The sequence below is a fragment of the Gopherus evgoodei genome, chromosome 1 (assembly GCF_007399415.2).
Source record: "Gopherus evgoodei ecotype Sinaloan lineage chromosome 1, rGopEvg1_v1.p, whole genome shotgun sequence".
In the NCBI taxonomy this organism is placed as follows: Eukaryota; Metazoa; Chordata; order Testudines; family Testudinidae; genus Gopherus; species Gopherus evgoodei.
Genome location: NC_044322.1, coordinates 30128075 through 30416432, shown reverse-complemented (window position 1 = coordinate 30416432; position 288358 = coordinate 30128075). Strand labels below are relative to the sequence as shown.

At 42.4% G+C, this 288358-nt stretch overlaps 1 protein-coding gene and 1 pseudogene across 3 annotated transcripts; one reads left to right on the top strand and one right to left on the bottom strand.

Moving 5' to 3' along the window:
• Nucleotides 1-29537: 29537 nt before the first annotated feature.
• LOC115650780 lies at nucleotides 29538-30894 on the bottom strand (annotated as a pseudogene).
• A 28791-nt stretch (nucleotides 30895-59685) lies between these two features.
• On the top strand, nucleotides 59686-234514 carry PDGFD (platelet derived growth factor D). 3 transcript variants are annotated; one of them, XM_030560532.1, is made up of 7 exons: nucleotides 59686-60322; nucleotides 159620-159806; nucleotides 162766-162946; nucleotides 193091-193150; nucleotides 202118-202319; nucleotides 217796-218010; nucleotides 231369-234514. In XM_030560532.1, the coding sequence occupies exons 1-7, from the start codon at nucleotides 60199-60201 to the stop codon at nucleotides 231501-231503; spliced, it is 1104 nt and encodes a 367-aa protein (XP_030416392.1). In that variant the 5' UTR covers nucleotides 59686-60198; the 3' UTR covers nucleotides 231504-234514. The 3 variants fall into 3 exon arrangements, with proteins under 3 accessions (XP_030416392.1, XP_030416383.1, XP_030416401.1); XM_030560523.1 differs by having other exon boundaries at nucleotides 159602-159806; XM_030560541.1 differs by lacking the exon at nucleotides 193091-193150 and having other exon boundaries at nucleotides 159602-159806.
• Nucleotides 234515-288358: the final 53844 nt, after the last annotated feature.

Here is a 288358-nt window from a genome sequence, read left to right as displayed (position 1 = left end):
AGGAATCTTTCTGTGACATTTGGGAAAACATTGAAAAATGAGCTAATCTCCCTCTGCATTAGCTGACATACAATTCTGTGGACTCTGCAGGCCCATACATAACATCAGTATTTCATTTATTTCCTTATTTTGCCATTCTGATTGGGTCACGCACACTGTAGAGAAAGATCCTGCCTGGGAAGGAAGATGGTGGCTGCTGGAATTTACTGTTGCTGTTAAGAGTCAGGTCAGGTGAGTAATTCATAACAAATTATTTTTTCCATTGATTTAGTCTCCTTCCTATTCATGAATTGTGCATAAACAGATCAGTTTTCTCAATGTTGCGGTCATTAATCAAAATTCTTTGCCAAATCATTTTCACAATAATCTGTTAACAGTTCGTTGCGAATTTTCAACATTAGAGTTGTTCATATATTATGTATTAGTTCCCTGATTGTCCGAGCATAACTTGTAGAATTGTTGCAAACATTCATCATTGGGAATTAGAAATTCTCTTTCCCTCGGGTTTAGTTTATGGAAAATTAAGGGGCTGGCTTGTGCATCTCTGCTGGGGCTCAAGGCACCCCCTTATGATGCTGCATGGGCTCATACTGTGGGTAACTGCTCAGGGCTGGGATTGAATAGCTTCCACAGGGCTGCTGTGTCCCCCTTGTTCTCCCTCTGGCATACGTGAGCAGGAGAGAGAAGAGAATGGAAGGACTGGATGATCAAGGACTTGAAAGAATTAACATAGAGAGAGAGTGAAAAGATTGGGATTGTTTACATCAGAGATGCTATGAACAGGGGACATGGTAAAGATATATTAATAATGAATGGGAAAGAGAAGGTAGATTGGGGTCTCTGTTGCCCCTTTCTCATAGCTAGACCTGGGCAATTTATTTATTTTTTAAACAGTTTGTTTGCTCAGAAATGTAGTCTCAGTTGACTCGGAACTATTTGTGTTTCCTGTTGAGTTTGCCAAATCAGTTTGATCAAACTCAAAGTTTGAGACATTTTGGTAATGTGAACATTTTTGTTTTGACCCAGCTTGAAACATTTTTGTTTGATTTTAGGCATTTTGACAAAAAACAAGAAGGACTAAATCCACAAGGGAGGAGAACCTACCTTATAATCTTCAATCCAGTAGCTGAGGTACTTTCCCAGGATATGGAAGACCCAGGTTCAGTTTTCTGCTCTGCTTAACAAGGCAAAGGGATTTGAACTTTACTGTTCCACGAACATGTCCTAGCCATTGAGTTATGAGGCTTTGTCCACTTCTCCTCTTGAAACTGTTCCACTTTGTATAAATATTTAATTAGTCATTGGAGCAGGGACTTGAATTTGGGTATCCCATATCCTGCATACATTCCTTAATGTGCAGGCTATGAATTATTTTTGCTTTCTTTTCCTGGCCCAATGGCTATTCACTGTTGCCATGAATGACAACGGATCGCCATTGGCAATTCTAGTGTTCCTATGAGAATATTTCCATCACTCCTCCGCCCAGCAAGTTAAAAACCAGGAGACAGATTAGGTGTGTATACACAGAAGTAGAAACCCACAGCAGTGTGTCTCAAAGCCTGGATCTTCTGACATGGGCTCCCAAGGCTCGTGTTATGATGCTAAAAACACCTGTGTAAACACTCTATCTCAGACACAGTCTAAAGCTCAGGGAGATGGACTTCAGAGCCTAAGCTCCAGTATGAGCTCAAATGAATACACAGCTGTTTTTAGCACCATAGTGTGAGCCCGAGTCTGTATACTTGGGCTCTTAGACTAGCTGCGGTAGGTTTCTGCTTGCTGTGTAGATGTACCCTGAGAGTTGCTGTCTCCTTCTTGGTCTGCTTCTGGGGCAGTACAATAATACTCTCTCGCTCATGGTTCACAGAAAAATCCCAATTAAGCTCTTAAAATTAATCAGTTTTGCGAAAATTTCTTCTAGTAAACTTGTTTCTGCACATGTCCTAGCAAGCAAACACTACATGTGTGTACAAAGTAATTCACTAACAAATTCAAATTAATATTCATGGTTGATATTTTGCAGCATTCACCCAGCTCTGCTAAGTAACATTTGCTGCTAAACTGCTCAAGTGGACCTTTGCCAGTTGCCCAAAACAACCCAAGACTGAGCATATGCCAATACATTTTTGTATTTGTTTTAAGGGGAAGAACACATTCTTTACAAGCATAACTGCATAAAAGCATTCTTTTGTTTGTGGATATCTACATGAAGCTTGACAAGCAGGGAAATTAGGCATAACATTTCTCTTACACTCAGTTCCCATTATTGGTATCTTTCAGCAAATATCTGATTTAGAATCATCCAATGCTATGCTATAGATTATATATTTTTAAAAGATTTAAAGATTGGATCTTTAAGGCATTCTGGGTCTGAGGAAAACCCTTTAGGCTTTGATCCTCATCAGTGCTGTTATACTGAGACTGATTCTCTGGCTTCTTATTCTCATTGCTCTGTGCCTACATCTTGCATCAGCACTGTATTTGACACACACTATTATATTTAAAAGTTATTGGACAAACTTAACTTCACTTTGAGGTTCACTTGAATTCCGGTTAGCAGTAATGTTTGCATGCTTATCCAGATTTATCCAGCTCCCATTGACTTCAGTGGGGCAGGATTTCACCTTGGTGTGTTTTTGTTTTGTTTTTTCAAGTAACTTGGCTGTGTTGATTCATACAAGTGCAGTATTGGCTTGTATAAACAGGATAACCTTGTATAAAACTAACACAGGAATTATTCTGGACTGTTAGGCTTTAGCTGCAATGCTGTGTTCACTTTTAGGCCTTGCCATTCACAAAAAAAGAGACCAAGTGTAGAGAGTTTAGCAAACAGAGAATGATACAAGGGTTGGGGGGCGGGGGGAAAGAGGCCTATTGAAAAAGGATAAGTGAACTGGGCATATTAAGTCTCAAGTGAAGACAAATGTTGCAATTTCATAATAGCTTATTATGCAACCCCCTAAACAGATGACATAAAGAAGAGAGATATCACTTATTTTTAGGGAGGATAAATCTGAAGCTGAGGATAAAATACATTAAATATTAAGAACCTCTGTAACTCTAAGAACAGCTTTCACTGGAAAAAAGATGCCAGGAGAGGCTCTTTCACTTGCACCACTGGAGATATTCCAGGCCCAACACTAGACTCTCATCTCTTAGAATTGGTTTAGTTACTTCTAAACCATCCCTATCAGGTGGAAGGAGTAGCTGACTCTCCAGAGGCATCTCTAAGCCCGTATGGTTCTATGTACTCTATGGTCCATAATTGATAGAACAGTTTTGATGAGGATATTGAACTATCTACTGATTATTAAGCATAACATTAGAGGCAGCACAAATGAAATACATCTTGATTCAACTGTTGGGATTGTTGCAGGCAATGATGGAACTACATTTGACTTCTGTCATGATGCAGAAAATAGGTCACACTTTCTATTGAGTCTGTTTACAAATAGTTTTCAAAGGATTATCAAATACTTACTTAATATCATAATTATGATAGAGATGGATGTGAGTATTATTGTCCTATGCATAGTTATAAGAAAACCAGGAGAAAATGTTATAAATTTTTAACCATTAACTATTGTTTTACATAGTCTAACCTCCAGTTGATCACAGCCAATTACCTTTGTGTTGAGCCCAATAATGCATGTTTGACTAAGGCATGTCTTCTAGAAAAGTATCCAGTCTTGACGTGAATATTTCAAGAGGAGAATTCACCACTTCTCCTGATTGTTATTCCAATTGTTAATTGCCTGCACTTTAGTATCTGGAATTTTCTCCTTGTGAAGGTACTTATACACTGATGGTTATAAACCATGGTTGCAAGTAGAGTATTGACGTGTTGGAGGATGATATAACAATTGAGAGATATTTTAATAAATGATTATTTATCATGTATTAACTGTTTTATGTTACTTTATAAATGGAACCTTAATATCAGTCTAACTATTAAATGTTACTCAGTAACAAGTAAGGGAATATGTGCTAATGGGGAACAAATACCTAGCACACCGATTATGAAAAGGATCTAGAGACTACTGTGGAAACATCTTTGAAACCATTAGCTTCATCTCTGTACCTGTGGACTCTGCTGGATGGGGGAGGCACTCTTTGGAAGGTCAGGCAATGTTACCCTAACTCCAGGGATTCTACCAGGGAAAGGCCAGCTTTAAAACCCAGTCAGGTTCCAGAGGAGCACCTTGATGGGTCCTGTGGTTCCTATCTACTTCCTGGCAGGCCTAGCCCACATTCTGGTCTGCGCCAGCCCAGATTCAGATCACCTACTTGTGCTACTGTGCCCCCATTTGTAGCGCAGAAGAATCCAGGACACAATGAGTGAAACTGGCCTCTCAATTGTTTTTCCTGGACAGGAAGGTATAGTGAAGGAGCAGTGAGACATGATTCAAAGCTGTATAAAAAGGGTAGAATCCTTATAATCCTTTCACTGTTCATATGATTTGTTTTGTGGTGTTTGTAAGATCATTGGGCAAGATTTTTATTATGTTCCTCAGAGGTGAGGAGGCGGGGGACGGGATAGGGAATTGCTTTGACACATGGTCTCTGTCTTCAGCTCATCTGCCGTACTGCTAGTAAACTCCATTCAGTGTGTGATCTCAAGTCAATCTATCCTAAAGAAAAAGAGAGATTTTCTTTCCAATGGGTGTAAGAGCAATATTGCGTAGGTCTTGTATAGTGCTTTTCATGAGTAGATCTCAAAACACTTTACAAAGGAGGTCAGTGCCATTATTCCCAGCTTATGAGGCAGGGAAACAGAAGTGAGTTACCTCAGGTCACCCAGCTAGCTTAGCTAGTACTAGAACTCAGCTCTCCTAGGTCTGAGTGCTAGCCACTAAGCCATGCTGCCTCCTTATAGTGAGGTGTAGACTAATGATATCATGCTTGTTAGAGATAGCTTGTTGGCCACCCACTCCCCTGAGAGTGCTGGGCAGGGGAGAGGGTGGCACTTTACTTTTTGCTGACAGCTAACTGGACATCTGAATGTGATTGATTTCATTCAAGGGAAACTAAGGTCTTGTTTGGGTGTCAATATACTTCACTGCTCCACAGACAATTCTACTTTTCTTTGCCTTAACATGTCACATTAAATGTATGTAGAAGAGGTGTTTCTGACTGTTTTCATGTTCTAGTCCAGTTAAAAGCAATGTGTGGTTTCTGCACCTCTGAAGCTTACCCAAAGTCCAGATGCTACTAAATCAGGGCTGCTTTGGTGATTGGCCCAATCCTGCTCCCAGGGGTTTTCCACTGATTTCAATAGGACCAGGAGCAGGTTCCTGTTGTAATGCAGAAGTCAATTATATTGTTCAGTATGTTGGACCTATAGTTTTCCTAAGACTTGCACTCTGTGTGGAAAATATATACAAAAGGATTCTGAAAAGATTACTTGAACTATGCTGGACCATCCCATTCCAAGTATGAGCCTCAAAGATTTCAGGTCTTCTGCCTTCAAATACCACCATGCTCATATCTTCCTCAATGACGAATATTATCTGACTCAGTTAACACCCCTTGCAACATGATGATGATGTTGTTGTTGGACTACAGTTGGTGGTATGTCTGAGTTCCAGCATTCCACACTTCGGGGGTTTTATTTTTGTCTTTTTCCAGCTGCTCCTGCAGTGGAGATAGAGCAGGCATTCTTTGGATTTTAAGGGTCAGCATGAACTGGAGATTTCTGGAAAAAGTAAAAATGAAGGGTAGACGTAGGTAGGTGTGTGTGTACACATACGTGAAGGAGGAAAGGAGATAAAGAGCATTTGTTCAGCAACAGATAGCAAGCAGACAAAGATGTGCTTGTTTAACAGAGAATTTCTAACAGTAACAACTGTTTAACCTTCACATCTCCTAGTCTGAATATAACAAACCTTTAGATTTGTAATCTGTCATCTTATGACACCCATCTACCTAAGTGGTAGCTGAGTGCAGGCTGAAATGTTCATGTGCAAAAATGGCATCTTTAGATTTGGCCTGAGATGCATAGGTACAAATGAGATTAGACTTTTGGCCCTGCCATTCCATCATTTAAGAATACTATTGATGATGTGTGGGTTGATCTGACTCTAAAGTGCTAACAGGCATGAAAATTAGTAAAAAAAAAATTATTGCAGTCCCTAAAATATATGTGCAGATGAAGCCCCACACACAGAGGGTAGAGCTGTTGATTATGAGATGCCATCCAGAACAATGGGGTTGCACAGGTATAACTGAGAACCGAAGATGAAGACTCTGGATTTAAACAGGGATGAGAGCAGAGCTTAGCCTGCAAAATCTTTATTACTGGTCTCGTTGTTTACTTGTATTCCCCCTCTGTCTATATCCATTTGTTGTTCCTTGTCTTAAACTTGGATTATAAGCTCCTTGGGGCAGAGGATACCTTTCTACTCTGTGTTTGTACAGAACCTAGTATAATGAGATCCTGGTCCATGAGTAGGCTACACACTCTCTCTCTCTCTCTCATTTTATATATTTATAATATAAATTGTAATATTAATAATGAAACTCCCATTTGTTTGTTTTAATTCATGCAAGGCTTGATCCAAAGCCCATTAAGAGAATGAGAGTCTTTCCATAACCTCCAATGTGCTCTGGATCAGACCCAAAGTGTTTGTAAAAGGTAACAGATTGATCACCCATGAGACTGAAATTCTTATATAGGGAGAACAACTACAGAATGGGCAAAAATAGTATGAGCTGCCTCGCAGTGGAGATTTTCCCTGCTGCCACTGTTTTGGTTTGTTTTGCACTTCAGTCCAAAGGTGTTTTTGTATTTCAGTGATTCTGCAGTCTAATACTTCATAGAAGTTGTCATAAACAGATAGCTAAGGGTTAATGTTCTTTTACCTGTAAAGGGGTAACAACAGTAACCTGAAACACCTGACCAGAGGACCAATCAGGAAACAAGACTTTTTCAAATCTGGGTGGAGGGAAGTTTTGGGTGTGAGTTCTTTGTCTTTGTCTTGGGTCTGACCCTCTCGGCTCTGAGAGTGATTTTTCTATCTCCAGGCTTTCTAATCTTCTAATTACAAGTTGTAAGTACAAGGATAGTAAGACAATAGGTTTATATTGTTTTTTTCTTTTGTATTTACATGTGTGTAGTTGATGGAATGTTTTGAATTGTATTCTTTTTGGATAAGGCTGTTTGTTCATTTTTTCCCTTTAAGCAATTGACCCTGTATATTGTCATCTTATTACAGAGACCATTTTATGTCCTTTTTTCATTCTTTTTATATAAAGCTTTCTTTTTAAGACCTGTTGGAGTTTTTCTTTAGTGGGGACTCCAGGGAATTGAGTCTGCAGCTCACCAGAGAATTGGTGGGAGGAAGAAGTCAGGGGGAAAATCTCTTTGTGTTAGATTTACTAAGCCTGATTTTGCATACCCTCTGGGTGAGGGGGGAAGAGAGATTAGCTCTCTCGGTACTTGTGTTTCCAGGACTGGAAACAGGGAGGGTAGAATCCCTTTGTTTAGATTCACGGAGCTTGCTTCTGTATATCTCTCCAGGAACCCAGGGAGGGACACCTGGAGGGGAGGAGGGGGAAGGGAAATGGTTTATTCCTCTTTGTTGTGAGACTCAAGGAATCTGAGTCTTGGGGTCCCCCAGGGAAGGTTTTGGGGAGACCACAATGAGCTAGACACTGTATAATTCTTAGCTGGTGGCAGCAATACCAGGTCCAAGCTGGTAACTAAGCTTGGAGGTTTTCATGCTAACACCCATATTTTGGACGCTCAGGTCCAGATCTGGGAAGAAATGTTATGACAGAAGTACATCGATACTCTGGGATAAAAGGAACACCATAATATGGAATATAATTTAAATGAGCGGTTTTTGTGATCTGTGTAACTGTTTGGAAGTGGAGTGAGATCAGACACGTCAGCTATTGAGTAGTAACTACCAACTTTGGCTGGTTTTGAATTTCTGACCTAAAGATACATGGCCTGTACTCGGGGGCAAAAGTCGCTTAAGTTTTACCGGAACAGAGGACTGGCTCCAGGCCCCCAGAAGGGGCGGGGCCTCAGGAAGAAGGTGTGGGGCTGGAGGTCAGCCTCCCCCAGCCAGCCCTTCAGCACTGCCTGGCCTGCATTGCCTGGGGCTCCAGTGGCAATTTAAAGGTTCTGGGGCAGCTGCTCCTTTTGCCCCCACCCCGGCAGTGCTTTAACCTTGGCTGTGTACGGGCTTGTACTGGCAGCCACTTCTTACTGGTACACCATACCAGCCCACTTTTACTTCTGCCTGTACTAGTAATCTCCAGAGAGTCCCAATACCTGCACTGAAGGAAAGAGATTATTTAGCATTTTGAATGCAGGAGTAAAAGTTGTATGAGGAAATATTGGGAGATCCTTTTGATCATTTGGTTGCGGAGGAAGAGCAATTCCTGTATTGCATCACAAAAGGAGCCAGCAGCACAGCAAACAAAAACAGTGTGTGGTGATGCTAGTGGCATTGAATACACATTTCTAATTCCCCTACAAATATTTCACTGAGTGAGAATGATGACTCAGTGTTTTAGAGCAGGATAGAGACAAGGATGCCATCTCACCAAAGGCACATAATCAATTTGCCATTAAATCAGTTCTGCGCTGAATGATACTATAATAATTTATGAGGAACAAACTAAGTACGATGAGGCTGAAGCATAAAATATGTTGCATAGACTGTATGAGCCTATAATTAAATTCAGCTGTGGCATCAAGGTCAGACAATGAGGTATTAATAAAGCACCCAGGACAAATAGATCACTGAATTTGACTTTGTACATCTTTCTAAAATATAGATTCAGACCATCATGTTTGGCCAATCGAGTTCACAATACTACATCAGTGTGTCTCCTTCCTTTTCAGAGGCTTTTAATTTAGAATGCAAACAAACTGTTAAATTAACACTAGACTGCTTTGCATGAACATATTTATCTTTAGTAAATGCAGTCCAGTGTTACCATTCCTAGGAGATCTGAGATGACAGAAACGCAAAGTTGCATCTTTTTTTGTATATCTGCTATTCTGAGTACATATTCTATCCGTAAGAAGAAATTACATAATTAGTCAGCTATAGTCTAGCTCTGTTTGTGGGGGAGGGGAAATGGATTAGCAGTAAAGGAAGTTAGGCAATAACACCTTTTTGGACAAGATCCTGGCACCCAATAAGGCTGCTTTGCACAGCTATGCCTAACTATGGGAATGCTTCTGAAGTAGGGGAACCCCTATCTAGCAGAAAGCAAGACACTCTATAGAAAACCCTACCATTCTGTTCCATTGTAGTTGATGTGGATGAGTGAAAAGGGGACAAGGTGAGAGCGCTGCTCTCATGAAGCAATGCCCAGCTGCCAGATTGGCCTCCATAGAGTCACTGCAACTGGCTCAGTTTTCAGGAGCCTGGAGGCTTCTTCAAGTTGGCCCTCAAGATAGAGCTAGTGCTCACCTACACTGGGCATCAAACAGCTAGTCCTGAAGATTCAGGCAGTTGTTGTGTGGAATACAGTGCTTGATGTGCCCCTAGAACAATAGGTCTCTCTACCTAGATGAGTTTGCAGCATGAACAAGGCACAGGTCCTACTGCGATAGCAGCGCAAACCTCTTCTTCCTTACCAATCTATTGGTCATATGGTCAGCCCCTTCAATGTAGGTATTTTTATTTTTTATTATTATTAGAAACTGACACTCTGCCTGACAATGAACTTGAATCAGGCAAAATCTGTCCTGAAGAGCTTGCAGTCCAAAAGCCAGAAACATACCAGATTTATTTACTTGAATCTTATTTTTTATTATATAGAAAGCACCCCCAGTGTACCTGGCCCTGTATAGTCAGACAAAACAACAGTCCATACCCCAATGCCACTTGTCATCTAATTCTGACAGGTAAAATTCAAACAATGGCCACCTATCTTCCTCACCAACATCAGGTCTTGTTTTCAGATGGCATGTGCAAATCAGCCTTGTAGTTCCCCTCATCACCTCCAACCTGCTTGCTGCAGGATTTCAGTTTGGTCTTTGCCACCTCCCCTTGCAATTCACACAGGCATCTCACACTTGAAATAAGATGCAGGTACACAGACAGAGGGGGCATTCACAGGGTGTTTAGGTGTTATTTTGCCCACGGGGAGGGATACACTAGTGCATTTGTAACAAAAACTACTGCAGATTGTGAATCTCAACTCCTTACTTTAGACAAAAGTGTCAGTTAGTGGCAAAACTGCCACACCATCTGCTTTCCCCCGACACCCACATCTGTTCCTCTTTACTGCTAGCTCTTTGGGTGATGGAAGTAAAAAGGGGTTCCATGAGTTCAGGGACATTGAAAAAAGAGGAAAGATGATTTTATAAACTGGGAAATTCAAAGGAGACTAAAAGAATTAAGATGCCTAATTCTCACTGAATTTCAGTGGGTGTTGGGTGCCTAACTCCCTTGGGATCCTTTGAAAATCTCACCCACATTCAGTATAACCAGAGTTGTAGAGCATGGAGCTTTGTGCCTTTTTCCTTGCTTCCTATGTTACCTTTCTCCTAGTCGTTACTTTTCATAGTGAAAAGTATCCTACCTGAATTGTCTCCCACTGCAGAGAATTACCCTCTCACCCCTATGAGGGTCAGGATTGAGTCCTGTTGACAGATTACTGTGAAGAAATTTATGCCACTACTTCCCATGGTATGCCTACACAATGAAAATGAAATTCATCCCTGTTCAGTGGATCAGTACAAGGCCTATACACAACTTTAGACCATCTTTGAGTGTCAAACCAAAAATTTTTTTACAAGCCTGTGTGGGTACATGTACATATTTTAAGAAGGATTAGATAAGGTTTCCATAGTTTAAATATCTAACACAGGTGATGTCCTGCTGTCTGTAGAGGCGTATGAGCTAGAATACCAGCCGCAGAGCATACTGTTAAGAAGCAGGGCACAGACGCCAAACTGGTAGTGAGTTCTATAGTGAGATTTCACCAATCAAATAACAAAAGTAAGCTCCTTGGGTACTATCCAGTAATAACATGGAGTCCCAGACAGTCCCTATGGGTATTCCTGTCTATCTTGCCACCTATGCAAGCTTGACTTTTTGCTAGATGGTCTCTTTACAGCAAAGATCACAAAATATTCAGGTTACTCCCAATCCCAAAGGGCCAGCTGCTTAATCTGGGTCAATTTGAACCTTAGATCTCGGTCCAAAGACAATGCTTGTAGCCAATTACATAATAAACTAACTAAGGATTTATTAACTAAGAGAAATAAATGAGTTAGCTACAAGGTTAAAACAGGTAAACACACACACACCAATGAGTTGCAGTCTTAAGTTTCAGATGGTGATAGAGTTGCTGAAATATGTCAGCTCTATAAATCCTTTTGGGTTAACCTGGGTTAATTTTGGGGATCTCTTGCATACGTTTAGGAATCTTTGCCCATTAGAGTCCAAACTGCCTAAAAAGACTCTAGTTCAGGGATTTTTATCTCCATCTTCCTCCTCAGTACAAGCTGATGGGACAAGTACTTTTGCACATCCTCCTCTTCATGAATGTGCAGGTAGCAATCAATGAAGTCCTTGTTGTTTGATTACAATGGGCCATTTGGATTCAATAGTCCTTCCTGATGGGTCAGAGATAACATCATGGGTATAAAACAATATTTCAGATGTGTTGATGTTTCTTTCCTGACAGGATGTATAGTTACAGAACAAAACATGCAAATGGTAGAAGTACAATTGATGCATGTAGTAAATTACAAACTTTTCATAAACGCTAAACACATTGTTACAAGTCTAATATTTATTTTAGCAATACAAACACATAGTTGAGTCAGACTGGTTTCCAGCTGTGCATTTGATAGTGTTCATGTGAGGCATAGAGGCTTTGGCATGAGCGGGCACCTGGTCTACCAGCATCACAGGGGCATTTCTGCATAAACCAGGGAAAAAAAGGCAAATGTATCTACTTCTAGTTATTTAAAGGAAATAGAGACCTGCTTTTATGGCTCTTCTTTGGCTCCCCCCACCTTTCCCTCCAAAAGCGAGGGCAGTAGAATAAAGATTTGAGTGAATTCTGAGGTGTTGCTGCCCTGCAAACTCTTCAGGTTATGCTCACTGCAGACTGGAAATGGGCTCTGAATATGTTGGAATATGTTCTTCAAATTCAGGAGAGACAGGGCAGGGTTTCCTGGAAACAACAAACAGATTTTCAACTCCAAAAATGTGTTTTTCTGGCTGGGAATAAGCAAAAGAAGGCTCCATGACTGGAGCACTAGCTCAGTGCACCTAAGGAAATATACTGGGTCCTATTTGCTTCAAGTGCTTTACTTTTTTGCTCTATAGCCACACAAGTGTCGCAATAAGAAAATAAGAGAAACATTACTCAGACTTCAAGAGAGGACAGACAAAAACTCCCTCAATAACATCAAATGGAAAAAATGATTTGCTGCAGAGGATATTAAATGCTGTTGAGGTAGACTCTGGGCCAGAACATTAACCATTTCTATTTTGACATTTTTATGTTGTTAAAAACAAAAATTAAAACAAATGTCTCTTAAAATCTGATTAAACTTCTTGGGGAAATCGCTTTTGAATATCTGGGGGAAGGGGCAATATTGTTTAGGGTTAGACTATACCTTTGGCCTTTGGGATACAGCCATGGGTAGGTCACTGTGAAGCTGCATTACCACATTGAGAGCTTGGGGCTGGACTGATTTCTAGGGCTGGGGGGAGGGCAGGAAGGAGGCAGAAGGGAAGTTAGGCTGCAGCTTTTAGTGTAGCCAATTCGCTCTATGAGCCACTAGAGATGGTACTTGAGGAGCATTACCCTGTCTCATCCCCATTCAATTTGTGGTCCTGGGTGCCCCAAAATGCAGGGAGAGAACTTTCTTGAGCACAGAGGCCATAATTGTCTGGCCTTCATGCCCTGCAAAGGGGCACTTAACAACTTCAGTTGTGGAACATTTGCTGAGAGAGCTAGCTGGTCACATGGTGCTGGCTCACCTTTCTCTCCAACTGTTAAATTGCATTAAAGGCAGCTAAAATACAGCAAACACTTCCCTAATATTAATTTTCCATGTAAGCAATTAGCATGGTTTCCATGGGCATGGTGTGCAAATGTGATGGGCAGGAGACTCATTCAGTTGCAAAGAGGTGGGTCATGAGGTTGTCTCTATTAAAGTGTGGCCTGCTCTATGAAAATACCAGTGATGGTAGCTGTAAATGTGTGTGTGTGTGTTGCACCCCACCCCGAAAACATAAAACAAAAAGAACACTAAGGTTGCTAAGTCAAGCACTCCAAAGTTAGAAATAAGATTCTGTGCAACCTTCATTTGACACCCTCGGCTGTATGCATTATGACAGTCTTTAATTACATAATCACCTACTTTTTTTTCCCCACACAATGCCTGTCTCGTCCAGTGCACACTTAGTGAGCAGGTATTCAAGAGTTTGCTGTAGCGTCATTGTTCAATGCATGGTCCTGCTGTGATGCTTCCTAGGGGTTCCCAGTGTAGTGAGGCACCTCACTATCACCTGCTGTTTGTGTGAGGAAACCTCATCTCTGCCTGCAAGGGATCAGTCCCCCAACTCCACTGGCCAAGGCAACATAAGCAATCAACTCTATCTCTTCACAGGCCCTTCTGTCTCTCAACAGGATAGCGACAAGCATCCTTCAGCCCCTGAGCCTACCCAGCATCTCCCTGGAAAGTCCAGCCCCTGCTCCACTGGACACACAGTGTTTACAGATCCACTGCTTCCAAAGACACAATGCAGCCCAGCTTACCAGTTACACCTCAGACCACTGCTCTGCTTAGCACACAGTACTCGGCACATTTATAGTGAAACCAAGAATAGGTTTATTTAGCAAAACCTAGAGAGTCAAAGTAATAGCAAGTTGAAGTATAGGAAACAATTGGTTACAGATGAAATTATAATATGCATTCTGAATCCTACACTTAATTAACACAATACTGTCATGTCTAATAAAATATTGCTCACCAGTGCTTTACAGCCAGGCTGGCTGTGACCCTAATCTCATGAGACGACCCATACTGTCAGTTTGCCTCACCAGTGAAAGATTCAGGGAGTCTCTTAGTTACCCTCACATATATCAGAACAATCCTTTGTCTGTATTCATAAACAGGAAGCTCTCTGCTGATTGTTCCTTCCCATGGCTTTCCTCTCTTGTTGATTTAACTTCTTGATTAGCATCTGGCTCAGTATGCAATAGATCCCCCCTTTGTGAAGTGGAATACACAATACACATATGACCAGACAGGGAGATAAGGGTCTGTTATCTCCTGTCTCAAATGAGCCTGTCTGAAGCATGTCCCTTTCTGGTCACCTGCCTCACCTTTAAGACCTTAGGCAGATTTTCATGGGGAGAGGAGAATTCACATTCCTGACACAAGGATAACACCTCTGCAAAATTTCAATCACTACTTCAGAGCCTGACAGAGCTTCTCAATGAAACGGTTGTATGAATTTATATATGAGAAATATTAGAGGGAAACACTTCAGCGTTACACTTGTGCATTTGACTTCCTTCTTTGGCTTTTTAAAAACAACATGCATAATCAACATTCTTTAGGTGTTGACCAACTTTTTTGCTTCAATTTTCCCATAAAAATGACAAGGTTCAGTTATTAAAGTAAAGAGAGTATCACTTAAATAAAACCAAACCTGCCATGATTATCTTAGTAAACTCAAGACAGGTTCTAAAATGTTCATAAATGCTATATACTGTAGCTAGTTCTACATTAATACTGAGAGTTCTTTTTTACTCTCTTTAAATCTAACGTTCTTTCTGTTGCTTATACTTATTCTGATCACTTATTTAATTAAGATTCAAGTTCCTTTTCTTTTGGTAACTTCTCTGCCCTAGCTTGTTCAAAAGCAACACTACTGACTCTTTAAAAAGAATCACAGTTGATTTCTGGGCACTTCCGTTGCTGTTGTTGATCCTGGAGCTCATCTATAGGACTCATTACTAAGGCAAAGCTTGTAGGTCACTACAGTACACAGTTAAGCACTGTAAAATCATGGCAAAGTGCTAGAGATGAGTGGAATACTTCCAGTTTGTCGTTTGGAGGGGAATTTGAGATCTGTCAGAACTTCAGCTTATTCAGCAGTCACTGATTCCAGTGAGAACAAGCCAGCAATTCTCTTTAATACTTGGATGGCCAAGTAAATCCTGTTGCCCTGTTGCCTCACTTGCTAATTTTCCCATTGCTTTATTTTGAAGATTACAAGCTGTTTGGACCTACGTAATTCTAAATTCTGTGACCCTAGTTTCCTTTCATGAGATTTTAGATGTCTGGTTCTATTGAACTGGCTAATGTTGTGCATGCCGCAGACCAAAATCAACAGGCAGTTGCTTGGCTCTAACAAGTACCTGGCTCCTTCAAGAATTTATGGAAATTAAGGATCATTTTACACCTTTGACATCTCTGGTTAGTTTCCAGCACTCCTCTTCAGGGGACCCATTACATACATCCTGCCTGCTCTTTATCACACTGTTAAACGTCAGATTCTATCACCATTACTTGTATTAAATCGACTTATGCAAATAGCCCCATAGAGTTGGATGTGACTCAAATAGACAGAATCTGGCCCAAAAAGGCAAACTACCACCTCATTTATAACTTCTTATTCCTCTCCCTAAGTTTTGTTACACTCCTGTGCCAGGCTCTTCAAACAAATAAGCTGAGTGAAATTTTCCAGTAAAGCTTTGGGCAGGGCCATATAACAGACAGCACTTGCGAAAGTCTGCGTGCCTTATTCTCTTAGGTATCTGTCTTCAGCATCTGACATGGTGCTTCACAATGTGCTTTGCACAATAGTATAATCCAGTAAATTAAGGGCAGGTCTTCACTAGAAACTTTTGCCACTATAGCAAAATTCATTAAGGGTGTCATTTTGTGTGACCTTTCTATACTAGCAAAACCCCTAGTGTAAACACAGTTATTACTCGCATAAAAATGTATTTTCCAACATAGTTTATTTCACTCATTGAACCAGTATAAGATACACCAGCAGAAGTACTTTTTGGCCAATACAAACTGTCTACACTAGGAAAGTTTGCCAGTGTAGCTTTACCAGCAACCTTTTTCCTAGTATAGACCTGGCCAATGGGCTAATGAATTCTGAAATGTATGAACAGGGGCTAAGCTTGAGACCATGCAAGCTGTTGTATTTGAATTAGAGAGAGATCCCTTAGGGGTCATAAAGTAAGAGCTGGTAGTTTCCTTTGCATCTGAAGAATCTAGTCTGAAAATGAGTTAGAACTAGCTTCTGCTGGCATGATATTCTTCTGTACATAGTCTAGATGAAATGTCATGAGATACTGAGAAGATGAATATCTGCCAGAGTTGGCATTTATATTGTTCTCCGAAAGTTTTTGGTCTTTTCTTTGGTATTTAACCAAAACCCTTATTGAAAAGTCTTACATATTTATATAGGGGTAATACCAATAGAACAGGAGTGGCAAAACTGCAGCTCACAAGCAGCATGTGGCTCTTCTACAGTTAGTGTGGCTCGCAGAGCCCCCTCATTCCCCACCTACCAGACTGGGGTGGAAAGCTTGGATCTTCATCCCTGTGGTAAAGACGTGAGGCTAGGTCTTCTGCCCAGCGGGAACGGCAGTCTAGGCCTTCAGCCCTGCAGGAGATTCCTACCAGGGCTCAGGGCTTCAGCCCTGTGGGGCACACCTGCTGGGGCTAGGGCTTCAGCAGGAGTGGGGCTGAAGCCCTGAGCCCTGGCAGGTGCCTCCTGTGGGGCTGAAGCCACAAGACCCCCCTCCCTACAGGGTAGAAGCCCCTTGCCCAGCACCCTGCCACAGGGCTGAAGTCCCAAGCCCCAGCAAGTGTGCCCAGCTCTCGAGCTTCTGAAGATTATAGTATGCAGCTCGGAAGGTCAGTAAGTTTGGCCACATCTGCAATATAATATATATGTTAATAATGTTCTATAGAAATGAATACACAATGCTAACTTTTTTAGGTTTTGTGAACTTTGAGTTCTAAAAAAGGGTTTTGATTCTCTATTAAATTCTGTAGAATGGTCAAAATAAACCTATGAAACAGTTATTTTGTGTTTCAATTCTATATGATTTGTATAAGGAAGTTAAGCATTGGTTATGAAAGTGTAAGTGGGTGATATTATATTGGTATATCTAGAAGACTAGCTATTGATATGTATCTGAGAACCTCTTAAACATTCATTTACTCTTGCAACGTTCTTGTGAGTTTAAAAAGTATTATCTCCATTGTACAGATGCAGAATGGAGACACTAAATGGCTTGCTCATAGTCACACAGGAAATGTGTGGCAAAATCAAAAATTGGACACAGATTTCCTGAGCCTCAATCCAGTGTTTTACCCAAAAGATTTCCATTCCCACCAATGACTGCTTTTAGTCACCTTCGACTAGTGTGCAGGAATGTACCATTTGATTAGAAATACTCTACTTTTCAGTACTTCAAGTTCATCTGTTTTGCATTGCAGTTTATCATAATACTTTATGATTATTCAGTAATTTGTGAATATCACAGTGTGGTAGCATCGGGACTAATGCAGATTATCGGGCAGTGAAAAGATATGTGACTAACTTCCAGTAATGCTGTAAACACAAGCTGGTTAAATTCTTTTCAAGTGCTAAAATGGTGGTCACAAACACGGGTGATACATCTTAAGAGCCTTTGCCTGTATTATCAGCTGAAAAGAGGAAAGAAAATGCAAGAATTAGCAAGAGACCTGGTGGGTCTGAAAGGCTGATAATCATGACAGTTTTCACCTGATCAATAGTGCCAATACAGGAAAACCCAGCAGTCTGCTCTGGAAAAGCTTCCAGTGACAGTTTAAAATATTAGATCTCTTTAGTTTTGAAAAGAAAAATTTCATCGATGAAACTAGTACCCTGCAATGAAAAGCTAAGATGCACTTCCCCATTCATATATTGACTTTTGGGTGAAATATGCCTTGCATACAAAAGATTGCTGAGGTGAAGCTGATCACTTAGTTCAGTTGCAAAGCACTTACTTGGCGAATAGGAGCTTTGAACAATAATGTAATCCAGCAAATAAAGCATTAATGAATTCTGAAATGTATAAACATAAGTTAAGCTGGACTTTGTGAGAGCTATTGTGTTATAATTAATTATAGATGTCCCCTGACTATAAAGTGAGAGCTGTTTACATGTTTGCACTCGAAAATTCTAGTCTAAAAACTGCAGGACCCAGATACTGTGGTAATGGGGGTCATTTTAAGATAGGAGAAGTTGATATTAGAGTTGGAATATGCAGTTTACATAATAAATTGTTTGAGCATCCACTACTGGTGAGATGGAGTGAATGATCTTATTTCTCTGATCAGTGAGCAGCAGATTCACATGGCTATAATGTAGTTGTGGTGTTGCATAGAATGCACTTCCATCTTAAATGGTCCTTTGCAAGTCTTATTCCTTTGTCATGAGTCAGTGCGGAAGGATCTAGACATCTTAAATTCCTCAAAATGGCATTTTCCAACCTCACTCATGGCTGACCTCATGTTCCACTTTCTTTTACCTCAACTCTGTAAACATTCTGTAGAAGCATACCTTTTTCTGCATGCTGGAAATGATCCCATCACTTCAGTCATCTTGTCCTCAACTGGCGCAAGGCTGAAACTTGTTGGGATTGTTTCAGTATCTCCTCATCTGTCACTAAATCAAGCCAATGAATGTTAAGAGTATGCCATAACTTTTGACTTTGAAAACTGTTTCATTTTCTCTCAACTGCTTTTAATAGCCTTTTTTCTGCTCCATATAGCACAGTTATCATCACCACCACATTGAACACTCATATCTTAACTGTCACACAGACATCTTGCTGCCCAGAGGCTTTTGAAGACACTGAAATGCCATTGATGCAAGACCAATCTGACTTGTGACTTCTTCAGTTATAGAACTTCCTGCTGTCAACTTACTACTCAAACAGATAAAACTATTCACCCATCTTTTATGTCATTACTAGCTATGTGCAAAGTTAGTAGGTCATTCATTTCCATTTGATAGGAGGCATGCATAACTTTACTTTTATCACCATTGATCTTAAATCCCATAGATTGTGCAATTTTTCACAGCTTTTCATTAGCTATAATTGGTCAGTAGTCTCTTCAAGTAAGGTAGTATCATCCGCATACTTGAGATCCTCTAAAGATGAGACTTTAAATTTCACACTTTCTACTTTGGGCTCCATCCATTTTGTCATCAGGTAATCTATGAAAACATTAAATAATGTAGAGAGAGAATTTTTAGCATACTCCTGATTCTACAGAAAACCAGTCTGTAAATTCAACCATTGACCCTGTCATAAACAGATAGCTAAGGGTTAATGTCTCTTTCACCTGAAGCACCTGACCAGAGGACCAATCAGGAAACCAGATTTTTTCAACTTTGGGTGGAGGGAATTTTGTGTCTGAGGGTTTTGTTTTCTGTCTGCCTGCCTGCTTTCTCTGAGCTTTGGAGAAGTAGTTTCTGCTTTCTACTCTTCTGTGTCTAAGTGTAAGGACAAAGAGATCAGATAGTAAGTTATATGGTTTCTTTTCTTTGGTATTTGCATGAATATAAGTGCTGGAGTGCTTTGATTTGTATTCTTTTTGAATAAGGCTGTTTATTTAATATTCTTTTAAGCAATTGACCCTGTATTTTGTCACCTTAATACAGAGAGACCATTTGTATGTATTTTCTTTCTTTTTATATAAAGCTTTCTTTTTGAGACCTGTTGGAGTTTTCTTTTCTGGGAAATTTCAGGGAAATTGAGTCTGTACTCACCAGGGAATTGGTGGGAGGAAGAAATCAGGGGGAGATCTGTGTGTGTTGGATTTGCTAGCCTGATTTTGCATTCCCTCTGGGTGAAGAGGAAAGTGCTTTTGTTTCCAGGACTGGAAACGGAGGGGGGAAGGGGAAAAGGATTATTTCTCTTTGTTGTGAGACTCAATGGATTTGGGTCTTGGGGTCCCCAGGGAGGGTTTTTCAGGGGGACCAGAGTGCCCCAAAACACTCTAATTTTTTGGGTAGTGGCAGCAAGTACCAGGTCCAAGCTGGTAACTAAGCTTGGAGGTTTTCATGCTAACCCCCATATTTTGGACACTAAGGTCCAAATCTGGAACTAAAGTTATGACAGACCCTCATATAACTAAATGTACCATGGTAAAGTTCCTCCACTAGGCACATTAAATCCTCTGTCACTCCATACTGACATAGCAATAACTACAGTGCTGATCAACATAGTGTATCAAAAGCAGTTGCAAAGTCTATAAACATGATGCCAGCTTCCTTTTATCACTCTAGTCATTTTTCTGTAACATTCTGAAAAGCATATATGGCATGGACTGTAGCAAAGCATATATAGCATGGATTGTAAACCACACAGGCTGTTTCTCATTTTATGGTTGAGACAGTATTTCGTTGGTTCAGTGGTATGATTGTAAACACCTTCCCTGGCACCGACAGCAGCATTATTCCCCTATAATTTGAGCAATCTGATCACTTTCCCTTTTTAAGAAATAGGATGATGCAGTACCTTTTCTAATCTTCTGGAATGCGTCGGCACTGCCAAACTTTTAAGTGGACTCTGTGAAGCCAGGAAACTAAAATCTGGACTACTGGAATGTAGTCAAGGCCAGGTGCTTTATCATCTCATAACTGCTTGACTGCAAGTATTGCTTCCTTTAATGTCACTGGCTTGTTTTCTGCTGGGTTTATTTTTGGATTAAGTTATAGTTTACCTCTCAGTGGGGATCTATTAATTAATTTGCAAAACTGCTTATGCCAGCAGTTAAGCTGTGCATCAATATCCTGGCAGTGTTTTCTATTCTTGTCCTTATATGGTGGAAGCTGTGATAATGGACACCCAATTAGGACATTCAAAGTCTCAAATACACATTTCTGGTCATGTCTTTTAGAAGCTTCCTCAGTGTGCTGTGCCATACTCTTCCACCATTGATTATGGTAATTCTGACAGGCAGTCTTACCTGCTTGTTGAAAACATTTCTTTTCCTCTGCTGCTCATTTACTTGTGTTGGGTAGCATCTTACTCCACAAATGCTCCTAAAGTAGTACTATTTGTGAATAAGGGTATTGGAATCTGGACCTGTGATTCCATTAATTCTGCCAGAAATCAACTCTTCTCTCCTTCCCTACCACACATCCTGATTTATCTTCTTCCCCATAATCTCCCCTCCATTTTCTGCAACCCCAAACCATTTCCCCCTGCCAGCAAGCATTTGCCTGTATAATTCATTTTCTTTTAAAAAATAGCTTGAGTGCCTTCTGAATTTTCTGCTGTACTCAGATTACATTTCTCCAAAATATATATTTTTTGTAAAGTTGACAGATGCAGATTGTAGCAACATGCTTCTTTCACCCCCTACAAGATTTCTGCTGAGATGGGATTTGAACTCACAGCTCTGAGGTGTTGCACAGGTTTAATGACTGAAATGTTTCTCCCACCCACCCCAACTTCTGAGGGATGGCTATCAGCCCCTCGACCTCCCTCTCTGCACACGCTCAATGTAATCAGTTTAACTTGTGGGTGTTAAGGACATGCCTAAAATGAGAGTTAAACTCTTTTACTGATAACATTGTGATTTTTTGCTCCCCCAGAGGGCTAGTGGGTGGCTGGCAGTCTGTGGGCGCAACCCTTGAGCAACTGAGACCCAGGTGCGATGACCCCAGTCATGGCTTGATACCTATCTGTGAGCAAAATTATGTTGGTAGAATTAACAAAATTACAAAAAACTGTTTTTTTTAGGGGGGCTGTATCTCTGGAACCCCTGGTCAAACGACCCCAAATTTGGATCACTCATCCTAGCCAGTGCCCCCATGAGGCACACAACATTTCAAGCACTCTGAGTAACTGCAGATTTTGGAGACATAAAAGAGTCGAATTTCTTGCTATAGAAATCTGTAAATATCTAGATGTATCTCTACAATGAATATAATGGATTTCAGGGATGCATAGCTTGACTTCACACTGCATGTACTCTAGCCCATAATCGTTCTCTAGTGTGAACTAGTACGTCTGGTATCAGGGGGTAACCGTGTTAGTCTGTATCCACAAAACCAACAAGGAGTCCAGTGGCACCTTAAAGACTAACACATTTATTTGGGCATAAGCTTTTTGGGCATAAGTTTTTTACCCATGAAAGCTTATGCCCAGATAAATCTGTTAGTCTTTAAGGTGCCACCGGACTCCTTGTTGTTTTTGATTCTTCCAGACATATTAACATCCATTTTGTACTTTATTCCAATTGAACATTGGCAAAATAACAGTAGCAAACATATATTTGGCCACATCTGTGAAGTTCTGCTAGTGTCCAAATTACTATGGCACAGTATCCATTGAATGGGATAAACTAAGGGAAAAAACATAACAGGAGTTTTACATATCCATATTCCCTTTCTTATTGCAGAAAAGATGTCATGTTCTCACAGGGAAGTTGCTCCAGAGCAGCAAGCTGATTAAAGAGATCAATGAAAGGAAGTAACAAGGCATTTCCCAGATCTGACAATCTGCTGCTTTACCCTATAGACTACAGATCTAGGGTGAACTTTCAAGAATCTATTAATTTTTCTTACACCGGATTCAATGCAAGAGGATTTAATATGAAATCAGAGAATGACATGCATATTTCCCACTGCATAAGAAAGATAGGAAGTATGGCAAGAGACCACCCTGGCTTAACCTAAAAAAAAAAAGAGGCCTAAAAAAAGTGGAAACTATGTCAAATTACTAAGGATGAATATAAAAAATAACACATGTATGTAAGGTCAAAATTAGAAACAATAACAGAGACGTGGAAATGGCAGAAGTGCTAAATGACTTTTTTGTTTCAGTTTTCACCAAAAAGATTAGTAGCAATTGGACATCTAGCATAGTGAACACCAGTGAAAATGAGGTAGACTCAGTGCCTAAAATAGGGAAATAAGTTAAAAATTGCTTAGACACATTAGATGTCTTCAAGTCATCAGGGCCTTATGAAATACATCCTAGAGTACTCAAGGAGCTGGCTGAGGACATAGCTGGGCCACTAGAAGGTGGGAGAGATTCCAGAAGACTGGAAAAGGGCAAATATAGTGCCTATCTATAAAAAGTGAAGTAAGAACAACCCGGGAAATTACAGATCAGTCAGCTTAACTTCTGTACCCCAAAAGATAATGGAGCAAATAATTATCAATCAGTTTGCAACCACCTAGAAGATAAATAACAGTCAGCATGGATTTGTCAAGAACAAATCATGTCAAACCAACCTAATACCCTTTCTTTGACAGGGTAACAAGCCTTGTGGATGGGGGAAATCAGAAGATGTGGTATATTGTGACTTTAGTAAGGTTTTGATACTGTCTCACATGACCTTCACATAAACAAACTAGGGAAATACAACCTAGATGGAGCTATTATAAGATGGGTGAATAACTGGTTGGAAAACTGTTCCCAGAGAGTAGTTATCAGTGGTTCACAGTCATGCTGGAAGAGCATAACGAGTGGGGTCCTGCAGTGATTAGTTCTGGGTCTGGTTTTGTTCAATATCTTCATCAATGATTTAGATAATGGAAATAGAGAGTACACTTATGAAGTTTACAGGATGATACCAAGCTGGGAGGGACTGTAAGTGCATTGGAGGATAGGATTAAAATAAATGATCTGGACAAACTGGAGAAATGGTCTGAGGAAAATAGGATGAAATTCAATACGACAAATGCAAAGTACTCCACTTAGGAAGGAACAATCAGTTGTACACATACAAAATGGGAAATGACTGCCTAGGAAAGAGCACTGCGGAAAAGGATCTGGGGGTCATAATGGGCCACAAGCTAAATTTGAGTCAAACATGTGAACAAACTAAAGAAAATCCTGAGAAGAACAAAAAAAATGATTAAAGGTCTAGAAAATATGACCTATGAGGGAAGACTGAAAAAGAAAAAGGGCGGGGGTGTTTAGTCAGAGGAAGAGAAACCTGAGAGGGTACATGATAATGGTTTTCAAGTACATAAAAGGTTGTTACAAGGAAGAGGGAGAAAAATATTCTCTTTAACCTCTGAGGACAGGACAAGAACCAATGGGCTTAAATTGCGGCAAGGGCAGTTTAAGTTGGATATTAGGAAAAACTTCCTAACTGTTAGGGTAGTTAAGCACTGGAAGAAATTGCCTAGGGAGGTTGTGGAATCTCCATCACTGGAGATTTTTAAGAGCAGATTAGACAAACACCAGTCAGGGATGGTGTAGATAATACTTAGTCCTGCAATTAGTGCAGGGACTGGACGAGGTGACTTCTTGAGGTCCCTTCCAGTCCTATAATTCTAAGATTCTATATTACATCTTTGGCCTTAAAGTGTTTGTCATTTTCTGTTTCTCTGACTTCTTTCCTAATTCCTTAATTTAGGTTATCAAAATCCAGATTCCTTAGACTCTCTTAGAAGGCAACTTTCTAGGTAGATACTACTTTGTTTATTTTGTATTTATAATACAGTAGGACCCAGAGGCCCAACCAAGATGAGGATCCCATTAGCCTAGGTGCTAGCACAAACACAGATGGTTAGATCAGTACTTTATGATCTGCTCTGGACAAGGAGAAGCCCAGAAAATAGATTGTGACCCTGTAGAACACAGTTGGCCTCCCTGTCTCCCTTCTTCTCTGGTGAGGATATAACTATGGAAGTATGCATTCCATTTTGGCTGGGACAATCTCATTTTTAAGTTCTGTCTTGGACAGCTTGACTTTTTTGGCAAAACTAAGCATGTGTCCCATTTGCTCTTGCCCAAACGTTCCTCTGTGCCAATGCGACACATACAGTTTTGCCAAAAAGTTTTCCATGACATCAGCTCAGACCAGCCCCATGTGGCAGGGATCAGGCAAACGGGTGATGCCAGGCAACCTAGGCTAGTGGTTACACCAGACAGCTCGGGTGAGCAGCAACTCCAGGTGCCATGTGGCTGGCCTGAGCTTGCCTGGCATCACTACTTACTAGTGTCCCATTTTCAGTTTGGGGAAATATGGTCAACATAGATATAATTATGTTGGGCCTATACCTGGTGCAGGTCAGCATGCTAGCACAGCTGTGCTGGCTGGCACATTGGGGATATGCAGCCATGGCTTCATCCAGTCCCAGCCCCATCTCCACTCGTTCTTGCTATCCTTTCCTCTCACTGTCCCACTCCCCTTCTCTGCAGGGAAGGAGTGGGTCTGCCAGTGTTTTTGTACAGTTTCTAGCAATACAAATAAATAATAATGTGCCATCCCTGTGGATTCTGAGCACTAACCAGGGGTATATAAGCATACAAACAGTCAAAAAGACAGCATACTTCATCCACTCTACCTTGGAGATCTTTGTTTGAAGTCTTTCATTCTCCATTCTACTTTTTCCTACTCTGCTACCACAAGGTTCTGATTTATGAAGGGAAGAGCAAGACAGCACAACAGTAATTCATTGCATTAATAGGTGTCATACAAATATCATTTTATTCTCCTCAAGCTATTAATCTGTGCCATGGAGTTACTTTGCCTGGAAGTTTTTTCTCTTGGCTCTCTTATAAATAAGGCTGTTCCACAAGTTCATTGGATCTTATGCAATGGCTTTAGAATTCTATACACAAATGGTGATTTCCCATGGGCTCTCAGCGATGCCGTCCCAGTGTTAATAACTTTCAGTACAAGGAATAAAACTGACTGTTAATAATGCTTCTTTGTAAAATCATGTTAAATCAGAATTCTCCTCTCCACTCCTATCAGACCTATAGGTACATCTGCATATGTAGTAGCCTTTTTTGTCTGTGTCTCTGTGTCTCCGTTATTCACTGATTCACAAGTAGTTTGCAGAGGAATTCAGGGTATAATGAAGGAGGGGGAAAAGGGAAGGATATTGATGTTGGAATCCTACCATTCAGCATTGAACTATTTACAGAGCAGCAGTGGGGAGAATATAAAGTATGAGAGACTGAGACAAGAAAGGGGAGTGCCTTTGATGTCACTGTCCCATCTATCTGTGATGTTTTTAATTGGTGCCAGCTATTTCCATTTCATTACACCAATGACACTCTTAGTAGCACTTTTCTAGGGTGTCTAGCCATGTGATTTATTAATGCTTCCCACAGCATGGAAAAATGACTCCAAATACCATGCTTGTTTTGTCTTATTCTTTAAGTATTCCACATCAAATGATGGTATTTCTATTTCAGCATTATTAAAGTGCTGAGAGGATTGTTATTGGTTTGGGGGAAGGCATGTTATTTTTTATTTGACCATTTTGCTTGTCATCCATCTTTCTGGAGCTGTGTCATGGATCCATAAGCAAGCAATTCTTCCTGTCAGCATGCCTTATAGATCCAGTGCTCGCAAAGATATCCAGAACTGAACTCTCCAATATTCACTTAGAATGTTGTCAGTTTTGAGCTTAGGTTTTTGAAGCAAGCTATCACTTTATTAGCTCCTTCTGATGAGCAGTTCATTGAGTGGGTCATTCAAAATAAAAACTAGTTTTTGGGTGCTGATTTGCAGAAAAATAGCAAAACCAGTTAAAGCACAGAAGTTAGCTCTTTTTTGTTATACAAACAACTAGGATTGTGGGGGGAAGGGAGTGAAGGCAGGAAGTGGAAAGACCCCCTTTAACAGGTTCTTACACATCCATATTGTCTATCCATCTGTCTCAAGGTTTTGTATAGCACCCATTATTGTCATGTCTAAGCACCATATGAAATTCTCTGTGTATTTTCAAAGAGAACTTGGGCCAAACACAGTATATCCCTTTAATAACATTTGTAAGCAACACTTGCTGTTGTGTTTCAATGCACATGTACATAAAATGAGGATTCCATCATCCTTCCTACTGTGAAGGGCAATGGGAAATTAAATGTCTGCATGGTGAACCTCTGTGCCTCCATGGTGGTTCTTAGTCTCTGAATCGTTCCCTACACACTACTAATCTAGCAGCCAGGCAACATGGGGTCCAGGTCTGTAGAAGGTTCTGCAGCCACAGGCTATCACCAATCTTAAATATAGACATGTACGACAGTCATAGGCTGAGCTCTTATCAGTTCAGGAAGCATGATGTGCTTTCCTCTTCCCTTCCTATATGGAATGCCAATGCCTTTCCACCCTCTCGTGTGTTATCCTCCAGTCTGCTGGAGAGGTCTCTGCTGCAGTCTAGTGCAGTCATGTGCAGAATATCCCCTCAACATATAGACCCTCAGGGAAATAACTGGGACCTTTGAGATGAGGGCATCCATAATGAAAACAGAAGCAAATGTTCAGCAACAGATCCCATGTGTGTCCTGCCATATTATAGACCACAGTCTTCCGTGCATGAATTAACTTCAGTGACTTTGTCCCTTAGCAGAACTCATTCATCACTGAGATATGAGCAAGTTCCAAATGCCAGCATCCATGCATGATGCATGATTTCTCAACACAGCTGAATTTCTCTCCAGCCTGTCTCAGCTTTAAAAAACAAAACCTTAAAATAAAGCAAGAACAAAATCCATCTCTGAGGGTGAGTGCAGGGCTCAGCACACCCCTTAAGCCTCAGACTGGGACTACGTGGAAGAGTTGCAGGCAAAATATCCACCTACTGGTGCCTTTGCAGGCCTTGCATGCTGCAGAAGAAGGGAATGAACGGAACAAGTAATCATCAAGTGATCCATCCCCTGTCGCTCATTCCTAGCTTCTGGCAAACAGAGACTAGGGACACCATTCCTTTCCATCCTGGCTAATTGCTATTGATGGACCTATCCCCCATGAATTTATTTAGTTCTCTTTTGAACCCTGTTATGGTCTTGGCCTTCAAAAGATCCTCTGGCAAGGAGTTCCACAGGTTGACTGTGTATTGTGTGAAGAAATACTTCCTTTTTTTTGTTTTAAACCTGCTGCCTATTAATTTCATTTGGTGACCTTTAGTTCTTGTGTTATAAGAAGTAGTAAACAACAGTTACTTATCTACTTTCTCTACACCAATCATGATTTTATAGACCTCAATCATATCTCCCCTTAGCCATCACCTTTCCAAGCTGCAAAGTCTCAGTCTTATTAATCTCTCTTCATACGGAAGGGATTCCATACCCCTAATCATTTTTGTTGCCCTTTTCTGAACCTTTTCCAATTCCAATATACCTTTTTTGAGATGGGACAATCACATCTGCACACAGATACCAGGCAATTGGTTAGAATATCAATTATTTAAAATAAACTTGCATGCAAAAAGGCACCTACCTGATTTACAGATTCACAATAAACAATCTAAGAGGTCATTCACCACTTACTATGGTGTAGCATCCAATACAGAGTTCACCCTTTGCCCACCACTGTGGGCCAAACTGTGGACCCTTTATCCAATTTGGTGAGGAGTTAGTCACCCATTAATATCAATGGGACTACCCATACATCAATGCGAGTAAGGGGTTCACAAGTTGCCCCAAAAGTGCAAGTCTTAATACTAAAACAGAAATATCTCAGAACATCTTACCTCAGAATTTTTGCTTCTGTGTACACTGAGGAAAAAACACCAGTGTCAGAAATATATTGTGCAATACTTACAGACTGTAATTAGTTGAGTTTGCCCACCTTTGCTTCCAAGGCTAGCACCAATATTGTATGTGTGTGTAAGATTGGATGATGGGATACAATTAGTTTTGAAAAATGAAATGTGAAGGATTGTAGTCCAACACAACATAACTATTAACTTAAACCCTGACTGAAAAGAGGGACATTCTGCTGCAAAACCACCCCTCCACCCATAAACATACTTCCCTTTAACTTTTTAATACATCATACAAAAAATCTTGTTGAACTCTTACCAGCTGAATTTCAAACTATCAGTCACAGAGCAAACTTTGTCAAACATTTCCCAGCTCCGCTGATCTAAAAACACGTTAGATCTATGTCATCTAAAATTGTAGCTTTAACTATAGTAGTAGAATTTCATTCTGCCTGTTAATTAGTCCATAAACTCTTATATCCCATAGTACATTTCTCCTGATAAAACGTTCATCCTGGGGGATTTTGACATTCATGTTAATACATCTGATGGATTGTGCATAACTGCTACTTTGATCTTTTAAATTTTACTTAAAAAGTACCATTTGGGAATGAACTGACTAATTTTTAATCATGAGACAGGGATATTAGACATGTTTCTAACACAAACAATTATATTGCCACTTGAATATTTTATACAGGTCATTATTAATGAGTAATAATGAGTGACACTTAAAAATAATTAGGACACAAGAGGAAATTAGTTTAGCATAGAAACTCAGCTGATGGCATATTTTCATTGTCGTTGTTTGTACCTTGACTGCAATAGGAATACTGCTTTCACTTTTTTTTCTGGTGCCATCTCTTTTATTACATGATTAAATCCAAATAAAAATAAAACCCAAAAGAGGGAGAAGAGACTCTGATTGGGGAGGGCAGCAGTGCATAACCCCATGGCAGGTGCCCTGCAGGGCTCACTCCACGGCAGGATTGGGGTGCCCTGCTCCATGACAGGTGATGCCACAGCAGTTTGTTCACAGTGATCCATGTCTTCTGGGCTCCTCCACTAGCTGGAATTCACCTGGTCTGCATTAGACAGCTCTGTGCGGGTGGGGACCTCGAGGCTAGTGGAGTCGCTTCTGGCTCTTAACAGCTTGTGGTTTGGTCAGGGTACTGTAAATGCCCAGGGACTGCGTGACCATGTTGGTGATGTCCCCGCTGTTGTATGGCAGTAGGACAGTGTTGGAGTGTGTGGCCAGCTTCGAGAAGGCACTCACATACTGCTCAGCCACAGCCAGAGATGCGGATGCGTTGCTGTTCTGTTGCATCAAAGCATCAGCCAGGAGCCAAATAGCTTCTGCTTTGGCCTTTGCCTTGACCAGCATGGCATTAGCCTCCCCAGCAGCTTCTTGATCTGTTCAGCCTTCTTGGCGGCCAGGATTTGGACCTGCTTCCAGCTCTCTGCCACGTTGATTTCAAATTCCCTGGTTCCCTTTGACTCTACACTGTCGTTCATTTCCATCTCTCTGCCTCCACCTGCATCTGCATTGACTTCTTCCCCTGGGGAGGCAGATGGATGTCCTAGATCTCATACCGCAGGCCTCAGATACCCAAATAGCCCTGAGACCTGGTTGATGGCATCCACAATGCTGGTGTTGAGGCACTCCCGTCCCGCTCCTAGAAGACTTTGTCCAGGGAGATTTTCCCCAACTCAGACCTCATGGTGTGGTCTGGGCCACCTGGGTCCCTGCATACTCATAGGATCATCAACTGGCTGGTATTTAACCAGCCTGGCCATTTTTTTATGGATTTGCCAGTTGCCAGAAAAATAATTTAATCTGCTGGGATTTTTTTACATGGGTCTAAAGATTTGCATTATTATCACAATACACTGGGATATCTAATGTTAAAAGTTTCTGTGTCCATCTAAAGGTGCTGCAGTGTTCCCACTTCCACAGTTTAAGTAAGAAAATGATGTTATCAATTTTAACTATATGTGTTCTCTCTCTAGATAGTATAGGTGACAGCTGAAGGGAGGGAGGATTGTGGAGTTGCCTTGTGGTTGGGGTTGTGATGGGCTTGCTTTGTGGGGTGATGGTTGCTTTTTTTTGCTTTTCAAAGAAGGTAGCCCTACATGCTCAGAGTCCTCTATCCCATTACCGACCTTTATAGGGGTCCATAATCTGGAGGCACAGGACACCATCCATCTGCAGGGTGACATTATCCAGCGTGATGGCTAACTGCTCCGGAAAATGACAATATCCCGTAATTTAGGCTCTGCATGTGCTGAATCTGAGCCAGCAGTGGGATGAGGAAATTCAACCAGGCTCCAAGATGCAGTGAAATCTGCTCATTTGCTCCACCACCTAGACCTCCTGCTGGGGCATGAAGAGCATGACTGTGTTCATGGGCAGGCTGGAGGGGCATCTCTGTGGGGCAGGGGCCAACCATGCCCAAGGCCCTAGACACCGGGAGCTCTGCAGCAGGATGTCATTCAGGTATTTTTAAGTTTACATAAGAACCCACTCACTGGGTTTTTATCACAATTAAACAAAGTCTGTCTAAAATAATAGTAAATACCAGCTCTTCCTATTCAATTTTGCATCACTCCTAAGTTGAAAATATGTAAAAAGGTACAAAAAAATTAAATGAGTAATTGATAAGCTTTTCTTATCTGATAATAATAATAAAGTACAACACAAACTCCTCTCTACAATATTTCACGTGTTACATTTTCTCTCCAACATGTCTAGAGATGTTGGTGCCTTGATTACTTCCCTGGGTACATTATTCAATTGCCAGATTGATCTCATAGTTAGGAATATTTTGCTAATGCCTGATTTTACTTTTTCCATTTTCTAAGTTCATGTTTTTAGTCTGCATCTTACAGCTTTTGTTCCACCCCGCATGTTCCACCTCTCAAATATTTGTTTTATCCATCTGCCATATGCAACTCAGTCTAGCCAGGACATGATTCAGTAAAGGGTGGTAGTACATTTAGAGAATGTCTGCATTTTCTTCCTGCTGTCCTGTGGTGGTGGGGGTTTTTTTGTTTGTTTGTTTGTGCTGCACCCTTAGCTTTATTTTAACTCAATTTTGTAATTAATTCCATTTAACCAAAGATATTTTAATATACAAGTGATCAGAGCTCAGTCTTGCTCTATTGCAAGTCAATGTAAGCTTTGCCATTGATTTGGAGTGAAGCAGAGACAGGGTTTTATGTAAAATATGTCAATTTATAATTGTTCATGCAGAAATAACATCTGAATGTAAAAGTTTTGTTTTGTTTTCTGTTTTGATTTCGTTTGGTTGTTTTTTGGTTTGATTTTGTATGTTTTGCAAGACAATGTGTACAAATTGTTTAAAAATATTCTTTAAAGTATTGACCTTTTCTCCATCAGTCACCAATGACTCTTTCCACTCTATGACACTAGTTTTCCACCAGTGTAATTCTATGGAAATCAGTTGGTGTTCTAAAAATAAATACATGAATAAAAGAGAGTGAATCAGGCCCAATGTGCATGGGGGGAAGGAGGGGAGAGAAAAGAACGAAAAACCCAAGTGTTTTTCCTAACCAGTTATGTCACTGATTTAACAGTAGAACATTTTTTTTTTTAGTTCTGGAGATGGTTATTTTAAGGAAGTAGCTCCCCTGTGATACATTGCTTACAGAATGAATAGCTTGCTGGTCCAAAATCTGTGCTCCAGTGAGGTGTCTTAGTGCTGTGCTGCCTGCTTAAAAGAATATCAAAGCTGGCATAACTGGCCATTGAAGGAACACTCCAGTGGCTTAGACACAGCGAAGGGGCTTGTGTGCCAGCTCATTCATTGCTGCTGGGGTACAGCAGTCCACCATCAGGGGAGTGCAAAGGTAATCTTTACCTCTTCAACCTCTTCCCCCTGTGAATGGAAATGTGCACTCCTCAGAACAGGTGAGGAGCTAACCCTGAACAGGATGAATATTATAAAATTGATTATTAAAGCTTAACAATATATAATGGCTTTACAAATAGATTTAGGCAGTAGAGGAGAATGCTTTATTAAAGCTCAGATTAGGATAATGCTCAACAAATATATGTGATCTCAATAGATAAAAGGGGCAAAACTGATAAAATTGGAACAGTTAAATGGGCAGTAACATGCCACGGTAACAGTTCAAAACAAAAATATCATAGAATACATGACTGAACTTTTTAATTTTATTTGTCTACATATGTATGTTCACTCTTGGTAAGTAATTCTCTTTCTGACATAATGGATTCCAGCTGAGTATAGAAATTACATAGATACAAAATATTTATGCGCTAGTAGTGTCCTACTATCTGATCATGGGCTTCGAATAACAATTTTTTTCCTGGGTTACTATCATTGGAAAGTCCCTGTGACTTAGAGCGATGTGCTTAAAATTCTGTTCACTCTTCCTTTTTTCTCCTTGATTGTTAACTTCACACAGCAGCAGTGGAAGCTCAGAAAATGTGTTACAAAACAGTCTCCACATTTTTTTACCTTTCTTTTTTTTTTTTTTTTACTCTTTTGCACTTTACTTGATAACTATCACTTCCTAATGAATTCTCATCTGCGTGCATACAAATACGATTATATAAAATGTTAAAAGTAATTACCAAAAATTACATTTATTACATTCTCTGGATCCTTCAATAAATTTACAGTATAGGGGGAATTGGTAACTTAGGGTTTGTCTATACTACAGCGGCTAGTCAATTTAAGCTACGCAATTTGAGTTACGTTAGTAGCATAATTCAAGTTGATGTAGCTTACCATCTGATTTATGTAGTGTAGTTATAGCCGTGTTTGTCCCAGGATAGTAGAGAGACAAGGTGGGTGAGGTAATATCTTTTATTGGACCAACTTCTCTTGGTGAGAGAGACAAGCTTTCGAGCTACAAAGAGCTCTTCTTCAGGTCTGGGAAAGGTACTCTGAGCATCAAAGCTAAATACAAGGTGGAATAGACTATTTAGCATAAATAATTAGCACAAATTCTAAGGGACGATTCATGATAGAGTGCTCTCCCATTGAGTGAGCATGTCTTCACTAGACCATTTAATATAGACCATCCAACATCTACTTAGAGGGAGGGATAGCTCAGTGGTTTGAGCATTGGCCTGCTAAATTCAGGGTTGTGAATTCAATCATTGAGGGAGGCACTTAGGGATCTGCAGTAAAATCAGTACTTGGTCCTGCTAGTGAAGGCAGGGGGCTAGACTCAATGACCTTTCAGGGTCCCTTTTGGTTCTATGAGATAGGTATAATGAAATGTGCTCATGTTTCCAGCCCTGTTCTTTATAGATGTCCATAAAATAAAAGCAGCACCAAAGATATCACAGTTGGCATTATTTGGCATCTTTACTGGTGATCTGAATAGAGAGCATAGGGAATACATTGCTAGAAGTCATGATAGGGTTGGTTGAGGTACATTGCAAGTGAGGACTGGAGTTAATTAACATATCAATGTGGGGAAGCATACTCTGCTCCTACCTGTGATGTACCTGTCCTGTAGATTAACAGAGTTTCTGTGGCTGTGACTCTGACATATAATGTTTCTTTTATACATTCTCTGTTTGTGGTCTCACAAAGTTGTGTTATCTCCTCGTCCGACTCCTGGCACTGGCCAAGATAGCCATACATCAGTCCAGAAGGAGAAGGCTTGACAGGGAGGTTATCTGAGATTGTGGGGTTTTACTTTTGGTTCCTACTTGCCTCAAGTCTCTAGGCAGAGTTCCTCTGAGTGCTGTCCACTAACTCCTTGGGCTCCTTTTTGGAGCAGTGGATGTGTCCAGGATTCTCTACTCAGTGGCCCAGTGTAGTACCCTCACATGGAACTTTTGACCCCTGATTCCTTTCTTGTTTTTATTATCTGTCTTCCCAGGGAACCTGTTGTTTCTGAGCTCTGTGGCCCCACCCTCAACTGAGGACACTGGCCTTTTGTCCTAGGTGAGCTTAGACTCACCTTCTCAGAATGCAAATAAACTGACACTGTTCACGAGCACCACCTTTAATTAAACTTTTCACAGCATCAATCAGTACATAATAAAATGACTCACTGAGCTTTCTGAAGATGCTATAGAGCTCCATTAGCCCCTCAGTTGTTTCAAAGTACAGTTTTAGTGTACCTTTCTTATTTCTAAAGACATCCATGGATGTACTCCAGCCAACCCCATGGACCTTGCTCATCCTCTTCTGTACTCATAAATAATCTGTAGTTTGAATAGGAGACCTCTCTGAGGCACCGAGAAGCCAAGGGCCAGATTTTTAAAGGTACTTAGGTGTCTAAAGATGCAGAAAGACACCTAGTGAGATTTTCAAAAGCACCTGCATCTTTAGGCACCTAAATACCTTTAAAAATCTGGCTCTTCGTGATTTATCCAAGTCACACAGGACTTCTGTGGCTGAGTAGAGATTTTGCCTCACTGACTTTCCAAGACTGATTCTGCTCTAATTTAAACCAATGTAAATCTGGAATTAATTGAATTAAGTGATGTAAATGAGAGGAGATGAAGGCTCTCTGGGCTATGTTCCTGATCCGAGCCCTTTAGGCTGCATAAGTGGTGTACAGGGGCCCTACCAGAGTACAATTCCATTAACACAGGCCTTTCAGCAGATGCTGCAGAGAATCTAGCCCTCTGTCTTTCTACCCTTGCCTATACCCTATACCGCCTCATTTCTCTTTCTCCATTTTTACTCTCATGGCTGCACTCTTCTGCAATTTGTTTTGTGTATATTTCGCTATGTAAAAGAAGTGCACCTTTTATGTAGCTGGGCATGGGACTCTATCGTTAGGCATGAAACTGCTTGAAATTGACTGTAGAAGGAAGCAACATGGTGTGCAGGCCACAAGATTACATTTGCTTATGATTGTAAGGCAGGTGTACAATATTTGTTAAATGAAACCATTGGGCTAAAATTTGCTGTCAGTGCCATATGCAAACAATGAGAGGAAGGATGGTTTTGTGCCTAAAACTCAGGCAATCTGGGTTCAATTCCTGGCTCTGTTCTTAGCCTAGTCACTTAATCTCCATATGCCTTGCTTCCCAATCTGTAAAATGGAGAACACACTTCCCTTTGTCTATCTCAGATATTTGTATTGTTAACTCTTTGCCGGGGGGAGGTGGGGGTGGTAGAAGGACTACTCCTTTGTATGTATATGTACAATAGTGCCCTGATGTCATGAATAATGAATAACAAGCAGATCCAGATTCATTTTTTGTGGGCTCCAGTGCCCAGACCGTGGCTCTGCCCCCTGCTCTGCCCACAATTCCCCTGAGGCCCCACCCTTGTTTGACCTCTTCCCCCCAAGGCCCCGCCTGCACTCTGGCCTGAGGCCTCACCCCTGCTTGGTCTCCCCCCCCACCTCCCGAGAGATGACCTGCCCTCCTCCCTGAAGGCCTGCCCTACTAAGCCTCTTCCCCTCAAGGCCCAGACCACCGCTTGCATAGGAGGAGGAGACAGAGAAGAATGAGCAGGGGGCAATGGGGTGGAGAGGAGTGAACAGTGGGGAAAGCCTCAGGGGAAAGAGGTTGAACAGGGGCTGGGCCTCGGAATGGAGCATGGGGGAGCAGGGCTGTGGTCCGGATGCCAGATCCCCTTCTGAGTGTGAGCATGGCACCATTGTAAACCTGGTACTGATAACAAGACTGCACTGATGATGGCAGCAGTGCCGTGAGGTTGTGACTTTACAATAAGCTCTCTATAAAAACTGAAGTAAACTCTGTGCTCATCATATGATATTTTGTAAGAACTGCTAAAGAAAGAATAAAAAGAGGAAAAGAAATGCATTTAAGACATGAAGATCTGGAAAATCTAGTAGTTTTTCATAGTCACTGAATTCAATCTTCTGAAAAGTATTCTATTTTACTCATTAAAACTTCTATTAAGATTAATAACTTGGTACCTTAACTATACTGTCTAAATCTCCGTATTCTTGCAATCAGCATAGTTCAACCTCCTGAAGCTTACTCAAGGTACCTTTTTCTCTCCCCAATCAACTGCAAACAATATGTCTTGTAGAGAATCCGCTCCTTTGTGATTTAGGTTCGGATCATTGATCCCTGTGGTTATCGGCTACATTAAAGCTATTTCCTGACTCCAACATGACATTCTAGCCCCAGTTCCATCAACATCAGCTCAGATTCATGGAGTCTGTTGATCCAGGTTTCTTCGTAACCATTTTAAATCTAGTGAACAATGCAATGTCCAAAATACGTAATAATGATGCACAAATTGTCTTGTGCAATCTCTAGAAACAAATAGTGACAGCAATACACTGTGAAGTCCAAGTGAAATATCACTGCTTTGGAGCTTTTCATTTATGACTCTGCCTAACTATCATACTATGCAACAAAAATAATTAAGAATCCAGCAAACATAAATTAAATCATGTCATTACTACAGATTTTGACAAACATGAGGGTACATACCTTCCTCCCACAATAAATAGTGCTATATCTCTCAAAGAGAGGAGGGGATTAGGTCTACCCTCATTATCTTCCCTTAAGAGATTGCTAAGGGCTGAGAAGCAATGTCAAAACTTCTAAGGGCAGGTATTCACTACCACTGCCAGTCAATCTAAGCTACGCAATTTGAGTTATGTTAGTAGCATAAGTCAAGTTAACATAGCTTAGAACTACTTACTGTGGGATCCACACTATGCTATGTCAATGGGAGACGCTCTCCCATCTACTCCTCTTGCTCTTCTCGCTCCGTCTGAGTACCGGAGTCAACAGGAGAGCACTCTGCAGTCAATTTAGTGGGTCTTCACTGGACCCACTAAATTGACCCCAGTGCATTGATCGCTGCAGTGTCAATCCCCCAGTAAGTGTAGATGAGCCCTCAGTCACATTTATCCCTCTCTAGCTCCTTAAGATCCTCATTCAGCAAGGCACGTAAGTACCTTCCTAACTTTAAGCACAAGAGTTGGCTTATTGATTTCAGCAGGACTGCTCCTGTGCTTAAAGTTCAAGGTTTAACTACCTTGCTTCACCATGATTCAGGCATGCTGTATCTGAGTGCCACAGAACAGCTGTAAGATCCACACCTGGTTTAGTGGCACTACAGACTTCCTGCCACCTTTTGGTGGCTGCTGTGCATGCAACATAGGGGTAAAAGGGACTATGTCCAGGAGCAACTTTAATGTCCTTGATGTGATTAGACGTGGAGCAACCAGTCCACTGGTACAAGGGATTGGGCACTGGTTTGTCCCAGTTCTCCATTGCTGCGGTCTGGTACCTGACAACTCCTCACCTGTCCAGGAGATTTTAAAAATTGTGTTTCTTATTAAATTAATAATGATCATGCACTGCATATAATTCATAGTGCCATTAGCATTAATATATATTTGATACCAAGAGGTTGATATAATTATTTTTGTAATTTGTAAGAACATTGTTATAACGCTTTCAGTGGCCTGAGACGGACTCTACTACCCTTTCCACTCCTGTTTGTGATGTATTGAAGACTGTACTGAAATTGTGATCTAGAACTAGATAAGTTCATGGAGGATAGGTCCATCAATGGCTTTTAGTCAGGATGGGCAGGAATGATGTCCCTAACTTCTTTTTGACAGAAGCTGGGAATGGGTGACAGGGAATGGATCACTTGATGATTGCCTGTTCTGTTCATTCCTCCTGGGGTACCTGGCATTGGCCACTGTCGGAAGACAAGATGCTGGGCTAGATGGATCTTTGGTCTGACTCAGTATGGGCATTCTTCTGTTCTTATCTATCACTTTACATTCTCTGGGGTTTTCCTGATTATGCTTGCAGGCTAGGGGCTCTGTAGGGAAGTATGCAATCAGGGCCTGGCAGAGTCAGTTTGTAGACAGACAGCCTAGAGTAAGTTGGGATGAGTTGTGCCTCTCTGTGTTTAGTACTTAGTATTAGTACCTGCTTTGTCTCTCTCTGTTTTGGGGTTCTTGTGTGTTATTGTTCTGAATGCTACGAAAGAAAGTGTAACACTGCAACCTCTCAGGAAAAGTATTTATATTTTTGTCTAACTTCTCTGTGTGTATGCCGTGAACATAGCATTGTTCAAGAGTGACCAAAGTGGAACTTGGTTATTCCTACCCTTCTTCTCCCTCCGGCACATCTTCCTGCTCCTATCCAGCTGGAGACTTCAGCTCCATATTCTGTAAGGAAAACAATTACCAGATAAATGTGCATGAGATTGAAAACATGTAATGAGCAGCAAGATGAGCATGGGATAAATCCAACTCATGTTTAAAGGAACGGGAATCCACATGGTCAAATCTGTGTTAGGATCTCAACTGTTGAGATTTCAGTAGAGGAGCTAAAGAACTGAAATACCAGGAAATACACAAGACACCATAAAATTTAATGTATGGTACTACTACATGAAAAGAAATACAGAAAGTACAAAAAGAAAGGCTTGGAGAAAAGGGACTGGGATTTGGACTCTCTTGGGTTTTATCCTGGCACTACTATTGACACACTGAGCTCAGCAAGTCACATCATATCTCCAAGCCACCATTTATCAGTTTGTAAAGTAAGTATAACAATACTTACCTTCCTCATAGGAATATTGAGAAGTTTGTAATTAATATTTGTGAAATGGTTTGAGGTCCTAGGAGAGACGATTTAAATAAAAATGATACAAAGATACATAGAGTAAGTGGCCTTGGTACTTACCTACATGTCTAACTTTACATAGATTACGCATATGCTTAAAGTTAGGCTTGTGCTTGTGCTTAAGTACTGTCCTGTATAAGTACCGCCAGTGGCACCCGCAGCCATACACGTCTTATGAACAGTGCATACCATTGGCAGTGACTAGAAGGAGAAGCGCTGACTGCACCACTGCCTGCTCAGATTTGGCACAGGGGGCATGGGGACAAACTGGGCAATAGGGCAGCCACCCACTGCTTCTCACCACTACTGTTGGGCTAGCTCCTGCACCAGGGCTCCCCCATGGGGGCATGCCTGGCCTTGCCCCACTTCCAGCAGTCCATGTACCTTCTGAGGGATGGAGATTGACACTACCTGGACGGGCTGGACGGGAAAGGCAGAGGCTGAGCATGGCATGGATTCAGTGGGCGAAGTGCTGGGGCCAGCAGCTGCAGCAGGGATGGCTCCACAGGGACTGATGATGAGTACCACAGCAAACATTTCAGACAGTGCCCCTTAATACCACTGTTATTCTTACTGAGTTCTGTACTGTCCATTTCAAAAAGCGTAATCATTCTAAATCATCACTTAATCATTTTGGGAGGAAAATACCTTACTCACTTGTCTTCTGGAGCACCAACTAGTCATAGATTTCTCACTTTGCCCTTGTTCCTCATTTTATCTGCTTTGTGTAGCAATGATGCCATTCTACCCTTAAACAGAGAAGAGATGTCAAGCCAGCAGAAGTATTTTCTAGGTCATTTGTTCAGCCTGCTACATTCTGAATCTTTCTTCAGAAAGTCAGCATTTTGTTGTTGGGTTGATATGGCAGATAATGATTCTTGAACTGAGTCAAGGCTTCTGTGAATCAAATCAATACTTTAGTAATCATGGATTAACATCTGGAAGGAAAGAGCTCCAACTAGTAGTGAATGTGATGATGGCAAACTCTGATGAAGTTCTGTCTTTCAGAACTGGATAAGGGACTTGGGGGAAAAAAATAACACTTATGTTGAAGTAGGTCATACTGCACTCATAATAATTGTAGACTTCAAAAGACTAGAAACTCTCTTTGGCTACCACCCAGAATTGAATCCCTGTGTAGGTCCTAGGATGACTAAATATGCACCATGCCCAAGACTTTCAAAGATGACTCATGAATTTGGTTGTCTCAATGCTTGGGTGCCCTACTTGATATTTTAAAGGGGCCTGATTCTTAGATTTGCTGAGCACCCAAATTCTGAAAATCTGGCCCCTTTAAAATGCTGTAAGTTAGGCATCCAAAAATCAAGACATAAAATCAATAGTCACTTCTGAAAGATTGCCAAACTCCATGATTAATGCTCCTCTGCCTGTACAGATGGGAAAATTTGAAGTTAAATCTTGTAGACTTTCCAATGCACAATGTCCCTTTCTCTATGTTTCTTCCCTTGAAAGGACAATATAGCTTATCCTTTAGAAGAAATTGTGTATGATGGTTGGAATGAAGTCCCATTTTTAGTATTTCTTAATTACTTTTGTTTTAAAGATGAAAACATGTCTGCAAATCTAACCCCCCCGGCCCAGCATAAGCAAGTTCATTATTTGCCCAATTCAGAAATGAACCAAATGTGAATCCTGTAACCATCAAGACAGGATAAGGGCATGTCTGTACTATACCAACAAAATGCTCTTACTGTGGATGCAGCTTATTTCCCCCCATGCTTAGCAAAACAAGCTATTCTGGTAAAGATGCAGTTTTTCAGGGTATAACTGGTTCTGTACTAGGGACAGCTATGTCGGTCCATGATCGCACCTCTTCGCACCCTGGACCGACATAGCTATGCTGTCAGATGTCTGTAGCATGGACATGACCTAAGTCATTTACCCAAGGTTACACAGCAAGTCAGTATCAGAATTAGGATTGGAACATACTCCTGGTCTCCTGACTTCTAGTCTGATTTTCAGACCACCAGACCCCAGTGCCTCCAGTGTAGCTCATATTATTTTGCTCCACATTTCCCAATCTATTAAAAGGTGGCAAAGATATTTATAGTTTCATACGAACACATTCTAGAAATTACCAGATGGGTGAATATCTTGGCTTCTCTAAGGCCCTTGATTTTGGGGGATAATTCTTCTTTCAGAAATGGTGTTTGGGGGATACTCGCCTACAGAGGGAAACTGCAAAGTTGAGATTGTTTTCCTTTTGGCTGCTTTGTTCCCTTTCTGGATGAGGTGGTCTGAAAGTATGTCTCTGTTCAAAAAATGGAACACGTTTTTCTTAAAAATCAAGAAAACACACTATCCTCTGATTTATGTGCACTGAGACAGCAGTGGGCTTCAGGAGCTGAAGCACTACATCCTTTGGAGCCTGCCTGAACCCTCATCTAGCAAGAGGAACTGCAACTCTGAATCAGACCAATGATCTACCTAATCCAGTATCCTACCTCTGACAGTGCTCAGTACCAACAGCTTGAAAGAAAGGTGCAAGAATATTGTGAACTATGGAATAACCTGCCCAAAGTAGTCCCTTCCTTACCCCATCATTCTGAGGTGAACCTATGTTCCAAAGCCTGACAGTCTATATTTCTTCCAAAACTCCTGTTTTTGTATTGAATCCCACAAAGTTCTTGGCCACCATATCTCATGGGAATTAGTTCCACAGGCTAGTTCATTTCCCTCTTTATTCTTTTAACTGCACTTCTATGGCTGATTATGTCTGTGGCCTTGGTTGCTCTGGTATCACCAGAAGTCCTGAGATTTTAGAGTCAGTACTGAGGACCTGAAAAATACTCCAACATATGAGACTAGGTAGCTATACCCTGGGGACAGAATAGATCATACATAGCAGCATTATGTTCACCTGTTGTGCATAATAATGCTGTTACCATGAGAGTAGAAGTCAAGTAATTTGTAATGTCACCTGAAGACTGGGATAGAATTTCAGCCTATAGTAGAGTTTTGCTATTTTCTCTGTCTTTCTTCTTTTGCTGACTTATCTGCTTTTGCTCTAATGCTGATGATCTGCCCTTTCTCTTTTCCCCTCCAGCTGTACTGCCTTTCTATTTATCCCTTGTCCTTTGGAACTCAATCTACCTAGTAGTGCTTAGATATCAGGTTTGTAGGTGCCTTTCAAATACTAGAGATTGTCAGGGTTTCAATCACACTTAGTAGTGAACAGGTCATCTTTTCCCTTGCACTTTGTTTTTAAAATGCTAAATCAAGGATTTATAAACCTGGTTTAATTAAGACTTGTTGTGAGTGGTTGTAGGACAAAGTGGCTAAATGGTGCACTGGTTAATTCGGATGGACTTCAGAGATTTGGCCCTCCATGACTCAAGCAGAAGATTAAAATCCACACTGGACCATTTGGCTTTAGGGCTAATAAATATCTGTTAAGGTGAATAAATAACACCAAACTGTCTCCTAAGCTTGCAGAGTAAGATAATGCTGTACAGTGCTATATAGGTGCTAAATATTCTGATACTACAGAAAGGATGGTTCAGTGGTTAGGGAAGTCACCTGTGATGTGGGAGACCTGCTTTGCCACCATTTTCCTTGGGGCAAGGTGTTTAGTCACCTTGTGCCTCAGGTCCCCCATCTGTAGAATAGAGATACTAGCACTTTCCTATTGCAGAGACATTGTGGAGATACACACATTAAAATATTGTGAGGTGCTCAGGTACTATGGTAATGGGATCTGTATTAGTACCTTAGAGAGATACATACTGTATTATATTATTACTAGAAATATTTGGTTTCTGATTATTTACTTCAATATTGATGACAGGGAGAAAGCACTGCTCATATTTGCAATGCACTTACCCATACATAGAACCCAATAATCTTTGCATAATGATTAAAAAGCAATATAATGGTAATCTTCAAATACAGCCAAATGGTGTTGTCTGTAGTACATTCGGTTAATAATCCTTATAGTGGATGGAGCCTCTATACATAAATTCTTCAGTACTTAAAATCCTAAAAACACTTCTGGACCCATACATCAAAATAATACTATTACAGAAATAATAATTGTGAACATCATGAAAGGTCAAAGAATAAAAGCATTAAGGTCATGCACTTAAGCAAATCATAGCATCATGGAATTGAAGGTCTGAAAGGAACCTTGAGAGGTCATCTAGTTCAGTCCCCTGCACTCATGGAAGGACTGAGTATTATCTAGACCATCCCTGACAGAAGTTTGTCTAACCTGCTCTTAAAAATCTCCAGTGATGAAGATTCCACAACCTCCCTAGGCAATTTGTTCCAGTGCTTAACTACCCTGACAGTTAGGAAGTTTATCCTAGTGCCCATCCCGAACTGCCCTTGCAGCAATTTAAACCCATCCTAAACTGCCCATTGCTTCCTGTCGTATCCTCAGAGGTTAAGGAAAATAATTTTTCTCCCTCATCCTTGTAACAACCTTTTATGTATTTGAAAACTGTTATCATGTCCCCTCTCAGTCTTCTCTTCTCCACAGGGCCGGCACGTGCTTGGAGGGGGGCACAATTTCAGGGGGATTCCTGCCAACTTTTTTTGCTTCAGCAGTTGCGCTCTTGGAGTTGTTCGTTTTTTGTTGGTTTTTTTTTTTTGGCTTGGGGCAGCAAAAAACCTAGAGCTGGCCCTGCTTCTCCAGACTAAACAAACCTCATTTTTTCATTCTTTCCTCATAGGTCATGATTTCTAGACCTTTATTTGTTTATACTCATCCTTTTGTAATTTGACCTAGTTTCCACTTTTTGTAGAACTCTTTTTTGAGTTTCAGATAATTGAAGATCTCCTGGTTAAGTCAGGATGGTCTCTGGCCATAGTTCTGGTCTTTCCTACGCAGTGGGATAGTTTGCTCTCGTGCCCATAATAATGTCTCTCTAAAAAATTGCCAATTGTTTTTCCTCTTAGACTTGCTTCTCATTGGCTCTTACCTATCAACTCCCTGAGTTTGCTAAAGTCTGCGTTCTTGAATTCCATTATCATTATTGTGCTGTTTTCCCTCCTACCACTCCTTAGAATCATGAACTTTACCATTTCATGATCACTTTCACCTAAGCTGCCTTACACTTTCAAATTCTCAATCAGTTCCTCCCTATGTGTCAAAATCAAATCTAGAACAGCCTCTCTCCTAGTAGTTTACTCCACCTTTTGAAATTAAAAAGAAGCCTCCAATATATTCCAAGAACGTGTTGGATAATCTGTGCCTTGCTATGTTATTTTCTCAGTAGATGTCTGGGTAATTGAAATCCCCCATTGCCACCAAGTCCTGTGCTTTGGATGATTTTGTTAGTTGTTTAAAAAAAAAGCCTCCTCCACCTCTTTTTCCTGGTTAGATGGTCTGTAGTAGACCCCTTACCATGACATCATTCATGTTTTTAACACCTTTTATCCTTACCCAGAAACTTTCAACAAGTCTGCCTCCTATTTCCATCTCAACCTTAGTCCAAGTGCATACATTTTTACTATATAAAAGGCAACACCTCCCTTTCCCCCTGCCTGTCTTTCCTGAGCAAGCGGAATCCTTCTATACTAATATTCCAGTCATGTGTATTATCCACTCATGCCAACTTCATAGTTGTGTTTTATTAACTAGCATTTCAAGTTCTTCTTGCTTATTCCCCATGCTTCTTGCATTAGTATACAGACATTTAAGATACTGATTTGATTTATCCCCTATGTTCTCTCGTCTCTCTGTTATCCCTGCTATAATGGCCCATGCTCCCCCTCAGATTCTGACCCTTCTCCCAAGTCTCCACGTTTTTGACTTGCCTGTGGGCTTTTTTCACCTGCCCCCATCGAACCCCATGAACCCCTCCTCACCACAATTGCCAACTTTCACATGGTAAATAAGCACCCTGACTTTCACAATAAGCCAAAAATCAAGCTAATTCCATTTCAAAACAGGCCAAAACAAGCCAATCCCTATGAACCCCAACGCTCTATGTGACTAGATTCCTCCCGGTGTGCAGTCTGGGACTGCAGTGGGCCCGCTGTGCACCCTGACTCTCTTTTCCCCCTTTTGTTCCTGCTTGCCTGTTGACCCTGCTTGCCAGGAGCTAATAAAAAAAAAAAAGAAGACGCTACAAGCCAAACACTAGCCAACAAGCAGCTCACAAGTCAGCTAAGCCAAAATCAAGCCCAATTTCTGCTTTTTTTCCCACGGGTTTGACATGTCTGCTCCTCACTATGTTAGTCGGTCTGTATCCAAATATGCTCTTCCCCTACCTTAATTGGTGGACCCCATCTCTGTTTAGCAGTCCTTCTTCTTGGAACAGCATCCCATGGTCAAGAAAGTAGAAGCCCTCCTGGCAACACCATCCTTGCTGCCAAGCATTCACCTCCAGGATGAATCTGTCTCTGCCTGGGCCCCTACCTTTGATCGGAAGGATCGAAGAGAACACCACTTCCACTCCAAACTCCTTCACCCTTCACTCCCAGAGCCCAGTAGTCATTTCTGATCTGCTCAGTGTCATAACTTGCAGTATCATTAGTGCCACATGATGAGTAGCATGGGGTAGTAGTCAGGGGCTGGATGATCCTTGATGGAGCATCTTGGATACAGGCCCCTGGCAGGCCTGGGATACCATGTCAGGGCAACAGATGAGTGTCTCCATACCCCTCAGAAGAGAGTCACTAACCACCACTACCCTATGTTTCCTCCTGGGAGTAGTGGCTGTGATCCTCCCAGTCTTGGGAGAGCATGGCTTATCTGCTGCCACCTTTCGGGGTGATTCCGCATCACTCATTACCAGGGCAGCATAATGGTTCTTCATCACTGTGGTGGGTGCGTTGCAAGTAGTGGTGGACCACTGCCTGCTGCCAAAAGTAATCAACATCCAGTGTCCTCCCTGTGCCATATCCTCCTCCCCTGTGGCATGACGGCAGTCCTTTACACCTGGATAGCTTCCTCAGCATTGGACGTTTCCATATGAATACTATCAATGAATTCCTTGTGGACACAGGTGTTCAGCCTAGACACCTCTTCATGTAGCTCTCTCACATGCTTTCTGAGAGATACCACCAGTGGACTCCTTTCACTCTGGACAGTCCCGCCCCCCACCCCACCTGGCTTTCTAAATGTGGGTAATGTGCTAATCCACACCAGGATCTGGGTAGAGGCATCCATGGTCATGTTCTCTGTCTGGATACAGGTGCCAGTGTAGGAGACAGGAGCAGTGTTGGCACTGGTGATGCAGCTTTACTAATGATAGTGATCCAGGGAACAAAGGCTCAGTCCCCAAACACTCAATCCCAACTGACCCTGACCCTTTAAATAACCTGAAAGAGAGAGAAAAACACGAACAGCCAAAAACCAAACAGCCAAACAAATTCACTCACCCCAAAATTAGTATTCGCACCTTGTTCATTCAGCAGGGTCATCTTCTCCTCCTCTCAAATTTTCCTGTTTGCAGTCCCCTGTTTGCTAGCTAAAGTCTCCACTGATTCAGCACTGCATTTAAACATGTGCCTAACTCTAAGCCTGTGGTTAAGTCTCATTGACTTCAAGTTAAGTATGTGCCCGACTTTAAGCAATGGCTAAGTGTTGTGCTGCATAGGGATAGATGTCCGAATCAGCCTAATGGCCTGATAAAGCTTATTGAAGTCAATGGAAGCATTGACAGGAAAAACACAGGAAATTAAATATATCTGACTTTGTCTTGGTAAGTGATTGTAATAGAATTCTATACTTCTTTTTCAGTAGATCATTGTTGATGTTGTAGACCAGGGTAGCAAAGAACAATTATTTTTCCAATTCACATGGATTCTTTCTAGAAGTAATCATCTTGCAAGAGGTGACAGATGAAGAGAGAGTTGGACCTTGTACATACAATCAAGTAAAGCAGCAACTCAGGGATTTTCTGTTGCCTAGGGGCAGCTTTTGTCCTGTAAACTAAAAAGGAGTGAGATACATTAAGAGCCTTATAATGAGATAAAAATGTAACTGTCTAGTATAAAGCCAACTACAATGCAACTACATTAAACCCCCATTATAAACCATCTTTGTTACAGCACATTTTACAGCAATCAGAAAGCTTCTTTTTTTTGGATGGAAACATAATGAGAGTGCAATGTTTCAATTGCAAATCAAATTCTTTTCTTTTATGAATCAAACAGAAGAAAATATATAAAGTAAAATGCAAAGAACATTGAAGACACTAGAATAAAGTCTTAGATGGCAGAAAGTTCACTGAAGTACTAACTGGGAGTAAAATATATGAAACCTTTAAATTTCAGCTTAAGTAGATGAATGCAATGTGACAGCTATCTCAACTGAAAAGAGTGAAAGAAAACATTGGAAAGGCTGAATATTGATATCTGAATATTTGAAAGGCTTGTCCTAGCAGTTTACAGCACAAACTTGAGGGATGAAGGGGCAACATTCAAAGGCTAAGAATGCCATCTCTCAGCACTAGAAGAGCAAAGGAATAAGGAGAATTCAAAGGATGACAGTAGTTGGATGAAAGCCAGTCATATAAAGATATCAGCACAGAATACTAGAAGAGACTGGCAGACATCCCAAATCAATTAAAGGAGATTACTGCAGCAAAGGCAATATACTTATCTTCTGAAACCTAAAATGTAGATAACACCGCTTAAGAGCAGCAAAATGGAAATGAAGGGAAATGTTAACTAAGGAAATGAAAAAAATAAGAACATTTGAATTTGGAGTTGATCAAAAAGGCAAGTGCAATGCAGCCTGATAAATTGTGTTTGACACTGTTATGCGAAATATACAGGTTCTCAAATTGCCATTTATAGATTTTGTGTCTAAGAAAGTAACTCAGAGGGCATGGTACTTATTGAAAACATCTGGATCTGCAACTCAAATAGACTGCCACTTGAGGATTATGAACCTATTCGTGAAAACCTACAAAATGGTGTAATTCCCCAAGAGAATAACCGACTTGAGCTGTGATATATTCTTACCAAACCATGCATATCTAACATCTGGATTTGCATTTTTTAATGACTAGTGCATACTGGAGACTAACCAAAAACCGCAGAAAGACCTGTGTGTCCATGAATCCATTCTGCTCATTACTAATCCCAGTGACACTTCTGTCACTATTTAAATAAATAAAAGTGTTTTGGAGTAAAATCAGCAAGTTGCTGCTTCACATTCTTGGAATGGGAAATGATCACATGGGGTATCTTAAAACTAAGGCTGAAGTAGCCTATAAATGCAGTAGTCCAACATACATTAATAATGAATTATACATATATGGGAAATAATGAGTGGCCAGTGGTCATGCTGGGACTATCCAGGTCAGCAGAAGGGCAGTAGAGCAAAGGGACTCCTGTTAAAATAATCTACAGTTTATCTGATTGTGAATAATTAACTTAAAGGAATGAATCCCACACATTTAAGCCATAATTTCTTCCACTGAAAATATAAATTCAATCTGATCCCAGTTTATTTCTTCCCTTTCCTATCTTTTAAACTGGTATTGATCCATGAGAGGAACTTCCCTCTTATCCCATGACTGATCATTCCTAATGCACTAGACCCTAGTGCCCTACCTAGACAAGTCAGACCTACTTGTGCTACTTGCGCAGTGCAAAAGGAACTTAAAATGGCCACAGTTTGCCTCTGCTAAATTCCTCCTGTGTAAAAGGGAATTGCCACTGATATAAAGCAGAAGGAGATGGCTCTCCTGCATCCTACACCAGCTTTGGTGCCTGACTCTGCTGCTTCCTCCACTGAAGCTGCATTGCCCAACGTGTCGCCAGGAGGGCTTTGGCTTCCTCGACCACGGGATGCTATTTGAGGAAGGACTGCTAGGAACAGATGGCGTTCACCTTTCGAAGCGGGGAAAGGCCTTATTTGCGCACAGACTGGCTAACCTAGTAAGGAGGGCTTTAAACTAGGTTCGACGGGGACAGGTGAGCAAAGCCCACAGGTAAGTGGGGAACAAGACCTGGAAGATGGGTTGGAAACAGGAGGGAGCACGGGCTATAATAGCAGAGAGGAAGGAGGGTCAGGGCAAAGCTGGGAGGTGAGATCAAACCAGTATCTTAGATGCCTTTATACAAATGCAAGAAGTATGGGTAATAAGCAGGAAGAACTGGAAGTGCTAATAAATAAATACAACTATGACATTATTGGCATTACTGAAACTTGGTGGGATAATACACATGACTGGAATGTTGGTGTGGATGGGTATAGTTTGCTCAGGAAGGATAGAAAGGGGAAAAAGGGAGGAGGTGTTGCCTTATATATTAAAAATGTACACACTTGGACTGAGGTGGAGATGGACATAGGAGACGGAAGGGTGGAGAGTCTCTGGGTTAGGCTAAAAGGGGTAAAAAACACAGGTGATGTCATGCTGGGAGTCTACTACAGGCCACCTAATCAGGCGGAAGAGGTGGATGAGGCTTTTTTCAAACAACTAACAAAATCATCCAAAGCCCAAGATTTGGTGGTGATGGGGGACTTCAACTATCCAGATATATGTTGGGAAAATAACACCGCGGGGCACAGACTATCCAATAAGTTCCTGGACTGCATTGCAGACAACTTTTTATTTCAGAAAGTTGAAAAAGCTACTAGGGGGGAAGCTGTTCTAGACTTGATTTTAACCAATAGGGAGGAACTTGTTGAGAATTTAAAAGTAGAAGGAAGCTTGAGTGAAAGTGATCATGAAATCATAGAATTTGCAATTCTAAGGAAGGGTATAAAGGAGTACAGCAGAATAGAGACAATGGATTTCAGGAAGGCGGATTTTGGTAAGCTCAGAGAGCTGATAGGCAAGGTCCCATGGGAATTAAGACTGAGGGGAAAAACAACTGAGGAAAGTTGGCAGTTTTTCAAAGGGACGCTATTAAGGGCCCAAAAGCAAGTTATTCCGATGGTTAGGAAAGATAGAAAATGTGGCAAAAGACCACCTTGGCTTACCCTTGAGATCTTGCGTGACCTACAAAATAAAAAGGCGTCATATAAAAAATGGAAACTAGGTCAGATCACGAAGGATGAATATAGGCAAATAACACAGGAATGCAGAGGCAAGATTAGAAAAGCAAAAGCACAAAATGAACTCAAACTAGCTATGGGAATAAAGGGAAACAAGAAGACTTTTTATCAATACATTAGAAGCAAGAGGAAGACTAAGGACAGGGTAGGCCCACTGCTCAATGAGGAGGGGGTAACAGTAACGGGAGACTTGGAAATGGCAGAGATGCTTAATGACTTCTTTGTTTCGGTCTTCACTGAGAAGTCTGAAGGAATGTCTAGTATAGTGAATGCTTACGGGAAGAGGGTAGGTTTAGAAGAGAAAATAAGGAAAGAGCAAGTAAAAAATCACTTAGAAAAGTTAGATGCCTGCAAGTCACCAGGGCCTGATGAAATGCATCCTAGAATACTCAAGGAGTTAATAGAGGAGGTATCTGAGCCTCTAGCTATTATCTTTGGGAAATCATGGGAGACGGGGGAGATTCCAGAAGACTGGAAGGGGGCAAATATAGTGCCCATCTATAAAAAGGGAAATAAAAACAACCCAGGAAACTACAGACCAGTTAGTTTAACTTCTGTGCCAGGGAAGATAATGGAGCAGGTAATCAAAGAAATCATCTGCAAACACTTGGAAGGTGGTAAGGTGATAGGGAATAGCCAGCATGGATTTGTAAAGAACAAATCGTGTCAAACTAATCTGATAGCGTTCTTTGATAGGATAACGAGCCTTGTGGATAAGGGAGAAGCGGTGGATGTGATATACCTAGACTTTAGTAAGGCATTTGATACAGTTTCGCATGATATTCTTATAGATAAGCTAGGAAAGTACAATTTAGATGGGGCTACTATAAGGTGGGTGCATAACTGGCTGGATAACCGTACTCAGAGAGTAGTTGTTAATGGCTCCCAATCCTGCTGGAAAGGTATAACAAGTGGGGTTCCGCAGGGGTCTGTTTTGGGACCGGTTCTGTTCAATATCTTCATCAACGATTTAGATGTTGGCATAGAAAGTACGCTTATTAAGTTTGCGGACGATACCAAACTGGGAGGGATTGCAACTGCTCTGGAGGACAGGGTCAAAATTCAAAACGATCTGGACAAATTGGAGAAATGGTCTGAGGTAAACAGGATGAAGTTCAATAAAGATAAATGCAAAGTGCTCCACTTAGGAAGGAACAATCAGTTTCACACATACAGAATGGGAAGAGACTGTCTAGGAAGGAGTATGGCAGAAAGAGATCTAGGGGTCATAGTGGACCACAAGCTTAATATGAGTGAACAGTGTGATACTGTTGCAAAAAAAGCAAACATGATTCTGAGATGCATTAACAGGTGTGTTGTAAACAAGACACGAGAAGTCATTCTTCCGCTTTACTCTGCACTGGTTAGGCCTCAACTGGAGTATTGTGTCCAGTTCTGGGCACCGCATTTCAAGAAAGATGTGGAGAAATTGGAGAGGGTCCAGAGAAGAGCAACAAGAATGATTAAAGGTCTTGAGAACATGACCTATGAAGGAAGGCTGAAGGAATTGGGTTTGTTTAGTTTGGAAAAGAGAAGACTGAGAGGGGACCTGATAGCAGTTTTCAGGTATCTAAAAGGGTGTCATCAGGAGGAGGGAGAAAACTTGTTCACCTTGGCCTCCAATGGTAGAACAAGAAGCAATGGACTTAAACTGCAGCAAGGGAGATTTAGGTTGGACATTAGGAAAAAGTTCCTAACTGTCAGGGTAGTTAAACACTGGAATAGATTGCCTAGGGAAGTTGTGGAATCTCCATCGCTGGAGATATTTAAGTATAGGTTAGATAAATGTCTATCAGGGATGGTCTAGACAGTATTTGGTCCTGCCATGAGGGCAGGGGACTGGACTCGATGACCTCTTGAGGTCCCTTCCAGTCCTAGAGTCTATGAGTCTGTGTCTATGAGTAAGGAGTGGGGAAGGGGCAGGTCTAGGTGTGTCATGGGGGATGAGGGAGATGTGTAGGGTGGCTGAGCAAGGCTCTGCTATAAAAGCATAGAATAGTAGGGTCTGGAAGGGACCTCAAGAGGTGATCTGATCCATCCCCCTCTACTAAGGCAGATTAAATACACCTAGATCATCCCAGATAGGTGTTTGTCCAACCTGTACTTAGAAACTTCCAGTGACATAAACTTTCCTCAGTAACCTGCTATGGTTGATCTATGATGGGATCTTGGCCAGCATGGTAAGTTTAAGGATGCCCCCTGCAATTTTAACACATGCTGAGACTCAGTAAGCCATGATCACTCCCTGTCAGTCCTCCCCCTCTCTGCTGTGCCCAGGCTCTGAGAATTGAGTCCTTAATCTTTGTTTCTCAATTTTTCCATCTGTAAAAGGAGGATAATAATACTGGTTTATTTCTTCTTACAGGAATACCCAGCCCATGGCTCTCCTGCTTAGTATGAAGCTTGCAATTGCAATTTACTGGCCTTCTCATTTGTCAACTTGGGAAAGGCTATGGGAAAGACATCACAACAAATATTTAGGCCCATTGCCAGCCCTGCAGAGCTATAAATGAGCATGCTCACTGGGCCAGCTGTGAGGGAGGGATTTTGAGTGGAGAAGAAAGGGGGTCATATGGCAGCAACATCAAGCAAGATGCCACATTTTCCATGTACAGTTTGTTTTAAAAAATTACATACTGCAGGTAATCTATTGCACAAATAGTACAAAGCACTAGGTGTGTATAAATCCAGTTCCTCTCCCCTCAGTGGTTCATGACCTTAGACAGCAAGGTTATTGTGGTACATGTGATATGGAATTGTGCAGGGAAATCTAAGACCGAGAGAAATTAATCAACTTTGACAGGACCTATGGTCTAATGGATTAGAATTGGATTGGGTTTTAGTTCAGTTACTGATACTGATGTGCTTTGTGACCATGGGCCTTTATCCTGCATGTCCCTATCTGTAAAATGGGACATTAGCAAACACTTACCAAGCACATAGGCATGAGGCTGTGAGGATTAATCCATTTTTGTAAAATGCTTTGAAAATGTAATGTACATACTATGCACTAAAGGAGAAGAGAACTAAGGCTTGGGTGAGAAATATACAGGACTACAGAAGACTGTGTATGAGCTCTAATCCCTCCCAGAGAACTTGGACTGGTTGAGAGTTGTTATAGGCCTGGCTGGTAGAATCACCTATTGTTAAGACTGTTTTGACATTTCCTGTTATATTACCCTGTTTGTAGTTTTTTATAACTTTGCCAAACCACTTGGGCTGGAATTTTCTATGCTGGGTGTCTGGCTCAGGTGGTTGTTTTTTAATTTATTTATAATTTCAGCCAAAACATCTGCAAGAATGAGGTTAGGGAAAATACATTTTTTTGGTCATATGCAAAAATCCTTGAGACCTTTTTTTTGTACAGCTCTAGAACTCTTCTGTCTTGGAACAGGGACTTGAAATTTGGCAGTGGGGTAACCTTTGTGTCAGGGATGTGTCCTTTGCCATCCCTTTGAAAATCTCCTCAAATCTGGCCAAGTTATGAGCCTTTGAAAAATCACAGTTAGCACCAGCTCAGTGAAACTTCTTTGACTTTAAATGTTATATCTCCAAAGTGTCCATCATCTCTGAGCATCCATGAGCCTCTCTCAGCTCCTAGAATAGACCAGACTGTGCATGTGCCATTCCAACAGAACGACTATATTAAAAGAACATTATTAAGGTTGCAAACTCAAGCACTGAGAATTTTGGAAGTGCCATAATTAAAGTTTCCTATGCAACTTTAATTTATCCTCTTGTCTTTATGCATTATGAGACCATCTTTAATTACATGATTACATGCTAGTTTTTCCACATGACCCCTGCTTCATTCAGTGCAAAGCCTATATTAGTTGTGGGAAGGGGTGGGCTTAGGGACACCTAAGACTAAAGGCCTGGCACCTCAGTCAAGGGGAGGGACCACAAGGCCCAGAAACCAACTATTTGGGACAACAAATGTGAAAACAGGGATGGAAGTGAAGGTCAAAGGGTCAGAATTGGTACCAGATGGGAGCACCAAGTGTTATAACCTTATTCCCAAATCTGGACCTTAGCGTCCAAAATATGGGGGTTAGCATGAAAACCTCCAAGCTTAGTTACCAGCTTGGACCTGGTACTTGCTGCCACCACCCAAAAATTTAGAGTGTTTTGGGGCACTCTGGTCCCCCTGAAGAACCTTCCCTGGGGACCCCAAGACCCAAATCCCTTGAGTCTCACAACAAAGGGAAATAATCCTTTTTTCCCTTCCCCCCTCCAGGTACTCCTGGAGAGATACCCAGACACAAGCTCTGTGAAACTACACAGAGTGGCTTCCCCTCTCTGTTCCCAGTCCTGGAACAAAAAGTACTTTCCTCTTCACCCAGAGGGAATGCAAAATCAGGCTAGCCAATTCAACACACACACAGATCTCCCCCCTGATTTCTTCCTCCCACCAATTCCCTGGTGAGTACAGACTCAATTTCCCTGAAGTAAAGAAAAACTCCAACAGGTCTTAAAAGAAAGCTTTATATAAAAAAGAAAGAAAAAATACAAATGGTCTCTCTGTATTAAGATGATACAACACAGGGCAATTGCTTAAAAGAATATTGAATAAACAGCCTTATTCAAAAAGAATACAAATCAAAGCACTCCAGCACTTATATTCATGCAAATACCAAAGAAAAGAAACCATATAACTTACTATCTGATCTCTTTGTCCTTACACTTAGAAACAGAAGATTAGAAAACAGAGCTACTTCTCCAAAGCTCAGAGACAGCAGGCAGAGAGAAAACAAAAGACCTCTTACACAAACTTCCCTCCACCCAAAGTTGAAAAAATACGGTTTCCTGATTGGTTTAAAAATCCGGTTTCCTGATTGGTCCTCTGGTCAGGTGCTTCAGGTGAAAGAGACATTAACCCTTAACTATCTGTTTATGACACCAAGCAGAGAACATGAGACCTCTGTGAATGAGTCCAAGGTGCCTGTGAATGCTGCCCAGAGGAACTCTGCTTGGAGATGTGAGGCAACAAGGGACAGGAAATAGGTCCCACAATCACAGAGTATCTCCCCATCTTGGCCAGCGCCAGGAGGTGGTTGATGAGGAGGTCTTCACACTTGGTGGAGCCACCAATGGGGTGTGCAAAAATGAACAACTGAGGAGAAAAGGGCCTCCAGAACCTCAATAAGAGGTTTTGGAGGAACTGAAAAGGGCTGCAGCCTGGTACACTATAGGTAAGTGTGCATCAGGATTTCCCTTTTACCGCAGAATGGGCAAGGGTCAGGAAACTCTGTGAACACATCCATGCTCAAGGCTCCGTGGAGCAGCTGCCAACTGATATCCTTGGCAGGCTGTGGGACCTGGTTGGGGTATAGGCTGGCCCACTTGGGTTCGCCACCCTCAAGAGGTGGCAAGAGGTCCCACCACTAAGTATTGAGGCAGGACATGAGGGAGAGGAAGTGGATGGTATGGAGAACAAATGTGATGAGGTGCGGTTCAGAGATGGACTGGCTGGACTTGGAACAGGACAGTTGACTTAGGTGGTGCATTGGAGGTAGCTAGGGGGCTCACGGTACAGGGACATGATGGCAGGGACCCACTTGAGAGAAGGAAGAGAAGCAGGGACAAGGCTGCCCTCACATCCTGGAGCACACAATGGTCAATGCATGGTGTGGGTAACCATCTACAAAACCTCATGAGGAAATGAATAACTCTGTCTTGAGAGCAGGGTTTGAATAGTGTGCAGTAAATAGGGCCAGGAACAACATATTGAAAAATGAGGATAAAACAAAATATGCAATAGCTGCTCATTCAGTGGGGATTGTCCATCCTCTGCACTGAATGAGGCAGGGGTCCTGTGAAAATATAGTATGTGATCATGTAACTAAAAACTGTATCAAAATGCATATACACAAGGGGGCTGAAGTAAGATTGTGCCAGCAACCTTAATGCTAACATCTCCTAACTTTTGAATGCTGGACTTTGCAACCTTAATGTGTTTTTAACATAGTTTAGAGTGTGTGTGTGTGTGTGTGTGTGTGTGTGTGTAATAAAAGATGAGATAAGAAGAGATGAGAAATTTTTCTCAGAAGCATTTGCAGCAGATATGATGATTTTTAAAAAATGATAGAGAAGGTGTGTGTAGAAAAGGTGTGTGCATTAGCAATGGAGCTTTAAGATTCTGGAGGGGCCGATTTTGAGGCATACCAGGTTTGAAATATTTAATTTCTTCATGGAGCCAGAGGCTCAACTCTAGAAAGGGTTGGCTCAGTCCTTCATCATGAAGGTAAATACATTAAATTCCGAATAAAGAATCTTGTGACCTTCTCTTTGTGGTCATTAAAATGTCTGCAGTGATTTTTATAAGCAAACATGGGGCTTGATTTGTGTAAAATTACTCTCTTTCTCACTCTTGTGCAATATGCTGTTTGGCTCTTACCCTTCAGTCCAGAGGCCAAAGCTGTTCAGCATTTAATTTAGAAGGTGCTTCAGTATGAAGGAGCTAGATAAATGAAAAATATTTTTACTGTACACTCTACTTAAAGAGAACATACTCACTCAATCAATATGGCTGCCTTGTTGGGTTGTCCCCGGCAAAACTGATTTAGCTAGATAGTGAAAGATTATTAGCACACTATTAGCATAAATTCTGCTTAAAGGGGAAGTATTTAACTAGTGCCAGTTTGTTAACTGATGTATAACAATGTGGTGGTGTGTTTGGAATGGTGAACTCCACTCTGCAGTATGGTCTAGTGCACGGGTGGGCAAACTTTTTGGCCTGAGGGCCAGATCGGGTTTAGTAAATTGTATGGAGGGTCAGTTAGGGGAGGAGGTCATGGCCTGGCCCCCACCTCCTATCTGCCCCCCCAGCCTCCTGCCCCATCCAACCCCCCCATTCTCTGACAGCCCCCCTGGAACCCCTGCCCCATCCACACACCCCCGCTCCCTGTCCACTGACCGCCACCATACCCCCGCCGCCCCATCCAACCACTCCTCTCATTCCTGACGGCCCCTCCCTGGGACCCCTGCCCCTGACTGCCCCCTGCCACCCCAGCCAACCCTCCCCCTCCTTTCTGACGGCTCCCCCGGGACCCCTGCTCCCATTCAACCATCTGTCCCCCCGACTGCCCCGGCCCCTATCCACATCCCCACCACCTGACCACCGCCCCAAACTCCCCTGCCCTCTATCCAACTCCCCCTGTTCCCTGTCCCCTTACCGTGCTGCCTGGAGCACCAGAGGGTGGCGGCGGCCGCATGGCGCCCAGCTCTGCAGCTGCACTGCCCCAGAAGCTCACAGTCCTGCTGCCCAGAGCATTGCGCTGGTGGCAGAGCAAGTGAGCTGAGGCTGCGGGGGAGAGGAGACAGCAAGAGAGGGGCCGGGGACTAGCCTCCCGGGCCAGGAGCTTGGGGGCCGGGCAGGACAGTCCTGTGGGCTGGATGTGGCCTGCGGGCCGTAATTTGCCCACCTCTGGTCTAGTGGACAGGAAACAGCAGTGGGAGACGGGAGACCTGGCTCTATTCCCAAATATGCTACTGATCTGCTGTGTGACTTTGGGCATGTCACTTCATCTCTCTGTGTCTCTGTTTGCCTTCACATCCTCTGTCTGACTTATCTATTTGTAAGCACTTTTGGTGGTGGCTATATCTTACTGTGTGTTTGTACAAGACAGCCTTCAGGCATTACAGTAATACAAGTAATTGCAGCACAAAGTAGCATCGTCAACTCTGGGGCATCTGAAAGCTACAAATGAGATAATTTTAAAGCTAAAACCCTAGACAGCCTTTTCAAGTGCTCTGTTTTAAAGCTGATCTCAAAAAACCCACACACCTGGCTGATTTTAAGTATTTATTTTAAGTATTCTTGAAAAGAATTGACTTGTTACACCCTTGTCTTGGTTTGTGCATGACTTAAAAGGCAAGTCAATTCTGAACATTCTATTGTATGTATTGTACCGTGACTGACTGTATAAGATAATCTCGTTTTATAATATGTGTTAATTGACAAATGTTTGATGATGACGATGATGTAAACAAAGAGCTGTTTCAAGGTATAAGCACCTGGGGGTGGAGTTTAAGAAGTTTTCAGCTTTATCTCTGTATTTTTATTGCTTGAGTTCTTGACTTACCATCTTGTAAACTCTATGGCCTGAAGCCTATGAGAGAATAGAGGTAACTGAGTGAGCTTTCTAATGTCATTTGCTAGAGACCAAGGGGAGTTGACTGAGTGAGGCACTACCTCATTTAAATATCAACTGCTGGTAGTTTGTGGACATTGGGAGAAAATTTGATTAAGTTTTGTATTTAGGTCACTTAATTTTGAGCATACCCGGTTGGGAATACACCTGGGCAAAGCCTGGGCAATGATTGGGTATGGGATCACCTGATTAAAAGTGATGTTTGCCAAGGTGGGGTAAAAGGTCCTGAACAGAGCTAAGGGGCTTGGTGCTGGTAAAAGTGCTTTGGGTAGAAGGGACTCTGAGGGGTTTATAAGACTATTGATTGTCTTCTATCAGCGTGAGCTGAGTAAAAAGCTCTAAGTGCTTTATGTGGCTAGACCACACCAGAGATTAGTTGTCTAGCCAGTGGCAATCAAAGGTCAAAGACCAGCAGTAGTTCTAGTCACCTGAGCAGCAGGTAGAGCATTGCAGAAGTTGGGTCCAGCCATAACACCCAAAGCAAAGAGGAAGGTAGATTCACCCACAGGATATAGCTTCCAGCAGGTGAGCAGCAGAGGACTTCACAGCAACTGTCTATGTCAGCCTAGCAACTCAGGTGAGACCTCATTGTCAAAATCATTGTAGGAGGATAGGTGGAACAGCCCCAGAACTTCCATTCTGGAAACAGGAACCCGGATTTTCCTGGAACCACAAGCTGCGAGTGAGAAAGTTGGGAACCCACAAACTGAGAGTGGGAGGATGGGAGGCAAAAGTGCATCAGCCATTCAGAGTCCAAATATTTGGGACTGTGACTTATGCACCCTGAGGTAAACGGTGGTGAAAGGTGTTAAATTGTAAATATTTGTCCCAGTTCAAACTGGTCTTTCCCTTTTCTCCACTCCCTTCCCCTAAGTTCATTTGTTTAGACCTCTGTGCTTGCACTAGGTGCAGATTGGCCATGCCAAGTGATTACAGGTTGCTAGATTACTAGGTAGGGGTCTTGATACAAAACACGTGGAGGAGAATCCCTTACAATAAGGACCCTGCCCTTGTCATGGCAGGTGCAGTGGCAGAGGGGCTACAATCTACCTTCCCAACCCTGCTCCACCTCAGGCAGGCTGCCATGGGCACTCAGAGGGTGGCTGCCTAGCGCTGACCCCTCACCCCGGCACAGTGTGAGGGGCGCTCTGGGGCCACCAGGAGACGCTGGGGGGCTTCGTACCCTGCCCCATGCCCAGGAGAGCGGGCGGGGGCAGCGTGGCCGCCAGACGACGGCCCAGCGAGCCGCAGGCACCAGCTGGCTGGAGCCGCCACCCTGATCCCCTCAGGCGCCCCCTGGCCAGCGCCGCCTTCCTTCCCCGGCCACAGCTGGCCCCACCTCTCCACCCCCCGGCCTGGCCCGCCACGCTGCCTTTCCCCGGTCACTGCCACGCCCGCCCCCTTCCCTGCCCCCAAGGCCAGAGGCGCCTCCTTCCTCCCCCCCGGAGGAGCCGCCGCCGTGTTCTTCCTCCCGAATGACACGGCAGGAGCCCGCTCCCTCCAGACATGCTGTGCGCTGCCCGCGCCTGCAGCGCTGCACTGGGGGCTGCCGCCGAGCCTGTGGGCACCAGCCACCGCTGAGCAGCAACTTCAGCCGGAACAGGCAGCCCCAGCGCTGGGGTCAGTGTGTGTCTCCGGGCTTGGCTCAGCCCAGCCTGCCTGCTCGGAGCCCAGCTGCGGCAGCGGCACCTTGTGATCTCCTGCCGAGTTAGGGGCACTTCGCCAGCCGCTGCCGCTGCCGGCGGGGTGTGGGCTCGCCCTGTCCTTCCCCCTGCCGTATCACCTGCCGCGCTCGGAAGCAGCGATCCCCAGCAGAAAGTTCAGCAATGAAGGAAGTTTGGGGGCAGCTCGGAGAGTAGCTCAGGGGCTTTTGACTCAGCATCCAAACCACCTCCCCACCGCATAGGGGGAAAGAGGCGAGGGGGGCTTTCTTGGAGGAGGGAGCCGGGTTTCTTTGGGCAGATACGGTCCCCCTCACAGCGGATCCCAATGCAACTGTCCGTCCGCCTCCTTCTCTACGTTGTAGTCTGTGCAAACTTTTGCAGCCGTCAGGGCACCACTGCCCAGAGCGGATCTATAAAAGCCTTGCGATCCTCTAACCTCAGGCGAGATGGTAAGTGGCTCTCTTATTTCTTATCACGAGTATTTACAGGACTAATGCAAACCCAGTGGCGAAACTTACACCCCTCCTGCCCCATTCGCTTTCAGGCGGGCACCTATTGGGAATCCTCGTCTCTGTACGCTGTACCTAGTGCATTGCACTAGATAGCTTCCTAGGGGTTAATGTACGTTACTGAGCCTAACCCTATGCATAGCTTGGCTAGGTAGAGAGAACTAGCACCTCTCCAGATGGAGGTGCTGGACTAAGAGATGAGAGTTGTCCCATCTGCTCTTCCCCTTCTCCCCCATGCTGTTTGGGTGGGGTGCTCCCACTGCAGCATTATTTTGTAACCACCTGCAATTCCTCGTGTCCCGGGACGCCCAGGCACAACCGAGGGAAAGAAAAGAACCGCTGCAAACTTCTCAGTGTAACTTCAGGAGGCTTTCCAAGGGCTCACTGGCTCACGGAACCTGCACTGTTAGTTTTGTATGTTGCACTCTCTGACTTGTCTCTAGATTGTAAACTCTCAGGGGCAGGGCAAACTCTTCTTTACTGCTTACAGCACCCAACGTATATTGGGTGCTGCTGAAGACAGACAATAATCATAGTCTGAGCTTTTGCTTCTTTTTGTGCCAATGGCAGTAGCTGATTCAGTGACAATAAGACACCTAAAGCTGACTGGCGCTTCTTCAAAACCCGTGCCTTGGGGAGGTCTGATTTTTATAAACACTTTGATGAGAAGACTTGAATAGTTTGATGTTAAGATTTTCTTGTTGGATGGTTTGTTTATTTTTGAACCATGAGGCTGCACTAGTGGCTCCTGTTTAAGAGAGAATCCTGTGAGGTTCCCACACTCAAGTTGTGTATGTCTGTGACTTTTTCCTTTAAGAGTGGGACAAGGAAGATAAGGGAGTGAGATTGCAACAAGCAGTGAATGAAACCCAAACCGTGAATACAACTAGTGCTATTGCTCCTGCTTCAGGGGTTTCCAGCTGCAGACAGCTGTGGCACACCTCTCCACAGCTGCTATTTGCTGCTGGAATCCCTTAAGGCAGTAGCATCCTAAAAGGTTTTGGGAACAGGTGGGGCTGTATCAAGTGTCCCATTGTGGGACATTTCTTATGTAGTCTCCCCCTCCCACTTCTGCCGCCTGTTGTAATGGATTCCTTCAAATTAGCCGCTTTTTTAATGTGTCTCCAGCCGCAGGCACTCATTACACATTCTTTTTCTAGAGGCCACTTGTGCAAACGGAATGGTGGCAGCAGCTTTTTCCAGAAGTCTGTTCTTTACAACTCTTGGAAGATGTGTCCCGCCCTATATGTCCGCAGTATCATAGTGAGACACTTGTCTAATTTCCTGTACCACCTTCTGGATCCTAAAGTGATCTAGTTGATCTATCAGGAAAAGCAGCAGCCAACTTCTGAATGTGCTCATGTGACTCAAATCATCTAGTGATGAATGTTCATAGTGCGCCACTGAAGGGAATTTAGTGAACTCCTGTTTGTTCATAATAAAATATAATAATGGCAAAATCTCCTGGTTTGGGAAAGTTAGTTAGTTTCTTGACTGGGATGCCACAGTCTTTTGGATTGTTGCCGCTAATGTAGTTTTGAGTATGAAGTCCTGCTTTTAAACATTCCATTCCAGCTTCTTGCTGATAAAAATCCAAGCATGCAGACAGACAGTTCTTTATTAAAAAACAAAAAGTGAACAGAAGTTAAGATGACAACCTCTTTCAGTTGGCTGAATTCTTTATAGGCCAATCTTTAATATTCATTTTCTAATTTGTCCAATATCATACTTTTTTATGTTAGTTTTTATTTTTTGTTGTGTCTTGAAGTGAAGTGAAGTTTAGTTAATTTTGGGAAATATTTAGTTTAGGCCTCTTCTGTAGAGCTAGGAAAATGGGTCCTGGAGGAGGAAAAAACATATAGCTGAAACTATTTCTATCCCTGAAATCTAATGCACTCATTCACATGTCCTTTTATTAAAAATGATGTGTTTATAATAAAGACACACTCCCAATGATTTCACTGTTGAACATTTTATTAAGCTTCATATTCTTTTTGTCTGCTCATTTCTCATCTTAAAAAGTATAGAATGGCCAACTAGCACTGAACCGTGCTAAGAAGGCAGCTCACTTATCCAACTCACATCCGAGACAGCATCTTCAGGGGAACTCCCTGAAATAATTTGCCTAAAACGTCTTAAAATAATTCTCTTTTCACATGGAGAATAGGTGGAGTTCAGTGACTGATGGTATAAAGCTAGTTTTCTCCTATGCTTATGATCAGCTTGAGAATAGATCATTTTTACCCAAGTGGAAAAAACCTGTATAGGTTGGCACTGCCACTGTTTCTCATCTTGGGAATTTCCAAGGGGAAAAAAACAATATGTGTAAAATGATTAGGAAATTGCTTTCCTGTCAATTTGGATAACTTGACTTGAAGATTAAGCTTGGTACCTTTAAGGCTGGCTCCACTGAAGTCAATGAGTCTATTCATTGACTTCAGTGACAGTGGACTCTTTTTTGAAAGCACTGAATGTATATAAAATTGCATGTTTACCATTGTACCCTACTGGCCAGCCCTGAACAGGTGCAGGGGTGGGGGCGAGAGAGAAAGGGGGGCACAAGGAATCTCTCTCAACCTTGTGCACACACACAAAAGCCAGACACAATTTGCAGACTGCTCCTCATTGGTACTCCTGCAGGTGTTAGCTACATAAGTAGTGGTAAGAAGGGAATGGCCAGTAGCGTTGTCCATAGAGGGGAAGTTCACGCTGTGTCTTTTACAGAGTGTAACTGCAATGTGCAGTGCTGTATTCTGGGAAGCTCCAGGATGTGCTGTTCTTCCACAAGGCACAATGCATGCTGGTGCTGCTGCTGCTGGTGGGGCAGCTGTGTGCCTCCCTAAAGTAGGCAAGTGACTAATAGGTCAGATTGTACTCAAATGTTTATCAACAGAATCATTGCTTGAGCTTGTTGACTAAGGCCTGTTTATGAAGCCAAAGGACGTGAGTTGCATTCCAAATGGAGGCAATTAGCTGACAAGCATGGTGGCTGTCTGTAGGTTGCTGTAGGTCACTACAAATACATTCGTGTGCTGTTTTATTTTTAACTTATTTTGGTCTGAAGTGGTGCTATTACTGATGGGTGCACAGCTGCATTGAAGATGGGCAGTATTTATTTATTTTTCTCTGCAAATAATTTCATCTGTAATAACTATGAAGCACATGATTACATTGGTGTTAAAAATGTTGCAATGCTGGTTTTCAAAATACACCACGTAGACAAAACCTAAGGCAATATATAATGCCCAGGGTAGACCATTGTGATTTTGATGTTGTTGACTGAGATATCTACACAGGAATCCAGGTCTTTTGATGTGTGAAAAAATCCAGATTGTAGGTTGCCAGACCACTGTCAACCTGTGCTTTTATTTAAAAACAAACAAACAAACAAACCCAAAACACATCCTTTGGATTACAGTTGTCAGTGACCTCAAGCAGAATGAACTAGTGATATGGAAAGTGCATAGTTATAATATGGAGACTGAGTGTATCTTTTGACCAAAGCAAACCTCTTTGGTACAGTGCAAGATTCTGTGCATCTGAAGAAGTGAGCTGTAGCTCACGAAAGCTCATACTGAAATAGATTTGTTAGTCTCTAAGATGCCACAAGCACTCTTGTTCTTTTTGCGGATACAGACTAGCATGGTTGCTACTCTGAAACAAAAGATTCCAGAGTGTCTTCTTTTAGCCTAAAAGAAGTTGGCATATGTGTAAATTGGGTTTAGCTAATTCTGAGATGGATTTGGACAAAAACCAATAGATGAAGGGCAGCGCTTAACATTTTTGGAAGTTGAATGACTATCAATCCAAACCAGACAGTGCTTCCTGCTAAGGATGTTAAGAATGTAAATGACCTATTTTAAGTCTACATCCTTGTGACTCTTTGTCCTCTTGAAAGGACAAGTGTTGATGACTCAGCTGCCCAGTTTAGCAAAAATCATGTTTATTTATTTAATTTAAAAAATACAATAGTTTGGGGTTGCCTACAGTAATTATTATGCACTTGGTGATATTTATTTAACATGTTAGTAGATTCTTCATAGAGAATCCATTGAAGATAGAGATTTACATATGGTGGGTTTTCAGGACTGGGCCCTTACAATTTCCCCATCTGTAGTGTACAGATATTACCACCCGCCTAGCACAGGTGTAGTATGCTTTTTGTAAAGGGATTTAAAGATGAAATGTGCTAAATAATAATACTTAACACCTATTTATTACTTTGTAATGTATATGTCTAGCAACTGTAGGTTGCTTGCTCCGAGATTGTTTCTATTTCTTTGGACTTAGGGTGACCAACCATTCTGAAGGAGAGGGAACGGGGGAGGGAGAGAGAAGAACAGAAGACAGTCCCAAAATGCAGAGCTGAAGTCCTGGTCCCAAGTTGAATGACTCCAGAACAGCATTTGTCCTGGCTTCCCTGCAGCGCTGCTCTGTGCCTGCCCGAGGTTCAGGGATGGTGCCAACCTCTTCTGGGCGGGGTAGGCTGAGGTGGGCCTTAACTCCCCCTCACCATGAGGGCCTGCCTCTCCTCCTCTTCCCTTGAGGCCCCGCCCCCTAGCCAGCCATTACTTGTAATAATAATAAAACATTGGACTCAAGTATAACTTGTCTGTCAGTTGCTGGTGTCTCTACCTACATAATTAACTGTTTGGACTAAAGAACAAGGGAAATTACACGGAAATCATAACTCTGACTCAGCAGCAATCAATATGATGGAGTTCTTCAAAGGAGCCTGCAAATGTGTTTTCTCAAATAGATTTATAGCACATAGTGGGAAGACATTTCCCACTGGAGACTTTCCAGGTGATGTCTGAATTACAGTACTTCTAACTGTTGAAACATATTGAATGGTATTATTGGTAATAACCTTAAAAACTGACTTTGAAAACCTGTTCATTGTTTTTTTAAGTTCATAGAAATTGAACTTCATTGTTTTTAAATTCTAAAATGATGGCGTTTTTGGCCCAAATCCTGCCCTGGGAGAGTGTTTTGTAAGTGACTTGTGAAGAGACGTAAATGGGAAAATCATAGGGGATTATTATGGCCCTCATCCTGAAAAGGCATTCATGTACTTACGTTTCAGCATGTAAGAACCCAGTGAGCCAGCTCTGCTATGGATCTATGACAATGAATCTATGAAAACATACACTAGCAGAGGATCTGGTCCACTGAAACTAATTGCATGTTTGAAATTGAGCCTGTGTATAAATGTTTGCAGGATCAGTGCCTGCATTTTTATATTCTATAGCATGTAAATGAGGCAGGAGGGAAGTGGGAAGAGTTAGAATAAGTGTTATTGTGATTTACAAAAAACAGTATTGAAGTTAGAACAAAACTTCAGTTCTGTGTTTTCAGAGAGCAACAAAAAGTTTTAATAACATTTTTGAAAGCTCCAGTTGAAAAGTCAATTATATGACAAATATTTATTTTGAACTACTCAAAGCAGTTGTCATCCTGTTTGCATGATTATATGCTCTTGTTGGCACTGGAACTTAAGGTATTTGAGTTGAAAGTAACATTTCTTTTTAAAACAGTTGCTTGACAACTTTCCAGGTTGCAAGTTGCTAAAATGGAGACTGCACTTTGATGTTTAAAACATTATTTTGTGAAAAAACTATAATATTTCTTTAAATAAGAAGTAATTTACAGTAAAAGAGAGTCCAAGACAAGTCAACTTGCAGTGAAATAATACACAGATTCAGGACATTGTATTGCCGGCCCATTTTTACCAGGCCAAACATAAACCTTACCTAAAAGGAACAAATCTGCCAAAATACATATTACTTATATAGTAAAAAGTCTCTTCAGGGATTGGATTTTAATTTCACTAATACTATACGAAAGGTGCAGTAGAGTATTCATCATGCTGTTGAATTTTCATATTTATGGTGGAATTAGCTATACAAAAATGCATTATACATAACTGTAGCAAACCAGAGTACAAGAAAATTCCCATTCATAACAAATGAAATTGCTAATACTTAGATGTAAATTCTTCTGTGGATGCACCCCTATCTCCGTATTTTTCTGTAGAGTACATTGTGCTGTGGTTGAGACTCTCAGCAAAGGTCCCGCATGAGGCCTATACACCATTTAAATCTTAAGTAGGACTTCAGAGGTGCTCTAGCTCTGTGCTGTACCTCTGTAAAGCCAGGAATCTCGCACCTTATGTGGTGGTTTTTTTGTTTTTTTTTAAAGTAACGTTTTGGCATAGAGACAAGTTAAAGTTGATCGGTTAAACTGCATCACACAAAGATCCCACTACTTAAAATCTAGCAATCAGAGTGTAAATAAGAGCTTTATTTCCCCCATGTTGTGACAGAATTTTCCAAGGAAAGGACATTGCTCAGATACTCTTGCCTTTTCCTGATGAAGCTCTTTGGGCTGAAATGTTGGAATGGCTTTTTGTTATGAATCAATCTCCTGTTTATAAAGCGAGAGAAATGTCCTGTTTACAGTGACAGAGTGAATATGCTTTCTTTGGGAGCATGGTTTGGCTCTAGTATTTTGGTAGAGAATAAATCCTGCCTGATTTCAAGCTTCCTATGGCATTTGAATGCTCAATATTTGGTTTCATTCCTTATTTTTGATCTTTGTCCCACATTGCAAGCAGGGACGCCCAGAGGGGGGGCAAGTGGGGCAATTTGCCCCAGGCCCTGCAGGGGCCCCGTGAGCACTGGCCTGGCAGCGGTCCGAGTCTTTGGCTGGCATTTCAGTGGTGGGGGCCCTTCAGTGCTGGCGAAGACTCGGAGTGACTGAAGGGCCCCCGCTGCCGAAATGCTGCCGAAGACCCGAACCGCCGCCGGGTGAGTACAAGCGCTGCAGCTTCCCTGCTTTGCTCCAGGGCCCCTGAATCCTCTGGGCGGCCCTGATTGCAAGGGCCAACATCAAACAGTTTTATTAGTGTCAGTGCATTAAGCTGGGCAGAGAGTGCTGCATGCTGAGGATAGCGCAGGAGGACACGCTTTGCGTTCTGAATAGACTTCTGCTAATGCATTTCAACCCTGCTGTCCCTAGTCATTATGAGGTTGAACTGTACAAAACTATTGATTAAATGCTAACTCCATAAAAGCTTAAAAACCAACAGCCTTGACCTTGCAGGATCTGTCTCAAAGTAACATACAATAAAAGAAAAGGTTGATGAGTTCTGTGGAGTGGGTTGGGAAGGTTTGACTCTAGGTGAATGTTAGAATATTCAAATTACAGTTACATTTAATTAGTGATTGCACAGTTTAGCACTGGTAGCCATGAACAAAGAATGCAAATATTTGCAAAAATGGAGAACATTGAGGGTTCAAAGTGCCCCGTTGGTCTTCTGCCTCCAACGACAATCTGAGTGTGTGCCATCCACAGGATATCTTACAGGACCCTAGGGAGGCTAGAGCACAGTACGTTTCCAGACCAGACCTTAAGGAAACCTTTGTTTTTGATATGTCCACATCTGTTTGCTTTTTATTTTAAAGAGACATGGAGTGGATTATGAGTGATTCTTTTGTTCCTGAATCAATGGCAGGAAGTTTCTCTCAGTGTTCTTGAATTTCCAGTAGTTGCATTTGTTTTTTTCTAATCTGATGTGGCCTACCATAAAATTGAGACTAAGGTGTGGAGCCATTCAGGTCCCCACTGTGAACCCTGATTAGTTATGTAGTCAGGATGTAAATACATATTCATAATTATGAATAGCGGGAATAGTGTGATATTTGTGCCCTTAAGTTTACAACAAAAAATTCACTTGAAAATTACCTGCTCTGGCACACCTGTTATGGAACTGTTGTAGGCAAACAACAAATAAGTTATGTTAGCACAGCTGATTGGGCAGATGATGATACCTTTTGATTTGTAGTCGCTCTCTGTGGAAGCAGATATCTTTCACACAGCTGCTTAATCGTGACGTCTCAGTTGGGGTGATCATTGTTAGGAATGATTTCACTGTCTTCTAACCATGTCAGAAAAAAGGGTTTAAAAGCTTATCACAGAAACCCAGGGAGAACTTGCTGCATTCAGCACCTATGAATGAGCACAAAGTTTCTGCAGTTGTCTCATTTCTTGCACTGGTCCAGAATCTCTGTCTATGTCACAGTGTTAATAAATTGAGTGGAATCCATATGCCCTGCAAGCAGCCAAGTAGTTCCTATCTAGCAGCAGTACCTCATCTCTTGCTCAGGGATGCTCTGTAACTCTATCTCCCACCTTCTAGAACCTTGTGAATGATGTTTTGCCAGCTGTACAGTGGGGTGAGTCAGGTCCCTGCAGCAATCTGACAGACAGCTGTGCAGAAACTATAAATGTCTGCACAGTGCTTCAGCTGCATTCCCAGCTGATAACTGTAACTGTAAGACTGGAGAAAAACCAAGGCCATTAGGGCAGAGAACTGCTCCAAAGGCAGTCTGAGGGATGAAGAGGACAAAGAGTATCCTTCCCCCTCCCCAAGTCATCCTCCCTAATAGAAATAAGTGATGTGTAGAGTGGCAGTCCACTATCCCCCAAGGTTACAAAAACCCCTCTGGTCTCAGCTCAGAGGAGCACAAGGGTTGCTGGTGGAGGTGGGATGGAGCTGTATTGGGAGGGGTAAAGTATGAAAAAGGGCCATATCTCAGCATATATCCTGATACAGTTTTGCACAGTAAATGAATCCCTTGGTTTCTAGATGTCTGTCTGAAAGTTGATTTCTTTTTGGTGGTGGGTAGAATTAAAATGGCAAAAGAAACCAGCGAAAGCTGCCATCCTGGTGCCTGTTCCTTTGTATGTGTCTAGAGTCTGGTTGTATCTCATAGTGTAAAGAAATTCAAGATGGCAGCAAGGAACACATCACGTTGCCTTAGGTAGACTGGATTAGATTTATAGGCTTTTAAATAAATACTTAAAGAGAGTTTGTAAGAACTTCAATTGCTTTTCCTTTCACCTACCTATCAGGATCTCAGTCAATATTTTCCGCAAAAGCTTTAGTGTAACAAATGGAGCTCCTGACATTATGTTTTTGAAATGTCAACAATTCTCATAGGAGAAATATAGAACTCTGAATGCAGGTCTTGTCAAGCAAATTACCTTTCAGATTACTTAAGAAGCTGATGATCAGAATATTGGCTGTGTAAAAAGTGTTGCCTTGTTTCTCATGAACTGAGAGAGAGAGAAATGTGTCATACGTGTTTACTGTGCTTTTGCAGTGGAGTAGTTTAAAAATCAAGAATAAATTATTGTTTGGAAAACAAAACTTTCTAGCGTTTTATTTTCAAAAAGTTGCCACTGGCTGGTTGGCCAAACCAGAACAATAGCACCAAGCAACTATCCAGTTTTCCTCTAATGGCAGTGGCTGTGCTTCCACAGCCCAACAGCATCTGCTTCTGTTTTTCTTACACTTCACTGGGGTGGGAGTTAACCCATTTCCTTTCTTTGTGCCTGATCATTATCATTTTTTAACTAGGCTGCATATGTTTATGACCTAAAACAAAGTCTGGGCTCAGTATTGCTATTTTCAAGGACAAACTATCATGAACGCTGCAATGTTATCCCCTTTCCTTATTACTCTGATGGTTTTTATGTCACTTTAAAAATCCTGTTGGTCTCAATTGAAATGGAAAGTCAGGTACCTGCCTCTGAATATCAAAATCTAGGCAACTCTGTAGTTGATTGTGGCCGAAGAGCGTTATTATCTGGTGTTCGTTAGCCCATATGAAGTGAATATCATCAGGTTTGGACAAGGATTGATTTGGGATGATGAAAGAACCACTGAGAAGTGATCCATTCGAATCTATAAAGAGGCATTAGCCAGGTTTTTATACGAGAGCTTCTGCTATCCATGCTGTTTCTGATATGCACTCCTGTGACTCCATCCATATCCATAGTGGGTACTGTTAACAGTTGCTGAATGTTAACTTTAACTATACTATGGTGTAGGGGATACCAAAGTTCGTTCTTATATTTAAACACCATTTTTTGTAACTGCCAGTAATTATTGACTTATGAAGACCACTCTGGCCCTAAAGAAGTAATAAATACTTTGAGAATCAAAGTCTTCTATTTCCAGCATTCTCAGACTAGTGCCTTTCCAATCACTGCATTCACTTTATTGAAGACAAAGGGATTTCTTTTGATAACTTCCAGCCAATTATTTTTCTTACAGGCAAAATTCTGATTGTAACCACAAAAATCTGGAAGACATTTTAGCCACAGAAGCATTTTAATTAAAATGTCTGTAAAGATTAGATATTGCCAGAATTATTAAAGGGATGATATCAGCATGAAATCTAGTTTATTTCAAAAACTAAGTTAAAAAGTAGTTTCAGTAACCAATGAAACAGACTATACACAAAATGCTGTTGGATGCATGAAGTAAAGAAACTAACAGAATTAGATAAATTTATCTTTAATTTGTTTCAGGTATGGTCATTTTAGTTGTTTCTTGTAACAATTTAGAGATAATGGGTAACTTTAATTTGTTAATGGCTCTTTACAGGGTAACTGTCTGACTGTTTAGTCCTAGAATGTAGGTTTTGATTTATAAATTAGTTTTATAAAACATATCATGAACAAAAATTGTGATAATTTTGTTAAAAAGAGAAATTCATAAATTCACAGATTCCAAGGCCAGAAGGGACCACTGTGATCATCTAGCCAGACCTTGTGTATAACACAGACCATAAAACTTCCCCAGAATAATACTTATATCTGTTAGAAAAACATCCAATGCTGATTTAAAAATTGTCAGTGGTCAAGAATCCACCACAACCCTTGGTAAATTGTTCCAATGGTTAATTATCCTCACTGTGAAAACTTTATGCCTTATTTCAAGTCTGAATTTGTTTGGTTTCAACTCCAGCCATTGGATTGTTAGACTTTTCTCTGCTAGATGGAGGAACCCATTATTAAATATTTGTTCCCCATGGAGATACTTACAGACTGTAATCAAGCCACCCATTAAGTTTCTGTTTGTTAAGCTAAATAGACTGAGCTCTTTGAGTACTTAGCTCTGTAAGACGTGTTTTCTAATCCTTTAATCATTCTTTTGGTTCTTCTCAGAACCCTCTCCAGTTTATCAGCATCCTTTTTTAATTGTGGTCACCGGAACTTCCACTACCTGAACAATTGGCTCCTTGAAGTGATGCTCATTTCTCAAGGTGCAGCAAGGCCCTATGGCTGTTCCACTTCTTGGGCTTCTGCCCCAATGTGGAATAGTCTACACTCATATCCACACAACAAATAGACTTCATCGGGGATACACTGGAGTCCATTACCACCCAAGTATACTTTCCCATGGACAGATTTGCCATCATTTCTACAGTAAAAATGAACCCTCAAACCACACAAAAGGCTTGCCTGCCACTTTTGAGCCATATGACAGCCTGTACATTTGTAACACACCCTTTGCAAGACTACGCTCCTGGTGTCTTCAAGCCTGGCTGAGAACTGTTTACACATTCCCCCTCCCACCACAACAAACATAGTCCATCCAAGTGGGTGTCCACACTTCAGAGGGTCTTTAGCTCCCTCTATTGGTGGAAAGATCCTGAAAAGATGTGTGTAGGAGTTCCAGTCTCAGAGCCTCCCTCCACAGAGATATTAACCACAGATGCCTCCCCAGCCAGCTTAGGGTGCTCACTTTATGGCTTCACAGATCAGGGCAAATAGATCCCGCAGGAGGGAACTTTTAACATCAACATATTAAAGCTCAGAGCGTTCCATCACACTTGCCATCATTTTCTACTCCATAGCAGGGGCCACCCAATCAGAATAGTGCTGAACAACAGAAAGCAATATATTATCTCAGTTGACAAGGCTGAGTAAGATCCTGGTCCTTATGTGAAGAATCCATAAGACTTTAGAACTGATGCATACATATCTCACTGCATACTGATCTGAGCTGTTTATCTACCAGAACTGCAAAATACAGTAGTGGACTCCGTCAGTCCACATTTCTGCCTCAACCACAGGTGGGAACCGAATGAGATACTCTGAAGGGGTATGCCTTACTTGGAGTTAATCAGAGCTAAATCTCTGTGACACCATCCAACATGTAGTGCAGATGATTCTGTTCGATAGGAAATGCCATTTTTATCCTTTGACTTCTCTTATTGCTATATGCTTATTCCCTGACGCCATTACTGCTCAAAGTCCTGAAGAAGCTAAAACAGTTATGATACCCATGTCTCTGCAGCTGCCTCTCCACCTTTCCTTGACAGCAGATTTCTACCCCAGCCTCTCATCACATCACCTCAAGGTCTGGCTAATAGATGGCTTGCTGGCATCGAACAGGACTACTCTCCAGAGGTACACACAGTACTGCCGAACTAGGAAAGCCTAGTTACAGAAGTGGAAAGATTTTTCAGGTTTGATACAGCCAATGATCTGTACCTCGGCTCAAATCTTTCCTATCACATATTCTGAATTACCTGATTTTAAAATCCACAAGATTGTTTCTCAGCTCAGAGTTCAGGTCTCAATCTTAGTTCACTGATTTGCTATTACAATCATTACTGAAGGTTTTCCAGTCTTCGCTTACCTGACCACCATGAGGATTATAAAAGAGACAGTTCAAGCTTTCTTACTCCTGATAAAGAACCTACTTCACCATGGGACCCCAGCTTAGTCCTTGATGCACTGAGGAACACCTCCCCACCTCCACTGAACCTATGTTACTTCTTTCAATTGTCCCTCAAAATCTTATTACTTATAGCCATCACCTCAGCCAGGAGGGGAGGGGAGGTGGGATTCCTTATGGCTGACCCTCCATACATGGTGTGCTGTTGTGACAAGATGACATTACATCCCCCTTCTCAGTTGCTACCTTAAGTTTCTTCAGAGTTCCATTAATCAGGAGATTCATCTCCTATTGTTTTACTCCAAGCCTCACTCTTAGAAAAGAAGCGAGCTTGCATACACTCGATGTAAGAAGAGCTCTTGTCTTTTACCTTGACAGAACTAAGCACTTTAGGACTTCTTAGACCTTTCATCTTTAATGCTGAACAAATGAAAGGGAACTTGATCTCCATCCAGAGATTGTCTAAATAAGTTTGGGGTGCATCTTAATCTGTTACAAAACCATGTGTTCCCCTCCCAGAGTGATTGTTCATTCTGCTAGGGCTAAGTCTACCTCCATGACCCTACTGAAAACATACCCATCTCAAAAAGCATCAAAGGGTCCTGTGGCACCTTATAGACTAACAGACGTTTTGGAGCATGAGCTTTCGTGGGTGAATACCCACTTCGTCAGATGCATGTAGTGGAAATTTCCTGGGGCAGGTATATATATGCAGGCAAGCTAGAGATAATGAAGTAGTTCAATCAGGGAGGATGAGGCCCTGTTCTAGCAGTTGAGGTGTGAAAACCAAGGGAGGAGAAACTGGTTCTGTAATTGGCAAGCCATTCACAGTCTTTGTTTAATCCTGAGCTGCTGATGTCAAATTTGCAGATGAACTGAAGCTCAGCAGTTTCTCTTTGAAGTCTGGTCCTGAAGTTTTTTTGCTGCAGGATGGCCACCTTAAGGTCTGCTATAGTGTGGCCAGGGAGGTTGAAGTGTTCTCCTACAGGTTTTCGTATATTGCCATTCCTAATATCTGATTTGTGTCTGTTTATCCTTTTCTGTAGTGACTGTCCAGTTTGGCCGATGTACATATTAGAGGGGCATTGCTGGCATATGATGGCGTATATTACATTGGTGGACATGTAGGTGAATGAACCGGTGATGATGTGGCTGATCTGGTTAGGTCCTGTGATGGTGTCGCTGGTGTAGATATGTGGGCAGAGTTGGCATCAAGGTTTATTGCATGGATTGGTTCCTGAGCTAGAGTTACTATGGTGCGGTGTGCAGTTACTGGTGAGAATATGTTTCAGGTTGGCAGGTTGCCTGTGGGCAAGGACTGGCCTGCCACCCAAGGCCTGTGAAAGTGTGGGATCATTGTCCAGGATGGGTTGTAGGTCCCTGATGATGCGTTGGAGAGGTTGTAGCTGGGGACTGTAAGTGATGGCCAGTGGAGTCCTGTTGGTTTCTTTCTTGGGTTTGTCTTGCAGTAGGAGGCTTCTGGGTACACGTCTGGCTCTGTCGATCTGTTTCCTTATTTCCTCATGCGGGTATTGTAGTTTTGAGAATGCTTGGTGGAGATTTTGTAGGTGTTGGTCTCTGTCTGAGGGGTTAGAGCAGATGCGGTTGTACCTCAGTGCTTGGCTGTAGACAATGGATCGTGTGATGTGCCCGGGATGGAAGCTGGAGGCATGAAGGCAGGCATAGCGGTCCGTAGGTTTTCGGTATAGGATGGTGTTAATGTAACCATCACTTATTTGCACCGTGGTGTCTAAGAAGTGGACCTCCTGTGTAGATTGGTCCAGGCTGAGGTTGATGGTGGGGTGGAAGCTGTTGAAATCATGGTGGAATTTTTCCAGAGACTCCTTCCCATGGGTCCAGATGATGAAGATGTCATCAATGTAGCGTAGGTAGAGAAGGGGCGTGAGTGGACGAGAGCTGAGGAAGCGTTGTTCCAGGTCGGCCATAAAAATATTGGCATATTGTGGGGCCATGCGGGTGCCCATAGCGGTGCCACTGATCTGGAGATATATACTGTCGTCAAATTTGAAATAGTTGTGTGTGAGGATAAAGGCACAGAGCTCAGAAGCCAGTTGTGCTGTAGCATCATCAGGGATACTGTTCCTGACAGCTTGTATTCCATCTGTGTGTGGGATGTTTGTGTAGAGAGCCTCTACATCCATGGTGGCTAGGATGGTGTTTTCTGGAAGGTCACCAATGCATTGTAGTTTCCTCAGGAAATCAGTGGTGTCACGGAGATAGCTGGGAGTGCTGGTGGCATAAGGTCTGAGTAGAGAGTCCACATATCCAGACAGTCCTTCAGTGAGAGTGCCAATGCCCGAGATGATGGGGTGTCCAGGATTTCCGGGTTTGTGGATCTTGGGTAGTAGATAGTATAACCCTGGTCGGGGCTCTAAGGGTATGTTAATTTGTTCCGGTGTTAGTGTAGGGAGTGTCTTGAGTAGATGTTGCAGTTTCTTAGTGTATTCCTCAGTGGAATCTGAAGGAAGTGGCCTGTAGAATTTGGTGTTGGAGAGTTGTCTGGCAGCCTCCTTTTGGTAGTCAGACCTGTTCATGATGACAACAGCACCTCCTTTATCAGCCTCTTTGATGATAATGTCTGGGTGGTTTCTGAGGCTGTGGATGGCATTGCGTTCTGCATGACTTAGGTTATGAGGCAAGTGATGTTGTTTTTCCACAATTTCTGCCTGTGCACATCGGCGGAAGCATTCAATGTAAAGGTCCAGACTATAATTTTGACCCTCAGGAGGAGTCCATGTGGAGTTCTTCTTCTTGTGGTGTTGGTGGGAGGGTGCCTGTGTATCAGTGCGCTGTTCAGTGTTGTCCTGAAAGTATTCTTTGAATCGGAGATGGCGGAAGTAGGCTTCCAGATCGCCGCAGAACTGTATCATGTTGGTGGGGGTGGTAGGGCAGAAAGAGAGTCCCCGAGATAGGACAGACTTTTCTTCTGAGCTGAGTGTGTAGTTGGATAGATTGACAATATTGCTGGGTGGGTTGGGGGTACCACGGTTGTGGCCCCAGGAGATACCCATCTCAGACATTTGCAAGGCCACTACCTGGTCTTTGGTGCACACCTTTTCCCAGCACTACATTCTTGTACCTGCTTCCAGAGCTGAGGCTGCTTTTGGTGATGCCGTTTAACAGTCTGTACTGAATCCTCCTCCTTGTCATCCTCCTTCATCCTGAGGTACTTCTTGGAAGTCTCCTGAAGTAGAACATCCATAGGGACAATAACCTGAAGAAGTTACTTACCTTGTAAGATAACTGGAGTTCTTCGAGATGTTTTGAATCAGTAGTGCTCCACTACACAGCACTTGCCCTTCTTCCCCTCTGTTCCGGAGTCGTTCTCTCTGGACTTTGTGGTGGAGAAGGAACAGGAATGGTGGCAGGTCTGCCCTCCCCTGTATACTCTCACATTGGAGCACAAGAATGTGTCGGAATCCAGCATGGACCCATGGACACTGCTGATGAAAATGTACAATCAAGCGTGCATGGGTGTGTGTAGATCCTGAAGCAGAGCACCCATAGGAACAAAGCATGTTGAAGAACTCCAGTTATTGTACAAGATAAGTAACCTCTCCTTTTTGCAAAAACATATCAGTTTTGATTAAACTTTCACTAGGAAGATTTCTCAGGTGCAGGATGTAATTTCTGGTCAAAACAAGAGAATAACCAATAGCTTGGTACTTGCGATGTGGGAGATCCAGGTTCAAGTCCCAGGGCTGAATCAGGCAGATCAGGGACTTGAATATGATTCTCCCCCATGGCAGAGGGTGCCCTAACCACCAAGCGGTTAATTAACTGTTATGGGGTGGGTCTCTGTGATGGTTCTTGGGGTATCCAAGTCTATGAGTCACTCTGTTACCCACTGCTTGCATAGTGAGTGAGTCTTGCTTGTGGTAATTGGGTATTTAGCTCCCTAACATCACCAGCCTGTTAGCGACTCAAGCACTCTTCTCTGGGCTATGCCAGCCCTGACTTTGCCTTGCAGGTTAACTGTAGGTCACCCCAGTCCCCGAGTCCCTTTGAAACGTTCCCCTGTGATATCCAGCCCTTGACAGTACCACGCACAGAAATCTCCATTCCTCTGCCCACAAAGGAGCAGTGTACCCCAGTTTACCAGTTTTACCTTAAATCACTGCTCTGTTTAACATACTGCACTTGCAATGAAACAAAATCGGTTTATTTGAGAAAGAACAGAGATTCCACTAGAAACAAGAGAGAGTAATGGAAAGCTGCTGGTTACAATCAAAACAAAATAATAAAACATGAACGAGGCCCTACACTTATTAACAGTTACCTTTCTGAGCTAATAAAAGTTCAGTCTAGTCTTCCACAGAACTGGCTGACTTCACAGGAACTAGGATCCAGCCTTTCATGAAAACTATTCCCGTTCAACAAAATGTATCCTCAGTGAATGGATCTAAAGTGCCTTTCCCCACTCTGTGTTTACTGAATCAGGCTCTGTCTGCACTACATCTTATGTCGGTATAACTTATGTCGTGCAAGGGTGTGAATAAACTGTCTCCCTCGAGTAACACAAGTTGCACCAACAGAGGTGGGGACAGTGCTATTGACGTTATATTCTTATGGTCTTAAGGTTAAAAGGAGTCACCAGAGAGTGATATTAGTCAGTGGCAGCCTGTTCACACAGGAGGGAATTACTGCTCCTCTCTCTTACCCCTGCCCCTTCAGCCAGGGAGATAATGTGAGGCTCAATTGTTTACAAATGCCCCATCCCAACAGTCAATCAAAACCATCAAAGATAATTGCAAACAAAGGACCAGGATGTTAAAAAAAAAAAAAAAGAAAGAAAAAAGGGAACATTGTGACAGAAGACTTAACACTGAGGGCATGTCTACATATACAGTTGTGCTGCAGGAGATCAGACTAGATGATCTCCCTCCTGACCTTAAAGTCTATGAACTTGCCCCTTCATATTACATGTTGCTCTGTAGGCTACTGGGTGCTGGTGCTGGAATGTTGATCTTACGGATCGCTTTGTCAGTCCAACTTGGCTTGTTGGAAAACACCTGTTGGTGGTGTTTCCAGCAGAGCTAGGATTTCTAACCGTTCATCTGGGGTTAGTCTTTTCCATATATCAGTGTTTTCTAGTCAGGTTTCCCTGTGCCTGTCGGGCACTAACTGAGAGTATGTCTACACAGCAAAAAGAGACCTGTGGAAGTGAGTGTCAGAGCCCCAGTCAACTGACTGGCTCATGCTGCTGGACTAAAATAGCAGTGTAGGCATTCAGGCTCAGGCTGGACTCCAGGCTCTGAAACCCAGTGAGGAGGAAGTGTCTCGGAGCCCAGGCTCAAGTCCAAGCCCGAACACCTACACTACTATTTTTCGCCCCATGGCGAGAGTCCCACAAGCCCATGTCAGTGACCCAGGCTGTGACGCTTGTGACAGCAAGATTTTTTTTGCTGTGTAGATGCATCCACAGAGGAACTAGTCCACCCCTTCACAGCACAAGAAGAACTTCATAGCTGTGATAAGCTTTTAGGCTATTCATGTGTACTATCTGTGGGCAACTTCACTGTGGGGCTCCTGCACATTATGGGTAACTTCATTAATCCTTTCCACAAACCCCGAAGGTTCTTCCCATGATTTCTGCATTTTGTGCTTTTTCACTGGATTTAACAAATTAATACTAAATCCCCCTAAATACTAAATACTGATCTTTCACAGGGATTTTTCTGTACCATTCTGGCTGCAAAAAAATTACAGTCTAAGGCAGAGGGCGTAGCAAATTTCATAATGGGTGTAGATGCAGGAGGGCTCTGGGTAGCTTCTCACTGCTCCGCCAAGTGCCTGATCCAGGGCTGTCATGGTATAATCCCCACTCTGAACCTTAGCGTCCAAAAGATGGGGTACCAGCATGAATTCCTCTAAGCTTAATTACCAGCTTAGAACCTGTAGCACTGCCACCAACCAGGAATTACAGTGCCTGGTACACTCTGGTCCCCCCAAAACCTTGCCTGGGGACCCCCAAGACCCAGACCCTCTGGATCTTAACACAAGGAAAGTAAACCCTTTCCCCTACCGTTGCCTCTCCCAGGCTTCCCCTCCCTGGGTTACCCTGGAAGATCACTGTGATTCAAACTCCTTGAATCTTTAAACAGAGAGGAAAATCCACCTTCCCCCCTCCTTCTCTCTCCCCCTCCCAGACTCTCCCTGAGAGAGAAAATAATCCTAACACAGGGAGAAATTTAACCTTTGTCTCCCCCTTCCCTCCTTTCTCCCCGCCAAGTCCCTCGTGGATCCAGACCCAGTCCCCTGGGGTCTCACCAGAATAAAAAAACAATCAGGTTCTTAAACAAGAAAAGCTTTTAATTAAAGAAAGAAAAAAAACATTAAAAGTTATCTTTGTAAATTTAAGATGGAATATTTTAGAGGGTCTTTCAGCTATAGACACTGGGAATACCCTCCCAGCCTAAGTATACAAGTACAAATTAAAATCCTTCCAGCCAAATACACATTTGAACTCCTCCCAGCCAAATACACATTTGCAAATAAAGAAAACATACGCCTAACTCGCCTTATCACCTAGTACTTACTATTTTGTACTATTTTGAATCTATAAGAACCTGTATAAGGGAGATTGGAGAGAAACCTGGTTGCACGTCTGGTCACTCTCAGAACCCAGAGAGAACAACAATCAAAAACTAACAGCACACACAAAAACTTCCCTCCCTCAAGATTTGAAAGTATCCTGTCCCCCGATTGGTCCTCTGGTCAGGTGACAGCCAGGCTCACTTAACTTGTTAACCCTTTATAGGCAAAAGAGACATGAAGTAATCCTGTTCTATTAACTCTTAACTATCTGTTTATGACAGGGCCCACTGAAGAAAATAGCAAGTCTCCAATTGACTTTTATGGACTCTGGATCAGCCCTTAAGAACTGGGGCCACAACTTAACATTGTTAAACATTTTCTGATTAACATCGTATTTGATTCCACAGGCCTTCCTATTCATTAAGGATTGGCCCTTTTGCATGTTTATAAAAGAACATGATTTACAGATCTGTCTTATTTCTTACTAAATGTAGTGGGAGGGGCAGCCCCCCTGAGATAATGCTGGCTCTCCGACTGCAGCAATGGAGGATAAGCAGTTAGTCATCCAGTACATTGTTTTTAATTTTTATAGTGCACAAAGACAGACCCTGTATATACACACCCTATGTTTCTGCACATTCTTTGCAAGAACTGGAATGCTGCAGTGTGTAACTTTGCATGATGGTTTATAATCTGTGTAACAGAATTTACTGTATTTGTGACCTATTTAAGGAGAGTGCAACTGCTTTTCACCCTGTGCTGATGAATAGTATATGAAATGCTAATTTACTTTGCAGCTTTGTGCTGCAAAAGTTCAGGTATTCAAATCCTTTAATTAGCACCTAGTTTGCACACTGGACTGAATAACTGCTCTAGTCTGACAACTTTTAGATATCTTTGCTGAGAGCCAGCTAATTAAAATGAAACTGCTAGTTAAAGTGGTGTCCATGTTTTCAATATTAACCTGTGTTTTCAGGGAGTTTGTGCCCTGGGGTTTGTGAATCACATTTGACTGATCTGTAATGGAAGAGATGAGGGATCAAATGGTTTGGCATTTAATTGGTCAACCTGCTTAAATGTATAAGGTTTCCTGATCCCCTCCACTGTGTTGAGTGGAGGGGAACAAAATAGAAAAGCACCCAGACAAGTGGAAGGCAGTGCCTTCATGGTGTGCTCCTTCCTAATCTCGGTGATGGGACACCCCTCCATGAAAAAAAAAAACACATGGTCAGGGATGTGTGACTCCTGAAGCAATGAGAGACAGCCGCTCTGTGACAGTGTTGCCCATAAATCTATTGAGATCATCCAGTTAGTGCTGCATTACTTAGGTTGCACCTCCCATTACAGAAATACCCCATGAGGTTGGTTTAGGTCAACTGTGGGTGATCAGCATTAGCAGTCATGCTGTCATACATAGGGTGGTCAGATGAGGGGTGGAGTGTGGGAGGAGGTTGGTAACCATTGTGGAGGCACAGGGCCTCTCTGGAAATATTCACGGGCCTCCAGGACTCTCCTGAGCCCGAGGGCTCAGGACAAGGACCTCACACACTTCCCATTACAGAGGGGAAATTCTGTCACCCCAACAGTTCTTTGAAGAAATAAGTCCAAGAGAGAGGACTTGGGGAGAGTCCTGGCCCATATGATGTTTTTTCTTGCACAGGGGATAGTGTGCCCATTGACTGGCAATAAAATATAATATGATGATGTTTGGTTCTGGTTTTACATGCATTTGCACACTTTTTCAAAAAAAGTTCAATGCTTAAGGACAAAAATGTAACCCATCCACCAATGTTTGCGTTTCGTTGTTTTGGCTATCGCTGAGAGAGAAAAGTGCAACTAATCATATTTTTGCCTCTTTTTCTGTTTTGAAAGGTATTATTAAAATCCTTATTTGTAAGGTACTATGGGCAAAATCCTGTTCCCACTGAAGTCAGTGGGAATTTTGCTATTTACTTTAATGTTACTAGGTTTTACACTTAAATAAGGACATAATATTATTATTTATTCATTGTAGTTCCAGTATTCCTTCCTAATAAATTGATAACCCAAACTGACATTCAACTCTATTTGAGTAAATGGGGCCTCATTCAAAATTCTGCCATCAGAACTACACAGTTTTGCATTGTGGTCTTGTAACCCAGTATATAAACTCTCTTCAAAAGTCAAACTATTCTAATAGAGAGAACTTCAAAGGGGGTTATGAATTTTTCACTGCAATTCTGGCTCTGCCTGGGCATGTACCTTTTATGACTATAAATAAGGTTATTCTCAGTGCCATTGTCAAACAGTATTAGTGCATGGGAGTGTTTTCTCTTCAGTCCTTTGTTATTTTGAAGAATTGCTATCATGTTCTTGGTAAAATTAATCGATAGGGGTGGGACCGTTCATTTACACTTACATCCAGATAAAAGCACCATTTTGAGAGCTGAGATCTAATGCATGTTGTTGGGGGTCTGTATATTAGAGAACAATCTGTGCCCAGAGCTTTATAAAATCCCTGTATTTTTATTCTAGATGCCAGATCTTCAGTTGATGTAAATTGAAGTAGCTCCACTGAAGTCAATGAAAGGACCTCAATTTATATCAGCTGAAGATTGCAAATGGAATTTTAGAGCCCTGTGGGGATGCAATATTTATATGCACAGCCAATCCACGATCTGCAAACATGGTCCGTGGATATCCACAGATTTGCAGGGCTTTGTGGATTTTATTTACTTGATCTTTTGAAGTTTTCTGTAGGCCTTTTTTTTTTTTTTAATGGTTTAAAAAAAAAATCCATAAAGCTTTTTACACACTTTGGTAGGGCTCAGTCTTGCTTGCGTTGATATCAATGGGAGTTTGCTATTGTCATTATTACAGCACCGTCAGCCCCAATGGTTCCAAAATCAGGAACCCCCAGCCCGAAAAGAATCATGATATTATTACAGTAATAAATTGTTTGTTTTGACAGTAATAAATTGTTTGTTTTGGTTTTTGTATTGTTGAATTCCTGTCTGGCTTTTGAGCCATTAGGGTTCACGTTTTGAAGCTTTCCTCCACAACAAGAGGTCCAAAACTTTTTTTAAAAAATGAATGTTGAGATTCCCATAGAATCATATGACTCCAGGAGCTGGGAGTTCAAGAAGAATATCTAATATTTAACTCATGATTAAAATGGGAGAGGGGAATTTGCAACACAGTTAATGGGAGCAGAATTAGGTCCATTTTTTTGTCTACACACACACACACACACACACACACACACACACACACACACACACACACACACACACACACAGTAGTTAGAATATCATATGTAGTGCAATACACTGTACCGTAGGGGCAATTTTATATTATATATATATATTAATCTGACATTTAGATGGATCACCACTGCCAGCTGCTGCAGACCTTGCAGAGGCATTAGCCCAGGGGTCGGCAACCTCAGGCACTCAGCTCGCCAGGGTAAGCACCTGGCGGGCCGGACCAGTTTGTTTACCTGCCACATCGGCAGGTTCGGCCGACCGCGGCTTCCACTGGCCATTGTTCGCTGTCCCAGGCCAATGGGGGTGGCGGGAAGACACAGCCAGCACATCCCTCAGCCCACACCACTTCCCGCAGCCCCCATTGGCTTGGGACGGCAAACTGCAGCCAATGGGAGCCGCGGTCAGCCGAACCTGCCGATGCGGGCAGTTAAACAAACTGGCCCGGCCTGCCATGGTATTATTGTAGGTCTTTTTTTTTTTTAAATGGTTTAAAAAAAAAATCCATAAAGCTTTTTACACACTTTGGTAGGGCTCAGTCTTGCTTGCGTTGATATCAATGGGAGTTTGCTATTGTCATTATTGCAGCACTGTCAGCCCCAATGGTTCCAAAATCAGGAACCCCCAGCCCGAAAAGAGGTTCCTGGCGAGCCGCGTGGCAGAGGTTGCCAACCCCTGCATTAGCCTCTGATTCTGTGCAAGAAGATTTTGACAAGAACTATAGTCCTTGTATGATATTGCTTGTAAGGAGACAGCACTTGATGGTAGATAGAAGGTATGTATTAAAAATAGAGCCAGAAGTCGCTGTGGAGGTTGCTATACAGTAGAGAATGAATCTTGCCCCAAAAATGGGAAAACAGTTTGGCTGATTTTTGAGAATTGTTCCCTATCATCATCACAATTAAATGCTTTATCAGGATGTTACTATAAATCGTGTGGTTACTCCACTTTTAAACCCTTTGCAGTCATTTTAATGTCTGATTCTTTACTGTGTTTGTCTTGTCCAGCTTAATCCTTACACGGTTCCTCTCCTCCTGCCCTCTGATTAGTCCCATTGAACTCTTACACCATCACCAGGGTCCAATTCTGCCAGAATCTACACACAGGTGGTCCACTGCTCCTGCACAGAGAGCATTGTAAGTTCTGCAACAGCTGCAGAGAAGTCGTCAGTGGGCAGAATCTGACCCTAATTCCTTGTTTTCAGATCCTTATGACCTTTGAAACTGTCTCCCTGGGGCTGCAATTGCTCTCAGGCCACAGGATCGAAAATATACTAAAAAATAATATATAGTGGCATCACCCCTCAGCAGTGAGTGTGTGGAAAGCAAGTGAAGCTCTATGGTAGCTTGTCAGAGACCATGCTGGGTAGGGCAAGAGCTGCCCAGGGCAGACATGGATATCATAAGGTTGAAAAGAAGGAAATACAGCACCAGGTACCCTTCTGCATGTGACTGTCAGGGCCTTTCAGCACATATTTCAGAGCCTAAAGCAATAAGATTGTTTACCTTAGTCGGTCACCTTTCCATCCTACTCTTGCAGTACATCACTCTCCTTTGGGAGGAACTCTGGATAAAAACATTACTTAGGCCTGAAACCTGCAAGAAACTTTTGTGTAGGCAGGTGGGCGTCTGCATTTGCCCAGAGCCCCACAGACTTCAGTGGGGCTCTGTGAGAGGGCAGGGAGCATCTATGCAGAGCTCCTTCCTACTAAATCTGGGCCTTATTGAGGGCTGTTTTCTACAGGCCCAGCATTAACGTTCATCTCTGAATTAGACTATGAGCATCGTAACAGCGGAATCCACAACTTCCTCCTGGATTTTTTTGAATAATCACTAATAACCTTCAGGCCAAATATTACATGATTACTGTAAAAAGGTTCATTTTGTGGTTGTTGCCACACACACTATTATTGGATAGCATTGCAGAAATTAATTCAGCAAAGGCACTGAAAATGGGTCTGCCATGCTTGCCTGTGTGTTTGTAAAGCACCAAGAGACACTGCTCCTCAGTGGGGCCTTTTGGACACTCCCATAATCAGATAATAAATCGTTATAATAATGCCAGTGGTCACTATATTCTGAACTTTACAAAGGGGGTAGGTAGTATTAGAACATTATAGGTGGCATTTTCCAAAGCACTCAGCATTGGCTTAACTCTGTTCCCATTGAAGTCAGTGGTAAAACTCCCATTGACTTCAACGGGAGCTGAAGGTTTTTGGAAATCCCACCGTATTATTTTTCATTTTTCAAGGAGTTACAAGTACTTTAGAGCAGTGGGACTTAGAACCACCAAAAAAAAGGGGTAGTGGTGGTGGAAAGAGTGATAGGGAAAAAGGTAAGCCCATCATGAAAAGAAGAACAACTAATAATAAAAAACATTAAAGAAAGCAAAGGCCTAGAGCAGTGGTCCTCAACCCTTTTTGTCTGGTGAGTGCTGGATGATGAGCCACCGAGGACTGTGGCCAGTGGACGAACATTCGCCAAAATGCCGCCGAGAAGCGGCACCGTCAATAGACATTGCCGCCAAAATGCCGCTGACAAGCAGCGTCATCCATTTCAGCAGCATTTCGGCGGTGACGCCTCTGGATGAACCTGCTTCTCAGCAGCATTTCGGCAGATGCTCATCCACTGGACAGTAAGCGTGCGCACATAGATGCCCTGGCGGGAACCATGGCACCCATGGGCACCACGTTGGGCACCACTGGCCTAGATAGTGTCTGTGCTGTAATAATCTGCTGGCAAAACTGGAGATCAAAGACGTGTGTATTTAAGCTTTGCCAACAATAGCAGTAAGCATGCAAGTCCCATTTGAAAGTAGAACACACACATAAACAAGCCCACATTACGTATGTCATAGATTATAGCAAACACAAGGGAGGAATTGAGGAATAAATCAAATTACGGATGCCAGGCAGAAATATAAATCTTGGTATGAAAAACAGGAGTCTATGAGGTCTATTTTGCATTGCTCAATAACTCTGTTGGATATAAAAAGCTACATGTGGAAAGCTGTTGTTGGTTTTGGACATCTAGATGTGTTGCTTCTGGTTGACATGTGCTGGAGGGCAAGAAAAACTAGCATAGCTCTCTGAGCACAGTTCATAAAGAGACATCTTATTCCGAGAAGAGTAACTCACTACTGTGCTTTACTTCTTTATCCCTTTCCTCAAAACTGTTTGAATTAAATAGGAACTAGCAAAGCCTTTCCCCGCAAACATTCCAAACAAACAGTATTGTAAATAGTCTGATTTAAAAAGCAGTTTTCATCTGAAAGCTGTGGTTTAAAAAATAAAAAAATCCCAAATCCAGGCAATTCAAAGTTAAGGTTACACTTAAAAAACAAACATAGGGAAGTATGGGAGCTTAACTCTGTTTTGGAGGGTGAGGAGCCATCTCTTTATTTGTGTAAAGAAACTGTACTTTAGAAACATGAAATAAATATCTGTGAACATAAAGCTACAGAAAAAGCCAGGAAAAAGAGCAAGATAAATAACTAAGAGAAAGAGAGGAACTTTCATACAAGAAGAGATTGAAAAAGCCTAACAGATGGGAATGTAAAGAATAAGAGGGATATGTAAATTGATGCATAGTATAAAAAACTAAATTTAATTGTTCTTTTCACCCTCTTCCAGAATACAAGATAGAACCTGATTTAATAAAAAGCAACACTGTCATAGGTCTCACCCCCACTCTGAACTTTAGGGTACAGATGTGGGGACCTCCATGGACACTTCTAAGCTTAATTACCAGCTTAGATCTGGTCTCGCTGCCACCATCCAGAATTTCTGAGTACCTGGATCACTCCCTTTCCCCCCAAAACCTTCCCCTCCCTAGGTAGCCTTGAAAGACTCCTCCACCAATTCCCTGGTGAGTCCAGATCCAATTCCCTTAGATCTCAAAAAACAGGGAAAAAATTAATCAGGTTCTTAAAAGAAGGCTTTTAATTAAAGAAAAGAAAGGTAAAAGAAAGGAGGAAAAAACCCTCTGGGGAACGGCATATAAACTAATCTCACAGACAATAGATGAAAACACAGGATGTTCCCCTGGGCAAAAATCTTAATATACACAAGAATACCCAATTTTATAATTCCCTTAATGGCACCAAGACAAGTCACAAAAGACTTGTCCTGCAAGGTGCTGAGCATTCTGGCCCAGTTTCAGTAAGGTGCGTAAGCATGATTTTTAAGCATGTGAGTGAGCCCACATGTGAGTCAACTTAGCATTTGGCAGGATTAAGCCTTTTCTCTCTAGGTTCTGTGGCCCCTTGTCTGTTACCTAAACTACCATAACCCTCTCTTCAAGAGCTTGATTGCCTCTTATCTCTTCCTGCTCCAGTCCATTCCACACAATAGCCAAAATGATCTTCCTGGCTCCTCCTGCAGACCCTTTTTGTCCCTCTTCTCTCTACCCATGTACTTCAACCTCTCCTTCCTTTCTTTTAAGGCTTTGTGCTTTACCACACCAGCCTGCATCTTCTCTCCTCACTTCCTACACTCTTCTCCTCATGCACTCTGCTGCCAACTGCCACCCTCTTTGCTGAAACATTAATTCCCTCCCACGAAAGGCACCATACCTTTTTTAAGGCCACTCAATCTCTCTGGAAGAGATGTGCCCTCTTGTGCTTTCCTTTGAACTCCCTCTGAAAATTCATTTCTCCTGGCTGGCCTTGCTCTGGTAACAGCTCACTCCTGTCCTTGGACCTCACCTCAGAACCCTTTTTATTTCGCTTACATTACAATTTAAGCACTGCATTTATAGATGAACAAGCAAAGCCTTGCTAATAACAAGATGGGGGCCAAACGCAGCTGCTTAGTCACTTTCCTTTATATCCCATGCCTTCCTCATTCCCCCACTCCTTATCTATGATTTCTCTCTTCATGTTGCAAACTCTTTGGAACAGGGAACTTGCCCATTTGTATGTAATTTTAGCAACATAGGCACCAATGGTGCAATGCCAGTAAGAGCAATTTATTAAGAGTGTTTGAAAGCTAATAGCACCGAGGACAGAAGTATCTGGATTTGGGTTGATAAAGTTACTGAAATGCTTCCGTAAAACCCTAAACATCTTTTTTTCTTTTTAAAGGTGTTCTGACTCAATGTAAACTCTTTGAATAATATTACAATAGATGTTTCAAGCATATTATAGACAAGGCACTAAAGAACCAAATTATAGCTCACTCAGTGTACGTCTCATATCTTTAAAAATGCTAAGCCACTGTCAATGTATGTGTAGATGTTGGCATATAACAACAGACGTCTGTGTGTGTGTGTAAGGCTGGGTGAGCAAATGGCTTGAAAGTTGGTCTCATGGGTAAATACAGAACCACATCTGCTTTTTCCGTGTAATACTTTGTAGAAAGTAGAAGTAAAATTGAAATCCCAGTGGGTCTTAATCCTGTGTATCCCACCAGGCTAGTTAGTTGCCAGAGACCATGAGGGTTTTAGAGATTTTGAAATTCTTTCCAGTCCTGAAATGTCAATCTTGAAAATTTTCACAAACCAATAATCCTAAACAATTTTGAAGCAGGTCAATCCAAAAATTTTGTTTTGATTTAGAGCTAAAATTCTGAAACAAAAAGTCATTTCAAATAAAAAAATCACCCAAAACTTTTTGTTTAGAAAATGTTGAAACAGAACTTTTTGACAATTTCAAAACCTTTTCCAAAAAACTTTCCAATCAGGATTCTGTTGAAATTGACCCTTTCTTACAAACAGATTTTGTTTTGACTAATCAGTCTTCCCTGATTTAAAAAAAAAAGTGTTTCATCAGAAAGTTCTGTGCATGTGCATAAACCCTCTTGACTTCAATGAACGTTAGCCTCATTTTATACTGTCCTAAAAGTGGCACTTTGTAAGTTAACATCGGCAGACCCTAGCTGTCAGGGTTAAGCTCTGAAGCTTAATGCATGAATCTCTATTACATGAGATAAAAAGCCACATGTCTTCTAGCTCATGCTGTAGCAGACTTACCAATCTCTGGCTGGGCTAGGTGTTGCTAGAGGGGGACATAGTGCCATACCATAAAGGCATGGGTTATGTAAGCACTGGCATGATTTTAATCATTATAATAGCAATATTACATAATCCTCTTGATCAATTTTGCTATGTTTTTCCCTGTGAAAGCAGGATTAAGCCACAATCATTTCAACACAATATGTGAATTTTTCCTGAGTACATATGTACACACTGTGAGCTAGAATCTGACCTCAAATGTTTATATGAATCAGTTGCCTGTAGGCGAAAATCTTTTCAGTGAATTACAGCTCCCAAGATGTATTGTCAAGTAGTCATGCTCAGCAGATCACAGTATATGCTGCTACTTGTCACTGCCTAGAGATAAAGAGAAGAAGTAGAGACGCTACAGGTGAGTGCTACGTGTTCACGCAGGATTGAAATGTGACCCACATTTACATTTGTTCCGTATAACCTAATATATTTGGTATTTAAATGTTTGGTATTTTTATTGAGAAATGTCTCGTAAGGCAAGAATGCATAGAGGCTAATAACATTCATAGGCTGTGTAATAATAAAACATGAATAGTCTTGTATATTGGGAGAGTCTTTCAAACATCTTCATCTTAAACTTAAACCTGTCTACCCTTCATGTGTCCAGATAGCTGTCAGTGAAGTCCCAGTGCCTCATTAACCAGAGCATTACTCCAGTTTTATGCCAGTGTAATTCCATTGAAATCATTGCAATTATGTTGGCATAAAACTGGATTCACATAGTAGTGAATCAGGCCCATATTGCTAAGTTTAACATTCCAAGAAATGTCATGGGAACAGAATTACAATGTCCTAAGAACAGGATTGCTCACTTTAAGGAAGTCGTTTTGTGAGAGAGAAGCTCTTAGGGCTGGTCTACGCTATAGAAGTATGTCAATGTATGGCAGTTTACATTGACTTAACTCTGTAAGTGTTTAAACTAAAATATTGCTCCCACCTATGCAACTCGTCCACTTCACTGACTTAATGAGAGGTGAGAGGTGTAGTGCTTAGCTCAGTGTAGTTAGTGTGACACAGTGTCAGTGCAGACTCGGCATCGCTTACATGGACTGTTGCTGCCTTTCTGAAACTGTACCCCAGTGCCCCACACTGACAGTTGAATCAGTACAAGCGCTTCTGGTGAGCATGCACACCGTTAACACATGCAAAAACCATTTAATATCTGTGGTAGCTGTACGTAGACGTAACTTAATTCAACTTAATCTTGTAGTGTGAACTTGTCCTTACTCAGATTTTAAGGCCAGGAGGAACTGTTATGGTCATCTAGTCTTCCCTGTTGTATTTCACAAACCATCAAATTTCACCAAGTGTTATCTTCATCAAGCTCATAATTTCTGCTTGAGCTAAAGTATTTTTTTAATTCAATTTTGATGTAAAGATGTCAAGTGAAGGAGAATCCGCCACATCTGCTGGTAAATTGTTCCAATGGTTAATTACCCTCCTTGTTAAATATTTACATCTTATTTCCAGTCTGAATTTGCATAGCTTCATCTTTGAGCCTTGGGAGCTTGTGATGCTCAAATATTTATATTTGCAATAATAGCAGAAGAAACAGATGAGGAATACTGGCTAAGAACATTTCTTTAACTGAATTTGCACTATTGTGAAAGATTCCCTCGACCCTCCTTTAAGTGAAATTAGGTGCAGCTGAACTTTTAAATGTAGGTCAACCTAAGTAGATTTTCTCTGTTATGTGACTAACCATAATTCAGAATTCTCAAAACAATCTTACATTTAATTAAGACATAATATAGCATATTAGGGGCATATCCTGAAATATCTCCAAACTCAAAGCAAACTATGATGTAGTGGTGTAGGATTTGATTTCTTGCTCCCTGCAAAGTTGCCCCAGCACAGGCTTTCCCTTATATAGAAATTTTCTCCCAGCATGCCTTCCTGGGGCTGGACTTTTAAATTTGGCTGGGCCAAGCAGCTGTGATGCAGAGATGGTTATTTTGCAATTGGCAAAGACTGGCTGCATCTCTCTCTTTCCCACCTGATAAGTAGCTGTTATCAGCTGTTCCCGATTTCTCCCCTCCCCCTTTTTTATAGCTGAAAAGATTTTCAAACGAAACTCAGGGGTAGTGATCTCTTGCGATTTACAACTTTCCACTCCCCAACATCATATATCTATGATAGAGCAGCCACGGATCTACAATATCTATTGCACCACAAGCTCTAGGAGAAAGTGGGACCAAGACATGGCTGAGCAGATTATTTGCATTTAGGTCCCTGTTTCTTTCTCGCACTTCAAGCTCTGCCTTACAGGATCTGTTTGTGGAGTGGCTGCACAGTTCCTCCTTTCCTCCTCTTCCTCACCCAACCTGGCCATCCTGAGGATCTGGCGTGGAGCCACTTGATAATGGTTTATAAGGACCTTTAAAAGTCATTGACTCCTGCTTTATAGGGAGTGGGAAGTGGGTTAAAAGGAAATAGTAATTTTTTGGGGGGAAAAAGTCAATTGGAAGTCATCGTTTTTAATGAGACATTTAAAGAACAAGCTACAGAGCCAGAAATAGCTTAAGGCTCCAGAAGAATCCTACAATGCTGTGTTTAAAACGGTGCCATTTCTTAAAATGAATGCCTCTGGTATAGCTTGCAGGGGTGGCAGTTTTTGTCCCCGGAGAACATTTCTGACATTGCTTAACATGCAGGTGACATGAGAAAACTTTGGCAGAGGTCTCTGTGTGTATTATGATATGTATGTGTTCTGCAGTTCTGGAAAATGTTAGCATGTGTTGTCAGTTAGTGGTTACAGGAGAAATGCTGCTTTTACAGCATGCCAAAAAGGATGAAAAATAGAAAATGATATCATCTTGTTTACAGGGAGCTGTAATGAAATTCAGACATTTGCAGAGATTGCTGAGGCACAGGATCAGACGGCTGAAGGAGCTATCTTCCAGCTGTTCAGTCACCCATTATGAAAATTGTATGTCCCAATGAAAGGGTGAAGCTCTAGTAATACCATGCCTCTGATCCAGATCTTCACAACTATGTTTAACGGTCCTGTGACCATTATTATTCCATAGGATTGGATTTTGTTTGTTTAATCACTGTATCATATAGCGCTCGATAATGTCTAAATCTTTCTAGATGTTCATTTAACTAAACAACTTCTGTATTTTTGTCTTGATAATGGACTCTTTCTTGATCTAACAAAATTACTACTTTAACAAAAGAAAATGATCTGACCATGCAACTGGAAGGAAAGAAGAATGTCCAGTTATCATGCCTTCCTGCTAGTTTCATTCACTTTGAGGGAACTTTCTCCCTTCTTGCATAGGTACACAGGGCCCTCTCATGGCGGGTCTGGTGCTGAGCTGCAGCACAAAAGGGAGGGCAGCAGATTTTGGTGGGGAGCCCCTCTACATGATGGATCCCATCCCAAGAGATATGTCCTGTCACAGCAGGACACACAGGGAAGATTTAAGGCCCTGTAGTCTGGAGGAGATGATTCCTTCCAGCTTGTCTCCTACTTGAGTTGCACTGGGGTCTGGAGAAGAGATTTTAGTCTATATTCCTTTTTCTGTTGACTTTCTTTTCTGGGAGATTAGTGTGCTAGATTTGACCCTGCTTTGAGGAATTTACAGCCCAAGCTGGACATCACACACAGGGAGCAAAAATCACAGAGTAAATCTATAATAGTAAAGTCCCCATAAGGACACTGAGGATGTGCTAGAATGGAATAGAATTTGGAATTTTACCCAGCCCCTTCCAAAGGACTAAATTGCCCAGCTGGATAAAAAATACCTGTGGTGGTGTCTCCCTCACCCCCCAAGTCTTGCCCCTATAACTTAGTAGATTTGAAGACCAGAGTTGATTCCTGTGTCAGACATCTTGCAGAATGCAGGCAGGGGAATATCACCCAGTAACAGAATGTAAGTGTGGTGTGCTCTTTTAATTCACGCAATTATAATGTAACATTGTCAAGATCACGGTGAAGACATGGGCTGTAACTGGTGGAAGGGAGGTCTCTAAGGCTCAGAAGGTGAACTGAGTTAGTGAGTGTAGATTGAGAAGCAATGTACAGGAGGACAGACTAGTCATTAGTTGATCACAGTGGTCACTGCTGACCTTAAAGTTTGGGTGTAGTCTAGTGGGTAGAGCACTGCACTGGGTCTCAGGAGATTTTTGGTTCAATTTCTGGCTTAGCTGCTGGTTCTCGGGGTGACTGTGGGCAAATCATTTCATTGCCTTCTGCCTCAGTTTCTCCAGTTGTAAAATGGAGGTGTTATCACTTTGTAAAGTGCTTTGAGCTCTGCAGATGAAAAGCACTATAGAAAAGCTAGGTATATGCATACATTCCCAGGGCAGAAGACCATTGTGATCATCTAGTCTGACCTGCTGTATAACACTTCCTCAGAATAATTCCTAGAGCATGTCTTTTTTTAAGAAAATCATCCAGTCTTGGAATTAAAAATTGCCTGGGATGGAGAATCCACCACGACTCTTGGTAACTTGCTCCAATGATTAATTACTCCCAGGGGATGGGGAGTGCTGAGGCGCTTGTTCTCCTACCTGGGCTGTACTGGCAGGTAGCCCTGCACAGAGAAGATATCTTGTTGGTGGGCTCTGTGCTCCATGCCTTGCCTGTTTCCTGGAGCTCCACTGTGGAGTCTACATTTTAGACACATATGTTGTTCCTAAAATTAACACATGGTATGAAGCAACCACCCCATTCCCCCAAATGCCGCCCCTGCATTCTACCGTACATGAACATACATCTCTACCTCGATATAACGCTGTCCTTGGGAGCCAAAAAATCTTACCATGTTATAGGTGAAATCGTGTTATATTGAACTTGCATTGATCCACCGGAGTGCGCAATCCCGCCGCCCCCAGAGCACTGCTTTACCATGTTATATCCAAATTCGTGTTATATCGGGTGGCGTTATATTGAGGTAGCGGTGTATTTATTGCTAGGTAAACATTTGTAGCAACATTCGTTAAAAAGCCATGGGCAAGATTCTGAAATCCAGTGGCACTGTGGCAGTGTATAGTGACTGTGATTTCATTATAAACTGCCAGCAGAGCAAGCCCTGGTGTAGGAGGAACACTCTGTGCTTCTTTTTGGCTCTCCTTCTTGGTAGGGAGGTGTTGGGAGCAGGAAAAGGGCATAGTGGCGCTCCATTAAAGACCCTATGCCAGTGGTGTAGCTTAGAGCTGACTGGCAGCACCTCTAAATGGCAGGGCCAGCCCTCAGAATTGGGGACTACGGGTCCTCTGGTGCAGGAAGAACTTACCCACATATCTAGTTTCTTTAAGTCTTACACAAAGATGTTAGGGTGCTCATCTGAGGTAGCATCGAGTTATGCAGCCTCTGAGAATGGTTATGCTGTTACATTTCCTCAGTGACTAATGTTACATTTCCTTAATGACATTTTGGCCATTTGACCACTCCTTTGCTTTTGCACAAAGGAGGGGTTGGAATTGTAAATAGGGAATCATCAGTAAACAGGTGTGTTTCTCATGGGGTCCTGTGGCGATTGGATCTTGGCCTTGTGCTATTTGACATTTTTGTTAATGACCCAGAAGAAAACATAAAAGCATCACTGATAAAGTTTGTGGATGACACAAAGATCGGGGAGTGATAAATAATGAAGAGGACAGGTCACTGGATAGGAAATCTGGATCCGTTGGTAAACTGGGTGCAAGCAAAAATATGTGTTTTCATATGGCTAACTGTAAACATCAAGGAACAAAGACTGTAGGCCATACTTACAGTCTGGGACTCTGTCATAGGGACTCTGACTTTGAAAAAGATTTGGAGGTCGTTGTGGATAATCACGAGCTCTTCCGGGCAATGCTGTAGCCAAAAGGACTAATGTGATCCTTGGATGTGTAAACAAGGGAATATTGAGTAGGAGTAAAGAGGTTATTTTCTCTCTGTATTTGGCACTGATGTAACCACTGCTCGAATACTGTGTTCAGTTCTGGTGCCCACAATTCAAGAAGGATGTTGATAAATTGGAGAGGGTTCAGAGAAGAACCACGAAAATGGTGAAAGGACTAGAAAACATGTCTTATAGTGATAGACTCAAGGAGCTCAAATTGTTGGTTTTAAAAAAGAGAAGGCTAACGAGGTGACTTGATTACAGACTAAAGTATCTACTTGGGAAACAACTATTTAATAATGGGCTTTAATCTAGCAGAGAAAGGTATAATACAATCCAGTGATGGGAAGTTGAAGCTAGACAAATTCAGACTGGAAATGAGTGTAAAATCTTTAACAGTCAGAGCAATTAACCATTAGAACTTACTAGGCGTCATGGAAGATTCTCCATCACTGACAATTTTTTATTTCAGAATATGTTTCTAAAATATATGCTTTAAGAATTATTTTTTAGAAATTCTGTAGTCTGTGTTATCCAGAAGGGCAGACTAGATGATCGTAGTGGTCCCTTCTGGCCTTGGACTCTGTGGATCTCGGATGGAGTTTCAGTACCTCTGGGGTGAATGTGAGCTTCTCTGTTTCAGTCTTATTGATTTCCTGTTGCTATTTGTAGCATAATAGTGCTAATAGCTTGGGCACACAGTTTTTTTTCTCAGCAATAAACGATGTGATAAACTGCCAGGACTTTTGTCTCTTAATTTGTCTGGCAGCTATGTTAAAGCCTCTTGTACATTATGACTTTAATTAGTGGAATTAAAAACGTTGGTAGAAAGACGTTACATGAAGAACATGGATAGCAAAGCTAATTTATATTTGACACATAAAGATAATCTAGTACCCAGTGTGTGGGGAAGAGGGAGAATTAAGTCTGTTTGACACCTGGGTGGTCTCTGTCCGTTATTTTTAATACCATATTTTGTTACACACTTTCACAGCCTTCTCTCCCCTAGATACACATGGTTAATTCCCATTAACTTTAATAGGAGTTACATATACACACAACAGAAGACAGCTTCCTAGGGTGCACTGGGTAGTCACTTTGACAGATTAGCACTGTAATGGACTCTCCTGTAATGAATCCCTCTGGCAGGAAATGGAAGATGCCATACACTTTTGCAAGTGCAGCAGTGTGTTAGCTGTGGGATATTTTCTTCCACATACTTAAAATTCATGGGAGGAATGACTTGAGTTACTTGGGAGCATAAGGACATGTTCCCAAGGTCCTGCCTTAGTTTTTAGTATTCAGTCCTCTAAGCGAGTTAGAATTTTCCTGAGGGCAAGAATGTCCTTGCCTGCTCTGCGGGTACGTACGTATGGGTGGGTAGGGTTGTCAGCTTTCTACCTGCAGAAAACCAAACACTCTTGCCCCACTCCTTCTTTAAGGCCCTGGCCCCGCTCACTCCAGTCCCCCTCCCTCCGTCACTCACTCTCCCCCACTCACTCACTCATTTTCACCGGGCTGGAGCTGAGGGGGTTGGAGTGTGGGGGAGGTGAGGGCTCCATCTGGGGGTGCGGGCTGGGAGGTTTAGGGTGTAGGAGAGGGCTCTAGCCAGGGGGGCGGGGGTGTGGGTTGTGGGCTCCAGGAAGGAGTTTGGTTGTAGGAGGGGGCCCAGGGCAGGGAGCTGGTATGCAGGAGGGGGTGCGGGCTCCTGGAGGAGTTTAGGTGCAGGAGGAACCTCAGGGCTGGGGCAGGGAGTTGGGGTGCAGGAGAGGATGAGAGGTGTGAGCGCCAGGAGGCTTACCTCAGGTGGCTTCCGGAAAGGCCGGCATGTCCCTCTGGTTCTGTGCACTGCCCCCATCTGCAGGCAACATCCCCACAGCTCCCATTGGCTTTGGTTCCCAGCCAATAGGAGCTGCAGAGCTGGCACTTGGGGCAGAGGCAGCGCGCGGAGCTGGCTGCCCCTACATCTAGCAGCTGGAGGGATGTGTCACTGCTTCCAGGAGCCACACGGAGCTGGATAGGGAGCCTGGCCAACTAGACTTTTAAAGGCCCGGTCAGCGGCCTGGTCAGTGGTCAAAAACCAGATACCTGGCAACCCTATGGATGGGAAGGACCCGGGGCTTCCACTTACAGCCCTACATAGCAGCTGTGCACAACAGCAGTGTCTGTTTCTCTGCTAGAACTTCTGAGGGTGCAAGACAACCCAAAAGGCACATGAAGAAGGCAGGCCTTGGACCTGTCCCATCTCCACACGGTGCTGTGGAACTGGCCACGCATTCATGGGGAAACATGCTGAAAGGATATAGCAGTGAAGGAAAAGCAGCATCAGCAAACTATCCAGCTCTTCATGGACCCCAGTAGGCAACAGTATGAGAACCTCAGATATAATCCATCTTATCTGAACCCTCTATGGAATACTCATTCAACTTTTAATAGAAAATGAGATGGATGGTCAAACAACAATAGAAGGGTGGCATTTCTCTTAAATTCTATAGATTTTTGGAGTAATTCCTATTGAAATTCCTATTCCTTAAATTTCTATAGACCCTGAAGGTAAAATACTTATTTTATAGGATTATCAATCTAACCTATACTGTTTCTATGGAACACTGGTTTCCATACTGCTAGAGGTATCCTATCACACCACCCCCAATGACTCTCTTCTCTCCTCCAAGGACTAAATTCTGCCTTAGGACAATGACTGTAACTGAAGCCAATGAGAGATTGGTGATCTTATCCCAGGATAGTATTTGGATTCGAGAGAGATTGCTGTGACAAACTGTCCTGTTGAAAAGATACTCTGAATGCTCCAAAGGGATGGCTGTATACCCTCCAAAAAGGCAGTTCAAGCACTGGAATGTTGGATGTGTTTGTAATATTATTTGTGTTTAAGATATACACAAGCCCACCTTTGAAGAAGCAAACTGCATTAATAGAGCAGATAACTCCCAGTTTGCATTAGGAAGTCATGTTTCAGTGGTTCCAGTTTCAGTGGGAGTGAGAACTAATGACTCTGGCCTCAGTCCCACCATCAGTTTGGCACAGGCGGAGCCTCAGTGTTGCCCTCTAGTGGCGAAAGCCTGTTGTTTTAAATTATTTTTGTGGATTACTCTGTATCCACATGGGCATTTACAAAGCCATCTGGTAAGATAGTCCCTGCCCTGAAGAATGTCCTTATTATATCCATGAATAAAAACCCTGAGACCATTACCCAAGTGTGAATGGTTCCCCTGTTAACTCTTCTAGAGATTTCTTTCACTGTAGTAGTTACAGTAACTGGAATTTTTAACCACCAGAGCCACGCAAATTGGAAAAATTATTAATCTTTTGTCAGTAACAGAAATAATTATTCTCTCATTATGACTGGAATGAATAATTCCTAATAGTAGCAACTGGTCCTATTTACCTACAGTAGTTCATTTTGAAGAGCTGTCTGTAGAGTAATTTGAGGGCCACAACCAATGAACCATTGCAACTATCAGGCATGCATTAGAATCGGTCTGCCAGCCCTGTCTTTCCAGCATACAGTACAATATCTCTGAGAAATGTTGGAGTAGTGAATGAAATGTGAATCAATTTGAGTATATACACCCTGAAGGCTGTTAGCTACATCACAACACTTCAAGCTTCCTCAGTGATGGTACTTTATCTCTCTTGTGCAGTAACACAGCAGAGCTAAAAAATGACTATATAACCTATTGTAGGGTGAATCTTTTTTTCTCCGGATACAAATTAAGCAGTGTAAGATTGTCTACCGAGGGTAATAAAGAACATGTGGTATTTTAAATTTACTGTTTTAAGAGTGCTAACCCAAAATAAATATAATACCATCCTAATCTTTAAAAGAATACCATTTTAAACGGATTTACTTTTTACTTACATACATAATTTTTTATGTATATAGGCATTTATAACTACTGTTTACAAAATCAAACCCTGTTTCTGCAGAGAGCAGTTAAACAGACTGTTGAATTATTCCTGCCTATTGTTTTCTGTTTTTAGCTGTAATATATCCACCCACAAGTCTTAACAATTACAAGGCATTTTCCATTTTCAGAGTGCTGTACCAACTTAACTTATGCACTTTCCAATGCTGCTGTGAGGTAGGCAAGTAAGCAGTACTATTCCCATGCTATAGACAGGGAAATAAAGGTAAAGAGGCCTATCACCAGTGGGCAAATACAAACAAAAGCGGTAACTTGCCAATAGCCACAGTTCAAATCAGTGACGGACAAAATTATGATGCCCATGAGAAATGCTTTGTTAATAACATCTTGTTATTCTTGAGATTTATTGCTTTCTTTGTGTTTTCCAGAGCATCCTTTCTTCTTTGTATTTGTTTGTTAGGCCAGATGCTGCAAAGACTTGTGCACATGCTTAACATTATGCTCTGTGGGTAGCTCCATTATCTTCCGCAGGGCTACTCAGTATCATTGAATTGAGCAAGTGCACATCTCTTTGCAGGATCAGGGGCTTCACTTGCAAACTCTTTGGAACAGGTTTTTTGGTGTGGTCTTGTGCAGCATTGAGTACCTCAGTGTGCTAAACAAATAATGGTATTACTGATATTATTGCTAGTCTTTGTAAAAACTTGGGTTCCTCTTTCCCACCCCAGTTTAATTGTTTCATCTACTAGTTGTATTTTGTCAATTTTACATTCTGAGCTTGTGGGAAATGGGGCTGTCTCTTACTACGGGTCTGTAAATGCCTAGCTCTGGAGTGCTAGTCCCACCTTGTGTGACTCTCTCTCTCTCTCTCTCTCTCTCTCGTTCTTTTGCACAAAAGACCACACAGCCACTTCAGCAGCGCTGTATTCCCTCCTCCCCCATGCATACGTGTGCACATGCACACTCCAGAGCCTGTGGTGGCCTCTCCATATGGTCAGGGTTTTGCTTAATTTGAGGGTGGAGACCAGAGGAAAGGAGTGGGTAGGGTGAGGATAAGAGGCTGTACATCATCCCCCAGCTCCACAGGGACTATTCAGAAAAGCGTAATATAGTCTGGGTCTGTTACCTTGTCTAGGTAGTCCTTGCCTCTCTACCCCTAGGCCCAGGGGTAGCTATGGCCAAGGGACATCCCTGATAAGAGAGCTCCACTGGAGGGTGGCTGACAGGATGCTGATGGTTAGAGCCAGTGAAGAGGCAAAAGTTGTGGTCTTAAAGGATCTCCTGAGATCCCTGCTGATCCTTGCAGACCTGTCTTGTTTGTCCGTGGCCCCAGGGGCAAGCTCCGCTGCCCCAATGGGATAGATTTTCTGTGGACTTTTCCACAGGCAGGGATGATTTGGGCCAATAGATAGAACCCAGAAGTTCCTGGCTTTCGACCCCATGCACAAACCCATCATAGCTGCAAGTCATCACTCTATTTTCTGCATCATCTGTAATATTCATAAATAACGTCAGCTTACCTCTGTGATGTACATTGAATATTTCCTAGCTTTAAAGTATCCAGTCTTGGATGGAACCCAAGAAAACGGACAGCACAATTTTCCTGGTTGTATACTCTAATTCACAGAAACAACTGCTGCTACTGTGTCAGCAAATCCTGCAGAGCAAGAACAGATCTGTGAATAATTCAGTACATTATAGGAAGAGTATGCAATAATATAGGACAGCCACTGGGTCTCCTTCATTTCTGGTAGAGGAGGAGCGGGAGGGGAAGCATGTGTACCACAGGCTGGTTAATACATTGCTGCTGCTGCTTATGTTTGTCACTTGGTGTTTGCATCATTACTCCCACTTTTATTTGGCATTCTTCATACTTGTGGCTTTCACTATCTTGCAGTATACCGTATCACATGATCAGCTGGCAAATCGTGGGCATTGTTCATCAGAAACAACTGAGCAGCAGAAACCTGTGTGAAAAAGCTGTGCCGGGAAAACAATTGTTCAATCAGTTCTGTGGATTGAAAAAAAACTATAACCAGGATCAAGGGCAGAGGGAGAAGGGGTGAAGTAGTGAATTTCCCTTCTGCTTTTCATCTCCACCATTTTGTCTTTTACCAGACAGTAGGGTTGCCAGGTGTCCGGTTTTTGACTGGAACACCCAGTCAAAAAGGGACCCTGGCGGCTCCAGTCAGCACCGCCGAATGAGCCGTTAGAAGTACAGTCAGTAGCTCAGCAGGGGCCCAGGGCTAAGGCAGGCTCCCTGCCTGCCCTAGCTTCGCATGGCTCCTGGAAGTGGCCACCAGGTCTTTGCAGCTCCTAGGTGCATGGGTGGCCAGGGAGGCTCTATGCACCTCCCCCGCACCAAGTGCTGGCACCGCAGCTCTCATTGGCTGGGAACTGCGACCAATGAGCAGTGCGGGAGCAGTGCCTGCGGGCATGAGGGCAGCACACGGAGCCTCTCTGGCCGCCCATGCATCTGGGGGCTGCAGAGACGTGGCAGCCACTTCCTGGGAGCCACGGTAAGTGTCACCAGGACTCCACATCTCCACAACCCCCTACCCCAACCCCGAGCCTCCTTCTGCACCCCAACCCCCTGCCCCAACTTGGTGAAAGTGAGTAAAGGTGGGGGAGAGTGAGCAAGGGAGGGAGGGAGTGTGGGGACAGGGCCTCGGGGAAGAGGCAGGGCAGAGGCGGGGCGGAGGTGGTCGGTTTTGTGCCATTAGAAAGTTGGCAACCCTACCAGACAGCTGTAACCAGCCTTCCATCCTCCTAGGTGCAGAATGCACCTAACCCCGACCTACACTTTGTACACTGCTCTGGCATCATATAGGTACCATAAAAGAGGTGCAGTGGGCCTGGTGATAATTTTCCCTGCACAGGCGCACCACAAGGTGCATATAAATGGCCTTACCTTGTCCCTTCACAGCTCTTAGCTTGAGGAGCCTGATAGGGGCCGGAGAAGATGGAATGGGCTACATCCTGGCCAGGAGTCTTGGCCATAGCCCAGCCCATACACAGCCATAGGAAAGTTGCCATAAATTAGAGCAGAGCATGGGGACTTTTCTTGCTTACCACAGGGGCTGTTTTAGTCCCTGCAGCAGCTCCAAGTTTGTGTAGGAAACAATCCTTCATTGGCAAAACCGTGCTGGCTGGCTCAAAAGATCTTTATTTTTTATTTATTCTAAAAACCAAATTCCTTTTGTGGTCTCGAAGGGATGTTTGTTTTGAGGTAGAAAAAGGAAGAAGGGACAATGGGCCTCAGCCATAGACCCGTTGTGCATTCCATCCTGCTTAGGAGGAATTTCTAAAGCAGGGCTAGTTGTGTTACACAGGGTACAGAAGTGAATCTGATCAATAAGGCTCATTGAACTGACGAGTACTGAGTCCCCCTCTTTGTTCTAGTGTTGTTTTCACAGTAGGTGTGTTTAGCTCTGCTTTTTTTCAGTATTGCTAAGATGATTCTTTGCATCTTCCCTTTGACTGTTGAAAAATATTCTTAATGGTCTTTCTTTGTCCAATGTTAAAATGAGCAGTTACAAAAATTCTCATGTCAAGTTTGCTTAGCCACAAGAACACTAACTGTACAGTCCTGATGTCTCTGAAAGTTCAGATCTCTCCACCTTTGTCCCATCTCAAAGCTGTTGTGCTTGCTGCTCAGCAATGCATGAGAGTATGTGCCGGACCCAAACCCTGCTGGGGGCTGGCAAGCTTTCTTCTCATGGCTGGAACCACAACCTCTGCCTGTCTACGGGCTGGAGCTCAGTGAGATTGAGCATACTGTACAGGGAGCAGTACTGGGGTGGGTGATGGATTTCCTTTGGGCTGACAGGGTCTTTTTTTGAGTTTTTAAAAACATATAGACTCATAGACTCTAGGACTGGAAGGGACCTCGAGAGGTCATCGAGTCCAGTCCCCTGCCCTCATGGCAGGACCAAATACTGTCTAGACCATCCCCGATAGACATTTATCTAACCTACTCTTAAATATCTCCAGAGATGGAGATTCCACAACTTCCCTAGGCAATCTATTCCAGTGTTTGACTACCCTGACAGTTAGGAACTTTTTCCTAATGTCCAGCCTAAATCTCCCTTGCTGCAGTTTAAGCCCATTGCTTCTTGTTCTATCATTGGAGGCTAAGGTGAACAAGTTTTCTCCCTCCTCCTGATGACACCCTTTTAGATACCTGAAAACTGCTATCATGTCCCCTCTCAGTCTTCTCTTTTCCAAACTAAACAAACCCAATTCCTTCAGCCTTCCTTCATAGGTCATGTTCTCAAGACCTTTAATCATTCTTGTTGCTCTTCTCTGGACCCTGTCCAATTTCTCCACATCTTTCTTGAAATGCGGTGCCCAGAACTGATTTGCACTTTCTGATCTCAGGATGACACCAGATAGTTAGAGTGAGTCAAGTTATAGAAGTAGGCAGAATGGTGGGTGTGTGCCAAGAGCAAAACAGTATCATTTTTCCTATTGTGCTGCCTCTGCCAAAATGTGTTAGATGTCAATTTTTATAAAGCCCTCTTGTTGGTTAAGCACACAAAAAAGTTGAAAGTAAGGGTGCTTACAAGATCAGTCTCCAGGCTGGAGGGTCACTCCAGCTGAGAGGCAGCAATTTGAATATGACCCACAAGCAGAGAGGACTGTGGGCTTAGGTTGCCTAGCCCAACCCTTCATGTATAACCATTTGTTGTTCCCAAAAAGAATATATTTTACAAGTAAATTTAAGTTTTTCATAACTTCCCTGAAGCAAGAGCTGCTTCAAGCCTAACTTCGTGGGTGTAGCAAATAGAATGTTTTGGATTTTTTAAAAAAATGTATTTACATTGCAGCAAGGCCCACAATCTGCTAGGCACTTTCCAACCACCTCTATGGAAAGAGCTCACAGCCTGAAAAGATTAGAATAATTACCCTGGGATATTTATTTTTCTACTGCACTGACATTTGGGGCCCAATCCTGCCACCCTGTAATCAGGCAACTAGGAGCCTTTATTCCATGCAGTCACTGGAATTTCTCACATGAAATGCATTCCCATTACAATCAATAGGATTTCTCACACAAATAAGAGCTCACAGAAAACCAATGGCCTCGAGATCATACTATTTTACCCATTTAGCATCAACAGTGTGTGCTTTACAAAGATCAGGCCTTGCAGTAGAAAAATATCAGTGTAGGAGGTGGAGTGGATCAGCTGTTCAGCAATGAAAGAACAGCCCTTGAAATGTGAAGAGTGCTTCACAATGAGAAAACAAAAGAAAAGTGGGTTGTTTTTTTTTGCATATCAAGAAAACAAACCAACCCATCTGGGATAGTCCTCAGTTCTGTAACTACAGGATGTAAGATACAGCTTTCACAAAGGGCTTCTCTTCTGTCACCCCCTAGCACTCTCAGTAGGTCTTCAGTCACAATACGTAGTGGTTGCTCTGCCTTTGAACATTTGTGTTAACTCCTGTTTTGGTAGCAGTATGGACTCTGCACAATGCCACAACCAAAACCTGGCCATCCGCTTGTGGAGAAGAAGACCAGTGGTTAGGGCTAGTGTGGGGCTCAGGAGATGTGGGTTCAGTTCCTTGCTTTGCTATGGATTTCCTGTGTGACCTTGCCCAAGTCACTTAGTTTCTCTGTGCCTCAGTTCACCATCTGTAAGATGGGGATAAATATGTTTTCCTACCTCACAGAGATGTTGTGAGGAAATGCTTTAAAAGATTGAGAGATACTATGATACTGAGGGCCTTATTAGTTCCTAAGATGGATAACCAAATTCCTTGTTTTGTTTAATAAATGGAAGGATGTTCTATCTGAATCTGTGCCAGAAATATTTATTTTTCAATTAATTATCACAATTTTATGTTTGTTATAGTTTAAGGAGTAAATAATTTAAATATTTTTGTTTGTTTATAATATTTTTTGTTGATAGTGGGATAAAGAGAGATCTTTACAACACGCCTGAAGGTTTGTTTGTTTCTCTTCTTCAAGATGTTTTGTCCTGGTCTGCACACAAGACGAATTCATAGCTGTCTTGTCTTTTTCCCTAGCAAAAGTTAATATTGCATTAATAAGTAATTGCACGCGAGAGGAAATTAGGTCTATTGTGTATGTTTATGCAAAATCCATGTTCTGAATCACAAAAGGAAAATCTTAATTTAATTCATACCTAAACTTTGGAACCTACCATTTTAGAAAATGGCCTCTAAATGTATCATGAGGCTGCCATTTTATAAAAGAGAACAATATTTTCCCTCTTCATAGAAAACACATTCTGTAACTCATTTTAGCACAGGGTGAAGAGGATTTGTAGATGTACCAATGTCTGTTGGTCCCACTTAGCAAAACTTTAGTAGACCTACGGTATTAACCCATTGTGCCCTAGTGGATCAGGTATGTTATAGTCTGAGGCAAAAATGAGTGATGAAACTGGGACACTAAACGAATAAAATCAATATCAATCTGTATTTAAAAATACTGAGATATACATTACAGTGATCATGAAGGAAGGTGAAATGTCTGAAATGTGTGTGTTGTATTATGTGGCACTAACTTGCACTGTTACAACTGAAAGAAGAACAAGAGTACTTGTGGCACCTTAGAGGATTTGTTAGTCTCTAAGGTGCCACAAGTACTCTTGTTCTTTTTGCGGATACAGACTAACATGGGCTGCTACTCTGAAACCTATTACAACTGAGAATCTGACAGCGTGTCCCACATCTGTAAAAGGGATGCTCTGGTTTAAAGGATATATATACATGCTTTTAGCCCACATATATATTCTTTCGCACTTAATCTAGAATCCTGCTATTTAAATAGTTAAATTACATTTAAAAACGAGCCATCTTCTGCCATAGAATACACTCAGATAATTCCCAGTGATGGCAGCTAGGCAGTGGGCCCTCAAGCTCGTTGATGCCTTGGGTGCTACTGGAATCCAATGAACAATACTAAGTCAATGGGTGCCAAACATGTGAATCAAAAAACAAAGTCTGGTTCAATATCAGTTGCCTGTGAGTTTCCTCTTCTTTCCTGGCCAAAAGCCTAAAGGAGTTTTGAACTTCTTATGGAGCTTCTTGTCATCAGATTATCGATCCTCTTTCTCCACCTGCCCCAAAGAAAATCCATGGTGGATTTTGCTCCACACTAATTCTCTGCTATCTACAGGTCCTGTTGGGTTGGCAAGTCAGACCCAGAAGAGGGTCTGATTTAATTCATTCTAAAGGTTTGTCTTTTGTTTGGTAAGGGAGGAAGTTAGGGTCTTCAAAGCCTACTGTTCCAAAGACCTGCACTGACCAGGGGCAAAACTGCTATTCTATTTATAATTGGCTTTCAGCTAAATATAAAGTCTAAAATATACAGGATTCAGGACCCAGTTCTCACAAATTTTGTTTGAACTTTGACCCTGGTCTCTCTATGTCTCTCCATTTGTAAAATGGTGATGACAATACTGTACTTCCCTACCTCCTAGGGGGTTTGTGAAGCTATTAAAGATTGTGAGTTGCTAAGGTATTACTGTAATGGTGTTCACATAAGTACCTTAGATAGAGAGATCTGTTCAGACTGGATTTATCCTCTGGTCTAAGGCAAAATTTTCCTATTCAGTCCATGCTCTTATATGCAGTATTCTGCACTGATTCCACATACAGTACTCCCACTGACAGCAATAAAAAAATTGATGTGTGGAATAAGTGGATACTATGCATTGGGTTGTAGAGGAGAATTATGCCCCACAATGAAATACCTTTTTCCTGAAAACTGGAGTGGGTGACAGGTTACTTGGAACCAATAGTAACCTTGAATAGAAACTATTTGTCGTATAACGGTTTCCTCTTTCTTTTTTTCATTTATTGAAAAACCATGCACAAACTTTTCCCAGAAAGCAGGAGTATTTTTATGGCCACAATGCCAAACACACACAATAATTATTTTCCGGTGCCGCGTTATGTACTGTTGGTTCAGGGATGGGAAATTGGAGCCAGGGCTGGCCAAGTGCATGTAGAGCTAAAATTCTCGGATTGCACCTCAAACCTTTACCCCTAGTTTAGAGATCCTCACTGTGGATCTGTTTATGGAGTTCTTGGCAAGCTGCATCTCTGTGGGCTTGTAAGGAGCCTGAATTAAGTCAAAACCACTTCTGTTCTGTGCCTATTTTTCCCTCTCTCAACTTTTCTGGTGTACCTATAGCTGCTAATGCCAGCCAGAGTCTGGCTCTGGATCAGGTCCCTGGACTCTATTTCACACCAGAGCCCCCAAAAGAGAGGTTGATTTTTGTTTTCTTGTAATTTTTATTCATATCTAAATACAATACACCTCCAATAATTAAAAATTTGCAATAGATGTTTACAAATGCTTATTTTAGACTGATAATATCTGAATACAGTGGAACCTCAGAGTCAGTATCACCAGAGTTACAAACTGACCAGTCAACCACTCACCTCATTTGGAACCGCAAGTACACAATCAGGCAGCAGCAGAGACAAAGAAAAAAAAAAAAAAGCAAATACAGTACAGTATTTAACATCCCTGTGTTAAATGTAAACTTCTAAAAAGTAAAGGGAAAGCAGCATTTTTCTTCTGCATAGTAAAGTTTCAAAGTTGTATTAAGTAAATGTATTCGATTTACATTATTGCTTTACAAGCATGTTCAGAGTTACGAACAACCTCCATTCCCGAGGTGCTCATAACTCTGAGGTTCTACTATATATGACTTATGCCATGGTACTGTTGTTTAATAACAGGCACTGCTGCAGGTCCAGACCAGTTCTGAACCACTTGAAAAGCAAAATGACTGGTATCTTTATTATTTTGGTATGAACGTAGCACTTTATAGAGTAAGGTCATGAAATTCCAATGCTCCAAGTTAAGTTTCTTTCCTCTATTTGAATCTTGGGAACAGATGAAACAGCACAAAGAAGCAAAAACATTCTGGAGTTTGTACTTTGTCCTGTCATTGATCTTAGTTTAGCTAGTAATTGGCTTTAATGCACTGATATTTCCTACTTGTGTTCTTCAGTCTCACATTATCCTCAATATTACAGTATTTATCACCCAAAATTTCACTCTAATTCTTGTGGGGCACAGCAGTTGAGAACTCTATATTGAACCAGTATATCATTTCCTCACTGATGCTTTAAAGAAAACAAAAAAAAAGCTGAGTACGATTTATGGGAGAAGATAATTCTGAGTTTTCTTTGAATTCCAACACGCAAATCCTCAGCTATATTTAGAATGTCATATAATTAATTACATGAGTCCATAACAAGCAATTATTACAGTGTTAAAGGAATACTATCAGATTAAAATATTTATTTTGAAAAAATGACCCAGCTTTCATTACTGACAACCTCTTAGATTTTTAAGCCTAAAATAATCTTTAAAACATATATTTGCTGCATATATTATTTCATTTCATTGCATTTTGCATTTCTGTCAGATTGAACTGACTAGAAAGAATAAGTGAAACAGATCAGTTTAGTCATCAGTTCAGTTACTGGTTCTTGGGCACATGAATAGCGTTGCTATGCTTGTGTTTCCATCATATGAAAGGAAAGATTAATAGGGTGCAAAATTTCACTATAAGAAAAAGTAAAAGCTATTTTGTCCTTGGAGTCTAAAGTAGGACTGTAAGAAACAAATAAATTGACACAAAAACACACCTGGATTGTTATCAGATCTCCTAAACCCTGAATACACTCACAAACAACCTGTATTTTTGTTGGCAAAAATCAGAAAAAGAAGTGCCCTTGGGCTAAGATTTTGTATACAACACTGCAGGTGGAATGAATTAAAGCCACTGAAATTTGTGTGTTTCTGTTTGTTCATGTGTGTATGTGTCAAGGAGTGGAGTTAACGAAATTGCTAGTTGACCTTTGGGTACAGCAGCATTAGTGATTGCCTGTGTAATAATCATCCTCTCCTGTATTATGTGAGAGTGGAAATTGCAGCATTAGGGATTATTTCTAATTTTATGCATGTGCTTGTTTAGCAGCAATCCATCACTGAAGTGCATGTTGTCTATTTGTTTAGGCCTTTAAATAGCTAGTAGAGCTCATGCTGTGTGTGATGGCATATAAAGTTCAGTGCTGTCTGGGCAGATTATGCCATTGTAGCGGGGAGATGTGCAGCCATGCAGCAGCAGCCAGGTACAGCTGCAGTCTTTGTGCCCCCAGAGTGGTACAGACTGCTCAAGGTTAGTGGTCCCAGTAGTGCTGACTTTACCCAGAGGTGTTTGGGTCATTGTTCAGATGCAGGAGTGTGGCACACAGTGCTCCGTGTTCCCCGCTGTTCTCTTGGAGACGTTCTGGTGGTATGTTGCCTGCCCAGAGATCTCACCATTGCCTCCAATGAAGAGCTGTGCCTTAAAGGGCCAAGCACGTCTTTGGAAAACTGTTGATTTTGTACCCACAGTGAAATCAAGTGTGTTTGTGAAATTCGGAATATGATTGTGGGGATGGGGGAAGGATATTGTGGCCCTCTGAAATAAATCACGCTGTGAGTGGATTTAACAAGGGGTCTTGACAAGGCCAGAGAGATGAATGGACTGAGGGGGCTGAGATGAACGGAGCAGATCTTAGATAAGGAAATTGCAGGACAGGTTTAATAAGATCAGGTCATGACCAAGGAATCTGAATTTTGAGGAACTAGACAAAAATAGCAGGATTTAGCATTGACGAGAGAAAAGGAAATGAAGAGGCCACTTTACGTGATGGAGGGTAATAAATACTTCATTGTGCTCAGGGGTTGATAATGGAGAAGAGGCATCTTTGAATCTGCCCCAAATGAATAATGATTGAAGTCATTATTACCTGATGCCTTATTAGCAACCTTTATGAAGATTATTCCACGTCTGTGCCATAGATTAGCATTGTCACTGTTGTTGGCAGTCTCAGCTGAGAGGCCAAGGACTGAATGTACATAAATAATGAATTACTTCTCCACTGCAGAAGTGATCTCAACAGGTCCATGAGCAGCTGTGTTAACAGAATAACATGAACGATGTTTGCACCGCTGCCCCTTGTCTCTTGTCTATGCCATGAATAAACAGATTATATCATTGTCCATGTTTTAATCTTTCACCTTCTACATGGACTAGATCCACTCTTTTTACCCTTTTTTAAAGGAAAAAACAGTTCTTCAATTTTTATCACTTATTTCTTTAAATTCCAGATTATTGCCTTTTCTTGGTTTGTCATTGTATCTAGTCTTCTCTGGCTTTGTCACAGAGGCTGTCTTTATTTTTGTGTCTGATACAGTGTTGAGCACGCTGTTGGCATTTAACTGAAAATAACATACAGCTTAGAAAGGGAGAAGCATGTGTTTTGTTCTACGTTAGATTTAAACTAAGGAAAAGCACTTGCATAGGAAACAAGTAGATAAAGCAGATTTACTTGTCAGGAGATTTCACGCTAATACGGTGATTGAGATTGTCAGATACAAAGTCCCTAATTTCAGAATTCTGCAAAGTGCTGAAACTGACATTTAATAAATCTTTAGCAGAGAAAAACCAACTGACAGTAATGTCATAGGTAGTTTTAAATTATTTGTATTGCAGTAACTCAGGGGTCGGCAACCTCTAGCATGCAGCTCGCTACGGTAAGCACCCTGGCGGGCCGGGCCAGTTTGTTTACCTGCCGCATCGGCAGGTTCGGCCAGTCACGGCTCCCACTAGCCACGGTTCGCCGTCCCAAGCCAATGGGGGTGGTGGGAAGCCGTGGCCAGCACACCCCTTGGCCACACTGCTTCCCACCACCCCCATTCTAGGATGGTGAACCGTGGCCAGTGGGAACCACGGTCTTCTGAACCTGCTGATGCAGCAGGTAAACAAACTGGCCTGGCCTGCCACGGTGTTTACCCTGGTGAGCCTCGTGCCAGAGGTTGCTGACCCCTGCAGTAACTCCTGGGAGCCTAAGTCATGCACCAGGACACCATTGTGATAGGCAGTGCAAAAATACAAAACAAAAAGACCTTGCCTCAAGGAGCTTACAGTTACTGACTATGTAGTGTATTAGTGCATGCATGTGTGTAGGGAGCAGAAACCCAGATCTGAGCAGACCTGGGGGAAGAGAATCCTAGAACTGGAAGGGATCTTGAGAGATCATCTAGCCCAGTCCCTGTACTCAGGGCAGGACTAAGTATTATCTGATCATTCCTGACAGATGTTTGTCCAACCTGCTCTTAAAAATTCCCAATGGTGGAGATTCCACAACGTTCCTAGGCAATTTATTCCAGTGCTTAATCACTCTGACAGTTAGGAAGTTTTTCCTAATGTAAAACTTAAACCTCCCTTGCTGCAATTTAAGCCCATTGCTTCTTGTCCTAGCCTCAGAGGTTAAGAAGAAGGGAAGTAACTTTTAAAAAAATAGAATGGTTTGTCATAGCAGTTACCTATATCAAGGTTGTTCCTGATTATGTAAGGCAGTTTTTGTCCTCTAGTCTGTAGTCATAAGCAGCAAATAGGGTTGTTGTTTTTTTTATTGCTGCAGTTTGATGATGCTGCAACTTTAAAGTTTCAGCTTTTGACACTGCACCAAAGCAGAAACCTTTATCTTTAAAACTTCATTCTGCTAACTTCAGGAAGGAAAGAAACTGGATGAAATATGTGCAGCCTAGTGCCTACATGACCTAGGAACTTAAATCCCATTTTCAGAAGTGACTGAGGCTCCTATGTACCCAAGCCATTTTTGAAAATGGGACTTGGACTCCTAAATCACTTAAGTACATATGAAATTGTTTCCCATTGGTTGGATTTCAGGATTTTGTCTCTACTTCTATGCACACAAAATTATGCACCTACAAACTTGCACCTGCACTCTGGAAATGCAAACACCTTTGGGCCAGGTTTTGAAAAGAATTTGTTCTTAATAGGAACTGCTGGGTGCTGAGCCTTCTGACTTTTTCATCTGGTGCCTAAGTGGGTGTTGAGCTCTTCCAAAAAATCTGTCTCTGTATGTGAACCAACACATATGGCAGGCACCCTATGAATAGCCTAGATGCTCATGGGCATGTGAGGAAAGATTAAAATAGTTAAATATGCATATTTATAGTTTAAATTGAATTACAATAAAGTAAGGGGAAACATATTTGTCTGCAAACTCTTGAAGGGCATGAAATCAGGAAAGACTGGAATTATTTACTAGAGTTTAAAAGGATATAACCGTTAGTGGGAAAGTGACGAAATGAAAGAAGTGAAAATTTAGGCTGAATATCAGGGAAAACTTTTTGATACATTTAAAATAAATAATCCCCAGTGAGGTGCTGGAAGCTCCATTATTTAGGACTTTTAAACTAGATGTGAGAAAGCACTAGGAAATGTGTAACAGGGACCAGTCCTGCACTGTCAGGGAGATGGATTGTGATGCCTGATATGTCTCTTCCATCTCTGGATCCTCTGATTCTGTGTAATGTGAAGAGCTGTGGAGGACTTGGATGCTGGCTTTGTCACAGGTTGATTTGGCCCAGAGGAAGGCTGATCTGTGACAGAAGACTCCTGGAAACCCTAATGCCATTGGAAGAAGCTGCCTTGAAGAAAAGCTCATGTCAATGAGCTCCTTTCTGCCAGTATCACTTTTTAATGTTTCTGGTTTTAGAGGTCCACACAGTGCACAGGAGTTATTGCGGTGCTAGAGCTCATGTAGGTTCCTGCATTACTTTGGGGGTGGAGGGAGGAGATAAACAGTTTCCAGCCCATACTTTGACTTTTGGGGCTTAAAAGTTAACAAAAACTATTTTACCAGATTAAGTCTTAATCCTGGCAATTACTGGCATGTTGGGAGAGCTCCACTTAATGGTGGCCCACTGGATAGGGCAGAGGACTAGGAGTCAGGAGACTTGGGGTGAAATTCTGGCCCCATTGAAGTCAATGACAAAACTCCCATTGACGTGCTGTGTGACCTCGGGCAAGTCACTTCACCTCTTTGCCTCACTTTCCCCATCTGTAAATTGGGGGTAATGATACCTACCCACCTTGTGAAATGCTGGGGAATCCACAGAAGAAAAATGCTATGTAGGCTTTTAAGACCTACCTATATTTATCACTGGCAGGCTTACTACAGGAGGAAAAGGTGGGGTTCTCCCAGCTGATTTTGGATACCTGTTGAGCACTTTCCTTCCCTTCCTGATTGCTGGGTTATTTTTATAGTGAGTAGGTGTAGTCATCAAGGCACATTGCTTTTCCCTTCATCTCAATTGCTGCCTTCTGATATGGAACTGATAGCCAAGCAGAAGTCAATATCCTTGTTCTGTGGCTCCTACCAGTTACTCCCTAGCTGACAGGCATTCCGCAACCGCTAGGGATGTATTACTTCCCGTGTGGAGGAGAAAATATTCTCTGCAGCTGCGGATCCTAGGAGATTACTAGTGCTTCTATGGGGCAATAATTGTAGAGGATATTTACTTCTCAATCAGACCTTGTGCCTCTATCAGATACACACATTTTTAGTCAGTTTTCTGTAAGAGCCAGTCCCCCAACCCTTTCCAAGAAGCTGTTTGTCATCACGGAAACAGAAGCCCAGTTGAGAAGAGCAGATGGTCAGCTCATTTCAGATCAAGTAGGGAAGCTAGATTTGTGGATCGGTCCTTTCAACAAAGCTAGATTTAAGATTTTCAGTTTGCCCCTATCTTTGAGACAATGCTGAAAATTTCAGCCTGAATATCACCCCATATGGAAACAATATGGATTGCTTAGTAGTTTTTATACATGCTCCCAAATATGATACAGCATATCTATAAATGTATATATATCTATCTATATATATATAGATATATAACAAATAAATTTAATAACTGGGTTCATAATGTATTCTCAAGATACTCACTATTGAATCAATACAACTTCTTTCCATATTTTAATATATAATTGAGCCTGTTTTATGTAGTGTGCATGGCACATACTTTGCATATGTGAGCAAGAGTGAGCACAGTCAATGTGACCAAGCATTTAAAAATTAATCTAAGAGGAGGGGAGTTTGACTGTAAATATGTTACTAAAAGTCCCCCCGCAAGTTAGTTCTCTCTTCTTTTCTATTTGTACAGGGCTGCCTGGGGGCGGGGCGCAAGTGGGGCAATTTGCCCTGGGCCCCGCAGGGGCCCCCACGAGAGTTTTTTGGGGCCCCTGGAGCAGGGTCCTTCACTTGCTCTGGGGCCCCCAGAAAACTCTCGCGAGGCCTGGGCCCCCAGAGCATCTTCAGCGGCAATTCGGTGGCGGGGGGGTCCTTCTGCTCTGGGACCCACCGCCGCAGTGCCCCGAAGACCCACGGCAGCAGGACCCCCTGCCGCAGTGCCGGGTCTTCGGCAGCAATTCGGCGATGGGGGGGGTCCTTCCGCTCTGGGACCCGCCACCAAAGTGCCGGGTCTTTGGCGGCGGGGGCCCCCCTGTCCCAAAGACCCCAGGCCCCCTGAATCCTCTGGGCAGCCCTGTATTTGTAGGACTAAATTAAAGTCTAGGATGTTCAAATACATTCGCATTATAGAGCACGTGCACTGTAAGAATGCACCAAGCAAGTAGTATCCCTGTATTCTACTACACCCAGAATGGCATTGAATCATTTCAACTTGTGAGTGTAGGCGCATAGGAAGGAACATGTAGGTTTGGAGATGCCTCATGCATAAACTTGGTTGGCCAAACCCGTGGATCCATATGTGCACTCCAGTTGAATAACTTATGACACCTAAGTGGTAGATTAACCTGTGCCTATGTTGTGTAATATTTTCATCACACCTGGACAGATGAGCTGCATGCCAAATCACGGAAAGTGGTGGTGGGAAATTAAGCACTGTATGATAGTTGTTCTAGCAACAAGGCCTTTAGCACACTGGTGTCATTTAGGAAGAATTTGTGATATGTACATTCCAGTCACATGCATACTCTAAATATCAGGCCCCTTTGAAGTATTCCAAGTTGGACACCCAAAATCACTAGTCGCTCTTGAAAATCTTGCAGAACGTTTTTTATACCATGACATTCTCTCCTATTATAGGTGATATTACTTGTGCATAATGGGTAGCTGGTACCCATCACTATAGAGAGTGTGTGTGTATAGTACAATTCAGTGGGTCATGTATCCTTTCTTTTTTCCTACATACTAGATTATTATTCGTTGAAAACGGTCAGACTTTTGTTCCATTCTAGTGTTATGGGTTTAGATCGCCTCTTTGGCATTGCTTATGCTTATTACTTGCCTTTTCTGTCCATCTCCTACTAGCTGCGTTCAATATAGGCTGTTTGGCTGATGCTTGCCTTTGAAAAGCCACAATCCGCTACATATATAATGCAGACATAGATAATACAGATTGCTGAGTTTATGAGTTTGACGATACCTTTACTGCTTTTATTTTTACCTCCTTTTTAGACCGTGCACTCTCTCCCAAGGACAAGTCAGTGTTTGGCCTCTTAGCTCTTTGGAAAATGCCAATGGTGATATAAGCAGTTCCTTGCTGTCTGTATATCAATTCTCAGTTAGCTAATGCAGCAATAGATTAAAAACTTAAGTGGGTGGAAAAACAAGTTTAATTAATTAAGATCGGTAATAATTATTTCTGTTACTTTTCTCGAAGGACACGAATAGTCTTCCATTAATATGCTGTATTAGATTGAAAAAAGACTAATTTCTCCAAAAAAGAAAGATAATTATATATAAAATGTTAACCAGTAATAGTCCAGTTAGATATTTCTCAGAGGAAAAGAGGGATTTAACTTTTGGCCAGCATTGTATATAAGTCATGGCATGCACTAAATAATACCAGTCATAATCCTGCTTTTGCTTATACTGATCCAATCCTGTGAAATTCAGTGGGATGGCATGGAAGTAACAGAGTTTTCTGCATGGAACGGTGAACTATTTTTTTTTTTTTTTAACACACAAAGAAATCAGCCCACAGTATGGCACTGAATCTGTATGTTATAGAAACCCGAACAATAAAAATATTTGCCTGTCACAAAAAGCATTTTCATGACTGTCTAAACTTTTGATTAAAAGCCTTTTACACAGTCATATTAGCTTTCTGTCTCCAGGGGCTACAGAGAGTAGAAAATCTGATATCCTCTAGAAAATTAAGCTCCTGCCTTCATCTTCAATATCGCTTTCTGCATCTGTGTCACTCCTTTTGGTGAGTGCTTGCTAGGAATGCTTTTCTTGAGGTATTTATAACACTGTTTATTCTTAAAGATGTATTATTTTTGAAGACTAAACCTTTTGTGGTAAAGCTCTCCTTTTTATCTCACTTTTATGATCCATCTGTACCTGTCAGGTATGAGAATTTGACACGGCAGTAATCTACTGGAATGAAAGCAGATTTGCAAAAGAGTTTAATTTATTGCAGATTGATGCAAGTTTTTTAGTATAGCTTGAGATGCTCATTTTTGTTAGGTCTTCTAAATTTTTCATAACATAAGTGATGATTCATAGTCTCAAATATATTGATCATGTAAATTCCCTGACTGAACAAACAATGTTGGTAAAAATATTAAATGAATGAAAAAAGCTTAAAAAAAATCCAGCTGGAATCGTTCTCCAAGGTACATGTACATCCATAAATCCTGAAAAGACAGAGAATACAGAACTGATTATTTAGCTTTTTAGAAGTGTTCTTTTGCCTAAGGTGCAGTGCTGCAGATTAGTAGGTTGTCCAGCTGATGATTTCAGTCTGCCTTGGCTGACACTAGGAGAATCCAAATTTTGTTTTGGCGGGGGCTTGTTTTTCTTTTTCTTTTTCTTTTTCCATTTTGCACAGTGTCTCATAGAGAAGTTGTTCAAGTGCAAGCAACCTCCCATCGCTGGCAGCTCAAACATGTTCTGATGTTAAAGAAAAAGGAAGAAAGACAGTAAAAATTAGGGTACAGGTGTACAGTGGTACCCATAAAGCCATGCTGTGGCCATCCATCATGCTGGCTCTGAACAATCCCCTCTTGAGTCAAAGAAATGTCTTCCTCCACGTGAGAAACCTTCAGCAGGTATAAGGTGAGAGTCCACAAGGCAGCAATTATCTTAGCTCCTTTAGGAGTCCTAACCTTTAGTTACAGGGTTGGCATTAAAAATACTACATTTACCAATAGACCACACAGTAATGTCTGACATAGTAGAGTTGTTTCCTTTCTCGGCATAGAGAAATGCTGTGGTATCTGAAGGCCTGATCCTACTTCGATTTGGATTTTTGCCATTGACTTCAATGGAAGTAGGACTGGACCATTAGGTGTGGTAACTTGGTAAATGTTGCTATTTTTATTGGGGACAACTATACTGGCTTTAGCAGGTATGGGGGCTAATTCTTTTTCCTTCTTCCTTCAGCTGGTTCAGTATGTTTTTCTCTTATTCCAGTATCTTATCTCTGTTTAACCCTCTTCTTCATTTACAGACTATATAATTACTCCATATTATGATACAGTACATGCAGTGGAAAAAAGAAGGGTTCTGTTCTTTATTCTGTAAGGTGTTCAGTTTGATTGCAGAAGACAAAAGGAGGCAGGTACATAATGATCCTGTGGGAGAAAATTTACTAAAGGAGCTACTGTATTTAATTATGAAGGTGATATGATAGTATCAAACTGTATAAAATATGCCATCACAGCAGTGTGCATGGAGTTTTATTCTATTGTTTGCCAATCATAGTTAATGTTTAAACAACAAATCATAGAATATCTGGGTTGGAAGGGACCTTAGGAGGTCATCTAGTCTGACCACCTGCTCAAAGTAGGACCAATCCCCAGGCAGATTTTTAGCCTTGTTCCCTAAATGACCCCCTCAAGGATTGAACTCACAACCCTGGGTTTGGCAGGCCAATGCTTAAACCACTGAGCTATCCCTTCCCCCTGGAGTCTAAGGTCAGGTCTACACTACAGACTACAGACATACAACAGTATAACAATGTCAGGTATGAAAAAATCAACACCTCTGAGCAACGTAGTTATACTGACCTAACCCCGCCAGTGCAGACAGTGCTATGTCATCAACATAGCCATCACCTCTTACAGAGATGGATTAACTGTGCTGATGGGACAAGCTCCCCTGTTGGTGTAGGAGCATCTTCATTTAAATGCTACAGAAGCTCAGCTGTGCCAACGAAGCATTTTAAATGTATACATGCCCTAACTCTGTTAGCAAATCTCACAAATTGGGAGGGGGGGGAAAGCCATCATGAAACATTCTAACGAAGATCTGTTTAGCATCATAGAACCAAAGAAATGTAGGACTGGAAGGATTTTGAGAGGTCATCAAGTCCAGTCCTCTGTTCTGAGGCAGGACCAAGTAAACCTAGGCCATCCCTGACAGGTGTTCGTCTAATCTGTTTTTAAAAACCTCCAGTGATGGGGATTCCACAGTTTCTCTTGGGAGCCTATTTCAGAGCTGATAGTTGGAAAGTTTTTCCTAATATCTAACCTAAATCTCCGTTGCGGCAGATTAAGCCAATTACTTCTTGTCCTTCCTCCAGTCAACATGGAGAACAATTGATCCTCCTCCTTTTTATAATAGGCTTTAACATATTAGACCATTATCAAGTCCCCTCCTTTTCCTCTTTTCTCGAGACTAAACACACCCAATTTTTGCAATCTATCCTCAGAGGTCACGTTTTCTAAACCTTTCATCATTTTTGTTGCTCTCCTCTGGACTGATCCAATGAACTTTCCTCTACATCTGCAGTCCCATATTTGTTTGTTAGACACTCATAAGTTATTTAGGATCATCAAAATAAAAAAATAGAGCTTTTCTCTTTCAGAATAATCTGTAGCTGGCAGGGAATAAAACTGCCATCTCAGCACTAATGAGAGAAAAAACTGCTTTTAAAGATCAGAAATATCTCTCTCTAGGTGTCAGCCGGCATGCGATATTTGGGAATATATATTCCTTGAAGTATTCTGGGTATTCACATGCAACATAGGAATATAGTTAATTCTACTTCTTATTCTAGCCTTCCTGTGGCTGAGTGTGAAATCCATCTTCTCTGCTTCTGTCATGTTTCAAGCTCAGGGAGTGCTGTAGATGCCTGCACAGCAGCACTTAGACATTTTTAGAAATTATTTTGTTTTCTCTCTTAGTTTTTCATGTAAGCTCCACGTGTCTGTCTTATGCTAAGGTCTTTCCTGTTGTGAACATGAACTCTAAGGATTATGCTCATGTTGTGACTAAGTAATGCCACAGGCTCAGTTGTGACCTTCAGTTTCACCAAGTACACTCATCATTTTGGAAAGCAAAACATTACTTTATGAGCCATGAATGTAGTGGTAAACAATCTTTGGGTGACTCTGCACCTCTCCACACCCCTGCCCCAGTACAGAAAACAAAGGAGAAACACATTTCACCATTTTTATCACGTGTTGAGAAACATTTTATAAATCTGTAGGTTCATCTGTCTCTGTAGATGCAGCCTTCAGCGAGAGACAATGCAGAACCACCTTTGGGCAGTGAGGAATGTGTTTCCATAGCTATGTCTCTTTCCATGCATTCTGACTCCTGTTTTCTATGGATTACTTCAGACCTTCAGTAGTGAACTGACTTGAGAGCCATAAAACTGCATTACCCTCCTCACCAAGACTTAGGTAAATGCACATAAAAAACAAAAACAGACTTATAAGTAGAGCAATTGCCTTTTATATCCAACATGGTTCAGAATGATATTTTTGCAGCATTACATGGGACAAACAGGGTAAAATTCTGGTTATATATATTCAGAAGAGATCATTCTGGGTAGGGGTTAAACTTAAAAAAAGTCACATATTTTATATGATGTAGCTGTTTGCTGAAGGAGAGAATAACACCCCCTCTGTGGTGTCTCTGTACTTTACAATGGTCTTTTAGCTTCTTTAATATTCTTTCTAAAAGCTATTGTAGCATAAAAAGTTCCCACATTGCTTGTATCCTAATGAAACTGAGGTAGATCAGTATCCCACAGGGAACTGATAATTCTTATTTGTTCCAAACAAGGAAATGTTTGCATAATAAAACTACATGATTATTCAGGTAATCACAAATGTGTTAATTAAACTCTAGAAAGGAAACACTGAAAGTTAAGGGCACCTTAATGCTCTCACTCTGCCCATTTGTGCTTGTATAATGAAGCATAAACAATGCAGAATGTCCTAGTCATATTTAGAATCTCCATCAAATCATAGACATGAGGCAATTAGAAACTGCAGTGGGACATTTCCTGCATTGACAGAATCAGGAATATTAGAGATTAGAGTGGTGGAACAAGGGGTGCGGCAGCATGCCCTGGCTTGAAGTGATGTCCATCATATTCAGGTTCAATGGCTTTCCACACCCCTACTAAAAAATTGTTCCAACGTCACTGTTAAGAGATGGGAAAGAATGGTTGTCTAGTCCTTTTGCATACCATTGCAGGATTGTTCCAGGTGATATACTTTTCAGTGTTCTGACCGTCATCACTCTTGAAAGAGTCTGTACATTGCTGTTTATCTTTAATGGTACTTGCCAGGCTCTCTCCATATGTTTTAAAAGATTAGAACCACGTTTTTCTTTTTCGGTTTTTCTGTTTCTTTTTCTGCTTCCCAAACTGTGAGCTGTGGAGGGAGGGACTCATGGGGCAGCCATGAATGTTTAAGGGGAAAAATTAATCAGTATGCCCCTTTCTGTTTTTTTTCCTAATAAAGAGACTGTTAAACTAGGCTTAAAAATCACCTCCTCTTACCTCTGGGTCTGTGTCTCATGCTGCAGTTGCTGGGGCTGGGAGCCTCTTAGTGCCCTCCAATCCTGCAGGGGATTGTCGTGTTAATTTAGATGGAATAAATAGGCCAAAAGAGTCAAAGGCACTAGCATGACACTGTCACTGTCCAACCTTAAACCATGTAAACAAAGTTTGGGGTTTGGTATACAGAGACCGCAGCCAACTTAGTACCAGGGCAAACACACCATTAAATATTCTTTTAATCTTTCATGGAAGGTATACAGAAAAAGAAGGAAAAACAATTCAAGCATTTGAAATGTAAAGTAGTAAGTCGGGCTTTCATTTTAACAACATCCTTTGTTTCCTTTCCCTTTAGCTGTAGGGAGTTTTCAGAAGGTATCCCCGCTCTTCCGCGTAGCAGTCTTTTTTAGATTGTTTCAATTTTTTTTTCACATTATTTAAATACAGCACAAACCTAATGCTGTCAGGCCAGATTTTTCAAAGTATTGAGGCACCTAAAGATGCACATTGGCACTAGGGTGACCAGATGTCCCAATTTTATAGGGACAGTTTTGGGTCTTTTTCTTACAAAGACTTCTATTACCCCCTACCCCCGTCCCGATTTTTCACACATGCTGTCTGGTCATCCTAATTGGCTCCTAGTAGGATTTTCAAAAGCACCTAACTCTCATTTATGTCAATAGGAGTTAGGCATCTAGCCGCATTCTTAGGCACCTGTGAAATGTGGCCCATAATATGAGTTCTAATGAAATACTGACAATCCCTAAACCATAAAAGCACTGCATGTCAATATTAGATTAACTGATATCATGACATAAAGTCCTGTTGCTCATGGAATGGCACTAAGGATTTTTTTTGTCAATTAATAATTTTCAGACCAAGTGAGAGTAGTTGGCAATAAGTTTAAATACAGAATATCTCTTTGCTTCTCTTTTACTGTGTCTGGCCATCTGTTTAATCTTAACTGCATGCAACTATTCCTGCTCAAAACTAAACACACACAATTTATCTGGTTTTCTAATAATGTTCTTCAATGTCAATCAAAGGTTACAGACCATTATTAGAAGGTATATAATCTTTAGCATAAAGCAACACCAGGCAGGATTACAAATGAGGACATTTACATGAAAATATGCAATAGTTAATAACGCCATTAATTTAATTGTTTCCAACAATATGTAATTTATTTGGAGGTCACAAAGCTATTATGAGTTTGGAAAGTTTGTGCGACTGGGTTCTGTGTTTGGCACTTGCATATTAATGCTTTTAATACATTGTGGGTGTGACACTGAATTATGTTTCAAAATAAACAAAATAAGATGTGGAGCTGGACAGGAAGGAGAATAACCTTAAGAAAGCAGCATCAGTATTCTGTGCTGAAAAATGGGAATGGTGTTTCAGCTCTCTTCTCAGGAGCACGATGGGTATTTCTTTTACACTTCTCTTGATGTATATTATGGAAGAAGAATGATACTGTTATCTCCTTCACTTGATTCTTCTAGTTCTGTTCCCCACCCCTGCATCCATCCCTCTCTTGGAACATACTTGTGCATCATAAGCTCATAATATTGAGGTTTTTGTATGAAAACATCAAGACAGAATTTGGTGATATTGCATAAAAATATCATCATTTTGAGTCAGGAACCTCCATGTCGATCCCACATCACAATGTGGGGATGTTTCATGGGTGCAAAAAGTTACTTTGTTACCAGTGAGTATCCCATAAGTTCTATTTTAGCCCTGATTAATCAAAAAAATCCCTGCAACCTCAGGAAAAGTTGCAAACTGTACAACTTACAGCATACATGACATCTTGAGAGGGGGAAGCATCAACCTTTATTGAACTTTTAAGCTGATTAGAATTGCTTAGAGTTCTGGATAAGCTTCATGGTTATTAACCATTGGTGCATTATTTTTAAATATCTAATAAATACCCTGGCATTCCACGTATGAGGCTACAGAGGTCAAGTACAAACTGGTGCTGAAAAGTGGGTTATAGTTCCTGTAAAATGCCTATTGACTGTTATGCGAGTTGGGGGCGCTCTCCCACGAAGAGATCAGCACCATTCATGCCTGGACCCTGAGTAATTTAATATTGTAAAGGTCAATGAAACACAGTGGTAAAAATCTAAATAAAACAAACTGACAGATATTTTTCAGTCCTTTCCAGATGGCACCCTGCTGTTGTAGACAGGTCTCTGTTCTGCACTGAGATCATTGCTGTGGATCTCTGAGCCCTGGCCAAGTCACATTTGGAGTCTGTGGGACTCTGAAAGACTACAAGGAGATCCTGCAGACTTCTGTGCCCCTCAGTTTCTCAGACTTCCCTGCCCTGAGAATCAGCAGAATTAGGGGGACTCTGAAGCCACACCCTGCTCTGAATTCTACATATGCTACACACACACCCACCCAGCCACCCACCCCTCTCCCTACCTCTAAAAGGGATCATTCCATGAAAAATCTGCAGGGCGATTGTCTATCCCCTCAGCCACCTCATCTCTTATGAGTTTCTCTACAGCTGGGGACAATCTGGGCATGGGTTGATTCCTCATAGTTTCAGGAACAAGTTAAGTATCTAAAATCAGCTTTTTCACACTCAATCAAGAGTTAACTCCTTCATCCTGTGTCAGGATCATCTAACATGGACCTCTGGGCCCCAAATGTCTGCCACGGAATTATCTTTGTTTGTTTGTTTGTTTGTTTAGTGTTTTTTAAGGCTGCAATTTCAAAGCATTCATCTACAAATTCATACTTAAGAGGGCATAAAAGTTCATATTGATTGACCAATGGTCTCCATGTCTAATATGACTATTTCTACCTATTTCCTTATATGAAAAGTTGCTTAGAAATCTGTTTGATGCTAGCAGTTCAGAAAATGAGGCAAGTTGTATTTGAGAATACCACTTCAAAAGGTTTATTGATTTTTGGGGGTTTAATTGAACATTTCGTTAAGGGCCTTTGGTGAGATTCTTCCTTCAGTAATTCTATTGATATATATAGGGCTTTAAAAAGACAAAATGTCTTCTTTTTAAACGATTGACCTTCTAGGGCAAAAGTATCAGTAACTGAGGAGTTTGAAATCCACAGAGTAGGTTGAGGCATGTCCTAGCCAAGATTTTTGCAATGTAGAAGTCTCTACTTCTGGCATTTAGAAATGGATTTTAATTATGTTGCAAGAAGCAAAATATATTATTGTGTCAGTTAGATCTAATTTACTTGAGATTAGATAAATCCTTTTTTATTTGTGTGTGTACTTCAATCAATTTATCGGGAAGACAGAATCTTACAGTTTTTGGTATGCCTTTAATGTGAGTTGTTAGTCTTTTAAAAACAACTCTGGCCAGAGCAGTTATTTCTGAGATCATGGGGATATTTTGTTTTAGTTTTTCCCCACATATATTTAATCGTGGGGGTTCAGATTATAAAATATAATTGTGACTACATGGAAATAACACACAAGTAGGATTGGCGGAATTTGATTTTTATTTTTTATCATTTTGATAGATATAAATGTTTATTTTTAAGCATTTTGTTTTATTTTTATCAATTTAAATGTTCACAGTTGTTCAAAATTATAGGTTTAAACATTGCCCCATTTTTACTGATTTTAAATTTTTACAGTGCAGGAAATTGAGGGCAGCGGACAATAATTATTTAATAAGAGTAGAAGTTGAGATTAAAAAGTTAGATTTATAACCACTAAACTACAAATTGTTAACATCACCTGTCAAAATATACAAATTAAATAGCCTTAAATAAAACTCTAATCAGGTCTCACACAGCATTTTTCTTACTTTCCATATCTGAGAATTTCTGATACCGTCAATGGAATTATTTTGTCATTGTTTTTTTGTGTGTTCAGTGAAACTGAGGTTTATTTTCATTTACCAATAAAAATTAAATCCTTCCAAGCCTTAGGGTGACTAAATGGCAAATGTGAAAAATCAGGAACGGGTGGGGGAGTAATCAGTGCCTATATAAGAAAAAGTCCCAAATATCAGGACTGTCCCTATAAAATCGGGACATCTGGTCACCCTACCAAGCCTACGCATAAAGATGTGTTTGTGTATGGCCATGCATGTGCGTTATTCACCAGTGTTGAGCCATGACTAAATTTTGCAGTCATCCCAAGGGAGTGTGAATAAAACCAGTGAAACACCTCACTCCATCAGGTATTTTCTGTATGACAGGAAGGCTTTACAGATATATTTACAGAGCTTTTAAAAATGGTATTGGATTGTTTATTATATCCGGTATTGGATTGTTTGTTATATCCCTTTGTCTGTAAAGGTAGGTTCCATTTATTACCTTGGCCTGGATTCATTCTCTTAGATCCATGCATGGAGGGGACTGTTCATACACTGACCTCCCCTCTCCTACATAAAAGGAGGGGTCAACTGCCACTCAGCACTACATTAACTCCATTCCAACGCCATGGAGGAAAATATCATTAGCCTGTGTGCACAACCTGGGAGTCCTGGATACAATTGCAGCCACAGGGAGCCCTTGTTAGCCCATTTCTTTGGAGGTACGTAACAAATACAGTTTGCACATGGTTTTGGAATTAATTAAGATGGTTCTGCAATTTATTATACACAAACCACCACTATATATGTGTATATATGTGGTGAATGTTTGTGTGTATTGTAGGCGGGGCTAATCGTACTGCCTATTAATGTTGCCCAATATTTCCCATTACAAGACCTTGCTTTCGGGTGCTTATAACTTTGCCAGACTTTAACTGAGGCTGAGCAGCCTTTTCCCTGCAATTGCAGCTTCGAGCTACTGTGGATTGTGCAGGGCCAGACACTGAAAAGATTTGTCTCTCATATGCTCTTGTTCACACACACACACACACACACACACACACACACACACACACACACACACACACACACACACACACACACACACACACACAAATTGCCTGATTAAATGCAAAAGGGGTAAGACCTGGCCTTAGTGGCAGTGGAGGGAGTAGATTGGGACAAGGGGCCTAAGAGCAGGGGGAGACACATGACTGGGACTGGAGCCTGCTGGGGGGAAAAGAGGAAGACTAGGAATGGGAGCCAGGAGAGAGAATGATTCATAGATTTTTTTTTAAAGGCCCAAAAGGACCATTTAATAATCAAGTCCAGTCTTAGAGGAGACTTGGACTGGATGGGCAAGGAGATTGGAAGCTGGGATGGAAATGGGAGGTAGGAGAGAACTGAGAGCCAGCAAGTTGGGGGAGACTGAGATTGAATGAGGACCCAGCAGGGAAGACTAGGTCCTGGTGGACAAGGACACTGGGATTGAGAACTAGTGGGTGTAGGGGAGGGGGGACAGATCTAATGAGGAGTCAGGGTGTCGGGAAAGAACTGGGACTGGCTGGGTAAAGAAACTTGGACAAAGAATGGGAAACTGGATAAGGGGCACAGGGAGGGAGATTAGGACAGGGAGCCAGTGGAGATGGGGAACATAGTTTGGGGGTTGATTATTGCCTTCCTGCCTAGAATTTGTTTATCGCTTTCTAGTGACCCGTTGAAACTTACATACTTAAAAAACATGGTTTTCAGTATACATACAGAGCTCCATACACGTTATCTGCACATACATTTCACAATGATTGTCATGACATATGCTTTCAGTAGAGACTTCACATGACCCTTTTGGTGAACCTAGGGGATCCCTGTAATCCTATGTGCTCTCAGTGGGTACCAGGAGATTCTTGGGTCACAACAAGAGACTTGATTTTGTGGATGGTGAGAAAAGGCTGAATCTTACAGATGTTATGCAGAAAGAATTGGCAAGATTTAGACACTTCTTGGATATGAGGGTCTAGAGAGGGCTGAGTCAAAGATAAGTGACTGGGAAGATGGTGGTTGAGGACAGTGACTGAGAAAGGGTGGGAAGGGCTATCCAAATATATACATTTTTTTTTCTCCAGATCAGTATATTTTGTGCTACTGAGTGACAAAATATGGCAGTCAAATACCAATTGGCCCCTTCTTTTCATTAAGTTTGGAGTCTGAATTTGGATCCTTTTCTTTACTCTGACATATATCTTGCTAGCTCTTTCATTTGTACTTAATAAATACCATTCCAGTCCTCTGGGCACTGTGCAAAGCATTTAAAACAGGACAACTCGCTAGCTGAAACAATGACAAGCGCACATTTCCAGCCCAACCCTACAGCCCACAACAAGCTGTTTGCACAGTTTTATTGCTCAAGAAAGATGCTCATGTTTCCCATCCCAAGGTTTCCCATCCACTAAAACCCAGCCCTTCAGTCAGCTACTCTCTTTACAGTTTAGGCCCCTACTTTTTCTGTACCTATGTCATGGATATGTATGTTTGACAGTGCACATTTAGAAACAGTAGAATGCATGAAAAAAGTCAAGAGCTGCCACTCATTTCCAGTTAACTTCTCTTTAAATATTCAGGAAAGCTGTGATGTCTCCTATACCTCTCTGTGATAGTGGCAAATGCTGATTTACTCATGGCTACCATTGTATTAGGCTTGCGGGGGGGGACAGTGTGTAGATTAAACTGGATCACCATTGCAAACAGAGTGAGATTTGATAATTTCCCCATGTTTTACATGGTAAAACATTTATTTTCTCTGTCTCCAAATATCCTGCATTTCTTTGTGAAGTCACTGATTGTAATCTCTCCTTTACAATGTGTATAACATCAGCTAAGCAGGTGCTTTGCGCAGAATGGTTTTGAATTTGTCACGTAGGTAAGCAATTCAGCACACCGTCGACAGCCACATTTCTTCAGTTAGGCTATAAAACTGATCTGACTTGACAGCCACTTAACACAGGTAACCTGTGCCACTTTGTTTATACCTAATCAAGTATTTATGGCCAGCACAACGTGTTCAAGAGCTATTAGAATGCTCATGCTCAGAGCTAACTGGCTGTCAATTAAAACAAAGCTTTGATCACCACAAATAAGGTAATATCTTGGTTTTTTAAACAAATCCAAAGACTTGCAGTGCAGTTTTATGAGGGTATTTAACATGGATGGGTGACACAGACTGTACTCATAATATAATAGATTAATGTTTTGTGGTACGTGTGAATATTAATATGCTTGGTTTGCCTAAGTGCCTAAGATGAAGGGCTAAAGTTAATGTTCCTTCTTCTGTATGCATATGTGTATGAACAGTATCGCACACAATTATGACTGCCTTCCCTGCTCCCACTGCAGGAAGGGGGCATAAGGTGCCTCCTAACTCCCTGCACAGGTTCCCAGCATTGCTGTTCTATGTGCTCAGCTGCAGGTGGATGGAGGAGAGCAGCATTCATGGGGCTATTACTTCTATTGCTGTGCAGAAGGCTGGGGAGTAGGTGGGGAATGGGCTCCGGTGTCATCCCTGGCATGGCAGCCAGCACAGCTTTTGAGGGGGAACAGGGGTGAAAGTAACTTAAAGGACTTTACCCGAACGCTGGAGTGCTGAGTGGGGCATGGCCTCAACCAGAAGAGGTGGGACCTTTCAAGATTTAAAGGCCCTGGGGCCCCAGCTATGGGTGGGAGCCCCAGGGCCTTTAAAATCACCTTGGAGCTACCCAGCTGCAGAGGTGGCTGGGAGCCCTGGGGTTTAGGGGTGAATTAAAGGGCCCAGGGCTCCAGCCACCGCGGAGCTCTGGGCCCTTTAAATCACTGCAGCAGGGCTTAGGCTAGGGCTAGGGTAGTGACGGCAGGGCTCCGGAGGTGATTTAAAGGGGGGCTCCCCGCAGTCACTTCTGAAAATGTTACCCGTCATCATTTATTGTTAAAAATATGAAGTATTGAAAAAGAACTTAAGAAGAGAACCGCTCTTTTAAAAAAACAACAAAAAAAATCCTACTCCACATTCTGTTCCTGATCTCATCTTATTTGATTTAGATTTCTTCAGAATATTAAAGGGGCAACCACCCAGATCCCAAAGCATTTATTATGGAAACTTCATTATCCTTTGCAGACTGTAAGGAAAGGCTAGAATGCTGATGGCTTTTGAAAATCTTAGCCCTCGTCCAGACTAACCCGCGGCATCGGCGGGTTAAAATCGATTGCTCGGGGATCAATATATCGCGTCTAGTCTGGACGCGGTGTATCGATCCCCGAGCGCGCTTACATCGATTCCGGAACTCCATCAATCCGAACGGAGTTCCGGAATCGACACGGAGAGCCGCGGACATCGATGCAGCGCCGTCCAGACTGGTGAGTACCTCGATTTTAGAAATTCGACTTCAGCTACGTTATTCTCGTAGCTGAAGTTGCGTATCTAAAATCGATTTTAATTCCTAGTCTGGACGTGGCCTTAGAAAGTCTTGGCATATTCCTTTTGTGGGAGTGACAGAGGAGCCCCATCTGCCCTGCAATAGAACTTAGAGTTTCTAAATCTGAGTAGTGAATTTCATTTTCAATTAAGCACCATTTTAAAATGAAGGTTCATTGAATTGCTGAAAGTGAATCTGCAGTTCTTCTTATTTTATATGTTGCTACATGGTTGCTGTTAGTGCTGCAGCTTTAAGACACATTCCAGATAATGCAAACCCCTATACTGCTGCTACCAAATTGGTAGTATTAGGGTATCAGTCAGCACCTTACCCTTACCAAACCTTACCCTATCTTATTTCATATTGCAGTTCCTATACTGCTTCCTTAAGTTGGCATCACACCTTTCTGAGCCTAGGCTCCATGGACATGGGTGCTTTATCACTCCCTATAATGGAAAAATTAGATTACATTTGGTTATTCTTAATGCTTAGTCCTGTACAAATGGACATTCTTCATCAACCAACTGGTCATTTACAAGCATGAGCAGTTTCCAGTGCACAATATCCAATGAGCGGAATAAATAGTTATAATTGCCCATCAATTTATTTTATATATGTAAAAGCATATTGCAGGAATCATGACTGATGCCATAATGAATGGTGACAGGTAATTAACTTGTTGTGTGTCCATCACACACAAATAAATGCTTTGCAGGAAATACTGACCTTGGATTAAATCAAAGGGTAGAAGCTGATTGCTTAGCCATATGTTAACTTCTGGGTAACTAGTCACTGGAAACAAACTTAGTCGTGAATTTTCCCCACCTCACCTCTCCTCCTCATACAGTATTTGGCTGATTTGCAAGACAGACTGTCTGAATTAAAAGCTAAGTTAAAACCCCTGGGTTGTACACCCTATGCAACCTCTACTGAGAGCCCTTGGCCATCCAGCTTCTTCTCCATCTCAGAGTGGATTCTCGTAGCTGTGCACAGTCCCTCTTTCCCACTCCCAATCTCCATATGCTTACCAAGAAAATTAGGGAATTAAAAATTCATACATATAACTTTGAAGATGAAAAATGCAGTAGAAACTTTGTTGTGGAATTTCTGTCAGTTTTATTCACTATATTATGAAGTGTCTCTGGGAATTCTAACCCATGAGCACAGTCCAGACTTTTTCCTCATTGCTAGTTAAGTTAAATCAGGCACGGAGGTGTTACGTCCATTGTTGTTTGACCTATCAAGACTTCCCTACACGAAGGCAAGGTGCTATGCCACCTTTCACTCAAATGAGTTTTGATTAGCACAAGAAACTCTAACTGGTTATCAGCCTGTTTCACACCTTAACACTTTGGGGAAAAGAAACAGGAAGATTTTTAGCCAGGCAACTTTCGTGTCATCTAGACTCTTTGGATTTTCCTCACCCCTTTCAGTTAGGCTTTCGATCAGAGTATGGCATTGAGACTTGATGGCTGTTGCTGCTGATACTATTAAATCTGGAATCTTTTCCCAACTGCTATTGACTTACTTTGTGAACTTGAACAACTGACTTAACTTCTCTGTGCTTCAGCTACCCCATCTATAAAATGGAAATAATACTTTGTTATATATAACCTTTGCGTAAAGCACTTTGAGATCTATGGATCCAAATGTGGTATACCAAGCAGTTATGCACACCTTTATACTGGGAAACTCCTAGGCTGACTATGTAGATCTGCAGATGTATTATTCAAGGTGTTGATTTTTATCTGTAAAGCAGTAGGCAGTTTGGATGCTTGCCCTCTGAAGGAAATGTATTTCTCCCTGTGAACTGTTATGGCAACTGGTGGACTCAAACCAACACTCCAACTAAATATCTGGAGTCAGGGCTGAACAATCTCAGCACTGGGCCATTGACCCCGAATCCCACTCCATTTCAGAAAAGGCCAGAAGAATGATTGCGACATGTTTCCCAGTGCTTTAATCTCTTTAGCTTATCAAAGAGAAGGTTACGGGTTAGCTTGATCAGTCTATAAGTACCTATATAGGGAACAGAAATTTGCTAATACAGGCTCTTCAGTCTAACAGATAAAGGTATAACAGGATCCAATGACTGCAAGTTGAAGCTAGAAAAATTCAGACTAGAAACAAGGTGCAAATGTTTAATAGTGAAGGTAACTACCATTGGAATAACTTACCAAGGGCTGTGGTGAATTCCCCATCAGTGGCAATTTTTAAATCAAGATTAGACTTTTTTTTTAAATGATGCGCTCTAGTTCAAGCACGAATTCTGGGAAATACTATGACCTGTGTTGGACAAGAGATCAGACTAAATGATCACTATGTGATCTGTCTTTATAATCTATGAACCAGCTCGTCTGACAATGTCAGAGGTTGTTAATTCAGCACATCCCTCGGCCTGCGCCACTTCCCACACCCCCCATTGGCCTGGTATGGCAAAACAATGCCTGTGGGAGCTGCGAGCAGCCGAACCTGTGGATACAGCAGTTAAACAAACCCAAGCAGACTTCCCTGATGAGCTGCGTGCCAAAGGTTGCCGATCCTTGCTCTATGCCGACGGGAGAGAGCTATCCCATCGGCATAATCAAACTACCTCCAGGAGAGGTGGATCTGTGTTGGCAGGAGAAGCTCAAGGGGGTGGCTTATTCACACCCCTGAGCAACATAAGTTATACTGACATAGCCTGTAGTGTAGACAAGGCCTGAGAGATACAATTGGCACATTTTAGAAAGGTAAGAATAATCAAGTATTTCATTGTGATACAGGCTTCATTGAGGCCGGAATAAAGAGCTTGGTTGCCTTGACCACTAGCAGTAGAAAAGTGTTTCCCTTCGTGTCAGAAGATCAAAACCCCTTATTACCAGTGCTAATTGATTAAATAAAAGGCATTTAGTATGAATAAATAGGAAGCTCAGCATTTAGCCTTGTCCCATTCTTGAACCCTATTTCCTTCAGGGGAAGAATATAGGTAATTGAAACAGAACTGCACTGAAAATCTCAGCATGGCTTTTGATGGAGAAAACCCAAACCATATTTCTTTTCCTGTTGATTTTCTTCCCTTTTTTCAGTCATCTTCATTTGAGCCTTTTCATACAACTTAATTCTCAGAAAAGAAGGTAACAGCTATAGCACTTCATATTCATTTAGGTAACAACCACCTGTCTACGTTTACATTGTTAATACAGGTAACAATACAGGTAACAAAGAAAGGATTTCTTGTTTTTAAGAATATGCAGTTCAATGAGTCGGCCAGTCACAAACAAAAGGTAAGGCAAGGATTCAATCATTTACTGGCATTCAACTGTGCAAAAAGGGAAGCACTGCAGAGTGGATGTCTCCATAAAAGGCCATCACTCTGACATAATTACAGCACAGTGTATCACTGCAGCATCCAGACACATCTTGCTGCAATAGTACAATAGATTTCTGGTTTGGTATGGTGGGAATTTAAATGAGCGATAAGTGTAAACCATGGATAAATGCATGTCAAATAATCAGTTGCTGTAAATGAGGATTAGAGTGCCGTGGTACACTGAAGGCTTGTCTACACTTACAGTGCTGCACCAGTGTAGTTGCGCTGCTGTAGCATTTAGTGCCGATGCTACCTGTGCTGATAGGAGAGCTTCTCCTATCGGTGTAAGTACTCCTTGAGAAGCCCTCTCAACCGTCCACATAGCACTGCCTTAGGTCAGTATAACAACGTTGCTCCGGGGCATGGATTTTCCACAACACTGAGCGACAGTGAACGGGGGGGCCAAGAGGCCATGGCCACATCGGGTTTACTGGGGGGGGGGGGAGCAGGAGGTGGAGAGGAGGGTCTGGGGTATGGAGAGGCAGTGCATAAGTGGGAGGTCAGAGGAAGGGACAGCGTGGGGGCAGGGCCTTAGGGAGAAGAGGCGGCACGAGGGCGGGACTCAGGGAGAAAGACTGATGTGAGGGCGGGGGCTTGAGGGGAAGGGGAGGTACAGGGGTGGGGCCAACACATGGGTGCCGGTGGCCCCCCACAGTTTTAGGGAGCTTCCATTGCCCTGACAAATCTACCAATGTAAGTTTGTAGTGTAGGTCAGGGCTGAATCTGGGATGGTGGAGTAGGTTGGGGAAGGGGAAGGAGTGCTGGCATAGGGCACCAGTAACTAAATTCCAATAGATAAATGTACAGATTTGAAGCCAATAGCTCCGTATACATATGTATTATATGATTTTATATGTTGATATAACATTTTCAAACCCGGGTGCCTCAAGATGCCTACAGGGAGGCAATGAGGCCTAGTGGATAGAGCATTGGACTGCGACTCAGGAGACCTGTCTTCCATTCCTGACTCTACCATTGGCTTTGTAGGTGAACTTGAGCAAGTCACTTCCCTCCTTGTGCCTTAATTTCCCCCTCTGTAAAATGGAGATAATGATACTGACCTCCTGTGTAAAGAGCTTTGAGATCTACTGCTGAAAAGTGCTATATTAGGGAGGAAGACAGAGGTGACTTTCTGTGGCCTATGGTAGTATCTAGAGACCAAGTTGGCTTTCAGCACAAGTCAGAATAAGACCTTGAGGCCACTCCGCTAACCCTGCTTTCTGGTGTGTGCTCTGGCTACTCGCTCTCCTCAACCTGACACTAAAACATCCTTTCTGCCAGAAGACAGGGGAAAGGCTGGGAGTTGGGGACATGGAGCTCACTGTGATAATTTTACACCACCAGGGATCCCCTTTCACCAGGAATGTGTCTGAGCTCCATAAAGCAACTAGAAGAGGGGCTGAGGGCATAGTCCTATCATTTCATTTGGTGCTGAAATGTAATGAGTCATTTCTGAACATATACATTCTTTCTTTCTTTCTTGGCATATTTTTAAAGGAAAGTTGGAAGTCTCAAGAAGAAAAAAAGCAGTTGCAAACATGAACATTTTTGAAAGCTACTTTCTGATGTGAAAAGTATCAAAATAATTCAAATTCTAAAAATCCAAGTTTAATGCTGATATTTTTCTTCCTTTATGGGTTTGCCAAAATTAGCTTAAAAACCATGCAACACTATAAATAATGATTGATGTAAGTGACTGAGTCAATATATTTGAGTTAAAATACCACTTTACAAAAGACTTGTTAGTCTCTCTTTCTCTTTCCCCCTTATATCTCCTCTCCCCCCTACTAGTTTTCTCAGAAATAGGGAGTCATTTTTCAGCCTCCTTCAAAGGAATTGAAGCCACTGAATAGTCAATTGCATCAGTACTAATGTCACTGCTAGAATGTATTTATTTCTTATTTCTTCAACTTTTTAAGCATTTGCCGCTGCTGAATGGACACAGATTACTGAACAATAGCAAGATAATATGAGAATTGAAATCTCTCAGGATATTAAAAATACTAGAGTTCTTGTGGCTTTAAAATGCAATAGTTTTAGTGGGATATGTTCAACTCCTTTGATGTTGAAATAATGGCTATTATAGCTGTTTCAAATAACATTAAACCAAAATGATAACTTAGTTCAAATCTTGGCTGTTGGTAAAAATTCACTTTCTGGTAACCCTGCCCATCACTGCCACTCCAGTGCTCTTGAAGCAGGAGGTTCCCTACCTTCTAGATCTCAGGCAGCCTATGCATGATTCACTGTCATGTTTTTGATTTTGTATTTAATACTTCTCCATGTGTAAAATAGCCTCTTGGGGCCTGTTCTGAAATCCGTGGTAGTCTGTCCATTGACTTCAATGGGTTTTGGATTAGATGCACAGAACGTTGAAAACACAATAACTTTACCATTCGATTGTTTTCCTTTTCCGTTTGGCCAAATATTGATTTTCTCATTTCTCCTTGTGTGCTGAATGGAGCTTGGATTAACATGACTACTTTTGTTCGAGGACAGCTTCAACTCAGGCTTCAGAGTGCCATGTCATTTTAGAGCAGTAATACTCACACTTCAGTGGTTCAGGAGCCAAATTAGTGATCAACAATACCCAAAAGAGCCACAGTACTGTGAATTCATTGTTTCATTTACTATAGTACTATATGTTCATATTTAAATGGTATGACTGGGGAAAATTACTCTCCAAGTATTATTATTTAATCAACTACAATTGGTTAATAATGTAATAAATGCATCCTGATTGGTTACTAACTTAGATTCATTAATAATTAAATCACAGAGTTTTAATATCATGCGCTGCAAAGAACCGCAGCAGACACAGTAAAGAGCCACTTGCAGCTTGCGAGCCTCAGTCTGAATATCACTGCTCTAGAGCATCTCTGTGCAACAGCAGGAGCATCTTCACAGATGCCAGAATAGCTTTGCAAATAATATTTGTTCATTGCTGCTAAGGAGCAACCACAAAGAAATACAATTCAGTTTCAGTTTCCTTGACAAATAGGCTCCAGACCTGAAATTATTTCTCAGTCCATGCTCAGGAGAGAAATCTACCATTTACATCACTCTCATTTAACTAGCATTTCAACCCTCACTCCACTCTGCAAATGATGCCAGCCTTCATTGAACATTGGTTCAATTTTTGTTTCAGCATATTTGTGGTTTTTTTTCCCCATGCTGCCCTTTATGCCTGGAAGGAGCACCCATAAAAATCAGGAAAACCACAACAAAGCCACTCTTAAAACTCACAGGTGTCATATTTTCTACAAGATGCTAGACAGTGCCTCAGCAGTGGGGCTTGTGCTGTGACTGCTGCTTATAATATTAAACATGGTTGTTTCTAGGGTGACCAGATGCCTTGATTTTATAGGGACAGTCCCCAGTATTCAGGGTTTTCTCTTATATAGGTGCCTGTTACTCCTCGCCTCATCCCAATTTTTTACACTTGCTATCTGATCACCTTAGTTGTTTCACTGTTACCTTGTTCACCCTCCTTCCCTTCCATTTGTTTTCTTCATCTGTTATCTCTTGCTGGATGCCAAGATTTAAGCTCTTTGTGGACTTACGTGTGTGCAGCACCTTGCACAATGTGTGCCTTCGACACTGACCAGGGATTCTAGACGCTACCGCAACACAAATATTTTAAGAACATCACTGGGATAAGGGGGGGCTGCAGTGACAGGCAGATCTCATCATTCCCCTGGAACAGGCGCCTCCAAGCAATAAGGGACTGTTCCATTTACAACTCTGTGGATCCCCCAGCAGCAGCCATGGATATCCTTATACTGCACAGAAGAAACCAACACAAGTTACTCTTCCGCTCCTCGGAGGGAAATCTAGCAGGCTGCATGAGCAGCTCTCACACCATACACTGGTGGCACTCAGAGTAGGAGCATGGTTATGGTGATGGCTACCAGGGATCCTGTGGCTGTAGCCATCCATGTTCCCTTGCCAGTGGTGCAGGAGTGTCAGCCATCAGCAGAAAATGTTTAAGAGCTAAATAAGTACCTTAAACATTTAAAGAGCCACTACTCAAGAAAGGGTTCTAGTTCTCCTCTTAGCCTAGCTTTACGTAGCCATGACGACTTCATTCATGTCAATGGAGCTACTCCTGATTTAGAGAAGTGAGTGAGATCAGAAACAGAAAATAAATTTAATTTTTAAAATAAGGTGAGTCTTAAAACAACCTGAGAGTGTCCCTTTAAGGTTTCTCAAGCTCAATTCTAAAATCTTGTCCATACCTCTTTTAATTGTTCCAAGCAGAGTAACATTGAGAACTGTGGTACCTGTCAGTACAGCCACAGATAGAGAAGTTGGGGAGGCAGGGGAGAGTTGTATAGCAGACTGGGTAATTGATTACTATGTTAATTAGTGTTGTAAAACCCCCTCTTTCTTTACAGATTAAATCTTCCCCAACCTCAAAAACTGAGGTAGGGGGAGAAAACAAAATCCATAACAAATACAGAACGGGGGCCCAATCCAGCTCCTATTTAAATTACTTTGGCGCTTCAGTGGAACTAAAATCATGTCTTAGAGAGGTTGCATAGACATCTTCTGCTCTCAGACTCTTGTACCTGGCTGGTGTAGTTTTCTTATCATCAAAGCCTTCTTTCTGAAAGTGCATAAATCATAAGAGACCTTTTGGAATGATCAGTTTTCTTATTAACAGTGGAGGGATTTGGTATAAAGAGTGTCAGAGCAGGGGAGCCTTTCCTGGTAAGTAACACTCACCTCTCTCTTTTCACTGTTTTTTCTTCCTTCACTAGCCTCCTGATTAGGGAATTCCCCTGTGCTCAGTTTCTGTCTTTTAATTGTAAGCCCTCATCTGTTTTTTTTTTATTCAAGTTGGTGATGGCACAGATGGGGACAGTAATGATAAGTTCGTCACTTCCCTTGTTCCAATGATGAATTACTCCAGCTGTTAAGGGTGTGTCTGAATTCCCATTTGAATTGCCATTCTCAAAAATTTCTTCTTTTCAGATTGTAACCTCTCAGGGCAAGAGCTGTCGCTTACTACCCTTGTTCAGCACCTTGCACAATTGGGCCCTGATTTTAGTAGGGAATACTAGGGGCTATAATGTTACTACTACTAACTCCCAGCTCAAACACTTCCATGATTGTAGAAGTTCACATTGTTTTTAGAGAGAGCAAAGCAATTGTCTGTCTTATCTGCTGCTATTTGAATTTGGAGACTAATAATACCATAACTCTTGCCTTCCACTAATTTCAGATATTTATGGTAATTTCAAAATGCCTTAACAGTCTTTGCCACTCAGTCCCTTGGTTTCTTACAGAAAACACAATCTGCAAATCAAGAGTGGCATTATATTGTGGTAGCAAACCATTCTTTATCTACCCCCACCCCTGACACCCACCCCCAAAGCAGTATGCCGGGCTAGTTAGTCCTTATCTTGGGCAGAAATGGTGAATTCTTACATACACCTTGCACATTCTTCAAATGCTGTTTAAACAGGAATGCACAATCTCTCTTTCCCCTTGAATAGCATGTCTTAATTTCTTCTCTTTTGTTTCCTTACTAAGGCTTTGGAAATACCAATACTTTTATTTTGTTTTGTTTATTTAATTTAAAGTCTGGAGTTGGCCTAACTTTTTAGCATCCTCTTTTCATTATTCCTGTTAACAATGTGCAATTTGGGAAATAACTCTTCTGAAGTCATTCTTCTCAAGCTGCCCTGGAATTTCTTGATACATTGTTTTGTTACATGTAGACTGATAATTCTGCATCTAGAGCTAAGCAACAATCTGTATCTAGGGAATGTGGAGAGCTCCACACAAATCTAATTAATCCATAGATCCCCCCTAATGACTAGTTAGCAGTTCTTTAAGGACTGCTCTTGTGGGCACTGTTCTTTGAGGGCATATGGAGATGTTTTGTAGATCACTCCAGAGAAAAAAGAAGCAACTCACCCAAGAAGCTCCAGTTACGAAACTTAAAGATGAATTTTGCATTTAAACCTATCCGTATCTTAAAATACTCCTCAAACACAGCACTTCATCGTGGCACTATCATTCAAGAAATAACATTGCTTTAAAAAAAAGTGGGGGGGGAGAGCACAAAAGGTATGAAAAGAATCCTAAGAAATTCTCTAATCTGGGATGATTCACTTTACATGTAAATATAAAATGGTGATTTCAGCATTGACATTTGGGTTCTGCCTAATGCCATGGGGAGCTTTGTTCAAAAGAAAGCTGTGAACAGAAAAAAAAAAAAAAAAGTAACAGGCATTGTAATACCCTTGTTTGAGTATATACTAGTAAAAGATCAAATGTTTCCTTCTGTGTAGATAAGTAGTGGGAAACACAAAACTTGAGTTGCTTCTTCACTGAGTGCTGGCTGGCTCAACAATCTGCTCATCTCCCTGCCTCAACCCTACCCTATAGTTCCAGTGAAGTCAGCTGAGTTATACCGATTTACACCTGTTAGTGATCCGGCATTGTGTTAGAATAATGGGAACTTCTAAGGCCTCCATTCTGTGTTTCAAAAGTAACTTAGGCCATGGCTACACTAGAGAGTTGCAGCGCTGGTGAGGGGGTTACAGCGCTGCAACTTAGGATGTGGCCACACTTGCAAAGCACGGCCAGCGCTGCAACTCCCTGGTTGCAGCGCTGGCTGTACACCCGGTCGAGCCTCGGGTGTAGGGATTCCAGCGCTGGTGATCCAGCACTGGTCAGCAAGTGTGGACGCCCACCAGCGCTTTTATTGACCTCTGTGGTATAAGGAGGTATCCCAGCATACCTTAGAAGCCTCTCTGGTAATCATGCACTCTCCACTGCCCTGGGCTCAGCTGACCCCACCTTTAAATGCCCCGGGAATTTAAAAAATCCCCTTCCTGTTTGCACTCCACACCTGGCTGAGCAATCAATCATCCAATCAATCAGCGACCATGCCTCCACGCCCCAAACGAGCTCCAGCATGGAACAATTCCAAGCTGCAGGACCTCATCAGTGTTTGGGGTGAGGAAGCTGTGCAAGCACAGCTGCGCTCCAGAAGGAGAAATTATGATACCTATGGGCAGATATCGCAGTCCTTGCTGAGAAGGGGCCATGAACAGGACGCGTTGCAGTGCAGGGTCAAAATAAAAGAGCTGCGGAGTGCTTACTGCAAAGCCCGTGAGGGAAATCGCCGCTCAGGAGCTGCCCCCACAACCTGCTGTTTTTACAAGGAGCTGGATGCCATACTTGGGTGTGACCCCACTGCCAATCCAAGGACCACGATGGAGAGTTCAGAGCAGGGAGAAGTGGGGGAGGGTGTAGAGGAAGCCGACAGTGAGGCTACTGGTGTGGAGGGAGACACCCCGGAGTCCCAGGAGGCATGCAGCCAGGAGCTCTTCTCAAGCCAGGAGGAGGCTAGCTAGTCGCAGCAGCTGGAAGTTGCTGGTGAGGAAGAAGCTGCGGAGTGTGCTCGGGGTAAGCAGATTTTTATATTTTGGGAGAGGAGGGTTTGGGTTATGGCTGCCTGCATGCATGCCTAAACATGGAATAGCCCATTGATTTGCTCTATCACGTCTCTGTAATCTGCCTCGGTAATCTCTTGAAAAGTTGCAGCCAGAGCATGGGCAATTTGCTTTCTCAAGTTTATCGGGAGAGCCACCATGGTCCTTGTCCTGGTCAGGCTAACTCGTCCGATCCACTGTGCAGCGAGGGGTGGGGGGACCATGGCTGCACAGAGGCAAGCTGCATAGGGGCCAGGGCGGAATCCACATTGCTGTAGAAGACCCTCCCTCTCTTCCCAGGTAACACGCAGCAGTGATATATCTGGCAGTAGGAAACCCTGTTGAGAATTTAGGGATACTTGAGTGCAGGGCGCCAGGTTCGCGGTCCCCCCCCAGCCCCGCGGTGCGTTCCGGTCTTCCCCCCCCTTCCAGCACGTAGCCAGCCCCGCGGTGCGCTCCAGTCTCCCCCCCCACCTTCCCAGCAGGCAGGCAGCCCCGCAGTGCGCTCCGGTCTCCCCACCCCTTCCCAGCACGTAGCCAGCCCCGCGGTGCCCTCTGGTTTTTCCCCACCCTTCCCAGCAGGCAGCCAGCCCCGCGGTGCGCTCCGGTCTTCCCCCTCCCCCCGTTCCCAGCACGTAGCCAGCCCCGCGGTGCACTCCAGTCTTCCCCCCCCTTCCCAGCACGTAGCCAGCCCCTTGGTGCCCTCCGGTCTCCCCCCCCTTCCCAGCGCGTAGCCAGCCCCGTGGTGCCCTCCAGTCTCCCCCCCCCTTCCCAGCAGGCAGGCAGCACAGCTGTGCATTCCCCACCCCCACCAGCAGGCCGGCAGTTACGCGGACCACCCCCCCCCCCCGCCAGCAGCTCGCCACCTTCCTGTTCACTACTGTCCCCTGTGCAGGACACCAGCTACCTCCTCTATCCAGTGCAGATAAACCCCAGTGACCCATCGGTCAATTCCCCCTCCAAGGTGCAGTTGGGGCAGAAACACTCACCCCATTGCTCGCCATGCCTTCGCTTCCCTGGCCTGTCTGTGTTATGTTAGGTATGTGGGAAGGATGCTACAAAAAGTCTAAAAACTCCTTCACTGTGTGATAATAAACAATGTAGCCTCTGTGTATTACATGTTTCTATCTATGTTTTTTTTAGTGACCTTGACTAATGCAGCTGGATCACCGGCCTCACGTCACTTGCAGAACTTGAGAAAAAATCCGTGAAAATCAAAAGAAGAATCTATCAAAGCAGTTATGATTCACTACAACAGAGAAAGTAGGAAGACGCAGGAATGGAGAGAGAAAATGTCTGAGTGGAGGCAAACAGAAAGCAGGAGAAAGGAACTGGCTACCAAAAAAACCTCAAAGCAGATGATAAGCCTCCTGGCTCGCCAAACTCAGTCTTTCGAGTCTCTCGTAGCCATGCAGGCAGATCTGTACCGTGGTAACCCACACCCCTCCCAAAGCTCTCTTTCTTGTTCCCCAGTATTTGCACAAAACACCTTTCTCCAGCGCCAGTTTCTTATTACCCCCAGCTGCCCCCAACACCTGTACGATCACCTACCAGCCCTGATAACTACAATTCTTATCCTGTGCACTCCACCCCCATTACCCTGCAGCATAGTAATCCTGAAGTGCAGCAGGCATTGAACAGTAATCCAAACAGGACATATTCAAACCTCTGAATGTACAGTCCACCACCCTAATCCCCCTGGCCTTTTATGTACTGTACTTTGAATAAAGGATTTTATGGCTTTTACAATATGTTTTATTATTTCAGGAAGTGGTAAATATTGTACTCCAAGGTAGAAAGGAGCACAGCAAAGGCACCAAACATTACTGTTGGCTCTCAGCATCAAATTGCTCCCTTAAGGCATCCCTAATCCTTGAAGCCCTTTCCTGGGCCTCTCTAGTAGCCCTGCTCTCTGGCTGTGCAAATTCATCCTCTAAGCGTTGAACCTTGGAGGTCCATTCCTCACTAAATCTTTCACCCTTCCTTTCACAAATATTATGGACGGTACAGTACACGGATATAATAGCGGAGATGCTGCTTTCCCCCAAATCTAGCTTCCAATAAAGACACCTCCAGCGGGCTTTCAAATGGCCAAAAGCACACTCCACAGTCATTCTGCACCGGCTCAGCCTGTAGTTGAACCGGTCCTTGCTCCTGTCAAGCTTCCCTGTATACGGTTTCATGAGCCATGGCATTAAGGGGTAAGCGGGGTCTCCAAGGATCACAGGGTACGAACACAGCTGTAACTACCAGCACTGCAAAACTGTAAGTGTAGCCATGGCCTTAGGGACTCAGGAGTTTATGTCCCAGGGGAGTAGATTTTTTTTCAATGAGACTTGAGCTCCTAAGTCACTTTTGAAAATGTTACTAATTAAAGAGGAGTCCAAGTCCCATTTTCAAAAGTGCCTTAATCCAATGGGTTTGCAAACTAGCATGTCTCATGTATGTCTTATTGGGCATTTACTCTTCCTTCTCTCTCCCATATTTCTTCTGCTCCTATGGTGTTTCACTGCTTCTCCCTTTTTATCTTCCTGAAGTAGCTCCATTTAAATCCATGAGGGTAGACTGATTTATATAAGCAGAGGATCTGATCCCAGATTGTTTCCCTTCCTTGTCTGTAAGAGAGGTTTCCCTTTACATGGCTTATTTGAGTTTATCATCATCTTTAGATATCTCAGACAATTGATTCAGGGGCATTTCAGTTTTATTTCTTAGGAGGTTTTTATGGTTATTGCTCCTTCACAAGTTAAATGCTGATTTGGAAAAACAAATCGCCTATTGCTATGGGTTTACAGAACCTTTTTTTTTTTTTTTAATGAATTCTCTATATCTACTAAAAAATAATCATTTAGCAGTTTTCAAGTTTCTTTTTAAGCAAAATAACCATGTAGAAACTTCCATGGTTGGAACTGAGGGGGAATTGCGGGGTCTGCTGCAGTTCCTTTACATTAAAATAAGGTAAGTAAAAAAGCTTGGTTGCTAGTACAGGTACTAGCACACTGGACAAAAGTCATTACAGATCCTGCCCCCACTCCTACCAAATGTGTGATCTAAGGATTTCTGACATGCCAGTGGAACCTCAGAAATTCAAAGGAACACCACCACATTCCACCACAGCAGCAGAAATATGCATAGGGGTGGGGAAATGGAAGTTTCTTGTTCCTAAATATTGATTGCACATGTCTAAGGAATGTTGGTTAATGCAATTATACCTTCTCAAAGTTTTTAAGGGTCTAAAGATTTTGAGAGAAGTGCTTATAAGATCCTTAGAGATACCTTGTATGTGCGTAAGGCGAGAAGAGATAACAAGGGGCTACATATGCAATTGCTTCCAAAGCCATTATCCTTGAGGATAGTGCCCTGATCCCAGCACTGCTGGAGGGACATGGGCATGACCAGGCCTGGCTTTACCCTTTTACAAGGTGCGGGGTGTGCTCCCATTGCTCTGGTCTAGCAACCCCATCTGGAACTGTTTGTGCTGAATACCGCCCCAGTTCATGTGCACTGAAAGGACGAGGGTAGCTGCAGATTCAGAGGGAAGATGACTTGTGCCATTCTCGAGCCCTCTTGCACTCACATCCAGCCCTCCAAGTCTGAATGGAAGCATGGCCCTCATGCATGCCTGAATAACCTTTTGTAGTTACTTGGCTTCTCCTGCTAAGAGAAGCAGTGTTTAAGGAAATGGTTGAGCCTGGTGTGAATCAGTCTTTCTAACAGAGTGAGATTTTGTGACATAGTGAGCTTGTTTTAATAACAAATCAAAAATGACAGTTTGAGGAAGATGGAATCTGTCTTAAGATGAAGAGCACCCTGGAAATGTAAGATGGGCCACTTAAAATCAAATAAATCATTAGATAAGGCAACAAACTGCTTGGGCTGTAGTGCAGAGCTGAGTAAATAAAACACTACTTATAACTGACTTTAGTAGCACAGAGTGCAGCTGTTATTTACTGAAGATGTTAGTTATTTAATTATAGTTTATACTAGAAGATATTCAAGGTCATAGTTGTGGCACTTTGTTAATTACAGTCTAAGCTATAAAAAAACCAGGACATTTCACCCTAGGGAACCCCTCCCCCCAAAAAAAATGGCTGTTACCACTTTAATTAAGTGAGCACTCTAGGCTATCTGCTGCAAAGCTGGGTGTCAGTCTCTAAATCAAGGAAAGCACCAAAGAGTCCTGTGGCACCACCAAGGTGCCACAGGACTCTTCGCTGCTTTTACAGATCCAGACTAACATGGCTCCCCCTCTGATACTTAAATCAAGGAAGGTTCAAGCTTTTCTCCTCCTGACAATTGCTGTTCCATAGTTTGCATTGTTGACTAACCGGGGACACAGAATCAGCTTTGCAGGTAGGACAAATGCACCTTAGAAGTGCAAATAAATATGTTCTTCCAAACTTTGCCCAATAAATAAGCAAACCAGAAAAATATGATTTGACACCAGATCTGTTGTAAATCCTGTTTTCATATGTGGGCTGCCAAGCTGAATCAGTTGCTTTTCTTTCTTGTTTAAAACTCGTGAACTTTTCTTTCCTCTGTGAGCAAGGGTTCAATCTGGCAAGAATAAACTGCCTTGTAGCTGTTATTTTCTTAAGTTTAAATGCAATAAAGAACCTTTTTTATTATTCCTCATTTTTTTTGCTGGAAACTGAGCAAAATATATTTGTAGGTAGTACTGAGGTAAGTGTATTTTTTTCTCAGCACAGTATCTGGCAACATCTGGCCCAAGGTTACTGAGGCTAATTAAAACCTATGCATTTTAGTACATTAAGGCTTCATTATAAGAAGCGATGGCCCAACACTAAATATTTTTCTTAGTGAGGTATAATCTTAGATGCCATTAAAACATGCACAGTTTCATGCACAATGAAATAAATCGATCCACTGGGTAATCCAAAGCGTGTGAAGCTAGTGTTAGGTTGTCATAAACAGATAGCTAAGGGTTAACGTCTCTTTCACCTGGAAAGAAGTAATTGCCTGAAAAAATATCTTCACGTGATATGGAAAAGTATATCCCTGTTTGGCTTCAGCATCACTGCCATTGCATGGAGACAAAATGAGACGAGGAGAGAGAATACTGCTTCTCAACTGTTCACTGGATCCTTCACTCTCTTAGAGCTTGGCTACACTCACACTTTATAGCGCTGCAACTGGGGTGTGAAAAAACACCCCCCTGAGCGCTGCAAGATACAGCGCTGTAAAGCATCAGTGTAATCAGGGCAGCAGCGCTGGGAGCGCGGTTCCCAGCGCTGCATGCTACACCCGTAAGGGATGTGGTTTACATGCAGCGCTGGGAGAGCTCTCTCCCAGCGCTGCCGCTCTGACTACACTCACACGCGGCAGCGCTTTGAAATTCCAAATGTAGCCATACCCTAAATCTCCCTCCACTTAATCCCCTTCTCAGCCCCCTTATTTCAAGTAACTCATGTATGGTGTGGTACTGAAATGTTAAACATGCTGTTCTGCCTATCTAGAACACCAGGGGCTTGATTCATTGCCACTCTATTCTAGTTTTACACACTGGCTGTACTGCTGTGAAACTGGAATAAGGCAGTAGTGGAAAAGGCCCATTTATCTCAGCTATATTCATCACCACTCTAGTCTGGGGAAGAGAGAATTCCACTTACTGTGAATATATTTCTCTTATTCCTCAGCCAGTCTTTACCTATATAATTTAAGTCAGATACATAATAAGGGACATTTTGAGATTAATGTCCTAATTCTGTAGACATTTCATTATAAACATTTAGGCTTCCACCAATACAGGTTCATAGACCTTAAGGCCAGAAGGGACCATTGTGATCATCTATGCCAGGCGTTCTCAACCTTTTTCTTTCTGAGGCCCCCCAACATGATATAGAATCTCCACCACCCACCTGTGCCACAACAACTGGTTTCTGCATATAAAAGCCAGGGCCAGCATTAGGGGGTAGCAAGCAGGGCAACTGCCTGGGGCCCCATTCCACAGAGGCCCCTGCAAACCTACATTGCTCAGGGCCCCAGGCTTCAGCCCATGTGAGTCTAATGCTGGACCTGCTTGGAGGACCCCCGGAAACCTGCCCCAGACCCCTGATTGAGAACCACTGATCTAGACTGCAGAATCTCACCCCATCACTACAGTCAGTTTGGTTATATAACCCTGCTCCATTAGAAATCGTAACACAGGGACATACTAACAGCAGCTGATGATGATGTTCACTATTTCTGTAGTCTTTTGTAGTCTTTTCTGAAATCTTCAGAAAAGAAATACGCTGTTTCATGATCCTACTAACAGGATACAGAGAGAGTCTTTGTCTGCTCTTGACAAAAATTAATCATTGTAATTGTGCAATGTCTTCCTTGTCAAATGTTCCTGAATCTGCAGTTAAAGGACAACTCTAAAGCTTGGTTTTATTTCCAGTGTGATTGCACCAGTGTATCCTGCTTTACTTTTAAAAACGAGAGTGCATGACAGTGAAGGATTATTTAATTACTTGTTGATTGCCAGCAGTGTGCTGAGCTCTGTGAAGAACAAAGATTATTGTCCATTCCCCAAGGACTCTTAGCAGACGTGAGTCCTCAATACAGTTTCCCTCACAGGTTGTCGATGGGCTTTCATCTTCCCATGCAATATCTCTCATGGTGTTCATATAGCACTTAGCATAATGAGGCCTCCATTTTGCTTGGAGCTTGTAATGGGAATTTAGCACCTAAGTCCACATATAGGTGACACTGGCATTCATGAAACCACTGCAGAGCTGCCATCTAATTCTCTAGGTACCTAAAATCCCTACACGCTTACATTTCTATTTTTATTGTCCCTAAGGCACCTAATTTGCAGCAGCTGGGTGTGTGCACAGCTGCCTAAATCCTGACACTACCAAACAACTCAGGAGCTCCTAACTCACCCCTAAGCCCTAGCAGGATTCATAAACTAGGTGTTCCTCTGCCTGTTTTTCCTTTGGCCCCAGTCTGGCCCTGAACATGCCTATAATGGTAGGAGGCAGCAGTAGCTGCCTTTTAATCCTTTTAATCCAGTGGTTAGCGCACTCACCTTAGATATAGGACACCTGTGTTCAATTCTCCCTCTGCCTGATGTGGAGCAAGGGTTTGCCTGGGTCTTCCACTTCTAATAGAATACCCTAACTACTGATCTATGGGGTATGCTCAGCTACATAGCTCTCCTACTGAAGCTGTTCCAGTTTTGATAAATAAATATTGATTGTGTCAAAGAGTAAGAGTTAGAATGACTCTTAGTCTTGTGGTTTGGGGTACTCTTCTGGGAGATGGAAGACCCAGGTTCCAGTTTCCTTGCTTCAATTAATATTTAATTATTTATACACAGCTTCAACAGGAGAGACTTAGACTACCCTATAGCCCAATGGTTAGCTAGTATTCACTTGGGAGGTTCGAGACCCAAGTTCAATCTCTTCTCCACCTCAAGTAGAATGGAGGTTTGAATCCAGGTCTCCCTCATCCTGGGTAAGGGCTTGGGCTCTACCTCTCTCACTGGCATTTCCTAGCTGCTGTTTTAGGCAGGCTCAGCTGCTGGCTTTTTGTGAATCCCGTTCCTAGGCACCTAACTTTTCCCATGCATTGTACAGGGATCCTGGGTGCCTGACTCAGAGTTGTGAATTCTAATATGTGGCCTGCGTGTTGTAGTGCCTAAGTACTACTGCAGTACAATTAATAATTATACCTTCATGGGTGGAACTGATAGGCTCAAGCAGGCAGAGAATGTGGGTAATAAGGCATCAGTTGTGGGGTAGGAGGGCTGAAGACAATAATACATTTGTCTTTTTGATCCCATATGTACCATTACACACACGTGTCTGTGTCTTTTCATTGTTTGGGTCACCTCTCAAGCATTGTGTACAGCAAGGTGAAAACGCCTTAGAGCAAAGCCTCCTTTGAAATTAAAAACCAATAATTCATTGAAAACAGAGCTCTACATCACACATAACAAATTCCGCTGTCTGAAACGAAAATAGATAAAAAACATATTTCCCTGTGTGATCCTTAACCCATTGGCTACACACACTTCACAGCAGCAACCATTTCACATTCATAAAGCACTATGTCTATTATGTTTCTACAATTATTGTTCTTGTAACGCCCTTCTCCATTGGTTACCTCCTTTAATGCCAATCCGCTTACAGGTTTCGATGGACAGATGTGGGTTCTTTTAGATCCCACCACTCACTTAGCAGGGTGTATCTTCTTTCTTTTTTCTATGAAATTATTTGGTGGTGCCTCCACCCCCATCGCTCCTTTCCTGGCAGGGTCACCAGGGCAGCTTGGGCAGAAAATTCTAACTACAGAGTAAGCCACACTTGCCAGATAGTTGGAGACTTCCAAGAAACAACACAAACACATAAAAATATATTCAACACAGTAATTATATTAAGACAAATGCAACATAACAGGGTGAAACACTATTTTTAGGGTCACCGTGCCCACACTGAAAATACTCGTGACTTGATGTAGCAAATGTAAAATTAGTGTCCCATTGGTACACGTACTTTGCTGGGGCCCTTGATGACCTATAACCACAATATTCTTCTCTGCGGTGGCTTAGCAGCGTGGCTGACTGGCTTCAGTACTGCCCAAAGGACTCACAAGTGGGAGGAGGTGGTAAATCCCTCCACAGGTGTAATACACAGCAGGTTATAAAATCCTCAAACCCTTACTCTCAGGCTTGAGGACACAGTTCAGGGAGTAGGAGGTCCCCAAAACAAATTCCCTTACTAACTAAAAGATGGTGCACTCACAAACTCCATGAATGATCCTCAGGTTCAAAGATGATGCTGGACTCCTCAGTCACTGCAGAGGGGCTGCTGTCAGGGATCCTCATCAGGCAAGGATCAGGCTGCATCCGTCCCAGGATTTCCCCTCACCACAAAGGGGTGCAGGGCTCAAAGTGTAGGTTATACAACTACACTAACATGCAAACCGTAGCCTTCTAGCCCAGCCTCCACTCACACACTGAGCAGGCAGCTTCCCTGGACTAGCAGCCAGAGCAGAGCTGACCATGTGGTAACTGGTCTCACCTAGGGAGCTGGAGGATGAACCCAGCCTGGCTGGGGAAATTTCCTAGCAAATGCTACAAATTGGGAATCATCGGTAGGGAAGGAAAAACCCAGCTGAGGGATCTGCTGTCAGGTCCCTAGAGGCCTGTTCTCAGAGGGAACCATGCATGCAGGCCTGGGACTCACCAGCTCCCCACAGAGCTAGTCCTGCCCTTGCCCTGGCTTGCTCCAGACTGACTCAAAAATGGCTTCTCCCCTTTCCTGAACTCCCTGGGAGCGACATCTCACTCCCTATTGGTTGCTGGGCAGATTCTGAGTGTGCCTTGGCTCCCCCTCCCTGAGTTGCCAGCACACAGAGCTCCAGGAATCTAGGTAATTTCTTTGGGGGTTACATTCTATACTTGGGGTAGTTGAATCTTTGGGCAGGATTAGGGTTCATTCCAGCTTTTAATCAAGTACAGCTCCTGTTTACTGAGTGGGTTAAGACTGAGGCTTCGCACAGGAGACACCATCATAATTAGTTATCCAGACTTTTCTTATTTTTCTTTAAATAACTCCCACATAGTCTAAAAGAATATTTGTATCAGTATCGGTAAAGATTCAAGCAGATGTTTTTATGGAAATGGCTGTCCCAGATAGCGAGATTGCAGACTGAAACACTACCTTGTGTGCTGTGCTGAACTGCACCAAAGTTTACTTCCTGGCCACTGCTTCATATATCTCATCAGTGATGTGAACGAGACCCTTCCCTGCTTTAGTCATAGCAAGTATAGCTTAATTCTGAGGTACAGGGCTAAGGAAAGCTGCAGAAGAACCTTTGGTGCAAGAAACACAATCATAAAAGTCAGCTGCTGCTAATAATTTTATGAATGTGCCTGGAACCATTGTCAGATTGCACTATCTGAGCACATGACAGCTCTGCGGTGTTTTGATTCCAAACCTCTGGAGAAAAGTTTGTGTACTTATAGGAATAATACTTTGCACTTACAGTATTTAGCACTTTTAATATGTACCACTTAATGTGCTTAACACAAATTAGGTAAGCATTTTTTTTCCAGTTTCACAAATGAGGTAGTTGTGGTGCAGAAAGAATAAAGGCTGAATTTTTAAAGGTCTTTAGGCATTTAAAAATACAAATAGGCACCTAGTGGGATTTTCAAAAGTGCCTAGGCGTCTGTGGACACCTAAATACCTTTGAAAATTTGGCCCCTACTGACCAGCCCATAGTCCTAAAGCACATCAGTGACAGATTTAGGAAGAGGAAACCGATTCTGCTGGCTCCCAGACTGGGACATCTTTGTTAGTAGTCTTTCCATTGTTGAGAGCTATTGCAATAGAAGTCTCTCAATTTACTTCTATAGGCTTTGGATCAAGCCCTTAAATATTGATGATAGGGAAAAGAAACTGGACACTTAAACCATTGAAAAAGTTCTGAATGAGAAAATTACTTTGATTCCTCTTGTGAAACAGCTCCTGTCTTCACCGACTCATGATCTAACCTATAACCTTACATGTTGTAATCTTTATGTCTGACTACTACAGTATATTGAACATGAGAAGCCATTTCCCACTCTTTAATAATAATCTTTTTCCTTGGACTGATATTCTTCCTTTAAAACATTTCAGATCTTGGTTATTCTTAGGAGTGCTTGAGTATGAATCTATTTTTAATACAACATCTAAAACCAAATTTTGTGTTTTTAAGATCATTTGTCCACCCCAGACTTCAGAGGCAAAATAGTCCTAGGGTAATAAAATCTTGTGAAATGATGAAGAAAAATAAAGAAGAATATGTTGTTTTTGAATCAAGAGACTACAAAGGAAATTCCCGCAATTGCCTGCTTATCTGAAGCAACTGCGTGCCAAGGAAAAATTAGAGTACTTAGGACTGCATACTGTACTTTTTTTCTGCTACAAAGCAGTATGGGCCAAGTTCTAATACCCATACCCATGCTGTGAGTAGTACTTGAATAACTGGCATCACAATGCCACTGAAATCGTACATGTGAGTAGCTAACTGCTGGGGAAAGGGTTGTAGAACCTGTGCCACTCCATCCACAGTGACAAAATGAAATGCAGCCTTCAGCATTCTGATTTTTCCCTTGTACGCTGTTACCTCCAGTAGGCAATTATTCATCAGTTTCCTTTATATCCTCTCAATATCAAGATAACTATTTCCTTCTTTATTTTTCCCCTCATAACTTCTCAAGATTATATGACCCTAGGACTGCTTTGCTTCATCCCTCTGGTACCGATGTCAAGAGGGCCACTTGATGAGTAAGCGCTGCTCAGTGTTGGTAAGGGTTACACAGTCTGATTTCTTTTTCATACCTCATTCCGAAATCCCAAGTGCAGTGTGTGCAGTATTCACTGTTGATGTGAGAATCCAGTACAGAGATGTATTGCAACATTATCACTTATTAAAATACTGAGCAGGCAAGGCGACTTTCACTAAATTAAAGTACCAGAAGGCTTTTTACATATTGGCCTAATTTGGGTATTTGTATGTTTTCTTATTTTATAGGTGCTTTCTGGTTTAGAAGTGAACAGGTTCTTAGCCTGTTTCTTCATGTAGAATAGAAGCCAAACAAAGGCATGTAATGAAATTCACTGTGAAAAGCAAACATGCTAGAGAGTTCAAAACCTCTGTAAAAATAAGCAAAAGCTGTTTTTTACTCACTTGTTTGAGCAGGATACACATGAATGTCCCCTGACTCCCCTATCATATAGAAGAAATAAGCATGAGTCTAAAGCTTTACCTTCCTGAATTCTGTACCAGGCTGCGATTTATTCTGAGAATGCTTCTCTTACTACAGTATTAGGGCAGGATTTTCAAAATGCAGATAAGAAGAGGGTGGCTATTCCAGTATACAACTAATATTAAATTACAATAAAATGATGCTTCTTATACCAAGAAGCACTGTAACAAGTTGTCGCTGTGACTCATATGCTCAGACTTCCTTATCAATTACCCATTTAATATTCTCATAAATGGTAGCTGCTTAGGTCCTCTTAAATTGTAGATTGGAATTGGTAATTCCAAGACTCGTGGAGCGTCACTGCACAAAAGCACATAACAATTACTAATATGCATGGTGGCTTTGGAATTGAATTTTAGATCAGTTTTTCTCTCCGCCGCTCACCTGCACCTGTGGTTCAAGAATTTCTTTCAGCAGCAGTTTAATTTTTTGTTTCTCTGGTATATCAAACGTGCAACATGAATCAACTTCTTCCCTCAGAGACATGCATACAACTTCGATGTTGTGTGTATGTGTGTGTGTATCTAAGTATTGAATTTGGCCTAGTGTGCACAAAGCACTGGCTTTTGATAATACCTTGGTTATAGCATAAATAATACTTTGGAATATGTGACATTCTATACCTTGGAGGAGTGTCCGGGAACCCCCATATTCCTCATTTTCATATAATTGTGATCTTACCTTATGGGGCGTGCTCTATATGTATCAGGGGAGGGTTATGATCTGCTGAAAGTCATTTCTCTATCCATTGATGCATATGAAGTTATAAGAATTGTGTTGTATGGTGGTCACTAAAACATGCTGCAAGTTGGGCAATCAGCCAGATATTAGCTCCCCAGAGGCAACAGCAAAGAAAGTAACCAACACCTGCATGGGGTATCAATCAAACCATCAACAACCCCATTGTCCAGCAAGGGAGCTACAATGCAATTACTCACCCACATGAGGCCACACCAGAGGAATTGCTCAACCTTCCCTGGAGGCTCAGCAGTGCACCCAGACATGCCTAGACTTGTGTTTTCTAAGCATATGGACTGAGGGTATAAAACAGACACAGAGGTCATATGCTGAGCCCTTCTCCTGCCCCCACCTATGCTGCAAGCAACTAAGACAAGACAAGACTCCAGCAGAGAAGATTGGCCCAGATTTAAGGAAGAAACCTGTATATTGAAAACTGCAATATCCAGTGAGGAGAGAAAAAATGCTTAAACTAGATGTTACCCAGTTTAATGGGGTTGAGAGTTTAGACGGCATGCTTATATTTTATTTCTTTTGGTAACTAACTCTGACTTTTTGCCTATCAATTAATATCACTTAAAATCTATCTTTTATAGTCGATAAATTTATTTAATTCTTTATCTTTACCAATGAGTTTGTATGAAGTGTGCGACAAATCTGCTCAGGTTTTGCAAAGGCTGGTGTATATCCACTTTCCATTGTTGAGGTGGTAAATCAATTAATAAATTTGCACTGCCCATCTTGAGCTGAGCAAGATGGTATATTCCTGAGGTACCGTGCTGGGAGCTGCAGGGATTTGGTTCTTGTGCCTTTCTCTTTGTGATTCATGAGTGGCTTAGGAAGCATTTATGCAATCTGATTGAGTGTGTGGGGTCCACATGCTGTTGTTCTGAGTGATCACCACACTTGTCACTAACAAGGCATTGTGAGAGACAGCCCAGGGTGGAGAGAGTTCAGGGGGCACAGCGGTCCCACAGTCCCAGACTGAACCCCAGGGAACCCGTCACAGAATGTGTACATCCTCCTTCACTGTCATGAAAAAAAGGGCCAATCCTAATTGACCAGATGGGTAACAGACAAATTGAGCTGCCTATTTGGCGTCTAAGCCAAAGTCCTTGGGAATCTTTTCCCCTTTACTCCAAAGGGCTTTGGATCCAACCCTTAGTTTCTATATTGATGAGCTTAACTAATAGATGGCATGTAGGGTGCCTTTAAAATGTCACTTTAGGACCTAATCTAGTAGACCACTTCAGTACGTTTGTCTTTACAGAGGCGAGTAATCCCAGTGAAATGACTACACAAGTGTTTAAAGTTATGCAGTACTTTCACCCAGTTTACTCTTTGATCTGAGCCATACATTCTTACTGCAGAGTGGCTGTTTCCTTAGCTTAATGATGGAGTGTGCTGTACATGGGTGCCAGCCTCAGGGCAGACTGTCAAGAAACAGCACACGAATCCCAAACTGGTTATGTGTTTATATAGTTAGATTTCACCAACCAAGTAACAAGTGTGACACTAGACACTAGACACTAGAACAGCATTAATGGGGAGCCACAGACAGTCCCCTTGGGTACTCCGAATTCTATCTTGCCACCCAAGCTAGCCTGCCTCTGTGATAGATTATCCCTTGCACAAAATAACATCAATATACAGGGTCAATTACTTAAAAGAAAAAATGAATAAACAGCCCTATCCAAAAAGAATACCATTTAAAACATTCCAGCAACTACACACATGTAAATACAAACAAAAAAACAATATAAACCTATTGTCTTACTATCCTTGTACTTACAACTTGGAAACTGAAGATTAGAAAGCCTGGAGATAGAGAGATCACTCTCAGAGCCGAGAGGGCCACCGAACCAAGACAAAGAACACCCATCCAAAAACTTCCCTCCCTTGACATTTGAAAAATCTTGTTTTCTGATTGGTCCTCTGGTTAGGTGTTTGGTTCCCTTTGTTAACCCTTTACAGGCAAAAGAACATTAACCCATAGCTATCTGTTTATGACAGGAGGAGATAACAATCCTTGTGATAAAGTAGCATACTTGGTAATGCATCTTCCCTGACTGGGGGGGATTTACAATCTGAGCAAACATTGTTATGATTACAGAGCAAACATTTAAACATTACTCTTATAACATGTGATACAGACATTATAAGTAGGATTGACACATGCAGCATCCTACAAGCATTTCATAAAAGTCTAAAGCCTAAACAGATTCTTACAACTCCAATACCTATTTCAACAACACTAACACACAGGTGACCTAGACTGGATTCCAGCTACACATTTGTCAGTGATTGGTGAGGCCCAGGGCCTTGGCATGAGCTGACACCTGATCTGTGCCTGTCACAGACACGACTGTACTACTTTTAACCTAGTAAATTGCTTGTTCTTTTTGTTCCATTTCAGAGGATTCTGGTTCTTTCAGTACCAAGGTCTCATATAGCTACAGAACCCAATTCTGCTGTCACTGAAGTACTTTGCCATTGACTTCAGTGGGAGCAGTGTTATACTCCAAAGCATGTGCCTTTTGCTTTAAATGGCAAAAAGATTATTAGGAGCAGCAGCACAATATGATATCCTTTTCCTCATTAGAGCACAGAAATGTAATGTGTTTATTGGCTATGATTCTTTTTAGTGTTTATAGTAACGAAAAAGTAACCATGTATTTTAAACAAGGCAAATTATTCTGCAGTATTGTACCGCTTCCCAGCAAGCTGTGACCAAGTATGAAATATCCAATTTTGACCATGAAATCTGTCATCTTTCCCTCTGATTTTCATAGAGCCCTATGTATAATAATTAAAATGCCTGCTTTTTACAAGGGGGAATCTAGGAAAAATAAATGAACAAAAAAAGCTAGCAATAACTATAGTTTGCTTGGCATATCTGTGCCCCAGGTGAACTGATTCGTGGCCTGGATTCAAAACCACTTTTCTGTTCTTTACTTACTACTCTGTGGTTTCAACTATTTAGATCAGGCTAATTTTCAGCCCAGGGAACTGAAGAGTCATTATTCTCCAAATAAGTTATCTCTCATGTGTTTAAAAACTGGTAACAAAATACTGTGTTTTGCCATATTGAACAGTGGTGGGGCTAGGGTGACCAGATGTCCCAATTTTATAGGGACAGTCCTTTTTTTTTGGGTCTTTTTCTTACATAGGCTCCTATTACCCCCCAACCCCATCCTGATTTTTCACATTTGCTATCTGGTCACTTTAGATGGGGCAAGGAAGATAAATACAGTAGAACCTCAGAGTTACGAACACATCGGGAATGGAGGTTGTTCATAACTCTGAATAAAATGTTATAGTTCTTTCAAAAGTTTACAACTGAACATTGACGTAATACAGCTTTGAAACTTTACTATGCAGAAGAAAAATGCTGCTTTTAATTATCTTAATTTAAACGAAACAAACACAGAAACAGTTTCCTTACCTTGTCAATTGTTTTAACTTTCCTTTTATTTTTTTAGTAGTTACATTTAACACAGTACTCTTTTTGGTCTCTGCTGCCTGATTGTGTACTTCCAGTTCCAAATGAGGTGTGTGGTTCATAATTCTGGTGTTTGTAACTCTGAGGTTCTGCTCTATCTGGAAAACTACCACATGAGAACACCAAACTGTTTTTCTAAAATAAAACAATCTAAGAAACATTAGAGACATGAAATATGTTCTTTGCTACTGGCTATGTTCTTATACAAAATCTTCTACTGAGTTCTTCATCTTAATGAAATACTTGATGTTCTTTGGTCTGAAGATGCCCAACAGCTGAAGTCAGAGTCAGCTGTAATTATCACCTTTGTCGTCGACGTCATCGTCATCATCTTCTTATTATTATTATTATTTATTTTATTTTATTTTTCCTGAAGGAATTCACTTTTGGGTGATATTCCTAAGGGTAAAAGCACTTTTGTGGTAAGACTATTGCTCCATGTGATTTGAAGCTGCTTTAGCAAGGATCCTCAAAATAAAATGCAAATAAGACTTCAAATACAAAGAAATGAAGATCTTTGTGTTTCCAAATATTGCTGCTTGTAGAGCATGTGGTGGAAGAGCGTGTGCAAGCTGGGCAGGAAAAATAGTGAAGAGGGGCAAGATTGTCAGGACTAAGCATCACCCACAAAAAAGACTAGATTATCATAAAAACTCAGCCGGACTTAAAGAAGTGTTTAGCATCTGGCATCTCCCATTGAGAACAATGGGTGCTGAATAGTGCTGTGTAAATAACTGATTTTTTTGTTCACTGGCTGAACCAAAAAATGGTGGGGGGTGGGGGAATTGTTTCAGACAGAATAAATGTTTTATTTGATCCAAAACAAAATGTTTGGTTTGGTTTTGAGTTTTTTAACCTTTCTTCAATAAAATTGAAGTACATTTTGAAATGAACATTTGTTTTACATTGAAACATTTTATTGTTTTTTTTTCCTTACTGGAACAATTCTGCATAAATTAACGTAACGTGTCAGTAGACCTGACTACATTTTTCAATGAAAAAGTTTTGTCCAAAAAATGTTCCACTTTAATGCTGAGCACTTTTGAAAATCGAGCTTTTTGTTTAGATACCTAACCAGGAGCTGAGCTCTCTTGAACATTTGTCTCAGCTTTTACATTAATACTTTTAAAGATGATTGTTGGAAGAGAACTAGGAGAGAGAAAAAGTTATTGAACTTTTCAGCAAATCAAACACAGAATAAACTTCAGAGTGGTAGCCATGTTAGTCTATATCAGCAAAAAGAAGAGGAGTACTTGTGGCACCTTAGAGACTAACAAATTTATTTGAGCATAAGCTTTCGTGGGTTAAAACCCACTTAATTAGATGCATGCAGTGGAAGTTACAGTAGGAAAATATGTATACTCAGAGAACATGAAAAATGGATGTTGCCATACCAAGTCTAAAAAGGGTAATTAATTAGGGTGAGCTATTAGGTGAGCTATTATCAGCAGAAGAAAAAAAACCTGTTGTAGTGATAATCAGGATGGCCTATTTCCAACCCTTGACAAGAAGGTGTGACTCAAAGTCACAAATACTCCAACAAAAAAACTTCAAAAACAGTCTCCAACGAGAAATTGCAGAATTGGAATTGATTTGCAAACTAGACACCATTCATTAAATTAGGCTTGAATAAAGGCTGGGAGTGGATGGATCATTACACAAAGTAAAACTGTTTTCCCATGCTAATTTTTCCCTACTGTTACTCAGACCTTGTCAATGGTTGGAAAAGGGTCATCCTGATTATCACTACAAAAGTTTTTTTTTCTTCTGCTGATAATAGCTCACCTAATAGCTCACCTTACTTAATTACCCGCACTACAGTTGGTTTGGCAACTCCCATTTTTTCATGTTCTCTCTGTGTGTATATATATATATTTTCCTACTGTACCTTCCACTGCATGCATCCGATGAAGTGGGTTTTAGCCCATGAAAGCTTATGCTCAAATAAATTTGTTAGTCTCTAAGGTGCCCCAAGTAGTACTTGTTCTTTTTACAGAATAAGCTGCTTCTCATTCATTTCAGAGTCTGTCCCCTTTGTTTTTACAATTCTATACATTTGCTTCATCCTACCTGGTCTCTCTCTGCTCCGCATTCCACTCATCTACTAATAGTCTCTCGTCTTTCTTATTAGATAGGCAAGTTTATGTGCAATAACTTCTCTGTAGTTCCTGCCATCTCGAATAGCCTCCCTTTCTTGTAATTCTTTAATGGCCTCTGAGTTTTGTGTATTTTTTTTATTATTTTGTTATTTTGTTATTATTTTGTTTATTTTTAAATTATTTTATTCACAGTGAAATGCCTTTATATACATTTTAGTGATTCTGATATATGATATATTAACCCCACTGTCTTCTTTTATTTGCTCCCAGAAAGTGTTTTGGTCAGAATTCTTCCTTCCTTCCCCACTCCCTATGCTGCTCTAACACTTCCTCTTGTATAATCAGTTACAATTCCCACATTTGCCACAATAGAGAAATTAGACACTATTGGAATTTCTAGTTAGGCTCTGTTAATAGGTCATATATTCATTTCCTGCTTTTCACATGCACATGTGGTTCAGAAGTTTGACCTGGATATTGCAGAGTTTCATCAGAAGTATTTCAGTGCTGATTTACTCAAGTGTGGTTGATTTTTTTGGCAGAACGTCCCAGGCTTCAGGTTAAATAAAAAGAATGCAAGCAACCCTGTCTTCTGTGGAGTGGATGAATGTTAGCAGCATAGCTTTCTCAGTTGGGGACAAGGTGGACTAGTTAAAAGCAAAGGACAGTTGTTTCTAATGTACTGTGATGCCTAATTAAAATATATTGCCTCTGACATTCTAATCACAGCAAGCGAGAACTGTGGTGTAAACCTATGTAAAGATTGACTAGACAAGGGAACATTTCAACTAGGAGCATGGACAGTGCTGGGTGAGCAATTAAATGTGATCTGTTAACAAGGGAATTACACTTCTTCATTATAGCCAGTACTTTGCTGTGCTAGAAAAAAGTACAAATACACCCAAACTTAGGTTGAATTCTGCCATCCCTAATCAAGTAACTCTTGTTGATTTTAATGGAAGTTTTGCTTAATTCAGAACTGCAGAATTTGGGCCCTATTTTTTTAAGATGAAAACTTTCCAATGACCATTTAATTTTATCCTTTCTACTGGTTGTTTAGGACTCAGTCCTGCAATGTGCTAGGCACTGTTTGGCGGTACTGACCAATCCAAATTCTGTTTACTCCAATGGGAGTTGACAATGCTCAACATTTCAGAGTGATCCATGTATTGCTGATTCAAGCCTTTATTTACTTGAAAAGTGTGTGTTGGGGGAGATAGGGTGAGAACAGTTCATCTTGAAGATTTTATGAGTAAAGCATTTTTATAATAGTTATACCAGCAACCCAGGCTTTTAAAAGTTTCAGATTGTTTTGCAGCTAGAGTTATTCACTTGTCAGAAGAGTAGGTGAACAACTATTAAAATGCTTCCATTTACTGTATGCAGCTTGGTATTTACAGTCATGAGCCAGTGAAAAGCAACCTGAGGAAAAACAAAAAAAAGACTTTTTTTTACCATGGAGTTTGCACCATTTCTTTTAGTTCCTGTTTTTCTTGGGCATCCTTTTCCCCAAGAGCTCAGAAGTATTCAGTCAAACATGAAGTTGTTCTTTAAAAGAAGGGAAAAAACAACTTTGGTTGCTAATATACGGACAACGTCTGGTGGTACTTGCATATTTTTCTTGTCACTTTATATTGCAGATCATCTCTTTGTGCCATTGACCGCCCACGTTGTGCTGCAGCACACCAATATTTGTGGAGTGGGAAAGGAAGGATTTGCCATTCATAACTGTTTTAGAGAATTGTTTTCGTACCATGGATTTCTTGTTCTTTGTACTTGGAGCTTGTCTACATGGTACGCTAGTGTGCACCAACTGGGGTGTAAATTCTGCTGTGCACCACTATGTCATGCATTAATTGTCCATATAGACCTTGCTGGTGCACACTAAAAGTATTATTAGTGCATTCATGTAGCACTGTTTGAAATGGGACACACACGTGCATGTTCACAGCTTTATTATAGCTTCTGTCTTTTGGAGGGGATCTACCCCCTAACTCTTTCAAATACTGCTCCAAAATTTGGGAATCAGGTTTTGTTTCCCCTTTCTTCCCTGGGTTGTGAGATGTAAATTCTGCCTTAAGAGCAAAATGGTGGGAGATAGAGAATGTAAATAAAACATAGATAGATTAGATACCACCATAACACAGAGATTATATGTAGATGGATGTTACTATTTCTGTTCTGATTCAGGCAAGGGACTGTTCTTTAAATTAACGGGAAAAATGATTGTGCTTCCCTATTTAAACAACAGCTGCCATTAGACCCTTAAACACTTCCTATGAAAATAATGCTTGTTGTGTTGTTAAACTGTTGTTTTTTTTGCCTTCCTGTATCTGGAACATCATACTAATTTCTACAAGTTGTGACTACTAACAGAGAGCAATCACCTCACAGACTTGTACCGAAAAGAAGAGACCATCAGTGTCGGAGGAAATGGCTGCATCCACAGTCCCCGCTTCCCGAGTAGCTACCCCAGGAACCTGTTACTGACATGGCGGCTGCTCTCGACAGAGAATACAAGGATACAGTTGGCCTTTGATAATCAGTTTGGATTGGAGGAGCCAGAAAATGATATCTGCAGGTGAGAGAAAAGCTATCCAGAGAGCTAATCATGTCATTTTAAAAATCAGCTGACCAAATGTCTTGCACGGTGCTTTGGAGGGGTCCATTAGGGATTCTGTTTCAGATTAACAAGATATCTGGCTACCAACAGTACAAACCAAACTCTCCAAATAAACTTACCTGCCTCAGGCTTGAACTGTTTCCTGTGAATTGAAGTCCTCGCATGGTATTTTAAATGCAGCACACTTGAGTCTTGGGCACTGCTGGCTCCCTGCACAAATACTAAAAGAATGAGGTTTCGCCCACTGTAATTAAGGACAATGGATGTTTCTTTTTTCAGCTATGCGAAACACTTTTTTTTTTCCAGTATGTCAGTATACACAGCAGGGTATTTGCTGCAAGGGAAGAGGCAGACAGGGAAGAGCCAGGGGTAGGGGAACAGTGTGTTGTGCTCTTGGAATTATATGGCCAGAATGATTGACTGGCTGTTAGCTCTCTTTAATTACTGTTTGCATCTCTGTATAATTTGTTTTAAGTGTTTGAAATATATCTCCAGAGTCAGCAGTCTACTCTGGCTGCTTTGTACCACTCTGGTGATTCAAAGCAGCGATAAGCTCGTTGAAGGGGTTGGTTTGGCCAGGTTTATAGCTTTTCATCACCAGAACATAGTTGAATTTGGCCAATAATTAATAAAATAAGCTAATTAAAATGTTTGTTGTTCATGTTTTTGTTATTCAGTGGTGTATTTAGTGTGGGAGGGAAAGCCCAAAGCCTTCCCAGACATTTTCCAGGACACATCTTCAGAAGCCAGATTGCTGTGGCAGCATTGGCACATCAGCTTCCAACACTCTGCCTGACTGTTATTAATCATTGCTACATCTATCCAGAAAAACTGTGTTGTTTTCTTTCTACTCCCACCCTCTTGCATGTCTTCTCCTGGCATCTTAATCAATTAATTTGCATTTAGAGGGTTTGGTGAGTCTGTGTGGTTTTATTATTATTTTTATTACCAATGAACTGAGAGAACCATTCCAGTCAGTTTGTTTTCCAGTTAATAACAAAAGAATGCAGACTCAGCCTGACCATCCTTCTCTGCATGTTTATTATCTTGGCAACTTATACTCTGCTCTGTCACTGTTGGTGTGAGAGCAATTGCAGTGTAATAAGAGTTACCTTCTAGGACCACAGAGGCTATGCCGGAATGCAGAGACTAATGCCCATGGAAACAGCCTGTTAACATTCTACATAGAGAATAAACTATAGCTGACCTTAAATCATTTCAGCCTTGAAACGTGGATCTAATTTACTGTGGAAAAGGAGGAAGTGTTCTCTTGTAAAGGGCCATTAAAAGTGATGACATGGTGAGGGGAAGTCAAGTCATTATCGACATACTGGATTTTGACCATAGCCGCGGACAATCTGTCTGCTTTCAAAAGCTACAAATTTATGAAGCAGAGAAGTAAAGACATTCCAGAATCTGTAGTGCCTATAAAAGCTGGAAAAATATCCCATTCTTTATAGAAATACAGCCATATCCTGAGTTGCTGTAAGGCTTTTATTTACATGATATTATTACTAAAATGAGGAAGTTCCCAGGGTATTGGAATGATTTTCAAGCTTGTTAAAGACCCTATGGTAAGTAACATACAATATTATTTTAACGCTTTAGAGAAACTGTTAGGTTGTTTTGTTTTGAATCTGTTTTTTCCCCCTCAGTTTTACTTTCAGATGCTGTCTCTGGCCCTACTTCAGCAAAACATTCAAGCATTAAAGCATGCACCTAAAGTTAAACACATATTTAAGTGTTTTGCTGAATGGACGGCTGAATCGGGGCCTCTGCTCCTTAGCCTCCTTTCTGTTGCTTTGGCCCTTACTCCTTTACCCAAGAATCTCCTGGTTGTTTACTTTCACATTTTTCATTAATGTTGCTAATTTTAAGTTAGTTACTATGAAATTTAAATGTGCTGAAACTCATTTGGGGCTGCGAGCTGAACAAGAGAACTTCTTTACTTAACTGTTTGGTTTAATCTAAATCTCCTGTGCTGTAGTTTGAACCCATTGCCTCTTGTCCTGCCCTCGGTGGCAAGAGAACAACTTTTCTCCATCTTTTTTATGGCAGCCTTTCAAGTAACTGAAGACCGTTATCATATCCCTCCCTCCCCCCAGTTTCCTCTTTTCCAAACTAAACATACCCGGTTCCTTCAGCCTTTTTTCATAAACATCCTCTTAGCTCTGTGCACTAGACCCCTCTGTCTACCTTGTCTCCACCTTTCTGCCACAGGCTGAATGGAACACTTGGGGCCTGACCCAACTGCTCTGAAATCAATTGTTGAAATCTCATTGTTGTCAGTAAGCTTTGGATCAGGACTTTGATTGCTGCCCTCTTGGTCATCCACAGCAAGACTGTGGAAAACTCAATAAACTATACAAGCTACTGACAAAAATATATGGAGAATCTGATACTGCTATAGCTATATGTAGCCTATCTCAGTGGTTCTCCTACTTCATTACACCACAACCCCCTGCTGACAACAAAAATTACTACATGGACCTAGGCAGGGGTGGGCTGGAGCCCGAGCCCCATTCCCCTGGGCTACAGCCCTTGGGCTTTGGCTTCAGCCCTGGGTGGCTGGGCTCAGGCCTCGTCTTCAGCCCCAGGCCTCAGTGAGTCTAACGCTGACCCTGGCAACCCCAATGAAATGGAGTCACAACCCACTTTGGGGTCCCGTCCCACAGTTTGAGAACCTCTGACCTATGCTAACACAGTGTGGCTCTTTGTTCCCCTCTAGTGGCTAGACTATATATAGAGGTTTATGAGTCAATGCACTAAGCTAGTGTTTTCACCATCTGTAATTTTTAATCAAGTGTTTCATAGTGGAAACCAATGTACATTTGACCAATTTTTTGAGCAGTGTTCCTGTATAGCGGCAGCAGCTTTATATATTGAGAATGTATTAAATTATCAAACTGATCTGCAGGTATGACTTCGTGGAGGTGGAAGATCTATCTGAAACGAGCACAGTTATCCGAGGACGGTGGTGTGGTCACAAGGAAATTCCTCCAAGAATAACATCCAAAACAAACCAAATAAAGATAACCTTCAAATCCGATGACTATTTTGTGGCTAAACCTGGATTCAAGATTTATTATTCCCTTGTGGTAAGTAACTTAACTACTCAGTGGGTACAAGACATGCCAGAGTGTGAAAGAACAGCAATGTTTGGAGACTGGATGACATAGCTAACTACAACTGATCACAACATTAATTAACTGTAAATACTTTCCTTCCAGCAACTACATAAGGCATAGATAAAAGCAGTTTTGACATCCTATTATTGAATATCAACTAAAGACAAGTCCATCACAAGACGTACACTAATAATATGTTTCAGAAACACTAGCACTTTCTGCACTGAGGCTGCAATTCCGATGCACTGACAAGGCACCACAGCAATGACAGTTGAAATAGTTGCTGTTTAAACTCCATTTTGATTCTCATTTGACATCAAAGAAAAGTACTGTCAGGGTTAGGACTGTGATTCTAAGCAAGAAGTCAGGAGTTTAATCCAAATGCAGTAAAATACATGCAGTACACTGTGTTAAGGTTCAAACTGTTGTTTTAAGCTCTATGTGTTCTTTGTGTTATGTAGCAGTATTGGCATAGTAGAACGCATCGATTTGATGAGATGAAAGCCCTCTGTTTTTAAAGAAGCAGGAATATTCATTAGTCTAAGTAGATTCTGAAACAAATGTGTTTTCCATGTATTGCCCTCAATAATGTTATAATCATTTTGGTGCAATATAACTGAACAGAGGTGAGTTTTGCAGTCAGATGGTAACTTATTACCCTGACGTCATTGTTTTCATATCCTTCACAATCCAGATTTTTTTTTTAATTCAATCCAGTGTTACGTATTCAGACTTTCTTATTCCTGTTAGCGATAAGGTTAAATTTGTCCTAGGAAAAATCCAATATTTACACCATTTCACTTCAGCTAATGGCTTTTGTGTGAGCATATACTATTGTACATTGAGCTCATTCCATGCCTAAATATGGGAGATATATAGTAAAGACATATCTGAGGCCACAGAATCAAAGCCAGATGCTGCTTCCGTGTATTTAAACACTGGACCTACTTATGGAGTAAAACACTACTCCGTGTGAGTAAAGATGGCAGAATCTGGAGCTTGATTTGAAGGTAATCGAGCAAGACTAACATTTATGTTGTTGCAGTCCATGGAGTACCACAATGCATAAATATTTAAGCAGTTAAGCAGCCTCTTTTACATCATGTGTATTTAATATTTCTAGAAAACTTCTGTTACAAGTAGCTAGCATTACGTAGCAAACATGTACAGCTTGTATAGGACAGTTGGGTTTTGAGAAAATGAACGTTATCATTCAAGCAGAGGATATTCAGCACTAGAAAGCTCAAAGTGTAGTTGCTATACCTGTGTAATGCTTAGAATGAGTAAACAGAATGTTATGCCATTTAGCTAGTGTATCTGAGAGAATGTTCTCCAAACACAATCTTAAAATGAAATGTTCTTTTTCTCAGAATCTGTAGGGGACAGGTGGTAGTCATGGGATGAAGATAAAATTTCTTTCGCCACTGTTCAAAGTTTAAATTGTCAATTCGAAGATTCGTAGGATTAATAGTCAGCAAACTCAACCCTTAGTTAGTAGTCTTCACAGTCTCTCAGGACTAAGTACATACAGTGGATATACTGCACGCCGCTGACCCCTGAAGGTTGAACTCAGCATGCATTTGCAGGCAGCAAGTTAGAAAATATTATTGGACCATGCATAAACATATGATGCATCGGATGAAATAAAATATATTTAAATTTCATTTTTCTTTGCTCCACGACCATTTCCATCATTAGGCTATTTTTTGAACTTCCTTGGGAAACCTTTCTGGTAACAAATGCACACAACTTTATTTAAAAAAAAAACAATCCTGAATTAAAATAGACATTTTAGAGTTTGGGAGGGAGTTGCTGCTGGTTATGTGCACCGTGCTCATCTCAATAATCTTTAATAAAAAATCAAAACAAGCAAACAGGGTTTGCCAGATTAATTGTATATTTTGGTTTTGATGCAGAAATTACTAAGTGAAATTCTATGTGTTATGCAGATCAGACTGGATGGTGGATTCTGACTTTGAAATCTATGAATCTTCATGGACCCTAGTTAAATTAATTTCAATTGGTGCATATAAGCTTGTTTGTCAGTTCACCACTTCTGCATGTGGCACAGATTGAGGCACTGCAATGTGTATATTGTTCAACAAGAAGAAAGAGCTATTACCTCCTTCCATTCTTCCCATTTAGAGAAACAAAAAATAGCCATAAACAAGAAAGGGTCATTTTTTACAAACAGGCTTTTCAAATGCAGCTACCAAAGTTGCACCTGTGCATATGCACCTGCTCATGTAAAATGAGTCATTGTACATAGACAGGTACTTAGGCATGTAAAGGCCCAGTTTGTGCACAGATGTTGCATGCAGTGCAATTGTCAGCTCAACACAGGCGCCTATTTCTCCCTGTATGTGCTTATAAAATCTCCTTTTTCTTCAAGCTTCATAGGCCTAGAGTCCAAGCATCAAACCAGTCTATCTCCCATGCCAGCTGTTATCCATGAGCTGGATTTAGCCTGCAGAATTGTTTGAAATACCTCTCTTCTTCGAGTTATTGCTCATATCCATTCCAGTTAGGTGTGTGCGCGCCGCGTGCACGTTCGTCGGAAGACTTTTACCCTAGCAACACTCGGTGGGTCGGTTGGGCCCCCCTGGAGTGCCACCGCTATGGCACCGGATATATACCCCTGCCAACCCAGCCACCCCTCCGTTCCTTCTTACCCACCGATATCAGTCATTGGAACAGTGGAGCGCGGCTTAGCTGACCTCCACTTCCCTAGTCAGCTCCTGTCTGGCTCTACTTAAACAGGTCCTCATGGAGGCGGCTCTCACCCCTCCGCCTTCAGCACCGAGCGCTGGTCAATCAACGGACAGAAGCACCTCCTTGGCACCGGACCGCGCAAGTACCACCAAGGCACCTCGGCACCAGCCGTCGCCGGCACCAAAGTTGGCTCCACGCCGCTCCCTCTCCCCGAGGTCGAGAAAGACTAAGACTCCTGCTGCTTCTGTGCTGCTTGCAACGCAGCCAGAGAGCTCATCTAAGTTGGATCGCCCAGCGCCAACACCCGCCGTGGCACCGACAATGTCGGCACCATCGATTCTGGTCCCACAAGGGCCGTCGAGTCCGGTGCCTGTTAGCTCCCCGGCGCGTGCCGCGGTAGAGCTCACTCTCCTTTCCACGCTGGAGACATTCTCAACGGCGAGGGATCTGATTGCCATGACAGAGTCGACGCTGCTTCTACCCCCGGCACCGCCGGTGCAGGTAATACAGTCTATAGGCAAGCCGGTCTTGATAAGACCACCCTCTGTCGGCACAGCAGACTGGCACCGTTCAAGATCGCGGTCCCGCAGACACTCTAGGTCCAGACAGCGCTCCCGATGCTGCTTGCAGTCCCGGCATCATTCTCCTTCTCGGTACCGATCGCACTCGCGGCACCGGTCGGAATCCCGTTCACCGGCACACTACTCTCGGCACCGTTCCGGCTCCCGGCACCGCTCCAGGCACCGCGACTCCCATAGCTGCTCCTGACGTCGAGCCTCGAGATCTTAGTCGACCTCCCGGCACCGCTCCGGTCGCAGGTCCCGATCTCGTTTCTGGTACCGGTATGCCTCCTGGTACCGGTCTCCGGTGCTGAGTAGAGGAAGGTCTGCCAGGGATAGAAACTCTGCCCAGGGCTTCTTCGCTCCTCCATGGCTATCCAGACACACTTCAGTGTCGTCCCACGCGGACAGCTATTATCCTCCGGACCGCAATTCGGATGTGCCCACCAGAGTCTTTCAGGAGGCCCAGACCCAGGACCAAGGCCCGCATCAGTGGTCCTTCTGGACACCTTGGGCGTACCACCAGGCCCAAGGTGCTCCAGTAGTTCCGTCTTGCTCTTCCCCATCAGAGCACCGAGTGCCAGAGGCTACGGCTAGCTGTCCCCCACCAGCTGGTACAGAGGAAGCACCAGTCCACCCACCGGTCTCCCCAGTCCCACTGGAACAGGAGGTGGCCCAAGAACAAGATGCCACAGAGGACCCGCTTGTCCCCGGCATCTCCTCTTCCTCTTCTCCGGATGAGGTGGTGGCAGGAACATCCTCCTTGGGCCCTCCTCCAATTGACCTGAGAGCTCATCAGGACCTCCTCAGGAGGGTAGCACTCAATATGAACCTCCAGGTGGAGGAGGTCCCAGAGGTAGAGGACCCGATAGTGAGCATTCTATCAGCGGATACCCCCACCAGAGTGGCTCTACCATTTATCTGGACCATCCAAGCCAATGCCAACACTATATGGCAATCCCCAGCCTCTATCCCTCCTGCGGCCAGAGGAGTCAAGCGTAAATACATGGTACCCTCTAGGGGGTACGAGTATTTGTATGTCCATCCTCCTCCCTGCTCCCTGGTCGTTCAGTCCGTGAATTAGAGGGAGCGCCATGGCCAACAGGCGCCAGCCCCGAAGTCGAAAGAGGCTAGGCGAATGGACCTGCTCGGCCAAAAAGTATATTCGGCAGGCGCCCTACAGCTCCGGGTGGCAAATCAACAAGCCCTGCTCAGCCGCTATAATTACAACACCTGGGTGGAGGTGGGTAGGTTTACGGAGCTACTCCCTCAAGACTCCCGCCAAGAGTTCGCTGCCTTCTTGGAGGAAGGGAAAAAGGTGGCCAGAACTTCCCGCCAGGCCTCACTAGATGCAGCCGATTCAGCAGCCAGGACTCTGGCCTCAGATGTTGCCATGAGACGCATATCATGGCTGCAGGTTTCCAACCTCCCACCGGAGCTGCAGTATACCATCCAGGACTTGCCATTTGATGGCAAAGGTCTTTTTTCGGAAAAGACTGACCCTAGACTGCAAAGCCTGAAGGACAATAGGGTCATAATGCATTCTATAGGCATGCATACGCCGATGACTCAACGCAGGCTTTTCCGTCCCCAGCCTCACCGCCTGTACTTTGTGCCTAGACACAGACAAGACTTGGGCAGGCTGCGCGGACGAGGTGGGTGTAGATGCCAGTCAGGACCCCAAGGGGGCCAAAACCAAGGTCCCTTGAAACCACCAGCGGGACCAAAGTCCAACTTTTGAAGTTGCGCCCCTGGACGGCTTACCAGTTACAGGCCAGGATCCTTTTCCTCCCTTCTCCAACTGTCTCTCCTACTTCCTCCTGGCGTGGTCCCAGTTAACCTCAGATCTCTGGGTCCTACGCACAGTGAAATATGGATACCACCTCCAATTTGTTTCAACCCCACCATTCCACACTCCAACCCCGTCCCTCTTCAGGGACCCCTCTCACGAGCAATTCCTCTTGCAAGAGGTGCGGACACTCCTCGCCATGGGAGCGATAGAGGAGGTACCAAAGGACAAAAGGGGCAAGGGGTTTTACTCCCATTATTTCCTAATCCCCAAGTCAAAGGGAGGTCTCAGACCTATCCTAGACCTGCAAGGACTCAACAAGTTTATGATAAAGTTGAAGTTCCGCATAGTGTCCCTGGGGACCATTATCCCATCCTTGGATCCTGGAAACTGGATGCTGCCCTCGATATGAAGGATGCGTACTTTCACATCACCATCTTTCCTCCGCAGAGGAGGTACCTTCGCTTTGTAGCTGACCGTCAACACTTCCAGTTTACGGTTCTGCCCTTTGGCCTTTCTGCGGCCCCAGGGGTATTTACAAAGTGTATGGCCATAGTCGCCGCATATCTCCACCAATGTCGGAGACACGTATTACCGTATCTGGATGATTGGTTAATCTGAGGAACCTCCGAGACAAAGGTCACCCAGCATGTGGGCATTGTCAAGGACCTATTCACACGTCTAGGCCCGATGATCAATATGGAGAAATCCATTTTGGTTCCCACGCAGAGATTAGACTTCATAGGAGCTACCCTGGACTCCAGTCTAGCCAAGGCCTCCTTACTATAGCCGTGGTTTCAGGCAATAACAACAATCATCCGAGGTCTGCAGAATTTCCTGACAACCTCGGCTCGCACTTGTCTTGGTCTCCTAGGTCACATGACTGCCTGCACATTCGTGACCAAATACGCCAGACTCCGTCTCTGTCCTCTCCAAACTTGGCTCAACTCCGTATACCACCTGGGCAGGGACCCAATAGACACGATAGTCACCATTCCCTTGAGCATTCTAGGCTCCCTAGACTGGTGGCTGACTCCCTCCCTGGTGTGTGCAGGGCTGCCGTTCCATCTGCCCCAGCCCTCAATGTCCCTGATGACAGACGCGTCATCTCTCAGCTGGGATGCTCAACTCGGGCACCTTTGTACACAAGGTCTCTGGTCATCTCAGGAACTGGCACTTCACATAAATGTCCGAGAGCTGAAAGCAGTCCACCTGGCGTGCCAGGCGTTCCAGCAACGACTACAAGGCCATTGTGTCTCAATGTTTACAGACAACACAATGGCCATGTATTACATAAACAGGGAGGGACTCGATCTTCCCCCCCTTTGTCAGGAGACCATCCGACTCTGGGACTTTTGCATAGCCCACTCGATAGATCTGGTAGCGTCCTTTCTCCCAGGGGTTCGGAACACTCTAGTGGATCAACTGAGCAGGTCTTTCCTGTGCCATGAGTGGTCGATACGCCTGGATGTTATTCATTCGGTCTTCCAGAAGTGGGGATTTCCCCACATAGACCAGTTAGCCTCCTGCGCGAACAGGAAATGCCAGATGTTCTGCTCCTTACAGGGTCTTTCACCGGGGTCGATCTCGGACACATTCCTAATGCCGTGGAAGAACCAGATGCTCTATGCCTTCCCACTGTTCCCGCTGGTTCACAAGGTCCTGCTAAAACTCCACAGGGACAGAGCGCACCTAATCATGATCACTCCAGCGTGGCCCAGGCAACGCTGGTACACCACGCTGCTAGACCTGTTGATAGCCAACCCAATTACCCTGCTACTCCACCGAGACCTCATAACACAGGACCACGGCAGTCTTCGCCACCCAGACCTGCAGGCCCTTCACCTCACAGCGTGGCTGCTGCGTGGCTAAACCAGTCGCAGTTGCGTTGCTCTGCTTTGGTACAACAAGTACTCCTGGGTAGCAGGAAGTCTTCCACTTGGTCAACGTATGTGGCCAAGTGGAAGCGTTTCTCCTGCTGGTGCGTAACGCAGAATGTTACTTCCACTGAGGTCACAATCCCTACCATCTTGCACTACCTCTGGTCTCTTAAGCAGCAGGGCCTGGCGGTATCTTCACTGAGGGTGCATTTGGCAGCTATCTCTACCTTCCACCCAGGGGAGAGTGACCGCTCCATGTTCTCGCACCTTACAGTTACTAGATTTCTCAAGGGCCTGGAACGCCTATGCCCCCAAGTACGCCGCCCTGCCCCTACCTGGGACCTCAACCTAGTCTTAAACAGACTTATGTCTCCACCATTCGAGCCGTTGGCAACTTGCTCGCTGCTATACCTATCCTGGAAGACAGTTTTCCTCGTAGCCATTACATCGGCCAGGCGAGTCTCTGAGCTTTGAGCGCTCATGGTAGACCCACCATATACTGTCTTTCACAAGGACAAGGTGCAGTTGCGACTTCACCCAGCGTTCCTCCCTAAAGTGATATCGGCCTTCCATACCAATCAGAACATCTTCCTTCCGGTCTTCTTTTCAAAGCCACACTCATCTCGATGGGAACAACAATTGCACTCCTAAGATGTCCGTAGGGCGCTCGCATTTTATATGAATCGGACAAAGCCCTTTCATAAATCGCCCCAACTCTTCGTTGCAGTGACTGACCGAAGGAAGGGCCTACCTGTCTCCTCCCAGAGAATCTACTTTTGGGTGACGGCGTGCATCCGCACTTGCTATGACTTGGCCCATGTTCCATCGGGCCATCTCACCGCACATTCTACTAGGGCTCAGGCTTCATCGGCTGCCTTCCTGGCTCATGTACCAATCCAGGAAATATGTCGTGCAGCTACCTGGTCCTCGGTCCACACCTTTGCTTCGCATTATGCTCTGGTTCAACAGTCAAGAGATGATGCAGCCTTTGGCTCAGCAGTTTTGCATTCTGCCACATCTCACTCCGAACCCACTGCCTAGGTAAGGCTTGGGAATCACCTAACTGGAATGGATATGAGCAATCACTTGAAGAAGAAAAGACGGTTACTCACCTTTGTAACTGTTGTTCTTCGAGATGTGTTGCTCATATCCATTCCAAACCCACCCTCCTTCCCCACTGTCGGAGTAGCCGGCAAGAAGTAACTGAGGGGTGGCTGGGTCGGCAGGGGTATATATCCGGTGCCATAGAGGCGCCACTCCAGGAGGCACCCAGCCGACACACTGAGTGTTGCTAGGGTAAAAGTCTTCCGACGAACGTGCACGCAGCGCGTGCACACCTAATTGGAATGGATATGAGCAACACATCTCGAAGAACAACAGTTACAAAGGTGAGTAACCGCCTTTTCCTTGTTCTTCTTTTCCACTGTGTGGTTGGTTTTTAAAAGGATTTTTAGGTGATGGTAGGAGGGGGTGTTGCTTCACTTATTTCCCTTAAAAATATAAATGTCGTGGTCCATGCCTAAGCTTATGTGTACCTATGGGGAATCCTTAGGATTATCTGACTCCCATACTCCCATTTTATATAATTATATTACTTTAGGTGTATAGTATTTGCATTGAAAATGAAGCACGAAATCATCAGTTGTCATATCTGTCTTAACTTCAACAGAGCTACTTCCAGTGAAGGATCTAATTCATTGCTATATTGAGTTCAGTAAGTGTTAGGTACACACGATCAGACACAATATGATGTAGGGAATTACAATGAAAAATTGTGTTGCTCACATGCAAGAAATCCCCACTCACATAAGTGGTTTCATACATACCAGGGAGACTGCTTTTGGAAATGAGCAGAATCGGGCCCTGAATTTTAAAAATATACTATCATGAATGTATAAAGTAATAATCAGGAAGTAGTCCATGAACAAACTCCAACAAAATTAAAAGTTGATGTTTTCAATTAAAATTCTCAATTCTGCGTCTGATTTTGATTAAATGGGATAATTAGAAAATGTTAAATTCCAGCTGATAATTAAAGTAATTCTTTTTGGCTTGTTTGTTTTACAAGAAGCATATATCTGTTATATATTGATATTAATACATTGTTACTGTATACCCTAATTGGCCTCTAAATTCAATGCATATTTGGGAACTTTGATTTTAAGTATTAATGGCAACAAATGTTCCAGCAAAGCTAGAAAATATATTTAAAAAAGGAAGTCAACAGAGTAAGGCATCAAAACATTTCCATTTTTATTTTAATTTTTGTTCTGCTCTTCTCTGTAATACCATTTAAGAAATATGAAAATACAGGGGTTTTAAACCAGTTTTCATTTTTTATGGCTAATATTGCAAACCAAATCTGATGTACCCCATTGTTAATGAGGAGTAACTGCACTGAAGTCTGTGGAATTATACCAGCATAAAACTGATTGGGGTGTCGCTACATCACATCCAAAGTGTGTTTTGTTTGTTTCAAATGAAACTTCTTTTATGGAAAAGTCCAATAGAATTTCATGGAAAACAGAAATTTTTAATCTTTCTGGGGAATTTGATAGAGAATTATATTCTTACTATTAATACAAGATACACACTCCCTGTCTGATTATCTAGTAATAACACGAGTCAAAAAACAGAAAGAAAAATTACAGACATGTTCATGAAATTGCTGTTTTTTGTCAGATTTTTGATCAGCTCTGATTAGAAGACAAATGGAGTCCAAATGCTAGATTTAAACTGTTCAGCACTGTCCCATTAAGACTTTCAAAGAAACACGAACAAACTAAGCATATTTAGGCCATGTCTATGCTTACTGGGGATCAATACTGCTGCGATCGATGGAGAAGCGGTTGATTTAGTGTGTCTAGTGAAGACTCGCTAAATCACCTGCAGAGTGCTCTCCGGTCAACTCCGGTACTCCACCGGAATGAGAGGAGTAAGGTAAGTCTACAGAAGAGTGTCTCCTGTCAATGCAGCATGTTGTAGGCATTGCAGTAATTTGACCTAAGCTATGTTAACTACAGCTGGAATAGGGTAATTTAGGTCGGCTTACCCCAGTAGTGTAGACAAGGCCTCAGAAAACAAAATAAGGTCCTAATGCTGCAATCCTACCCAAACAAATGCCTCTCTGTCAAGTGATTAGTCACACTGTCTTCTATGGATCTAATCGTACAAATGATGATTGCAGGATCAGGCTGCAAGGTTTGTAATTAAAGTAGTAGTAATTCATCAATAACAACTTCCTTAAAAATTTTAACATGAAAGAAAACAATTCACTTATCTTAGCTGGCTAGCAGTGCAAATACAGATTCAGAGATTTTGAGCCCAGAAGATACCTCACTAGCTTGTCCTCCTGTATATCACAGGTGATAGAATTTCATCAGATCAAATGCAAATTGAACCAATTTCTGTGTAGGGCTGTGTGGATATTTGTCCTCTATGGTTTGGTTTAAGTGGTTACTTTTTTTTTTTTTTTTTTTTTTTTTTGCAGGACAGACACTTCATTGATGTCTCCAAGACAAAATAGGTTGCCTGGAAACTTACATAATATGTTGCATGTGAAAATATGTATGATAATAGTGTGCAATTATTTTCAATGCTCTTAAAATCCAAAGAAGGAATCTCAGTAGGGTTTTTTTTGGAGGGTGGTGAGAGAGGGGCAGGTGAGTGATTTGGGTTTTGTTAATGAAATGATCAGGAATGAGATAAATCACACTACAGGGATGCGAGATGTTATATATATTACATACACACTTACCACTCATTCTCCTGATAATTTTTTACTGATTAAGTTTTGATTTCCCGTGTATGCTAGACAGGATGGGTATTTTCATAAACACTGTACAGAAAAAACAACTAATACTTCATGTGATGAAACTCCTGTTTACTTGAGATGCTGGCAGATAACCAACATCTGTGTTCTTGTCTAGAGTGCATTGCCCTCGTATAAAATTGTCAACAAGGGGATCATCTTTCTAGGGGACAAAGAGGGGAGAAGTGAAGTTCTTTCTAATTACGTAAGACCAACTCAAAGGCTTTAAAATTCCTTCCCCATTTATATGTAAACAAAGGATTTGGAAGATTATATGTGGTGATATTGTTTAGGAGCAATTGTAACATTAAAAAGAAGCATAAAAAAAGTACTAAGTGGTCTATACTCCTCATGAACAGAAGAATAAATCTCACACAAAGAAAAGGTTTACAAATCTCTGTTTGCATGTTAAAAGAAACATACTGTTCACTCAGTTAACGTTTGCCCTGACCTTGGCTAACTTCTACCTCTCTTATACAGGAAGGCAGTTTTCTCTTCATTAGTGCAGAGGCTGGGACTCTGCAGTTCTAAATTCTATTCCTCAGTTTATCTGCTTCATAAGAGTGTTATGAAGAGAGTGAGGTTGTACGGCATATAGCAGCAAAGAGATGTACAAAGCAGATGTACAAAGCAGCACAGCAGAAAGCACAAAAGAATTGGGCAAAGGAAGCAAAAGCGAGAGGTGGTAACCACGCTAAGTTGTCTGGAATCATATGAGTGAGCAGTTCCAAGGTCTGGACTATGGTTATGGCAGTAGGAGTAGAGAGAAATTCATACACTGGTAACGTTTAAGGCCAGAAAGGATCATTACATCATTTAGTCTGACCTCCTGTGCATTACAGGCCATAAAATTTCACCCAATTTATGGATTAGGGAGTGAGACAGAAACTGCTTGGCAATGAAGGTGAACAGAGCCAGCTCTAGGCCTAGTCCTACCCAGGCTACTGAGCACCTCCAGCCTGGTCATCCTTGTAACAGCTCTTGTCAAGCTGTCCATTGCCCTGTTTCAAGCGTCTGCCCTGTTAATGGCACCCCTACTTCAAGAGAGCTGCCAGTCACGAGCACTGAGTTGGTGCTCCCTCTGACCCTGGACAGTTCTGTAGTGCGGGGATAGCCTAGGTGTAGCACCAATCCTTGGGCTAAAGAAGAGAGGAGAATCTGTCTGTCAGTTTTCTGTAGCTCTGTCACCATAGTATCTAAGCGGTTCCCCTGTAAACTCAGTCTGCTTGACAAAATCACGAGTGATGCACTTCAGCTCTCCTTCTTTCATCAGTATAGGAGGTACAGCTTGGGATATATATGGAGTCTTCTGTTTTCTTCTTCCCTTCCCCCACTGTTTTGGTTCTGTTGGGAGAGCTCCTCTGAGTGGAAGGTTCTTCAGCAAGGCCAGAGTGGTCATGCTCTGAATTAGTGTGACCTACTTGGGAAGCTCATTCCCACAGCTAAGTCCTCTTCAGCTCAGGATGATTTGTGTCCAGTCTCTTGTGCTTTTTGAGCCGCATCATTCCAGGGACATGCAGCTGGTCTTGGTGGACCACAGTTGGATATGGAATCATAGATATAGCTGGACTCTGATTTGATGTTGGCCTTGAATGTCAGGATTAAGGCCTCCCACAGGCAGCAGAAGTAGATTAGGAGTCAGTAGCAGGGCTTTGAAGCTGTGCTCCAGCTCCAGGAAAAAAACTGCAGCTCTGGGCTCTGCTCCAAAGCCCTGGTCAGTAGAGTACAGGGATGATGTGCTTGGGGTGGCATAGGTCATGGAGAAGCAGCCAGCCCCATTCTGAAGAAGATGGATCCCCTTCTCTGCTTATTCCTGCAGTCCTAGATACAGTGAATTATAGCAATATAGTCTTGTTACCACTGAGGTGTGGTCTGTCTCCAGTCCCATAAGTCTTTTAGTACCACTAGAATTCTCCCTATGATGGTTTTAAGCCTGGTTATGAGTCAAAGATGACACTGAGGTTGGAGGCGAATGGAAGAATTATGTTCTCTGGTGGAAAGTGTAGGGGAAAAAAAGACCACCCAGCTGATTTTGAATCAAACAAGCCGAGGCTTCTTTATTATTATAACAAAATTACAAGTATGCATACAGGGAGAGACAGCATAACCCCATGCAAGAGGTAGGCTGCTCTGCCCTTTACAATTTTTACCAAGCTTATAAAGGTTAAAACCGCAAAACGTCATATTGATTACACAAGTTATTTGCCTTTTCTGGTAAATTAATATTGCAAATCAGCAGGTTATTTTACTGTTAGTTCAGTTTGGGGTATTTCCTGTTATTGTTCTTTTGCAGTTATGCTGACTGTTCTATAACCCCCTAATTGCAATTACATATTGCAAAAGCCATTACCATATAAAATATTGCACATTAGCAAGCTATTTCAACATGTTTCATTTGTTCTGGTAGTGATTGTGCTGGTCATTTTGTGTCCCCTCCCTGCGGTTACCTAAGTAAGCACTATTTGTTACACTATACTTGCCTAAAGCTGAGCTGGCACTCAAGGAACCCTTGTCCCCCTCCTAGTTCCTCTTTTGTCAGTGTTGCATACCCCATTTCTTTATATCTATGTGCTTAGTACGCTGATAACTCCATGCTCAGTTCTCGGGATCCAACAAACAAACACCTTATTTTAGCACTTGGTCTGTTAGAGCCCAAAGTCCGCACATAGGGCCTGTAAAACAATTACAAAGCTTATTTAACTATAAAATAATGGCAAAGCTTATTTAATGAGAACCATGCCATGGGGGGGCGGGGTTATATTTCTTATCAAAAGGGAGGGTGTTGAGAGGAGTTGAGGGGAAAGACATGAACAGGTCTGATTTTGCTGCTGTAAACAGAAGGGTTGTAGTGAGACAGTCACAGATGTGACCACAAAGAGAGAGATCAGGAGTGGAGGGATTAATATGAGAGTCGCTGGCGTAGAAATTATTCTTAAAGCAGGAAGATTAAGACACCCACGGCTGAGGAAGAAAAGGGCACTAAGAATGGAGGCTAGTGAAAGAGGAGGAAATGGAACCACCCATGAAGAGGCTAACGAAGTGGTCAGAGGCAGGATAAAAAACAAACAGCAAAGAGACACAAAAACTCAGAGAGGAAGTTGAGGAGAAGGACTGAGAAAGTTAAAGATGGAGAAAAGGCCTGTGGGCTTGGCCAAGAAAAAGATCAGTTTTGTATCTCAGTGAAGCTGAGTGGGCAGCACCCAAGTTGCAGAGGACAGAATAGCAGTAAGGGTTGGGAGTAGTCACTGTTGTTAAGGAGCAGGGTAATGAAGAGATGGAGAGATGTGCCAAGGCAGTAGGCAGGAAGAATAAAGGGTGCAGGTTTAGGGAAGTTAGTGACATGCTTGAAAGGAGGAGGACAAGAAGCTGGTGACCAGTTCAGTGTTGGTGTTTTCCTGGCAAGAACGCTATCTGATGGGAAGCATTGGAATTAGGAGAGCTGGGTTTTTGGAGAGTATCAAAGGTGGTGAAGAGGCAGGCGGGTGGGGGTGGAGGTTATAGGTGTGGAAGTCAGTCATAGGGAGGCGGAAGGGGGAAATACAAAGCTTTTGGCAAGGTGGGTGGAAGAGCTGAAGGAGGGGACAAATAGACAACAGTTGTAGACATCTGTCAGACTTCAACTAGCAAAGCAGTCATTTTCACCTAAAAATAAATTTGAGTCTGTGTTTTCTCAGCTTCAGAAAGTGTGTTCTCGGAGACTGTTGTTAACTGAACAGAGTGGTGAAGAGTTGGCCCTTTCCCCTCATCATTCCCTGATGCTTTGACTGCTTAGTTCACATTTGCCTCCCTTTCCGTACAGTATTGTCTACCTGTTTTCCCATAACAATCCTAATTGTGTCAGATTCCTGTTGAAAGTCTTCTTTACTGGGTTAAAGGTAGGGAAGGCATCATGTATGGTTAGGAGCCTAATGGATTCACACCACTATAAGACTCTTGGATTCTGGGTAAGGAATGGCAAGAATTCAAGTGCATGATGGTACTATTTAGCCCTTACTGTATACAGCACTTTGTATCATCCAAAGATTAGGCAAATATTAATTATGAGCTCAAGTACAATACAATAATAAATAATAGAATGTAGCAACTCTTTAAAGGAATGGGTCAATGAGATGCATTAACAGCTTTAGATTTTAAAGAACCGGGGTTCTCTGCTGGGAGCACCTAGCAGTTGTGATAGTTAACTAAGAAGTTTATTGTGTATGTGATTTAAAGGTGACAGAGGGAATGCTTGCTTTTCTAAAATATCAAGGTAACTTATAGCCAGGAAAATAGGGGAGGGGCTAACTCACTACCAGGAGTATGTATGATATACATTGGCATCTAAGAAACATATATTTATTATTTCTTACAGTAGCTCCCTAAGGCGTTATTCAGGGTTGAAGACCACTTTTTTCTGGATGTTATACAAAGAAAAAGGCCTTCCCTGCCTCAAATAATTTACAGTTAAAGCCCTGCAAATCCGCCGGTATCTGCTTTATATCCGTGGATAGCCCAGCCATGATAAGAGCCTGGCGGATAGCAGCAGGGAACTGCAGCAGACCCCCCACCTGCCCTGGGTGAGGAGCCCAAGCAGCCCTCAGGCAGCTCCACAGATCAGCACACAACAGTGACCAGTAGCACTGGAACAGGGGGCCTTGCCTATCTACATTTCACAGAGGCGGATCCCTCTCCCTTCCCCTCTTCTTCCCATCCAAGGCCCCACCCTCCATTCCCCCGGCCAGGCCAGCATGGATCTCAGCCGGGGAGCTTGGGGAAGCCATGGCGGATCCTCCACCTGCCCACAATGCATGGGGGGGCTGAGAGCAGCCCCCAGCTGTGTTCCTTCCCCCCAGGTTCCCCCCTCAGCCAAGGGCAGGTGGAGGGTCCGCGACTCTGCAGTGGCTCCCCACAGCTGCCTGCGCGGCTCTCCCCAACACTGCTCCGGCGTGGGGTGTGCCTCGGAGCCTCAGCCTGGACAGGGTAAGTAGAGCTCTGTAAATCCACGGATACCTGTGGATAGCCTCAGACAATTTTTGTGGATCGTGGATTGGATGCGAATACACATTTTTGTGTCCACACAGGGCTCATTTTACAGTCATGTTAGTAATGAGAGACAGCAAAGGGTACATATAGAACACAGAAATGGGTAGAGAAGGGCACTTGTGAATACCAGAGATGTATAAATCTGGATAAATAAATAGACATTGGAGCAGGGGGATTGGATCCGGGGGTGCAGAAGGGGAGAGAATGTGCTCTAATCACCAAGCTATATAGCAATCTCATGCCTGTGTGCACTCTCTCTTTGGCCCAGTGACTTGACTGTCTAATTACTTGGCCACAGTCGAACAGCTGCCACACAGACTGAGGGAGCCGTACATCAAAATACCTCATAACCCAGTCATTAGAGGTGGCAGATCCCTGTTCAAATCTATGTGTAAATTTGGGATTTAGATGCCTAAAGTGGTAGGTAGGTGCCTAAATACTTTTATGAATCTAGCCCTATGTAGATTCTGTACAGAGAAGAGAAGGAACTCCATCTGTCTCCTTCAGGTTACTTCTGATTGACAGATTTCTGCAGGAGAGGGCTGGTGAATGTAGACATATGTTGGATTCCCAAGCTCCCTTTAAAACCATATTGAAAAACTTGTGAAAAGCCTTCACAGGAGGCTGGGTTATTGATGACTTTTAAATGAAAAGAAGACCTGTGTGTCTTTCCAGTCTTGCAGAGAGGTGGGCCTCTGAAGCTCGACTTCCAGTTTTGAATTACACCAATATTATTTATTCCACTACACATCAGTGTTACCTTATAAAGGCTGACACAGACTTCTAGAGTGTTTATCTCAGGCTTGTACTTCAATATCCATTTCATACTCAGAATTGCTACAAAGTGGTGTGTTATCATTCTTCGGAATCTAGAAAAACATCTCTGCACTAGGTAAAATGTGGGTATGATGGTTTGCAGAATACATTGTGTAGAGAATAAATTATCTCCTTATTTGTTGTAACAGCTATAACCACTCAGAAATACTTATAGCCTTTGATTAAATAGTAGTCCATGTTTTAAGAGTCATTTTAGATTAGTTTTTGTGGTTTGTTGTTCTGTTATAGCATAGCTGCAGACAATCATAAAATCTAACCATTTTTAAAAGCTTTCAGGTCATCTAGTCCATCTTTCTCCAAGTGCAGGAATGTCATTTATTTTTTGTACATTTAATACTGTTTTGTCCAATAAAGCTTTAAATATGCCAAGTAGAGATGAAGACACAGACTATTAAATCACACTGTCAGAAAAATTTTTTGCCTTGATAGCCTTAATTTTCCCTGTCTTAATGTCATCCCATTCCTTGCTATTATACCTCCTTCCATTATGATAAAGAACTCTCTTTTTCGCGTTGGTGTTTAATCCTTCAGATATTGTAATGTCTTCGTGCCCCCAACCCCTTAGTTATCTCTTAGGCAATAATGTCCACATTTAGCTTTTTAACTTTGCACATCAATCCCTCCAACCTCCTCAACATTTTTGTTGCACTTCTCTGAATTCCCAAACTACCCTCCCCACCTGATTCCAATGTCTTTCTAGAAGTGAAGTGAGCTGAATCCAAAGATTCAAGTGAGATCACACTAGATGTGCGTAGGGAGACACTATTTCCTCTGCTTCTGCATATTTAACTCAAATTTACACTGTCCCCTTTGACTGCCATAAAACAGTAGAAACTTATCTAATTTGCTTTCCACTGTCATCTTAGGGAAAGTCTACACTGCATTTGGAGGTGTGTTTGCAGCTTGGGTAAACATACCTATGCTATCTTTAATCTAGCTAGAGTGACAAAAAATAGCAACGAAGACACGACAGCACAGGCTGTAAGTGCATGTCTACACTGCCCCACTATTAGGACTAAAGTGATGTATTGCAGTAGAGGCACAAACTTAATGGTGCTCTTTGAAGAGGACTACATTAGTATGAACTCTGGACCTTTAAGTTTGTGCTTGCAATGTCCACATGGGGGAGTTACAGTATAGCACTTTGGTGCACACTGCTATTAACACCCCCTTACTCTAAACTGAAGGGCAGTGTAAACATGCCCTCAGCCCTAAAGCTTCCAGGATTTTCTTTCCCTGGGAATATCTCAGACTAGGTTGTATTAGCTTTCACCTTTTCAGGATGTATCTTACTGTGTTATTTCTGACCATCTTTTTAATCTTTCTATGCCCTCAATGGTGTTCACAGCTCCTCCTAATGTAATATAATCTGAAAATGTTATTCTTGTACTTCTTACTCTATTTCCTGGAAATAAATAAAGCTGGTCATCAAATTTATGTCTAAATGAAATCGTACCCAGCTACCACTGATCCCTGTGCTACTCCACTAGACACTGCCTCACAGCTGAGTGCTTTGCTATTTGTGATAACCCTTTGTAAGCATTCCCTCATCTACTTTTGAATCCACATGACTGTTTGTATTCAGGCTGAATTGAATTATTTTTGAAATAAGATTTTAGTAGACACTGTTACAAATGCTCTGCTAGAACAGAGATATATCACATTTCCTGCTCTTCCTTCAAATCCACTAATTTTATAGTTCCAACAAAAACACAGTCCAGTTTGTCTGGGCTATAGTCTCATTGTCTGTGAGAAGAACTTGGACTGATTAATAATTAAAGCCTTGAGCTGGTAAGTGACTCTGCATAGGGCACAGGAGTAGGCCCATACAAAAGTTGCCTGCAGGATCAGGGCCTAAAAATGTTGTTGTTTAGAGCTGAGGAATCCATGTAAATGTTGTTAGTCAGCGATATCAAATGTTATTCAGCGATATCAATCTCTTCTCTGACCTAGGGTTGTCCTTGCAAACAAGATTAATTCATCTTAATCGCTTTTGCTTGGTGAACTGTTTTAAATATATAAAACAGTGCTATATGGAAAGAGGGTAACTCATTTTCAAGGTCATGTTGTTCTGTGCTGCAGGTGCAATAGACTATGGCTGTTGTTCCCAGCTGCAGAAATGCTCATTTTTAATAAGTGCCAGTTTCCCAGTATATTTCAGGATGTACAGCATTTCTTGCAATAAGTTTCCATATGACTGAAAAACTCGTTACAGCATTTATCTCTTCTCATTCCCTTGACTCAATGCAAATTGCACATCACTTCTCCCAACTAGGCCCCACACCTGCAAACAAACACACACTTCACTTTACTCCTGTGAGTAGTCTCATGTTTGCAGGAATGGGGCCCTACTGGAGAAGTGCATGGGTCCTGATTGTTGGATTTACTGCATGTAGGTTCATGTTGCAGCTTCGTGTCAGTAAATTCTACAAAAACTCTGATGTGGATGTTAATCACTTAGACCCAGATCCATAAAGGATCCGTTGATTTCAAAGGAAGTGAAGATCCTAAATACCTTTGTGGATCTGGGCCTTAGTTATTCTCTTTCCACTCTCTGCCACTATTCTGAATGACAGAATTAATACCACTGATGAGCTAAGCAGACCCATTTAACATCTTCTCTTTCTAAAGCAGTGTTTCCTAAACTTGGGATGCTGCTTGTTTAGGGACAACCCCTGGTGGACCGGGCCAGTTTGTTTACCTACTACGTCTGCAGGTCCAGCCAATCGCGGCTCCCACTGTTCCAGGCCAATGGGGGCAGCGGGAAACGGGGGCCAGCACATCCCTCGGCCCGCACCGCTTCCTGCAGCCCCCATTGTCCTGCAGCTGCAAACCGTGGCCAGTGGGAGCCATGTTCGGCTGTACCTGTGAACACGGTAAACAAACTGGCCCGGCCCGCCAGGGGCTTTCCCTGAACAAGCAGCGTCTCAAGTTTGGGAAACACTGTCCTAAAGGAAAATCTCTGTTTTCTTTTTTAAGTTAAAATAAAACTAATAGTCTCAATTCCTTTTCCTTGTGAAAATCGTCTGAAATGTGGAGCCAGATCTTCTGCTTTGTAAATCAGAATAGCTCTGCTGTCTTCGCTGGAGCCATGGTAATTTACACAACTATCTTGCCCATTTGTCTTTTGTATGGCAGCTTGAAAAGTAACATTAAAAGTTGACATCTGAGCTTGCCATCTGCTCAGTTGCTTCCAGTAGCATGAAATGAATAAAGGCTGGCCCTCCAGAAAAGAGTCTTAGAGAGCAGAGGTTCACTAGATGTTCCATGGCTTGGATGTCTTCTCCACATTCATATGATGGGCTGTCTTTCATTTCCCATTTGTGTAAGAAGTAACTGCAACGCCTGTGTGAGATTCCGATGTGGTTTGCTGTGATCCATCTTATGTGCCATGGTGAAGCCAAGTGGTTGGTCTTTAGGATCCATAATCAGATCTTGTTTCTTGGCCCCAATGTTTTCCCACAGTGTCTGTCACTTGTCTTTTGGTGAAAGTCCTGAGATTTTGACAGCTGACCAGAAGGGGTTTCTGGACTTAAGGCAACATTTTGGGAAGAGTTGGAGATCTTTGTAGATGAGCAAGTCTGGGTTGGTTATATAGTCGTATTCTTCTATTGTGGCTGCGTGTCTTCAGAGGGATGGTGGTATGATATGCACAAAGACGGGGAGCCAGGCTGTTGGTGTTGACCTCAGCACTCCTGTGACAATTCTCAGAGCAGTGTTCAGTTGTATGTTGATACATATCGAATCTACGGTACCTGTCCATAAGGGCCTGCAATATTCAGCTACTGAGATGACAAGGGCTAAGGTTGTCTGCAAGGAGTTTCTGCATCCCACCTAATCCCAGTTATTTTGGGAATGCTTTAGGTGCTATCAGAATGTGTAGTGTAATATATACCTTTATAGCTGAGTGCCTCCTGTCCTGTAAGGGTGCATAATGTAAACAAGGCCCTGCATAAAATCATTTTATGTATGTGAATACAGATAGTCAGCACCTACCCATCATATTTTAGCTTATGACCTCCACCCCCTTTTCTATAAACATGTGAGTTGATATGGAAAAATCAGTATTACTAAACCTCTGAGAAGAAAAGGCACTCAGGTCAGGTAATGCAAGGCAGCAAAAAAATAGAACACTCCACTCCCCAAATACGTAATTTATCTCCATCACAAATGTGTGAAAATAAAAACTCTCTGCCTTCTCATCTTAGCAATAGCTTTCAGTGCTTGCACTACTGGCTCAGTGCTGGTTCAAGTACATTTTCCAGGTGCATTAAGAAATAAATTAGAAACATGGGAAGTTCTTATATTGCTAACTCCATGATATCCATGGGCTAGCACAAATATAGGTGTTCTGCTTCGGCAGTGCCTATTTACTAGAGCTTCTCAGCCTGAACAAAGAAGGGGGTGGGGAAGGCAAGTTACTTTGAAACAAATCAGAGTTAAAAATGACCAGCTACAGCTTGATGGTAGTTAAAAAATACACTGACAGGTGCTCAGTAAAGACTCAAAACTTAGGGCCAGATAGTGAAAGGTTGCTGCCTGAAGGTGCAGAGTTTCCTCCCAGTGTTTCCTTCCTTTAGTCTCCATGCAGGGACAACCACAGTGGCAGACCTTGCAGTCACCGGAGCACAGTGACTGCTTCCCTCCAGCACAGCCATGGGAGATGGATGGAGACAGAGACGTGACCCCATCCACCGCTGCCCCACAGAGGGTAGGGCATGCTTCCGCTCCTTAAGGGGTGCGTAATAACAGCTGTGCTCCTGCAGTGTGCCTGGTTGCTCTGTAAGATATGGTACCTAAGAGCCGTAATGCTTCTTGGAGCTCCTCATTAGACAATATGGTATCTCTAGTGATGCAGAGAATGGAGCTATCGCCTCCCTGGTCCATGATATAGTATGTGTGTATGCAGCCCAGAGTCGCCTTGGCTTTTTGTGTCACTGTATCACACTGCAAACTAGCATCAAGTTTTTCCTCTGTTATCACTCCCAGCCTTTCTTTGGCATTAGTCTTTTGAGTTTCCCCCTACCATTGAGTACAGTATCTGGTTCTGATTCTTTTTCTCCATTTACATTTTTTAAATGGAATCTTGTAAACAAATTGGAAAATAATATAGAAAAATGTTATTTCTATGTAATCTGTATCAGTTATAGGAATCTTAAGTGTTACTTGTAACAATAGTAGGTAAAAAACAGAAGTGTGAAAAGTTTTAACATGAGTAATAATTTATTGGAACACATAGAACTGGTGCTGAAAACTAAGTTGCTTTTTTTCCTTCTCTAATTACTAGGCTCTGAGGTTAGGTTAAAATAATCCAAATAAGCTATATTCTTCACTGTTTGCACTAAATCAGCAGCTTTTGATCCCATCAGTAAACTAAAAAGCTGGCAGAAGATGATGCTTGTATCTGGAAAGTTGTGATTCTTGGGGGTTTTGGTGGTGGTTGTTTTTTTCTATTATCATAGAAAGTTTATATAACATTTTTAGTCATCCTTAAAAGGGCCACGTCTGCCAGTCAAAACGTGAGGGTGAACAAAGTGTTCTGCTTTGCATTATCCCTCTGATCATGACACATGCTTCTGAGGCATGTTTACTGCAAAATTAAATGGACTCCCTTGGGAGTGAACTCAAAACAAATGGAACCTTCAAAAGAAATCAATAGCTGGGATTGCTGTTGGAGCAGCTAATGTCCCTCACCGGTATTTTTTTACATCGTATCCCAGCATTAGAGCTAAATCTGCTTAGATTCAGTTAAAGCATTTTCCCCACCTTCTGTTTCACCCAAATCTCAGCTCAGCATTTCCTGAGCACATCAGAGCACTTAACATATCATCATAATGAGAAAACAGAGAATTTGGAATATTAAATATACATAGCTTATATTTGTAAGTTATTTTTATGTTTTATTTTCCACAATATGTGGAATGTGCTTAATTTCCTAGAAACAAGGGTGCAGGAAAAATAATCTTGTTTCCTAGGAGTTTTTCCTTCTTTAATTTTTTCCTCATGCATAACCCTAATTACAGGACCTTTCAGTACGGGCACACTTTGGGATCAGTCACACCAAAGGTAATACTAACTTAACTACACATGATGTCAGTGCTTTCTGTTAATTTTAAGGACTTCTTTGCCCACCTGGGCGCTGTCGGGCTAGTAAATTGTCAATGGGAGGGGGGTTCAATTTTGCTCAGGGCAGCTTTTACCTGTTACCAAGGAAGCTGCCTCCAAACACTGTCAGCCAGCATGACAGAAGTTCACCAGAGTCCTCTCAATGGCATTGGATTCTGCATTAAGAATGAGATTCTGACTCCTGGGGTCAGTATGTTCAAGCAGGGAGACTTGGTGTTACAAAACCACCCTCTCCACCTCTGTTAGTACACAGCTTTGAACTCCTGCAGCAGAACTCATACCAGTAAACATCTGTTCAGCACAGTATAGTGCTAAAATCTGTGGCTCCGTTAAAAATGACCTCAGAGTGACAGCTGAATATTTACATTTAATGCTGTTGATTTACATTTTGTTCACAATTATTTAACTTTGTGGCATGCACCCGAGTGCTTGATGTTAACAAACTGGCCCTTGTAGGCCCAGGGCTGAGGATGGACATATTTTATAAACTGAAAATAATTAAACCTAATGCCCACTTTGTACATCATACCAGTAGAGATTCTTGTGCCTCTCACGTTACATGCATCAGAGAGGAAGCTCAGCAGCAGCTTAATGTTAGTTGACATCTTGTTTTTCAAAGGCAGAGCTGCTGCCTTATATGGGATAAAATGTTACCCTGCTTTTACGATAGTTCAGTTAAATGTCAAGTGGTATGTGCCTTGGACTTTCTTATAACATACCTATACCCCTCACCCATCCCCGTTATTCCAATAACAGGGGAAGGAATAAAAGGATTATTGACCAGTCTAGCCCAGTATCCTGTCTTCTGTTAGTGGCCAATGCCAGGTGCCCCAGAGGGAATGAACAGAACAGGGAATCATCAAGTGTTCCATTTGCTGTCCCTCATTCTCATCTTCTGGCAAACAGAGGCTAGGGACACCATTCCTGCCCATCCTGGCTAATAGCCATTGAGACACATCAAATAGACACATCAAACTGAGATTGACTTAGATCACAATTATAGCTGAAAACTTTAGTCTTCTTTTATAGAGTTTGGAATCTCAGACTTACTATTCTACTATAAAAAGTGAATATGTCAGCACTGATCAGAAGTGATTCTGGATGTCATTTCACACATATTAACATAGCCAGAATTGATTATAGGATTATAGCTACTGATATCTAGTGCGAGCTGGGCTTCAGGAACTCAATGAATTTTAAAAAGGATATCATTTCCATTAAATTCTATAGGGTTTTAGGGTATTTTCTGTAGAATTGTATTGGGTTCATCCCTATTAAATTCTATAGGACTTTTCCACGGGGTCTGTCCTAATATTGTCAATCTTGAGGTATCAACTCCATAATGCTAACCTGCTGTTTTTCCTCTGTCTATGAGGGCAATCAATGAAAGGATGTCCTCATATCCCCTTCCTGCCTTTCAAATGTTTAGTATTTATTCTTATTGCTGCTGTTGCTAATGAGTGCAGGAATATCTGGAAATTAACCTATCAACTCTCCTTATCAATAACCTTCTTTCTACATTTATAAGACCCTTAGGAGTGCTCATTCAATCAGATTGATTGGTTAGCCATGCATTATGATATTTTCTTTGGACATATACATTATCTAATGGAAGGGAGCATCCAGTTGAAGATACCATTAAACTTTTAAGAGAGTGATAAAAAGTGTTTTAAAAAAATATGCTGCTAACTTTAATGGCCTAATCCAAAGTCCAGTGATATCAGTGGGCTTTGTATTAGGCCCTAAATCTGTAATTTAACTCCCAAATTCTGGGAAACCTTCTGGAAATCAGGTAGTAGGTACATCCGTTCTGTTATTTACTCATGGAGGTGATTTGCAGTTGCAGAATGGCAGGTCTGGTTTTAGCATCCAGGTTGAGGCTTGTTTGAAAATGTGAGCAAGCAGCAAACTCAATCATAGATTCATGAAGTCTGAGACCAGAGAGACTTGTAATCATTTAGCCTGTCCTCCTGCATAACACAAGTTATGGAATTTCACCCATAGATTCCTGCATCAAGTCTATAACTTGTGGTTTAACTGGAGCCTATAATTGAAAAAAGGTATCCAAACTATGATTTGAAGATTGCAAGCAATGAAGAATTTACCACATCCCTTGGTAATTTGTTTCAATGGTTACTTACACTCACTGTTAAAATATGTTCTTTATTTCCCATTTGAACTTTGCTGACTTCAGTTTACAGCCACTTTGCAAGCTAAAGAACCTTCTAGTATCAGATGTCCCCTTGTGTAGATAATTATAGCTCATGATCAAGTCACTGCCTAACTTTCCCCTAAGAGTCACAGAATCATAGTGTTTAAGGCCAGAAGGAACCACCAGATCATCTAGTCTGACCTCCTGTACATCACAGGCCACCAACACCACCCAGCCCCCACAAACTGATCCCAACAATTGAAATTAGACTGACATATTACAGCCCACAGAATACTGATCCATTATGTGCCACAGGTGGACTAATGCCCAACACTGACCTCCTTTTAGTTTTACATTGCAAGGCATGATTTCCAGATGACGAACTATTCTTGTAGCTCTTCTCTGAACCTTCCCTAATTTTGCAGCATCTTGTTTATAGTGTGGCTACCAGAACAGGACATAGTGGTCTCTTCCCTGCTGTATACAGAAGTAATATAGCTTCTCTGTTCCTACTCAGTATCTTATTTTATGGAAGCAGATATCCTTAGACACCCCTAGAAGAGCTATTAATAAATACTGCAGGATTAGAAAGTGAAAACACACTATGTGATGAATTGAAATTATGGTAAGTGAGCAAATTTACAGGCAGCTTCTAATTTATGCCTGTGTCATTTCTATTCATCTTCAAAACCAAAGTTGCTGCGTGCTACAGCACTTCCTGAAAAATTATCATGAAACAGCCCAAGTGCACAAGTGTATTTATCACAGTGTTTCTTTAATGGAATTGTCGCTTTACTAATGCTGCTTGCTTGATATAACACTGTTCTTTCCATTTTTTTATTATTTCACTTAAATACCTGTCACTTTATTATACGTGATGATTACAGGGTTCACTCTGTAAGTATATCAGCACTGAAGCCAATTACAGGGGAGGGGGAGAAGGAGGAAATAAAACCTAGTCTCACCACAACTTGTGCCTGGAATATTAATGTTTCCTAGGGTAACTTCTGTTGTGAGAATCTGGGTGCAGGAAGTTCTTCTATAATCTGATCTGTCTGTCTGTAAACAGGTAATATTCCCATCTTACATTTATTTCCTTGCCTTTAGTCACTTAAATATTAACAGAATTTAAAACATTTTTTCCTTATGGTTTGCCATTTCAAGGGTTTTCCCTGTAGGGCCTCCTCTGTCCTATTCCCTGCTTCCTTATCTCATAGTAAGATGTTCCAACTAGCAACCCAAAAAAAAGTTCCAACTACTTTTATGCTCCTAGACTAGAACTGATTGGACATGCCTTTTCTAATCTCTTATGACTCACCAAAATCATCTCTGATGTCAGGATAATTCTACGCAGTCCATTTGATGATGTGTCTAAGACATTTATCACTCTGGCATCTGAGCACAAATAGGGCTCAACTTTTTCAGCTTTTCATGTTCCTGACTTTGGTTTTTCCTTTTTGTTTTTTTAACTTTTCTTTTCTCTCTTCCTCTACCTTCTCACTTAGAATGACCATGGGAGGCAATGGCTCTTCTGGGAGAGGGACTTATTAAAGAGGTGGGTCTTATGTTTAGATATGTCAGGTTCAGGCCCTCTCAGATCTCCTGTTCACTCCACCCCTGGGATATTTTGATCCCTTGATCCTGAGAGTATCATCTTGGGTTTTACTGGCTGTATCATATCTATGGAATGTGATCATCTTAGTGGTTTGTGGATGGATAGGCAATCTTTGACTGAGGCCCTGAAGATTGGGAGTAGGAGCTTTAATTCAATCAGAAAGGTCCAAATTGTTACCTCCCTATTTTGCAATATGAAGTGCAAATATAGTTTTGATCTTTTTTAAACAAATGTTTGTTTATTGCTGCTTGAAAATAATAATTACAAAATAGCCAGAAGCCTATACTCATGTGCAAACCCTACAAAAACAAACCAGCATGAGCTCATCAGATAGTATGTGATACCTAAATGTGATACCTAAACATATCTCTCAGATGTCCGTGGGATTTTTATGAATATAGAAGGCAAAGGAGAAAAGAAACTACTTTGATGCAATTCCTTTAAATAACTGGGAGCTGGAGCCAGTAGATTATAATTAACTCAGAACTGTGTTTGGGTTGAAAGCTCTTTAGAAGCCAGAAATGGCTGCAGCTGCTTTAAGGGGTGGTGGAACAAGGCCATCTAGCAATGCATGGTTTATGCTGAGTTTTAGTAGACGAAGTATAATCACCAAAACAAAATGTGCAGTCAGTGAGATCCAAGAAGCAGGTGGTGCACCTAATCATCTCAACAACTTGGCAACAGCTATCTCAAAAAACCTCACTGTTTCCTTATCTCTAATATTAGGTAACATAAGAGAGTAGAGTCATTTCAAGCATAAGAAGATATCATGTCTGGAGTCTCCTCTAAACAGTTGAGAATACAAATTGTCCTTGTGTTAAATTAATGTTTCAGCACTCAATGCCACTTCTCTTGGGAGTGCAGAAGGGTAATTTTTGATGCAGGGAGTTGGTTGCAAAGTTCTGAAACTGGCAAATGTTATCAGGGGATCTGTGGGCCTGTTGAATTGGTTCCTATCTAACATCGAAGTCAGACTTAACTAGAACTGGATGAACAATTTCAAAGTAATATGGCAAATGTCCTTTTTCCTGTGTTATTTGTGAACTGGTTATAGCATATGCTGTTTACAATAATAGATGCATAATTTGTGCAAATAAATTGTCTGTGGATTGTTTGCAAATTGTCCACTTTAAATATGCACAGTTGGATATCTGCAATTTCATTTGCCACCTAAATGACATATAGTTTATGTTCTCTGGTTGAATAACCTAAAATTTATAACCCGAAGGTACCTAAAGAAATCATGTGGTTTTGATTAGCTCAGGTAGAGGGTGAACTGAGGGAAAGAAGCACTTCAGAAAGAGAGCAAGAGAGAGCAGAAGCTTTGAATAAGCAAGTGTGTGAATTTTTGGACAGTTAATATTTTTTACTGTGCTCTTTAGCAAAATGTAGAGCATTATATATAGCTATGCATGTGGACTCCGGATTTGAAAATAGCTAGGTTCCTTCCTTACTGTGGAAGAGAGAAAACTATGACAGATTTATTGATGGTCTAGCAGGCTTTATGTTAAATTCTCTTGTGTCATATTCATACCACATAATTGTGTGTGTGTGTGATCTTACTTGCAATTGAAGTCAATAGAGCAATGCTGATTTAAACCAGTGGAGAATCTGGTCCTCCCAGTTTCACTCTGTATTGACTACCAAATTAAAACACATTGCAGGCGTATTTTCAGTTGGTGTGAATTGATATAGCTGAGGATCTGGCCCTATAGTTTAAATGCATTTATGATGAAGTTCTGTTATTAGGACTGATTTATATATTTTGCACAAGCTGAATATCAGGCTGTGTTTGTGTTTCAAAATCTTTATATAGATTCATAGATTCTAATGCCAGAAGGGACCATTGTGATCATCTCGTTTGACCTCCTGTACAGCACTATATACCATAGACCTTCCCTAAAATAATTCCTAGAGCATATCTTTTAGGAAAACATCCAATTATGATTTTAAAATTGTCAATGATGGAGAACCACCATGACACTTCATAAATGGTTGCAATGGTTAATTACTTTCACTGTTTCACTTTCACTGTTAAAAATGTATATCTTATTTCCAGCCTCAATTTTTCAAACTTTCAACTTTGCCATTGGATTGTGTTATACCTTTCTCTGCTAGATTGAAGAGCCCATTTTTAAATACTTGTTCCCGATGTAAATACTTAGACTCTTCTCTGAACTCTCTCCAGACGGTTCCAATTTATCAAGGGCTAATGCATCAAAAGATTAGATTCTCTCTTTTGGCCACATTGGGAGCTTATGTTCAGCTGATTATCTACCACAACTCCCAAACCTTTTTCAGTCACTGCTTCCTAGGAAGAGTTCCTCATCATGCAAGTATGGTCTACATTCTTTGCTCCAAGAGGTATGCATTTACATTTAGCCATATTAAAATGCATATTGCTTGTTTGCACATAGTTTACCAACCAATCCAGATTGCTCTGAATCAGAGACCTGGCCTCTTCAATATTTACAAGTCTCCCAATTTTTGTGTCATCTGCAAACTTCATCAGTGATGATTTTATGTTTTCTTCCAAGTCATTGACAAAAAATGTTAACTAGTGTAGGTCCACGAACTAATCCCTGAGGGAACCCACTGAAACAGACATGCTCGATGACAGTTTCCCACTGTTACATTTTGAGACCTCTCAGTTAGCCAGTTTTAAATCCATGTCAAGTTTACAACATTGCAGTTTTTTATCAAAATGTCATGTGGTACTAAGTCAAACCCCTTGCAGAAGTCTAAGCGTATTACATCAACACTATTAACTTTATCAATCAAACGTGTAATTTCAAGTTAATTTAACAGTATCTATTTTCCATAAACCCATATTGATTTGTATAAATTGCATTACCCTTCTTTAATTTTTATTAATCAAGTCCCGTATCAGTCACCCCATTATTTTGCTCAGGACCAATGTCAGGCTGACTGGCCTACAATTACCTAGGTAACCCTGTTTACTCTTTAAAAAATTGGCACAATTTTCTGTCCTTCAGACAACTTTCCTCCAGTCTTCTGGAACTTCTCCAGTACTCCAATATTTATTGAATATTGACATCATACAACCTTCATTTCTTGGTCTTTTAATGCTTCTAGTTGGAATACATAATTTTTTTAACTAGAAATGAACAAAACTGTCATGGAGCCAAATAATTCCTCTGTGTTATTAGATTTGTCTCAAATTGGCCTGTCCACCATTAAGTAATTGTTTCCTATTACTGTACAGACATCCAGAGTATATTCCATCTGGAACTGCCAATTTTTATTATTATTTTTGTGATAATGGCACTTCTAATATAAATGGCTTGTTCCCATAATGTTTGAAACAAGTATTATTATGAATGATTATTATTTAATATTTATATTACAATAGCACCTAAAGACCTTAACTCCATTTTGTTAGGTGCTGTACAGACATAGAATACGTAACTGTCCATACCCTAAAGAGCTAATTCATAAGGGATGGAGAAGAAAAGCAGAGATCTCTTCTATGGACCAGGTTTCAAAAGGGTGAAGGACACCAAACACTGATACATTGTGTAAGGGTCTGGTAGTTAACTTTAGGACATTGCCTTGACTGTGATTTTTCCTATGGGTTTCTCCCCTTTAGGATGATTTCCAGCCTGCAGCATCAGAAACCAACTGGGAGTCAGTCACAAGCTCTGTCTCAGTAAGTAGCTTGTTACTATTTTGCCCATGAAAGGATTGGTAGAATGGTTTTCAGTCCAATGTTAATGCATCTGTACAGGGGAACTACTGCTTGACCTGTAAGCAGGAGATTAAGTGAGACGTGTTCTTCAAACTCATTCTAGACTGTCAATCATTTTTAGGGAGTGGAGGGTGGAAGGCAAGAAATGTCAGCAGCTATTTTAACCACATGGGATGGCCAGTGGTTAAATACTTAGCACTTTCAAACTGAATCCTCCTAACAAAAAAAATCCTTTACATTTTGAGATGTAAAGTTTCTTGGTCTAAACACATGAGCATATTTTGCAATAATTAGCATTAAAGGCAAGCCAGTAGGAGAACAAACTAACTTTTTTGAATTTTCATTACTGAAGATTTTTTGTAGCACCAGCAATTAAATTAAATCTTAATTCGACAGCTCATTTTGTGTAACTAAATATGACCTTTAAAAAAAGAAAACTCAATTAAAAATCTCCTCACTCCTTCACTTTATTTGATTTATGTCACAGACAAAAAATCAGCCCCGGCAGCATTTTCAAGCAAAACTTAGGGTATGTCTACACTGCAATTAAACACCCACGAATAGCCCATGTTAGCTGACTGAGGTTTGCAGTGCTTCAGATTTGGGGCTGTTTAATTGCAGTGTAGACATCTGGACTCAGGCTGGAGCCCATGCTCTGAAACCCTCTCTAGCCGCGGATGTTTAATTGCACTGTAAACAGATTCTGGGACCATGTGAAAGAGTAATGCCAGCATCAGACTTGGTAATGATACAGTCCCTCTGCCATATGCTGCATTGTCCAGTCCCACACTCACAGCGTGTATTCACTTGACAACTCCTTTTATATAACAAGTACAGACGCCCCCCAGGTTACACAAACATCACTTAGGCAAATCTGCACTTACGGGAGAAGTTCTGTAAGCTAGAAATAGTGGTGGGGGTTTTTTTGGTTTGGTTTGATTTTTTGCATTATAGTCGGGTATATGTTTCCGACTTACTCAAAATTCGAGTTACGCAAGGCATTCCGGAACAAAACACTTGTGTAAGTCGGGGAGCGTCTGTAGCAAGACAGATAGTGATTGGAGTGGAACTGATCAGTTAGGTCAAAGCTTGGAAAATACTGGATGATGATGATACTGTTATAATACTTAACCTCCATAGTAAAGTGCTTTGAAATCCTTGGATTAAATCCGTTATATGAGTCCTAATTCTGAGTAATAGTATTATCGAGGGCCTGGCTCTATTAGACATATCGAAAGGATATCAGGGTGGTATTTGGTAAATCATGTTCTCCTTCTATAATAACTGTTTTTCCTCCTTCTAACATGTTTTGTTGTGCATTTTTATCTGGCAATATGTAATTTGAAAAAATGGGAAATTGTCTTTGAAAATGTAAGAGTAAAACTCCCTCATCAGGTACCTGGGATCCTGAGATCAAATTATACTAAAAACATTGTCACAGTGATTGCCCTCACCAAAGTAAAGTGCCAAAAATGTAAAATAATAATCCACAACCCTTTTCCTATGGAAAACCTTTCACAAGATTGTTATTTCTATTTGTTGTATGTGCTTATATGTCCCTTATCACCATAGTATCAGAGCACTTTAAAATTATTATAATTATTTATCATCTCAGCACTCCTGAGAGATAGGGAAGTATTATCCCCATTTTACAGATGGGGACCTGAGGCTGGGAAGCCTGTGGCTGAGCCAGAAGCTGAGCCCAGGTCTCTTGGTCCAGTTCAATGCCACAGCTACCGGACACTCGTTCCTTCTCCACTGAGCACACCATAGTTAGGTAGTAAGCATCAATAACCTTATTTTGTAGTTAGGGAAACTGAGGCAGAGAAGATGAGCTATTTGCCCATGACCACAGAGTCAGGTCGAGACCTCAGGAATGCCTAATTCTTTGGCATAAAGAGGTTCACAGATTCTACTGTGGGTCTTCAGTCAGCATGGTAGGGCAGAACTTTAACCTGTCAATCACTGGCATAGTTATACTCTGTTCCTACCAAAGAGCCTGGCAATGATTGACGGGTTTGAGTTCCACCTCCCAAACCTGCAAACACCCTAAAGACCCACTGTAAGATCTTGCAGGAAAAAAATACATTTGAGTACGCACACATGCATTTTCCTGTTCCCAGGCTTCAGCTCAAATCACTGAACCACACCTCATGCTTTTCCTCACGAGGCTTAAAGCAGCACCTCCTCCATCTGCCTCTAGTCTAAAGTTCTGGAGCCCATCACTAACCCCAGAATGAGATCTTTCACCCAGCAGAGCCATTATGTCCAGTCCCCAGTCTTGTGGTTCAGTATATAATGATCTGATTCAACAACTGAACTTCTGCAAAACTGCATATCCCCTTCACAATAATACAGAACGACTTCATCATCACTAATAGAATAGTAATGAAAAATAATTAAGACCAAATGAACTAATGGTCTGGTTTGGATTAGAAAAGAGCTGCCAGTGTGTCTTATGAAACTCACAGTATGTTGAATGTTTAAGTAACTAACAAGAAGTGCATGATGTGGTAACTGTGAACCCTTTCACATTGTACTGTTCTTCTATGTCTTCTGTCAGTCACATTAATCAGATGGCACAAGCTTTTCATAAATCCAATATTTAGCTCTTGGCAGGACAAAACAGAGGCAGCTTTGAAGTTACTTTTGGGTCTGTCACATGACGTAGCTGCCAATAGGTTATCTGAGCTAAAATAATCCCTCTGCATTGCCTATTGCTCTGAGAAAGTTGAACTTTTTTGTGTGTGTGAACTGAGTTGAAGTCCCGAGTAGAAATTTTATAACCCAAAGGTGGTGTGAATTCCCCTTGTTTTTATCGGTTTGACATATCCTGCAAATCCACAATCTGACCTCCAAGGCTCTCACAAAATGTAAGATAATGTATGGTTAAACACATACAAACAGCACCGTCTCATCTAAATCTCATACATGTGCCTTTCTGAATAGAGACCCTGACCTTTTTGCATAAAAAGTACTGGCTGCTCCTAGTCTATTAACTCCATTAGCAGTCCATTAATTCCATGAGAGTGTCTATAATCTTGTGAACCAGCCTCTTGAGGACAACAAGATCATATATACTTGAGTAGGTTTGATGTTCCTCCAGTGGAAGGCAAGGGAACAAAAGGCAGTCAATTTGCAATTCTGCTACTTATGCCGCATCCTCACGTCTTTCTCCCTCTCCCCCTTCTCTTCGTTCTTTGAGGGGAATTTAGTAACTGTTTTCCTCTTTTGCTATGATTACAAATCAGTCACTAGCCCCACTGATTTCTCTCTATAGTGGGTTCCTAGTGATATTTTAGCATGTTTCTTTTTTTACCATAAATGATTATGTGAGCACTGTACATGATGACTGTGATTAGAACACTGAATTTCATATAGCATTGTTTTACGTAGAAGCACTTTATTCAGCTTACTGATGTGAGATTTGTTCTCATGGGGGTCCGACTCCCATCTCTTTGACAAAGTCTTTATTCCAAGGCACTTAGAAGTCAATAGAGGTTCTTTGTTGCGTGTCTTCCTTTTAACGAGTCATGAATTTTTAGAACTGTCATTGGTGCCTCATTTAACACTGGATTGTAGAAGGGTTATGAAAGTGGGCCCACTGAAACTTATTTGTGATGGGTTCTGTGTTAAAGGCTTAATAATTTCCAGGCCAATACTGTTAAAAAAAGGTCATTTATTTCATATTTAACACAACCCCATTCCATATGTAATACAACCCCATTCTCAACTCCCTGTGTAGTTGTGATAATTAGCAAACTGCAGTCCTCCTTCCATGTAACACTGTATTATGATATTTTCATTTTTTCTTTATGGTGTCAGATAATTTGGAAGGTCCATATTTGTAGCAAATTATACGCAGTAAAATATCAAGGACTCTAAAGACTGTGGCAACATTTGCTGGTGAAGACAAAGTTATATTTAAGTAGACTGGATTTTCAGTAAAACTGAATAGTTTTACTCAGGTTAATAAGCCACTGATTCCAGTGGGATTACTCACCTGAGTAGTACAACTTGCATAGATTTATAGAAGTATTTGCAGGATCAGGCTAAAATTGACCTTCTGGTGGGAAATGCAAGTGCTGTATGTCTCTGTGGGTATGTCTGTGCTGTAATTGTGGAGTGTTATTGCAGCTTGAGTAGACATACCTGAGCTAGCTTGGGTACTAGAGCAGTGTCACAATGGCAATGCACACTTCAGCATGGGCTGAACAAGCCCACCTGGAACCATAGGTAATTGCTTGTGTGACTAGCCTATACTGAAATGCGCATTACTACGGATTCACTGCTTTGAGACCTGTTCATAGACTGTTCAGAGACTTTAAGGTCAGAAGGGACCATTATGATCACCTAGTCTGACCTCCTGCACAACACAGGCTACAGAATCTCACCCACCCACTCCTGTATCAAACTTGTGTCTGAGCCATTGAAGTCTTCAAATATGTTTTAAAGACTTCAAGGTGTAGAGAATCTTCCAGCAAGTGACCCATGCCCCATGCTGCAGAGGGATGCGAAAAACCCCCAGGGCCTCTGCCAATCTGCCCTGGAGGAACATTCCTTCCCAACCCCAAATATGGTGATCAGCTAAACTGTGAGCATGTGGGCAAGACTCACTAGCCAGACACCCAGGAAAAAATTCTCTGTAGTAACTCAGATCCCACCCCATCTAACGTCCCATCACAAGCCATTGGGCATATTTACCACTAATAGTCAAAGACCAATCTCATTATACCATTCCTTCCATAAGCTTATCAAGCTTAGTCCTGAAGCCAGATATGTCTTTTGCTCCCCCTACTCCCCTTGGAAAGCTGTTCCAGAACTTCACTCCTCTGATGGTTGGAAACCTTCATCTAATTTCAAGTCTAAACTTCCTGATAGCCAGTTTATATCCATTTGTTCTTGTGTCCACATTGGTACTAAGCTTAAATAATTCCTCTCCTTCCCTGGTATTTATTCCTCTGTTATATTTATAGAGAGCAATCGTATCTCCCCTCAGCCTTCTTTTGGTTAGACTAAACAAGCCAAGCTCTTTGAGTCTCCTTTCATAAGACAGGTTTTCTGTTCCTCAGATCATCCTAGTAGCCCTTCTCTGTACCTGTTCCAGTTTGAATTCATCCTTTTTAAACATGGGAGACCAGAACTGCACACAGTATTCCAGAAGAGGGCTCACCAGTGCCTTGTATAATAGTACTAACACCTCCTTTTCTCTACTGGAAATACCTCACCCGATGCATCCCAAGACCGCATTAGCTTTTTCATAGCCATATCAAATTGGCGGCTCATAGTCATCCTGTGATCAACCAATACTCCGAGGTCCTTCTCCTCCTCTGTTATTTCCAACTGATGTGTCCCCATCTTATAACAGTAATTCTTGCTATTAATCCCTAAATGCATGACCTTGCACTTCACTATTAAATTTCATCCCATTACTATTACTCCAGTTTGCAAGGTCATCCAGATTTTCCTGTAGGATATCCTGGTCCTTCTCTGTATTGGCAATACCTCCCAGCTTTGTGTCATCCGCAAACTTTATTAGCACATTCCCATTTTTTGTGCCAAGGTCAGTAATAAAAAGATTAAGTAAGATTAGTCCCAAAACCGATTCTTAAGGAACTCCACTAGTAACCTCCCTCCAGCCTGAAAGTTCACCTTTCAGTACGACTCGTAATCTCTCCTTTACCCAGTTCCTTATCCACCTTTAAATTTTCATATTGATCCCCATCTTTTCCAATTTAGCTAATAATTCCCCATGTGGAACCGTACTGAATGCCTTACTGAAATCGAGGTAAGTTAGATCCACTGCATTTCCTTTGTCTAAAAAATCTGTTAACTTCTCAAAGAAGGAGATCAGGTTGGTTTAGCACGATCTACCTTTTGTAAAACCATGTTGTAATTTGTCCCAATTACAACTGATCTCCAATGTCCTTACCTACTTTCTCCTTCAAATTTTTTTCTAAGACCTTGCATACTACAGATGTCAAACTAACAGGCCTGTAGTTGCCCGGATCACTTTTTTTCCCTTTCTTAAAGATAGGAACTATGTTAGCAATTCTCCAGTCATATGGTACAACCCCGGAATTTACAGATTCATTAAAAATTATTGCTAATGGGCTTGCAGTTTCATGTGCCAGTTCCTTTAATATTCTTGGATGAAGATTATCTGGACCCCCCGATTTAGTCCCATTAAGCTGTTCAAGTCTGGTTTTTACCTCAGATGTGCTAATATCTATCTCCATATCCTCATTCCCATTTGTCATCCTACCATTATCCCTAAGCTCCTCATTAGCCTCATTAAAGACTGAGGCAAAGTATTTGTTTAGATATTGGGCCATGCCTAGATTATCCTTAATCTCTGCTCCATCCTCAGTGTTTAGCAGTCCCACTTCTTCTTTGTTTGTTTTCTTGTTTGTTTGTTTACTATAGAACCTTTTACTATTGGTTTTAATTCCCTTTGCAAGGTCCAACTCTACATGGCTTTTGGCCTTTTTCACTTTATCTCTACATGTTCTGACCTCAATAAAGTATCTTTCCTTGCTGATCACTCCTATCTTCCACTCCTTGTAGGCTTTCTGCTTTTTCTTAATCACGTCTCTGAGATGCTTGCTCATCCAGCTTGGTCTACAACTCCTCCCTATGAATTTTTTCCCCTTTCTTGGGATGCAGGCTTCTGATAGTTTCTGCAATTTTGACTTGAAGTAATTCCAGGCCTCCTCCACCTTTTAGATCCCCAATTTCTTCAGTCTAATCCTCTTCCCTAATTAATTTCTTTAATTTTTTTAAAGTTAGCCCTTTTGAAATCAAAAACCCTAGTCACAGATCAATTTTTGTTTATTCTTCCATTTAGTTTAAACTGAATTAGCTCATGATTGCTTGAACCAAGGTTGTCCTCTACAACCATTTCTTCTATGAGGTCCTCACTACTCACCAAAACCAAATCTAAAATGGCATCCCCTCTTCTTGGTTCAGCAACTACTTGGTGAAAGAATCCATCAGCTATTGCATCTAGGAAAATTTGATCCCTATTATTATTACTAGCTTTAATCAGGTATTGCTATTCAAGCTGCAACCATGCCCCATGATTGTAGTATAGACATTCCCTTTGTGTCTACATGGCTTCAGGTCCAGACTGTGAGGACAGAAGGGATTCTTTTCTTTCATTTTTCTGTCAGTTTCAATGTTTTAACTGAGAAAATAAAGGTCTGAGTTTTCCTGTATTTATATCCTATGCTGTTATACATTGTCAGCAGTTGATTTAATATGTCTTAAGAGAATGACATATCTGCAATCAGTTCTTTCTTGAGTATATTTTACACAGAAATTTGGACATTTGAGGGTAGTTTGGGGGAGGAAGATAATATTAGGATATTGAATATTTGGGCATTGAAATTAGGACTTTGGCAATTTTGCTATGGTAAAGTAAAACTCTTCCCTATAAATGCATGTTAGTTATTAAAGGTCAGTTCTGTCCTTAGAGGTGACATACTCCAACTGAACTCAATAAATGCATATGCATCTAAGGCAGTGGTGGGCAACCTGTGGCCTGTGGGCCACATGCATCCCATCAGGGTAAGTTGATTGCGGGCTGCGAGACATTTTGCAGACATTGATCATCCTCAGGCACAGCCCCCTGCAGCTTCCAGTGGCCGCGATTTGCCGTTCCTGGCCAATGGGAGCTGCGGTTGCCCACCACTGATCGAAGGCCTTGTCTACATGTGTCACTCAGGAAACCTAAGTCAGAACAATTGAAGATGCAAAGTCAATGCACATTAATTGAAGTGCGTCAACCCCCGTGTGGATGCTCTCATTCAGGAGAGAACTAAGGCCACTTTACTCCTGGTGAGTGAGAGCATCCACATGGGAGTTTAATGGGCTTTAATTTAAGTGCATTGACTTCACACCCTCAGTTGATTTGCCTTAGCTTTCCTGAAAGTCCCCCACATACACATGGTCTATGGGTAGTATATGTTCCTAAATGCTTAGAAATATTAATCCTTTTTGGATGTGGGTGTTTAAGCCCTTACATTGTGTAGACCTTTACATTACAGTTTTCTAATTTCCTTCAGTATTTTTTTTTCAAATTCTAGTTTATAAACATTTGAAAATCAGAGTTAATTCTTCATTTTAAAGGGCCAAACCTTGAAGTCTTTGCTTAGGCCTTGCTTTGTTAAAGTTCCAAGAAGAGGAAAGATTGTCCGTGCCTGAGCCTTGGGTTCAGTTCCTTGCTTTGCTGTAGACTTCCTGTGTGACTTTGGGAGAGTTGCCTTGGTCTCTTTGTGCCTTAATTCCTTGTTGTACAGTGGGGATCTACCTCACAGGGGTGCTGTGAGGATAAATATCATTAAAGCCTCATTACTATGGTACTGAGTGTCGTGTATCTGTAGATACTTCAATGACAATTTTGTCTACATGCAAACTGAGGAAAGGACTACATCTTTTAGATACTGCCTTATTTTGAGGGCAAGAGAAAAGCAGCCCATGCCACACCCTGTACAGGGACATAATGTACACGCTGGCTGGAGTGAAGGATGGGATGTAGCTCTGCCTTCTTCCCAGCCTTCCTGGCCCCCTTTGGAATGGCTAGCTCTGTCCAGCAGCATTAGACCTGCTCATTCCTCCATTCACCTGGCAGCACCTGTCCTTACTTGGGAAGATGGGCAGTGCTTTTCTCCCTGGTCTCCTGGCACAGCATGCTGGGGCATAATGCCATCTGGCCCATTGCAAGGAGCTCAAAAGATAGTCAACAGTGATTAATAATACCAGGAGTAAGGTCACTGTGTCAAAAGACAGAATCTCAGTCCAATTTGGGGTCTTGTTTGGATATTCTGTGTGAGTCAGGTATAAGAATAATCTCTCTGTAACTATTTACACTTGTATTGAGTGGTGCTGTAATTTTTCGAAGTACACTGAGCTGTATGTCACTCTTAGGGGGTATCCTATCCCTCTCCATCAGTGACCGACCCTACCCTCACTGCGGAAGCATTAGACGAGACCATCGCTGGATTTGACACCGTGGAGGAGCTGCTCAAGCACTTTAATCCAGAGTCATGGCAGGAAGATCTTGAAAATCTGTACACAGACACTGGACATCATTATCGAGGCAGGAGCTACCGTGACAGAAAGTCCAAAGGTAGGAGGAGACACTGTACATGTTCTTAATTCCAGGTGTTTTCTGTACACTTCTCACAAATGACCTTTGATTGCTTATCAAGTTCAGATTCAGACACCGTTACTCATGCCGGAGTCAATGGGACTAATTTCAGAGCAAGGAGTTACCCAGCACAAGTAAGGACAGAAGAATTTGAACCTTAATCATTTTCAGTCTGTTTGATTAAGGTATTTATCACCCACATCAACAAGCTGGCTTCTGTCTGTTAATATTCACAAATGAAAACACAGACACCTGAAATTATGTATGTTAAGGACAGATGATTTTAAACTTCACTCTAAAGTATTATTTTGCATGTAAGACATAGGATTCCTGTACTCTCAGCCACCTTTAAACACCCTGTTTTAGAATTGTTCTGTGCTGAGTGGGAGATAATTACTTCTATCACATTGTACTTAGGGAAGCATCTGGCACAAACACCTGCATGTGCAGCTGTTTTGGCTTTTTTTTTAGGATATGAACATCTGACTGATTTCTATTATGTAGACAGGGAACATTGTTGTGGTTTAGTATTTTTAACTGTAGTTGAACAAAGTGTGCATCTCTGGATTATGTGTCTCTTTTCCCGCCTTTGGTACAATCCATCCATCAAATGCTAAAGTAAAAGAATGTTAAGCTAATGACACGAACCAATAATGAAGAAGCAGTGAATGGAAGGTCCAGCCATGTCCTTGAAGAAATAAGCACAATGCTGCCCACTGAAATTGTACTGTGTGGTGGTGGAGGTAAATTGAGTGTCTAGCTCAGTTCTTCTAAGTGCTCATCGCTGTAGATTTTAACAGCTACTCTAATGAAATGTTTTACTCCGATTATTAATTTTCTTATTACTCTTATCCTACATTACATATTCAATATACATATATTCTTATATGTTTTGCTGAATGTTTTTCTTGAATAATTAGCAAATTGTGGGTCTGCTTATGCAAGCCCTTCAACCTGTGGAATTCCCATTTCATTGCAGTTTGTGCAAGGGGAGGCATAAATTTTGTCTATTTATTTATTTATTTATTTTAAGGATCAGCACTGAAAATAATATTTGCAGTTAAACTTCAGCAGCTGAGACCTTAGTATAATTTGATCTGAAACTGGACACATACAGGCCTACATTTTCAAAAGCGACTAGTCATTATGATTGCCTCAATTTTTGCCTGCCCAACCTTAAAGGAGCCTGATTTTAAGAAAGTGCTTAGCAACTACTCTTTGAAAATCAGGCCTCTTTAAGGCACCCCAAAAATTTAAGCAATCAAAACCTCTACACATTTTGGAAAATGTAGGCCACATTTCTTCTGTTTAGTTTGTATTAAATCCTGGGACCAATCTGATCACATTTGGAGGCCCGTGAAACATAATAAGCTATGTGTCTCCTATTCCCAGACTGGAATCAGCGCTAATGGAAATGTACATAAAAGACAAAAAAGGAGCTGATTTGATTTTAATAGAGGCTGACAAGAGACCCTGATCTCTTACTGAGTTTTCTATCTAGATTTCACTTGAGTCTCAGATTAAATCTGATCCCAGTGCAAACGTACTGTATCTAAAGCAATGTGTGCTGTGTTTTATCCATTTTGATCAGATTGGCTCCAAGTACTGATCCGATCTTTCTGGTTGTCTGCAGGAAATCTGGATTAATTAGGGTTTCTCCACTGAGTACAATGGAATTCAACTCTTTGGCCTAGCAAACTGCTATGAATAAGTAAAGAGTTTGCCAATTTGTTTCTTAATTCAGGATGTTTTTGTTAAAGGAATGAGTTGTGGGTTTTTTCTCCTCCTTTCTTCCAACAAAAGGATGGATTCTCTGCTACAAACACTATACATTTCAGTCCAAAATGATTATATTAGTTATAAACTTGGTGTGACACTTTCTCAGGGTGCCAAAGACTGGGTCACCATGTTACCCTCCTCTCTCCGCCCCCCAATGAGAGGGAGTCTTTCTTATAGTAACCAGATGTCAGCTCCCGAACACTGCCTGCCCTTCAGCGTCTCAAGCACTCAGCTTAGGGGCTCTCCCAGCCCCTGCTTGATCTACTCCAGTCTGTGAACTCCCCAGAAGCATCCCTGTCATGGGGTGAACCACTCACTGCCATACTGGCACCTCTTCCTGATACACTAGGGATTAGCTTGAGGCCAATGCCCCCCGTCCACAGTTTGCACACTGTCACTTTGTCTCTACTGTCTGCCCACAGCCCCTCTCACAGCTCCAGGAACTGCAATGTCCTCTGTGTGGCACAGCCCTCTGGCCATGTCACTATCTATGTTACCCCCTTCCGGGCGAAGTTAGCTCCTCGCTAGTCCTAGGCAGTCTTCCCACTCACTGCCTCGGTGCCTCTTGGCCAGTGGCTGGTAGGGGAACGTGGGCCTGCTCTCTTCTCCGGGTTCCAGCCCAGGCATTCTTACCTCAGCTATCTGGGCCTTCTCCCTCTGGCCTCACTGCTCTATTCCTGGGTTTCTTCTTACCTTACCTTCTTACCTGTCAGTTCCCAAAGCCTCTTCCCAGGGAGTAACTTCAGTCTGCAGTCTCCGCTCACTCCTCCCTTTCTCCTGGAAGCATCTGCTGTCTCCCTGCAGCCCATTCTCCTTTCAGCTGCTGGGCTTTATAGATCCCACCTATTCCTGCCCAACTGGGCCTCCTTAACCAGCTGCCTAATGAGTTAATTGGCCCTTGTGGCCTGCATTAAACCCTGCAGGGTGAGTGTGGGGTAGTCATCCCCTATAGTATCTAGCCCCTGTCACTAGACACTCACAGAAATTGCCAGGTAAGCTGTCCCCAAAGAGACAGTATATGCAGCTTAACTGGTACAACTCAGGATCAGGTTATTCATAACAACACAGCACTATAATCTACTTATAGCAAAAACAAATATAAGATTATTAATAAAGGTTGAGGTTTAAAAGAGTGAGTAAGGATAAGAAGTGGAAACAGAACTGGTTACATATATAAAATAAAACATAAAATGCAATCTTAGGTCTTCACTTATTAATATTCCTATTTTATAAAGTAGATTTTCTCCCAAGGATTCAGTCTTTGACAGAGCTAGACAGTGTTTTCAGTCAAAATCAGGATCCAAGTTTTCATGAATATCCCCATGCTTTACAAGGGTTTTCTGCAGTAAACGGATGACAAATGTCTTTTTGTTTCTCCTTATATTTTCCAAAAATCATTGTTTTGACACCCAAAAGATGACCTGTAAGATGCTGGTGTCATAACCTAGTCCCAGATTTGGACCTTAGCGTCCAAAATATGGGGGTTAGCATGAAAACCTCCAAGCTTAGTTACCAGCTTGGACCTGGTAAAGCTGCCACCACCCAAAAAATTAGAGTGTTTTGGGGCACTCTGGTCCCCCCAAAAACCTTCCCTGGGGACCCCAGGACCCAAATCCCTTGAGTCTCACAACAAAGGGAAATAAACCTTTTCCCTTCCCCCCTCCAAGTGTTCCTGGAGAGATACACAGAAACAAGCTCCGTGAATCTAAACAGAGGGATTCCACCCTCCCCATTTCCAGCCTTGGAAAACAGAAGTACCGAGAGCTAATCTCTCTTCCCCCCTCACCCAGAGGGAATGCAAAGTCAGGCTAGTAATCTAACACACACAGATTTCCCCCTAACTTCTTCCTCCCACCAATTCCCTGGTGAGTACAGACTCAATTCCCTGGAGTTCCCCACTAAAGAAAAACTCCAACAGGTCTTAAAAAGAAAGCTTTATATAAAAAGAAAGAAAAATACATAAAAATGGTCTCTCTGTATTAAGGTGACAAATACAGGGTCAATTGCTTAAAAGAAATATGAATAAACAGCCTTATTCAAAAAGAATACAATTCAAAGCACTCCAGCAACTACACCATGTAAATACAAAAGAAAAAAAAACAATAACCCTTATTGTTTTATGATTTCTGTACTCACAACTTGGAAACAGAAGATTAGAAAGCAGGAAACAGAAATCCTCTCAAAGCCGAGAGAGAGACAGGCACAAGACAAAGAACTCAGACACAAACTTCCCTCCACCCAGACCTGAAAAAGTCTGGTTTCCTGATTGGTCCTCTGGTCAGGTGCTTCAGGTTACCTCTTTCCAGGTGTAAGAGACATTAACCCTTAACCAGCTGTCATAAACAGATAGCTCCCCTACTCCTGTGTTTCTGTATACAAACAGACTTCCATTGTGTTGACTTACTACAAAGCTTAATTTGCATGTTACAGAGACATATAGGTATAATCTCCTGTGTGGAAGAAATCTGTTTGTCTGGTTAAGTTTTAACATACAAGTTTAATGCATTTAATACTTATACACAGCTTCCTAAATTTCATCTGTATGTACATCTTGCAAATATTATAATGATCAATGTGATACAAGCTTTTAATAGATACCTAATGCCATTGGGTTTTTTTATTTTTTTTTTTAATAAATACCATGAAAGCAGCATGTTGGGGTGTAATGAGTTTGTCAGGTGTGATAGGCGTTGCTGTTACAGAATAGTGAACTCTGCCAGTTGGCATTGAGGGGTTCTTAGGGTCACACCAGGGCTAATAAGAAATGCTCATACTTGAAATGTGACAGGAATACAGCCACGTTACATATTGAAATCCGATTAGAGAATGGCTTCAAATAAAATCCTTTAAATTAGGACTACATTAGGGCTTCCAAACAAAGGCTCTGTGGAACTCTAAGGAATATTTATAGGCATTGTAGTAACCTTGCAGCCGAAAGAACAATAGATTATATCACCATTTACATGCTTTCTCTGCTTCCAGGTTGGGTTTTATCCTTTGTTCTTGTTTAAAACTGCCCTGAGGCAGATTAGCACAATTTGATATAATCCCTGTGTGTCTCTCACAGCATTTTCAGAACATGTCACGTAAATTATATAAATAAATTGCTAATGACTTCACTGTTATCCTACCCCCTGTGCATACCAAATGTTCCAGGGAACTGAGTTCAGTGCAGTGTTGCTAGATTTTCAGTCCAATAACATGACCCACATGATAAATGACACTTTAAATGTAATATTTTTAGAGTTGGCAATCAATACAGATTGAAAGAAGAACAATACGAAGAAGAACTAACACAAATACTGCAATTCCTGCAATGACCTTTTAAAGGTTGGGACTACCCTGATCAAATTTATATATCTGACAACTGCAATCCATACACAAAATCTGATCTCACAACACTCTCTTTATTTATTTATACTGTTTATGTGAGATATCAGTATCTGGTGTATATCTCTAAAAATTGCATTCATTGTTTGAAATTTCATGCTGTGTATATGTACTACTGTTTATAGTTCACTACTCATACAGACGTTTATTACATAATCTCAATGAAATCAAATCCAGAGGAAATTTTTGGGGTATAGTATTTGCATTTTCAAAATATATAAGTCATGCCCAGGTAAAAACTGTATACAAATATCATGTCACTTCCTCTGCAAAGAAATATAACAAGTAAATATTAGAAACAATCTTTGCTGTGATTTTCAAAAAAATGTGAAAGGTTTGATAGTCGGATCTATATCTTAGAACAGGAAACTCGAAGCATATGAATATCCAGCCTTAAAGTGATCATGAAGAGATGGTTGTACCATATAGAAGAGATCAGTAGCAAAATAAATTTCTGTATATTTGCAATAATATTTTACGGTGGGCCTCAATGTCATAATAATTTGGCCATTTTTAATAGACAGGTTCCTAGCATGGGTATCACAACTAGCACATTATTTCATAATTACTTCAGTACTGTAGTAGTGGATGTAAAAAGAGAATAGCCATCCTGTGCAAAGGAGGGGGTACTTCTAGACAAAGCGTGTGTTCTCTGTCATTACACAGCACTGAACTTTTGTCACTTAATCTCTTGTCTATATCTTTATTTTTAAAAAAATCTTAAGTATTATGTATATATGAAAATTGCTTCAGAAGTGAAAAAAAACTTTCTTTACAGCTAAAGTACTGACTTTGAATTGGCCTTATATACAAAGATCTAGGAAGAAGGCAGGCATAAGCTATTTCTCAAAACAAAAGTAGATGCAAAAGTCTAGGGAAGATGTGTAGAGAAAGGGTTCAGCTTTAAAAAGAAATTCTAGTTCACAAATAATCTCACAGCATATGAAAAGATGGGAGCTGCCTTACCAAACGGGGGATCGCTGCTATTGAGCCAATTTTATTAAAGTGGAAGTGGGCTATTCTCAACAGTTGGCAAGAAGGGGTGGAAATCACTTTTGTAGTGCTAATGAGGCCAATGTAAACAAGGTGGCCCATTTCAAACAATAGTGACCCATCCACTCCCAGTCTTTATTCAGGCCTAATTTGATGGTATCCAGTTTGCAAATTCCAGTTCTGCAGTTTCTTACTGGAGTCTGTTTTTGAAGTTTTTTTTGTTGAAGAATTGCAACTTTTAAGGCTGTTATTGAGTGTCCAGAGAGATTGAAGTGTTCTCCTAATGGTTTGGCTGATGTGGTTAGATCCTATAATGGTGTCCCTTGAATATATATGCGGATAGAGCTGGCACCAGGGTTTGTTGCAGGGTTTGGTTCCTGGGTTAGTGTTTTTGTTGTGTGTAGTTGCAAATACTCATCAGCAACACCATCAGGGGCTCGTTCACCTGCACATCTACCAATGTGATATATGCCATCATGTTCCAGCAGTGCCCCTCTGCAACGTACATTGGCCAAACCAGACAGTATCTATGCAAAATAATAAATTGATACAAATCTGACATCAGGAATTATAACATTCAAAAACCAGTAGAAGAACACTTCAGTCTCCCTGGACACTCGATAACAGACTTAAAATTGGCAATTCTTCAACAAAAAAACTTCAAAAACAGACTCCAGCGAGAAACTGCAGAACTGGAATTAATTTGCAAACTGGACACCATCAAATTAGGCCTGAATAAAGACTGGGAGTGGATGGGTCACTACAAAAACTAATTTGCCCCTGCTGATACTCACACCTTCATGTCAACTGTTTGAAATGGGCCACCTTGCTTACATTGGCCTCATTAGCACTACAAACGTGATTTCCACCCCTTCTTGTCAACTGTTGAGAATAACCCACTTCCACCTTAATTGAATTGGCTCATTAGCAGTGACCCCCCCATTTTGTAAGGCAACTCCCATCTTTTCATATGCTGTGTATTTATACCTCCCTATTGTATGTTCCACTCCATGCATGTGATAGAGTGGGTTCTGGACCATGAATGCTTATGCCCAGATAAATTTGTTAGGCTCTAAGATGCCACAAGGACTCCTTGTTGTTTTTGCTGATACAGACTAACACAGCTACCACTCTGAAATAATCTCAGTAAACAAGAATGTACATTCTGGCACTGAAGGACACTGCACAGGCCTGAGCCCCCACACTTTCTCTCTTTGCTTATTTTGTTTTGAGACAATCATATGCAAAAAGCCTTCAGCTATCAGAAGAAATTAATCAGGTGGGACGTTCCTGAGATAACATCTGTCTACAGTGACAGCTTTACAAGTTACATAAATAAACAGACCAGGCTCTGCTCTAAAGCAGGGAAAGAGAAAGCAGCACAGGGACCACAAGTCTGGATGGAACTTTCCCAGCTTATATGAAATAATGACCAAATGAATATATCAGTTCCCGAAATTGTGGCAGTTCACTGTGCGCATAACCACAGCTTCTATTTATCATTAATTAAAATTATTTAGCAAGAAATTAAATAAAATGTGAACTGAAGAATTTCATTTCTCAGGGGTTTGCAAACAGTCACCAATAAATTACTGCAAACATCCATGTACTCTTCCTTGAAAGGTTCTGGGATAGTCGCCAGCAAGTTACAGTGCATCAGACATTAAATACAAACAGCACAAATTCAAAATGTCTCTGCTTTAATGGCAAATATGTATACTCTGGGTTCATGACATACCACCTCAAATAACTGCTGATTATCTAAATGCACGCATTCTACTGTAAGCCCTGAACAAACAGAATACCCCTCCACCCTTAGTCAGGAATTACTTTAGTTGTACTTTGCAAAGTGCCCAGTCATTCCATAATATAACTAAGGCCCAGTGATTATGCATCTTCTTCCCCACTGTGGCAAGTGGGATATTTCCTGTCATAGGTGCCAACTCCATCGGTGCTGTGGGGCTGAAGCACCCACAGGAAAAAAAAAAGTGGGTGCTCAGCACCCACTGGCCACAGCTGCCACCAGTCAGCTGTTTGGTGGGTGGGAGAGAGGCGTTTGGAGGAAGACGGAGAGCAGGGAGCAGTGGTCAGACAGAGCCTCAGGAGTAGGATTAGAGCAGGGCAGGAAGAGGCGAGCGATGGCGGAGCCTCGGGGGAGGGAGCGGAGTGGGATGGGAACAGGTGAAGTGAGTGTGGGACCTCAGGGGAAGGAGTGGAGCGGGAGCAGGAAGAGGCAGAGCGAGGGCATGGCCTCGGGGGAGGGGTGGAGTTTGGCCAGGGCCTTGGGGTGGAGCATCCCCGGGGAAAAAGAAAACTCAGCACCTATGTTTCCCGTTACTGTATGTGAAGTTACTGGGGACACTTAGAGCAAACGTCACTGCAATAGAAAACTTTAGAAAGTGATGGTTTGGGCCTGTTCATACTACTTCACCCACTCCCTGAACGTAATTGGTGTCCCAACTTGTAATAGGAACATGTATTGTGAACCTTTGTTCCCATGGACAGTTGTAATCCCACTGAAATTTCTGCCCTCTCCATCTTAAAGGGTATTTGCTGTATCAGAGAGTTTTATCTGCGAACTGTGAATATAGTGGAAATCCAAATGCAGCATCCTTTTCTTCTAGTTGCCGCTAAGAAAGATTTGATAAATCTTAAAGTTCTCAAATATACTATATTTATACTGAATGTGTCACGGGATTAAAAATGTAGAAGAAAATATCTATTACTATTAGACATTTATTGAAGATTTACCTCTGAGGGCCAGCTCCTTAGTTGAGGTAAAACAGAATAACTTCATTGAGACCATCGGGATTATGTCAGTTTACACCAACGGACAATTTGGCTCTGTTAAGTAAATGTGGGATTGAATCCTCAGCAATTTAGAGTATCTTCTGTGCTGTTGAAAATTGCAGTGGCTTATTGTGCCTCACATACACACCTGTGGTCTGAATTCACAAAGGGAGTTAGGTTCCTAAATCCCAGAATCAGGCAGCAGTGGTTTTCACAAAACCATGCACTCGGCTGCTGCCGAACCCAGGATGTGCCTACACTAAATCAGTGCCAAAGTTTTTGCAGTGAAAATTCCCTGGCTGCCTCCGAGCATGCACAGTGCTGCCTCACTCTAGGCATCTGGATGTCTAAGCCACAGCGTGATTCACAAACTGGGGAAGATAAGTGTTCTTCTACCTAACTCACCTGTGGGGCCAGATCCATTAGCTGTGCTCATGGAGAGGGGGACCTTCCTCATAACTTTTAGCCCAGTGGTTCAGGTATTCATCTCGAATGTGGGAGACCCCCCGTTTCTTCCTCCAACTGAGGGGGAGAACAGATCTGAACAGCAATCTATCACCTTTCAGTTGAATGCCCCTAGCCACTGGGCTATAGGATATTCTGATATTGGGCTCCCTCAGTCTCTCCTGTTGAAGTTGTTCTGCTTTGGATTAAGAAAAGGGTTTGGGGGCCAGGGAGAGAGAGCACATATGTATGAGAATGACTTTATAGTTGGTGGTTAGAGCATCCGCAGGCTGTGGGAGAGCCAGGATCTCCTCCTGCTCTAGTAACTCTAATTATTTATCCACAGGAGAGACTGAGGTAGCCCCACATCAGAATATCTATAGTTCAGTGGTTAGTGGCAGATCCCTGGTCAAATCCTTTCTTTCTGTCAGGTGGAGAGAGTTTACTTGAACTGCTGGAGGTCTCCCACATTCTAAATGAGTGTCCTAACCACTGGATTAAGCATTATCAGGAGGTGGTGGCAGACAGCAGTGGCAAGAAATTCCCTATGTGCCGGACTCCAGCAGAGGATTCACAGCTGAATTCCCTGACAGGCTTTGGGACACATACCTCTCCTTGCATCTCCCATTGGCTAGTGTAGGTGGGGAGGGCCTAGTGTTCTGGCTTTTGTGAATCACATTCTTAGGCACTTTTCACCTTCCATTTATTGTATAGAAGCCTTGAGTGCCTAACACAGGCTTTGTGAATCCCAGTGATTTTTCCAGACACTTAAAAGTTAGGCATGGTGACACTGCTCACCACCACACCTATGTCTCTTTGTGAATCTAGCCCCAGTATGTCAAGGAAGCCTAGATTTTTGGAATTGAAATGTTGGCCAATTAATCTAATGCAATGTTCAGGTACAAACACCGGTGTGTGCACTGACACTTGCAAAATACTTGCTAACACTTCAATAATCTACTACCCACATGTGTGCACATGTGCTTGCACACAAACATATGTTCAGCTACTTAAATTAGGAGTGTGTGAGTGTTGGAATTTTTAGCCCAACACATGCATGTTAGTGCACTCACAACAGGAGGCCAGAAGAAATGTATTTCTAACTGATTGAACTATGACCTTGGGTGAGTCACTCAATTTCCCTACACCTCAGTTCCCCAGCTATAGAATGGAGAAACTAGCACTTTCCCACCTCACAGGGGCCATATCAGTACCTACACCAGAATGTTTAAAAAAAAAAAAAAAAGCATAACAAGATCTTCCTTAGATTTGAAAACAGAGTGTTACTAGTAGCAGAGACCTCTGTGACCCATATGAACAAGGCCCTTTTCAAATTAGCAGCAATAGTAGCCTGTGACCCCTGATTCAATAAAATATCTCTGTTCAGGATAGCATTTAATCACATGCTTAATTTTAAGCAGTGCTTAAATCTGACTGAAATCAATGTTTCAAGTTAAGCACATACTTAAGAGCTGTCCTTGGTAGGAATGGATTTAAGCAGGTGCTTAAATTGGGGGTCTAATACTTTATCTCCCAGCTTGCTGCTTATTGTAGTCTTCAATGTCTCTCTTTGCCTATAAAATGAATGAATGTCCTTTGCAAAAATTCTGTAATTTCAGTTTTGAAGCTATGTGCAGCCCATCTGAAGAACCTTTTAGTTCCAGTTTTAAATTAAGGACCCCAGTGGTTTCAATCCCTTGATAAGGAAAGCATCAGGATTTCACACCAAGACTCGGTTACCTTTTAGTCACAGCAGTGAACTGATGCATGAAGCTGTCTGTACTGTAAGATCTCATTGTTATATGAATGAGGAAATGAACTGGCTCCAGAAAGTAAGACAATTCTGAGACCGAAGAAAAGCTCAAATCTGGGCTTTCTGGAGAGGGTGTTCTTAAGAGAATTTTCTTTTGTTAATGATTTACAAATGGAGTTTTAAAGTCACTTAAGCAGTGAGAGCAGTTCTTGTGTATCTCTGTGGTAGGATCAGAATGTGGCATTTCTGTTAAGACCATGTATGTTGCCTACTTAGTTTGTCCCACCTTGCTAGGACAGAATCCAAAATGAACTTCATATTATTTCTAGGTGACATTTGTAGTGGGTGACCTGAGCGCTTCTTAATCCCTTTATATCTGGACCGTGCTTACAAAAGTATGAGATTCAGAGGTGTTGAGCATTTGCAATGCCAAATGAAATCAGTGGAATCAGTGGGTACTTAGCATTATGGAAGAATCTAGATGAGGATCCAAAAAGTCTTTGTGCATGCATCTTGGAATATTCCTCATATTTTTCTCCGGTGGCTAATGCTAGAAAAATATAGCTAACTAAAATGTATTATTTCATTAATTGATTTAGAGTTCTTTATATTTACTCATCCCAGGGGCGAAAGTAAAATTGAAAACTTACTGGTATGGGGGCCGTCTCTGCTCCCCTCCCCACCCCCGCTGGAAGGAGTGGGGCCTCGGGCAGAAGGGGCAGGGCTGAGGGGGTCAGCATCCCCCAGCAGCCCTTTCAGGCTGCCTGGCCCACGCCACCCAAGGCTCCAGTAGCAATTTAAAGGGCCTGGGGCTCTGGCCATTGCTGCCGCTACTGCATCAGTGTCTGGAGCCCCAGGCCCTTTTAAATTACCAGCCCCGGGGCAGCTGCTCCTTTTTCCGCCCCCCCTTTTGGCAGCCTGGGGGGGGCAAAAGGGGCAGTGATGATAAAGCACTGCTGCGGCAGTGCTTTAAGCAGGGTCTTTGCTGCGGCAGCACTTAAGGGCCCTGCTTAAAGCACTGCTGTGGCAGCGCTTTAACGTCGCTGCCTCTTTTGTGCTCTCCCACTGGTGGCTCTGCCACTAGGGACCTGGCAGGGCCACCGACGGGGGGCGCAAAAGCAGAAGCGAAGTTAAAGTAAGGAGCTAGGGGCCGGTACCTGCAGCCACTTTTTACTGGTACGCCATACTGCCTTACTTTCACTCCTGACCCATCCCAAGCTGTGGAGAGATGCTTTTGCTATAAATAACCAGTCCTATCACTTTGCATCATTGTCATTAAACTACAACCCCTCTGAAATGCCCAAGAACACAACTATTCCACTACACCCTTCTCCCCTTTCTCTCCATGGTTGCTGGCTCAGAAAAAGCCTGAGAGAAAATGCCTTGTAAAGTTTTAAAGGACACCAAATTAAGTCTGTGGCAGGTCAGAATTGAAGACCCTTTATGGAGAACGCCTTGACCTTTAAACTAGGGGGCTTAAGCCCTTTGGCTAGTTGTGGCTGCCACAATGTGACTCACGTCATATGCTGTCATCCTCAATAAGTGGGCAGCCTCATTCTCCATCAGCTGCAGTCTGAATGTTAAGACATAATCCCATGATGAACTCATTACAGTAATAATCCAGACTAGCTCAATGTGGCCCCGCAGCAGTGGCAAGTGCTTTGATTTGTCCAAGATAGGGGAAAGTTGCTGTCTGTACTGCCACATTCCCTGTGAGTTCCGCCAGAGGTGAGTGCCTTTAAAGGATAGATGCTCAATGGGTGGAGGCCAAATGGGTTTTGCAGGGAGTCAGCTCATTCTCTGGGTGCCCCTTCCCCTGCCAGTTTATTCTCTTAGAACTGTGATGGCCAGCTGGTAGAGTGGGGGATATGGGTGCAGTGCACTGCAGCAAGCGCTCTCTAGGTGAATGACCCATCATTGGCAGCCCTGCGACCTGCATTGTGTCAGCAGATGCCCCTGAAGCCCAGCGCTGAATCAAGCATTGAGTATTTTATTCTAAATTAATCTACAGATATCCCGTTCACAAATGCCACCCTAATGTCTTAAACTAGCATTAAATAATCCATGCAAGACTGTTTCCCTCCTTCTATTTTAAGAATTTAGATTGCAGCACTATAGACATATTCTAACACACGTGTTCGATAGCAGGGGTAGGCACCATACAAGCTTCCCTATTCCACACCTTCATTGCAGCTCACATCTATTCAGCCCATTCCAACCCTAGACTACTTGTTCCAGAATTCTCCACCTTGGATTGATGTGGTAGAGTATATTGATGCATTAGGACTTCCCCTCCAGACAGGGCCAGCTCCAGGCCCCAGCGCGCCAAGCGCGTGCTTGGGGCGGCATGCCTCGGGGGGCGCACTGCCGGTTGCCGGGTGGACGGCAGGCGGCTCCGGTGGAACTCCCGCAGGCATGCCTGCGGAGGGTCCGCTGGTCCCGCGGCTCCGGTGGAGCATCCGCAGGCAAGCCTGCGGGAGGTCTACCGGAGCCATGGGACCAGCGAGCGGCAAAGCGCCCCCCGTGGCGTGCCGCCATGCTTGGGGTGGTGAAATGGCTAGAGCCGGCCCTGCGTCCAGAGATACCACTGATCATGACTATAGAATCAGCATCATATCCATTTGGTCAGTTTTTCTGATTGCCAATTGGTTAAAGTAATGGTGAACAAACTAAGCTTTGCTTTATCTTTAAACAAAGTTGAGTGTGGAAAGTGCTGATGGGACTGATGGGAGCTGGGGGCAGAGGAAACCTTCTTCTCTGTGGAAAAAAATTAGCCTGTGGGAACAAGAGTGAGAGAGAGTGCATTTGAAGAGTGACAACAGAGAACAACATATAACCTGTTGAAACAAAGAAATCAGTATTTTTTTATTCTTCTGAGAACGACCTATGTGCATTTGGAATGTATTTTCCTCTCAATGCATGTGTGTACTGGTAACTCCCATTGATTTTGTGCTTCTCTCAAGAGGAAGCTATGTACCTTCTTTGTAAGAATACTAGCTCTCTTGAGAGAACAGCTGAGCTTTCATGGTGAGATGATTTTCATGGTATCACAACATGTCCAAAATTCTGATTTATCTGCTAACTTTCCCCCAACTGGGTTAACACATTGCATGAAAAATGAACTAGACTGGAGTGTGTCCACTGGTGCTAATGTCATTTATCTAACAACCGTGCATATGTATCTTGGATAAATAAATATTTCAAAGCCACAATTTAAAGGTGCATGCTATTTACCAATCACTACTTCCTCTGCAGATTGTGTAAATCAGTGTTAATGCAGTGGCTTGGTGGCTTCTCTAGTGCAAATTGTGACGCATTCTCAAGCTATAGATTTTACATTTTATTAATTAGAAATTAATTTACAATGCATGTTAATGTGTCTTTTCCTACCAGTTACAACTTTCAGTTCAGAGAGTGAACTCTTGCTTGACACAGGGAAGCTGCAGAATTGCATTAGTCAGCTCCCTCCATCTATCGATATATTATTCAACTTTCATCAACAAATTGAGGGGCAGAATCAGAAAAGATGAAAAACTAAAAAAAGAACTTCCAAAACTAAAATAGGTGATTTTAGTCCTCTTTTTTTAATCATAAAATTGGCTTTAGGGAATTTTTATAACATTGTATGGATTTTATAACCATGAATTATAATTATTCTTCAAACCACTGTTGACTGTATTTTTACATCAGATGACTCACCACAATGGAAAACCTGTGCTTGGAAATTTCAGTGAAATAAGAGTATTTGACAAAGTTTTTAAATTATTTTTAGACTTTGATATTCTATTATTTAGTGGTATAACAGTAGCAACGATAAGTTCTAACTCAAAATGTGACTGCATTGTGCTAAGTGCTGTATAAACACATAATAAGCGATAATCTTTGCCTCAGAGCGTTTACATCTAAAGAGACAAGACAAATGGTGGGAGAGGAAACAGGCACAGAGAGGTGAAGAGACTTTCCCCAAGTCATTCAGCAGGTCAGTGATAGAGCAGGGAATAGAACCCAGTCTCCTGACTGCCATCCCAGTGCTTTACCGACTCTGACCCTGATCCAGCATCATTAAAGTCAGTGAGCGTTTTGCCGTGGACTTCAGTGGAACAGCATCAGGCCGAGATGGCCATGTGCAATCACATAAAAACTAGGTTCTTGGTATTTACCTTTAAAGAAATCACATTGACACTTAATTTATTTTCTGAATGATGCTGCAGGAGCACAACCCTGTGTTGTGACTTCCCATGCAAGAGAACAGTTCATTCTGAGACACTTCCCACTCAAGCTTACAAAGACTACTTTTGCTTTGCAGTTGATCTGGACAGATTGAATGATGATGTGAAACGTTACAGCTGCACTCCAAGGAACTACTCTGTCAATTTAAGGGAGGAACTGAAGCTGACAAATGTAGTTTTCTTTCCCCGCTGCTTCCTGGTCCAGCGCTGTGGGGGGAATTGTGGCTGTGGAACAGTGAACTGGAGATCCTGCACGTGCACGGCAGGGAAAACAGTGAAAAAATATCACGAGGTATTTCATTCTTATGTTTCTTCTTTGCGATTCCTCTGTGGGTTCCATGCTAAAGCGGACTTGGAAATACTATTCCCAGAGCTGTGTGTGCTGCCATCAGTGATTATGTTGGTGCTTCTACAGCATTAAGGATCGGCAAACTCCTTTGAAGGCATTTAAAACTGCATGTGAGATACAGTAAGGCTCACTGTTTGGGGGCAGTATGTTTGATGAAACATACCCTGAAATTGGCACTTGCACACAATGGCAATGAGTGGAGTATTAATGCCTAGATGGGAGAAAAACAAATAGGAGCTTTCTAAGTTCTACCTAAGTCACTAGGGAACATGGCTAAGAAAAATACCTTATTCCATAGACAAGAGCAAGGATCAGTGACACGGCCCAGGCTGAGTTTCTGCCAGACACCAGACTCGCCTGTAAGAGTTTGCTTTCCTACTTTGTTTAGGTCGCAAGTGAAAAGGAATTTGATGGACCCTTAATCTGGAGAGGGTGCTTGCTCACATCACAAAACCACTAGCTCAGAAGAGGCGCAGGGCTGGAATACCAGGAGGTTGTTGGAGGTCAAGACCTAGGTGTGTAGGCAGTTTGTGGGAAAGCAGGCGCTGTATCTTGCTGTAGTCAGCACCATTACTCACTTTCCTAGGCACAAGGTCTTTCCACAAATTTATTGCAAACTACAGTTGGCTTCAATTCAGCTGCTATAAAGAGCTGGAGCCTAGTTAAAATTGTACCATTTGTTAAGAAAGATACATGAGATGACCCTGGTATAATTACAGACCACAGAACCTTATATCAAGGCTGAGTAAATTAATTGAAAAAATAATTTGGATAAAATAATTGAAAAAATGTCTACTAGATGAATATGAGCTGATAAAAAGAAGCAAGTATGGCTTATATAAAATATTTATATGATACCACAGCTTTGTGTAACAGTTTAGAGAGAATTTTAAAAGATATTCTCCCTCCTCCCAAGAGTTTACAATCTACAAGACACGATCTGTCATGGATTATAAACCGGTTAAGAGAGAGACAGCAAAAAGTAGGAATAAATGGGCGATTTTCAACATAGAAGGAGGCTAATTTTCAGGTTTCCCAATCTTTCAGACTGGCTGTTATTTAATGTATTTATTATTGATCTGGAAGTAGGTGAACTGTGAGGTGGCACAGTTTGCAGATAATACAAGATTATTTAAGTGAGTCAAGATTAGAGAAGGCTGTGAGAAATTTCAGAGGTACCTAACATAGTGGCTGATGATAATGCAGTATAAACAAATGCCAGGCAGTGCACATTAGAAGGAACATTGTGTCACAATGCCAGAAAAAAGATTGAAGGCAAAATTCTTACCTGACATGCAACTCCATGCACAGCATGAAAGTCAGAGGAGAATTTGACCCCAGGTATCATTGTGGACAGCTTAGTGAAAACACTTTCTCAGTACACTGGTAGTGAAATAAGCAAATAGAACATTATACTGTATGAATAGAAAATTATAGAGAAAAACACAGAAAATGTTTATCATGCCATTAAATAAATGTGTGGTTCACCCTTATCTGGAGTACTGCATTCAGTTTTGATCATTAAGTCTGAGAAGAATATGGCTGAAATAGAAAAGGTCTAGAGAAGGGCAACAAATGGAAAACTTCTGTATGAGGAGAGACTGAAAGGCTTAGAACTGTTTAGAGAGGAGACAAATAAGAGAGGATATGGTAGACGTATATAAAATGAATGAATGGTACAAAGAAGGAATATAAGGCTCTCCGATTTTACCTTCTTTCCTTAACAAAACAAAGGGAGGCTCAGTGAAGAGAGAGGCAAAATATTTAAAAATATAAACAACAAAAATGATTTTTGTGCGCAACAAACCTATAAAAACTACCCCAAAATATTAATGTAGCAGATGGCATAGAAAGATTCAGTGAGGATTAGACACACAGATATGAATTTCAGTCACATCAACTTCAGGACATAAGACAACTATGGACAGCAGTTAGGGAAAAACTTCCCCCATAAACATGCTATTGAATAATTGGTCATCGCTGGGCATTTTGGTGTACGTGGTACTGTTGTGATGGAATATTAGCCTAATAAAATAATGGAGAGGCAAGGTGAGTGAGATAATATCTTTAATTAGACCAACTGCTGTTGGTGAAAGAAACAAGCTTTCGAGCTACACAGAGTTCTTCTTCAGGTCCTAGGATCAACACAGCTACTATAATATTGCAAATTATTAAACGTTGGTCAGGATCAGTTTGGCAATGCCCAAGTTCCCCAAAAACTTAACTCACTAAATTCAGAGTTCATATTTTCCCTTTTTCATTAATTTATTCCACTGTGCTTTTTGTCTGTCAGACCAGTATGAATTAAAGACAGTGTTTCAGCTTTTGTAAATAAAAATGTAAATGTATCCCTTAGGGATGAATTAACAGCACAAAGAGCAGCGATTTAGCCACAAGCCTCCCATTAACATTAATACAAGTTATGCAAATAAATCCACTTGTAGTACACTACAGATGTGTCCATTAAAGTTAGTCCAAAATATTTTTCATCTGTAAATAGCTTTAGTTTTCATGTGTCCGAGCATTAGCCAAACTTTTTTTTCTTTCTTCTTCTTCTTCTTCCGTGTTTAGCTGCCTTTTTTACTTAAGAAACAGCTTGGAAGTGGGGGCTGTGTGAGAGGGACTCAGGTTTATCTGTTTTAAAGCCATGTAGCTGCATAGTACTTTAGAGGTCTGATCTAAAACCCACCGAGGTTTAATCAGAAGATGATAACTCATGAATGGAAGGAGCAGGGCTTCTTATTTATTTTTACGTCACAAGAGCTGTTCATTTCCTTTAAAATCTCCACCTGCAGCTTAAGGTGAGAGCCGATTAAGGACCAAATTCAGAGAGAGTCTAAGTCTAGTATATTTTACATACAAAGTGAACAAAAGATGTCATGAGATGACGTAGTTCATAAGACATTCATGATAGGAGAAACTGCTCAAGGCCTTTGTTATTCCTGGTGTTAACTTTGCCTAAACCGTCTCTTGGAGCCTGAACTATTGGACTGTTGTTGTTGGCTCCACTGTCACTGTCCTCTGTGAATATTTTTCTATGTAACGGTGTCGATGTGTTGGCCAATCACACAGGAAATTATGTAGTGTTTGATGTCTTTGTGTGTGCCTGAGAAAGCCTTCACTTCACCCTCAGTGAGCCTCCTATTCAGGGTTGAATCAGGAAAGGCACATTTTTCAGCTACAACCTTCTGCTTTCCCACCCTGCAGTCAATATCTCCCAGTTATCCACTGAAGGGTTCTTTTGTACATCCAATGCTAACTGTGCTGAGAGAGGGAGGTTTGAGAGAGTTATTTTTCCTGATATTGTTGATGTTTGTTTAGATCCCTTTTCTGTTCTCTTCAGATTCTTAGACCATGCCCATCACTGTGCTATCTGAGCACTCTTCACTAGTACACTAAGCAGCTGTCATGTGGTCTTTAATTTTCTCAGACAACTGCTTTAGTTCTTCAGAAGCTCCACCAAGAGTATAAAATCCTGCCCTTTCATGTCCATTTGCACGGTATTAGCTACCAGACAGCAGAAAATATGAAAATACTCCATTGTGGATACCCTCTCCACTTTAATGCTTTGCAAAATGTTAATAGACATAAAAGTTTTCTTACAAACCTGAAATGTAGGGCAAATTTGCCAAAAAACCTCAAGAATCTTTGGAATTAAATAGGACCTTGATTTGAGCAGACTGCCCGTTTTATAGTTTTGAACAGAAAAGTAGTGAAGCAGGATGGTTTTGCATTGTTCCAACATGAAATTAAAGAAAACTGGTTTGTAGGAGCCCAGAACTCAAGGCAGACAAGTACACATGACTCAAAATTTAAAACAGATTGGCATGAACCACTGCAAACCGAACTGGCCCGTCATCACGTTGTATGCATTAATTCCTTTTAAAAGCATCTCTCAATCAAATTCTTTGATAAGTGATTCCATCAGGCACACCACTGGGCTCCTCACAAAGGAAGGGCAAATCAGTAATCATTAATGTAAATGAATACAGCATACTTTAATCAAATGTCCGTGTCTGCTTTCATCTAACTTGCTGAGATAGACTTGAAATGAAAACACAATTGCCTCTGTACCCAGTTCTCTATGGAAATAAGTAGAATGGTTGTTCCAGAGAGAAATCTTATATTCTAAAATTGAAGAGAGCATAGGCTCAGCCCACTGGGAAGAAAAATCCTGTGGATGATCTCAGTCCAATTCTTTATTCTGCTAGGACTGAGCCTGTGCCATCCACCCAGCATGTGCATACCTCTGAGAAACAAGAAATCAGTTTCCCCATCTCATTGCTGTAACTGATGAGATGTGAAATGAGTTTCCATGAGGGATGAGCACCCCTAAGGCAGTAACTAGAATTTGTCACAGTATATAAACCTTCTGCACAAATATTGTTCTGTGCAAGACAGCTGAGAGACATTTAAGGAAAACGGAAAGTATTGAGGCCCATTCTTGCACCTTTTACCCACCTCTTGACTTGTCATACAAAGGCCTTTTGCCTTTTTCTCTGTGTATCAGAATGTTAACAGATATTCTTTTCTCTTTCCTCCTATTCTAACAATTTTAGAGCCCCTCTGCCTAAATTTCAGGATGGACAATGAATAGCTTAGGATCTGAGAGGTAACAGAGAAGAGTCCAAGCCATAAGGTTAAGAGTATTATTAGCAGTGGTATTTTTTATTTTGTGCTGCACCTGAGTAGCTGCTAGGCCACTCAGAATACATAGACCAAGACTGGACCTTATCACAAGCTGCAAAAAAACAGATTTCACCAGACACAACATAGCGAGAGTGGGTAGGTGGGTAACAAAACAATTCTGAAGAGCATGGGAGAGAACAGATGAAAATCACAGCACTAAGGTAATGTGGTCACTGATGTTTGGAATGCTGCAATAAGGAAATGTTAGGTTTTCTTTAATAACCAATAAAATGTCACCTAGTTGACTGCTTTCTCACTGCTTTTGCAGAAGTGAGCCTTAAGGAGGCAATGGAGTGAATAAAGGGTATTGGTCTCCTCTGTCTGCTCAGGAAGGGATTTCCTTACACAGGTGGTAGTGTGGAATATGGGAAATCATGGGAGAATTGGACAAGTAGGTAGGTGGGTAGGTGGGGCAATGCTGTAAGAAACAAGAAGGGATCCCTGAGAAGGGATTCATTCAGAAAGGAGTTGATGTGGTCAGATCAATGGGCAAGAAATGTGATCTGTTTGTTTAGGGGTGGGGTTTGTATGAACTAAATGGGCAGTGTGTGTGTGGGAGAGAGAGAGACTTTAGGAGGTAAGTTGCAGTGATCAAGACGAGAGAATGAGAGCTTTACAGAATTTCTATACAGGCAGAATAGAAATGCAAGGAAGCAGCAGGAGGAGTAGAGGATGACTCCAAGGTTACAAGACTGAGTGACAGTGAGGATAATGTTGTATTCCTCAGAGATAGAGAATGGGTGGAGAGAGGAAATAAGACTTCAGTTTTGGCCTTATTGAAATTTAAATTGATGGTGGTGACGTCAGTGAGACAGGCTACAATGCAGGTTTAGGTAGAGTGAGAACAGTCTGGAGTGAGAAGATTTGTAAGTGCTTCTTTGAGTCCCTGTGGGTATTCTTTGTGGGGTGCACATGCACTCTATGCACTCGGGACTAGAAGTTCTTCAGTAGCAGTGTCCATTGGGCTGCACCCTTCATCTCCTCATGCTCCCAACTAAGGGCATAAAGGGTGGCACCACCTGAGCACCTATCCAGGTCCTTTCTACCGCCTTAGGTCTGAGGTGGAAGTCTCCTTTGTCTACTCTTTCCAGCATTCCCGCTTGATCTTCTAACCTGCAAAAAATTATGAATAGTTTTTATATTTGGATAGTTTAGTTAGTTGAGGGAGACTCCCCAGTCCCTGCATTAAATCCCTCACCAGTTGGGATGCCTACTATGTCCAAAGTTCCAGGCTTCAAACCTTGTCTTTCCTGCCTCCAGGTCTTCCTGGTGAGTGACCCGCATGAGAGTTGCCTATGCTGCCTCAGGGAACACACATTCCCCCAAGGTGCAATATTTGTCACACTTTTCCCCCATGTACCAGGCAGTCTTGAGAATTCAGACTCTGGAGACACCTTGTGGAGCTATCCATGAGGCCCCATTGGACCCTGGGCCTTCCACTCCACATCTAGCTGACCTGAGCCACTGGCTGGCACCCCTCCAGTTCCAGCATCCACTGGTTCAGAGTCCTCCAGTCTCAAGGACTCTGTGAAATGAAGGCACGATGCAGGAAAGGGAAAACACCTTCACAAGAAGAGGGATAAAACAACCCAAAAAAAACCCTCCAAAAAGAGGTCTACCTCTCCCCTTCCTCTGGCACCATCTGAGAATTCACACCCCAGATCAGGGTGCATCTGGAGCTCATAGAGAAAGGCCAGTACCAATGGTACCAGGATCTATTAATGCCCAGAAATCGCACTCTGAGAGGTCAGGTTCAATTCTGGCACTGTGGAGGGACAGAAGGGACCATTCTCCCTCTACACTGTCAATACCAATCCAGTGAAAGTCCACCACTTCTACGTTGGCACCACTGTATCTGGTCAAACTCAAGACATCTGCCAGCTCTCCTCTGGTTAGCATTTGAAACACTCTTCTTGAGGGTCCACAATATATATGAATCCGGAATCTCTGATCCTTTTGAATCTAGTTCTGCTGAGAGATGTCCCAACTCTGTCAACTAGGTATTCCTGGTCCAAGATCCAGCCATCCGGTGGAGGCCCCGGCATCATCAGCACAGCACTCACCAACTCCTGTCTCTGATCAGTTGGAGTCAGGTCATGTGGTACCAGGGCCGGCGCTTGCATTTAGGCGGCCTAGGCAATCACCTAGGGCGCCAGGATTATTAGTGGGCGGCATTTTGCCAGAGGGGGCGGCAGGCAGCTCCGGTGGACCTGCCGCAGTCATGACTGTGGAGGGTCCGCTGGTCCACGGCTCCGGTGGACCTCCCGCAGGCACGACTGCGGCAGCTCCACCAGAGCCGCGGAGCAGCCGACCATCCGCAGCCATGACTGCGGCAGCTCCACTGGAGCTGCGGGAGCAGCGCGTGGGGCGGCGAAATTGCAGTGCGCCTAGGGCGCTCAAACCCATAGCGCCGGTCCTGTGAGGTACCATTGACCCCTGCCAATTCCTATTTATGAGACAAAAATGATCTGGTACCAGCAATCTGGCAAAGAACCATCAGCCCCGTCAGAGCTTCCAGAGTTATCTTGGATGTTGTTGTGACCTCACAAAGCTGCACTACTGGCCAAGGAACCAATGGGTCCCACTTCCCTATTCCTGTGGGGCCCACTTCTCTATTCCTATGACCTCAGTCACTGGTCATATTAGGGCTTCTGAAATCCATACTTTGGGGCATCAGAGTCTGAGGTCCCTGCACATCACTTCTAGCAATGGTCTTCCAGAGAGGAGTCAGAGTCCCCACAGGAGCCTTTGATTGAGGAGACAGTACAGCTGGTCCAGCATGGCAGACATGCATCACCACACTCCTCCTTCCTTCAGCCCTAGCCACCTACCAAGAAGGCATTTTGATGGGAGATCCAAGAGCCATCAATCAGTCTCCGTAACACCTGTTACCTTTCCCCCATTTGGTGGCTGCCTAGCCTATTTTCTACCAAAGTAGCACTTTATCAAGTTGAACACATGGGTCTCGGACATCATATTGACTAGCTACACTCTAGAGTCTCTGTGTCCAAAGCCCCAGTCCCCATCCATTTTCAGGGACGTCCCTCACGAGAGGATTCTCAAACAAGAGGCAGACTCCCTTCTCCAGCTGGGGTCAATACAGCCTGTTCCCCCCTTATCACAGGAGGAAGGAAGGGCTTTGACACCAGATATTTCCTTACCCCCATCCTGCACGTCAGACAGCTGAATGTCTTCAATCAACAGTCAAAGCTCGGGATGACCACTTCAGACTCGATAAGCCCCTCCCTGAATGAAGGCAATTGGTGTGTGGTTTTGGATTTGAAAGACATGTATTTTCTCAATTAAATATTTACATAGTTCACAGGAGGTTCCTGTGGGTGTAGAGCACTTCCAGTATAGTGCCTCTCAATGGCCCTGAGGGTTTTTACTACAGTACTCGCCATGATGGCTGCATGACTTCGCAGGCAAGGCAGCCCAATATTTCCCTACCTGGATGGTTGGCTTCCCATGAGTCAATCATATCAAGCAGCAAACACCTCCTCACTTGAACTCTTTCATGCTCTGGGGCTGCAAGTAAGTGCAGAAAAGTCTACATTAACCCTCACACAAGTTACAGAATTTATTGGAGTGAATTTCAACTCAATCAGGGCAAGAGCTTGCTTACCTCAAGACTGGTTCCTTGCAATGAGGGATCTCATCACCCAGTTTCATCTGAGTCCTCAGACAACAGCCTGGCCCTGCCTGGCCCTGCTAGGCCATATGGCTGCATCCACCTCCCCATTCACAGGGCTACATTTACAGTGCTTTCAGATCTGGCTTAGGATGGTCTATGCTCCAAGCAGAGACTCTTTGAACAAAAAGGTCTCTCTTCCCCCGAACATGCTTTTGTTGTCACTCACCTGGTGGAAAGGAAAAAGTCGGGGGGGGGGGAACTCCCCTGAAAGACTTTGATTCTGGTTGCTTTCCATGCTGGGACAGAGGGCACATCTAGACAATCATATAGCTCAGTGTTCCTGGTCTCTGCTTCAGGTAGTTCACGAGGCATGCGAGGCATTCCTCCTCATTATTTGGTCTACACATGTCCAAGTCAGATCAGACATAACCGCTGTGTACCACAGAGATCTGCCCCACTCTGCAGATAAGTGGTCTAGCTGTGAAACTGGTGCATCTGGGATCAGATTACCCTTTTGGCAGTACACATTCCACCCATCAGTAGTGCAGTACATCTTCCATCTCTGAGATATCCCATCCTGAGACATCTTTGCAAACCAGCCAGAACAAAAAGTGTCCAGCATATTGTTCCCAAGCTTCAGCATCAGAAGGGCCACCTCCTTGGTGCAAAGGTCAGACCTGCTGTGGTACACCTTCCCTTTCATACCCTTGCTACCTCTCATCCTTGGGAAGATCAAGCTCGATGAGGCAGAAGTGATCCTGATAGCTCTCTAGGGCAGAGACAGTTCTGGTTCACTACCTTCCTACAGTTGGCCTCTCCCTCAGGCATTCCCCTTCAGCCATTCACGCACCTACTGTCTCAGAATAGAACACAGACTGTTGGAGGGCCATCCACCTCAGTACAGCTTCCCTCCATCTGGCAGCATGTTTTTTGGATGGATAGTGACCATCCTTAACAGTAGCAAAAGACCCTCTACAAGGAAGTGCTGTGCCACCAAGTGGAAGCGGTTCTCCCTGCGGTGTCAGCAGTGTGACTTGTCTCCTGAGAAATCAGGAATCCCTCTAATTCAGGAATATCTTCTCTCATTAAAGATATTGGGCCTGTCTGTCCATTTCTAAGCGTACATTTGATAGCTATTGATGTCTTCCATCATCTGGTGGAGAACTGCTCTGTGTTCACCCATCCCACTACTGTGAAGTGCCTGTAAGGTGTCAGAAGTCATTCCTTCCTGTATCTAAACTTCTCCCTGTTAGGGAATATTGTTTTTTCCCCCATTCTTATGAGCCCACCACTTGAACGCTTAGGATATCTCTACACAGCCTGCAGCAGCCAACCTCCCAGGGTTGTCGGGTTTGGGCTTGTGGGGCTCACACTACCATGCTAAAAAATAGTCATGTAGGTGTTATCTCTCAGGCTGTGACATCTAGGGAGCGAGGTGAGCCTGCTCTGGCTCTTGCATTTCTCCACTGCTTCCCCTGTGGGGCCCAGCTCCTGCCCGCTACTCATGCTTCTCTGCTGCTTTCCCCGCCCGCCTCTCAGGCCTCTCCACTGTCTTTCCCCCTCAGCCCCTCCCACCCACCGCTCACTCTGTTCTGCTGCTTCCCCCATGCCGCCCCCACCTGCTGTTTGCCTTCTCAGAGGGCAAAGAGGGCACAGAGAAGTGCAGGTAGTGGACGGAGGGCCCCACTGGGGAAGGGGGCAGAGAGATTCATGGGCAGCAGGTGAAGAGGCATGAGAGGCGCATGGGCAGGGGGTATGGGGGGGTGAGCAAGGGTGGTGGCCATGCAGGGGCAGGTTTTGAGGCAGAGCAAGGGTCTGGCCTTGGTCAGGTGGCACCCCCCCTTCTAGGGAGCTTCAGGCGCTCAGGCACAGCGTCCCCAAATGTGGGAGTCATGCGCTCCCCAGGCTTAACTATGAGATCTTAGCTGGATATTGAATATGGCTACATTTATGTTTATCCTCAGAGGACATTCTCTTTATAGCACAGAGGACATCTCTTTATAGCACAGGACATAGAATTTCACCCAACGATTCCTACAGTGGAAGGAATTGTTCTTCCCTACTACCTTGTCTACACTAAGAAATCCATAATCAAAACTCACCTCCACTATACTTTCACCAGTAGTAACAAAGGTAGAAACTGTAGTGCAAGTAGGGCTCGAGTGCTAGATTACACACTGGAATAAATGCTTGAGTTCTCTTTAGACTACAGCTTCCACTGCTCCTATTATTGGTGGCAAATGACTGCTATGAATTGCTTCCATAGATTCATAAAGCTTAAATATAGAAGGGACCATTATATTGTCTAGTCTGGCCTTCTGTATATCAGAGACCTTTACATTCCACCAATTTCCCCCTATACCTAACCCAATAACCCATGTATGGCTAAAAAAGTTTCCAGAAAGGCATCCAGTCTTGATTTGAAGCCATCAAGAGATGGAAATCCACCCTTGGTAGTCGATCCTTCCCTTGGTCATTTGTTCCAATGTAATTATCCTCACTTTAAAATAAATGTGTCTGATTTTTAATGGGAATTTGCCTTCAGCTTCCAGCCATTAGTTCTTGTTTATGCATTTCTCTGCTAGATTAAAGAGCACTTTAGTACCTGGAATTTTCTCCTTTTGAAGGTATTTATACATTGTAAGCATGTAACCTCTCAATCTTTTTCATAAACTAAACAAATTAAGTTCTTTAGTTCTGTCACTGCAAGGCATTTTCTCCCACCTTCGAAGCATTTTTTTCTGCATCCTTTCCAGTTTTTCAATGTCTTTAAAAAGATGCAGCCATCAGGAATGTATGCACTGTTCCAATATTGGTCTAAGCAATACCCTATAGAGAGACATAATTACCTCCCTATTTCTACTCATTACTCCCTGTTTATATATCAAAGGATCACGTTAGCCCTTTTGCCACAGCACCGCAGGAGCTCTTGCTTATCCACTATGACCCCTAAATCCTTTTCCAGCTGGTGAGCTTTTGGCCACTTCAGAAGTCATTGCCTCAGAAGCTACTGCTTAGACAGGTGATCTTTTTTCCCCCTCTAAATGACTTCTTTCTCCTGCTTCTCATTCATTTTCTGTTTTTCTTCAACTATTTTCAATGTATCCTAATTCCACATAAGCTCAATGAGCAAGATCCTTTGGCAGGGTAGAACAGGCAAACATTCTTTTTTTTTCCACCCTGAGAAAAACTCTGCAGTTGCCAGAGAGTCACCTGACCTTGAAATCTTTGACTCATTTGAATACATCTACAAAGCAAAAATAAATAAGTTGTTTAGCATGTTACTGTGCTGCTACATAGCCATTTGTATGAAAAAGGTTACAAGGCTATAATAACCTCTTTTATATTGCCAATAAACACAAAATCCAGCTCAGTGGTTAAGTTTTCTATCTGATTCTGTTTTATTAGTGTAATGGTTTTATGGCCATGATTAATTCAGTGTTTTTATGTGATGAATCGAGCATAGCTGTAGTTATACATGCTATGTGAGAAAATAATCTGAAAGGCTGAGCTGTCTTGCTTTGCTTAGTAGAGACCAATATTGACATGAAAACCATGAGTTTATTACTTTTTTCACCAGTCCAAAACCAAATACTTTTGGACTATTCTACTCCTTTTTTATATCCTTAAGTTCATGACACTAAAAATACTACTGATGTCACAAAAACAAGAAGCAGATGGTATCATGGAGTTACCTTCCTTGAACTATTCTAATTAATTCAATAGTGCCTCACCTTTAAAGAAGTGACCAGGTAAACCCTAAAAAGCTGCTTTATTTCCAGAGCAAAGGGTTTTCTTTCAACAACTGTGGTCACCAGAATTGGCCTTACTACTTTATTCTTTTCAGTTTTCCTGTGTTTACCTGAACCTAAGACTATTTGATGGAAGCTATACTGAAAGCTTGAAACGTCAGCTCTGTGATCAGCTAGTAAAGCAGCTCAATTTCCATTTTGTTCAAACACTGCTTTCCTGTCTTGTCTGGGAAAGTGTCTGCCAATTCATTTTTCTCCTCTTATCAGCAAAGCGCATATACTGTGCTCATGTTTCTTAATACAAAAAAGAGGGAAAATCCCCAAGCTGCCAGGAGGTCTGTTAGCTTAAATAGTGCCCAGATCTCTGGTCTCATCCCACTGCATGCATTTCCATTTGCTCTAAAATGAAAAAGTAAATCTACCTAGCTGTGATCTTGCAAGTGTCCATCACTTGAAATTGTCGGGTTTTGATGAAAGTCTTCTTTAAATAGATAATTTTTATTGTGGGTTAAGCACCAGCATATGTATTTGATTTTAAAAGTGTGTTTCAAAAAGTATCTTTGAAGCTGCAGTCCATTTTCAGCTCTGAAATAATCTCCACACGCCTATTTGGTTCCATTCATGAATGTTTCAAATGGCAACATGGCCAAGTAAACTTCCTTTATGATGTATTGTTTACAGGGAGACAGTTGGTATCTGAAAGCAGTGTAAACCCAGCAAATGGGGTAGAAGTAAGGTAGAAGGTGGGTGGGGAAAGACGGAAATGGAAAAAGGAAAGTCAGGCAGAGGAACGTGTGAATTCCTGAAAAGAGGGAGGGAGAACAGAGAGGAGCATGAGAGGCAGTATGACCACACAGGAAATGAGGAAGCAGGCGTTCAGAGCTAGCATCCAGTTGTCAGACAGAAAATAATGTCCTGAGTTCAACTTTTAGAATTGAGTCTCTTGGCACCATTAGTGTCCATGGGTTCTGAAGTGTTTTTCCTTGCCTTGCTTTTGCTCCCCGCAGTCCCTGCTGCTCTTGGATGCTTGATCCACTCTAGAAGCTTCTGCTCTAACTGCATGATCCCACAGAAGTGGGGAGAGGGGCTGAGCTACGTGAGGTGGTACAATCTAACGAAACACATTGGGCTAACTTTGGGAGGTTCTGTATGCTTCTGCGTCCAGAGGAAGAGATACGCTCATTCTAAAGTCACTGGAAGCATTCTGACAACTTCTGTCTTTCCAGGTGCTGAAATTCATCCCTGAGTCAGGCCATCCCAGGAGGAAGGGCAGAACCAAGAACAACATGGCCCTAGTGGATATTCAACTGGAGCATCATGAGCGCTGTGATTGTGTCTGCAGTTCAAGACCACCCCGATAAAAACAGAACAAAGCACACTATTTGTAGCTCAAAGGACTTTTTATTTTAAGCAGGAGCCATCAGAGAACATTCTTCCACTGATAAGCAAACTTTGCTAGTAGCCTGCATTGCGATGAGCAAAAATGAATGCTGTGTTTCAGCATAGCTATATTGATTAGTGCCATGGCAGCTAAAAAGTTATATCATAGATTTGTTTATTAGCAGCCAAGAATATAGAATTAAGTTTAGCAATATATTGGGACAGTTGAGACTTTCAAAGTTGACTATGGGACTTAACCACACAGTTCCCTCTGAAATGTAATCAAAGCTGTGTAGCTAAATCCCCTTGCTGGTCGTGGAAAGTTTCACTGAGATATTTGCGCTAACCTTGTATATCTGTCTCTCTCTGAGTCTGGCACATCCACATCCAAATTCTGCCCTCATTTATACCTGCTCCAACTCCATTGAAGTCAGTAGGGTTACATGAATCTAAATGAGGACTGAATTCAATCCAATATTCATACATAATGGTTAATCCAGCTCCTAGGTGGCACATCCCCTTTCTCCTTTGAAACACACACACATGGCAAATAGAAAACATGAAATAAATCTAGTGTGAAGTCAAATTGTCCAGTCTGTATTCAAACAACATACTGAAATCAACTGGTGCTTTGCACAAGGATATGAACCTGAGTGCCACCATTTTCCATTGAAGTCCTGCCACCTAGTAAAAGTTGTGTATAATTTCTTGGGATCGGGCTCTTGGACATTTTCATCTTCACTGTGTTGCTAGGTAGACAGTCAAACCAGAACAGCTTGGTTACTGAAAATACCCACTCTTCTTGCATGTATATTCAAGTTGGGAACAAAACTTCAGTGTTCTAGCTTTTAAAGAACAGATCAAATATCACTGTTGTTTGTATTTTTTTTAAATAAGGAATACTATAATCTTGCCAGTATATACAGTAATCTTAGTTGTTTGATTTTAGTAGTATATATTGCCATGATCAAACTCTTGGCACTGAGTATCTCTTGGACTGCATTTTGCTGAGGCATATTAATTCATTACGCCACACCTGTCTTTTGAAAAATTGTCAGCATTCATTAATTTTTGCAAAAAGAATTATTCACCTCTTGATAAAATAAGCACCTTAAAAGCTATAGTATAACTTCCTATGCCTGTTAAAAAATGAACGGGCTCTGACTACAAAAGGGGAAAAAATGCTGTCCCAACTAGCTTTAAATACTCTGAGATATTGCACTGAAAGTTGTCCAGTGTAAATGTATGCTAGGTATAAATCTGGAAGACAACTGAACTTTTGATTGTGAATGTAAGAGAAAATGGGGTGGAACATTTAATGGCCAGGGATCTCTATTTAATAGTATACTAAAGCTGCATTTGTTCTGTTTCATGTGTGTTGCCTCTGTGTTCCTGTCTGTCAGAAAGAGAGAAGTAGTTTTACAATAGTATTTCCTACATTAGCTGAAATTGGCACATGCAATCACATAATATTGAGAACTTTTAAAATTATTGGGTTTTAGTAATAAAATCAGAGCTATAGTTAAAAAATGCCCTTGATGCTCTGAATTAATTCCTTCATCAAGTAAACTCCATTACCTGAACTTGGTTTTATAACTTTTATCAACTCTTTCCAGAAACGTACCCTCTAAATATTGTGAGTATTACTTTCTCTACTCTAGTTGAACATTTAAGATGTTTTTGTTTGGATATTTTAAAAATATATGTATATTAATTTTTCCTCTCTAGCTCCCAAAAGTCTATTTTAAAAGGCGCTTGAAGAGTGAAATGGGAAGTGATTCATCATTTTTCAAAGCAATTCACTTTAAAGAACAGCACTGAGACCAAAGATTGCCAGATATGTTAGTTGTGTCAGGGTTGTTCAAAGGCAATTTCATTCTTTTTCTGACTCTAGCTTAATAACAAGAGTGGCCAATCTTACTTATTTTAGAAAAATCTGCATTTGACACCAGTACAACCACTCTCCTTACTGGGCATTCCTGACTGACCTGTGGCAGGAATAGGCATGGTCTTCAATTTGTGGATTTGTTTTATGAGCACATGGTGTCATGTTACTTTTTGCTTTATCTTATTCATTGATTCCCAACCCTTTGGGGCAGCTCTGCCAGTTTATCTGACTAAGTTCTCAGCTGTGCCAACCAGAGACTGCAGAATTCAATTAAGTGCAGGCAATAATGGTACGCCAGGGCTCAGCACAGAAGCTTTTCATTTGAGTAAGAAGGAATCTTGTGTGAGATGTCAGTGAGACAGCTCACGAGTTTAAAGTTAGGCATTTGTTTAAGTACTTTGCTAAACTGGGGCTTAAGTGGAGGGGAAAAAAACCCTCCTATTACACTTAGCACTGATTGGGAATCAGTGATCAAATGGCTACCAGTTGTCATCATCATTTGCTATGAAGATGATGGTTTCCATGCCACAGGCCAGTTGAGAATAAATAGGATTCAAATTTGTGCTTTGTGTTGAAGCGGTAAGCGTAGCGTGATTGAACAAAACAAAGCTTCTAATAAACCATGATCCAAGCTGCAATAACCCATGATAGAGTCAAACAGCAGAAACACCCTACCTTTTTATTTATTGCCAGAAAATGCAAAGAAGCATGTTTCTCTCTCCCTTATTTTTCATTCATTGTACTTTATAATAGCTTCTACATTTGTAATAGCTTCTACAGTGTTTATGTATTATTTTTAACTTAAGAATCACCTCTTCAAAAAAGAAAACAGCTAGAATTATTTTAATTTTTTTGGTTCAAGGAATTTGAAACCCAAAATATAAATATAATTTTCAAAGGAACCGTCAATAGAGCCATAATTTCAAGCAACTCACTACTTTTTTATTTTGTGTAAGCTTCTAGGATAGAACATACTTTCTCAAGTGCAATTTATATATATATATTGTTATCAATTAAATGCAGCTTTTATAGAAAGGCTTTTCTACCGCATTCAATATATAATATTTTTCTTTTTTTCTTGCTGAAAAATAAATACTGCTTTTGAAAGAAGCAATTCTGAGTGATTTCTGGGAGCATCATTAGAAGGTGCACAGATTAACCTGAGGTCACTAACACAAGATATTTTTGACTGTTTGGAATGGTTCCCATGGGGAGCTTCAGGGGTCCTTGGGCCATGAGGGAAGGTGTGACATGCTCTGTTGGAATGATCCAGCACATTCTCCTCACTGCGGTGGGCCAGCAGAGCCATGGGCCCACTGTCTCCCAAATAGTTCCCTGACCCTCTTCGGGTTGATTGGAGCCTCTGGGGGTCCTAGAAGTGAGCATGCTCTGGAGGCCATAGCTATGCCTGATTTGTGCCTGGGGAGGCCAAAGAGGGAAAGCTCATTAAACCTTTGCTCCCCGCTTAGAGTTGCCCACTTTCTAATTGCACAAAACTGACCGTCCCTTCTCTGAGGCCCCACCCCTGCTCCCTCCAACCCCGCTTCCTCCATCCTCACTCTCCCCCACCCACTCACTTTCACCGGCTGGGTAAGGGGGTTGGGGTACAGGAGGGGGTGTGGGCTCTAGCTGGTGCTGTGGGCTCCAGGGTGAGGGCCAGAAATGAGGGGTTCTGGGTGCAGGAAGGGGCTCCAGGGTGAGGCAGAGGGTTGGGGTGTGGGCTCTGGAGGGGAGTTTGGGTGTGGGAGGGGGCTCAGGCTGGGTCAGGAGGTTAGGGTGTGGTCAGGGATGAGGGTTGTGGGCTCTGAGAGGGAGTTAGGGTGCGGGAGGGGGTGAGGGTTGCAGTTGGTGGTGCAGACTCCAGGGTGGGGCCAGAAATGAGGGGTTCAGGGTCCAGGAGGGGGATCAGGGCTTGGCCAAGGGGTTCGGGTGCAGGAGGTTGTGCGGGGGTAAGGGATGTGGACTCTGGGAGAGAGTTTGGGTCCAGGACGGGTTCGGGGTACAAGCTCCCAGAGGCGCTTATCTCAAGTGGCTCTTGGAAGCGGCCATGTCCAGCTCCCAGGCAGAGGTACCAGGAGACTCCTCACGCTGCCCATGTCCACAGGTGCCGCTCCTGCAGCTCCCATTGGCTGAAGTTCCCAACCAAAGGTTGCCGCGGAACAGGCGCTCAGGATGAGGGCAGTGCATGGAGCCACTGTGACCACCCCTACACCTTAGAGCCGGACATGCCATGCGCTTCTGGGAGCCACGCAGAGCCAGGACAGGCAGGAAGAATGCCTTAGCCCCACTGCAGTACCAACCGGACACTTGGCAACCCTACCCCTGCTGGACACAAATATATGTAAGCTGCCCTTCTGTGTTTCATTCAATGTCAAACAACCAATTTAACAATGTTCAGTTACTGAAAATTGCTACATAGACCCTCAATCTTAGTAGATACTGTATACCAAATACACTGTGGGCGAAGCACTGAGGCCTTTATTTAGTTTGTACTAAGCCCTTACTCAGGCAAACTCCAGTGTTTGAAGGCAAACGCTGAGTAAGGGCATCAGGATTTTGCCAAATTAATTCTGCATCTTGTAACTATAGCATTACCTTATCAAGATACTGTTCACAATTCTACAATCCAATCCTGCAGCCCCTGCTCACACAAGTAGCCCTTGTTCACTTAAGTATCTCCATTGACTTCACTGGAACGAGGTGCGAGACAGAACTACCCATGTGAGCAACGGTTGCAGAATTAAACCCTTATTTTCTTGTTCAAGAAAGGAATCGTGCTTCCTCTTCTTCAAAACAACCATCCAAAACTAGAACCGTTTCCTAAAAGGAGGTTATTCCTGGTCTACAGTGAACTAAAGCAATGTTAATTGGACTTAGGGAGAATATTTGCCCTTCATGAATGCATAGTGTCCCTCAGCTTGTTTGAAACTGAACAACAGCTGCACAGTGTACAAGGATGGCATGAAACTCTGACCGTACATTGTTACATAATGGATACACTGTCTAACTTTATCAGATTGTCCTTGTACTTATGTATGTAACAATGCTTTTATAAATATTCTACACCAGGCCAAGCAGTTATATTTCTATTCAGCTGACACAATGTACAATATCTATGTTCATTTTGGGACTGATGTCCTTGTTGAAAACTAACCATTTTTTGAAAAATGTTGCATATAGCTTCATTTAGAAAGAACACGCAGTATTCTTTCAGTCAACTTAATATACATTCAAAATCCTGTGGTAAAATAGCATCATACAAATGCCCTTAATATTTTTCTTGCTCTCTTAGGGAATGCACACGTCTTCAGTTATAGTGCTGCAATGCTAACTCAACAGATGTCCAATTTGTGAGTATTCTCTTAGGGACTTCACTGCAGCAGTTAATGAAAATGCAGAAATTAGTATTGTGGTCTCTTAGTCTAGAAAATATAACTTTGTTTATTGACAATCCGGATCAAATATGTATGCTAGGATACAGAACATTTATAATTTATCTGGTTATTGACATTCCTTCAAAATCTGCCTTAAGTGTTTAAAATGCAAATTAGAGCCTGTATTTTCTTGCAAAGGCTTCTCTGGCAAATGGAAATTCCAAAACAGCTAATATTTGGCCATGAATAGTAGAAAAGGAACATTTAGACTTTGAAGACACATTAACTTTGAGAACCAGAGAAATTCAGAGTTTTTCTGAAATACACTTGTAGCTGGCAGACATGCTGTTGGAAATGGAGTTTTAGGAAAACACTTTATTTATAGACATAGTGCTCAAATAAAGTTACTGCAGTGCAGATATAATTGAACTAATTACACAGCAAAAGCCTATTGTACTAGGTATTCCAAATTCTAAGCCAAAGAACCCTTTACTGTTCAGTTGAAAGGATTTGAGTTTCAAGATTATTATACAAAGAACTGAATACTTAAAAATAATTAGTCTGGTGAAATGGGATGTCTTAGCAAAATGAAAGTTATCACATGTACACAGAAAAAGTATTCTTCCTGCAAGGGTGAAGCACTGGTATGTAACACACATCAGTGGTGTCAGCACCTTAAAAAAAATTGGAAAAAATATATTCACAAAGCTGCACGTGTCAAGGTTCCTTCCCCACTCTGAACTTTAGGGTACAGATGTGGGGACCTGCATGGACACTTCTAAGCTTAATTACCAGCTTAGATCTGGTTTCGCTGCCATCACTCACAAGCACTACTTTTCTTGCCTGGATAGTCTTGAGAGACTTCACCAATTTCCTGATGAACACAGATCCAAACCCCTTGGATCTTAAAACAAGGAGAAATTAACCATCCCCCCTACTCTCTCCCACCAACTCCTGGTGGATCCAAATCAATCCCCTTGGATCTAAAAACAAGGAAAAAATCAATCAGGTATTTAAAAAGAAGACTTTTAATTAAAGAAAAGAAAGGTAAAAGAAAACCCTCTGGGAGAGATTAGCATACCAGCTACTCTTACAGACGACAGATTCAAAACACAGAGGATGTTCCCCTGGCCAAAAATCTTAATACACACAAGAATACCCAAATTTGATAATTCCCTTAGTGGTACCAAGACAAGTTACAAAAAAAATAAACATAAACCTATTTATCCCTTTCTAAAACTTACTACTCTGATAAGAGGCTGGTTCCTTGATCTTTTCACTCTGGCTGAAACTGAGACTCTAAACAAAGGAAAACTTCCCTCCTTCCTTTTGAAACATCTTGTTCCCCCATTGGTTCCTCTGGTCAGGTGTCAGCTAGGCTAGGTGAACTTCTTAACCCTTTACAGGTAAAAGAGGCATTAACCCTTAACTATCTGTATATGACAACATGTCTGCAAATAGAGAAGTTACAGAGCAAATATTAGCAGTTCAGAACATCAAGCAGCCACTCCTTGAAGGATACACCTTCTAAAAACTATGAATTTGAGATGGCCAGTTGTGAAGGGTATGATCCAGCTGCCATGTTTTCCATGGCAAATGTGCCCATTTTTCTCTGAAAAATATGTCAAATACAGAATTTTGGTTGAAATCCAGGTTTGAGTATTTACTGGTTCTTTATTACTGCTCTTCACATTGTGTTTCAATACTGAGAAACAGTTGAGGACATGATATGTAGGAGAAGGAACAGAGTTTGCTTTGTTGAACTGAACCATAGAAATTAGAAATTGAGAAAGCTCTGACATGGGCTATATTTTGCTCCCACTGAGGTCAATAGGTGTTTTGTCATTGGCTTCAATGGAGCAAGATCAGGCTGTAGGTCATTGAGACTGCTGTTGTCAGATTTTTCAGGAGTTCAAAGTCCTAAAGCCCTCCCATAGCACACCCAATGTTACGCAAATTCAAGGAGCAGTGATGGGGGTTGGAGTGAACAAGGGATGGTTATGCGGATATCCAGGGACTAAACTTTTTGAAAGGATGCTTTTTTTCCTCCTACCTGCATGGTAGGTGCCTGATCCACTAACGTAATGGAAACTGCTTGGCAACATTAGTATTGACATTAGTGTCCTGGGCCCAGCTCCACAAAGGTATTTAGGCACTGAACTTCCAGTAGTTATTAATATTTTCAGCAAAGAAAGGCTTTCAAAAAACCTCTTACAGTGCTTCTCAGATTTTAGAAAGTGGTTCTCATGCTAAATCCTGGGAAAGCAGATTCTGTAAAAGTCAGAGTCTAAAATATGGCACACACTCTATGGAACACTGAGAGTATTCCTAAAATACGGCGTAGAACTCTGAGTGTACCTAATACCAAAGAGAGCTAATCTAAGTCATTTGATTGTAATATACAGATGACATTCATGGTAACCTTTACTTATAACCACCAAGACTCAGATTCTGCCACTAATTTCTTTCAAAAGGTCAAACACAGATTCACATTCCCTCAGGAAACATATGCCAGCAATAGTTCAAAAGTCATAATTTCAATATTAATTAAAATACACGTAAGCAAAATACTGTACTTTACTCTATTAAACTACATAGACTATAGACTCATAGACTCTAGGACTGGAAGGGACCTCGAGAGGTCATCAAGTCCAGTCCCCTGCCCTCATGGCAGGACCAAATACTGTCTAGACCATCCCTGATAGACATTTATCTAACCTACTCTTAAATATCTCCAGCGATGGAGATTCCACAACTTCCCTAGGCAATCTATTCCAGTGTTTAACTACCCTGACAGTTAGGAACTTTTTCCTAATGTCCAACCTAAATCTCCCTTGCTGCAGTTTAAGTCCATTGCTTCTTGTTCTATCATTGGAGGCTAAGGTGAACAAGTTTTCTCCCTCCTCCTGATGACACCCTTTTAGATACCTGAAAACTGCTATCATGTCCCCTCTCAGTCTTCTCTTTTCCAAACTAAACAAACCCAATTCCTTCAGCCTTCCTTCATAGGTCATGTTCTCAAGACCTTTAATCATTCTTGTTGCTCTTCTCTGGACCCTCTCCAATTTCTCCACATCTTTCCTGAAATGCGGTACCCAGAACTGGACACAATACTCCAGTTGAGGCCTAACCAGTGCAGAGTAAAGCAGAAGAATGACTTCTCGTGTCTTGTTTACAACACACCTGTTAATGCATCCCAGAATCATGTTTGCTTTTTTTGCAACAGTATCACACTGTTGACTCATATTAAGCTTGTGGTCCACTATGACCTGAATACATCTGAATACAAATTAAACTTATGGTTATTACATCAAGATAAAACATGTAGGTTTACATGAAGGACTGTTTGTTATTAAATCTAAATGAAGACTCCTGGGTCCAAATTAAAGCCTATACACAAAAAAGTAAGCAAATTAGCTTTATTCAGATATGCATCTAGCACATATCTAAAATGTTTGGACCTGAAAACCCGGACTAAGTCATCAAGTTTATTAATTGAAATAGTTCTCAATAAATCTTTCCACATAAAACTAATTCAAGGCACAACTGAAGATTAGTTCCTGTGTTGTGCTCTCACTTTCCTATTGTACTGGGCTCATTCCTGTGGGAAGTACACCTTTTATTTTATCTGCAGACGTAGGTATATTTGTCCATCAGTCATGTTAACACTGCATGTAACAGAAGCTTTTATCAAGGATTAAAACTGCTATTCTTCCCTTTGCCTGTCAAACTATAGATGTTGAGAATGCAGCCCAGAGAGCAGTGACTAAGTATAAGGAGGTTAACCTGGATGTGTGAATTATTTTGGCATATGTTTGCTAATGTTTCGGGCACACAACAGTTTGCTTTCAACTTTTGAAACATTTTGTTGTCTTTTTACATAGGAACAATGAGGAGTCCGGTGGCACCTTAAAGACTAACAGATTTATTTGGGCATAAGCTTTCGTGGGTTAAAAAACACTTCTTCAGCTGCATGGAGTGAAAATTACAGATACAGGCATAAATAGATATTGGCACGTGAAGAGTACCAATACATTAATGTGCCAATATATATTTATGCCTGTATCTGTAATTTTCACTCCATGCAGCTGAAGAAGTGTTTTTTTTAACCCACGAAAGCTTATGCCCAAATAAATCTGTTAGTCTTTAAGGTGCCACCAGACTCCTCACTGTTTTTGTGGATACAGACTAACATGGCTACCCAGCTGATACTTTTTACATAGGGCCATTTCAGCTGCTCATTAACATATACAAGCTGGCAAAATGAAAATCAACCTATAACTTGCACTTGTGATGAATTGGCTAAGCAGAAAACTGCTATTCTCATCAACCTACTGACCTGTGACCCTGTAGGTTACCTATACAAGTCACACTCCTGCCCTGACCAATAGTAGAGGGAGGTGGCCATCCACCAGACAAGGAGGAGGATGCACAACATGGCATCGCTCTGCAACTGTGGTCCTGTTTCTGATCATTCATTGCCTCACATCTCCAGGAAGCACTCTTCTGGTCAGCCTCCACTGGCTCCTTCGACTCCTCTGAAGAGCAGTGGGCACTGTCCTATTCAGGGTGCTCTGCTCAGGGTCCTCCACTAATTCTTAGCCTTTAAGTCCACATGAGCATCTAGTCAGACCTGTATATCACGGGCCACAGAACCTCATCTACCACTCCTGCATTAGGCCCATAACCCGCTGGCTGAGTTACTGAAGGTCTCATTTCTTGATTTAAGGACTTCCAGGTACAGAGAATCCACCAGTTACTCTAGTTGAAACTAGCAAGAGACCCGTACCCCACACTGCAGAGGATGGACACAAAACCCAGGGTGTCTGCCAATCTGATCTGGGGGGGAAATTCCTTCCTGACTCCAAATATGGCGATCAGTTAAATACCAAGTACGTGAGCGAAACTCTTCAGCCAGATCACATAGGAAAGAATTCTCTGTAGTAACTCGGAGCCCTTCTCATATAGTTTCCCATCAGCCACTACTGGAGATATTTGCCCATACCCATTGTAGGCAATCCCATCATCACCATCCCCTCTGCAAATTTATCAAGCTCAGGCTTGAACCAAGTTACGTTTTCTCCCCTCCCCCACACTGTTTCTCTCAGAAGTCTGTTCCAGAACTTCACTCCTCTGGTGATTAGAAACCTTCATATACTTTCAAGCCTAAACTTGTGGTTGGCCAGTTTATATTCATTTGTTCTTGTGCTAACATTGGCCTTTAACTTAAATATATCTGCTCGCTCTCTGGTGTTTATCCCTCTGATGTATTTACAGAGAGCAGTCATATCTCCCCTCAGCCTTCGTCTGGTTATGCTAACAAGCCAAGCTCTTTAAGTTATGTCTTGTGAGGGAGGTTCTCCATTCCTCTTATCCTAATAGCCCTTCTCTGTTCAAATTTGAAATTTTACCTATTTACCTTTAATAAAGAGAAGTCTAGGTTGGATATTCGGAAACACTATTTCACTGAGAAGGTGGTGGAGCACTGGAATGGGTTACCTAGGGAGGTGGTGGAATCTTCAGCCTTAGAGGATTTTAAGGTCCAGCTTGACAAAGCCCTGATTGGGATGATTTTAGTTGGGATTGGTCCTGCTTTGAGCAGGGGTTGGACTAGATGACCTCCTGAGGTCTCTTGCAACCCTAATCTTCTATGATTGTAAAGCCCTGGAGTGCAGAAGGCCTGGAGTGAGAAGCCTAAACCCTATATTGGATAATTTCCCTATGTTTTACTTTGCTTTGAAATGTAACTGGGGGTATTTGCCACCTTTCTGTTTCCTGCCAATCCTAGTAAAACAGCCTTTTACTTTGTCTAAATGATTATTGAGATTGACCAGGGCAAGCACCTTCAGGGCCTACCAGCTGAAACACCTTCCACAGTTGCCTATGAGTTGTGGGACATTTGGAACGCTACTGAGTACCTAAGAAGCTTGGTGTACCACAGCCTGGAGCAGTACAAACCAGCCCTCAAACGTTGGCCAGACATTGCCACCAGCTTGTGGGGCACATGGCAGCTGGCACATTTGTAATATCTCATGCCACACTTCACATGAGATGCCTGAAGACTTGGGTCAGCTCAATTTACAGGTCAAACAAAAACAAATTAGACAAACCTCTCTTGATGCCTTCCAGGGGCAAACTCTCCCTGGACTGGTGGAAAGACCCAGCAAACATAGGTGGCAGGTTATATATTTTGTGGTGCCTGGGCTCCAGGAATATTCAGGGCTGGGGGCCCTGTTCCACCAATATTTGGAGCTAGGTCTCTCCCCCAGCCCTGCCTGGATCAGGCCCCGGCCCCCGCCTGCCACCCCCCACACACGTCTGCCCCACCACCACCACGTCTCTGCCTGAAAGAAAGTGGTCCATGCCGCTCCCATCTCCCATGCCTGCTTGTGCTGCCGGTGTAGCACAGTCCTACACCCAACTGTTGTCTGCTGCCCCAGGGTCCTAGCACCCCCCATCCCTTATGGCAGGGCAGGCTGCCCTTACCCTGCCTTTCTGCCCTAACCCTGAGCCTTTCCAATGCCCCAAACCCCTCGGCCCCAGCCCTCATTGCCAGCCCTCATCCCCCTCACCCTAATCCTCTGCCCCGGTCCTGAGCCCCCTCCTGCATCATGAACCCCTCATCCTCAGCCCCAGCCAGAGCCCTCATCCTCCCACACCCTAATCCTCTGCCCCAGCCCTGAGCCCCCTCCTGTGTCATGAATCCCTCATCCTCAGCCAGAGCTCTCACCCCACACCCCAACCCTCTGCCCTAGCCCTGAGTGTTCTCCTACACCCAAAACCCCTCATCCTCAGCCCCACAGCCCTCACCCTGCACTCCCTCCTATCCCCACATTCCCTCCCAGAGCCTATACCTCCTCCCTATACACCTCCTCCCACCCCTAAACTCCCCCCCCCAGAGCCTGCACCCCTCACCCCCTCTTACACCCCCAGGCCAGAGCCTGCACCCCTCAACCCCTCCTGCACAGCCGCTCCTGCCCCAGCCCAGCACCTGCACCATCCAAACTCCATCCCAGAGTCTGCACCTTGCACCCCTCCTGCACCTTAATCCCCAGCCCAGGACCTGCACCCCAGACCTCCTCCCCGCACCCAAACTCCCTCCCAGAGCCTTAGACAGGCGGGGGGTGGAGTTTGGGGGGGCGGAGTTGGGGGGGCGGGTTCTGGGCACCACCAAATTTTGACAAACCTGCCACCCATGCCAGCAAACATTTGCATTGGGGTACCATTCACACAGCTCTCACTCTGATATTTCTTCTCATTATCAATGCATCCCTCATAAGCTGGAGTGCACATCTCAACAACCCAGGGCTGCCCAGAGGATTCAGGAGGCCTGGGGCAAAGCAATTTCGGGGGCCCCTTCCATAAAAAAAATTGCAATACTATATTCTTGTGGGGGTCCCTGTGGGGCCCAAGCAACTTGCCCCGCTTGTCCCCCTCCCTCCACGGCCAGCCCTGGGAAAAATGAACTGTCTGCATCTCGGCACAAACCCAGTTTTGAGAAAACTTCTTTACAAGGTATCACTAGTTTTCAGAATCAGCTAGTGCTAAAAGGCACTAAAGCTTATTAAAAGGGTCGGACAAATATTTTTTGTCAAAACTTTTTTTTGGATTGAAAACTAGGAGTTTTTAAAAAGCAGAAAAATATCACGGACAATGTCTGCTTTCCTTCAAAATCTGTTGTGGTTTTTTTTAATTGAAAAACTGAAATTAGTCTGCCAAAACCTGAATATGGTTTGGGGTTTCAGAAGTGTGTGGCCAAATATTTGCTGCTTGCTGTGTTTGATTGCTTAAAGAAACAATAAAAAATTCTGCTTAAAAAAATGCAAAACTTTTGAATCACCTCAGCTTGTGACCGACCACTTGAGCCCATCCAGTCAGAGATTTTTCCAGGTTTCTGATACTCTGCTGGCTTCCTTAACACATATCTGTTTCAATAACTTTGGGTTCATTTAGGTTAGACCATAAGAACAGCCATACTGGGTCAAACCAAAGGTCCATCCAGCCCAGTATCCTGCCTACCGACAACAGCCAATGCCAAGTGTCCCAGAGGGAGTGAACCTAACAGGTAATGATCAAGTGATCTCTCCCCTGCCATCCATCTCCAGCCTCTGACAAACAGAGGCTAGGGACACCATTCCTTACCCATCCTGGCTAATAGCCATTAAAGGATTTAACCTCCATGCATTTATCTGTTTCCTAGAGACTGGCTCCATGGGGTCCCTCAGAAACTGGAGACAATTACTGTGGGTTTGTCTTTAGTATAGCTTATGTACATACTCCACGAACTGAGCATTTGAGATTGTTCCAGAATCTGGGATGAGCCTATGTTGTGAAAACTGAAAAGCTCAAACTAGCACATGCATGTGAATGGACACAGGATGCTAAAATTAAATTAACCCAGGGGTTCTCAAACTGGGGGCCGGGACCCCTCAGGGGGTCACAAGGTTACTACTGGGAGTCGCGAGCTGTCAGCCTCCACTTCAAATCCCACTTTGCCTCCAGCATTTATAATAGTGTTAAATATATAAAAAAGTGTTTTCAATTTATAAGGGGGGGGTCACACTCAGAGGTTTGCTATGTGAAAGGGGTCACCAGGACAAAAGTTTGAGAACCACTGAATTAGCCCCTCTGAAGCCTCAGGGAACGCAGGGGAGTGGAGGCAGTCTCCCTTGGTAGGGTCGGGAAGGAGGTAGGTGGTGTAGGATATTGCTCTTCTCATGTGAGCCCTCCCCCAGTGGCTAATTTTACATGAAGCTACCCTCCCCTGACATGAATCTCCCCATGGCACTGAAATTAAATATAGACTATAATTTAGCATTTGAGACATGAAAGGGATGGTAGCCCTAATGGAAAAGCTAACAGCTTGGCTCTTCTGCAAGCCTCAAACTGCTGAATGAGCTTTAGGGTAGGGAAGGTTGTGCCTCCCAAACAGCCTGGCCCTGCCCCCTATATGACCCCCTACACACACTTCCTGTCCCCCAACTTCCTGCCTCCCCTCAGAATCCCCGCCTCATCCTGCTCCTTGTCCCCTCACTGTCCCCCAGAGACTCCCCACCATCACCCTGGGACCCCACCACTGGTCCCTGTCCCCTGATTGCCCCAAGCCCTATCCACCCCCCTCTGCTGAGTCCTGACAGCCCCCAGAATGCCCACGATCCAACCCCCCATTCTCTGTCCCCTGATCGCCCCCCTCTGCTCCCTGACTGTCCCCAGGACTCCCTGCCCCTAATCCAACCTCCCCACCCCCCAACCCCTTACCCAGAGCCTCAGCGCATCCAGGAGCATCCCTGAACAGCGATGTCCACCCCGCTCAGAGCCATGTGGTAAAGGGGCGGGGCTATGAGCTCCAGTGAGGCCTAAGCTCCCTCTGCTCGGCGTGGAGCTCGCAGCCCCGCCCCCTTACCACATGGCTCTGAGCGGGGCGGAGCTCAGGCCCCACCGGAGGCATGCTGCACAGCTGTTCAGGGATGCTCTTGGATGTGCTGAGGCTCCAGGAGAGGGGCAAAGGCATGGCTGGGATGGGAGCCTCACTCGTTCTCTTGGGGACCCCTGCAGAGCCCGGGGCCTGGGGCAAATTGCCCCACTTGCCTCCCCACCCCCGGGTGGCCCTGCAACAACCTCACAACTCAAGGCAAGTGGTCACTTGTGGAGGCAACTCTCCACATCAACCTCCTTGAACTCAGACTGGTCATGAACGCTTGCACTCACTTTCTCCACTGATCAGAGGTACACTCACAAAAATCATGACAGTCACTATCATGTATATGTATTACATAAATCGTCAGGGAGGCGTCAGATCATCCTCCGTCTGCACAGAAGCATGAAGCTCTGGAATTGGAACATTTCCCACAATGTTCTAATAGCGACCTATCTACCACAAGTGCATAACACAACAGCGGACGATCTCAGTCGCAAGTTCTCCCACAACCAAGAGTGGAATATGAACCCAGCAGTACTCTATAGCATATTCTCTCAATGGAGAACATCGACAATAAACTTATTCACCACTTACCCAAACAAGAAATGCCCATGCTACTGCTCCAGGGCCGGCCTCAGACAGCACTCGCTAGGGGAGGCTCTCCTTCTTCCTTCTATACACCTTTCCCCATTCCCTTTGCTGCTGAAGTTCCTGTTAAAAATAAAAAGAGAAAAAGCAAATGTCATACCGATTGCTCCCACCTGGCCAAGACAGATGTGGTACCCCTACTGTCATGGCTGGCAGTGTGTCCACTGATCCCTCTTCATCCCACTCCTTACCTCCTCTCACAGAACAAAGGGTGAATTCTCCATCCCAAACTACGGATACTCTGGCTCAAGACCTGGCTTCTTCATGGTTTCAGAAGATAGACATCCCCTGATCTGAGGAGGTGCAGGAGATATTACTACATACATCTCTACTCCGATATAATGCTTTCTTCGGGAGCCAAAAAATCTTACCGCGTTATAGGTGAAACCACGTTATATCAAACTTGCTTTGATCCACCAGAGTATGCAGTCCTGCCCCCTCCGGAGCTCTGCTTTACATCCAAATTTGTGTTACATCAGATCGCGTTATATCAGGGTAGAGGTGAGTAAGAATTAGGCTACCTGTCACACTTACCTAAAAAAATGGACCAGGTTTCAGGTTTGGTTCAATTCCAGGCACATTACCCTGGCATCTGCTACTCTCTCCATGGTATTAGACTACAAACTGATTCTCAAGAACGCAGGACTATCTCTCAGTTTGCTCAAAGTATACCTGATGGCCAGGGCGACTCTCCATCATCAAATAGAGGGAAACTCAGTTTTCTCACACCCAGCTACAGAGAGGTTCCTCAAGGGCATAGCAAACCTCTTTCTGCAACCCAGACATCCCACCCAACATGGAATCTGAACCTGGTTTTTAAAGAGTCTGACTAGACTGCCCTTTGAACCTAAGACCACTTGTTCACTCATATGCATGTCAATGAAGATAGCATTTCTGGTCACCTTCACCTCAGCAAGACTAGGGGAGATGGCAGCACATATGGCACACTCCCCTTTAACAGTCTTCTTTTATGACCAGATTACTCTCAGGTTACTCCTAAAGTTCATACCCAAGGTGACCTCCTCTTTTCACATGAACCAACCAGTTCACCTCCCACCTTTTATCCTAAGCCTCACCACAATAACAGAGAGGCCATACTTCACATGCTAGATGGTAGGAGAGCCCTGGCCTTCTACCTGGACAGGACGAAGGCTTTTAGGAAGTCCCTTAGCAAGTCCTTTCCACTGCAGATAGGTGTAAAGGCACAGCAATATTGACTCAAAGGCTCTCCAAATGGGTCGTGAACTATATCAAACACTTCTATCAAGTTTGCAATGTAGTACCTCCATCCAGAATCTGCACACCGTCCACGAGCTTGGTTGCCTCCTCTGTCACCCTCCTTAAGAATGTCCTTATCTTGGAAATCTGCAGAGCGATGACTCGACTCCAAAGCCCAAACCTCCGATCTGGGATACTACTTGGGAGTCTCCTACAAAGGAGCACCCATAGGGACACTATTCAGAGAAAAAGAGGAAGTTACTCACTTTGTGCAGTAATGATGGTTCTTCAAAATGTATGTTCCTATAGGTGCTTCATGACCCACCCTCCTCCCCTCTGCTATGGAGTTCTTGATAGAGATTGTGTGATCAAGAAGGAACCTGAGGGTGGTTTGCCTATGTAGAGCTAATTAGCCTTGAGGCAGAGCACGAGGGGGGGAGAGCATAAGTGAGCCAAATTGACACTGCTACCTAAAATCTCCAATCAGAAGTGCAGGGACACAGACACACCTGCAGTGGAGCACCCATAGGGGGACACATCTTGAAGAACCATTGTTACTACACAAGGTGAATAACTTCCTCCTCTATAAGCTGACAGGAGCACTATACTGCACTGCAGTGTTTTTCCACTTGTCATAGGCTGGAGCAGGGCTGAGTTCCCTAACTTGACTAAGACCCTCAGAGCTGGATAAGGCTTGATAATCTCTTAGCTAAATTATTATTAGGTGCCAACAAACTGGCCACCTCCACTTGATCCAAAATAAAGATTTGCAGCTAGTCAGAAACACTGTGTCCCCTCCTAGCAAGCGCCACTAACACATTACCCCAGATTATTTTTTTTAATTCCAAGGGTAAAGAAACCAAAACCCAAATTTCTATTCCTTCAAGATAACAGCAATTAGGACTAGGAAAAGAGAAATGCAGCTCACATTCTCTAGTTGAATTTTATTTTCCAATTCTTCCATGGAAATCATAAAAGAATTTAAAAACAAATACCATGCATTCCCCATTTAGATTTCTCACAACCCTACCCTCTGGGTCTCCACTGATCCATCACATCAAGTTTCAATTAATCCTCTTGACCCTGTGCATACTGTATTGCCACAGGATACTAGTTGTAGTTCATCTGGAATCGTTAGCCAAATTTCTTGCTATGTACATTATTATTCTTTTTCCTTTTCTCCACAAACTCTCAGAATATCACTAATAACAATGCTATGGTTTTGAGGTTTATAATCTCCAGGATATTGATGGAGGATGAGAGAATTTCCCCATACAATTAGCTATTGTCCTTTCCATGGAGTAACCCAATGAATGAGACAAGTTCAACAGGAAATGCTGTCAGGTTTATTTGCAGAGTTTCCTTTTAATTGTCCATTCTTACCATTCCATTCAAAACAGGCAAAGATTAGGTATCTTTAAAAGCAGCAAAGAATCCTGTGGCACCTTATAGACTAACAGACGTTTTGGAGCATGAGCTTTCGTGGGTGAATACCCACTTCCTCAGATACTTGATTAGGTATCTTGAGATCCTGGGAAATCCTGAAAATCTCAGGGAATCAGTGAAGAACCAGTGCATCCATGCAAAAGCCCAAAGCCCTTGTGCAGCTTCTCATCTCCCTACCCGCCCCCCGAGTAGTACAACCCCTTGAGTCACAGTGATCCTACGTAGGCACCTTTATCCTTCAAGGGCTTTCATGGAGTAGAGGGCTTTACCATGTAAAATAATGCAGATGGACCAATTCCTCTGTCCAGTGGATAGCTGGGCCAGTTGCTGGCTCCTGCTCCTGCTGTGCTTTGAGCGAGGCCCAACCCAATAGGCAGACGCAGAGCATATCTCTCTGATTGGGCCTCAAAAGCACAATAGGCAGGGATGTGCCTAATCTGAGGCTCCTGCTGGGACACAGGCACCTTGGCATCAGGATTTATGTGGTTGTGCACGTGCCCAGTGGCAGAAACAGAGGCATGTAGGGACTTTACCAGCAAAAACATAGGTGCCTAGGGACTTCCTACAGTGGAAGTTAGGTTCCTAAATCCCTTGGTGGAGCTAGCCCTTATTTCTTGCCCCAAAAACCTTACCAATTTGAATCCCAAGATAGACAAAGAGTGGAAAACGAAACAGGCCCAGAGAGTTCATTGCCCAAAGTCACATAGCTGTTCAGTGGCAGAACAAGTATTAGAATCTAAGTCTCCTGGGTTCTGTTCCCTATCCACTATGCTACTTATCATGCTGTCATATGAGGATTTCTTTTCTCCCCTCTCTCCCTCTTTCTAATACATTATTTTAACATATCGCATTTGTACAAAGTTCAGTTCAGTGTACATTGATATTTGCATGCATGAGAAGGAAATTAAATTATCCTACTTCATAGATAACACAACGCACTCCAGTGCAACCACTGCATTGTAGAGAAAGAAAACCTTTTCCCAATTAGAAAATGTCCAAGATAATCCAATAGTCATGCTGCCTACAAACTGTTCAGAGGCATTGCTTGCCAACTATCCTGACTATGATTGCTTCCCCCATCCCTATATGCTACAGCATGGTGAATCTAAAAATAAGTGTGTGGTTAATCATAGATTAAAGCAAGTCCTCTCCCCTGTCTGTTGGCAAACAATACTCTGTCCACATCCCACTGTGCATTGAACGGCAGGATGCAATATAACAAAAAAGACAGGAACATTGCTGAAAGCATAAACTTCCAGTGTATTAATTCTAAACTGTTAAGAAAGACTAGAGTTACAGAGCTCCAAAGAAATGTTCAATCATAAAGTGTATTCCTACTGTTCACAGGACAATTAAATTCCCATAAAAGAATCATGACAAAAGCAAGGAAAAGAATATAATTGTGGCTATAGAACCTAGAGATGTCTGAGTGCTATTTGGAAGCCAGTTTGCCTGAAAAGAGAAAGGTGGAGGAAACTGTAAGAACTCTTATTTCCCCTGGAATGAGTGACAAATGGGTAGATCTCCCTTATTCAACACTAATTCTTTTCAGACATCTAGCATCACGTGATCTCATTTAGGGACTGGATTGTTAAAATTCATTGTTTCTAGAGATGGGTCTAAAACAAAATCCCAGATCCACATCTAGGTTCAGATCCAAGTTCACAGTGTGAACCTCTCTCTATAACGGGCCAAATCCCAACACCATAAACTTTGGGATTGTTCTGATCTAAATATCAAACTTCAAAATTCAGGAGTGTTCAGGAGTAGGGTTTATTTCAGGTCCATCTTTAGTTGGCTGCATTGGACATGAAAATAACGCCAAATGGTTACTGAAGTTAATCTGTTCTGGTTGCTACAGGTCATCAAATAAATAATTTGCATTGCTGTTGTATCCTAATTAAGATTTTACATTTGATGTTGCACACAAGAATATCTAAGTTAAATGTTAGGGGAAACCTACCACTCTTATTCCTGGCAAATCCTTTTGTAACATTCAGAGCACACACAATCACAGCCAAAGTTTTCAGTTTGTTGTAAGAGTTTAGTTACAGGCATTGACACAGAACTGCTATGAGCTGGAAAAGCATTCTGGGTATCAGCATGCAAAAAAGAACACTAAGCATGCAGCCTATTGCTAAAACTTGCTTTACATTCTAAATTTAGCTGTGAAAATAATGAACATTACAAGGTATGGGTGAGATTTTCCCCCCTAAATATTTGTATTCTGCAGATGTTTCCTCAAAAGAATGAGGATTGAGTCACACTAGAACCATTTTTCTGTAAACAGCTGCAGAATTTCAAGCACATTAATTTCCAACTGCTGAGCACTGAAGGTGGTTTGCAATCTCTGATCACCCCCCTGGTCACTTTAGTGACCCTGTTCAGTAGAACGGCACTGGAATCAGCTATAGTTCACTCACATGGAACAGATGCCAATAAAAATTACCAAAAAAGACTGAACTAAGGAACACTAGACAGGGAGGCTACAAATACTATAGAGACGATGCAAATAAATTAAAACTCACAAGCTTTAAAAAAATCTGTTAAATACAATTGCTAATGCTGGATTCAGAAAATTTAAACTGATTAAGTACGATATTTTTCACTGAGATTTTTGAAGACACTCAAGTGCATTTGAATGTCCAATTTCCTATCCAAACGAAAAGGAAATGGGACCAAAAAATGCTCATAATCACCTCTGAAAATCTGATCCTTCATATTCACCTAACGTGTAGTGCTATTCAGCGTATGAGCCACACAGCAGTGTGTAATGAGCCACCCTTAACCTTAAAGAAATAGCTCAGCAGTACAGCTGATGTCTACGTTTCAGAACAGAGCTCAGATCTTCTCACATACTGCCAGAAGTCCTGGAGTGAAACTGAGTCACAAGGGAACTGTATATGGAACAAAACCTGTGATGATTAAATTCCTATGCAAGCTCACTGACCTCAAGGGATCACATAGGGTGGGATTCACAGGGGCGGCTCCAGGCAACAGCATGCCAAGCGCGTGCTTGGGGCGGCAAGCCGCCAGAGGCGCTCTGCCGGTCACTGCGAGGGTGGCAGGCAGGTTTCCTTCGGCGGCATGCCTGCGGAGGGTCCGCTGCTCCCATGGCTTAGGCGGACCTCCCGCAGGCTGCCACCAAATTCATGGGACCGGGGACCTCCCACAGGCAAGCCACCGAAGGCAGCCTGCCTGCCGCGCTTCGGACGGCAAAATGCTCAGAGCCATCCCTGGGGATTTGATGCTATTACCGGAGGGATAGACCAAGAATTCTTTAATAAGTTATCCCTTTCCATTAGCAAAATCTGCTTTGTACTTTCTAGTTCACTGCAATGTTACAAATGTTAGAAGCCTCTTTGTAATCCAAGTGCACCCCAGTTACTGTGAAAGCTCTGGAGTTGCTAGACAATGCTAAAGAGAAGTTTTGTTTTGATATAGAGACACTGTAACCTTTTAAATGACCTATGGTTAATTTTGTGCTATATGTTTACCATAACATACCAAGCTTTGGGGTTTAGTTCTTTATCTCTCAAACTATTTTTAAAAATTGTAACTGTAAAAGGAACTAAGAGAATTCCCTGGAAGATGCAAATTGAAAGAACATGGCCCATGTTAGACCCTGATCTGGCTTTGTAGGATTGAGTTCATCCTTTCAGAAACTGGCGTTGTATGTCAAAAAGGAGAATGTATGGTTCCAACTCAGCAAAACACTTAAGCAAATGCTTAACTTCAGTATCTTTGAAGTCAATGGGATTTAATTATATTCCTAAAGTTAAGCATGTGCTTCAATACTACTTAACTGGGGGCTAATTCTGGACACGACCCACTGCCTTCAGTGGTAAACTCTTGATCACAAACTTGGTAACTTTACGTGACTGTTTTAACTTTTGATTACTTTTTAGTTATTTAAACCCCAGTTTCTGGTGCAGCATTTTTTAAAGACAGAAAGATGCCCCCATGCACCACTAGAAAATCCAAAGCCTATGAAAAATAGGCAGTTTGTGGAAATGGCAATGAAACAAAAGGATGCATTTTGAAATACTTGCAGTGTGTGATCCAGGAAATGCCAAATAGTTTTCATGGGTAAGGAAAAGAATGTTTTAAAAGTTGTAACTTATTTAAACGCTGAATGTCCCACGTAGCCTGGTTAGTGGGAACAGTCAGTAACACATAAATGTGGGTTTAACACAGTTTTCATTATACCTTTACAATTTGTGCTCTAGTTGATCATGATCTGCCATAAGGAACAATAGCCAGGTGGGTCATTGTTGCCATCAATAAAATATAAATTATTATGTTTTCTTGTTTTGTTCTGTGCACTCAAACTTGTAGGCATTTAAATTTGTAATTAAATGTTACCTGCAACCCCCATTGTGCTGCACTTAATCTAAACAGTACCTATTTCTCTGCAAATATTACTGAAATAATGAAGTGTTGCAGTCAGCAAGTGATTTTTACTGCTCTGCAGCTACAAAAAATATTACAAATAGTATGAATTTTATATAATCTTTTCAATGGGATAGAAGGTTTAACCATTTTATTGGCTGCAAAAAGTATGCATTACATTTCTGATTTTGATGATGGGCTCTGGAACAGCTTGCTGGAGAGGAAATACCATCTGAGCAGCCCAGAACATAGAGATTTAAAGATTCTGCAGAACTTTACCACTCGCAAGAGGGCTTTTTTTCATAACTAATAAAACTGGGTTTTCATTAAAGAGTTTTATCATATGCAACATTACATAAACTACCTTCTTCTTACCACACAAATTCCCATTGAGATCAATTGGGCAAGTGTCCAACTCCCAGCAAGGGGATTTTGTGTACTAAATAGAATATGGAATAACAGAGAAGGGGTATATTTCAAACAAATTATGATTTCTAGTGGGCCTATGGTTAGTGCTCTGCATTGCTACGTGAAGGACCCTTGTTCTTTTTCCAGGTCTGAAATCTCACTCCATACCCAAAATTAAGTGGAAGTACCACATAAGCAGCTTTAACCCCGGTGAGGAGAATATCTCAAATCACCATCACTCAGGTTAATCCAAGAATGGCACTGATCAGTTTGACAGAGAGCACCAGCTATCCTCTCTAGAACAGAGAAAAATCACTAGGTGCAAGCCACAAATTAAAATGGGAAGGGATCTTATGTCAAAGACCTCTGGAATAACCATGAAAAAAACAGTAAGACATTGTAGTTAATGAATACGGCTAGGAATATTTTTCAGCTGAATCATTACAATCAATTACAGCTGAATTGTTTTTGTACAGTGATAACGACATTACTCTACCCATGCAGGTATGAATACCAATATGCAGTATGAACTAAGCTAAATCCCATTAAAATCAGTGGTGCAAGCTCTCTATTAAGTGCAATGGAATTCTGAGAAATGAAAACATGATGTAGAGACACTAATGCTAAAACTACAGCTCTGCAAGGAGTTCAACTTGAACCACAAAAATACTCAATATCTGCCTTGGTATGTATTTAAACTGCACCTATTATCCTGTAATGGTTTGTTCAAATGTTATGTTCATCAAGTACCAATAGTAGTTTTCTGCAATTTTTTTTAATTTATCTGGATATCTGGAAAGATTATCATGCTTCTGTATATATGGTCAATTGCTGTTCTGGAACTGGATCTGAGAATCTACCACAGAGAGTGGATCACATGCTGTTTGTCATTTGCCTAGGACTGGCTGATTCTATTCCATGTGTTTGAAAGAGTTTGTCTAGCCCAGCTAAGCAGAAACAATATTCACTTTTTTTTCTCTGTTCTCTGAGATCTTAAATCCTGCTGAAAGTTTGGGAAAACACACATTTTCTCGCATCTCCTCTATCCGATTTCTTTATAACCATCTGCAGTTTCAGCAGTTATTAAGACACTCATCATTATTTTACATTTTAGCTAAAATAATTATAGCTCAGTTTGGGAGATATTTAAATATTCTTCTGAGGTTTCCTGTTTTCATAGCTGAGTAATCACTTAGTAGTTTGTTTGCTAACCACTGACTTTGTCCCTCACCTGTGTGGAGATGACCAAACTTTCAAAGTGAAAAATCAAGACAACTGTAGCAGAGACGGGTTTGATGGCATGTGAGGAGAGTGCACATAGGAGTATTTGGACAGCTGAAGCGGAGAGTTACTTGTTCTAGGGAGGCAAGAAAATCCCTGAAAGAACTTCTAAGTAAGGGGAAGGGCATGATGGCAACATATGATAGGCCTAGTTGGAGTTTGTCTCTGAGGATCATATGTGCTCAGCAAGCTTGTTGTCAATTTCACTGGCTCAGCTGACCAGTGGCTTTTCAATGGCCAGAACGTGCAAGGGGTTACAGAAACCAGAGAACAATCACCTCTTGCAAAATTGATGGAGGCCTTAGTACCACCCTAGTACCACTGGAGTTTTCAGGGACACATGATCACCCTACCTGTTCTCTGCCTTGCCCATAAGACACTAGCTCCCAAAATTCAAAGTTAGCACATATAATGTAGCCAGACAAAAGTGCAAAACACTTATTTGCACGCAGGTAAGGAATGTATGATTTTGGTCAGAAGCGTACATTTCCATTCATAGCAACGGGACGTTTTGACATTCAGAACATTATAAAGAATAAATCAATTATGTAATTTCATGCATTATGTTGCGACTCTGTTTATATATGGCATTGATAGCGCAAAAGTTGTTCCATGAATACTGCGGTCAAAATGTTCTGTATGAAGTCAGGCACTTAAGTCCATAGTCAGGCTCTTAAATGAAAGCTGAAATCATGTAGTTCCCCTTGACTTCAGTGTAGTGACATGCATCTGACGAAGTGGGTATTCACCCACAAAAGCTCATGCTCCAAAACGTCTGTTAGTCTATAAGGTGCCACAGGATTCTTTGCTGCTTTTGGAATATTCATATTGCACTGTTGAGCACTCAGAAGTAAGGAACTGCTAGAGTGAACAGCTGTATGTGCCACTTTCAAAGTACAAATATTAATTAATCCTCATAGTCACTGTGCATTAGGCACATAAATACTATTATGTCCATTTTCCAGAGGGAAAAGAGATTAAATGGCTTGGCAAGGCTATGCGGAAAGTCAGTGACATAGCTAGGGTGGGAATGCAGAAGTTTCTCATTGTTAGTTCCATGCTCAAGCCACTAAACTGCTTTCTCCCAAAACAAAATTTCCTTTTGTTTTATAAAATGTGACCCTGAATTTACAGAGTCATTCATCTGGATATAATCTCTTTAGCCCCTGAAGAGTCCCAATGAAGTTAGGGGATGAACTGGTGCGGGGAGTATGAGCATCTAATATACTCCCAGAGAAATCAGCAGGTGTTTTGCCATTGACTCCTACTGGAGCCATATCAGATCCCATCTCTTCACAATCATAAGCATAAACATGGTTTTAAATTCCACTCAGAATACCTATACTGTCTCACTAGAGTCCTGAATATGTTTCAGTCTAAAGCAAACTTTCCCCCCCAATAAAGACCAAAACAATCAAAATAAGTGAAATTCATATGTAATCCACCTGTAAACTTGCAGAAGGGGAGAAGTGACTTCAAACTATCTGCCTTCTCCCCCCTACAAGGATCCTCCTCACTATGCTGCACACTGTGGCTATTTGAAGTGTCATGTCAGCAGTGGAGCTAACACTCAGAGCTCTTGATTCTAAAGCACTGGCATCTGCAACTTTAAGAATCTCAATTAGATGCTAGCAATAGAGGGCCCATGATACAAGGATAATCAATGATGATCTGTCCAGCAGAATGTGTTAATACACATACACACATTGATGTATACAGACAGTGTCTAGTTGGCTACACGATTTGCTTTTATACATACATTCTTCCCAAGCTGTTTTGGGCCTGATCCAGTTACCATTAATGTAAGTGGAAAAGCTCCTACTGACTTCAGTGGGCAACTCTCCAGAGAACAATGTATGAGGTCAAAGTAGTGTGAGCTCCAATCACATGCAGGGTCAGTTACTGGATGGTGGAATAAGAGAGCCGATGCATTGGACAGCCTCATACATGGCTCTCTCAGGCATTAAAAAAGCTTGGGAAATATATATATATATATATATATATATAAAAGAGATATGCACAAAGAGATGAGGGATGTTCACATAGAAATACCAATAAGAAAAGGTCACACTTGAAACAGAAATTCAAACACCTGAACCCGCACCTGAACACATCCCTATAAGCCAATCTTTGCATTTTGAATTTCTCTTCAAGAATCTTGATCTGAAAAAGCGGCTGCTAGTGCTAAGTAACCCTCTATGACAGCAGTTCTATCTTCTGGGAATTGAGATTGATTTTCCACTGCTAACCATGTGAAGGCCTTTTGCCTGAGAGCATACAGTGATACCAGCGGCAGAGAATTTGAAGGCAGCAGATTTCAAAGAGGTAGATTCTGCTGAATAGTGTTTACTGGCTCCAATTAATGGTTGCCATTTTCTACCCTATAAGTGACTGTAGTCAGGAGACAGATGAAAAGAAGTGATCCCCACAAGTATGTGGGAGAATTCTGAGAAGTGCTTTGAGTCCTGCAGTAAGCACTACATAAATCAAAAGCTAATACTAACTTCTTGCTGGATTTAGTGATGGATCTAGAGTCCATCAGGTCTTGCAGCCACAGGACATTGCATTCTTTATATTCTTGTCATTCTATCACTTGTCGATGTTCATCTTTTTGACGTTACCCCCTTCCATCACATCATAGAGTCAACTTTAAAAAGCTGGCAACCTATCCACTGCATGTGCCTGTGCATAGTACCTTTTAGGGTTTGAGCTTTTAAATGACCAATTCCCCCTTTTTTGTCCCCCACACAGCCCTGGAATTCTGTTCCAGTTCTAGGGCGGATAGAGGACCATTACTGCCAGGAAAGAACAGAATAACAGGAGAGAGAGGTGCTTACAGCACTGCACACAGCAAAGTTGAGAGAGAGCACCATTCATACAAGGCTGTAATAAAACACCCAAGCACCTGCAAAGTTAACAAATCAGGCTGTTTTGGAGGTCCTTGAATAGAAAATTCCAACCAAAGGGGCATTCACATCTTGAAGCGCAAATCTTCTGTTTTTAATGCAAAGCCTTTCAGCAGAGAAGCCTTTGAGCAGTAGGTCAGATGTTTATATCCTTATTTCTTTTGCCCCTTATTTGCAACTTCTTGTATGCCAGGCAATCTGAGGTGAGAACATAAGAATGGCCATGTTGGGTCAGATCAATGGTCAATCAATCCCAGTATACTGTCTTCTGACAGTGACCAATGCCAGAAGCTGCAGAGGGAATGAACACAAGAGGACAATTTTGAGTGATCCACCCCTGTCTTTCAGTCTCAGCATTTGGGGGTCAGAAGCTTAGGAACACTCAGAGCATGGGGTTGCATCCTGGATCATCTTGGCTCATAGCCATTGATGAACCTTTCCTCCATGAACTTCTCTAATTCTTTTTTGAACCTAGTTATACTTTTGTCCTTCACAACATCCCCTGGGAATGAGTTCCACAAGTTGACTGTGTGGTGTGTGAAGAAATACTTCCTTTTGTTTGTTTTAAACCTGCTGCCTATTAATTTCATTGTGTGACCTTGGTTCTTGTGTTATGTGAAAGGGTAAATAACACTTCCCTATTCACTTTCTCTATACCATTCATGATTTTATAGACCGCTATCATATCCTCCCCACTTCCCCTTAGTCATCTCTTTTCCAAGCTGAACAGTCCTAGTCTTTTAAATCTCTCCACAAAAGTTTATGCCCAAATACATTTGTTAGTCTCTAAGGTGCCACAAGGACTTCACATTGTTTTTGCTGATACAGACTAACACGGTTACCACTTTGAAACTTGTCTTCATACTTTGTCACCAGGTGGGTATTTGGATAGTAGTTAACTGTAGAAAGAGGACTGGAGGGTATTTTAATGTATTCTCATTGTCATACAATGTAGGCACATTTTAGGTGTACTATGTGAAGTGAGGCTTTTGTCATTTTAAGGAGAGCTGAGTTGTATAGGTTGTTTATCCAGTAGGAATGCATGCCCAGTGCAACCCGTTACATCCAAATATGGATTGGAGAGGTTTACAAAGAAGTGCATTTTAAAAAATGTATCTCTGCCAGCTGGAATAAAGACGTAATGAAAGGCTAGAGAACTGCTAATTATCTGAACCACTTAAATACAGGGATATGCTGGGATGTGTATTTAACAGTTTTGCATTGCACTAATCTCTGCTGGCAGCAGAGTCAATAAAAGCTCTACAGGGAGTCTGAACACAGCGTGATTTTACTAGCCAGATAAATCTTCCCCATCCCCACTGTCCTTATTATCCTCCTGACAATGTACCCAACAACTGAAATAAACATGTAATCAAGATTTATGTTGCACAGGACAATTGCTCTGAAAACATTTGACAAGAAATAGCCACAATGTATGGGAAACGTTCCATCTGAAGCCTACATGGAGCTAGATCCTAGGCCTTTGGGAGCTGGGTGCCTTTGAGGAGCTGGGCCACAGTTCTTATTGCTCCTGAAGTTGGGGGTGTGTAGGGGAGGGGGAATTAGGAATATGCATCTTTCAGGAAATTTGGTTTTGCCTCCCCTGTTCATTTTTCACTCAATCTAATCCAAAATCTATATAATCATCAGAGTAGGTTCTCCTCATGTTGTTTGCCAAAGCAAAACAGTCTCTTCCATTCTATCCAGGGTTGGGATAACCTCATATGGTTCATATTCTGTGTTCGGTCTGGACGAAAAACAAAATTCCTGATCAAACTGATGGCTGTGGCCCTGATCCTGCAATGAGATGTACTCAGGCAGCAAAAGCATCACAAAAGTCAATGAGACGGGTTCTGTGGAAGAAAATAGTATGTGATCATGTACTTAAAGGCCATAACTGGGCACTTCATCTTGAATGGTCCCTTGAAATATGTGTTAACTGCTTATGCTAAACAATCTGTTCTACCTCCTATTGAGCTGTGACATTGTGAATACTTTTCCCAGGCCTGAAGAAGAGCTCTCTGTATGCTTGAAAGCTTGTGTCTCTCATCAACAGAAGTCGGTCCAATAAAAGCTACTACCTCATCCACCTTGTCTCTCTACTATCCTGGTACCTACACAGCTACGACAGTGCATATATCATAATACATATACACCAGGGGACACAATTAAAGCCCCACAAGCAACCTTAATTGTGGCATTTACTAACTTTTGAATGCCTAAAATTACAACCCAATAACATTCTAGTACACAGTTTTGGTATATAATTTCCTACATGTAAGTTTTTAAAAAATGTGAATCCATGTTCTGTTATATGCATTTATGTCCCCAAACTCATCAGCACAAACTGATAGCCATAAGAGCAGGCAGCATGATTAGGTTGCTATCCTCTGTGGACGTGCCACAGGATGAGGGGGCATAATACATTGAAAAAGAGAGTTATGGATGTACTATGTATGCACCATTTTATGGACAGCACAGCCAAACACATGGATGCAGCAGTCTTTCTTGCAGGACGAGCTAAGGGTCTGCTATATTAGAGATATGGGCCAAGCTTTTCAAAGCTAGCTAAGGGATTTAGCCACACAACTTTATAATATTGCAATTAACATTGGCCTTGAAAATCTCAACCCTGAATTCTCGTACCAGCATATGTCATGCTTACTAATATGAATTTTAAAGGGCATTGAATTATTGACACCAGTTAGTGTGGGAGAAGCTAGAATTCATAGTTCCCAGCCTGGTGTACCTTTCCTAGGCCAAAGACTATTTTGTGGGACAACGCTACTGCTTGAATGATTTTAGCAAGAACCCTCTAGTAAGCAAGCTCTACAGAGAGGAATGCAGACAGCAAATGTCAAGCTACTTTGCGGCCTGGTTCTACATAGCCATGCAGCAGCCCACACTGGAGCCAGATTAAGGCACAGGCACCACATCCCTGGCTCCTGTACTCATATGGTGAGATCAGACTCTCAGCTTTCTGTTTGTTTGGGTTTTTTTGAAGTTATTAGCTCTTGAGGATGTGAAGAAAAGCTTGAAAACATGCCCCACGTGTAAGCGATATAGGGACATCTGTCTGAGTCTTCAGTCAGCCTGAAATAATGAACTGCCCCAGGCATCTTAAGTGAGTGCTAAGTACAAGACCCACTGTCATGGGGGAGCCACCAAGAACACCCCAGCAAAGGGCTCTGCGTGGTAGGATGAGAAAAGTTCACTGGGCCCAGCATACGCATCTAAGCAAATGGTGTAAGCAGGCAGAGACTCAGCAGAAAGGGGTGGGGATTAGGCAAAGCCCAGGCTCCACCTCTTCTCACACCAGCTAGTGGAGCAGGGCTAGGTTGTGAAGGCCAAATGCAGCAACTCTTCTCCCCTAGCAGAAGAGGAGAGTCCCAGTGGAACTGTGCCTCAAAGGGATGTCTAATTGTTTTGTAAATCAATTTTTTCTGGTCTTGGTTATGAGCTAAAAATTAGAACTGTGTAAATAATGGATTTTTTGGTTCTCTGGCGATGCTGAAAAATTACAACAATCGTTTTGGGTCAAATCAACTATGATTTTTTTAAACTTCTGGCAAATCAAAAAGTTAAAAAAAATCACTGCAGGTTGAACAAAACATTTTATTTTGACTTCAAACATTTTTAAATGTTAATTTAATTTGACTTTTACAAAATTAAAGGAAACTATGAAACCAAAAGTTGCTGCTAACTGAAAAACTGAAAATGTTTCATTTTTAAAATGTTGAAACGAAATGTTTCAATCTTTTCATCATTTACTTTTTTGGATTTTTGGTTTTGTTTTTTCTGACTCAATTCAACTGCCACAAATTTGTAAAAAGCTTTTGGCTGAAAAATTGCACTCAGCTCTACTAAACATGAGCTACTCCTCCCCTCACTTTCTCATTGATTGTATTAGCCTTTCCTAAGAGACTTTCAGCTAATAGTTGAGTCTGGTTTGTACACACATACGCAAATACACAAACCAACACAAACACACCCTTCCCAGGGAACGCTAGGCAGATTCTGGCCAAAGCACCTGTCCATTTGATTTCAGCAGTCTCACAGTGGATCCCTGCACAAACTTTACATTGTGAGTTACCTCACCTGTTGAAATCACAGTATATCTGTAAATTAATTGCTGCATTATAATAGAATTTGCATAGGGATACTTATGATAAATCCATTAAAATCTTGTTAGTTCATCATAATTAAAATTGTTTCACCGAGCACCAAATGAATTAATCAGTTTATTACACCTGTGCTCAGCAGTGCAACTTAAAAAAATATTTTAGGAGCATTCCTTGTTTCCATTGTGTGATGACTTTCTAATGCAGGGGTGAGCAAACTATGGCCCGCGGGCTGGATCCGGCCCCTCAGGGCTTTGGACCCGGCCCGCGGGATTGCCCCCCATGGCGCCGCAGGATCCATGCCACTCTCAGAAGTGGCCCTCAGGTGCAGGGGCAGAGGGCTTCATGTTCATTGCCCTTGCCTCTGGGCACCATCCCCACAGCTCCCATTGGCCGGGAATGGGTACCTGGAGGCACGGCAAGGGCAGCGCACGCAGAGTTCTCTTGTCCCCACCAGGGGCCACAGTGCTTCCTGGAGCAGCACAGGGCCAGGGCCAGGGCCAGGGCCAGGGCCAGGGCAGGCATGCAGGGAGCCTGCTGCCATCCCCAGAACAGCTTTAGGTAAGTGGTCTCAGGCCAGAGCTTGAACCCCTCCTGCACCCTGCTCCACAACTCCCTGCCCTAATCCCTCTGCCTGCACCTCACACCCCTCCTGCACCCCTGATCCTCCTCATACACCCTACACCCCACCCCCCTGCCTGGAGCCCCCTGCTGCACCCTGCACCCCTGTGCACTCCAAATCCCTGCCCTGAGCCCCCTTGAACACCTCGCATGCCTCCTGCACCCCCAACCCCCTGCCCTGAGCACCCGGCTGCACCCTGCACCCTGTGCACCCTGCACCCCCTGCCCTGAGCCCCCTGCTGCACCCCTCCCAAACCCCAACCCTTGCCCTGAGCCCCCTCCTGCAGTCTGTACCCCTGCCCTGAGCCCCCTCCTGAACTCTGCACCCCTCCTTCACCACAACCCCCTTCCCTGAGCCTCATGCACCCTGCAGCCCTCCTTTGCCCCAATCCCTTGCCCTGAGTCCCTTCCTGCACACTGCACCCCCTCCCACACGCCACACTTGCTCCTGCACCCCAACCCCCTTCCCCAGCCCTGCATACAATTTCCCCACCCAGATGTGGCCCTTGGCCCAAAAAGTTTGCCCCTCCTGTTCTAATGGTTCTTTTAAACTGCATTAAACTGAAGGTGAGTCATGGATTTTTTTGTTGACTAGAATGCAATTAATTATGTATTTTTACAGGTGCGGTTTTGAATAATTCAGCCAGTTTTGCTTTTGTGTATGACCAAAAAAGGAGACATTGTGAACATTTCCTAGACTTTCTGTGTTGGATTTTCAGAAATGATTAGCATTAACCTAACTCTGATTCCACTGGACACCCATGGGAGTTTTACCATTGAGTCGAGTGGGAACAAAGACAGCTCAGTTCTTTGAAAATCCCTCCCTTTGTTTGTAATCCATTAGCGCTAGATCTTTGGCTCAGGTTTGAAAGTGCAGCTATTGGCAGATAGGGCAGATGGGAAAGTGGCATCTGTGCCTACTCAAACTTACACTGGAGGTACATGTCCACAAAGAGGAAGATAAGGCAGCTGTGATGTAAGCAGTGTTCAATTTGTGCTGGAGTTTACCATGGCTGGGCCCCGGTGCCTCTAGGCTTGGCAGTTCATAACCCCAGCACCTCTGGGCTTGCCATGTCAGCTATGAAAGTGAAACAATTTCTTGAGCCCCAGCACCTAATGCTTGAGCCCTGGCACCTCTTTCATTACAAATTAAGCAATGGGTGTAAGGAAACCCCGGGTTCTGTGAAAAGTCCCACACTAGCTCTCTCCCAATCCTTGACTTCTCCAAAACTGAGCAACAATTTGCCTCTTAAATATCCCCCCAGCAGGCCTGGCACATGGACACAAGTACTAGACCATCGACCCCTCCCTCTGCCCCAGTCTACCTTTCCCGGAATTCCAGGGCTTAAAAGGGTCACAGAGAGAAAAGGCAAAATACTGACTCTATCGCCCAGTGGTTAGAGCACTCATCTGGGATGTAGGAGACTCAAGTTCCTGTTCTGATGACTATTTAAGTATTTATGCAAAGGGGAACATCTTCAACAGGAGAGAGTGAGAAAGGCACATTCTCCTTCCCATGCCTAGAATTTAGGCCACATAACTGGAAAGTAGCAGACCTAGGTTCAACTCAGGTTTTCTCCAACTTGGGAGAGTGCCCTTGCCACTGGGCAATTGGGGAAAAGGGAGTCAGTACCTCCTCAGTGTTTCTTGAGAAATGACTGACCTGGCTTCGGCACCTAACTCCAAGAGAAGATTTCATGGCTGTGAATCACAAGTGGAAGGAGGTGTCTGCCTCCAGCCTGGAGTTAGACATCTAACTCTCCTTTAGGGATGGGGCTCTAGCCACACCCTCCTGCTCAGCATTTCCTACTGACTAGCTTAGGCTGCTCCCAGCTCAGCATTCTGGCTTCTGTGATTCCCTTTCTGAAGTGCCTCACTCTTCCCATGCATTGTATAGGGAGCCTGCATGCCAAACTCAGGGCTGTGGATCCAGGCAGCAGCAGAGTGCCTATAAGTTAGACACTGCATTATTCAGCCCAAGCAGCAAAGAATCCTGTGGCACCTTATAGACTAACAGACGTTTTGGAGCATGAGCTTTCGTGGGTGAATACCCACTTCCTCAGATGCATGTAATGGAAATATCCAGGGGCAGGTATATATATGTGTACTAGCAAGCAAGCTAGAGATAACGAGGTCAGTTCGATCAGGGAGGATGAGGCCCTGTTCTAGCAGTTGAGGTGTGAAAACCAAGAGAGGAGAAACTTGTTCTGTAATTGGCAAGCCATTCACAGTCTTTGTTCAGTCCTGAGCTGATGGTGTCAAATTTGCAGATGAACTGAAGCTCAGCAGTTTCTCTTTGAAGTCTGGTCCTGAAGTTTTTTTGCTGCAGGATGGCCACCTTAAGGTCTGCTATAGTGTGGCCAGGGAGGTTGAAGTGCTCTCCTACAGGTTTTTGTATATTGCCATTCCTAATGTCTGATTTGTGTCCATTTATCCTTTTCCGTAGAGACTGTCCAGTTTGGCCAATGTACATAGCAGAGGGGCATTGCTGGCATATGATGGCGTATATTACATTGGTGGATGTGCAGGTGAATGAACCAGTGATGGTGTGGCTGATCTGGTTAGGTCCTGTGATGGTGTCGCTGGAGTAGATATGTGGGCAGAGTTGGCATCGAGGTTTGTTGCATGGATTGGTTCCTGAGCTAGAGTTATTATGGTGCGGTGTGCAGTTACAGGTGAGGATATGTTTCAGGTTGGCAGGTTGTCTGTGGGCAAGGATTGGCCTGCCACCCAAGGCCTGTGAAAGTGTGGGATCATTGTCCAGGATGGGTTGTAGATCCTTGATGATGCGTTGGAGGGGTTTTAGCTGGGGGCTGTATGTGATGGCCAGTGGAGTCCTGTTGGTTTCTCTCTTGGGTTTGTCTTGCAGTAGGAGGCTTCTGGGTACACGTCTGGCTCTGTTGATCTGTTTGCTTATTTCCTCATGCGGGTATTGTGGTTTTGAGAATGCTTGGTGGAGATTTTGTAGGTGTTGGTCTCTGTCTGAGGGGTTAGAGCAGATGCGGTTGTACCTCAGTGCTTGGCTGTAGACAATGGATCGTGTGATGTGCCCGGGATGGAAGCTGGAGGCATGAAGGTAGGCATAGCGGTCGGTGGGTTTTCGATATAGGGTGGTGTTAATGTGACCATCACTTATTTGCACCATGGTGTCAAGAAAGTGGACCTCCCGTGTAGATTAGTCCAGGCTGAGGTTGATGGTGGGGTGGAAGCTGTTGAAATCATGGTGGAATTTTTCCAGAGTCTCCTTCCTTCAGCCCAGTTCACCCCCCGATGAATCCCATCCTGAAACTCCCATGCACACAGCATTTCTGCTTACTCACATAATACAGTTCTTTTGTCCATATGACTTTGAAGGAAGATCACATTGTTTTGGTCTTTTTCATTTTGTCACCCTAGTGGGATAGAAAAATGTTCAAGGTTGCCGGTGGGAAAATGGTATTTTCCAGCAGAACTACAGTGTTTCCCCTGCAAACCAAAATCCTAAGGATTAGACTGTGGTGCAGATATACAGTATTAAACTAAAATTAGAGCATCTACAACTGCACTCTATGGCAGAACACTGCAGGAAGTTGATAAGAGTTAAATACAGGGCAGTCAATGCAGCTCTGGACACCTGGTGTACTTTAATATTTACCCACAGTTCTCTGGTAAACTCTGCAATAGATTTCAAATTGGACAAGCAGTTTGGATCTTGAAGGTTAATCCCTTGAACAGGGAGCACTGAGGTTTTGTAAAAAGAATAGGAGTACTTGTGCACCTTAAAGACTAACAAATGTATTGTTAGTCTCTAAGGTGCCACAAGTACTCCTATTCTTTTTGCGGATATAGACTAATACGGCTACTATTCTGAAACCTGAGTTTTTGTAGGTATCTGAAAACATTTTACCACTTCATTAGAATGCTAGAATGACATATTAATGGAATGAAACAACAAAGACCTTATACATCATACTTCACAAATGCTGCAAATGGCAGTACAGTAAAATGGAAATTGTAAAAGTAGCAGAAGACAGCAACTTTCACTCTCTTTGACACAGAATGGGATATGTTTGTAAATGCTACTCATCCAGACAAGGGATCCAGCAATGAGAGTAACCAAGCTTAACCCACAATCCCCTGCCAATATGCTACAGCTAACACTGGGGAACCCACTTTCGTCATTTCATCATGGGGTTTTGCTATTCAAGTAGTAACAGGAAACAGATGATTTCTATTAATTTGTTTGCATAAAATATTTATGCAATAATTTCCAAGCAAACATCATTCAGACAGTGATACAGCCAGCCACCTGTTCACTGAAAATATTGCTTTGTGTAGTCAGCATTTGAAAGGACTGGCCCTACAGACCATAGATTATATTTATGATCCCTGACTGGATGATGTGAACACTTAGAATCAGATCTCCTCTGTGAACACTCCTGATGCCCAGCTGGAACTTCTTGATGCTACTGCAATCACTTATAATGCTGCATTTCAAATTTGTTCTCTGTGAAGATCCTGCAATATCTGTTTAAAATTCACTATTTCAATTCACAAGCGTATAGTAATCTTGTTCACTAGGATACTTGTGGAGATGATACACAAAAGTGCCACAAACACAGAGTGAATTCAGTGAAAATTTCAAATGAATATTCAATTATTTCTGCAGTATTGCTCCAGAGGTAATCTCTATTTAATTCTAATGGGATTCCCTATACCTGTATGTAGATTAACCTTCATGTCTATTTAGTTCTTGTTCTCTTTGCTGAAGCTACCAACAAGGTAGTCTACTGTAATATTATTATATTTGTATTTCCATCACAGGCCTGGGGCTTTGTCATCAGGGGTGAAAGTAACTGAAAGGACTTACCGGTATGCCGGAGTCCTGAGTGGGGGCGTGACCTCAACTGGAAGAGGCGGGGCCTTTAAAGATTTAAAGGCCCTGGTCTCTGGCTGTGGCTGGGAGCCTCAGGGTCTTTAAATCACCCCGGATCTAGCAGCTGCAGAGGCAGCTGGGAGCCCTGGGGCTGTGGGGCAAAATAAAGGGCCTGAGGCTCCAGCCGTCGTGGAGCTCCAGGTCTTTTAAAGCGCCACCCGAGCCCTGCTGCTGGAGCTCCAGCGATGATTTAAAGGACCTGGGGCTCCCCGCAGTGGCTGGAGCACCGGGCCTTTTACATTCCCACCTGAGCCCGGCAGCCAGGCTCCGGTGGTGATTTAAAGGGCCAGAGGCTCCGGCTGCTGTGGGGAGCCCCAGGCCCTTTAAAGCACTGCCCAAGCCTCACTGCTGGAGCTCCAGCGGCAGCGCTTTAAAGGGCCTGGGGCTTCCCGCAGCAGCTGGAACTCCGGGCCCTTTAAATCCTCACCTGAGCCCGACTGCCGGAGCTCTGGCAGTGATTTAAAGGGCCCGGGGCTCCCCGCAGCAGTTGGAGCCCTGGGCCTTTTAAATCACCACCAGGGAAGCCGGTCCAGTCCGGCACAACGTACCAGCTTTTGCTGGTACACCGTATCAGACCGTACTGGCTTACTTTCACCTCTGTTTGTTATTAAAACTATACTGGTTTTGGAAACATATTAGGAAATGTACCAAAAATGTAATTTTTGTTTTGCCTAGTTGTTTGCTCTCTACTGAAGACAACTGATTACATGGTGAAAATAAACAAATATGGTGAACATTCTGGCTGCTTCTAAATATGTTTTATCTTTGACTATGTTCATACACCTTTTTATTCACTTTTTGTCAACATTCACTGGAAGTTTTGTTTGTATGAATGTTCACTGAGAGCGTATTTTAAACACACCATCAAGGTTCATTGAATGACAAAATTCAATGAATCTGGGTGAAATTCTGCCCTTTGCAGAGCCCCAGCTCTAAGCATACATTATGTAACTCCTGAAACTTCTAATGCATGTCTTAAAGAACGTGCACTGTTTGGGGGAACCCAAAGCCATACTAACCCAGGGTTTAAGGGGAACATAGGAGGTGCTTATGGTTTGTGCTAATCCTCTGCACAGGATTAGCACAAACCAGGAATGAATTTTACCCTTTGGGTGGAACTAGAAGTTGTTAATAAATATTATACCAGCTTATCTTATCAGGGAACAGAAATGATACTGAATTGTGAAACACTAATGCTCAAAGGAAAAGTCACAGGAAACAGTTCACAAGCAAATCACATGCTGAAATTTCTTCATAAAAATTGCATCGAACAAATGTCAGTAGCAAGCACCTTAATGAAAGGTACAATCTCTTCACTGATAGTTCATAAACAGAAAGGCTAAATTCTCAAAATAAATTATTTCCTGTCAATTCTACTACTAAATGCTGCAGTTACAGTTGTGAAACAATATAAGTGATTTTTATAAGCTCCTGACTCTCTGAAAATTCACTTTTGAGGCTGAAATTTTACAGGCTTGGTCTCTGGTAAGAAGAGATTTTTTCAAAAATTTGAGCAAAATCAAGATGGTTTTGAATATTGCAAGTGTGGGGGGAAAAATCTGCTTTTCAGGTAAAAAAAAGTTACGAACACTTTCCTTTTAAAAGATAGCTGAAAAAATGGTTGAACTTTCTAAGACTGAGCTGAAATTTAATGCAAGACACTGTTTGAAAACCATATTGGAATCACCATTTCACCTAGGTCACCAAACCACCTTCATAAGTCATGACTACTGGAGTCCTCCAGTAAAGGTATTCTCTCTTTTCTCTGGTATCAGAGGGTAGCCATGTTAGTCTGGATCTGTAAAAGCAGCAAAGAATCCTGTGGCACCTTATAGACTAACAGACGTTTTGGAGCATGAGCTTTCGTGGATGAATACCCACTTCCTCAGATGCATGTAATGGAAATATCCATTATCCAAATATTTCCATTACATGCATCTGAGGAAGTGGGTATTCACCCACGAAAGCTCATGCTCCAAAACGTCTGTTAGTCTATAAGGTGCCACAGGATTCTTTGCTGTCTCTTTTCTCTGTTTGCACAGCACCCAGCACAATGGAGCCTCAATACTGAGCCGACCCTTTGGGCAGTAACATAATATAAATATTTACAGTTACTAATAACATTCTTAAAGATCTCCTATTACATAAGAACAAAGAATTATAGCAATGTAGGGCTGGAAGAGCCCTTGATAAGTCATCAAATCCATCCCTCTGTTCTAGAGCAAGACCAAATACACCTACACTACCACCTACACAACCTGCTCTTAAAACCCTCCAAAGATGAGGATTTCATAACCTCCCATGAAAGCCTAATCCAGAGCTTAACTAGCCTTACTGGTTGTAAGTTTTTTTTAATATCTAACCTAAATTTCCCTTGCTGAAAATTAAGCCCATTACTTCTTGTCCTCCCACCAGTGGACATGGAGAACAATTGATCACAGTCCTCTTTATAACAGCCATTAATATATTTCAACCTTGTTATGAGATCTCCTCTCAGTCTTCGTTTCCCAAGACTAAACATGCTCAGCATAACCTTCCATCACAGGTCAGGTTTTCTAAACCTTTTATGATTTTTGTTGCTCGCCTGTGGACTCTCTCCAACTGTTCAACATAGGAACTGCTATACAGATCAGACCAGTGGCCCATCAAGTTTGCTGTTTCCAATTGTCATGGTATGAACACTCACTCTGAACCTTAGCGTCCAAAAGATGGGGTATCAGCATGAACCCCCCTAAGCTTAATTACTAGCTTAGAAATGGTAGAGCTGCTACCACCCCAAAATATAGTGTTTTGGGGCACTTTCTGGCCCTCAAACCCTTCCTTGGGGACCCCAAGACCCAAAGCCCCTTGGGTCTCAAAACAAAGGGAAATAAACCATTCCCCTCTTTTCTTCCTCCCAGATTGTCCCTTCCCTGGGTTACACTAGGAGATTGCTGTGATTCAACTTCTTGAATCTTAAAACAGAGAGGAAATCCACCTTCCCCCCCTTCTTCACTCTCCCAGACTCTCCCTGAGAGAGAGACAGTAATACTAATACAGAGAGAAATCAGGTTTTTCCTCCCCCGCTTTTCTCCCACCAATTCCCTGGTGAGTGCAGACTCCCTCCCCTTGGGTCTCACACCAGAATAAAAAAACATTTAGGTACTTAAAAAGGAAAACTTTTACTAAAAGAAAGAAAAAAGTAAAAATTGTCTCTGTAAAATCAAGATGGAAAATGTTACAGGGTCTTTCAGCTTATACATACTAGAGAGAATCCTCCCCCCAGCACAAATACATGTTGCAGTAACAGAGATACAATCCTTCCAACAAAATACACATTTGCAGAATAAGAAAACAATTAAAAGACTAAACCACCTTTCTAACTGGTACTTACTAAATTGAACAGAAGAGGCTGTTTCAGAAACTTGGAGATATCTGCTTATATGTCTGGTCCCTCTAAAAACCCAGAGAGAACAAAGAAAAAACCCAGAAAGCACAAACAAAGGCTTCCCTCCACCGAGATTTGAAAGTATCTTGTCTCCTGATTGATCCTCTGGTCAGGTGTTCCAGGTTTACTGCTAGTTAACCCTTTACAGGAAAAAGAGACACTAACCCTTAACCATCTGTTTATGACACCAATAGTGACTAGTTTCCAACAGAAACCCTGCAGGAGGCAGTTATAGTCTAACCTGCCCAAAGGACAGCTTCGTTCTAGCCTAGACCAGGGGTCAGCAACCTTTGGCACATGTCCCATCAGGTAATCCACTGGCAGGCAGCAAGACATTTTGTTTACATTGACTGTCTGCAAGCACGGCCCCCCACAGCTCCCAGTGGCTGTAGTTCTCGTTCCCAGCCAATGGGAGCTGTGGGAAGCGGCAGCTAGCATGTCCCTGTGGCCTGTGCTGCTTCCTACATCTCCCATTAGCCAAGAATGGCGAACTGTGGCCACTGCGAGCTGCGGGGGGCTGTGTCTGTGGACAGTCAATGTAACCAAATTGTCTGGCAGCCCGCCAGTGGATTACCCTGTTGGGCCACATGCTGAAGGTTACTGACCACTGTGATGCAACAGTGGAAGTCCCCATTATCCATCTAAATGTTTGAGTCATTTTTTTTAAAAATCCAGCTGAGCTCTTAACCTCACTGATATCTCCATAACCTTCTATTTGCCTTGCTTTGGATGTTTGAGAAGTTTATGACGATTGTTTAAGGCTTGTGTTAGAATTTCAGAGCAGGACCGAAGCTTGGGATTTTAGCGCCCGAGGTGCACGGCAATTTCGCCACCCCGCGTGCTGGCCCCACGGCTCCGATGGAGCTGCTGCAGTCGTGCCTGCGGGCGGTCCACTGGAGCTGCGCGAGCAGCCAACCATCCGCACGCACGACTGCGGCAGCTCCACCCGAGCCGCCTGCCGCCCCCTCTGGCAAAATGCTGCCCACCAAAATGCTGCCCACCAATAATCCTGGCGCCCTAGGTCTTTCTCTAGCTCTAGGGGACTCAAGAAGGCATTAAATGGACGCGTCGGCCCTGTTTCAGAGTAAACTACAAGGGGCATTTTGTTCACTCTTCAAAATAAAAAGTAACCTTATATAAACCTAGAACTAGTTCAGCTCTCCTTTCATAATGTCATTATATGTTAATATCCACAAGAAAGACAAAAAGGTGGATGAAGTAATATCATTTAGTGGACCAATTTCTGTTGATGGAAGAGACAAGCTTTCAAGCTTCACAGAGCATTTCTTCAGGTCTGGAAAAGTTCCAGACCTGAAGAAGAGCTCTGGGTAAGTTTGAAAGCGCTTGTCTCTTTCGCCAGCAGAAGTTGGTCCAACAAAAGATATCACGTCACCCACCTTCTCTCTCTCAAATCCTGGGGCCCATATGGGTACAACAATACTGCAAATATCCACCCTGGCATTTTCAGGATACTTAGTCAAATCTTACACACAATATTGGATATCACCCACCTATTGCACCAGAGACAGTGAAGCAACATTCAGCCTTTGTTAAATGTAACCTTGCTAAGCAGAGAAATCAACATTTAGAAGGGAGATTTTTCAAAGGCATAAACTGGCAATTAAGTGCTGGACTCCCATTAAAAGTCAATGGGAGATAGGTGTTTAACTCATTTGTGCCTTTGAAAATCTCCTTCCTCCAATGATGTATTATTGTCCTAAACCACAGTGGATATTCTTGTTGATTTTAGTCTAAAACCAGGAGACTGTTATTGCAGCAGGCTTGTTACGTTATTCTCCGTCCCCTGTGTTCTGTGCCATCAGACAAACACTGCACTGTAACAGATAGAAAATTATCTCAACAATGCCTCCACATAACAGAGTGATAATATTCAAAAAGGTGCATTTGACTGTTTAATATATTACAATTCATGCCAGAAATGTGCTTGATCTCTTAACAACAACAACAACAACAACAATAATCCCCAAAAGTAACTGTGCTTACAAAACATGAAACAAAAATGGTATCACCCTATTCTCCACAGTATAGTAGTAAATGAGCTTTTGCTTCACTATATTATTAGCTGTCTTGCTGCAATGCAGTATGTTACACAGGGTTATTCTAGTGTATGCAACACTGGCCTTTTTTATCCTCTGAATTTTCTAAGTAAATGCTGATTATCTTGCAATGGTAATAACATGACTTTTCAATATATGAGGCCTAAACAGCAAGCATAGTATTAACAAAAGCTGCAGTTGTCAGCCAAATAGTGTACTGAGCACAATTATTCAAGTCATTAATTATTGTTTACTCTTGAGATAGTGCTGATTTAAGTTTACGCTGAAAGATACCTTTATGGTTGGATTGAAAACCGAAATTTTAAATACATGTGAGTGCCATAACTTTGAAGAGGAATTCCTAAGACTGTCAGAGTATCACTGCCATAAGAAGAATAAGCTATAGTAGTTTCCATATGAACGGGTAGCTGACTGAGAAGTATGGAATTTTCTCAGAGTGACTATCTTTGTATCTAAGTTAGGGTTTTATACTGTTAAACAACATATTAGTCTCTGAGTACCTTCCATGTAAAATCAGTAGTAATAACAAAGTCCCTAGTGACTTTCATGGAGTTCCTGGCCTCCCTTTTCAGGAGAAGAACTCTGCTTGGGATATGAATAATGTGACAAATGCACTAAATCATAGTGTAACTCTATTTTTTCCTGTTCATAATGGTCTATATGGCTAAATGTAAATGTATACATCTAGGAACAAGGAACCTAGGCCATACTTATATGATGTGGGACTGTGCCATGGAAAGCAGTGACTCTACAAAAGATTTGGGGGTTATGGTGGATAATCAGCCTAACAAGAGCTGCCAGTGTGGCCAAAATGGCTAATGCAAATCCTTGGATGTATAAATGGGAATCTCAAGTAGGAGTAAAGAGGTTATTCTATGTCTGTATTTGGCAGTGGTACTACCACTGCTGTGTCTAGTTCTAGTGAAGAAGATCCAAGAGAATGATTAAAGGATTAGTAACCTGCCTTACTGTGATAGGCTCAAGGAGCTCAACCCATTTAGCACAACAAAGAGAAAATTAAGGGGTGACTTGATTATAATATAGTCTGTAACTACCTACATGGGGAACAAATATTTAACAACTAGCTCTTCAGTGTAACAGAAAAAGGTTTAATATGATCTAATGGCTGGAAGCTGAAGTTAGAAATGTCCAGATTGGAAATAAGGTGTACATTTTTAACAGTGAGGGTAATTAGCCATTGGAATAATTTACCAAGGTCATGGTGGGGTCTTCATCAAGGGCCATTTTAAAATCAAGATCTGATGTTTTTCTATAAGATCTGTTCTAGGAATTATTTTGGGGAAGTTCTAGGGCCTGTATTATACCCAGATAATCACAATGGTCCCTTCTGGCCTTAGAATCTATCGGTCCATTAATTTACTACTGCAAGAGAAGGGGCTGAAACCTCACTGCTCGGGGAAATTAATTTAAGTGGCATGGTCCTTAAACATTTGCAACAGTCAGGGTGCAGTGCAGGACATCAGCACAAGTTCTGCAAAGGGATGTGGACAGGATTACACTCTGCTGCAAAGGATAACATGCCTAAAAAGCTGCCCGTTGAAAACCTATTATACTAACTTGTCTACATTAGGCTCCTCCTTATGCATTTTGATAGTTAGACAAAGGTGGTTGGCTCTTGAACATCTATCTACCTATCTGTATAATTGTTTGAGCTTCACTGCACAGCAAGGTCAGTGAGCCATGAAAGATCTACAGATTTTTTTGCCTAGCCTATTTGTTGACTCTAATGCCTTCTTGAGTCCCCTAGAGCTAGAAAGGCAGCTTTATTTATTTTCTCTATTTCACAGCCATCTACAATGCATCTTCCAGATACCACCTTTCACTTATCAATAAACTGAACATATTACTTACTTGATCTTTGTTGCATTAGTCTTTTGAAAGATCAATTTTTCAGTCCTTTTGGCTTTCTTTAGCACATATCTTAGGTTGTGGAACCAAGGATCTGACACATTGATCTCTCATTCTGTCTATGCTTTGGAAAGGAATAAAGAAAAATATAACAAAATTCAAGCAATACGTTTGGTGTATTGTTTTGAGTTTAAAAAAAAAAGAACCTGGGAGAGACAGTCAGTATTAAATTTTGAGTACCACATGTTGGGAAATAGGCTTATGATTCTCAGCCCTACAAAAAGAGGATATAAAATGAGAATTCGCTTTTAACACTAAATAATAGCACTTGTGTAGCGCCTAGCATAAAGAATCTCAAAAGACATTAATTAAGACTCCTGACATTCATCTTTAGAAAGTTTCATTCATTTTGAATGATTGTACCAGTGCATGAGATGTTCCCTGTATTTAAAATGCCATAGGTAATATCTTGCAGAATGAACATTTAAGTTTGGAGTATAGAAGGTAGCATTGCTATTCCAGTTCTATAGGCGAATAAACGAATGCAGAGAAAGGTCAGATGATTTGCCCATGGTCACACAGTGAGCTAGTGCAGAATCAGGAGCAGGGACCAGGAAACCTGACTTGCTATCCCTTGCTTTTAACACTCTCACTTTGGGGCAGGTTGTGAACCTCCTACTTCACTGGTCAGCAGTTACTCATATAGAAGGTCAGTCCCATTAAAATCAATGGAATAGCTTGTGTAAGTTCCCGTTCCCCAGCTGGAGCAAGGGGCTCACAATCTGGCCCCGTGAAAGTGACATCTAAGCATATATTATGTTAATATAAAGTGACATAAACTTTTATCCCTCATTGTCTGTTTATCTGATGCCTGGTGGAGAATTCTTGACCAAATGTCCTCTGCTCCCCATTACATTTGTTTCTGCTCTCTGTATACAATGCTCTTGCTCTTTCAGATTGACTGTCCCTATATGATTATCCATCAGAACTATCCATCTCACATTTCATTAATGTTGCTGTCATTCAGCATGTGGTTGCAGATCTGAAATATAAAAGGACCCTCCCTCCCCACAAAGAAGAAACTAAAGTATGGGGCATTGTGTATGGTTACTGTCTTTAGGCTCTCAAGCATCATTCCAGTTCGTTTGGTAGAAAGGAAATGGCAAGGCCAGTGCAACCACTTAGGCAAACTAAGTGGCCGCCTAGGGAGCCTAGTGGTTGAGAGCGCCTAAAAGCTGGCTCAGGGGAGGAGGTGGAGTGGAGGTGATCTGGGGTGGGAGGCAGGGAGGGGGGCAGGGAGGGCAGCCCGCAGTAACAGGGAGTGGCACACAGGGGAACCGCTCCCCGCCCCAGATCACCTCCACTCTGCCTCCTCTGCTGAGCACACAGCCCCGCTCTAAGTCTCCTCCAATCGGCACCGCAAGCCGGGGAGGGGAGGAGCATTAGAGCAGCGCCGGTGTGCTCAGCGGAGGAGAGCTCGGGCGGGCTCCGCGAGTGAGGTTAGCTGCTGCGGCAGGCGGTGTTAGCTACCGCGGAGGGGGGTGGGGTTAGCTTCCATGGAGGGGCTCCCTGGGCGGTGTTAGCTGCCGTAGAGGGGGGCGGGGTTAGCTTCTGTGGAGGGGCTCCCTGGGTGGGGTTAGCTTCCTTGGAGGGAGGCGGGGTTAGCTTCCGTGGAGGGGCTCCCTGGGCGGTGTTAGCTGCCATGGAGGGGAGCGGGGTTAGCTTCTGCGACCAAGGGGCTTCCTGGACGGTGTTAGCTGCCATGGAGGGGGGCGGGGTTAGCTTCTGCAGGCAGGGGCTCCCCGGGCCAGGTTAGCTGCCATGGAGGAAGAGCTTTCAAGGGGGGCAGCTGCTGCAAAGGGGGACTCTCGGGGGGGGGGGGGGGAGTTATCTGCCACGGCGGGTGGGGTTAGCTGCCACGGGGGGGGGGGGGGTGTTCTCAGGTGGGAGGGGCGGGTGGGCATGGTTAACTGGGTGTAGGGGTGGCGCAAGGTGGAAGTTTTGCCTAGGACATGAAACTTCCTTGCACCAGCCCTGGGAAATAGTCATGTCTGCACAGCTGGGACAAAAAGTAGAAAAATTATTTGATAAATATTGAATACAGGACTTGAGCTGAGATTCACCCTATAGTATTTAGGTTATTTTTCCCACAATTGCCCGGGTTCTTTAGAGAATTAGCTAAACTGACTCATATACAAAAAGCAGCACAGAGATTAGGGAACTACCAAAGCTTGGATTTTTAATCTGAGCACAAAAGACTGCGGTTAAAGAGTAATAGCTATCTCATGATTCATTACACAGAAGTCAGGAAATTCACAACTGAAGTAGAAATTTTAGCCCCAGTTCTGCAAGCCATTTTGCTCTCACAGACCTTTGCACCTGCACAGAGTCACTGTGGAGTTATTACATGACTACAGTCCCGGTCAACTTAACTCATAACTGCTGCATTTGACCACCTATTTATGCACCCAAACACCACGCTGTCTGAGTACCAAAATTCTGTGCTCTGTTAAACTGATGTAAGTCTAGAAATCCAAAGAGAAATAAAACACAGCTCAACTTGCTGAAGGAGATTTATTACAATGTGTGAGCTCATTGTGCAAACTGAAAACAAGGATGTATTTGTCTGGTCTTTATGACTGAATGCTTTCATTAAAACGTTTTGTGTTATTCAGGACTTACAACAATGTGTAATTGAGTGTGACTTCTGCATGGTAACCTGCATAGTTATCCTTGTCATACAGATGGGTAAACTGAGGCACAGAACGGTTACATCAGTTGCCCAAGTTTACACATGGAATTAGTGGAAGTGAATCCGTTATTTAAATGGAAGTTGCTGGGTGCTCTGTACTTTGGAAAATTAGCCTATTTTTAGCTATCTAAATATGGATTTAGGAGCATAACATTAGGCACCCATGTCCAAAAATCTTCACTGTGGTGTTTAAGTTGTTTTCTTGCTGGAGCTGGTACAAATAAAGAAGTTATTTATTTTATATTTCCTGTCATATCCTGTATGTTCCACAGACAGAAGCACTAAGACAGCATTATAATATACACAGGTAAGCTGTACTTTCCTCCCCTGTGTATGCAGTTTTTAAAAAGCCAAGCCAAATGTTTGGAAATTATTGGAAAAATCAGACACATTTTATGGACTTGGCTTCTCTAAATCAAATTGTATTTTTATGATGTTATAAATCCCTGACAATAGGGACTTACTACTTTTATAATAATAAAGTAGAACTGGGAGTAGTTATAGGGCTTGCTAACAAAATCCTAACAGTACCAGTCTAAGAAATCTGTTACACTGAACCATTTGGAGCCTCTGATTTAAAATTGAAAGGCCAAGCTTTAAAACTTAGATCCAGCTGCATAACACCACCAGAGAGAAATAAAATACAGCTTAGCCTTGCTCAAGATTTATTATAATGTGTGAGCACATGGTGCACATTGATAGGCTTCCAGAAGGCCTGAGGAATGTAAGTTGCTCGCTAAACAACTACACTATTTTAATAAACTAAGATGTATTTGTCTGTTCATTATGACTACGTGCAACTTTTCAGAACTTAGTGTTCACTAGACATCTCACTTACAGTTGACAAATCACATGATTTAATTATGTGACGTGACTTTGAAATCCCTATCTCAGGATCTAACTTGGACAATCACATGCTAGTGGCATTAGTTTTAAAAACAGTCTCGTTTCCCAAATTCTTTCCACATACGTGAAACCCCTGCTTACACCTGTAGAGAATGGTTTGCCACCTTGCAGTTTGTCAGACCTTGCAGGTGTAGCCCAAGGGCCAGTGCGCTTCAGCAGCAGCCCTGGGGACTACAAGGTGTGTACTACAAGCTGAGGCATCTGGGGAGAACTTCCTAGTTCCTGTCAGGATGTACCCTCTGCCCCCTAGCAGGAGGTGTCAGCAATGACTGAGCTGGGGAACACAGCAGGCAAGCAGAGAGGAGGCTGCTGGACAGTAATCCTGTTCTATGTTCTTTACAGATAGGACCAAAAAGGGCTTAAAGAGCATCCTGAGAGGAGTTTAAATGACACAAAAGGAGAACATGGGCTCTTTTGTTTTGGGGTTTAGTTATTGTGGGAGTTAGAACATGTTTGTAAGGTGAGTTGTGATTTACAATGTACCCCCTGCTCTCCTAGCAGGAAGCCCCAGCACTGACTGAGCTGGGAGCAGCTAGCAGGCAGGCAGAGAGGAGGCTGCTGGACTGTAATTCTGTTCTATGTTCTTTGCAGAATAAAGCCTAGTTCCTGGTGATTTGGCTGAGTGGGTCTGGTCTGAGGTGAACACACAGACACACAACGCAGAGCACACAAAGGAGCGTCAGGCCCAGTTTCCCTAAGTCATGTAAAAAGTCGCAAGGCAGGCTTCCCCTATCTTGTACAACCTCATACTGGGCCAGTGAGCAGGAGATGGGGGTTACACAGGGCAAACGGACTTGGGCTGGTTTCACTATATGGATGGGAAACTGACACTTTCTTTTGGAATCCAGGCCTCACTTTCATTACCCTTCAGCCTCAGCAAGAAGAGAAAGATTTGTTGGTGCTATACTGTGTGACAGCTCCCTGTCAGACCTATATATTAGCCAGCCCAACAACTTCCTCAGGACTCTGCCGATCCAACCTTTGCCTTGTAGGTTAACCCTTGGTGTATTTCAGTCCCCAAACTGCTTGGAAAAGCATTCTTCTGCAGCATCCAGCCCACCACTGGATGCTCACAGAAATACCAAGTCTCCAAAAGAGACAGAATACACACCAGCCTGTTGGCTCAACTGGGAATACACCCCTGATTTTAGAATGACAGCACTGAGATTAATTTATAACAAAACAGGAATAAGATTATTAATAAAGAACAGAGATTTAAGTGATACTAAGCAGAGATAATAGAAACAGAATGATTACAAATTAAACAAAAGAATAATGAGCTTCTAGGAGTCTTCACATAACCTTAGCAAGCTCCAAACTTTGTGTAAAACAGTCTTCTCACCTACAGGTACTTTTCAGCATCACCAGCCCATGCAGCTGGGGATCCACCATTCATAGAGACAAAGAGCATTGACCTGTTTGTTCCTTCAGTGATGGATAACTAAGGGGTTCTCTTCCCTGCTTCTTATAGTACAGTAAACATTTAAAAAGCATTTTTGAAGTGTATCCCCAGATAAAGTTCTTCTCTTCTGCTGTTTGTGCTCCAGTGAGCTGATGTCATGTTGTTTCCTCGTCCTCCTGGTAACTGTTGCTCACCTCAGATGCAAATGAACTGCTCATTGTCTCAGGCATCATCCTGCTCAATTTACTTTATAGACACAGACGAACAGGCAAAGCAACAGTCCTTTGTCTAGGAAAAATTTGTTTCTCAAGTCTCTCTCCAAAAGATATTTTTGGAACATATTTCCAGCACACACACAACTTTTTACACACCATCCAGATATACATCATGCAATGATATTAATGAGTATCACCGGCTTTTATTTGATACTACACAGGACATTTTTTACAGCTAAATACTATAACGGCAATGTTTAAGGTGTAATTATTGTGCCAGTCCTGGTAAGGGTTTACAGAACAGTGGGACCTCTGCCAATTGGCACTGTGGGGCTTGTGGGGTCACAGAAACCTGTAATATCATTCACCTATCTGATATAGTAGGTGACATTCCTTTGACTCTTTCATTAAGTTGATTCTCCTCTCCTATCGACTTCACAATGGTGTATGTAACTATTGACTTGTCCAGGATGAGTTCCAGTAGTTCAAGTGAGAGCATATTCAGGCGCATTATGCCAACCCTTAAAATGTCTTGCTGTACAATTGAAATTCTCCATCACTTTCTCCCTTAAATGATTGTGTGGTGCTCTGTACTACAGGCTGGATCCAACACCCCCTGAAGTCAATGGGAGTCTTTCCATTAACTTCCATGAGCACTAGATAAGATCCTAGCAGCTGTTAGGCTGTTTTGCTGTGCATTAGTCCCTGCTGCATATTTGAACTGACTCCACTTCAGTAGTGGGTAAAGTGATATTTGTAGGTCACTTGGTTAAGGTTGTAAGAGGACGTTGTGATCCTTCATCATAGAATAATAGAAGATTAGGCTTGGAAGAGACCTGCTCAAAGCAGGACCAACCCTAACTAAATCATCCCAGCCAGGGCTTTGACAAGCTGGGCCTTATGAACCTCTAGGGATGGAGATTCCTCCACCTCCCTAGGTAAGCCATTCTGGTGCTTCACCACCCTCCTAGTGAAAAAGTTTCTCTTAATATCCAATCTAGACCTCCCACACTATAACTTGAGACCTTTACTCCTTGTTCTGTCATCTGCCACCATGGAGAACAGCCTAGCTCCATCATCTTTGGAAACCCCCTTCAGGTAGTTGAAGGCTGCTATCAAATCTCCCCTCACGCTTCTCTTCTGCAGACTAAATAAGCCCAGTTCCCTCAGCCTCTCCTCATAAGTCATGTGCCCCAGCCCCCTAATCATTTTCATTGCTCTCCAATTTGTCAACATCCTTTCTTTAGTGGAGGGCCCAAAACTGGACACGATACTCCAGATGTGGTCTCACCAGTGCCGAATAGAGGGGAATAATCACTTCCCTGGATCTTCTGGCAATGCCTGTACTAATGCAGTCCAATATGCTATTAACCTTCTTGGCAACAAGGGCACACTGTTGATTCATATCCAGCTTCTCGTCCACTGTAATCTCCAGGTCCTTTTCTGCAGAACTGTCGCTTAGCCAGTCTGTCCCCAGCCTGTAGCAGTGCATGGGATTCTTCCATCCTAAGTGCAGGACTCTGAACTTGTCCTTTTTGAACCTCATATGATTTCTTTTGGCCCAATCCTCCAATTTGTCTAGGTCACTCTGGACCCCATCTCTACCCTCCAGCATATCTATCTCTCCCCCACCCAGCTTCATGTCATCTGCAAACTTGCTGAGGGTGCCATTCATTCCATTATCCAGATAATTAACAAAACCAGCCCCAGAACTAACCCCTGGGGTACTCCGCTTGATACCAGCTGCCAACTAAACATGCAGCCATTGATCACTACCCGCTGACAATCTAGCCTGCTTTCTATCCACCTTATAGTCCATTTATCCAGCCCATACTTCTTTAACTTGATGGCAAGAATACTGTGGGAGACCGTATCAAAAGCTTTGCTAAATTCCAGGTATATCACATCCACAGCTTTCCCCATATCCATAAAGCCAGTTATCTCATCCTAGAAGGAAAGCAGGTTGATCAGGCATGGCTTGTCCTGGGTGTCAACAGTCAATCCATGTTGACTGTTCCTGATCACCTTCCCCCCTCCAAGTGCTTCAAAATGGATTCCTTGAGGACCTGCTCCAAGATTTTTCCAGGAACTGAGGTGAGGCTGGCTGGTCTGTTGTTCCCTGAATTCTCCTTCTCCCCTTTTTTAAAGATGGGCACTATATTTGCCTTTTTCCAACCATCTGAGACCTCCCCCGATCACCATGAGTTTTCAAAGATAATGGCCAATGGCTCTGCAATCACATCAGCCAACTCCCTCAGCACCCTCACATGCATTATATACTGCCCCATGGGCTTGCACATGTCCAGCTTTTCTAAATAGTCCTTAACCTGATCTTTCACCACTGAGGGCTGCTCACCTCCTCCCCATACTGTACTGCCCGGTGCAGCAGTTTGGGAGCTGACCTTGTCTGTGAAGACCAAGGCAAAAAAAGCATTGAGTACTTCAGCTTTTTCCACATCATCTGTCACTGTGTTGCCTCCCTCATTCAGTAAGGGTACCACACTTTCCTGACTTCCTTCTTGTTGCTAACATACCTGTAGAAACCCTTCTTGTTACCCTTTACATCCCTGGCTAGCTGCAACTCGAGTTGTGCCTTGGCCTTCCTGATTACACCTCTTCATGCTTGAGCAATATTTTTATACTCCTCCCTAGTCATCTGTTCAAGTTTCCACTTCTTGTAAGCTTCCTTTTTGTGTTTAAGCTCACAGAAGATTTCTCTGTTAAGCCAAGCTGGTTGCCTGCCATATTTGCTATTCTTTCTGCACATCGGGATGGTTTCTTCCTGCGCCCTCAGCAAGGCTTCTTTAAAATATAGCCAGCTCTCTTGGATTCCTTTCCCCCTCATATTAGCCTCCCAGGGGATCCTGCCCATCAGTTCCCCGAGGAAGTCAAAGTCTGCTTTTCTGAAGTCCAGGATCCATAATCTGCTGCTCTCCTTTCTTCCTTTTGTCAGGATCCCGAACTCAACCATCTCATGAATGGTGCAAAGGATACATAAATGCAAGGAATTACTGACACTCCATTTCACATTGCTGTCTCACAATCCAATAGCTCTTCTTTTTCACAGATAACTTCACAGATTGAATACAAAGGGCTTCTGTGAAAAAAGGTGTGTGACTGAGAAAATGAATCAATCAGTTGGTGTGCTCAGAGATACCCAGGGGAGAAAATATGCAATTCAAGACATTTATTAATTTACTTACTTATTCACATTTTAAAATACATCTGTAGGCACCCATCCAGACACTAATTATGCATTTTAATTTATAATTAAGCATCTATCACCTAGTCTGGATGTTTTTGCAAATTTAAATATAAAGAATAAAAGTAATAGTACATAGATCCATTGTGTATGGCCCATAGACTGTAAACTCACACCTCGACAGTAAGCTGTCTCAGGCAGGCTCCATCTTGTGTCTTATTTGTCTGTCCAATGTCTAGCACAATAATGCCATGACCCTTCATTGCAATTTCTGGGGCCCTCCTTAATATAGATCTATATATTAATGTCTAATGATGTACTGTTTAGACATCATCAGGTATTCTCTATATTCAGATCTCTCTCTCTCTCTCTCTCTGTAAGCCAAATGATCGCTGACAAAACCTCTATATATCATCGAGTATTTTGTATTTGCCACAAATGTTTCAGAAATCTATTTTATGTAAGTTTTAGAGAGTTTTTAAAAAATTATTTGAACTATGTTTCATATCCTTGTTGCTGAAAAACCATTCCTAGTTACCTGGAGTCTAATAATACAGGACTCAGAGAGAGCCATACAAACATCTAGAAATGATTAAAAATAACTTTTCTATACTTAAAAGTATCAAATTTCAAAAGCCTGATATCTCAGGCTACAGGTGAGTGCCATCGATTTTACTGGGAAGGTAGGAATCTCTCCTACTCAGAGATTTGGTTCTAGCTCCTCAGGACATATTTATGTCCAAACAACAGTTACTTTGGCCAGACCAAATCTTACCAAACCTAGACCATTGGCAGGAGGACGTTTGGGGAGAAGATACACCCAAGAAGAGTAAACACATGGCCTATTACTTATTATCATTGGTAATGATTTGTGTTAAGATAGCACCTAGGAGCTCCAGTCAGAGACCAAGACTCCATTGTGCTAGGTGCTGTACAGAAAGATGATCCCTGCACCAAAGAGCTTGCTGTCCAAGTAATGTGACTATATACCCCTGCCCTGTGTGTGTGTGTGTGTGTGTGTGTTTATTTGAGATATTATGTTGCGTTCTTGTATTTAAATAAATAGTACTATATAACCTACAGTAAGGACATTACTAACTGTGTGTTACAATGCTTCTGGCCTCTAAAGAGGATATGAGGGTATGTCTACATCTACAATTTTGTAGCGCTGGTTGTTACAGCTGTATTAGTACAGCTGTATAGGGCCAGCGCTGCAGAGTGGCCACACTTACAGCAACCAGCACTGCAAGTGGTGTTAGATGTGGCCACACTGCAGCGCTGTTGGGCGGCTTCAAGGGGGGTTCGGGGAACGCGAGAGCAAACCGCGGGAAAGCAGGTCTCCTTCCCCGGTTTTGCTCCAGTGTTCCCCGAACCCCAGAGCAAGCAGGTCTCCTTCCCCGCGGTTTGCTCTCGCGTTCCCCGAACCCCCGAGCAAGCAGGTCTCCTTCCCCTCGGTTTGCTCTCGCGTTCCCCGAACCCCCGAGCAAGCAGATCTCCTTCCCTGCGGTTTGCTCTCGCGTTCCCCGAACCCCCCTGCAAACGGCGGGGAAGGAGACCTGCTTGCTCGGGGGTGCGGGGAAGGAGACCTACTTGCACGGGGGTTCGGGGAATGCAAGAGCAAACTGGGGAAGGAGACCTGCTTCCCCGCGGTTTGCTCTCGCGTTCCCCGAACCCCCCTGCAAACTGCTGGGAAGGAGACCCGCTTGGGGGGGGGATTCGGAGAACACCGGAGCAAACCGCGGGGAAGGATACCTGCTTGATTACCAGAGAGGCTTCCTCAGGTATGCTGGGATACCTGCTTATTCCACGGAGGTCAAGAAAAGCGCTGGTAAGTGTCTACACTTGATTACCAGCGCTGGATGACCAGCGTTGGATCCTCTACACCCGAGACAAAACGGGAGTATGGCCAGCGATGCAAACAGGGAGTTGCAGCGCTGGTGATGCCCTGCAGATGTATACACCTCCTAAGTTGCAGCGCTGTAACCCCCTCACCAGCGCTGCAACTTTGTGATGTAGACAAGCCCTAAGACTTAATACTAGTAGATCTATTGGAGATTCTTAGTTCTCTCAAATGATAAAGGACTTGAGTTTTGAAGCAGAAGGCCCTGAGGCCCAGATCCACCAAGGTATTACATTCCTAAATATCTTTGTGAGTCTGGGCCTGAGTTCTTTCCCCAGTGCTTACCACAAAGACCTGAGTGGGTATAGTGAATGTTATAAATGATACCCATAGCTGTGTGTGTGCAAACAGCCCCCACATCTGTTACACACTGTAATCCAATATAAAGCCACCTAATCTATTTATTTTTCCTCTTATTTTTTGTCATCTAGACCAGTTGCTACTCTGACCTTCTTCTTACCTAGCTTTATATGATCCCCAGCACTATAGTATCTGAGTGCCTCACAGTCATTATTACTGTCCCTGTGTGACAGGGGATACCAAGCATTTGCTGCCAAAGACATCATCCTAGGAACATATACTGCTGGAAGGGAAGAGCAGCAAGGTCAGATATCCAAGGGTTGCCCAGAGAGGCCTGCTGTGATCAGCTGCAGGCAGAACCAGCACAAGTTGGTCGTCCAGGACCTAGAAGGGCTGGGAGTGGCAGAGGCAAATCAGGGCTCACCAAGCCACAAAAAAAAGGACAGGATGCTTCTGCTAGGGGTCTGTTCTAGTTGAATCCAGGACAGGAAAGGCTTTCTCTCAGACCTAAAACTGCAGACTTAACTGAAAGCAGCTTAAGAAGTATTCCTGTCTTTAACTCTCAGATGCCCAATTCCCAGTGGGATCCAAACCCCAAATAAATCCATTTTACCCTGCATAAAACTTATACAGGGTAAACTCATAAATTGTTTGCCCTCTATAACACTGATAGAGAGATATCCACCACTGTTTGCCCACCCCTCAGGTATTAATACAGACTCTGGGTTAATTAATAAGTAAAAAGTGGTTTCATTAAATACAGAAAGTAGGATTTAAGTGGCTCCAAGTAAGAGCAGACAGAACAAAGTGAATTACCATGTAAAGTAACATAAAACACGCCAGTCTGAGCCTAGTACAGTAATAAAACTGAATATAGATAAAATCTCACCCTCAGAGATATTTCAGTAAGTTTCTTTCACAGACTGGATGCCTTCCTAGTTTGGGTACAATCCTTTCCCTGGTACAGCCCTTGTTACAACTCAGGTGATAGCTAGGGGATTTCTTATGATGGTTGCCTCCTTTGTTCTGTTCCTCCTACTTATATATCTTTTGCATAAGGCAGGAATCCTTTGTCTCTCTGGGTTCCCACCCCTCCTTCTCAATGGAAAAACACCAGGTTAAAGATGGATTCCAGTTCAGGTGATGTGATCACATGTCACTGTAAGACCCCAAGCCTACATTCCTCCCTGCCTCACTCACAGGAAGGCTTGCCTGCATACAAAGCCATCCACAGTCAATTGTCCTGGTGGAAGCCATCAAGATTCCAAATCACCATTAATGGCCCACACTTTGCATAATTACAATAGGCCCTCAGAGTTATTTCATATTTCTAGTTTCAGGTACAAGAGTGATACATTTATACAAATAGGATGACCACACTCAGTAGATTATAAGCTTTGCAATGATAATTTACAAGAGATCTTTTGCATGAAGCATATTCCAGTTACATTATAGTCACACTCACCAGCACACTTTCATAAAATCATATAGAATGCAACATCACACCCACCTCCCCAAGAAGCAGTAGCTGTCAAGTGGGGAAGTCCTTCTGTCAACATAGTGCTGTCTATGTCAGGGATTAGGTCAGTATAACTATGTCGCTCCGGGGTGTGAATTTTCCCCTCTAGGCTGTGTATACGACATCCTCCTATCTCACAGTGGAAGGAAAAATTCTAGGTTGAGGGATTGATACTACCACCATTTCAATGTAGGGAGTGACTAATTTCTCCATAGGTAAGATTGAAGCTACCCGTCCATTGTAAGCATGTTTTTCACAGCCATACACCCCCTCTGAACTTTGCCAAAACTAAACCAATCCACCTGAAGGTTGACAGATATGATTCTGAGTCACAGTGCATTGAATATGGTATGTTTAACACAAATTGGATGAGGCATTTCAGAGAGATAGGAGTTGAAAGAATTAGGTGATTCAGATTTTCCTGGTGTTTGCATATGACAGTATGTCCTAATGACTTTTAAAATGCCAGCCTTTGATCCTCTAAATTGGTTTTAAATTGTTTGTTAGTGAGGACTGGTGTCTATGACCAGGTACTACTTCAGGGGGAGTAGAGGGTTATTGTCACAATTATTTAGTCATCTAATGTAGTTTCAGCATATTTTATGTTTTTTAGTTGTGTATAACCTGATG

Coding starts and splice junctions, on each gene's coding strand:
- PDGFD (XM_030560523.1), top strand. CDS start 60,199: ATGCAACTGTCCGTCCGCCTCCTTCTCTACGTTGTAGTCTGTGCAAAC. Junction 60,323..159,601: donor CTCTAACCTCAGGCGAGATG/GTAAGTGGCTCT, acceptor GACTACTAACAG/AGAGCAATCACCTCACAGAC. Junction 193,151..202,117: donor CAGTCACAAGCTCTGTCTCA/GTAAGTAGCTTG, acceptor TGTCACTCTTAG/GGGGTATCCTATCCCTCTCC.